The 246,851-nt window shown below is 41.5% G+C and overlaps 5 protein-coding genes, 1 non-coding gene and 1 pseudogene across 13 annotated transcripts; 2 read left to right on the top strand and 5 right to left on the bottom strand.

Annotated features, from left to right (window-relative positions):
- Positions 1–4,899: 4,899 nt before the first annotated feature.
- On the top strand, positions 4,900–6,509 carry LOC113834239 (igE-binding protein-like). The gene is given in 3 exon segments (XM_027401963.2): positions 4,900–5,356; positions 5,359–6,171; positions 6,174–6,509. Coding segments are annotated over 3 exon segments (1,455 nt in total). The 5' UTR covers positions 4,900–4,911; the 3' UTR covers positions 6,371–6,509.
- A 7,553-nt stretch (positions 6,510–14,062) lies between these two features.
- Abracl (ABRA C-terminal like) lies at positions 14,063–24,109 on the bottom strand. Its single transcript, XM_027401961.2, has 3 exons — positions 23,912–24,109; positions 18,834–18,900; positions 14,063–14,608 (listed from the first exon to the last, which is right to left on the bottom strand). Exons 2-3 carry the CDS (start codon positions 18,892–18,894, stop codon positions 14,424–14,426), a joined length of 246 nt encoding a protein of 81 aa, XP_027257762.1. The 5' UTR covers positions 18,895–18,900; positions 23,912–24,109; the 3' UTR covers positions 14,063–14,423.
- A 691-nt stretch (positions 24,110–24,800) lies between these two features.
- Positions 24,801–24,926, bottom strand: LOC113834261. Its single transcript, XR_003482661.1, has one exon. It is a non-coding gene; the product is annotated as a U6atac minor spliceosomal RNA (small nuclear RNA).
- Positions 24,927–54,973: 30,047 nt separating this feature from the next.
- Reps1 (RALBP1 associated Eps domain containing 1) lies at positions 54,974–126,311 on the top strand. Of its 7 annotated transcripts, none has more exons than XM_027401957.2 (20): positions 55,147–55,562; positions 92,049–92,172; positions 94,793–94,989; positions 95,117–95,270; positions 95,689–95,750; positions 96,340–96,502; positions 96,751–96,814; positions 97,822–97,976; positions 105,795–105,916; positions 109,193–109,273; positions 115,467–115,554; positions 116,608–116,709; positions 118,553–118,625; positions 120,119–120,237; positions 121,346–121,410; positions 122,085–122,270; positions 123,484–123,579; positions 123,927–124,075; positions 124,919–125,024; positions 126,036–126,239. In XM_027401957.2, the coding sequence occupies exons 1-20, from the start codon at positions 55,410–55,412 to the stop codon at positions 126,102–126,104; spliced, it is 2,328 nt and encodes a 775-aa protein (XP_027257758.1). In that variant the 5' UTR covers positions 55,147–55,409; the 3' UTR covers positions 126,105–126,239. The 7 variants fall into 7 exon arrangements, with proteins under 7 accessions (XP_027257757.1, XP_027257758.1, XP_027257756.1 ...); XM_027401955.2 differs by having other exon boundaries at positions 55,150–55,562; positions 95,689–95,813; positions 109,196–109,273; XM_027401954.2 differs by having other exon boundaries at positions 55,150–55,562; positions 95,689–95,813; positions 118,556–118,625.
- Positions 126,312–129,166: 2,855 nt separating this feature from the next.
- Ect2l (epithelial cell transforming 2 like) lies at positions 129,167–200,247 on the bottom strand. The gene is made up of 22 exons (XM_027401952.2): positions 200,135–200,247; positions 190,802–190,934; positions 188,781–188,893; positions 169,451–169,613; positions 164,047–164,299; positions 162,816–162,984; positions 160,796–160,934; positions 159,636–159,804; positions 156,629–156,757; positions 154,711–154,803; positions 152,766–152,948; positions 150,348–150,451; positions 147,604–147,729; positions 143,057–143,143; positions 141,117–141,331; positions 140,053–140,200; positions 138,760–138,833; positions 138,507–138,663; positions 137,688–137,753; positions 136,071–136,159; positions 130,916–131,088; positions 129,167–129,935 (listed from the first exon to the last, which is right to left on the bottom strand). The coding sequence occupies exons 2-22, from the start codon at positions 190,901–190,903 to the stop codon at positions 129,811–129,813; spliced, it is 2,877 nt and encodes a 958-aa protein (XP_027257753.1). The 5' UTR covers positions 190,904–190,934; positions 200,135–200,247; the 3' UTR covers positions 129,167–129,810.
- A 5,439-nt stretch (positions 200,248–205,686) lies between these two features.
- Ccdc28a (coiled-coil domain containing 28A) lies at positions 205,687–221,678 on the bottom strand. 2 transcript variants are annotated; one of them, XM_027401950.2, is made up of 6 exons: positions 221,329–221,678; positions 219,089–219,288; positions 216,271–216,434; positions 212,035–212,189; positions 208,425–208,447; positions 205,687–206,243 (listed from the first exon to the last, which is right to left on the bottom strand). In XM_027401950.2, exons 2-6 carry the CDS (start codon positions 219,244–219,246, stop codon positions 206,189–206,191), a joined length of 555 nt encoding a protein of 184 aa, XP_027257751.1. In that variant the 5' UTR covers positions 219,247–219,288; positions 221,329–221,678; the 3' UTR covers positions 205,687–206,188. The 2 variants fall into 2 exon arrangements, with proteins under 2 accessions (XP_027257751.1, XP_027257750.1); XM_027401949.2 differs by lacking the exons at positions 205,687–206,243; positions 208,425–208,447 and adding an exon at positions 209,902–211,079.
- Positions 221,679–241,616: 19,938 nt separating this feature from the next.
- LOC100771059 lies at positions 241,617–242,158 on the bottom strand (annotated as a pseudogene).
- Between the last annotated feature and the right edge of the window lie 4,693 nt (positions 242,159–246,851).

Genomic DNA, 246,851 nt, shown 5'->3' with positions numbered 1-246,851 from the left:
GCTGAGCCCTCCCCACTTCAATCACTAAGAAAATGCCTTACAGCCAGATCTTATGGAGACATTTCCTTAACCTAGGTTCCTTTCTTTCAGATAACTCCAACTTGTATCAAGTTGACATAAAACTAACCACTACACCAACCCAGGTTCAAAAAGAAGATATGTTAGAACATCTCCAAGAAGTAAAAGTATTACACAAACCCCTCAGACCCAAATGTGGGCTTCCCCAATTTAGGAATGTGCTATTGTCCGCAAAATTGCTAACCCGTAGTCAGAGCACTTATGGGGAGCCCCAATGCAGTGAAGGGACACTCCACAGGAAACTGTGTGAATCCAGCATTTTATATATACTGAAAAAAAAAAAATACATGCCTTTTCTACACAGCACGCTTCTATCTCTAAAATAGAAATTCTGTCTTTATGACTAAGATGTAAACTCATTTGAAATCTCTGCTGAAGCTAGGTGTTGAATTTTTATATTCTATATCTTGTATAGTTTCTTAATCATAGGTACAGAAAATATAGCAACCACTTGGGAGCAGTATTATTTTTCTTAACAGGAATGACCATGTCCTATAAATTAGAAGTCACTGTCATAAATCGGCTCTCTAAGGAAAGGCTTGTTGGAATGCAGTCTCTCTGCCTGCCAAATCTACAGGCTTTTAAAGTATCTCAGGGCTCAGACCCTGTGGAGAAACTCTAGCAGTCTAGTAACCCTAGCCACCCTCTGAACTATGCCTTCCTCTCCACCATTCTGCACTACATGCCTAGCCTTGCCACATCTACAGCAATAACTAATTAGAACGGGGGGGAGGGGGGGAGCCAGCTGGCCCAATCAATCTTTGGCTGGCTCTGACCCCTAAGTGGCTTGGCACAAAAAGTTGTCAGTTATGAACAAACTGGGCCTCTTGGGCTTCCACTGAGCATCTGTTTTGGTTTGATTTTAATTACCTGATGATAATAGTGCATATTTATAGGGTACACTGTGATATTTTAATACATGCACTGTGTAATTATTAAATCAAGATGATTAGTACTTCAACCACTTTTGTTTCTTTGTGATGACATTTTTTAAAAAAATCCTCTCTTCTCATTATTTTCAAGGACTTAATATGACACAGTTAATCACAGTCACCCACCTCATAGCTGAAACACTAAAAATGACCGTCCCCATCTAATGACAACATTGTACCTGTTGACCAGACTTTTTCTCAGGCATTGGAACTCAGATGTAGAGACATACACTATAGGAGACAGCTGTCCACAAGAGCTAAGACACTAGGAAATCAAGACAAAGTAGAAGCTGGGTTAGAGAAAAGATGAGAGAAGGGGAAGCCAAAGAGAAAGCCTGAATCTATAAAAACGGCAGGGTGGTGTCAACATGGTAGCCCCAGTGTAAAGAAGGGATACTTTCACACCCATGGAAATGCTTGGGCCATATCTAGATTTACAGATCAAATCTCCAGGGTATTTAGGTATTGAAAAGCTACAAAATGGTGGGTGGGTGAGGAAAAAATAAAAAGCTACAAAAGTCCTTCACATACCCTCTGGTAGGGAGTCCTCATCTCCAGCTGCTCCACCATGGCCCTTATGGATGTCATGAGGTCTACTGTATTCTTAAATGCCCTGTGTCCACCCCAAGAGCTATTATCCCTTCTGTATAGCTAAGAGGATTTCCATTCCATCTAAATAAAAATGTCAAAAACAAAACAAACAAACACAAACCCAGTAATTCAAAGGGCAATACTTTTTAAAGAAAATTTTGTTGAGGCTGCCAGAGATAAAGACTATATAAGAGATGAGGTTTTCACACCGACTCATCTTCCAGAAAAGCAGGTTTGTTTCTGGTTTCTCCTCAAAAAAACCTACTGAAGAGATGGCTTTCTTTGAAAAAATTATAACTTTTTTTTAAGGAAAAGGAAACCCCAAGATTGTTTGCCTATATATAAATTTAAAATGGCACGTTTCTCTTAGCTTTTTCTAGACATAGCAGACTAAGATGAGCCCAATAACCCAGGCCACACAGGAAAGCTGGCTTGCTCCGGTGCCATCATATGCTTTTATAATTTGTCTGTCAGCTCTGGGGCTTTCCCTACTGTATTGTCTGGAGCCATGAGATCCATGGGAAACCTGAATGTTAGTGGCTCAATTAAATCCCTCAAATCAGCTTTTTTAGCTTATTTTAATATTATGACTCCAGGACACCAAGATGTGGTTGGATCTTCTAGGATGGGAACAAAAGGAAATTTGTATATGCAAAAGTCATATTCATCTTTAGTCACTATTCATTTAAGAGCCATTCACCATAATGATAACAAGCTATAATTAGATTGCCATATAATTTCAATACATGCCATTGTAGAACTTGAAAAGTTATTGCATAATTAGCAGTGGCTATCAAGTTGTTTCTTGCAGTTCTTTATAATCCGCTGTTAAAACATAAACTTGGACTTGTCATATCTTAAGAATTCAAAATAATGTTTCAAAATAATGCTTCCTTTGAGGTACAAATCTTGAGACTGACTTTTTTTTCCTCGGGTTACTTGATTTCTATGCCTTTCTATGGAATGACAACACCACAGCTAAAAATCTTTTGTGTTGGTTAGTTTTCCTGACTTATCAGCAACTAGAATCATCTGAGAGGAGGGCATCTCCATTGAGGTCCCGTCACACCCATCAGATTGGCCAAATGGCCTGTAGGCTTATCTATGGGGCATTTTCTTGATTAGGGATTGATGTGGGAAGGCCTAGCCCACTGTGGGTGCTGCCATCCCTGGGCAGGTGCTCCTGGGTTGTATAGCAAAGCAAGTTGAGCATATTATTAAGATAATTAACTGGAACCCAGTTTGTGGTCAAGAAAGAGAAATTTCACTATAAATTTGACTAAAAGTAAATGCGATAAATAATTATGAATGACCCAACTAAGATCCATATGTAAAATTGTTACAAAGAAATGACCACCTGGAATCTAAAGGAAAACACAGAAAACTGTATTGTGGGTATCAGTGTGGACAAGAATGCTAGTCAGGCCGGGCGTTGGTGGCGCCCACCTTTAATCCCAGCACTCGGGAGGCAGAGGCAGGAAGATCTCTGTGAGTTCGGGGCCAGCCTGGTCTCCAAAGTGAGTGCCAGGATAGGCTCCAAAGCTACACAGAGAAACCCTGCCTCAAAAAAGAATGCTAGTCAGCCAACTTTCTTAAAACAGTAGCCATGACAAATCTGAGTTGCAGTCCTGTCACAGCAGTAAACCACTTTAGAGTTTAATTTTTCCGAAATGTAGGGCCAGGCATTGGAGGTGCACACCTTTAATCCCAGTACTTGGGAGGCAGAAGCAGGTGGATCTTTGTGAGTTCGAGGCCAGCCTGGTCTACAGAGTTGAGTTCTAGGACAGCCAAGGCAACATGTGGCTGCTCTTGGCCACTAAGTCCAAGTATAGGGTGAAAGCCTGGAGATGTGGATGAACCACAAGACGCCTTGTCCTTTTCTGAGAGAATGTCTCTCACCTTTATTGTGGAGCAGCCTTATATACAAACTTACAAAAACCCCAGGTCAAAGGGTTCACAACAGGATATTGATCCCAATCGGGTGAGGTCAGGAAAACAGGAGGTACCTGTGATTATTCTGGAAAACAACTCTTAGAGACCTCATGGGGGCTGGGTTCCAACATCTCCCCCTTCTTTATATATAACAAAACAGTTACCAAGTAAGAACTATAAGATTTTAACCATTCCATCTTAGTGTGTTACTATAACTATCTATCTTCAACTCCATCAAAGACCATAGAAGGATAATATATAAACTCTAGAACTGACAGAGACATCTTGCTTCCTAGACAGTCACCCAAAGTTTCTTGGTAACCTTGGGGCATCCATCTTTAGCCTACAGGCCACAATGTGTCTGGCAGACTTCTCAGCAAAGCAGGAAATTCTGAACTGTCCAACTGCATTGGCAGTTTGTCTGTCATCTTTTTTCTGTGTCCTGTAGAATGTCTGGCAGACTCTTCCATGAAGCCGGAAACTTTTATGACTGTCCATCTTGTTTCAGCAGTCACTTTCCTGTGGGACCTGCATGTCCAGTTTATAAAGCAACAGTCAGACAGTTAGGCAAGAGCAGCTTCTTGTTCAAATGGCTAGTCTTACCATGTCAAAGGTAAACTTTATTTCTTCAATGCCCATCTTCCTCTCAGATGTATCTGGTGTTCCAGGAGCAGTTGTGTCTCACTGTCAAGAAAAATCCTAAACCATTTAAATGCATATATTCTGTAGGGAGCCGGTTCCTGCATTATCCATTACAATAATGGTGCCTGAATACACCAAGATGTAAATTACTTCACAGGCGCTGGGTAATCTCCATTCCTTTGATCTCTGCCTATCCCGTGGCTCATTTGGCCTGAGGAGCTGAAGCCATTCATAGGGTAACACGTCCCAGGCGGCTGGCCAGCCTTTATAAGGGATGGTTTTCTTGGTTCAGTGTCTCCGCTCTGGTAAGCTTATGCATTAAAGCTTGTCTGCAGAAGGATCCGAGTGTCCTGCGTGTATTTCTTGCTGGCGAGAAAATACAGCACGCGCGGGACATCTGGTGCCGAAACCCGGGAACTTGTTAACATCTCCGGCATCACGGAGACCCCTCTAACAGGGCGGATTCAGAACTGCAGGGTGGTAAGTTCGGAGAGGTATGCTTCATTCTGACACCTTCTTTTTTGACTTTGCTTTTAATTTGCCACCACTATGGGATGGAAAAGCCTTAATTCTAGTCTTTATTCTAATTTTGTTCACATTGGTCTTATATTATGCCCACCGTGGCTGGTGTTCCAGTTCGAGACCAAGCTTACCCCAGGTAGCCTCCAGCATTATGGGCTCTTCAAAACAGAGAGACCTAATTAAAAACTGTCTAGAGATTGAGGCTTGCCGTCCCATGGTAGCAGAGAGTCAAAAAATGCTTAAAGAGGTACAGGATAATATATCAGAAACCGAACGAGATGAGAGAATAGGAGCTCAAAAAAGGAAGGACATGTCCAAGGAAAAAGGCCCTCCCCAGGATATAAAAAAAGGGGGAGAGAAAATAGGGAATAACCGGTCACACCCCGGTAAATTTAAGAGAAATAAAGACTCAAAACCTAGCCTCTGCCCTACAACGAAACTAGAGGCCTTGGAGCTGAGCAGCTCAGACTCTGAGATTTTAGACTCTAGCAAGGAAGCAGAGCTAGAGGAGGAGCTGCCAAAAGTGAAAGCAAATATGAGGCCACCGCCTGTTAATCCAGCGGGTGTGCTTCCATCAGCACCCCCATTATTTGGTACTGACTCTTTTTTACCATTAGAGGAGCGAAGGAAATTGCAGATGGCTTTCCCAGTCTTTGAAAATGAGGGGCAAGAGTACATGCTCCCGTAGACTATAATCAGATTAAAGAATTGGCTGAATCAGTCCGGAAGTATGGGGTCAATGCCAATTTTACAACAATACAAGTAGAAAGACTAGCAAACTATGCTATGACACCCACTGATTGGGAGACAACAGTAAAAGCAGTGCTCCCCAATATGGGACAATATATGGAGTGGAAGGCTCTTTTTTATGATGCAGCCCAGGCACAGGCAAAGGCCAATGTCACAGCAGAAAATGAAAATCAGAGACAATGGACCTTTGAAATGCTGACAGGACAGGGGCCACATGCCCTCAATCAAACTAATTACATTTGGGGCGTATATGCCCAGATATCAGCTGCCGCCATTAAAGCATGGAAGGCATTGACAAAAAGGGATGAATCAGGTGGACATCTTACAAAGATAGTCCAGGGGCCCCAGGAGCCATTCTCAGACTTTGTGGCCAGAATGACAGAGGCCGCTAGCCGGATATTCGGTGATGCAGAACAAGCCATGCCTCTGATTGAACAATTAGTCTTTGAACAAGCAACTCAAGAATGCCGAGCAGCCATAGCCCCCCGGAAAAGTAAAGGTTTACAGGACTGGTTAAAGATCTGCAGAGAACTCGGAGGGCCACTTACTAATGCAGGCTTGGCCGCAGCCATCTTACAAACCCAAAGGCGCCGAAATACGTCTGCCTGCTTTAACTGTGGAAAAACAGGGCACCTTAAAAAGGACTGTAGAGCCCCTGAAAGGATTAGAGAAGTGGAGTTGTGCAGGCGCTGTGGAAAAGGTTATCATAGGGCCAGCGAATGCAAATGCGGGACATAAAAGGTAGGCTTTTACCCCCTAGGGAGGAACCTAAAGCGTCCCAACCAAAAAACGGGCCGCGGGGCCCATGGTCCCAGGGCCCTCAGAAATATGGGAACCAGTTCCGGAAAAGCAACTCAGAGAAGGAAGGGACTCCCGAGGACACTCCGGAGTGGACCTGTGTGCCGCCTCCGACTTCTTATTAATGCCCCAAATGAATGTTCAGCCGGTCCCAATCCAGTCTCCGGGGCCTTTACCCCCCGCTACCATTGGGCTTATTTTGGGCCGAGGTTCCTTGACCTTACAAGGACTCATTGTGTATCCTGGAATCGTAGATCCATATCATAAGGAAGAATTCCAGGTCCTCTGCTCCAGCCCTCGGGGCGTGTTCTCCATAAAGCAGGGAGATAAGATCGCACAATTAGTGCTATTGCCCTCCCCTGGGGATAGAGAGAATTGCACCTCCCGAAAAAGAGCCTTGGGCTCTACCGGTAATGATTCAGCATATCTGGCCATACCCCTAGATGAGAGACCAACTATGAAATTATTGGTTAATGGAAAAGAATTTGAGGGGATTACAGATACAGGGGCTGACAAAAGCATCATTTCATTGCATTGGTGGCCGAAATCCTGGCCTACTGTGACTTCATCACATTCTCTTCAAGGCCTTGGATATCAATCCTCTCCAGCTGTTAGTGCTGCCGCCTTGGTCTGGCGGAGCACCGAGGGCAGGCAGGGACGCTTTACCCCTTATGTCTTGCCCCTCCCAGTAAATCTGTGGGGGCGAGATGTGTTACAAGCCATGGGCATGACCCTGACCAGTGAGTATTCCCCTCAGGCATCAGCTATAATGACAAAAATGGGCTATGTACCAGGAAGGGGCCTGGGCAGAAGGGAGCAAGGTAAAATAGAGCCCATTGAACAAAAAGGGAATCAAAGTAGAAAAGGACTGGGTTTTATTTAGGGGCCATTGAGGCTTCACGACCCATACCATGGAATACAGAGGACCCGGTATGGGTCTCTCAATGGCCATTATCCTCTGAAAAGCTGGAAGCAGTCACAAGACTTATACAGGAGCAAGAACAGTTGGGGCATTTAGAAAGTTCTACTTCTCCCTGGAACAGCCCAATTTTCATTATAAAAAAGAAATCTGGAAAATGGAGGTTGCTCCATGACCTGCGGGCTATTAATAACCAAATGCGCCCTCTGGGCCCTGTCCAGAGAGGCCTCCCTTTGCTTTCTGCGCTACCCCAAAATTGGAAGCTTATTATTATAGATATTAAGGACTGTTTTTTCTCCATCCCCCTCTTTCCTCGGGACCGGCAGAGGTTTGCCTTTACTGTTCCCTCACTCAATCACATGGAACCAGACAAGAGGTACCAATGGAGGGTGCTGCCACAGGGCATGGCCAATAGTCCAACTATATGCCAATTGTATGTCCAAAAGGCATTGGAACCTGTTAGGAAGCAGTTTACATCCATGATTATGATTCACTATATGGATGATATTCTTATCTGCCATAGGAAGATAGAGGTCCTGCAACAAGCCTTCCCCATGCTGGTAGCTGAGTTAAAACAATGGGGACTGGAGATAGCATCAGAGAAGGTCCAGGTCTCAGATACCGGTCTCTTCCTGGGCTCAGTAATTACCCCAACAAAAATAATCCCACAAAAAATAGAAATACGCAAGGATCATCTGAGAACCTTAAATGACTTCCAGAAACTCTTGGGGGATATAAATTGGCTGAGACCCTTTTTAAAGATCCCCTCTGCAGATTTAAAACCCCTTTTTGACATCCTGGAAGGTGAGCCTCATATTTCTTCCCCCAGAAGCTTTACTCCGGCTGCTTGTCAAGCCCTACAAAAAGTGGAAAAGGCCTTGCAGGATGCACAATTGCATCGCATAGATGAGACATTGCCATTCAGCCTATGTGTCTTTAAAACGGCTAAGTTACCGACCGCCGTCTTGTGGCAGCATGGGCCGTTGCTTTGGATTCACCCAAATGCTTCCCCCGCTAAGATCATTGATTGGTATCCGGATGCTGTCGCGCAGCTCGCACTTCGGGGAATAAAAGCAGCTGTCGCTCATTTTGGCAGGGACCCTCATCTCTTGGTTGTACCTTACACCGCTGCGCAAATTCAAACTCTAACAGCTACTTCTAATGACTGGGCGGTGTTGGTTACCTCCTTTTCAGGGAAAATTGATAATCATTTCCCAAAACATCCAATCCTACAATTTACACAAAATCAGGCTATAGTGTTTCCACAGATGACAGCAAAGCATCCAATCCCGAATGGGACGGTGGTTTATACTGATGGTTCCAAAACCGGTGTAGGGGCTTATGTTATAGGAAATAAGGTAGTTTCTAAACAATTCAATGAAACCTCACCCCAGATCGTTGAATGCCAAGTGGTGCTGGAAGTCCTTGAGGCCTTTCCGGGGCCACTTAATATTGTATCAGATTCCTCCTATGTGGTTAATGCAGTCAACCTCCTTGAAACTGCTGGTATAATACGACCCTCCAGCAGAGTTGCAGGTATCTTTCAAAAAATACAAATTACCCTATCAAACAGGAGGTTCCCTGTTTTTGTCACCCATGTTCGAGCACATTCGGGGCTCCCAGGACCTATGTCCTCTGGGAATGATTTGGCAGACCGGGCCACAAAGCTGATGGCTGCCGCCTTGTCCACCCAGATACAAGCTGCACAAGAATTTCATCAGCGCTTTCATGTGACGGCTGAAACCTTACGCCGTCGATTTGCTTTGACAAAGCAGGAGGCTAGACAAATCGTTACTCAATGTAAAAACTGCTGTGAATTTTTACCTGCACCTCATGTAGGAATAAATCCGCGCGGCATTAGGCCGCTGCAGATGTGGCAAATGGATGTTACACATGTTGCCTCCTTTGGAAAGCTCCAATATGTTCATGTCTCAGTGGACACCTGCTCAGGCATAATTTGTGCCACGCCTTTGACAGGGGAAAAGGCCGCGCATGTGATTCAACACTGTTTAGAGGCTTGGGGTGCCTGGGGTAAACCTCATATCCTAAAAACAGATAATGGGCCGGCTTATACCTCTCAAAAGTTCCAGCACTTCTGCAGACAGATGGAAATTACCCATCTAACTGGCCTACCTTATAACCCTCAAGGACAAGGCATTGTGGAACGTGCCCATCGCACACTTAAGTCTTATTTAATCAAACAAAAGGAGGGAATGGGAGCATCCTTACCCTCGGTGCCAAGAGTTGCAATATCCATGGCACTCTTTACCCTTAATTTTCTAAACACCGACGCTCAGGGCCATACAGTGGCCAAGCGCCATACCTCAGAACCTGAAAGGTCAAAGGAGATGGTAAAATGGAAAGATGTCTTAACTGGTCTTTGGAGAGGCCCGGATCCTATTCTCATAAGATCCAGGGGGGCAATATGTGTTTTTCCACAGGATGAAGAAAATCCTCTGTGGATCCCAGAAAGACTCACCCGAAGAGCCTCTTCGGACCTTCAAAAGTCGGAACTCCACCCTCTCCCCGGGAGTTGAGAGCCGCTATTGTTATCCAGATTAACTCCTGTCCTTGGCGGAGAGATTGCCACTGCTTAAGGGGTGGGGGTGGGATTGTTTGATGCAGCCGTTTGCGGATTGATGTTACTTTTGGCTGGCATGTAAGCTCCAGGGCTCAAACCAAGAGATCGCCCAAGCGCTTATATTTTGGCTAACTATGCTTAAGCAATAGGCCGCCGGCCAGACAGCTCTTGCACACCCGGAGCCTAGGCTCATTGCACAGGGTAGAGTGTCTGGTTTGGGCAGCCCCAATGAGGGATGCTGAGCAAAGGCATCGCACAGAGTTGCCTATTATGCAGGCTTCTCTGAGAGGTACGTTGACCTGCATAAGGGTTACCTGCCCGAGACTCCCTTTCCCAGAAAAATGGCAGAGGACAGGTCAAGAGCGCTTCGGGTCAAGCTAACAGCCTGATGGCGACTCTTGTACACAGTCTTAATGTTTGATTTTGGGAAGGTTCAACCTCTGCCTCTATCCCTCAACATATGGGTGACCTATTTGCTTGTAAAAATATAAAGCCTTTTCATTAATTAATAAAAAAAGGGGGATATGTAGGGAGCCGGTTCCTGCATTATCCATTACAATAATGGTGCCTGAAGACACCAAGATGTAAATTACTTCACAGGCGCTGGGTAATCTCCATTCCTTTGATCTCTGCCTATCCCGTGGCTCATTTGGCCTGAGGAGCTGAAGCCATTCATAGGGTAACACGTCCCAGGCGGCTGGCCAGCCTTTATAAGGGATGGTTTTCTTGGTTCAGTGTCTCCGCTCTGGTAAGCTTATGCATTAAAGCTTGTCTGCAGAAGGATCCGAGTGTCCTGCGTGTATTTCTTGCTGGCGAGAAAATACAGCACGCGCGGGACAATATTCCATAGGTCTTTGAATGGTATGAAGAATATCTATATATCTAGAAAACCTAACTAGTATCAACAAATGAAGATCCATTCCAATACAAAGTATCAACAAATGAGCATCCATTTCAATACAAAGTATCATTTATATATCATACTCCTCCTTTTTCCTTTTAAAAGTGATTGACTGTGACCACTACCATTTCTAACTGACCAAATTTAAATGAAAACAAATATTCAGATCACCTGAGCCACTGCTTCAGGGGGTCCTGCCCCATGAAACCATACCACTCTGGAAGCTGGTACCATACCAGCCCTTCACCCTCCATGGAAATAAAAGCAGAAATTTCCCTCCCAAGTAACCTGTACTTTAACAACTGCTGCTCCTTCCCCAGCAATTAAATGATTCAAAGACAACACAATAGCATTCTTTTGTTAACAATCACACATTTACAAACACACTTCATACACACGTGTGGCCACACCATACATACAGAACATACATCTTTTGAACAAAAGTCACAAAGGAGAGGAGGTGTCAGGGATGGCCATCCTTACCATAGGATGTAAGGATGTAAGGATATCTTTGGAGGGTCTTGAGGACTGCCGAATCTTTGTCCATTTCTGTATGGTCTTTTGTAGGGCCTGGGTCTTTTCTTTATCTATTTGGACAAAATCTCCTTTCTTATCCAATGCGACAGATGATGTGGATGGCTCGAGATGAGGGCTCTGGGAGACTGGCTGAAAGTCCAGGGCTTTGTAATTCACATTGGTGCCACTGGATACAGGGGATGAAGACATTGGGTTCTGCATAGGGACATAATTCTCCTCACTGTCTCTGGAGTCTGTATTGGAGATGGAATGGCAGTACTGGGAAGAGCTGGAGTTAAAGGTGTGGTTGACCGTGGACAAAAACTTGGTGACAGGTGTCTTGAAAGGGAGCTCATTGATGACAGTGTTGTTACTCGGGTCAAGGGGTACTGGCTTTGCTTTTTGGCCAGGCTTGAGGTGGATATTGACTGGGGATGGCTGGATCTCGCTTCCTCGGCTGCCAAAGTGATGGGGCATTGTGCTCATGAGGATGTCAGAAACTGGGTCTGTGGGCACATAGTTGTCATCAGAGCTGGCAGTGTCTGATCGACCCACAACAGTCTTTTCTAGAGACTTAGCAGACCAGCAGGCAGTTTCTTCACCTCGTGTTGTATACCTGTAGTCACTAACTGGAGGTCTCTGTTGAGGGCTGCCCCACAGAGGTGTCTTGTGGTGCTGTGGTGGGGGAGCTATGGCTGACTCCACTAGGAGGTCTCCAAATTCCATACACAGGGTGTTGCTGGGTGCCTTGAAGGCAGATAGTGAAGGTCACTATCTGCCACAGACCCTGCTCTGAGCAGGGGCTGACTGGAGCTGCTGAATTCAGCTGGAGAAGAGCAGAGATTCTGACTGACTGAAGAAATGTTTCTCAGGGTGTCAGTGCTCTCTTTAGTTTGACTGAAGCCACAGATCTGGCAGATGCTCTGGACCCACCTATTCCTGTCAGCCTCTGTCTCAGCCACCAGGTAGAAGGTGTGCTCATTGGTAATGATATCAAACCTCTTTTGGAGCTCTTGTTTGTTGAAGGTCAGGGCTACATCCAACTGCGTACAGAAGATTAGGTTGATGATACCCATGGGTTTCTTGGAGTGTTCATTCTTATAGTATTCTAGAACATCTGGGTCACCACACATCTTACCGCTCCACAGGATGAACCAGCATTTCTTCCAAGCATAGCGCCCCAACTTTTTCTCAGGAAGCAATTTCTCCAGCCAGCCTGTGCATACCACATCGTTGCTGGCTGACTGGAGCCCGCAGCAGGCTCAAGTGGACAAAAGCACGGGCTGCTGGGTCAGGTGGCTGCTGGTGGGTAGCTCATGGAAGAGGGATTCCTCAGTGGCGGATTTCCCGCATTTCTTTAATAATTTTCTTAGCATTATTGCTTAATCCAAAGTTAAAATTAAATCTTACCAGTACCTTGTCTCTTTAAACTTTATCTGTGTGATTGACTGTGATCGCTATTCCAATCCAACTCTCCTAGGAGTTGAGGCACCCCTTTTCCAGTGCCTTTGCAGCCCAACTCTCTTAGGAGTTGAGGCACCCCTTCCAGTAACTTTCCAATCCAACTCTCAGGAGTTGAGGCACCCCTTTTCCAGTGCCTTTACAATCCAACTCTCTTAGGAGTTGAGGTACCTATTTTCTAGTACCTTTTGCAATCCACACTCACAACTCCTTACTTGCTTTCCAGCCTTCTGAGGGAGATCTCTCAGGGTCCCCTTTCTTTCCGGATCTCGGTAAAACCTCCATTTGTGGCTGCTCTTGGCCACTAAGTCCAAGTATTAGGCGAACGCCTGGAGATTTGGGTGAACCACAAGATGCCTGGTTCTTTTCTGAGAGAAAAGAACCTCACCTTTATTGTGGAGCAGCCTTATATACAAACTTACAAAAACCCAGGTCAAAGGGTTCACAACAGGATATTGATCCCAGTGGTGTGAGGTCACGGAAACAGGAGGTACCTGTGGTTATGCTGGAAAACAACTCTTAGAGACCCCATGGGGGATGGGTTCCAACAGCTACACAAAGAAATCCTGTCTTGAAAAAAAAAAAAAAAAAAACAAAGTGTTTAGAAGATATCTCCATTGCCTTCTGCTAATCACTCCTCCAGCAGGGTTTTTGTGTGATTCTTCTTTGCTGGTCCAGCTCCTTCTTCACCCATCATGAACTTAAGCACTTAGACCAGGGCACCTTCTGACACCACCAGTTCACAAAACATCACCATCACATTCACCATGGGAAGGCCGTGTTCCAATTTCCATATCCTTTTGAGACAGAGTCAACCTATGCACCCCAGGTTGACCTCGAGTTTCCGGTTCCTCGAGTTTCCGGTTCTCCTAGCTCAACTTACTGGCTTCTCAGTTTCCAAGGAGAAAACTCCTATTTTCAGTCACCTACCCCTAACATGTCCTTCCTGGCCAGCCTCATGGCTTCCCTTTCACAAGATTCTGCCTTGCTAATACATGCCCCGCCTTTGCAATAGTTAACCTTATTTGTCCCATCTTCCTCCCCATAAATAACCAGTTCCTATCACTTCTCAATGTACACCCTGCCTTCTCTAGGATGTACACACTGTTCACTGTGGCATTCACTGATTTTACCCTGTCTGACAGTCTCTATCATCTTCAGCTGTGTACTGTGGCTGCACCATGCAATCACAGATAGCCTCCTATTGTTTAAATCTAACTGAAAGGTAAAAGGTTATTTTTTTCCTTGTCCTTAACTTGGGGCTAAGCTTTCATCTACATCAAACAATAATTCTTTTTTTTTATTAATTTTGTGGGGTTTTTTAAAAAGATTTTTTTTTTCTAAATTAAGGTCATTTTTACTACAGTGACCTAATTTTGATACAAAACTCAATTGTAAGAGGCACATTCATACTTAAATGACAAAGCACAGCTATCAGGCAATTTAAAGGCAGTTACATGTTTTTATTACATAAACACAACATTCCTCATGGCAGCTGATCTTCAGTTTGCTTCTTGCTCTGACAGAAAGTCAAGTGCCTGTAGAAATTCTCTAAGAATGATTTAAGAAAACCAAAACTCCTCTCACACCTCCAAAAATGTTTCCCAATCACATTCTTAAGAAAAATAATAGGTTTTGTTTACTTTAAAATGTAATGTTTTCTTTCAAGGTATAAAAACAGGACTTCTCGATAAGTCCCCTTTGTTTACAAAGTTCTATAAAAATACATAAGGAAGCTTATGTTTGTCTTTTGACTTAATTATTCCAGTTTACCAGAGACACCATGGTATGCAAACTACATTAATCTTGCAGCAATACAATGTCCACATCATCATGAACACCCTGCAACAGTAGTTCTCCTGTGTATGTTACAATCTTTCTTCGTTTTGCAGCTTTCAGAGTTCCCACCAATGCTTCAAAGAGGTTGGCACATCTGTCGTCTTGGAAGAGGACCCCAAACTTCACACTTAACTTTCCATCAGCATCTAATTGCAGAAACACAGCATTAATAAATGTGTCTTGCCTCCATGGATGGTGAACTTGGAACATCTTTGGGAAACATCTCACCAGGGGGGTAACCAAGATTAAAATAAAACACTAAGCCTCTTCCTGCACTCAAGCTTTAGTTCCAGGACATAATAACAGCCAAGGCTGTTACACAGAGAAACCCTGTCTCAAACAAACAAACAAAAACAAAACAAAAAGATACATTCTATGTTAGAGACTTAAAATGTAAAGAGTCTAAATTATTGAAACATTAATAAGGAAACCAAGACACAGAAACATGAGACAAGGTTTCAGTCGTCCAGGGTAGCTTTGACCTCCCAACAGCTGGGATTACAGGCAAATATCATCACAACTAGCTAAATTATACTCTTAACCTCTTCCCAGCACATTTTCAGTCTGTCCATCTTCCAGCTACCTCAAGAAGACCTTAAGGACTGAAATAGAATTTCTTTTTCAATTCAATATTCTCTATACTTGAGCCCAAAGCAGGTGTTCAAGAATCCTTGTTGGATGAAAGAATGTAGATCTCCAAGTAATCACAGTCTCCATTTCATCTTCTCTAACTGGATGAAAAGTGAGGCTTTAAAGATTCAGACTTTTGGGAGGATGGTGGTAGGAGAGGAAGGGAGGGAGAAGGGAACTGAGATTGTCATATAATTCAATCTTGTTTGTAATTCAAATAAAAAAAAAGAACAGCTAAAATAAAATAAAGATTCAGACTTTCAGAGAAACAGATAAAAATTCCTTCATTGACTTCTAGTAGGAGCTTGTATACGTAGGTTAGTCAAAATCACTCCAGGCCCAGCTAAATAGCCATCACATGTCAGAAGATGGCATAGTTCCATATATGCTCTCCAACTCAACCAGTTATCTTTTACCAACAGTAAAGTCAAGGTGTTCCTGTAAGGCTTCGAATTTTAAGTAATTTCATGCATATGGATGTTATGATAATTTTCTTGTTTTCTAATTTGTAAAACTGCTCATTTTGAAATGGAGCTTCAGGTCAACAGAGTAGAACACTGACACTCTTTAGGAGTGCAAAGCTTAGAATTTTAAAACCAGCTGAACCTGACCAATGAGCACCAGGTTGACGTGAATAAGAGCATTCTACAAATTTTTGGAAATATACTCTTAACAATCCAAGCAGCATACTAACTCTTAAGTAATATGACCCTACTAGAGCTGGAGAGGCCCAGGAGATGTGGGAGAGGGACACAAGGAGGGGTGGCACCAGTGAAAATGAGACCTCCTCAGACTTGCATCAAGTAGGTGTCGTGAGTGGGTAAGAGAATACTGGAGTTAGGAAAAAATTTCATTTGACTGGGAACCTAAATATTAATAAATTATAGTCTCCAATGTGTTCTACATAAACATCAATTCATTCCCATTCAAAGTTCACCTGACATGTCCCTCCTCAACTAACCTGCCTACACTTCTACACATCCAAGTCCCACCTACTCAAGGCTTAACCAAGTAAATGCTCCCACCTCTACAGTTATCAATAATCCATTGCACTGAACAATACTGAACTGAAGGCCAGCACTTCATAGTCTAGCAAGCCATGTTTTCCTGATAATTGCCTCACCAACTTGAGCTATTTTCATCAATTAAGTAATAAGATGCTTGAAGAAAAGGAACATGCCTATGTCACTTGTGTTATACCCAGCTTGGCACATATGGGAGAGCAACATCAGTCAGTGACAAGATAACTAAACGCATGTGACTGTGACCTCTGCAACACTTCCCTATATCTTTATCTTGACATTTCAGCTATGATGTCAAAGTAAAAGGAGGAGGAAGCTGGGACTGTTCAGTGGTGGAGTACCTACTTAGCATGTCTGAGAGCATGAATTCTATCCCAGGACTACCAAAGGGAGCAAGGAATAATGTCACCCAAAGATAACCCATATTCTAATCTGCACAACTTGTGAATACCTTATCTTACTAGGCAAAAGGAATTTTTTTCAAATGTGATTAAATAAACACTCTAAAATGGGGCATTCTTCTGGATTATCTGGATCCAATTAGTGGAATCCTAAGAGTTCTTGAGAATGGGAGAGTGAGGTAGAGCAGTGCATTGTGAGGACACCCAACACCAGCAACAGTGTGGGTAGAAAGAGAGCGGTGAGCCAAGGAATGCAGGCAGCTCCAGAAGCTAGTGAAAGGAAGGAACTGCATGCAGTCTCCTCAAAACCCTCCAGAAGGAACTGAAGCCAGCCAGCACCTGGATCTGAGCCTGGAAAGACCCTCATGGGACACCTGAACTACACAAAATAGGAAATGTGTCCTGGTATTAAATATCCCGCTTTACCATTGCTAAGTCTGTGGTTAACTGGCTACAGCAAGAATAGAAAACCAGTGCAGGGGGTTGGGGAGATAGCGGTACAAGCATGGGGGCTTGAATTCAATTACCAGAACCAATGTTAGAAGGGGGAAGGGGTGCACACTGAGAAGGTAAAAACAGAGGGATTCTGGGGCTCATTAGCCAGCCAGCTTAGGCTATTTGGTGAGCTCCAGGTCCCAACTGAGAGACCTTGTCTCAAAAAAGAACTCAAGGAGTCCCAAGGAATGACACCGAGATTAACCTTTGGCTTCTGCATGCATGTACACAGCCATGTACATACACACAGATAGATAAGGAAGACATCTAATATAAGAGATAACATTTCTAAGAGGAATCAAGCTGTAATGGCATGGCTTTTCTTTTGAGACAGAATTTCATTGTACAGTTTCATTGTGATCCTCCTGCCTCGGCTGAAATTACAAGGGTGCAATGTTTGTTTATGAGATACTCTGAAACATTAGTTTTCATTTATATGATGTTTAAAACTTTGAATTCCATTATTCTAGTTGATGCTGAAAATGTCCATTGTTCTTATATCCACTATGCTCCCCAATCCTTGCACTTCTCAGATGTAGCAAATACCTCACGCTACAAGTAAAGCCATTTCAGTACAACTTGGGAGAAAGACACTAATTCACCAGTTTTACACATTGCTGTCCACACAATAGCTGCTTGGCCACTGAAGACAAAGATACCAAAAAAGATCTAAAAGTTCATTTACTTTACTATCATGTTTCGAATTGTATAAATCCCAAGAACTTAGAGAAAATAAAGACAATTGTGATGACTATTCATGGTTGTCAACTTGACTACATCTAGAATTAGCTCAAGTAAAACTTAAGTGGCTAGGTACACCTGTGATTTTTTTTTTTTTCTTAAATCATTTGAAGTGGGAAGAACCACTTCTAATCCAGATCTTTTGAGATGGGAAGACCCACCTTTAATCTGGGCCACACCTTCTGGTGGCAGCCAATATCAATATAAAGGGTATGGAAGAGGGAAGCTTATTCTCTTTGCCTTCTTTTTCTCACTGGCAAGTCCAATGCTTCACTGGCATTCACAGAGCCTACTTTTTCATGGTTCTGGAGTATACTGAAGACCAGCTGAGACATCCAGCATCATGGACTTAATAACTACAGGATTCTTGGATCTTCCATTAGTAGACAGCCATTGTTGGACTAGCTGGACCACAGCCTGTAAGCCATTCTAATAAATCCCCTTTCTGTACTTACATAGGTTCATTCTATAGATTTTCTTCCTCCAGAGAGGCCTGACTAATAGAAAAATTTAGTGTAATTGCAGTCTAAGTCTATAGTGACTTATAAATTTATAAAATGGTGGCAAAAATAAAGTAGAAAACAAAAATTTTAAGAAAAACAAATTCGCCGGGCAGTGGTGGCGAACGCATTTAATCCCTGCACTCGGGAGGCAGAGGCAGGCGGATCTCTGTGAGTTCGAGACCAGCCTGGTCTACAAGATCTAGTTCCAGGACAGCCTCCAAAGCCACAGAGAAACCCTGTCTCAAAAAAACAAAAAAACAAAAAAAGGAAAAAAAAAAAAAGAAAAAAAAATTCAAGCTAACTCAAACACCAGACTTTAAACCAAACAAAGGAAGCTCAGTGAGGTTTTTTTTTTTTTTTTTCAATTCAAAAATAAGTAAATAAAACATCTCAACTTTTGTCTGCCTCAGAAACCTGACAACCCAACAGCACTGTGTCTCAAACACTCCTTGAAGGCTAAGAGCATTACTACCTCAGGCTGTGGGCAGTGTGTCACTGTGTCCTAAGTCCTGGGCAGCTTCTCCAGAATGCCCATGTTGGGGTATCCTCAGAAGAAACACTCTGTGTTAGAATACTTACTTTTAGAACCCAGGCGATGAATTTCCTCCACTAAGAGGTTAACCTCATGATCCACATTCATTGCTGACTGAAAGAGAAAAGAAGTCTACGTTACAGCCATTTCTATACTCTCTCAGGCACACAGCCACCCAAGGGCCCTTTCTCTTTTTCATGCAGGATTTGTCACCATTACTGACCACACCCCTTCTCTACTTGTGTGAAGTATAGTGCACTAATATAGCTCCAGCTCCTCCTCTACCTACATAACTTACCTCTCTGCTGCCTCACTCCTGTGACCTACTGGCTAGCAGGGAGAAGATGGTCTCTCTCCTCAAAACAGTATTACTCCATGTACATCTTGTCACAGAGTCCTGCTAAGCACCACAACTGCAAAGGGTAACAGGATCCATGCTCAAGGCAGAGAAAGGCCTCCAACGAACAGCAATATGGCAAGCACTCTCTGGGTGCTGGGTCCAAGGCATTACCAACAGGCCCCTCCTTAGAGATAACGGGGAAGGTAGATCAATGGAGAAAAAATGGAAAATTATGTCCATACAAAGGTAAAAGTAAATGGAAAATTGTGGAGACAAAGGAGAAAGCACAAGGCACAGCTTTGGCAAGCACTGAACTAGGAGATGGAGATGCCAAGATAAAATACATGCTCCCTGTTCTTCAGGAGTCCCGGGTCTAGTAGTGATACAGACCCATGCCAAGACCACCTGAATGCCCTCAGGTCAGTGCAGTGATAATGTCCAGTCCACATACAGAGCATCACACCCTTCTCCTGATTCTGCCCATGAAAACTGCACTGCACAGCTTGTAGTGAAGTGTGTTCATTTCCCATCACAAAGAGTCCAGACTAATAAGAGCTGAGCCTGCTAAGTCATGCTAAATCCTGTGTGACTCGATAAGTGTTTCACAGGCTGGATTCTGGCCCCGGTTCCAGCCTCCTCCACTGCACACTTGAATGCTAAGCTGCAGCTACAGGAGTCTTTCAATTCCTCAAATATCCCTGGCCATACCGCCAGCCTTCTCTGCATGCTTTTTTCCGCTCAGGCTATTGCCATTCCCTTCCTAAGGCTCATGAGTCAGGCCCAGCTTGGATAGAACATTCTCCACAAAGCATTCCATAATCTGAGGAGAGCTGCCCTACTGGTTGTTCCCACTGCACCGTATGCCTCTTTTATTTCACTCCAGTGGAGTTACTGGTTTCTGGGCTTTCCTCACTAGAAGGTAGATTCTCACTAGAAGGGATCCGACTTAGATAATCCTTGTTAGCATGCCTGGCACCAAGAGGAGAGGTTAAACAAATGCTGTTTCATGAACTAACAAGAATAAGAAGACGGATGAGGGGATAGAACTCCACCGGCAGGGACCAGCAAGTATGAGTGACTATGCAGGATGGCATCAATTCAATCTGCTTTCACAAGAGAAATTCTCCAGCCTAAATAACAAGCTAAAAGGTGGAGCTGTGTTACCGTTTTCATTAAGGTGATGACTTGAAATAACTTCATCCAGATGGATTATTACTAATTCCTGGTAGCGTTTAAAATAAGAGTGACATCTACACCTGCTTAAAGGATACTGATTGGGACACCAGATTTTCTTTTCTATCAGCTAATAATTAAAGTGCCACTACCATCTGCTGTTATTTGCATAAGCATTGTAATTGAAGAGATTGATGCTGCAATGAAATGCAAAATCTTCACTTAAATGAACTCTCTAAAACTTACTATTAATAATTATACTGTCCGAGCCTGTTGTGGTGATGCATGCCTTTAATCCCAGCGCTTGGAAGGCAGGGGCAGGCAGATTTCTGTGAGTTTAAGGCCAACCTGGTCTACAAAATGAGTACCAGACAACCAGGGCTACACAGAGAGACCCTGTCTCAAAAAAAAAAAAAAATACCGTCCAACTATATTAGGGACTTTTATGTTGGTGAAAGCATAATTATGTAATCCAAGGCACAGTTTAAGTGATACTAAGAAGCTGAAATATCTCTAGAGGATATAGAATAATGGTGGAAATAAATGGCCAGTGGCTATTTTGTGGGGCCAGTACTGACTCCCCACTCTGGAACAAGCATTCTGAGTGCTGTCTGAGGACAGTACTTCCCTCTCCACTCTACAGCCATGTGTGTGGACAAAGCAGTACCCTCAGCTCCAGAAGTGACTCAGAGTCTCTAGCATTGGTTAGAGGTACCAGGTTCCTCATCTGAGTCAATTTATATAGTTCTTTTATTTTTAAGCTTTTAGAAAAAAAAATATTTATTTGGGGGAGTGCACATATGTGGAGGTCCGAGAACAAATACTCTCATTCAAAATAGTCAAGTTCAACCCCAAGATTTTGCTAGACTATTAGTAAATAACACCCTTTCCACTGAATTTACAAACCAGTGTAAATGGTTACTCTATAGGAAGACCCGGCTAAAAACCCAACAGAAGGAAAATCTAAGCCTCAAAATGACTTAGCCTGTCCCTGATCCTGGATGCTCTGGTTATATGAACCAAAGACATTTTCTCTGTTTATAATGTATTGTGCTTTGTATGAATTTCCATTACTTGTATGTTGAAGAATATTGATCCAAAAAGTTAGCTTAATGAACTGTTATTTAAAAAAAAAAAAGAAAAGAAAACAGAAAACAACATCCTTGTAATGTATTTAGATACATAGTCTTGATTGGTATTGTTCTGTTGGTTAGGATAAACAGATACAACAGAAAAGCAGATTTGGAGAGTGGAGGAATGGCTTTGCAAGCATGAGGTTCCTGAGTTTGAGCCCGAGAACCTCCATAAAACTGTTGGGTCTGGTAGCACCTATGACTATAATCCCAGAGATGGAGAGGCATGGGGGGGCACCCTGCTCCATGGACAACCAATCTAGTTTAATCGTGGGCTCCAGGCCAATGAGAGAACCTATCTCAAAGAGGTAGGTGGCTGGCATTCTTGAGGATGACACCTGAGTGATCCTCCGGTCTCCATGTGCAAACACACACACACACACACACACACACACACACACACACACACACACACACACACTTGCATGTGTACCTGAACACACACTTTCAAGATGTGCCTGCTGTGCACAGGCAATGCCCACATATGTATGCAGGGGTGGGGGGAACGACACAAGACAAGATTTGGAAGCCATTTAAAAATTCTCTACAAAACTGCCCTGTTTCAGGAAGTAAGAGTTTGTGAGAATGAAGAAAACAAAAAAACAAAAAAACAAAAGAAGCCAACCTGGACTGAAGGGAGAATGAAAGACTCAAGGTTAGAGACTTCTGATTCCCCTGCCTGTACATTTCTCTCCCCGTCATCATTCTGTCACACTCTCTACCTCTGACACCAGGAAGATACTTCAGACTTATATCTCATTTAACAATAAGAAACAAAAAAGAAGGCCATCTGTTATGTGCAATGTGCATAATGGCTTGCATTAAAATGGGCACTCATGCAGTTTTAAGGAGGGAAGGCAATAGGCATTTCTTCATAATTAATTACACACCAGGCTCCTTCTCTGAGTTCATTCATGTAATTCTTTTATTTTTTTAAATCTTTTTTGCATTTATTTTGGGAGAACATGAATATGGAGGTCAGAGACAACTTGTGCGTTTCCCATGTGGACCCCAGGGATCAAACTCTGGTCATCTGGAGCGCCTTTGAGCACTAATCCATTCAGCTACCCTAATTCATGGAATTCTAAGAACCCTACAAAGTACTTATCCCCTTTTATGGAGAATGAAACAAGCTCACAATGGTTAATGCCACAAAGCGCCATTCCTAACACATCACTTTGCCACTTCTTCCCCTTCTTTTGCTATTATGCAAATGAACCTAATATAATAGTGTATTCTTATGTAATATCATATACTGAGTACTTATTAAGGCGGATCGTTTACAAAGCAAGAAAAGGCTCCCTGTCTGGACCCCTATGAACAGGAAAATAATAGATTAATACTGCTAGCATACACAATTTGGCATGTTTTGGTCATTTATTATGGGGTGGGACAAAGAAGAAAATATTCACATTATTCAATCTTTGGATGACCCATGGCAGTCTAAACGCAGGACAGAAACCTTCGGCTGGAGTGAGCGACATCAAGAACAATGAGAGGTCATAAGCAGAGCAAGCCTACGAAAAAGAGCCTGTCTGTGAGCGGCAGGGCCAGAAGGATGGCAGTGGCAGATGTTAGCCGGGCCGCCTAACTATCACAGACTCTAATTAGGCTGTCTGAGTGGGACTCACAAAGAGTAGGGCTGTGGCAAACGCTGGAAAGCTCCCTCAATGCACATTTGGAGAGGTCTGTCAGGAGCGTCCTCCAGTTAGGTTCTAAAACTCCAAAGGCAGTAGATAAAGGAAATAAAGCCTACTGGAGTCGCCTCCCTTAGGAATCAGCAGCCAACTTTACAGGCTTGCTGGGCTCTCTTCCAGCCTCATGTCTATCGCTAACAGCTGGCGCGGGTCAAAGGCTGACCACCCGGTACCTTTCTCCTTATTCGCTGAATCCAGCACACTCCATATTTGGTCATCCCTCCTACAAGTTTGAGGTCTTGCCAAAAAGGGTCCCCAAATCCTGGGGCCTGCGGGTACCACTCGCTCACCCCTTAACTGGTGGCACCGGGGTATGGAGCCCAGGAACACTGGAAGGGCTTAGTCCGGAGGCCTTTGTCTCCACAACTTACCCGAGGGCACTGCCCGGGGACCCCACGAGTCCCGCGTCCCCTCACTCACCCGCCCTCCGCACTGCAGAGGGCAATGTCCTGACGCCACTTCATTCCTCCGGGATCCCCTCCAGCCCTTCCCCACCCAGCTCTGCAGAACCGCATCACGAACCGACGCCAAGTGCAAAACCCACACATTGCAACGCTGCAAACATCGGTTCGGGCTGCTCCTTTCCCGGTCCGCCCCGCCCGGCAAAACGTCACGTGAGCCCAGTGCGGAAGTGTGCCGGCCGAGTGGGGTGCCCGCGAGTGGGGCACGGGAGGGGGGGACGAGGAGCATGCCCACCGCCCCTCCAGCAGCACCTTAGGGTCCCACCCGGGGCTCGACCCCCGAGACGTTGGGTCTACCCTTTCCTCCCCGGACTCGCTCACCTCTCCGATTGCTTCCTTCTTCACGGAAGAACTGATGCCGTGTGGGTCTGGACCCAGTTCTCGGCTTCCGCGCTCTGGGGAGGAACAAGCTGAAGAAGGAAGTGGCCCCGGCGAAGAGAAAGGCTGCCGTGGAAGAGGGAGGGGACAAGGAGAGGCGTGGGAGACAAGTGAGACTAAGTGCTCTCTGGAAAGGGGCCGCCCACTCCTCCGGGACACGCCTAGGAGGAGGCACCCAGAGCAGATGCCAGAGCTGGAGGCAGGCTTCTGTACCCAAAGTACTATCACCTCTCTCCATCCTACTCAGTCAGCACCCGCACCCCAATGCATATGATACTGGGCATTGATTTCCTGCCAGGATATCTTACCAAATAGGAGAGAAAGCGCCCCACTGTGCTGAATATTGAGGTCTCCTAGGAAAAGCGTGACTAACATAGGTTCTGTGTGCCAGGAACATGAGGCTCAAAACACACACACACACACACACACACACACTTGGACAAACCTGATTCTTTTTTTTTTTTTTTTTTTAGTTCAAGTTAGGGAACAAGCTTGTTTCACATGTAAGTCCCTTCTCCCTCTCCCTCCCCTCACACCCATCTCTCCTCCCCCACCCACAACCTACCCCCCATCCCATCCACCCACCCTTCCCCTGTGCTGGGCCTGGGCCCTTCCCCATGTGTCCAGGGCCAGAGTGTATCCCTTCATGTGGGATGGGCTCTCAAAGTCCCTTCTTACACCAGGGAAAAATACTAATCTACTACCAGAGGCTCCCTGAAGTGCAGAGGCCTCCTTATTGGCATCCATGTTCAGGGGTCTGGATCAGTCTTGTACTGGCCTCCCAGACAGCATCTGGGGTCGAGTGCTCTCCCTTGTTCAGGCCAACTGTTCCTTAAAATAGTGGTTAGATGCCACGAAGTAGGTGGCAATGCCTTAACCGTATTCGTGTTGTTAGGCCCAAGGGCCTCTTCCATCCTTGTCAAGGGGAGTGCTAACCTTCTCTCCTTTCATACAACACCAAACCCGATTCTTGGTCTTGGGTCAGAACAGATTTGCTTCTCTCCATTGTTTCCTACATTTAGCTTCATAATTCAAATTATTCAAATCTTCTTTATTTCCATCACATGTGTGTAATATACTTGCCCTACCCAGAGTTTTCAAAAAAGAAAGTCAACCCAAATTAGTTTTACAGTAGTTTCAACTGTAACTACGAGGGAAATTTCTCTCTCTAACCCCAATTCATTGTCCAAGTCACCAGCGTTTTTTAGTAGCCTATGCCTTTAATTCCAGCACTCCACAGGGGCAGGCTGATCTTTGCGAGTTCAAGGCCAGCCTGGTAGACATAGTGGGTTCCAGTACAGCTATGTAGAGAGACTCTGTCTCAAAAAGTCAAGTCTTTGCCAACTCACAAACTGACTCTTCAAGAGCAAGTATCTACCAGGTCTCACCAAACAGGAAGCTTAGCAGTTGTCCCACAACTCTGGTGGAAGTCTAATCATTAAGACCAATTGAAGTCTCCCTTGGAAATTTAAGACGATGAATCTGGAGTCACCATCTGGGTGGAAGCTGAAAAAGGCCAGATCCAGACAGAGGCCCACAATGGGTGGAGTTAGGTGGAGGCGTTAGGGAGGTGGTGAGGTCGAAGGACAGTCTGTGAAAAGCTGCTGCGACTGTGATACTAGGAGGGTCACAAAGTCCTGCTTGCTTTCAGGGGATGTGGGAGTAACTGCTGAGGCATGCACTCCCCAAGCCATGGCCTAGCTGCCCTACAAGGTCAAGGTCTGCAGTGTGAGTGTGGACCTGAATGGGTTGCTGTTCTGTAACTGTCCAGAAAACCTGCAAATTCTTCTGTTTCTCATATCAGATGAAGATTAAGGTAACTCCAAGATTCTTTAAGGCTCGTTTTTGTCCTCTCAGAAGCTGAAAATTTACAATTTGTGTCTTTCAAAGTATACATAATGCAAAAACTTGTTGTGAAAGAAAAATACCATATTTATCAACTCCCCAAGCAAGGCCACACTTCAAGGCCATCTACACTGTTGAATTGCTTCCATTATAATGAAACAATTTCCCCATACTCTGTGAGCCAGGGAAAAAAATAAAATAGATTATTTTTACTAAGTAAATAAAAATTGTTCCTTTAGTACTTAATTTACTCTCAGCCTGGCAGGTGGTGTGCACATGCGAGCCCACCAAGGCAGGTGGGGTTAGGAGGATCAGGAATCCAAGGTCAAACACAAAGCAAGGGAAGGCCAGTCTGGGCTGATACCTTACCTCAAAATAATAATTAACTAATTAATTAATGAAATTATTTACTTTTTAAAAATATGCTATTTGTACATATGATCCAGGTAGTCTACAGAAGTACTAATAAACTTCATATTAACCTACTGAATGAGGAACTGTAATTTTAAAAAGTCTTTTGTGGTGTTTGTTTTGTTTTAGACACAATCTCATCATGTAATCCTGACTGGCCTGGCACTTGCCATGTAGATCAGGCTAGCCAACCCACTCATAGAGATCCACCTACTTCTGCCTTCAGAGTGCTGGGACTGAAGAGGTGCGCCACCATCCCTAGCTTAAAAGAAAAGTCTATTTTTGTTTTGTTTTGGTTTTTGTTTTTCGAGACAGGGTTTCTCTGTGTAGCTTTGGAACCTATCCTGGCACTCGCTCTGTAGACCAGGCTGGCCTCGAACTCACAGAGATCCACCTGTCACTGCCTCCTGAGTGCTGGGATTAAAGGCGTGTGCCACCAACGCCCGGCAAAAGAAAAATCTAATTAAAGAAATCATGAAAAAATATTTTGTACATTTTCATTTAAACTTTTGTTTTCTTATGGAAACATTGTCCTTGGACCTTTAACCTGAAAGACAAAGAGTGAAGATTTAGCAAACAGTCCAGAAGTGTTTATTAATTATCAAGGACAGCTGGCAACAGTGTGCAAATATGGAAAGTAACAAAATGGCCTAAGGTCTGATGCTGACTTTAAAAAAAAAAAAAACAGCAACTACACAGTAATAATATGCAAGCTTTATTCATTTAATTGCAGAGTATGAACACTATCCAGTAGAAATAGGATTGTGATTTACACATAATATTTTTACTATATTTATATTTTTATAGCCAAATTGAAAAACAAATGTGGAAACTTAACTTTAATAATTGGCTTATTTAACTCAGTCTATGCAAACTACTGTCCATTTGGCCTGCAGTGGATAGATTCATAGATTTTTTTTAGTGTATAAAATAATAGGTTTAATTTTGCCATTTTCATACATGTGTATTATTGTCTTTAGGTTCATAATTCTTCTTCTATTGGTCCCTTTACACTTACTTCCCACATAGTTCTTCTGCTTCTATATACACATACACTTACAGACTCCAAGTGTGGAAGAAAACTGTGACATTTGTCTTTCTGTTCCCCCAGTATCCTCCCTCATTCTTTTTCATCTGCCTGTGGACTGCCTCTTCTCCCAGAATAGCCCTCTTCTACTTCCATGTTGTCCTGACTAGTTCTATGTCAACTTGACACAAACTACAATCATCTGAGAGAATGGAACCTCAGTTAATAAATGTCTCTGTAAGATCCGTCTGTATTAAAGCCTGAAAGGTATTTTAATTAGTGACTTAATTAGCGATTAATAGAGGGCCCAGGCAAGATGGGGGAGGACCCAGCCCATTGTGGGTGGTGCCATTCCTGGGCTGGTGGTCCTGGGTCCTATTAGAAAGCCGGCTAATATCCTGAGTGAGGTACCCAGACCCAAAAAGACAAATATAATATTATTCACTCATAAATAGATATTAGGCATAAAGCAAAGGCAAGCGGCCTACCAGTCACATCCCCAGAGAACCTAGGTAACAAAGAGGACCCTAAGAGAGACACACATGGATCTGCCTAGGAAGGGGAAAGAGACAAGATCTCTTGAGTAAATTGGAAGCACGGGGGGCAATGAGGAGGGTGGAATGGGAGAGGGGAGTGGAGAAGGGGGGAAATGTATAGTTCAATAAAATAAAAGAAAAAAAAAAGAAAGAAAACAGGCTGAGCAAGCCATGAGGAGCAAGCCAGTAAGCAGCACCCCTCCACAGCCTCAGCTCCTGCCTCCAGGTTCCTACCCTGCTTGAATTCCTGTCTTGACTTCCTCTGACGGTGAACAGTGATATGGAGATATATGCAGAATTAACCCTTTACTCAATGATTTGCTTTTTGGTCATGGTATTTCACTACAGCAGTAGAAATCCTACCTAAGACACATAGGCCATTTTTGTTTTTTATTTAGATGTTTGCATAGGAGAAAAGGTGTGCTCATTATCTTTCTGAGCCTGCCTTATTTTGCTGAACATGATGGTCCCCAGTTATGTCTCTGCAGATAATGTGATTGCAATCTTCATCACAGCCCCATGAAACTCTACTGTGCATGTTCCATATTTCCTTTATCCAGTCATCTGTTGGGCAGCATCTAAACTGATCCTAAAGTTTGGCCATTGTCAATGGAGTACAGTAAATGTGAATGGACAGGCATCTCTGTGGAATGATGACTTCGAGTCCTTTAAGAATAGTATTGCTGGTTCATACTGTAGTTCTGTTTTCAGCTGTTGGAATAGCCACCACACTATAAACAACAGCCGCACTAGTTTACATTCCCACCATCAGTGTGAGCGAGCCCTCCTCTTTCCCCAGTCCCTCACCAGCCTTTGCAGTCAGTTGTTTCCTTCCACATAACCACTTGAATGGAGAAAAAAAAAAGCTCAATGTAGTTTTGGTTTGCATTTTCCTGTAGCTAAGGACTTTGAATATTTTTTCATATGTATTTTGGTTGTTTTATTTTTCTGAGAGCTTTTTCTTCAATTAATTTGCCCATTGTTGATTGGGTATTTGGGGGTTGGGATGTTTATCTTTTTTTTTTTTTTTTTGGAGTTCTTTATATGTTTTTAGGTATTAATGCCCTGTCAGATAATATTGCTGGAAAGATTTTTCTCCTGGGCTTGGGCTGGCACTTTACTCTGCTGTTTCCTTTGCTGAACAGAAGTTTTTGACTTCCAGGCCACCCCATTTGTCAGCTCTTTCTGTCCTTTCTTGAGCTATTGGAGTCCTTGGAAAGCTCTTGCCTGTGCTCACAGCCTGTTGTCTTCTAGCAGTTTTGAGTTTGGGGTCTTACAGTAAGATCTTTGATCCATTTTGAGTTGATTTTTTTGTTGTTGTTTTTTGTTTTTTGATACAGGGTTTCTCTGTGTAGCTTTGGAGCCTATCCTGGCACTCGCTCTGGAGACCAGGCTGGCCTCGAACTCACAGAGATCCTCCTGCCTCTGCCTCCCTAGTGCTGGGATTAAAGGCATGCGCCACCAATGCCCGGCTTGAGTTGATTTAAAAAAATAATAATGTAACTTTATTTTATGTGCATTGGTATGAAGATATCAGATCCCCAGGAACTGGAGTTACAGACAGTTATGAGTTGCCATGTGAATGGTGAGAATTGAACCTGGGTCCTCTGGAACAATAGCCAGTGCTCATAGCCGCTGAGCCATCTCTCCAGCCCCTTGAGTTGATTTTAAGCAGGATAAGAAGCACTGATATAATTTTACCTTTCTGCATGTGGAAATAACATTTTCCTGGCACCGTTTGTTAAAGAGTCTATCTTTTCTCCAACATGTGTTTTTAATACTTTTTTTGACTGCACAGATTTACTTATGGGTCCTCTCTTCTACTCCATTGGTCTGTGTATCTGCTTTATGTCAGTGTCATTCAGGGCTGTTTATCTTTTGTTTAACAATGATATGATTTTCTAGTATAATTTGAAATCCTGTACCCCCAGCATTGCTCTTTCTGCTTAGGAATTCTTCAGCTATTCAAAGTCTTTGTGCTTCCATATGAATTTTAGGACTGTTTTCTTTTTTCCTTCATTTTCCCATTTTGATAAAGTTTACACTGAATCTGCAAGTTGCTTTTGTAATTAGCCACCAGGATTTCTAGTTTTGTCAGCTTTTCTCAACTTAGAATCATTTGGGACAAGGGGCTCTTGCCAGGTGTGGTGGTACAAGACTGGAGCCCTAGCTCAGAGGAATTGGAGTCAAGAGGATTAGATGTTCAAGATCATCCTCAATTACATAGGAATTTAGAAATCAGCCTAGCCACATGAGACACACACACACACACACACACACACACACACACACACACACACACACTACAGAAGGCTAGGAGTGTATCTAGATGGCACACACAAGGCCATGGATTTAAACAACCCAGCAGTGCTGGTGCATGCCTTTAATCCCAGCACTTGCACTTGGGAGGCAGAGGCAGTCGGATCTGATTTTGAGGCCAGCCTGGTCTACATAGTGAGTTACAAGACAGCCAGGACTACACAGTGAAACCCTGTCTCAAATAAACAAAAACAAAAAACAAAAAACAAAATCACCACCCCAAAACAAAACGAAACTATAAGACACATCTTCATATCCAGCAGCAGGATTATTATAATAAATAAATACAGGTATTTGTGAGGTTGTAGGGTAAGTTGAACATTTACACATTGCTGGTAAGAATTTCTCACAAATGGTACAGCTTTTGTGAGAAATAAGCAGTTTAATAAGCATACATTTTGACATTACTATCCTTATATACTGAGAACATTAAAAGCATATGCATACACAAAAACTGGTACATAAATATTCATAACAGCATTACTCATAATAGCCTTAAGTTGGAAACAGTGAATAGATAGCCACAACATGGTACAACTGATGGAGTAGACTATTGCTGTTTATATGTGAAAGAATGAATATTAGTTCATGCTGCACTGTGGACGAATCTGAAAACATTATGCTAAGTGGGGAAAAAAAGCTAGGAACAAATAATTCTATTTGTATAAAATGTCCAGAAAGTGCAAGCCCACAGGAAAAACACATAGGTTTGCTGTGCTGGCGGATAGGAAACTAAGGAGTGACAGCTGGTATGCACAGGGCTCCTGTCTGTGATGATTAAAGATGTCCTGCAGATGGAGCTGAGGGACAAAGAGCAACCTCCATGCTTTAGGATCCCATTACTCTACTTTCCCTAATACCTGGCCTTTACTGGCCCTTTGCTGCCCTGAGACCTTAAACAAAGGAAACTCACAGCTGCTAACATCAGACCCCTGAGCCCTCCCCAGCCTGACACACGCGTGCTGGTTACTTTAGTTGTTTTCTTTTCAACTTGACACAAACTAGAGTCATCTGGGAAGAGGGAACCTCAATTGAGAAAATGCCTTCATCAGATTGGCCTTTGGGCAAGACTGTGGGGTCATTTTCTTGATTAATAATTGATGAAGGACAGCCTAGCCCACTGTAGGTTATTTTACTCCTGGGCAGGTAGTCGTGGGTGGTATAGGAAAGCAGACTGAACAAGGCATGGGGAGCAAGCCAGTAAGCAATATTCCTCCATGTCCTCTGCTTCAGTTCATGCCACCAGGTTCCTTCCTGGAGTTCTGTTCCTGACTTCCCATCATAACAAACTGGAAGTGTGGGGTGGGGTAAACCCCTTCTTCCCCAATTTGCTTTTGGTCCTGGTCATCATAGCAATTTGGAACTAGGATGGCATGGGGATCTTGTGTCAATGATACAGAATTTCAAACATAGGAAAAGAATGTGAGTTCAGATTACATTGAGTTTTGAGCTTGAGATGCTCTGTGCCTTCATGCACCAGACTCACATGGTACCCTGCTGGAGGCACCATTTATCATGTGAAAACCCAGCTCAGAGTCTTCAGTATCGCATCCCTATTAAAGAACGTGCCCTGGGTGGTGTTGGCTCACGCCTTTAGTCCCAGCACTCAGGAGGCAGACAGTTGGATCTCTGTATGTTCGAGGCCAGCCAGGTCTACAGATCAAGTTCCAGAACAGACTCCAAAGCTAAGAATGTGCAGTTTCCACTGTGCCTTCTAAACCCTTCCACAGCTTGGCCCCCACTCCTGTGCAGACTCTTCACCCTCCAGTGCCATCTGTGAGAGCCTCAGATCTGTCACATTGATGAGCACGTTCTGTCCCTGAATCTGGCTCAAACTCTAGATGGGATGGGTTGGAGGTCACTTTTGTTCTGTAAATGTTTATTTAATGTTTTTTTGCCTTTGCTAAGATTGTTCCCTCTGCCTCAGGACTCCTTGCCTCCCACGAGATCTTCGCCTACTGAAATCCAAAGCTAACTTCGTGCCAGCTCTGGCATAGAATAGAGCTCCATGTGTCTCTACGAAGCAGACGTGACCCAGACACTCAGGCTGCCTCCAGGCTTGATAATGCATGTTCTTGGAAAAGTTACTGGGACCGAGAGAAAAATCTACATAAACTCTAGCTTTTGCTTACATATTGTTGCCTTTTAAAATCACTGATTTTGGCAGACATATGCGAAGTGATAAGTGTTAGTCTGCCAGTAGCTTTCTGGTCGATAGCACCTCTCACAAGTGGGTCATGGCAATAACATTTGCCTAGGTTACCTTTTCTTTTAAGGTCACTCTTATCAAAACCACCAATGCTTCACTTGAGCCCATGGAACTATCTGATGGGCCACTGGGCAACAGGCGTGGAAAATGCCACCCACCCAATCTAACTAGTTAGTGGGCTCTGAACCAGTGAGAACCTTGTCTCAAAAAGGTGGATGGTATCTGAGGAATGTCACAGATGATGTCTTTTGGTTTCCACATGCATGGCCACACGTACATAAATATATACAAATGAACACATATACAAAAATTAAAGGACAATGGCAGTTTACATTAGAGCAGAACAAACCATAAAGGAAGAAGAAATACCCTCTTCAAGGTATTTGCCAGTCTTCAACTGCTCAGTCTCTTAACTCACTTACTGGCCCCTCCTCTTCCTTCCAGTAAGGTCTCCTGCTCCCTTTCCCGACAACCCCTCCCCCATATCTCCCTGTCTGTCTATTTTCAAGGTCTGACTGAGAACAGGAACTGCCACCTCCTCCTCCGTTGTACAGAGTAGCTTAGCTTTCTTTTCAAACCCCATGCACCATAAATGTGCTCTGCTGAAAAGTGAACCTAAAGCCAGGTGGTGGTGATGGTGCATGCCTTTTATCCCAGCATTCTCGAGGCAGAGGCAGGTGGTTCTCTGTGAGTTTGAGGTCAGCCTGGTCTTGAGTTCCAGGACAACCCAGGCTACACAGAGAAACCCTGTCTCAAAAAACACACACACACAACAACAACAAAAGGGGCCGGGGAACCTGCTTGAACTTGAAACATCTCGGTTCTTCTTTTTCATTTGTCTCCACCACTGACACCATTAGTCAAGTAGGTTTTATGACAGCTTACCTTCTCAGGGATATGAATCATGACAATATTCTTGAGGACAGAGTCCTTAGCATCTGGTTTGTGTTTTTGTTCTTGCAGACACAGTCTCTCCGTAGTCCATTCCAACCATGAACTCCGGATGCTTCTGCCTCTGATGTCTGAGTCATTGGGTTATAGGCATCTTCCTGGCCCACTTGCTGTTTTAAAAACCACATTAACTAACTTTGTGTTAGAAATTGAATCATAGCAATTTCTCCTTAGTAGACAATAAAGGTTTGAGAATAGACAATATCTTAATATTGTTTTTCAAAGTTTGACACCATGCCTGGCAGGGAATAAGAGCTCAGTAACTGCTTAGTTAAACAGATTGAAGACTGGCTATCTACCTCTTGGACCACCTCCTGCAGGCTACTTAAAATGAAAAATTAGATGCATAATTATCATTTTACACAGAATATATTTTTAAATTTTCACGAACATTTAAACAAGTTTCCCCTTTAAAAAAAATCTTTTAAGCCGGGCGTTGGTAGCGCATGCCTTAGTCCTAGCACTCGGGAGGCAGAAGCAGGTGGATCTCTGTGAGTTCCAGACCAGCCTGGTCTACAAGAGCTAGTTCCAGGACAGCCTCCAAAGCCACAGAGAAACCCTGCCTCAAAAAACAGACAAAACAACAAAAAAGTTTGTATGTGTTATGGCTATTCTTAGCTGTCAACTTAACTACATCTGAAATTAACTAAAACAAGATTTTTTTTTCTTAATTGAATCATTTGAAGTGGGAAGACCCACTTTTAATCCAGATCTTTTGAGGTGGGAAGATCCGACTTTGATTTGGGCCACACCTTCTTGTGCTAGCCTGTATAAAGGACATGGGAGAAGGAAACTTTTGCTCGTTACCTGCTTATTGTCACTGGCAAGTCCATTCCTTCACTGAAATTAGAGCCTCCTTTGGGATTCTGGGTATACTGAAAACCAGCTTCGTCATCCAACCTCATCAGCTGGACCTTCCAGTGGTAGACAATCATTGTTGGACTAGCTGATAACAGCCTGTAAGACATCCTAATAAATCCATATGTGTATATATGTTCTGCTCTTCTAGAGCTGTAGTTCTCAACCTTCCTAATGCTGTGACCCTTAATACTGTGATCCTCATGCTGTGGTGACCCCAACCATAAAATTACTTCATTGCTACTTTATAACTGTAATTTTGCTTCTGGTATAAATCATAATGTAAATATCTGATATGCAGGATGTCTGATATGTGACCCCTGTGAAAGGGTCATTGGACTCCCCAAAGGGGGCCATGACCCACAGGTCATGAGAACCACTGCTCTAAAGAACCCTAATACAGTATGCACTGAGCATTTATAATTCTTCATAATACTGAATATTGTATTCAACTTCCACTGTCTTTTTATAATAAGATTAACATCTAATATCACTGCCCTTGCTGCCTCTACAATATATTTAATTGAAATAATCTGCTTAAATGTGTAAAAATTAATTGAATGTACTTTAAGGGGCTAAAGTGGCAAGTACATCGATGAAACTTTCATTGCTATAATAATTTACAATGTGACATGAAAGTTAAGTATTAATTGCATGTGAAATTCTTCAAGAGATTTGCCTTTGAACTCTGTTATTAAAAAGTATTCACAATACATGTATCCATACTTTTGGAGGGAACTTTTTCACTCCTCCTGCGAGAACCTTTAGAAAGAAAAAAACCAAAACACAGCAATCATACAGCTTGATATTTTCTTAACTTGGATTTTAAAGGTCTCTCCATGACAGTAAATACAGTCTTTTAAGCTGTTCTCTCCCTCAAGACTAAAGACTGAAAAACACAAAAATATGTGAGGAGGTCGGAAGCCAGGATGGGTTGCCCAGGCAGTTCAAGGCCAGCTTCAGATAAACAGCCTGAGCATGTTTTTCTCTCTCTCTCAGCCTTAGCAGTCCCAACTAAAATTGTTCAAGTCCTACAAATTCCAGACTGTCTTTTCCAGACATAATTCCAGCCTCTTCCTTGTTTTTATTGCTTGTTTGGTTTGGTCCAGTTTTTCAAGACAGTATTTCCCTGTGTAGCTCTGGCTGTCCTAGAACTAGTTCTGTAGACTAGGCTGTCCTTGAGCTCACACAGATTCTCCTGCCTCTGCCTCTTGAGTGCTGGGATTAAAGGCCTGTGCCACCACTGCCTGGCTGTTAGTTTTTGATTTTTAAAGATGGTCTCACTCAGCTCAGGTTGCCCAGAAACTTTGCTATATGGCCTAGAACGGTTTGGAATTCCCAATTCTCCTGCCACAGCCTCCACCATCCTGAGATTTCATAAGGTCCATTCACTGTGTCTTAAGATGGTTTTGTTGCCAAACTTTCCCTAACATAGTTCACTCTCTTTTGGGGGGTTATGAAGTCAGTTGAACTTGATAGGTTTAGCATTGAAACTTCCAAGTGGTGATCCAGATTGTATCCAGGATCCTGGCAAATATGAGGCAAGCACCTTACACTGAACTATATTTCTGCAGTCTTTTGCAAGTTTTGTTTTGAGACAGAAATCACTGTTTCCTAGGTGAACCTTGAACTCACTATGTAGCTCAGGCTAGCCTCAAACCCTTCATCCTCCTTCCTCAACCTCCTGAATAGGTGGAATTATAAGCTTGTGCTACCACGCCTAGCTTCACTGAATGCTTGGAGCTTTTAAATACAAGCATCCTACTATATTGTGTACCAATTGATGTTTTTAAAATGCAAACATCCCCATCTTTTTTTTTTGTCTCTATCTTTCTTGATAAGTTTCTTTTTTGAGAAGTCAGGTGGCTTCAGGTTGCTCCTTCAGCTACGATTCTGGTTCTTGTTAACCAACCCATATAGAAGATTGTCTCTAAAATTTTGGAATCGGTATACAGTCAGAAATACAACTACAGTTTACAAACTGGGCAAGAAGATGGAGCACCCCTGTAATCCTAGCACTTGGGAGGTGAGGGCAGGAGGATCAGGAGTTCAAGGTCAGCCTAAAATACACATTGAGTTTTTAACCAGCCTGGGTCACAAGGAACACTGTCTGAAAAAGTTTTTTTTTAAAAAAAAAAAAAAATCAATGAAAGAACAAAGAAATTCAACTATAAGAAAAAGTTGATGAGTTGTCCACATAATTTACAGACAACATTGCTACATGTGTAAAATCAGGATGGTTTCACAAAAGTGGATTTAGTAATCACAGAGCTAGAGACAAAACAATGTACAATTTTCCTTGATGTGAACTAATTGCTGGCCCATAAATAGGGCTCAAAACATGATGGAGGAGAAAGAAGTTGAATAGGCTGTTAGAATAATGTAAAGATTTAATGCTACTTGGTCATTTCAAATCATATTTATCAGTCATAATTGTAGCCATAAAACCAACATTATTGAAGGAAGGTTCCCCACTACAAACTTCATAGGCTACCTTTTCTTCTAGTAGGGCTTATGTCTGGAATATAGAGTTATTCCCTCTACTGGGGAAATATCTACTGAGTAGAGCTGGACCTTGGAAGGTCTCTATCATAGTGTCAGCTGTCAATTTGATACAATAGAAGAAGAAACCTCAATTGTGGGATTGTCTGCATAGGACCGCCCTTTAGGCAACCTTGTGGGAACATTTTCTTGATTGTCAGTTGATGGAGGAGAGCCTAGGCCACTGTGCAAGGTGTCACTGCTGGACAGCTGCACCAGACGAATTAAGAATCATAGCCGAGCAAGCTACTAAGTAGCATTCCTCCATGGTCTCCACTTCAGTACCTACCTTGAGTTTCTGCCTTGGATTTGCTTGATGATATACTGTAAACTATAAGCAAAATTAACCTTTTCCCTAAGTTGTTTTGGTCAGAGTTTTATCACAGCATCAGAGAGCAAACAAGAACAGTATCTGGAATTGACTGAATGAGGTGTTCCTTATAAGTAAGGAGGATTTGATTACTTGGTTGCCAGTTGGTAGCCCTATTAGAGAGGTTTAGGAGGTGTGGCCTTGCTGGAGGAAGTGTGTCACTGGGAGTGGGCTTTGGGGTTTCAAAAGCCATGTGCTATTTCCAGTGTGTGCATTCTGCTTCCTCTCAGCTGCTGCTCCAGTCACATGCCACATGCTACCTCCGATCTGCCTCCATGGGCTTAGCACTCTGGAACTGAGAGCCCAGAGTTCACCCTTCCGTCTGTTTGTTTGTTTTGTTTTTCGATACAGGGTTTCTCTGTGTAGCTTTGGAGCCTATCCTGGCACTCCCTCTGGAGACCAGGCTGGCCTCGAACTCACAGATATCCACCTGCCTCTACCTCCCAAGTGCTGGGATTAAAGGTGTGTGCCACCAATGCCCGGCCACCCTTCCTTCTGTAAATTGCATTGGTCATGGTATTTTATCACAGCAATAGAAAAGGAACTAACATGGTCTCTTGCAAACTTCCCCCTTTCAATCCTTAGGATGGTTTTCAGAAGGCTTGCTGTATAACTATTGTTCTGTTCCTAAAAGTAGCAGGCCTCTGATAGCCAGCTACATTTAGGCTTAGACTTCAAACCAATTAAGGTCAATTTAGTGGTTAATTTTAATTGACATAATCTAGAATCACCTGAGAAGACAGTAGCAATGATGGACTACAGGTCAACTCAGGATGATGTTGGTCTGTGGGTATGTGCATCTGTGGGTGATTGTTTTAATTATATTCCTTGATGGGGGAAGACCCATCAAGCCTAAAAATTGGAGGTACCATTCCCTAGGTAGGAGGGCCAAGACTGTATAAAGATGGGAGATCTAGCTGAGGGTTAGCAAGTGTGCAATGCTGCATTCTCTCTTTGCTCTTGACTATGGGGGTGACTAACTACTTCAAGTTCATGCCTGTCTGATCCTCCCACAGTGATGGCCTGAGACCTGGAATTGTAATCCAAACAGACACTTTTCCCAAGATGCTTTTAGTTAGAGTGTTTTATCACAGCAACAGGAATAAAACTAAGACTGACAGAGAGGACCTACATATGTGTATGGTAAGCAGCCATTGCAGTGGCAAGACTGGAGATCAGAAGACATTATACTAAGACTACTGATGTGCTGTGATTTAATGCACCTACATGCATTTCCACAGTCAGGGATGGAATTCTGCCACATCAGGAAGGCCATTCTGTTATAACACAGGTATCAATATCATCTTGTGATAATTGCTATTTTCAGTTACTATTAGTCAGCTTTCTGGTAATCATAAATATATTTAAGTATATTATTTATTTAGACATATGTTTATGATTAATGACATTTAACTAATTACATCATTATGGACAGCATCATTACATATTTCTATCAGTTTTATTTGGGACCCGTAATTCTTTTACAGGCTATTCAAAATGACATAAAACAAAACACTTCAAATTTGCTGAATAGAAGCATTTAATTCATTATATGCTTCCCTTGGCAAACTATGTTCCAAGTGACATTTATCATTCTAAGTGTAATAACTCATTGTGCTAGCTTGTGATTATTAGAGTATTGTTTTCAGATAAGTAAATTATGTATGCCTATTCCTGCTATAAAGTAAATTAAATCTTTCAAGTTTGAAGGTTAGTGTATGGCATTTTCTTGTTTGGTTGTTTTGTTTAATTTTGTTTTATGCTTTCCAAAATTTTGTTGACAAGAAGTTCTTTTGGAACTGGCAAAATGGGTCCAGTGAAGTGCTGTCCTGACCCAACACTGGTGGGAGCATTAAATCTTATTACTAGGTCCTCCCAAAACAGTGGCTAGAATCCCAACTTTACCACTTAGTATGTGTCCTTGGGCTCAATTTCTCCAAGACTCAGACGCTTCATACATGAAGAATAACAAAACCTTCTGTTCAAACTAATCATCATGGTTAAATGCACCTAGCCCTTCAAAGCAGCATTCAGTGGACGGTAACCATTATTATTCTGCACTCTGGCCAAACGATGGAGCTGTGTGTCCAGGCCTCGGGAGTCATTTCATGTAGTGTGAAGCCAGGCCAGCACTTCTGAAATTGGTGATACTATGGATGTGTTGCAACCTATGGCCAAGATGAGAAAGTAGGTGCTATGTCCCTTGTGATGGCTTGCATGTTGTAGGAGATGAAGGAGGATACGTATGCAGTCCCAGGAACTTCCAAGTTTGCTTCATCATAGTTAATCTGTAAGTTGATTTTATGCGAATATATTTAAACTCGTTCTCTGGGTTTTCTTTCTATTAGACGTCTTGGGATCTGCAACAGAGACTCTGCTAATCCATATTAGGCACTTAAGATAATAGGTAAGGGAGGTGTGTCTTACACCCACACTTCTGAACTCTCACTGGTCTCTGCCACAGTGGTTATTCAGACACTGTTTGCTACCTTTAGAGGAGAGCACGCCAAAGTAACTTATTCTCTGAAATTGCCAGAAAACTACCAAGGTTCAGTAAACTAAATTTGCATGGTAACCTAAGGAGACTTGACAGGTAACCCCCACGGTAGACTTAACTGGTCAGTAGACAGTAGAACTGATGGCATAGACTTTGTCTGGAAGCTCAGAGAAAGTACGGTTCTCTCTCTTCCCTTTAGTGAGGGACGGGAGAAGGTAGCTACCCATGGCACTACCCATGGAGCAGGAGTTAGGTGGGAGCTTCACATAGTGAAGAAAATCCTGAGGCTGCAGGAGCAGCAAAAGGAATCGGGCAGGATGACCAAGCCTCAAAGGATAAGAAGTATAGAACATTACGTTAGGGGGTTAGTGCTGAGGTCAAATTCAAAGGAAAAAAAAAAAAACAGTCTGAGCAGAATGAAACTCTGTAGAACAGTGGCAAAAAGGCAAAACAGCAATGGCATTTCTGCAGTTTTCTGGAATTTCATGTAACATCTTGCTGTAGGAACTGAAGAGGTGTTGATGGCCTCAGATATGTGGCAAGCACAGATGGAAAGATTTGGGGAAAGGTAGGTAACAGGGAGGTCAGCTACCATCTCAGCCCAGGGAAGTTTGAAGCTAACTTCTTCAGTTCAGCTCCTCATTGCAAATGCCTTCCCTTCTCTCCCCTGCCGAGAACTGTGCCCCTTTCTTTCTCTTGGATGTATGGACATTCTAGATAATTAAAGTTAGTGGAAGGAGCATACCTTGGTAACCAGACTGAGGAGCTAGTTTTGGTATAAATGGCTTCAGATGACAAATTATCTTACTTGGCATATACATCATAATGAAAAACAGCAGCCCCTCCCATTAAGAATGATATATGATTTTCCTCTAATTAAATCTAGGCTGGTCTTCATGACTCACTTAGTAGATGGAATCTGACAAGATGATGCTCTAGCCTGCCTGGATCTCTTAGAAACCTGTCCTTCAGATAACTTTCTCTTAAAACCCCACCAACCAAGCTGTAAGAAGCCCAAGTACTTGGAGAGATAGGAGGAGCTGTGGTTGATCTCCTGGATCACAGCCAACATAAGTTGCTGCCATTCACAGGGGCAAGCCATGCTGAATGTTCACCCACAAGGGGTGACCACACAAATGAGACATTGCAAAGGATAACTGCCAAAACAAGCTCTTCTCAGACTTCTGACCCAAAGAATCATGATTTACACTGTGGAATTTGGAGGTAATTTGTCACACAGCAACAGCTAACCAGATTCCCCGATTAGGTAACATTCCTAACTGGAAGAAATCACCTTCCTAAATTCCTACACAGGCCAATAAAACTAACAATGGAAAGGTTGTGGATCAAAAGGCTGCCAAGTACAGGCTTGATTTGCAGGTCAGTCTGCTAGTCCTTTGTTGATATCAGCTAGCATGATGTTCCCAAAAGCCAGATTGGACCAGCCAACTCTGGGCCACCTCACCATGGATTGGGAATCAGGTTACACAAGGTACCCTGCCCTGGAGCCAGGGGCAGCACAAGGATTCTTGCCTGCGGATTTGAAGTCCCCTCTCCTTCATACCTTGAAAATCACGTAAACTGACCTCAGCCCACTGTTCCCATGTGTTCCCAAGAAGAACTGGGAAGAGAGGAAGAAATATGAGAGGCTGAGACTATAATGCAAGAAACTGAACTGCTTTAGTAATTACACTTTAACTGAAAGCGCCTGAGTCATGGCTGGTAAAAAGAAGTTCAGCTCCTATGCTACAAATGAGAAAATAGTATTCACCAGAAGAAAAGCTGAAAGCTACATGTGGTATTAAGATATTTGATTCTGGGCTGTCAAGATGGCTCAGGGGGTGAAAGTACTTGCATCCAAGCCTGATGTGTTGAGTTCAATCCCCTGAATCCACATAGTAAAGGACAGAATCAACTCCATTCCATACACATGCTGTGGTTACATCTACCTATATACCTCTCTCTTCCTCTCCTTCAACATGCAATATCAAAAATAAAAATTAAATACATAGATAATATAAAACATTTGATTCCACTATAGTGTGCAAATACACCAAAACAACAAGAACAATATTATTTAAATAGTAGGTGGTTTTAATTACTAAGTGCTTTCTGGCTAGAATGCTACTTAATAGTCCCCAATTTACTAGAGATGGTCCAGTTTTATTTAATCAATGGGTTTATAGAATAGCAATAACTCAGTGGCACGGAAGAAATAGATGTTATAGGTGATGATGACATACTGTAAACATTTATTTATGTTTAATAATGGCTCTCCTCCCTGGTAGTTTGAATTATTTGAATTAAAAGCAAGTATGAGGAATCTCTATTACAATGATTATGTTTGTCCTTGATAAAGCTGCCATATAAACACCATTTATATAACAATCTGTGACACATATCAGCTCTCACTCTTGAAATAAATGCAGTGTCCCATTTTATGATGGAAGATAGTGAGGTTGAGAGAGGTTAAAATTACATTAGACTACTTGGTTAATAACTCCCAGAGTTGAGCTGCAAATTCAGATGGCTATGACTTCATAGTAAGACTTGTGTTTTTGTTTTGACTGGCTGCCTTCTATTGCTATGGCTACAAAGATGTATACTCCTTTTAATTTCCATATATTTAGTCTCTAAATTTGCACAGAAACAAACCCTAAGCACCCTCAGGAAAAGCAAAACTGACAGGAGCAAAGCCTGCCATAGGCTTAAGCTGAAAACAAGGTCCATGAAACAACCCTTAAGTACCCCTAAGGTACTTTTCCTCTACAGAATAGAGATAAGAAATTACCTTCTTTCCCTGTCAAACATTCAGACTCCCCCACAAAAATCACACTACACTGAGAATATTCACCAAAGAAAATGGCCTTGGGTAGATTAGGCAAGTACTAGATGTGTGTTGGTTTGTCTTTTATTTTATTTTATTTTTTGGTTTTTTGAGACAGGGTTTCTCTGTATTGTTTTGGAGGCTGTCCTGGCACTCGCTCTGGAGACCAGGCTGGCCTCGAACTCAGAGATCTGCCTGCCTCTGCCTCCCCAGTGCTGGGATTAAAGGCATGCGCCACCAACACCTGGCTTGTCTTTTAAGGATTCAAATAACCAAAGTTGGTTAATCTCACAAGAATTCTGTTTCCACAGAGTTGGTTTATTTTTCGATGCTAGTAACTGTGAAGGTTTCTGTGCCTTTGTTCCGGATGAACCAGATTCCCTGCTTAGGTGACATTCCTAACTGGAAGAAATCACCTTCCTAAATTCCTACACAGGCCAGTAAAACAATGGAAAGGCTGTGGATGCAAACATGAGATCCGAAATTTACCAGATAATTTCAGTCTCACAGACTTACAGCACCACAAGCCAAAATATAGTAATTTCATGATTATTTCCTGGTTAAATAAATAAACTGAAAATAAATCCATTGGCAGTACAAGGCTGCTTCGAATCTTCATATATTCTGGGGGAGGATACATGTTTTTATTTTTATTCTAATTATAACATTTATATGGATGGCTTCAAAGGGAGAGAAATGATTTGTATTAAGTTTAAAAATGGACTTTACACTTAGAATCTGTAGTTGATTAAGTAAGACACACTACAAAAGAGATTAGAAAGAAGTAAGTATATATCAAATAAAGAATAAAGAACAATATTCTGTTCCCTGTTACTATTGCATTTATTTATTTGCATCTATTGATCTGATTATGTAATACACAGTGTTATATGCATCCAAAAATCCATTCAGATATAATGGATTTATTTATTTGATATTATATGCCTGATATATTTTGTGTATATTAAGCAAATGCTGCCAAGAATATTAATGTTAATAGGTATCTATAGATTGCAGGATTCCAGATAATTTGATTTCTTTTTTTTATTCACATCTGAATTATTCTGAGTTTTCATAAGTGAGTATATTTTTGTAAAAATACTTTTCAAAATAAAAACCACATATTACTTTAGCAACCAGCCAACTATATTCTATTTCAAACTTTTCATCAAACAGAAACTGCACATTGAATATATTATGTGCCCAGTATATGGATACTATGTTATTTTTCCAAACCCCTACTCTCTCTCCCCATAAACCCATGATGAAGTTAACTGCAAATTGTTGAGACCAGTCTGTGCCCTGCCCTAAGGTACTCCACACTGTGTGAAACAGTAATTTTTCAGACTGTGCCTTGCCTTGAGAGACTTGTTTTCCAAGCAGCTTGTGACTCTACTTACTTAGTGGACATGTGATCACAACATCTGTCTGGCACCACTTCTGGGGCACAGACTGATAAATGACCATTCCCTATAAATTTATCAGGGCAAATTGGGACTGCAGGAGCACATAACCTTGTATGGGGGTGGGGGGGACCAAGCTCTAGAACTTATCAGACATACTGGACAGAAGGGATGTGACTTCCTCACCTGCACCCTCTAAACAGTGGACACCTAATGGAATAGTTCTGGCTTGTGACCCCAATATCGTCTAATGGGCAATGAGGAATGAAGCCTAAGGACTCCAGAGATAGAGGCTCAGTAAGATTACTTCCAAGCAGCAAAGACCACACCTTTTAACAGAACAGGAGTGAGCAAGATGGCTCTGCCAATAAAAGTACTTGCCACCAAGCCTGCCAACCTGAAACTCACATGGTGTCCTTTGACCTCCACATGCATATAGCAGTTTATTCTCAGAGAGAAACCTTCCATCTAAAACAAGCACACAAATAAAACAAAGAGAGAGAGAGAGAGAGAGAGAGAGAGAGAGAGAGAGACAGACACACACACACACACACACACACAGAGAGAGAGAGAGAGAGAGAGAGAGAGAGAAAGAGAGAGAGAGAGAGAGAGAGAGAGAGAGAGACTTTCTATCTTGAAGGGATGTTAAGCTGTGTGTGTAAACAGGATATTTTAAGACAGGATTTTAAAGGGATGGAAAATAGGATGTTCTAAGGGGAAGTTCCTTAACACGCAGAATGTTTACAGGGAAACTTGATAAGCTCATGGAGTAAGCAACTCATGGCTTCAGGAAGTCTCTGAAACTGACCAGATTCTCTAGGCCAGTGGTTCTCAACCTTTCCTAATGCTGAGACCCTTTAACACAGTTCCTCACACTGTGGTGACCCCCAATCATAAAATTATTTCCATTGCCACTTCATAACTGTAATTTTGCTATTTTGTGAATCATAATATAAATGCCTGTATTTTCTGATAGTCTTAGGTGACCTCTGTAAAAGGATCATTTGACCCCTGAAGGGGCTGTGAGCCATACTTGAGAACCACTCCTCCAGGCCCTTCTCTCCCCAGAGATAAGCAATAAAGACTGCTGAGAGATAGTCTCAGATAAGCTGAGCTACCCAGGAAGAAGCAGAAACAGCCAAGCTGCCTGAAAAAAGGCTCAGACCAACAGAGCTCTCTAGCCAAAGGACACTCTCCAACCAGTGGAGCTGCCTGTAAGTTGTGCAGTGTGTTCCAGGTCTCCATCTTTGAGTTATTTCTGTTCCTGTAACCCATATCCCCAATAAAACTCATTGGCCTATCTAGTTGGATTTGGGTAGTATTGTTGCTTTGTTCCATCATCACTTTCCTACTGAGGGTGAGTAGATGCTTGTTCAAATCTCCCCAGGAACAGTGTCACACAACATGCACCCCCCAAGATAAATATAATTTTAAAAGTAATAAAACAAATGGCTATAGTACAAAGAGAACAATAGTAGGGGAAAGGGGAACTTCCTTCCTCCCAAAGCTGAAGCACTCTCACACTCAAGCAGCTACCTAAAGTTCACCAAGCAGAAGGCCCTTGATCTGTGGAGCATCAACTGACATCACCAGTGTTGTCCAGACACCAAGTGGTCTTGCTGGAGCCTGTCCCTAACTGCTTATGCACTCTGAGTCTCCTATCTCCCCATCATGGTGATGGCCCCACCAACCTGTTGTGTGTGAAGGGACCAAGGAACTGACTGCTGCAGGGACCGTGGCTCAGCATCTGCTGTTGACACTAGCTACTTACTTGCTACCTGCCTATTCTGTTTACCCTTCTGGACATGTCATCCAGTTGTCTCCTCGCTGTCCTGACCTGACTCTGCCCTTTCACCTGAGCAGCTGGACTCAGCTCTGCTGCTTAGCTCTCAAACCTGTAACCCAGCTTTAAGTCTGACTCAGCAGCAGCAGCTTCTCTAGCAGAGCCAGGGTCATTCATTTATTTATGTAATATTCAGCCCTGCAATGCTGTCATAATTATTACAGTAATAAGTCTAAGTGGTTGGTAGCAAGAACTCAATTGGTAAAAGCAGAAGTGTTTAGGTAACATGTAGGTCAGGTTCCTGGGAAACAAATCCTGAGACAGCTGCCTTGGAAATGGCAAATTCCCAGACTATCAGAACATCAGCCATAAGGAAGTCAAGAAAGCATAAAACTGGACACGGGAAGAGCTGTGATGTGGAAGCTGCAGATTTCTCATCAATCCTGACATCAATGGAGCTGAGATTGCACTTAGAAATCCCTAAACACGATGGTCCTTGAATCCCAGTACCGAGTGGCAGAGGCAGGCAGATCTCTGACCTGGCAGTCAGCCTGGTCTACAGAGCAAATTCTAGTTCAACCTGTGTATATATAGACACCCTGCATCCATCAATCCATCCATCAATCAATCAAATCAATCAATCAATCCCAACATCCCACAAAATCCAGGGAATGTTGGGCTCCTAAACCCTGAGTGGCTATTGAAAGTCAGCTGTCCTTGGACTTGTAACTTAGTCAACTTCCTTCTCCCAAGGACAATGTCTGGAGAATTCCTGGACAATTCAAGCCTGAGCTGAGCCTTGTCCTCCCAGAGTCTGAAGACATGGGGGTGTCTGCTGCCCCATCACTGCCAGGGCTGAAGGTGATAGGAGTATCATGTCCCAGCAGTCACAAACACACATGTTTTTGTCAACCAGTTCCACCTGTTTCATATATTTATTTGATAATGGGGACAACTCATCAGGGTCCATTAATCTTTCTTTCTTTCTTTCTAGTTTTCAGTTCTTCCCCCCTTCTCTTCTTCCTCTTCCTCCCCACCATCTTCTTTTTCTATTTTGTCATAATGTCTCCTTACACAGTCCTAGGCTGCCATTAAACAAGCCAATCCTACTTCATTGCTCAAATGCTGGGATTAGTCACAGTGTCTGGCTAGTGGTACCCATTCCAATCTCCTCCTCTCTTTCATCCATCCAGTGCTGAGGATGAAGCCTGGAGCTTCCTGCACACCAGGCAGTGCTCCCTTCCCCCCACTGAGCTAAACACAGTCTCCTATGATTCTGATGGCTTCATTTCCTGGAAAACTTGATAAAAGAAAGGTAGTGGAGTGAATGGTTTACTACCAACATCACAGCTTATTTCAAGGCCATCGCTTTTACTCACTGTCTGTTGTCCAGACAGCTTGCATCTCACTGTAGATTTCCCATGTCGTCAACCCACACCTCTGCTGCTCCAGCTTGCTAATAACATCTCAGGGCAGCCCAGAATCTCATCTTCAAATGATCTGTTGTCACCTTCGCCTTCCAGAGCAGAGTCCTTTATCATTACAAGTGAACATGGGCTGAGCTTGGCTGCTCAGGCCTCTAATCCCTAAGGTAGGAAGAGCATGAAATGCATAGCAACAAGTACCTCTCTCAACAGACAAAATAAAAACAGGGGTATTAAAGAAAATATTACCCACTGACACTTGTTGGGGGGCAGTAAGGCAGATTATTCAGGACTATCATGGTGGCCATAGGAGACTTCTGCAAAGGGATTTTTACAGTGGAGGGGAGAGATTGTACCCAACTCCTGACTAGCTCATGGGCAAGTAAGAACTAACAGGAGGAGGATAGAGTTAGTAGATGGAGAATTACTTAGAAAACATTAGGCTTAGTGGGGATTTTGTGGCTGAATCAACCCATCAGGTTTCTAATTGAAAACAGTGGGTAAAGAGTAAGCATCACCTGGAAGATAGTGAAGGAAAAAGAACCACATCAGAGATTCAAGGAGCCCAGGTGTTGTGGGCAAGGGAATTCTTGCTAACTTGCCTTAGCAGAGCTCTTTGCAAAGACTGGGTTTTCTATGGGAATGCATAGATGGGACTAGGATATGTCTTAGGAGATGGATCAAGTCTGACCAAGCAAAAAGTCATTATGAGGGCACTCACAGACACTAATAGAGTGTGTGGTTGTAAAACCCATTGCTTTCTGCTCAGCTGTGAAAAGTGCTATTTCCACCCAGTGAGTAAGTTCAATTCCCCCTTCAGGATGCTGATTTTTTTGTTCTCTCTACTCATCTGTTAGCACAAGGAACCCTGGGTGGCTACACAGCATTCATAGTTGGAAATTCAGTTGGGCTAATAATACACTCCCCTTTCAAACACAACCTCCCATTGTGTGACAGGGGTGGGGGGCAAGAAGTGGGATGCTGGAGCTAAAGTGAGGACCAATCTTCCATGTGTAGCTTCTTCTTCTTCTCATAGGGTAGGTTTTACAGTTGTGTGTGTGTGTGTGGAGGGGGGCATAGGGAATCATGGTAACATATCTGGTCATTAACTTAGGCTGTATACCCTGTGTTCTGTAACATGGAGACTGTTTCGTGCAAAAAAATCTTGTGTAAGCAGATACATGTCTGTCCCTTCCAGGGTCATCCCATTACTCTCTCAAGTCAACAGCTTCTGGAGGTGTGACTTCTGAGGGGTCCAGTAAGATAAGTCTCTTAGTCTCTTGTTCTAAAGTAAGATTATTGATGAGGCTACTAGCCGGGGCTCTGTGGGCAAGAAAGCAAATGTCCACACAGAACAGATTTTATTTCAGTAAGATGAATCACTTTCATCACGCCAATGCCTGACTGATGCTCTATCAGTAGGAGCTCACCCCAAGTTTCTGTGGCTGTCAGGTTAGAGATTTGGACTTGTTAAATGGAAACACATGGTATGGGGTCTATTACAGCCACAGAGTTCCCTAAGGCAGTGTACCACACCCTGGTTGCTGGTTGGAATGCTGTTTCCATCAGCTGACTGGGTCAATTTGTTTATTTGATTGTCTTGTGCGTAACTCACTGTGGGTGTTTCCTGGTAAATATTCACACATGATAACCCTTCCCATAGGCTTCATCACGTGCTTTCCACAGCTACCCCTCCCATAGGCTTCATTACATGCTTTCCACAGCCCTACTCTTCCCCCATCTTTTTTATTTTTTGGGGGGGGGGGTTCAAGACAGGGTTTCTCTGTGTAGCTTTAGAGCCTGCCCTGGAACTAACTCTTGTAGACCGGGCTGGTCTCGAACTCACAGAGATCCACCTGCCTCTGCCTCCCCAGTGCTGCGATCAAAGGTGTGCACCACCCTCATCTTTTAAACTGTCTCCTTCCAAGTCCCCAGCATCCGCATCAGACTGACATCATTGTCCACGGGTTTAATGTTTATTATCATCTTGAATCTACTTCCCTCACACAAAGCAAGATTCCAGGCACACTTACCCAAACTCTCTCCAATAGAATTCCAGTCATCAAATGTCCTTAAAGCAGCTGGCCCTTAACTTGTACTTAACTCAAAGTCTATTCTTATTTCAATTTGAATGCAATATGTTTCCCCCACAGTGCACTGTTTAGGGGGTCATGGAACCTATAGGTAGGAAGGAAGTGGGTGGCAGAGAGGTGACAACCTTGAGGGTGATAACTAACCTTACTTACAGTTAGAATTACCTCTGCTGAGATATGAGTGAGCTATGCTGTAAGCTTCTCACCGCCACTGATGAAAAGCCCATCACATGCACACTGTCCCTATCATGATAGACTGTATCCCCTGATACAGCTTTGGTCACAGGAGATGGTGAACGTAAATTAATTTGAGTCTGTTCTGCAAAGGAGATTCCTAAATGAGCAAAAAGACAAGTCATGAGATGTCAGGCCTGGCAGCCTACATCTGGAATAACCCCAGCACTTGGAGGCAGAGGTAGGAGGATCAGGAAGGTCTTCTTCACCTACGGGAGACAGTTTCAACATACACACACGCACCACAGCACACAGTGGGGGTTGGCGGGGAGAAGGAAAGAAAACAATCCATGGACTATAACTTGGGAGTTGTGTGCTTGATGATGAACCCACATCAAGAATGAAGGATTTTCAAAAAGCAACAATAAGAAAACAGTTCAAGGGGCTGGAGAGATGGGTCAGTCGGTAAGAGTGTACACTACTTTTGCTCAGCGTGGGGACACATCCCTTTAATCCCAGCACTCAGGAGGCAGAGGCAGGCAGATCACAGAGTTGGGGGCCAGCCTGGTCTACATAGTGAGTTCCAGGACAGCCAGGACTACACAGAGAAACCCTGTCTCCAAAAACAAAAAAACAAAACAAAACAAAACAAAAAGAGTGTGTACTACTCTTGCAGAGGACCAAGTTCAGTGCCCAACATCTACACCTGGCAGCTTGTATGCCTGTAACTACAGCTCAGGGGATCCAATTTGATTCCCTCTTCTGGCCTCCATAGACCCACCTGCACTCAGTTTTTCGAGCACACACACACGCAACCCAAATCAACATAAAATGGAAACGTTTTAAACATTGGCTTTCACCAAAGCCAAAAATAGTTACTAAGGTGGTAATCAAATATGTGAAAATTTGCCTAGGATCATTAGAAAAGTGCAGGTTTGACTCACAGCAAGACACCACTTTAGACTGACTTTAGGATTATTCATGAGGATGTAAAAAAAATACTGTAATTTCATATACATTTACAGTGGGAATGCAAAACAATATTACTGTTTCTGAACACCATTGGGAAATTCTTTGTAAATGTATACAACCCCACTCAGACATTTCATTGAAAAAGACTACCAGGGGAAAAAAAGTGATTACAGATTTCCAGTTTAAAAAGAATTCAAACATTTTCTAGCAGTAACCAACTGTTTGATCTTACTCCAAAACCAGCATCTTAGAATCTCTTTGGACATAATATAGACCATCTGTTTAAAATAGCTTTCTGATTATGTCACTAAAAATTGATATGCCTAGAAATGCACGGGAAAGAAATTAGACTGGACTTCAAAGGGCTTTGCATGGTAAAGTGTATGAATTGTACTTCTTTCCATTCATACCTTGAAATATCAATTAAGTCTGAGATACAGAGGAAAGCCCACACTTAGTTTTCAGACTGCTAAGTCTTCCCATCAGCCAGCCCACTGGGGATTCATGAAGGTGGGAGTGGAAGAAGCAGGTTTTCCTGATGATTTCCTCCTCATTTTGAGCTCCCTCCACATTTCAATCCATCACAGTGTACCTTGTAGTCAGTTTGTTTGCTTTTTACTGTTTAGGGGCCCGCCACCCAGCTCCCAAGCAAATACACAGAGACTTATTCTTGTTTATGAATGCCCCCAGCCTTAGCTTGGCTTGCTTCTAGCTGGTTTTTCTAATTTAAATTATTCTGTTTCTCTTTAACTACATTTTTGCCTCTGGGCTTTTTACCTTTTTTTATTCTATATATCTTTCTTTCCTTCTTATTCCGTGGCTGGTTTTGTAACTGGATGGCTGGCCCCTGGCATCCTCTTCTTCTTTTCTTGCTCCTCTCTCTTCTATCAAGCCTAGATTTCTCCTCCTATTTATTCTCTCTGCCTGTCAGCCCCACCTATTTCACTGCCCTGCTTAGCTATTGGCTGTTCAGGTATTTATTAGAAAAAACAGGTGTTTTAAATAAGCAAAGTAACACAGCTTTACAGAGTTAAACAAACGCAACAAAAAAGAATGCAACACATCTTTTCATCATTAAACAAATATTCTACAGTGTAAATTAATGTAACATACCTTAAGTTAATATTCCACAACAGTACCTTACAGATCAGTGTTGTCCAGAGTATTTCACCTGCATCCTAGATGGGTCTGAGGCCAAAAGCAACTGTTGTCTACTGAAGCTGTTAATCTGCTACTTAGTAAAAAAAAGGAGTGAACTTTGTTACTTTTCTTTGACATTCATGGTACTTGGGACTATTTTTATTTTTAGATTTATTTTTAAATTACATGCATGTATGTATATGTCTGTGTCAATACGTGCATGTGAGTGCAGGTTTCTGTGGAGGTTAAAGGTGTTAGATCTGATGGAGCTGAAGTTACAGGTGATTGTGAATTGCCCAACAAGGGTGCTGGGACTCAAACTCATGTAGTCTACAAGAGTCGTGTGTGACATTACCTGCTAAACTATCTCTCCAGACTTATTAGTGATTTTTTTTTTAAAGGTAGGGTCTTCTATGCAGCTTAGGCTGGTCTCAAAATTGTGATTTTCATACCTCAGCCTCTCCAATGTTGGGACTGTGTGCATGCACTAGCATGCCTGGTCTGGTACTAGTATTTCTTTGCCCTCCTCTGGGCCTAGATTGCCAATGAGAAGTCTCCTGCTTAAAGGCCTGCTACATTAGGAAAAGTTTGCAGAACAACAGATCCACAGAAAGAGAACTTCACACCCTATAAAGTCCATGCTGTGGCTAATTTTGTATGAATAATTGCTAATAGAGAACAGGAAGGACAGAGCATGGAGGAAGCAGTGGTCTGCAAGATCTGATTGCAAGGTTCTTAGACTCTGTGATTCTTGAAAACAAAATCCTTTCAGCTTGCTTTACAATGGGACTATATGATCAAAGTATAGGTTTCTGTGTGTTTATTTTTTGAGACAGGGTCTCACTATGTAGACCAGGTTGGGCTTGAACTCACAATCCTTCCTTTACCTGGGATTACATATTTGTACCACCACAGCCGGCTTTCAAAGTATAATTTTGACTTACTCATTTTTATTTTATGTGTATGAGTGTTTTGACTGCATGCATGTATGCTCACCATGTGTGTGCAGTGCCCACAGTAGCCAGAAGAGGGCATCAGGAATTGGATTTACAGATGTTGTGAGACTGTATGTAACCTGCAAGTACAGCAAATGCTCTTCTTAACTTCTGGGCCATCTGTCCAGCCCTTCACAGTACAATTTTGAATGCAAAAACTATGTTGGACCTTAGAGACTCTGGAAACTAAGCAACAGGCTTATTTGAGGAATGGCAGGGGAAGGTAAAAAGAGAGATTATAAACCAAGAAGGTCACTTCAGAACCTAGCACTTGCGCATGAAGCAATCTTGCAATTACTTTGGATTGTAAGCTAGGCATGGAGCTGGAGGTTATGGAAGTTAAGGATGGGAAAGTAGCTTAGAGAACCAGTGGTATTATCACATGAATGCTGTACTTCATTTGATCATTCTTTTATTTATTTATCATGTATACAGTGTGTGCCAGAAGAGGGCACCAGATCACATTACAGATGGTTGTGAGCCACCATGTGGTTGCTGGGAATTGAACTCAGAACCTCTGGAAGAGCAGTCAGTGCTCTTAACCCCTGAGCCATATCTCCAGCCCCTCATTTGATCATTCTTGATCAAGGTACTAGCCTAGGGCATGTGATGATGAAGAAACTCTTTCCACTGAATACAGAGTTAGTAGCTTAGGGGACATAAGAATGGGTACTGATTTCAGAGTTGAACAGGTTTCAAATCCTAGGCCCAAATATTTAGTATCAATGCAACTTAGAAGTTATTAAAACCATTTTTTGGTTTCATTTTCCTAATTTTTCAGAAGAGAAAAATACTTGTAAAGCTTATTTCCTAGGGGTGTTGTAATTAATGTGGCAATTAGTATAAAATGTTAGAAAATGCCTGGCCACAATAATATTCAGTAATCATTATTTTTTTTTTTTTTTTTTTTTTTGGTTTTTCGAGACAGGGTTTCTCTGTGGCTTTGGAGGCTGTCCTGGAACTAGCTCTTGTAGACCAGGCTGGTCTCGAACGCACAGAGATCTACCTGCCTCTGCCTCCCGAGTGCTGGGATTAAAGGCATGCGCCACCAACGCCCAGCTCATTAACTATTAATACATGCAAAAATTCACACGTGAATATCAGGTAGAAAATGCAATAAAGACAAAGAATTCAGGTAAGAGGAGCAAGCGCAGCAGAACAGCTGTAGGTCAGGTGCTAGAGGAACAGTTCTCCAGGAAGGTAACCTTGGAACTGAGATTAACCCATGGAAATGTTTGTGGGAAGAGTTTCAGACAGGAACAAAGGCCTCCGGCAAGAAAGAGCTGCTAGGCCCTGGGAGGGTGGCAGGGAAAGAGGACAGTGACAACACAGAATCAACCCCTACCTCACTGAACTTATACTTTAAAATTACACCATGAAGTCTACAATCGTGAATATAGTAGCATTCTATGAAGTTGTAGAGTAATATGAACTTACTGTCATGAAGTGGCATCTATAAAGACTGGGGACAGCTTCGTGGCAGTTCATTTAGACTCTGCCTTCAAATGAGGCATGGCAGGTTTTGGAGCCACAGAGCTCTCCCTTCTGGTTTCTGGGCTGTTTGTGTGAGACCTACTGGCTTTTATTTCTCTACGTAGCTGAAGATGATGTTGAACTTTTGATCCTTGTGTTTCTACCTCCCAAATGTTGTGACTACAGACAAACACCACCACACATGGTATATGCAGTGCTGGGAATAGAATTCGGGGTTTTGTGCATGCAAGTACTCTAACAAATGAGTTACATCCCCAACCTGCTAAGTTCACTGAATCTTATAATCATGTCCTCTTAGTGGGCTATTTGTAGGACCAGCACTCTGGGGAACAATATGTGAAATAGAGACTAGAAACCGAACTTGGGAAGTCCTCTGTGTAATCTTCCTTGGCTCCTGTTTCTGAAATACTTCATATTTAACCCTGACAAGATGGCTTGCTGGTGGTGGAATTCTATCACCAAGAAAGCAAATTCAGGGTGATCAAGAGTTCAAGTCCAGCCTGATTACATAGAGTTTCCAAAAGAAAATAGTTTTAAAAGATAAAGACTCGGGGAGAGTTTATCCACCCCTTTCTAAGACAGGTGCAGATTGGAGACAGCGCAACTCCATCATTTTCACAGAAGAAATTCTGAGTGACAGGAGGCCCTGAAGTGGGCTGAAGGCCTACACAGGTTTACAGAGTCTATGACCTAAATCGACAGTATCCGGCTCCTGGTGACCAAAACTTTGACCGTTTTTCTTCCTAGTTTGTAAATTTGGTTTTACAGAGGACATGGCTCGGGGGTGCTAGATTTCAGCCTTAGTGTCAGCGGTCCACACCAGAGCAAGGTTTCCAGAAGCTGTGGACAGGAAAGCGATGCATTTCTCCTCAGCAGGTATAAATAGGTAGGAAGCGCTGGCTGCCAGTAACTGCCACCCACGAGCCCGCAGCAGCCCTATTTGAATCCTGCGGCAGTGAGCCAGGCTGGTCCCCAGGTTGCCCCTCTTGGCTAAGGGTCCTCGCGGAGGGCGCTCAGGACTCCCCTCGCCGCGGCGCAGGGCTCCGGCCAGCAGGGGGCGCTGCGTCCCGCTCTCCCGGGAGCGGCCGAGCCAGCCCGGTGGGTGTTTCTCTCTCTCTCTCTCCCTCTCGCGCTCTCTCCTCCCGGCCTCACATCCGGGTCTGGAGCGCGGCCGCCGCTGTCAGTGCCGGGCCCGGGGCGCAGTCAATGGCGGCCGAGGGAGGCGGAGCGGCGGCCACGCGCAGCCCCAAGCTCCCGAAACTTTAGACTTCCGAAGCCCCACAAGTTCGCGGGCGGGGGTGGGGTGGGGGCGTGGGCGGAAGGGGAAGCCGAGGCGGGAAGCCCGAGGGACGCGGCCGAGCCGAGCCCGCGCGGCCGCCGCCTCCTTATCCACGCCGAGCCCGCGGCCGCGCACAGCAAAGCGCCGCCCGCTGCCCCAGGGCCACGCGAGCTCGCGGCCCGCGACGAGGGCCGTGCCCGCGCACACGAGTACCCCGCCGGCCGCCCCGGGTTGCGGGGCCGGTGGCCCCGGTGGTGCATGCGGGGCGGGGCGGTTGCCGGGCCGAGGCGAAGATGGAAGGCTTGACGCTGAGCGACGCCGAGCAGAAATATTACTCGGATCTCTTCTCCTACTGCGACATCGAGAGCACCAAGAAGGTGGTGGTCAACGGGCGGGTGCTCGAGCTGTTCCGGGCCGCGCAGCTACCCAACGACGTGGTCCTCCAGGTACTGCCGCCGCGTCCCCCGGTCGGTCGATCGGGCCTCGGGCAGCGGGAGCGGGAGCAGGAGCGGGCGGCGTTTCCAGAAGGGCAGGTTCTCCCGGGGCTCCCCCGCTGCGGGCCGAGGCCGCAGGTGCGGGTGCCCGGGGACTCCTGGAGGGGGAGGGGTCGCCCCGTGGGGGTGGGGGTCTGCGGAGCCAGAGCCTGCCCTACCCCCCTCCCACCCCCCCTCCCAGGTCAGTCTGTGCACTGGAAGAGCAACTTCCCAGGAAGGCTCCCGGGTTGTAAAGGAGTGTGAATCCTAGCTCCTGGTAATGTGTTCCCATCTACACACAGCTTTTCGGGTCCTGCACAATAGTAAAGTTGTGGGTATAGGCAGGCACAATGCCATTTGGATTCTTGAGCGAGCCGAACAGAGTCCATGAAGTGAGTTTTGTGTGTTTTTTTTTTTTTTTGTTGTTGTTGTTAGACTTAAGGTATCCAAGAAGCAGGTTGTTTTTGTTTTGAATTTTTAAGGAAGCTGTGTTCTTAGGGAGACTAAGAAATTTGAACTTCTGGGTGTAGATGTGAAAAGAACTTGTCGTTTGTAGGACGGGTGACCGATGTCCGGTGGACAGTATCTTCCAGTGGGCATTCGGTAATAGTTGGTGGATCTTGTAGATTTGGTATGGATATATTGAGCATCTGGTATCGAAGAAATGTGTACTTCTGCCCCGTAGCAGCAAGCATGGTTAGTTTAACCTTCTTAGTCATCTGGTTTTACAGGAGACTTCGTAAAAGTTCCTATCTATATTTGTGATGAGCGTTCATGCTGCTACTTAATGATTCATAGCTGGTAGCAGTAAGAGCCTATTTAAACTGCATGTCAGGAACCGTTTAAAAAGTTTGCATCCTAATATTGATCCAAGCCGTTTATCCGAATGTTCAAGCACATGGGAATGAGGTAGTGGAAGCAGAATATTGGCCCAGAGGTTTTATTTTATTTTAATGTTTTGACACAGCTGCTAGCCCTACAGTTCAGGCTTGTCTTGAACTCAGGGCCCCCAGCTGCTTTCTCAACTGCTTAGGTGCTGGGATTACAGGTGCCAGCTGGGCCAGGAGTCTCCAGTCTTTGACTGAAGTCTCCTGTTAAGTGAAGAGTGACTCTCTGCCAGCCAGCACTTTGCCTCTTCAGCCTTGAGTTCTTGTAGGCCCATTGTGGAGTGAAAGTCAGTTTTCTTCTCACAAAAGTCTTGTGCTATATAAAAATTTTTACACACACTTCTGATGTAGAATTTGTGTCTGCTTTGGCTTAGAGAATGAGTTCTCTCCCTTTTGTTTTTGTAAGGTCCTTTTTAAACTTGGGGATGTGGTGGGGAAAGGTGAGTGTCTGAGTTACCTGTAAGTACCAGTAAGTCTCAGACTCATGCTGCTAAAAAGGGCCACATGGTGACTATTTAGGCTTTAGCAGCTAGGTAGAGTCTGTTGTGTGTTCAGTGTTTTTGTTTTTATGGGCCTTCCACAATGTGGAAACCAGTTTTAGCTCAAAAAACACAAAACAACTTGTAATTTGTTTGTGGTTTAATGGTGGCATTGTGGGGCTAGTGTCTGATGGATTTGGTACCGAACTCAGAACATGCTCATTAATGATTCTGTTCCTTTTGTGGAAATAAAACACCCCGTCAAGGGCTAAAGATGAAGGAGAAGCTGCCTGAACTCTATTTTGGGTTATGTCTTTGGGGCACAGGGTTGAGCACAGTGTTGACAGACACTGACTTTTTGCCATTTTGTTGGTGCACAAGGCTTTAGGATGTTTAGATGTACTGTTTAGGGTATACAAGCTAGCATTCATTAGCCTCTAGCTGAGATACGTTCCGTTAAATCCAACTTGTTTTTATGTTTTACTCGAGTGTATTAGTATTTGAAAATACATTTCTATTGTCTTTGTGCATAGACAGTTTAAATAGCTTAAATATTTGGGATTGAGTTACAAGTTGGAAACTGTTGGAATTCCCCGAAGCAAGACTTTCACAGTTAGATGTTCGGGTTGGGTGTCCCGTTCAAAACATCTATAATACTCCAAAATTCAAAACTGTGAGGGCCAAAATAACACAAGTTGGAAAATTACACAGCATGAAACTTGGTTGCAGAATTGTAATTTTTTACATTTACGCTCACTGTGTGAAAATGGTGTATCTAAGACATAAATGAGCTCTCTTTAAACTTGGATCCCACCCCCAAGATATCTCATTGTGTATACACAAACATTCTAAAACCTGAAGGAAAAGAAAGAAAGGAAGAAAGAAAGAAAGAAAGGAACTCGAAACACTTTAGTCTCAAGCATCGCTGATAAGGGATATCCAACCTGAACTGAATAGCAATCTGGAATACTTAAAATTTGGTCTAAGATCTAGAAATGTGAGACAGAGGGGGAATGTGGGTTGAGTTTCTGTCTCTGAAAGGCGTTTTGAGATTTTCTGAAAACAACCCTCCATTGCTTTCCAGTAAGAAGCATCTGGGACAACTCAAGGTGACAGTTCTGTACCCTTTGCTGAGCCAGGTATTGCAGGGAACCAGAAGAAGCACAGGTGCTCCCCAAGACTGCAAATTACAGGACCCGTCATGTGTGAAGAAAAGGGTACTTGGGGGAGGTGCACAAAGGGGATGTAAACAGGACACACTAAGGGTGGGCTTCCAAGCCAGGCATGAAATATGACCAAAGATGGGCCACCGTGGAGCCTTTTCAAGGACTGGTAGATAGATAGTAAGATTTTCCCTAAACTAAAGTGTATTTGGAGATAATGAAGCAGTTAGACCGAGGTCATATTACTAAAGACTGAAGGCAGGAGATTTATACATATTTCAGTAGGCAGTGGAGAGACACTGGAAATTTTTGGCTTTGAGTGGTAGAGATATGAGAGGGCAGGGAAGGGAGGCTTTTGCAGAGACATCTGGCATGGGTGCTGGGTAGTAGACCTCCAAACCAGAGTGACAGCCGTGGAATGGAAAAATCAGGGGAGAGGTGTATTTCTGAAGGGCAGCGGTAGGTATCCTTACTTTACCATGGGAAGTGCCTTGTGGGATAATACTTAATGGAGTCCAGATTATCAAGGCTGGATGGGGAGCATTGAACTCGCTGTGAAGGGCATTTGAAAGAAATGATTCATAAAAGTAGTCTAGGAGGCATTTGTCAGTGATGCAGCAGAGGAAAGCAACTCAAGTCTGGTTATCTTGGTGGCTGATTTTGTAGTAAAGATAGGAAATGGTGAGGAACTGAGCCAGCAAAACTCAAAGCATGGGGTCAGGAGGCTGGTGACATGGTTCCATGGGTAATGGCATATGCTGCCAAGCCTCGTGACCCATGTTTGATCCCCAGGACCCACATGGTGGAAGGGGAAAAAAAATCCCATAAGCTGTCCTAACTTCCCAAGACCAGCTATGGTATATGCCTCACACTCCTCATAAAATATTTTTTAAGTAATGAAATATTTAAAAACAACAACAAAAAATGGAGTTCGAGAAGACAGTGTATGGGGGAGTGTTTTTGTTCTCTCAGGCTATTTGTCAATGTCTAAGGACATTTTGGATTGTTATAAAATGGGGGAGGGAGTGGTAATGACTGGGTAGAGACCAGAGATACTATTTAATAGCCCAGAGCACATGGGATTACCCGTATAATAAGAATTACCCTTCTCAAAATGTCAGTATTGTGGAGATTGGTGATTTGAGACCAGGTCTGGACTCTGGCAGTGAGACAGGAAATGAGGCTAGAGTTATAGGCGTTCTGATGGCAAACGTGGTAAGTATGGACTATTTGGCATAATTTGGATAGGGGAGACGGTGGCAAGGATTCTTCACTTTTAGGCACCCCTCTAATTAGAAGAGGGGCAGGAGGAGGGCCTCATACCATAAAGAGGACTGGTGAGGGTGATTGCTGTGTGATTGTCCAGCATAACCTTCAACGAGTAGAAACAGATATTTTATTTATGATGCATGTTCTGTTGACAGGTTGGAGGCATTTTCCTCACCTATGTTGAGTGCAGGGAGCAGACCTTGACTGATCAGTATTTTTCAACATTTGTTAATAAAAGTCCTGAGAGAGGGCTGAGTCATCTGGAGAAATGAGGGTAGAGAACAAAGAACAGAGGGCCTAGGGCTGAAGGAGGCAGGGGCTGGCATTTATTGAGTGCCCAGTAGGCTCCTTTTACCAGGCAAATCCTGTTTTCATGCAGGAACTCATCTGAACCTGCAATAGCCCTGTGAGGTGGGCATCCATTCTTGTTAACTAGGAACTTGATAGGCAGAGAAGTTAAATACTTGTTTACAAATAGTGAATGTCCTTTCCTTCCCATTATCCCTTGCCACCTGGAAGCTGGTTCTTCACTGTTGACGTGGCTATGGGACAGGTGAGGAATACAGTTAAATCGGACCCACTTTGATTTGTGCGCACTCAGTGCAGAGTAAGGATTTGAGATTGTTTTTGAGTTTTGTGTAGACCTTTTCTTTTACATAGTAAAGAGTTTAATTTTTAATGATGTTTTGAAACAGTCACTGTGGAGAAAGGTGGATTCTTGTGGTTGCTTTCTGGGTACAGACAGACACAGTTTTATATTATTACACTATCAGACATCTTAATGTATATCATTATACTTGTTAGTATTTCTTTTTAAAAAATATTTATTTATTTTTATGTGCACGGGTATTTTGTCAGCATATGTGTCTGCACCATAAGTGTGCTTGTTCTGGTAGAGGTAAGAAGAGGGTGTCAGATCCCCTGAAACTGGAGTTAGACTATTGTGAGCCAGCATGTGGATGCTGAGAATTGATCCCAGTGCTCTTAACCACCCAGTGATCTCTCTAGCACCCAGTGTTTGTTTCTTGAGACAGGGGCTCCCTATGTAGTCAATGCTGACCTGGAGTAGCAGAGTAAAACATATTTAGGAGTTCTGGGTTTGTTGTTGAAGACATTGTCAGCAGACCAAGAGGAGCTATTGTTTTGTGACATTTTGTCCCAGAGCAGGAATTGGAGATCTGACCTATAGGATTTAATCATCAATTTTGCTGTCTGCTGAAGATTTTCAGTTTTACAACTTTAAAATTAACTTTTCAAGACTCAACTTATTTTTCAAAGAATAGGAAAAAAGTATATTGTTTACCACATTAATCAGTGTATCTTCTTGGCTTTCACTTTAAAAAAAAAATGTTTTTCTGGGTAATGTCAAACCTTACACAGACTTTGCCTGTGTGATTGCCTGATAGAAGCTCTGAGTACTGATGGTCGTTTTCTTGAAGTAGGCCAACAGTGTGTCCTTCTAAAGAAGCTGAAACACTTTAGATCGGTTGTGTTGAGCAATAGCTTGGAGCACTATTTGAATAAGATAATAAACTTAATGGGAGAAAAGCAACAACAATAAAATATAAACCAGTTTTTCTCTTGTTAACTTGAATTAGTTGCAAAATCTGTTCACTAGTGAAACGTCTGAAGTTCACTGGATATTAGAAACATAATAAAATGTCAGCTTGTTACTCTCAAGTTGTGGGTTTGTTTCTTTTTGTAATTTCTAAATCACTAAATTATTTGTGAAGAGTGAAAACATTAAACATTTTCCCATGCACTGCTTATGAAAGAAGTCACAGCTGACATCTTTATACAGCATTATGATTACTTTTGGAATTCATATCATGCTAACTGGAGCCTTACCTTCCTTCATGCCCAGAGTTTTAGTGTTTTGCAAGCATTGTGACAGAGTAGAAAACATAAGGCCTTGGTCTAAGGAGCACCAAACAGAGGCTGGCTTCAGCCAGTTTTGTGACCTTGACATCACTTCACCCGGATCACCACAAATGAAGTGGCTGGGTTGGGTTTTCTGGATTTCTGATTCAAGTGATTGTCTTTGTGCACTGAGGCTACTCTGTCCAGCCACACCCTCAAGAAAAACGGTGTGTGCACTGCTCACTGTTGTAGCAGCTCGTTGATTTGTTTACATTCTGTGGGTGATTTAAGAGGAAAACTGAAGCCTACAATGCTGTGTTGACTAATAAAAGAAGCTTAAGCGAAGATTGTATTGGTTCTTCAAGGTGTCTGACCAGTGGGAGTTTAAAATGAGAGATGAAGCCTTTCTGATGTTTCATCTTCTGAAGCCTTCTCCTGTGTGGGGCTTGAATGAGCATGAACCTCTTAGGCTCATGTGTCTGAATGCTTGGTTCCCAATTGGTAGAACTGTTTGGGAAGGATTAGGAGATACAGCATTTTTGGAGGGAAATGTGTCACTGGAGATGAGCTTTGAGATTTCAAAAGGCTCACCCTATTCCCAGTGTGCTCTCTCTGCCTCCTGCTTGTAGATCAAGGTGTGAGCTATCTCTCTCTCTCTCTCTCTCTCTCTCTCTCTCTCTCTCTCTCTCTCTCTCCTGCTGCCCTGCCCTTGGTCTGCTGTCACAGGCTCTAACCCTCTGAAACTGTTTACCCCAGTGATGCTTTCTTTTGTAAGTGGCATTGGTCATGGTGCTCAACCACAGCAATGGAAAAGTAACCAAGACACTGTGGTAGATATCTTCATTCAGTTCTTCCCTGTTAACCTCTACAGAAGAAATTAGTCTGATGGAAGCTAATTACTTACTATATTTATTTTTTTGTTGTAGTGGTGGTTTCTTGCTTTGTTTTGGGTTGTTTGTTTTTTCTTTTCAAGACAGGGTTTCTCTGCATAGCCTTGGAACTCATTCTGTAAGACCAAGTTGGACTTGAACTCAGAGGTCTGCCTGCCTCCGCCTTCCTAAGGCTGAGATTAAAAATGTGCCCAGCTCCTATTTCTTTCTTTTTTTTTTTTTTTTAAAGATTTTATTTATTTATTATGTATACAGTCTTCTGCCTGCATGCCAGCAGAGGGCACCAGATCTCATTTAAGGTGGTTGTGAGCCCTCCATGTGGTTGCTGGGAATTGAACTCAGGACCTCTGGAAGAACAGTCAATGCTCTTAATCGCTGAGCCATCTCTCCAGCCCCTCGTATTTCTTAAGATTGGTAAATTACAGGACTTGGGCTTTAGAAAAAAATACATCTCTTTTGTTTTCAAGAATTATATTTAATTTGAGGTCTGTTTTGTTAAAAGACAAAGTCATATTTTGATAGTATGTGTTATTTTTTTGTTGAGTCATTTGGGATTCTGGTGAACACACTGGACATCTGCTTAGAAAACATAGTTATGCAACATTTTGCATTTAACTTGTTGCCAGCCTGTTCTAGTCTAGTAAGACTCATTTGACCTAGGGTAACGAAGTCTTATGGTAGAATAGGTGGATTTGTGAGATGCTGAAGGGGGGCATCTTTCTCAAATCAGTTTTATATACTACCTCCTTGTGGTCACTATCTACCTCCAGGATGTGTATGTAATGGTAGAAGATGAACTATTGTCTCTGTCATTGTGTGCTGTGTCTGGTAGTGTTGAAAAGAACTGTGTATGTGTGTGATCCTGGAGGACCACTGGTAAGAAGGCAGTGAGACTTAAAAGAAAGGGAAGACATCTCAGAGGAGGTATGGACAGACAGGGCTAGGGATGGGGCAAGTGAGACAGCATATCAAGAGAACTGTGAAGGGTCTGGGGCTTGGAAGAGATGATGTATATAAGATGAGAAGCTGCGGCATTTGTGGATGAAAGAGGATAATGGAAGGGACCACTTACTGTGCACTTGGGGTCTTAATAGGAATCTATAAACTTTTCAAGGGAGTAACATCTGAATTGTGTTTTTAAAGACCACTTATAACTGGGGAAGGTGGATAGGAAGTAGTCCATGTGGAAAACAGCAGTGGCTTAAAGAGGTAGTCAAGTAGTGAGGTGTGGAAGTAATTGAAATGGTTTAGTTAAAAGTAGGAAGCCATGGTAATAAATACGGAATGTGAGAGAGAAAGAGCATAAGGATATTGTTGGAGTTGTCACTACTGGATCGTTGGAAGAGGAGTCGGTTCTATGAGGTGCTATTTTGGTAAAGGAGTAATGATGAATTTAAAGATTCTCCTTTGTTCATTTTAAATTTATGGAAGCCTGTGTGTCACTTAGGAACTTTACCATGAAAGATCTACACATCTTACGATGTTTATCTCTGAGAAGAAGAGTTGAAGATTTTTACTTTGTTGGCAAATTGAAAACAGTAACCAATGAAATTATTGAAGAAAAGACTATAAAGAAGAAAAAAGTGTCTAACAAATGAGTCTCAATGAACATTTCTAAGTTGGGAAGTAGAAGGCCTTAGGGTGGAGGCTAAGAGCAACCAGAATGGTTGAAGGTGGAATATATAATGCATAACATGCTGGGGATGCCAAAATGCATACAGCAAGTGTTCCAAGGAGGTGAGAGCCAACTGCATTGAGATGTCATTTGGCTGAGAGGCTGAGAAATGTGAGCAGAAATGAAGACATTGGTTTGATTTAGAAACCTAGATGTCATTGGTAACTCTTATAGCCTTATTTTCAGGGACTAGTTGTGATATATGCCAGATTTGAATGACCTGAGGAATAAATGGTAGCCAAAGGACTAGAGATGGTGCACATAGGTAGCTTTTTAAAAAGTAGTTTGCCCATGAGAGTGAACAGACCCAGCTCAGGGTCAGCTGAATAGAAGGGGGGAATGAATGAGATGGCAAAGGGAGTCTTTTGTTGAGGCATAATGTCAGTTAGGACTGCTGAGGGGAAGAAGGAAGAAATGTCCTCCAGAGAGCAGGCGTGGTCTGCATCCTGACCACAGGCTTCTGGTAGACACTGTGGAGACAAGTAGGAAGGTATATAGCTTAGTGGAGAAGTGTTCCAGCCCAGTGGCTTCTGCTTTCTCCTGTAATCTGAGGCCAGATTAATAGTGTAGTGACAGGAAGTCAGCATACAATAGTAGGAAACATTTGCAGTAGCATCAAAAAGATATAAAGTTTTAGGGTTAAACTTAATAAACGAAGCACTAGAATTTGTATACTGAACTATACAAGAATCTAAAGATTTAAATAAATAGAATATCTAGGTTGGAAGGCTGAATTAAAAAAAAAAACTTTCTTTTTATTTACTCTTCCTGTCTTTCACATCATGCATCTTGATCTCATTCGTTTTCCCATCCCATTGTATCTGCCCTCAGCCCTTGTGACCCACCCCCCACCCCAATAAAATAAAATTGAAAACAGGAAAAAGAGAAAAATCAATCTCGTTATGGAAGCTGTAGTGTGACACAGTGAGTCACACACTAACCCTGTTATCTATATGTCTTGTAAGCAAAGTGTCCATAGCAAAGAGTCATTGGTCTGGATTAGGACCTCTGGTTGCTGCTACACTATCCATGTCCGGCCCTCGTTGGGACTCCTCTTGGTTATCCTGTTGTTACCCTGAGTTGTGGAGATCCTGCAGCTTTGGGTCTGCAGAACCAGTCCGTGCACCTGCTCCAGTGGATCACAGGTGGGGTGGATATTGGGGTGGGCCAACACATAATTCTGGTTTGGGCCTGGGATTGCAGGGTTGGTCAGTCCACCAGCTCTCTCTTGTCCTCACCACCAGGGTAAGTTCTCCTTAATTGCCCTGGCTAGTTCACCCGGGCAGCTGATTATTAATACCGAGACTTTAGTAAAGTCCTTGAAGATTTTGTTAGCTAGTCCCGAAGACTTGGAAGAAGATATAGGAACAAAATTGGAGACTTGGCCCTTCCTTCCCATTTTAAACATTGACTACACCACTATGCTAATCAGACAGAGTGATTGGTTTAAAGTCAAACACAGAGGTCAGTGATCAGAACTGAGAATTCAGAAGTAACTCTTTACACTTATGGTTAGTTCATTTTGGGGAATGTGCCAGAATAGTTCATTAGGAAAAGGGTATTCTCAGCAGATGGTTCTAAAACTTAGGGGAAAATGCACTTAAACCTTTTTTTTATAAATATACAATATACAAAAATTATCTCAAAATAGATTATGTGCTTTACTGTAAAATCTAAATCCATGAAACTTCTAGATGATTCTGTAAAGAAAATCTCTGCAACGTTGGGTTAGCCTTACTTCTTAGGTACAACTCGGAGAGCATATGAACCATGAAAGAAAAGAACTTATAAATTGGATTTTATCCAAAAAATGTTAAATCTTAACATTTAATATTACAAAGAATACATGAGAAAGTATAAAGAATACAGATTTGGGAAAGGTATTTGCATGTTATAAACATGGTAAAGGTCTTTCTTCTAGAGTACATCATTAATAATTAGGGAATGACATTAAATTACAGTGATAACTGTCACTAGAAAGGCTACAATTAAAGACTTAACACTTAGTATTGGTAGTGTGGAGAGAATAGAATACTCTCATGCTGCTCTTGGGAATGTAAGTGGCACATAGCTGTTTTGGAAAACACTGGGCATTTCTTTAAAGGTTGAACAGAAATTTACCTAGGAATAAGCAGCTCTACTCTTAGATATGTACCCAAGAGAAATGAGAAAATGTTCAAAGAATTCTTTGTTAGAACATTTACAATACACCATTTCATGGTAGCAAACCTGAAAAGCAGTCCAAGTACCCATCAATTAGTAATTGGCAAATAAAATATTGTATATCCCTAAAGTGAAGTAATATTCTGCTGTCAAAAGGAACAAGTTTTTGATATATGCTGCAACAAAGAAAATGTTAGAAACATACTAAATGAGAGAAGCCTGACACAAAGGAGTACCTGTTGTATTGCATTATATGAAATATTTGGAAAAATATCTATTGAAAAAATGTCTGTGGAAAAGGTCCATAATAACAGGCATTGGTGGTTCCCTAATGCCAGGGCAGGATCAGCAGCCTGGAGGGGATCATTCTGGGATAAGGAAGTTCTAAACTTGGGGGATGTGATAGTACACAGTACTGTAAGCCTGTTTCAACTCGGTAAGTTGTATGATGCTCTAAAAATTGTGCTTCACAGCTCTAATTTTTTAATCATGAATTTGTCATGTGTGAAGGACTGTACTATGTATATAATTGTACTTACCAAACTGCAGCATGATTTAATGTAAACTGGCATTTGGTGAGGGACTTAGGTTTTGAAAACACACTTTGTATGTAGCTTGTCACATGAAGAGTTATTAGGACTGACTGTGCTTGCTTGCTAATTTTTGCTAACATAACCTAGACTGGTCCCAGATATACTATGTTGCTGAGGATCGCTTTGAATTCCTGGTCCTCCTGCCTCCATCTTCCAGATGTTGGGATAAGGGGCATGCAGCACTCTATCTGACACACAATGTTGAAGTATGTCTGGTTAGTTTTTATTCATTTTGTCTGTGTGTCAGGAACTGTTCTGCATACTCTGTATAAATAAATTTTTCCCTGTAGGGGCTAGAGAGATGGCTCAGCAGTTAAGAGCACTAGCTGCTCTTCCAGAGGATTTGGGTTCAATTCCTAGCATCCACATGGCAGTTCACAACTGTCTGTAACTCCAGTTCCAGAGGATCCAACACCCTCATACAGACATATATGCAGGCAAAACACCAATCAATGCACATTGAATGAATGAATGAATGAATGAATGAATTTTTCCCCTAAATTCAAGTGATCCTCTTGTCTCAGCTCCAGTACCCAGGTTCATGCATGTACCATTATACCCAATTAACTTACTCTTTACACACATCGTTTGTTAGACTTAGAAGGGGCTCAAAACGATGACTTAGAATGCATCTGTCTTTGGACTTTGGGTGATATATTACTAACTTTTCTATTAGTGTAGTAAAACAGCACAACAAAGGTAATTTCGAGAGTATATTTGGGGCTCAGGACTCTAAGCAGAATCATGATGGTAGGACAGGTCGAAGGAGGCTGAAGCAGCAGCTGAGAGCTTGCTCATATCTTGAACCACAAACAGGAAATAGAGAGGGACTAACTCAAAATGGCATGAGTCTTTTGAAACCTCAAAGCCCATCCCAGTGACATACTTCCTCCAGCAAGCCCATACCTGCTAATCATTCCCAAACAGCCACCAACTGGGGACCAAGTAGTCAAGTGCCCAAAACTTCGTGGGAGCATCTCATTCAATCCAGCACAGATCTTACTGTACTTACATATTAATTGGGATATCATAATTTTTGTGGAAAATTACAGAAATGTAATGCTTCAGAATTCTGAACTTAAAATAGTCATGTCTGCCAAGTTATAATCTTAATGTAGTAGTAGTCTCTACTACTTGAGGACTGAAAAATCAGTCTCTCACTATTATGACTCTTTGTAAACAGCTGACTTCTGATGTTACTTAGGTGGACTGATGTGACATCTCCATTTAATTCTCCTTGAGTTTTCATATGCAGCCAGGTCTGGGGCCCAGAAATCACAATTATTACACTCCTTTGTAAAAAGCTAAGTTGTAGAGAGTGCTGACCTAATAATATTAATTCTTCTTGCCCATGAGTTGAGCAAAAAGTAGATGTGGATGTAGAAATATTAGTAACGTTGAAAAGGGAAATTATTGCCTAGAAACTAAGAACACAGGTGATGTCTTTTATGTTGAATTTATGACTTGGGGGCCATGGGCTTGTTGTTTTCACATTGCCATGTTACCTAAGTAGTTGATGTAGAGTGAGTGTTTCTTCTAGAGTCCTACATTATATCCCAGAGAAAAACATTTAAACACCTTTGTAACTTTCCATGACAACCAGCATTGAGTTTAGTCAAAGTAGCATAGACTTTGGAATGTGACAGCTTCAGATTTGGATCTCTGCTTGGTGCTTATTAACTTCTCACCCTGATCTGATAACTTAACGTACTGAGACTATTTCCTGTTAATCCCTGTTCTGAAGATAGGTAGTGGAAGTGTGTGTAAGCTGAGTGCACATGGGGCCTGCTTCTTAGAATGTGATCAGATAAATTTCATTTGCTCTACTTTGCAAGAAAACTTGGAATTTGCAGTCTCTTGGCTTTAATAATAGAAAAAATTGTCCGTTTTTCAGACTGGCATCACACCTTTTGTTGCTTATGTTTTGTGTGAATGTAGTGCTGCTCCCAGTCTTGGATCCTGCCTATAATCATTGTATTTTCCTCCTTTCTGTGCAGTTAGGTTGGGGGTTTGATTTTCCAAAAGTGTACCCAAATAAAGACCAAAGACCCCAATAAAGGGTGAGTCTGAGGTGGTGAACCCATAGAGCTGACAGAAAAGGGATGCTGCTAACAAACTGAAGTGACATGGAGGGGCTGTTTCTGTCTGTTTGTTTGTTTAAATATCAGGCTGAGTTTTCCACATGCAGAGTGAGATACCATGCCCATGCCATCTAGGCAACAAGGTTAGGTGGACATTTGAAAGCATGGCATTGGCAGTTGGGTGATTTAGCATGTGCAAGGTGGGCAGTAGTTCCTGAGGAATGCAGACTTATGCAGAGAATTCAGTTAGGTCTCAAACTCAGGACAAAGGGCAAACGAGGTGTCCAGGTCCACTTTGATGTTAGTGGACACCTCAGCCATTTGTCCTGGGTTTGAGACCTAACAATGTCCCGTGTTAGCATCAACGCAGGTGGAGTGCTAGTGTGTCCACTGGGGCACAGTAGGTGCTTAATAATGCTTGTTGAATTAATGAATGGTGCAATTGTAGGATTTCTTTTTCCCAAAGTGGTCTTACATTATAGCATGAAGCTCTGTGTATACCAGGCTGGCTTTGAATTTGTGGTGATCCTCATAGCTACCTCCCAAGTGCTGGGGTTAGGGTGAAATATGGAGAATAGGAATTCTGTAGTCTTCTCTGATGAGGTGGAGCAGCAATGCTCTAAGAATAACTAACCCCAACCCCAACCCCAACCCCAACCCCAAGAAGTTGTCCACAGACTTTCAGGACCTGCTGGTTCTTTAGGATCACCAAAAGCATGCATTTTCTTAGAAGCCAAGTGGGGCTAGCAGTCTCAGATAACTGACTCTATGGGTTAAATGGGGTGCTGTGTCATGAGAACACAAAACTACAGGAATATGTTGATACCAGGTAACAGGCCTGGCTGCACGTATCCATCACTTTGAGCTAAATGCAGCTGCTATTTGTTCAGGGGCTTTAGGGTCACTTGCAAATTAGCAAAAATGTATGATTAATGCTTATTTTCTCACTTCCTGTCTTTGCCCTCAACCACGTATTTCTAATTCTCATCTGGATCCCCAAATAAAAATTATTTGCCATTTACAAAGCATATTGATGATGTCATTGGTATCGTTAGCACCTTCCTATGTGCTGTTGGGATTCCTATGAGAATCTTAAGTTATGACAGGCCCTTTTTGTCTTGACTTGTCTGGGCATGCCTTGGGGAACACTTATAGATAAGTTTTAAAATAGTTCCTTTTGCTGTGTTTATCTAGATCCCACTGATTATTGTCAGTAATTTGCTAAATAAATTAATGATTTTACTAACTAAAGGGGCATTTTAAAACCAAGACACTTAACACTTTAATAGATTTTTGAAGAGCATAATTTTGTCAGCTGAAGCAAAGCTAATCAGTATCTGCTTAGTAAGTATAAAGTATATATTTTTAAGATCCTTATTATTTTGTATGTATGTGAGTTTGGCTCTGTATGCCACAGGGCATATAGAGAGTAGAGAATAGCTGTTGGGAATGCTTCTTGCCCTCCCTCCAGTTGAGGTAGGGTGTCTTTTGACTAGTTGGGAACTGCTGCTGATGCCTGTCTTACTGTAGGCAAGCTGGGATTAACCTGCCCCTGGGCCATCTCCACCTTTCTGGTCACACCCCTCACCCCTGACCCCCACATGCTAAGCATACCGTTTACCACTGAACTGTACATGTGGAGCTACCCTTACTGACCTTTAACGTGTGTGTGTGTGTGTGTGTGTGTGTGTGTGTGTGTGTGTGTGTGTGTGTGTGTGTGTGTGTGTGTAGGTCAGAGAGAAACTTGTGGTAGTCTCTTTCCTTCCACCATGGGGGTACTGTGAATTGAGCTCAGAAAGTCAGGTTTGAAGGCAAATGCCTGCACCTGCTGAGCTATCTTGCAGGCCTGTTTGAAGTTTTTGATGGCCTGTTTAGCTTCACAGAAGTCTGAAACTGGGCAAAGCCTTCTGTAACATGATTTTTATATCCTTAATATATAGATGCCAGTTTATACCATAAGTATGAATAAGGTCAGCCAGAATGTATTTGTTAGTGAAAGAAAGTAGAGAAGGGACCTAGGGAAGCTAGCTCACTATCTGAGGCATCTGAAGGAACAAGGAAAAACTAGAAAAGTTGTATGCATGTCACAGAACTCTGTATCAAGTACTTTAGAGGTAGAAGAATGAAAGATACTTCTGCAAGTTTGTATATTGCTCCTTTAAAAATGCTTTCTAATTTAAATTTGGACTGGTTCCTATTGGCACTTTGTTTTACATTCTGTCATTATTTACTGTATTCTTGAGGCCTAGAACACAACTTTCTCATGATAAATTATTTAAGTTATTATAAACCAACTCACTTTTTCTATAGTCATTTAATTTCCTTTCCCCAGAAGTATTTATCTACAACAGTCTGAACCATCAAGGTACAAAGAGTGCTATGAAGTTAGATATTCAAGATAACAACTTAATAGTTGTATATAAAATACATGTTTATGTTTGTTTTGTTTGCTTATTTACTTGATACCTATATCTTGAACTTTTCAATGATCTTCCCAGGTAGATAATTCTCCTTCTTTACTTTTCTAGCATGGTCCTTTATTTTTGCCTTTCTACATTTTCAGTATCTTCATTCCTTTTTAGTATATTGTTAGGTCCTAGCTAAGAGTATACTAACAATATACTCTTCTACCATCTTAAAATTCCAAATGACAATGAGTGGTTGCCTCTTGAACAGATTGTGTAGTTTCAACTAGACCCAGTATGCTTGCTGATACTATGGAAGATATTAAGATGACTTGAGCCAGGCATTGTGAACATACTGAATACGTTACAGAAAGGTATTGTTGCCTCCAGATTTTTCTTGTGTTTTGTTTGCTTGTTTTTGGTATCATGGCTAGGCTGGAGATATAGTTCAGTGATAGAATGATGGACAGAGCCCTAAGTTCATCTCTAACAGGAGCTAGGGACACAGAGAGTGAGATGTCATGGCCCACAAAAGTAATTAAGCTTACATGAGCATTTCTGTGTAGACGTGTAATATAAATCAGGAATAGTGACTTTCCATTTAGTTAGGTCTTTGAGTATGAGATCAGAATTCTCATACATGGTGACAGCAGTCTTTGAAGTGGTACTGTGGAAGTGCACTGGGTGACTAGTCAGGCTCTGAACACACAAACTCAAGACTAAAGCATTGCTACTTCAAGCATGTTCATCCACTTAAAAAAATGCACCCAGCAGCTCATCCCCACATGTCCAACTCTATCCTGATCTTTCTCCTTACATGGACTTTGTTTTCCAGCTCAGCAAGTCTGTGTGATCTGTTTCTCACTTAGCTTGTGTTTTCATCAGTTGCTTTCTTCACCCTCTTTCCACTTCCTCATCATTTTTATGAATTGTCTTCACTTTGGTAGGCTTTGGGGATCCTGATTTGAACAACATTATGGTGTTTTCTGTGTTTGGGTCTTAGTTAGGGTTTCTACTGCTTCGACGAAACACTGTGACCAAACTTAGGGACGAAAGGGTTTATTTTGCTCACAGTTCCATGTAACAGGTCTTCAAAAGAAGTGAGGGCAGAAATTCAAGCAGGACAAGAACCTGGAGGCAGGAGCTGATACAGAGGTCCATGGGCTAGGGTGGGGGTGCTGCTACTTACTGACTTGTTCTCCCTTGGCTTGCTCAACCTACTTTCTTTTATAGCCCAGGGTCATCAGGCTGGGCCCTCCCCCATTGATCACTAAGAAAATGCTCCACAGGCTTGCCTACAGACTGATCTTACGTATTTTCTTAACTGAGGTTCCTTCCTCTCAGATGATTCTAGCATGTGACAAGTTGACATACAACTAGCCAGTACAGTGTGGTACCATTTGGAGTTTGTTGTTTGCTGCCATCTCCAGTGTATTCGGAGCTAATGACACTGGAAGCTTGTTGTGGATAAAATTCAGATTTCTTTCTTATCTTCCTCCTTGCCGCCTCTTTCTTTCTCCCTTCCTTGCTTGTTCACTCATCTCCATTACTCACTCCTTCCTTCCTTCCTTCCTTCCTTCCTTCCTTCCTTCCTTCCTCCCTTCCTCCCCCCCCCCCCTTTCTCCCTTCCTCCTGCTTTAGCCTTTTTATTTTTTCGAGACAGGTTTGTGTAGCTTTGGAGCCTATCCTAGCACTCGCTGTGGAGACCAGGCTGGCCTCGAACTCACTGGGATTAAAGGCGTGCACCACCAACGCCCGGCTCTGCTTTAGCCTTTTAAGTTCTAGGATTGCAGGCTTGCACACATCTAAAATTCAGATTTCTTTCATGATCTCATGGTAGCAGAAATGTGGGGTGATGTTTAGAAAACACAGAGAACTTTTAGGGCTAGTCAGTTGCCTAGCAGTCCAGTCATAGACGTGACTAGGATGAGGGAATAAGGCAGTCCTCTTCAGGCAGGGAAGTAAAAAGTGTGGGTGGTTGCACTTGGCTGGCCTGCTGCCTAGCCCTGTGGGTGCTTCTTCCCCACTCCAATCAAAATTCTGGGCATGAGGAGAAAGGCATCAGAACAGGAACAAATGGCCCCGAATCTGAGCTCTGACTTTGCTGATGTGTTGCCAGTTTACCAGTTCCTCCTCCTCCCTCTGAAGATTTAAGTGTAACAGCAGACTGAGAAAGTTTAAGAAAAACAAAACTAGGACTTTAGTACAGTTACAAGAATTAGCTGTGGCAGAATCTGGGTATGTCAGTGCTGCGGCATGCACGTTTGTTCATAAAATACAATATAAACACATCGTAGAGAGTTTCCGAGTACCTGGGCACCAGTGGAGCCAAAAATGAACTGAGGGCTAAGGGTGCCTTTGCACACAATGTCATCTCATGATAGCATAGTTCCCAGTCTAGGCCATTGCACCTTGGGCCGTGTCAGATTTGTTATACAGATCTGCAGGAACAGAAGCTGGAGTTGTTAGAAGCCTTTGCAGTAGAAGAGTCTGCCTCCAGAAAGTCAGTGTGGTGGCCCAAGGAAGGGAGTTTATGGGTATGTTTTCTGTTTACTGCCCACAGTTTGGAACCACTAGAGACAGAAATCTTTTACTTCCTTGATCACATTTCCCTTTTAAGACTTAATTCTGGAGGAAATCCAAACCTAGTGTTTCTCACTTGTACATAACAAATGGCAAAGCCATAATTGTCATAGTTACCAGTGTTGTATGGTGGTTATTTTCTGCAGTGTTCCTTTTTTCTTCCAATGTAATTCTCTTGGTTTTGCACATCCATTTGTTCTCGTTCTCTTCTCTTTTACTGCCAAAGAACAAATGACTATTTCTCCTTGCCCACCATATACCCTGTCTATTCCCCATAAGCCCTAGTCATCTAACCTTTGCGTTCGCCATGTCTTCTTTTAAAAGATTTATTATTGTTATTTTACCATGTGTATATATGACTGTACCTGTGTGGATATGTCATTGTGAGCAAAGATGCCTGCAAGGGCCGGAAGTGTTGGGTCCCTGGGCCTGGAGTTACAGGGAGTTGTGAGCTGCTGGGGGTGGGTGTTGGAAATGGAACTCAAGTCCAGGTCCTCTACAAGAGCAGTTCATGCTCTTAATTGTTGAACATTGAGCTATCCAACCTCTTAAAGATAGGTTTGGGTTTTTTTTGTTTTTTGTTTTTTGTTTGTTTGTTTGTTTTTTGTTTTTTTGTTTTTCAAGACAAGGTTTCTTTCTCTGTATAGCCCTGGCTGTTTGGCTGTCTTGGACTCTGTAGACTAGTCTGATCAAACTCAGAAACCCTTCTGCTTCTGCTTCCTAATTGCTGGGACTAAAGGTGTGTGCCACCATACCTGACTTAAAGATATTTTAAGGTTCACTTTTATCCTACTTAGTCAAATCCAGAGACCTTTTCTTAGGTCTGTCTTTGTCTCACCACCTCCCTGCAGTTGACACTGAATGACATCTTGGTGGATATAGTATGTCTTTCATCCTGGTGCTAAAGGACTCTGTGTTTGGTGTCCTCATTGTCTCTGAGGTCTTTCTCTCTCTCTCTCTCTCTCTCTCTTTTTTTTTTCCAGAGTTAGCTTTGATTCCTTTCTTATGTTCCACTTACAGAGTCCTTGAGAATCCTTTTAAAAGGTCTCAGCTTATCATTGCTTTCTTGCAACTGACTTCCCAGCTCTGACCACCTCATTGTTACACTGCTGCATTGGGCCCCTAAGTCCCAGCCAACTCTTCTATAATGCTACAGAATGAGAGTGGATTAGAAGTTACAAACTGCCCTTCAGACCTGACCATGAAGATTAGCCTGGCAGTTAGCACTCTCCCTGGTTTGCTCTAGTTTTCTGCTTTGCTTCCACCACATTCTTTACCCAGGTCTGTTGGCTTTCCCCATTTGGATTGCCTTTTGTGTTTCAGCTCACCAAAACCTGACCTTTTTTGAAGGTCCAGATCAGATTGCTTTAATAAAACTGTTTTTCCCCCAATATTGTGTACCTCTGTTTAGTTCTTAAAATAGCAAGTACTTACTGTGGGGCAGATGTTGAGCTAACTGACAGCTCTAACTTTAAATTTAGAGAGATTTCCACTTTTCTGCTGAGAAACCTGGAATTCCCGAGAGTCTACATGTTCAACATGAACTGGGATAGAATCCAACTCCTCTGGTGTCAGTGGTTAGACTCTTTGATGCATAAAATTACAGCCCTATGTCGTGGCATATCTTTGAGGCTCTTATATTGTTTGCAGAAGGTAAGACATTCTTTGAACTTTTTTGTCTGCCTCCCAGTACCCAGTATATTTTGAATATTTATGTGAGTACTAAAGAGATGATTATGTTGAGGTGTTCTGTAGTGCCCTGACTGTAATCACTGGGTTATCACTGTGTTAGGACTGTCTCTAAGCTGCCAGGAACACATTGCTTTAGACCCGGCTGTGTACTGGAGCCAGAAGGGAGGCAGCAGAGCCAGCTTATGTTGTTTCCCAAGTGTGGGGTGTGTACCCAGAGAGATAAGAAAGCACAGGCGGCAGGCTTTCCCTTCTGGTTTCTCACATCTCATATTAGAGGACTATCAGCTTGGTGTTAGCAAGCAGGCACCTATCAGATGCTGGTTACCACAGTGAAGACCAGGGGAGTCTTGATATGGCTGCCAGCAGACAATGGCAGACAATGACATTGGCTGAAGTTAAGTAACAGCTGTGTTTCATTGAGTTTATTGTTATTTTGTATTCCATTGAGGCTTGTTTTCCATTTGCATTGTGACACAAAGTTCCTTTCTTGATTTGAAGAGCATAGATACTAAGTGCATGGCAGGCAGAACTGTGGAAGGAGAGGACAGTGGGAAACACTGATGAGCACATGCCTTGTGGTCTTCTGCTGATATCCATTCTGAGATCATATAGGTGATTTCTCTGCATTGTTCTGATTTTAGAATCATTTAAAGGATTGGCTTAATGAGCACTGGCACTCCATTTTGTGATAGAATTTTTTCATCATCACACGATCAATTTTTGTTATTTGTTCATTTTTCATTCATTCAAATAAAACCTTTTGCTAGAATTTTAAGATTGCATTTTAATTCTAGGACTCATTAAACAAGCATCAAAGTGCTCTGGGCTTTTTCTGAGCATCAGTTTTCTCATCTTTATGCTAGGACTAATACAGCATCTGTCTCAGGATTATTTGAGGTAAATGAATTTGAGAACTACCTGGCCCTAGTGCCTGGTACTTGGACCAGCACTATATAGGCATTTGTTATTGCTATTGTTATTCCCCAGGAGGAAAGGTAGACTTTTGGGAACTCTTGAGGCTTTGCTTGTTTATTCTTATCATCATGAGTTGAAGGCTTGACTATGTGCATTTGACAGAAGTAACAGTTTAGCATAGTCATGGGTAAGAACAGTAAGAATAAGATTGTTAATAAAACTACTGTGAGCTACCCTGAGCCTAAAATGATAGTGGTGCATTTACACAAACTCCAAAGAACACTAACAAACCCCTATCCATTGAGAGGACTGAAGTTGAATCCACCTTAAAACTATGTGTACTTTAGCACTTTCTAGTTGAGTGAATACCAAGGACAGTTGCTACGTGCACCCCCACACACATACACACACCATTAGTAATTCTTTAAGGATCATGGATTCATATTAGGTATATCATTATACTTCTTACTATTTCTTTTTATCTATTTTTAAGGACAGGTGGTATATTTTATTCTGTGAGTTAATTATGTTTCTAATGGGTAAGTTATGAAACAAGTGTGTTAAGCCAAGCTATTCATTGTCGATTCTTCAGTATACAAATTGGTCTTCTTCAATACGGAGGAAAATTGATCCTAACACAAAATAAAAACTTAGAAAATGGGAAGTTTTTCAATAAAATATTCAGTGCAAAAAATAAGGCAGTTGGAAAATACAGGTATTTACACTTGAGTTTCACAAAAGGTGTTGTTCTTTGGTACTCCATGTTCAGGACAGGACTTAGAAAATCACTTAAATTATTTTCACATAAGTCCTCACAGTGCATTTAACTTCTTCATTCCATTTACATCTGACACTTAGGCAGAAGCAATGTTTTTTTTTTGTTGTTTGTTTGTTTTTGTATTTTTTGCAGAAGCAGATTTTTTTAAGATGAAATGTTTTCAGTGTGGTTTTTGATGTAATCATAGATTTTGTGTGAAATTTGCATTCAGAAAACATTTGTTCTAGACAAGATCTTAGCAATGAAGCCTAAGGACTTGCATCTGAGTTCTGCTCTTGTCTGTCTATGAACAAATTTCAAAGGCTTAGTTGTTCTGCAGTTAGCAGTGCCTGCCTAGAGAGTGGCTGAGATGATTGGATTAGTCAGTATGTCACTAAGATTGAAACAGTCTACATTCTATAACATAGTTAATGGTAGTTATTCTTAAAATCGCCATCTCTCTTTGGTCCTCATCCATATCCTAAAATAGCCTGTTGTTAGTGTGTTACCCTAACACTGAGTTGAGTAGCTTTTCCTTTATTGCAGGCAAGTACATTTTCCAAGTCTGTGTTTGCTCCTAACTACTGGTGATGAATATAGACCAGAAATATCACTGGGGCTGACTACTACTTGACCTGATTCTGCTTGTTTACTTAGCAGTGCCATTCTATTCTGTGTGTTTGTGAAAAATAGTCGGTTCCTGGTCTCCCCGAGAGGAGCAATAGGGACAAGTACTGTGAACACCGTGCAGGCTTGAGTCTCATCACTACGTTGTGTTAAGGTTTACTTAACTTCATGTTTCTGTTTTCTTGCTGTGAAATAGCCACAGGAGCCCTGTCTTGGTGGGCTGTTACCAAGATTAAGTGAGCTTTAAAGTGCTTATGATAATGCCTGACCCAGTGTTGAAATGTTTCTTTCTAAACTATTTAAAGTTTTTGGCAAAGAAATTTTGTGGTTCTCTGTAGATAGGCTTCCATGTAAATCAGGTTTGAAAACTAGTAAGTCTTCCTGAAAAATACTGCTTATTAATTAAAACATTAGTAATTTTGGCTTTTCAGATTACAGTATGCACTGTTGGTTCAGTGGATGGTTTGTCTTTGGAGGTTTGGAAGGGCAGATGTAGATCTGGTTTGTGTAGTCAGCCTTGGCTTACATCTCTTGTCCCTTGGCATAATTGAATGAAAAGTGCCTCCTTTTCACTCTTATAAATGTGGAAGTTTGTATACAAATTTTCTGGTCACCCTAAGTATAGGTTACTACTGGATGTATTTTACTGTACTGTTTTCATAAACCATAGCATAGGCAAATACTGTTTCAAGCTCAAGTTTAAATGGTTTATAGTTATTTTGCTAATTTTTATTTTTGTGATTTCATCCCCCCTCTGTTAGCATGTATTTACTTTTTATACTTTTAAGGCTTCATGGTGGGAACTGGGAAGCCTGTTTCCTAATGTAGCTAATACAGAAAATATTAATTGGGAATATAAGACTTGCATTGAACTGGAGTAAACTTGAAAGGTACTCTCAGTTTTTTCACATTTGTTCTTATGTCTGTGGCTATTACAAGTGTTTTATTTGTTTGATAACCTTGTGAATGTGATATAAACTATAACAAGTAAACTACTTATTGGTCTGTATGTACTGCTCTTAGCAGGGCAGAATGCTCATGAATGATTATTGCCTAAACCAAGTAGAATTAGTAGCTAAAAAGGTCGGATATCACTAAAAAGAGTCATTATTAATTACCTACGCTGTCCATAAACTTCAATGTTTAACAGGTTGCCTTAGTCCTAGTTCCTGTTGACTGACTTGACCAGAACATTCTTTATGGTTCCTTTCCTTAATGGATAGAATGAAATCTGCCTTCCAAATAGTAAGCTGCTTCTAGGTTCCATAACAGTAATACAATGCTGAGTTCTTTTGAGTTTCCCTGATAATACTAGTAGGGAATACAGAATATAATGTATTTGAACACTTTTAGATGAAAAGTTACAGAAGACATTTGTAGTTTTTAATTCAATTTAATTTTTAACCAAAAATAATTATATCTTTGCAGTGTCTTTGTCTCACCAACCCCTCCCAAGCCTCCCCACCCTACCCCCTCAAATTCTTAGCCTCTTTTTCATTAATTAAACACTTGCGGCTTTTGTTGGCATTGAGAGATAAATGCTGTCTCATTTCTATGCAATTGCTTTTATAAAAAAAAGTCAACATTCATATGGTACTTCTGGTGCTGTTCATCTCAATTGTTTGCTTATTTTGAAGTTGACTAGTGAATATATATTTATTGTGCCTATGTAGTTTCTTAATATCTATGTGTTGAGTAATTGCTAGATTAACCTAATTAGCATGTGCATTTACTTATACTTGTATATGTTTCCTCACTTGAATATTTTGATTAACATACATCAAGAAATATCTGATGTGTTACTATCAAACTTTATATTTTTTTTCTGACAAATTTTACACTTTCTCTTGGTTTTTGAGGTGGGCTATAAAATAATAGGTATCCTCTATCAGCATCACAACATATAGGCTGTTTTACCTAAGTATATACTAAGGGTACATGGAGAACTTATCCTTGATGAAGGAAGGATGTGGTTAAAAAGTAAAATGAAGTTGTAGAAAAGGGTTTGAGCGAAAGATGGAGTGCAAGAAAGCACATACCAAGAGAATACCTACGTATGTTCACATGTATGAAGAGAAACTCAGAGCAGGAGAAATGACAGAAGTGCTGTAGTCTTGACCTGAGGTTGGAAATCAAAGATCACTTAAATTGTGTCAGTAAAGCAATAAGTCAATTAAGGGTTTCGGATAAGAGATGTAGTGAAAGTGAGATGAAATACTTGGTCTAGCACTAATGGCAAGTATTTCAGAAAGGTTGGCCCAATTGTATTTGCACTAGACTAGATTTTAGGAGAGATTTGGTGATGAAGTTGGTCACTGGGAGTAGGGAAAGTCACTTAGGAGTGCAAGCATGATTGTGAGGACAGTAAATGATGTGGATTATGTGATTATTTGCTGGACTATGCTACACTTAAAGGTTTTTTTGGGTTTTTTGAACCATAATTCTTTATTGATTCTTCAGTCATTTCACACCATGCACTCAATCCACTCATTTGCCCATCCCTCCATGTCTTCCCCTCACTCCCGTAGCTTACCCCCCAAAATTTAAAAAGTATTAATTAAAAATATTAATAAAAAACAAAATATCCACTTCACTTCTCCATTTTTCCTGCCTCTCCAACACCTCTTCATTAGTCTTAAAGGCACTGGGAGCTGCAGTGTGTCACTCAGTATACCTTTTTGTCCACTCAGCTTTACTATACATTTTCATTGCAATGAGTTGTTGGTCTGGTTCAAGGCCTCTGGGTTTTTGATTTTTGCCTTTTTTTTAAAGATTTACTTCTAGTTTTACTTATGTGTATGTATGTCTGTGTGAATGTATGTCATCTGTGCATAGGAGGGTATTTGTTCCATGTAGCTGGAGTTAGAGGTGCTTGTGAGCCACTTGATATAGGTGCCAGGAATTAAACTCAGGTCCTCTAAAAGAGTAGCCAGTGTTCTTAACTACTGATTTATCTTTCCAGAGCCTTTGTTTAGTTAAAATGAATTAAAAACAACAACAAAACAAACAAACAAAATAGGTATTAGTGTCTAAAGCTAAACATACTGTTCCAGTAGGAAAAGGGAAGGCATTTCGGAATGAATGGTGTTGGTATGTTTCTGCTTTGCTCTTCATTTTCCCTTGCCGTGTTCCCTCTGCAGTAATGTACTGCAGTACCAAGTGTTCACAGGCCTGTGTGGTGGCGCATGCCTTTAATCCCAACACACAGGAGACAGAGTCAGGTAGATATCTGTGAGTTCAAAGCCAGCCTCGGTCTAACAGGAACAAAAAGGAAAATGCTCACAGATCACTTATAATCTAAACCACTTTGAACAGAGCAAACAATGCTTGTTTTCATAAAATGCTTAACTTTTAATGAATTTGATTTATAATATGGGTGTGGGCCACAGAAAGCGGCTCCTTTCAGCACAAATAACCATGTGTACAGAAAGTGCCAGAGCTTGCTTTGCATTCCAGTGTGACTAAGCCGCAGTGTCTGCACCAGAGGAGAAAGGTAAGGGAGGCCAGGGGGAAGTAGTGTAGGGGTTGGGGGTGCAGGGTTCATATAATTGTATAGCTAACTCAAGTAATTCAGATGGAAGAGGTCGGAGCTCTAATAATACAAAGAACAAAAGATTATAGATTATTTGGTCGTAGTGTTGGATAGCCAGATTGTGCTGCAGGATGTTGGATAGTATCTTTTGGTCTGTTGGTCACTGGGTGTCTCACTTCAAGGTCTTTTGCCAACTTTTAGTTAGATTGATTTTTGCCTGTGGAGGCTTTAGAACTCTTCATATATTCTGGGTGTTTACAAACATTTTTCTATTTCGAGAGTCATCTCTTCACTGTTGATTGTTTCCTTTATTGTGCAAAAGCTCCTTAGTTTTACATGATCTCACTTGTCAATTTGTGCTTTTGTTCTCTCTATTGTGGATGCCCTCCAAAATACTTACCCATTCCAATGTCCTGAAGTATTTTCACATTTTCTTCTAATATTTCCATCATTTCTATTCTTCTTACATTTAATTCATTTGGGATTGATCTTTTCTTCCTTCCTTCCTTCCTTCCTTCCTTCCTTCCTTCCTTTTTTTCTTTCTCTCTCTTTTTTCAATAAATGAGCATCACAAGGGCCTAGTGTGTCTGCATGTGATGGCAAGGATGTGAAGAAAAGGGAGACTTTCCTACTTTTGGTGTAAATGTAAGTTAGTGCACGATGGAGAACAAGACAGCTGATGTACTAGCACAAGCCTGTAATCCTAGCAGTCAGGCTGAGTCATCGCTGCAAGTTTGAGGCCAGCCTGGGTTGCACAGTGCTGAATATATAGCAAAACCCCATCTCAAAAAGGGGAGTGGAGGGCTGGGGAATAGTGTTTGTTGTATAATCATAAGGGCCTAGATTTGATCTTAGGGGAAAATCTGGGTGTGGTAGCAGGCATTTAGTTAGAATCCCAGTGCTGGGAGATGGAGACAAACCCCTGAGCTCACTGGCCAGTCAGCTGAATCCACTTGGTTTGCTGCAGGATGGTAAGAGTTCCAGTGAGTGAGGAATGACTCCTGAGATTGACTTTTGGTCCCCTACCACACACATACACACAAAATCAATCCTACACATGCACAGCAACCCCATTACTGGATATATATCCAGAAAAATTGAAGTATTTCAAAGAGACCTCTTATTACAGTGTGTGTGTGTGTGTGTGTGTGTGTGTGTGTGTGTGTGTTTTCAAGACAGGGTTTCTCTGTGTAACAGCTAGGGCTGTCCTAGAACTCACTTTGTAGACCAGGCTGGCCTTGAACTCACAAAGATCCACCTGTCTCTGCCTCCCAAATGCTGGGATTAAAGGCATGCACCACTATCCACCTGGCTTACAACACTATTATTAATAGCTTGGAAATAGAAACAACCGAAGCATCTATCAACTAATAATGAATTTTAAAAAGTGGTACATATATGCAATAGAATATTCTTCAGTCATTTAAAAGAATGATGTCTTCTCATTTGTGACAGCATGGGTGGAACTGAAAATCAGTACACTAAGAAAGATAAATACTCCAAATGCCAGATCTACAAAATTGATTGTATACGAGTTGAGGGTAGAACACTAGTTACCAGAGATTGGGAGAATATGAAGGGAGGGTCCATGAAAGGATCTTGATCAATGGACTTTAAGTTCGAAGTTCTGGTGTGCTGTTGCACAGTAGAGTAACCATGGTGAACCTGGTGTACTGCATTTTTCTAATGACAAGCATTTGAGGAGATAGAAGTATTTAGCTAGACTTAAATACATAATAGTACTTATATTTGTTAGAAGACCCTGTTATGCCATTAACATATATACTTTTTGTTTGTGTGGGTTTTGTTGTTGTTTTGTGTCAGCCACGAACAAATAAGCCAGTAGTTCCCTAATTTATAATCTCGTCACTCAGGAAGCTAAGACCAGATAATAGTGAATTTAAGGCCAGCCTGACTACAGAATTAGACCCTGTCTCAGAGGTAGAGTAAGATAAGCTTAATCTTTAAAAGTTACAGAAAAGAGAAGAATTGTGATAGTGGGTAATGATAAAAAGATGTAACTTTAATAAGCAAATCCAGATTAGAATATGAGCTTGTGTGAGAGAAAAGTGACATTACAGAGGTAAGAATCATATTGACCCGAGTTAAGATTGGGAAGGGAGAGTGGTGATATATTATGGGAGCCTTGGACTCTACCTAGACTTAGAAGTTTGTCTTTTAAGATGCAAAATTCTTTGGCGTTATACTTCAGGACTGTTCTTGCCAGTCTGTGCAAGAGAGGAGAGCGGCCACTGCGCAGCTGATCTCTACTCATTATTGTTCACTCTACCTGCTCATCAAGTAGAGATTGGCCTTGTTAGAGTGGTGGGTTCTGGGAGCGGAAGTGGCCTTGCCTGTTCTCTGGAATTTCATTCTTTGGACAGTAAGTTAACAGAGGAGTGACCCCTGAGGTCATGGTCAACACAACAAGGCTTGTGTTACAGTGTTCCGCAGCCATCTTAGAGCCCCAAAATAACACATGAGACACTATATTAATTATAATGCTATTGGCCAACATCTAGGGCTTCTTATTGGCTAGCTCTGATTTAGTTTCTAACCCATTTCTATCAATGTTAAGTATTTGCACATGGTCTTATCTTACTGGAGAACGGTCCGGGCCTGTTACTCTGCTGCGGTCTACATCGTGTCTCCCTCTGCTTACATTTCTTATTTCCTAGACCTGCCTATTGTGCTGCCCTATTGGCCACAGTGTTTTATTCATCAACCAATAAGATAAACATATACAGAAGACTATTCCCCATCATCTCTTCTTCTTTTTTTGTCTAAATAAAAAGAAGGGTTTTCAACTTTAACATAGTAAAATTACATATAACAAAACAGTTATCAAGTAAGAACTATAGTTAACAATATTTAGTGCATTAACAGCAAAATTTAAAGAAAATATTCCATCATCTATCCTATCTTTGTGAATCTAAAGCCTTTTATGTAACTTATCTTTAATCCTAGCTAAGAAAACTATAACCATAACTATTTGTCTTCAACTCCATCAAAGACCACAGAAGGATAGTATATAAACTCTAGAATTGAAAGAGACAACTCACTGCCTGGTCAGTCACCCGAAGTTCTTCTGTAATGTTCCATCTTCAGCCCATAGGCCATAGTGTGTCTGGCAGGCTCCTCAGCAAAGCAGGAAACTTTAAATTATCTGCCTGTATTGGCAGTTTGTCAGTCACTTTTCTCTGTGTCCTATATGATGTCTGGCAGACTCTTCCATGAATCAGGAATCCTGCAGCAATGTCTCCTCTTGTTTCACCAGTCAATTTCCTGTGGGTCCTGCATGTCCAGTTCATACAGCAACAGTCAAACAGTCCAGACAAGAGCAGTTTCTTGCCCAGATGGCTAGTCTTGCCATATTGGAAGCAAACTCCATAACAAGTTTCTTCGATGTCCATCTTCCCTTGTGACAAAGTTGGTGTTGCCAGGAGTCATTATGTCTCGCTGTCAAGAAAAGCCCTAAACCATTTTAAATGCTATATTCTGTAGGTCTCTGAAAGGTTTGAAGAATGCCTACCCAAATGAAATATATCTCTATATATCTAGAAAACCTAACCCACATAAGTTTTGACTATTATCGGTAACTATCTATAATCTGTATCTAATTATACATTACATTTTAAAATGAGCTATACAAACACAATACCTAGAGGAGAAATATACATATCACAAAATTGACCTTAAATTTGTATCAGTAATTGAAAATCCATTCCAATACAAAGTATTCATTTCTATTCCATAATCCTCCTTTTACCTTTAAAAAGAAATTGGTTGTGATCATTAACCATTTATAATTAGCCCCATTTAAATGAAAACAGACATAAACAATATTTGGGAATGTGGGCATTGTTCTCTCCAAACTGCTTCCTGCTGGTTGGGGGTGCTGTTTATATCATGGGGATCATGACAAAACACAGAAACCTGGCCAAGTCCAAGTATAGGGTTGGGTATGGAAGGTGATGCTCAGACTCGGGTATCTCTTTTAGATAAGTTTAAGAGTATGGGTGGGAAAGGTATGGTTAGGATGGGATATAGGTAGATTAACATATTTTCTAGTGAACTAACTTTAGCAGCTGGTAACTCTAGATAACTTAAATTGTTAGATTCTTGTATGTTGACTGTTTAGGGTCTTGTTTCTGTTTCCAGTGTTTGCACACAAATATAAAACTATCTTGAGGTATATACATTTTGCATATTGATACAACTTAGGATATTTTTTATCATTTTGCACTTTATAGCTCTACTTCTAGCCAAGACATTTCAGTTCTATCTCTGTTTTTGAGAATTATATATATATGTATATAGTTACAAATTTGAGGTCATTGTTCTTGCTACATAGAGGTTTTAAGATTGTTTAAATTATTTTGGGAAGCTTCAGCCATTGTACAACTATGTTTCTGAGAATTACAGGTTATTAACACCCATGTTTCTTATCTATGAGATTAGTCAGACATAGATATTTGATCTTTAAACACTTCATAGACCTGCAGAATAGTGCATTCAAATGTTTTAATGTTAATACTCCATTGCCTTGAGACACAATTGCTCCTGACAGCACCAAGCTATTCCCAAGTATATGTTGGTAACTGTTGACACTCCTTCAAGAGTTCATTCTCTCCTTGGTTAATGGCCTCTTGGGCAAAGAACTTCCCCCACCTCCACCTCTGACTTTGGACATGCTGTTCTACTATGCTTGCAGGAGACAAACATAGAAGACTGCTGAACCTTGCCAAGTCAGTGTAAGACAGTCTTTCAATCTCCCTGCTTCTGTGTTGGTCAGTCAGATAGATACTCTAGGCCTTAGCCAAAGCTGGATGCCTCTATGCTGCTGTGAAACTTGGGTGACTGTCTAGGTAGCCTGCTGTTTCTGTCTTCGCTGCACCTTTTGGACATTACTTGTCTGTACTTCCTACCTACCCTAGTATTGTTATCTTCCTTCTCAGATCTTCGATGAAGTTGAAGATTAGACTGTCAGAATTATTGTTCTCTCTTCTTAAATAGAAATATTAGGTACAAGACTTAAACTTTCTAGCTTCGGACAACTATATAGTAATATCTGTTATGCCTTTACCCTAGAATCGGATATGTAGTTCTTGCCATTTGCTCTGTGTTGCTTCACTGCAATAGATCCTGAGTGTGTATGTTCTTACATTTTCTTTTCCTAGAGCATACTTGATATTTGCTATCAAATATTTGCTTTATTTGTGTATAGTTTTGTATAAAGCCTAAATCTTTTTCTTTAGACTAAAAAGGGAATTGTAGTGAGATATCCAACCCGCCTGCACATGTAGCCCTGACCACACTCGTTTGGATGTGGTCCCAGGTGGGGATGTGACAGAGAGTGGTTTTAGGTCTTGGTTTGGGGCACACATGGCTCTCTCTGGCTTCCGGTCTGGTCACAGAGAGCAGCCTGGGTGTATCTTTGGAGCGGGAACTTGAGGCGGTCATCCATTTCTTATGTAAGTGCCTTCTCCCCAAATAAAATTATATTAACCTATATTGAGCCTAGTCCAGTGAATCTCAATCCATGTATCCAGAGACTTGTCTGACAGGAACAAGTAGAGTCTGAGGGCGCTCATCTGGATGCAGCAAAGTACAAAGGCTCTGGTGTGGGATGGGGCAGTCTTGACCCTATGCAGAAACAGTAACACTGGTGCACTACTAGATAAGAGGATGTGAACCTCAGAAACTGCTGTTCTGACCACTGGTCAGTCATCTCAGTATTGAGTCAACTTGCCAGATAAGATCTCAATGTAGGACGACTAACACATGATAATTCATTAATCACATGACAAGATCTAAGGTAAAGTTTATAAACAGTGATTCATCAATGACCTGATTATTTTTTCTGAGAATCTAGATTATCAGGTGGCTGAAATTCCCTAGGACAATTCTATAAGTTTAATAAATAATTATCATGTATAATATATATATATATATATATCATTATCTTACACAAAACCTTATCTTATCTTCTTTTCTCACAATAACTGTTTCTTAGAGGCTATGAAATATTGTGATTTTGCCACTTCTGTTTTCCAGTATTATTTGCAGAACACTGTCTGGAATGAAATCCGAAAAGAGGAGTTCATGTGTTTTGATTTTGAGCCTACATTAGCATTTCAAAATGAAAACATAGAACAGCCATACAGTTTTTTAAAGATTTATTTTTTATTATGTGTATGCTTGTGTTCCTGTGTGAGGGTGTGCTCACACGAGTGCAGAAAACCACAGAAGCCAAGGGAGCTGCCCAGCAGGGGCGATGACAGTTGAATTTGGGTCTTCAGGTCCTCTGTAAAAGCAGTACATGCTTTCTTTCAACTGTTGTCTCTCTGGACTAAAACATTTATTTTTATTATTTTTTTACTTCTATGTTTGTCTGTATTTGTGTATACCACTTGTTTGTAGATACCTGTAGAGCCCAGAAAGGGAGGGTGGGGGGCACCAGATGCCCTGAAGCTGGAATTACAGGCAGTATTTATCACTAGACTTGGATACTAGGATGAGAACTCAGGTCCTCTGAAGAGTGGGGTACACTTTTAACCACTGCGAAATAATCTTTGCAACTCCAAGATACACACCTTAAAACAAACAACCCCATAAAGATGACAGCATAGAGTAAAAACTCTTGATTAGCAGTTGCTTTTTAAGTACCTGGACTCAGCAGTTCATTATTTAAAAGTTAGCTATCAGTGGTATACCGACAACCACTGCCTGACTTGGGATTCCCAGGGAAGTTTGCTGTCTGATGGAAGGGACCTGAGATTGTATATCCTAAGAGGAATTTCAAGCATTCCTTGTGGTCAGGTACCTAGCCACTGGAGAAGAGTGAACTGTCCACACATTTGTGTAATTACTATTTGGATAAAATTACCCTAGGGAAGAAATTATAAGAATGAGACTACCTTGAATGATGCTGAATTACTAAATAGCAAAAATTGGAAGTCATGAATGTTTCTGTAGGAAATGATCAAATAGTTTAAAAATAAAGACCCACTTATTTAAAGTAACACTGAAGCAGCTGAACACATGTGAGGTTCATCTGCAGTTACAGGTGAAAACTAACTTTTCATGGACACCAGGTCCTAATTAGTCTTAAGTACTACAGAGCCTAAAGAGGAGGGCTTTGTTTCAGTTATAATGGTAGAACACACCCATTCAAAAACATTGCATTATTTTTAAGTTTAAGATTGTGATTACAACTTCACAAATATTATTTGGAAATGTAATATACCACAAATAAAGGGAATTCATTCCAAGAATCAAAGTATAGTTCCATATAAGGAAATCTGATAATTTTAATAGACTAGAGAATAAACACAATCTTTTAGTTTTCTGCCCAAAATACACATGGTAAGATTATTATTTATAGTTTTAAAAATAGGACCCCACCATACACAAATAAAAATCTCCTAAGAGTGGAACTAGTTCAATAGCATAAACTGTGTGGCAGGATGTTGGCCAGAACCTCCGGAATAGCAGCAATGGTAATGTTCGAGTTTGGAACAAGGCTATATATGCACATTGCCTTCCTGAGTAAAATCTCAAGTGATTCTGACAAATTAAAGATTATTTAAGGAAAATAAATGTCAGTAGCCCAGAAAATCAAACAAACAAAAAAGAGGGCTTGCCTAACCCTATTACATATTTGTCTTTTCAAGCTAAAATAAGTAGAAGAGTGTGATACAAGGCCAGACCGCATAAGGAGTCCAAAATACATACAGTTTGACTTTTCAAGTTACTGCAGAAATGTAATTTAGGAGGATTGAGTGGCTTGCTTTTCATTTCAAAAACAAATTCTAGTTTAATCAGACTTAAATTTTCAGTATGGCAACCCCAAAAGGGAGAAATGATAATTTGTATAAAAAATGATAACATTCTATGACCAGGAAGCTTTTCTTTAAAACTCCCTGGGCAACTGCATATGTGATACATAGTGAATGGCTCTTGCCTGAGTCTTCAACTTCATCCACTGATACTCCATCTCCTCTCCCAGCCACACCCTCCTCTCTCCTCTTTAATTGGCCTTCCATTCTGTTGCTGTTGGAATCTCTGTAGTTTTAATGAGACATAATTGGTGCTAAGTAAATATCATAGAATGAGTTAATTCCACAACAGTTTGGAGGTCAATAACTGTAATATAAAACTCACTGAAATAATAATGAAGACTGCTCTGTTGGAAATTAGGAAAGGATAAGTTAGGAAGTTTATAGGTAGCTAACAGTTGTAATCTTTAATAAGTAGAAATTAAAACATAAGTAGGACTTGGCTTTTTAAAACTAAATATTTTATTGAGAATTTCATACAATGTATTTTGGTTTTTTGCTCCAAACTCCTCTCTTTAATTTCTTCCAAATCCACACCCACCTCTTTGCCTGCTTCCCCACCCCCATTTAATAAAGCCATCAAATACAGTTTGTGCTTCCATTTACTTCTGAATGTGGGTCCTCCAGTGGTGTGAGGTCAGTCTAATAAGAACCCTTAAAACTGAATCTCCCCCTTCAGAAGCCATCAGCTATCCATAGTTCCTCAGTTAGGAATGGGGTTGGTGGAGCCTTTCTTACTCCATGTTAGGATGTTGGCTGGACTGATCTTGTTCTGTCAGTCACACATACTATGGTTTGCTGGGGGAAGTGGTCCTGGCATGTCTAGATAGACGACTGTTTGGCCCCAGTCTTCTCTGACTCCTAGTTTGTACTGCCCCTTTTCTGTCTGGGTGCCTAAGCCTTGGGGAGGGGCTTTGTTATAGATGTTCTATTAATGTCTGGGCACCCCACTTATTCACTACACTTTGACCAATTGTGAGTGTTACTGCACAAAGAAACTCTGAGGTCTGAGAGCTGCACCAGTCTACAGGTAGAAAGGATGAATTTAGAGGGCATTTTTAATACAATGAGCATTTAACACAACAGTAATAGATTCATCCCTAGGGTCTGTGAGCTCCCAGTCATGGGTTCTTGCCCAGATTTACAGTATCAGGCATGTGTTTTCTCCTTAAAAAAGCGGTAGGTTATCCTCATAATACATAACATTCACAACACTATTGGAGCTATGGTCATTTCTTGCCACTATGGTTTTTACTGCAACTCACAGGATTCACACCTGAGTAAGATTGTTGACAAGTCAGCGGCAGCGCCCCTCCCACCCCTGCCCCCATCCTGCATAGCATCTTCTCCTACCATGAAAGCTAACCAGCAAGAAGGAAGCTTTTTGTCAGTACTAACTTGATTTCTGTGTGTCCTGTAGCCACTGTATAGGGCTTACCATCAAGTTGTGGGGCAACCAGGAGCAATAGCCTATATTGTTTTTTTGGGGGGGGCAGGTGCTGGGAGCTGGTCTCTGGGACACCTCTTACCACCACTGAGCTTTTTTGTTTGCTCACTTATTTATTGGCTTATAGAATGAGTATAATCCCCTTGGTCGGGTTACTTCAATCTTTCCATATGGAAAATAGACATAGATACAGAGCTATAAAGTAGTAGTTTCTACAGGGCTTTTCAGATCTCCTTAGCATTACTTAGCCTACCTCCTATGCCCTTTTCTGCCCATCCCTTCCCCTTTCCCTCCCCATCACTCCTTTCTTGTCCCCCCCCCCACCCAAGACCCTGGCTTCCTTGAACTCTCGTCTGACTTCTAACAATCCTTGGCATTGTCCCCTGAAAGTCAGCATGACTGTGGTCTTTTAGGTCTTTCTGTTATCTGACACTGACTGGAATGTTTTAGATGATTTGCTTTATAAATGGAACTATCGAAGATGTGTAATGGTTCCCAGAGAGGCCTTAGGTGGTCAGAAAAGGGAGTGAATTAGAACAACAATTACACCAAAAATGTGGCTTTCTTTTGTTAATTCTGCATTTTCCCCCCCCTCTTAGTTTTCTAGTGGTTTCAACTACTACTCCGAATTTCCTTTGCCCATTTACATTTCAGATCTCCTTAGCATTACTTAGCCTACCTCAGGAGCGAATGCCCCTTAGTGGCAGAACTAAGAATTTTTTTTCCAGTGTTAATGATTCAACATAACTCTTTTTTCCTTTCATTTCATGTAAACAAATAGTTACTGATGTGATATTACTTACCCATTTATAGTTGTGTTGTTGTTTTGTTTTGGGTTTTTTGAGACAGAGTTTCTCTGTGTGACAGCCCTGGCTTTCCTGGAATTCACTTTGTAGACCAGGCTGCATTAATAGTTCTTTTTTTCTTCTTCTTTTTTGCAGTTCTGTAAACACTTTCTTTATACTTAATAGCACAAATCTTAGCTATATCTCACCTTCATGTGAATGTTTCAAGTATCAAAAAGTGGTTGAACATAAAGGAATTTGTCCTAATGAGGAAGATGTGACAAGATACTTGGTGCTTATCCTAAGATGGGTTCACAGCAGTCTATTTTATATTACTTACGATAAGAGTGTAGATGGTGTGCTGTTTCTTTAAACACAACTCTGGAGGATAAACAGTTATTTTCCTTTGGTACTTCAAAATAGGAACTCATTTAGCCTGACCTGAAACTCACTGCACAGCTGAAGAAGACCTTCAACTCTTGATTTTCTTGCCCACGCCTTACAAGTGCTGGGATTACAGGCTTTCACCACCCATACCCAGCTCTGGTAAAACAATAATTATAATAAAATTATGTACAGCTTTTGGCCTAAATAAGGCCAAAAATAAAAATAAAAAAATAAATTAAAAATAATAAAAATAATAAAATTGATACCTGTTGCTTTTAAACATGAACATGAAACTTGAAGGAACTGGATGGTACTTAAGATAGTGAAGAAACTATTTTTGATGATTAGAAGCAAGTTGGATAATTATTTACTATTGTACAAAGAAGTTTTGCCATAAATATTAATATTAATACTCAATTCTCTTATAGATCATGGAGCTTTGTGGTGCAACAAGACTTGGATATTTTGGAAGAAGTCAGTTCTACATTGCTTTGAAACTTGTAGCTGTTGCCCAGTCTGGTTTCCCATTAAGAGTGGAAAGTATAAACACAGGTACATGTGAAATATATGAGTAATCAAAATGAAAATATTCTTCTAATTACAAATGGCGCCAAAGTCAATGTACTTTTGAGACTTTTTGATATTATAATGGCCCTTGTGACTTTGAAATGTCATGACCTAGTTGTTACTTGTTGATATGTGAGAATATTAGAAACCGTGTCTTTCTTATACCTGTTATGCTGAAGAATATGCTTAACCTCCCAATGTATGTTGTGCTTTTTAAATTTTAGTTTTATTGATTTTATGTGCATGAATGTTTGGCCTGCATGTATGTCCATAACTAGAGTTAAGGACAGTTGTGAGCCACCAGGTGGGTGCTAGGAATTGAACCAGGGTCCTTTGCAACAGCAAGTACTCTTAACTGCCAACCAGTCTTCCAGCCGCCTATGTGATATATGTTTGATGACAATGCTAAAATGACTGTTTTTCAGAGTTCATTAAAACTTGCCTACAAAGAATTTAGGTAAATAGTTTTATTAAGGTAAATGATAAATAGTGACCTCTATATATAGCTTCCTTATTTTATTCTTTTCTACTTTGGTTTTTAGTGTGTATATATGAGGGGCGATCTTGGGTCTTATCCATGCTAGCCCAGTGTTCTCTCAGTGGGCTATAATCCTAGTTCTCATTTTGAGACAGGGTCTCACTAAGTTGCCCAAGCTGGCTGAATTTATTCTGTAGCTTCGACTTGAGTTTGCTACTCTCCTGTCTCGGTATAGGATTGAGCCACTCAGACCAGCTTCTTATTTTATTCTTGTTGGTGTTTTGTTCGGGAAGAGGTTCCATTCTAATCTAGATCATGCTCTAGTTAGAGTTGGCAAGATAGCTTATTAACCAGTAAAGGTATTGACAGCCCGTTTCAAGCCATCGGAAGGAAAGAATAGACTTCCACAAAGTGTCCTTTGACCTCCATGTGTGTATCATGGTGTTCATGTGCATGTACTCACACGAATGCTCATACACACACACATACACACGCGGTTGGGAGGTAAGAGAGTAAATGTAAAAAACAAAAACCAAACCATTTCCAGTTAGTAGAGATAATGTTAAAGTATTAGCAAACTGAAACCTCATTGCCCACCTTATAAGGTTTGTCTCACATATTCTTTTTTTCTGTTATTAGAGACTTGTTGATTTAAAAGAAAATACACATTCTACAAAGAGAGATGCCTAAGTATAGTTTTATACTTTTCATTGAGAAAGGATGAATTTCTGCAATATTCAGACATTTCAGTCAGTCTTCCTGTGTATCCTGGGCTGGCCTCAAACTCAGGACCTGGAACACCTGGATGCTGAGATTGTAGGGGCTTCCCGACAGCCTGATGAAATGGATATTGTTTGCAGTATTAGCTTAGCTTCCTGTCACCTTAAAGTTTTCACTATAGTCCATCCTCTGGCTTTTCACCCACTCTTGTATTGAAAGCTTAAATTCTTCTCAAGAGAATTTTGGACTGTTCACATATGCATTAGGTACGCTTAGACATTTTATTCCTTCAGGTGGGGGTCTGTAGAGAAGCAAAGAGCCAATCCAAGCTTGAGAGGCACACGTCTGTAATCCTAGTACTCAAAAGGCAGAAGCAGGCAGATTTCTGAGATTTCAAAGCCAGCCTGGTCTACATAGCAGGACTGCACAGTCAGACCCTGTCTCAATAAAATAAAAAAGATGAAGTTAATTGTGTTGGCAAAAAGTGCACTTTACTTTGAAAATGGTTCTGTAGTAGTATTGTTCTAAAGTATGAGTTATGTATGGTTAGCCTGAAACACATTTAATCACAGCACTAGAGAGGCAGAGGCAGACAGATCTCTGAGTTTGAGGCCAGTTTGGTCTACAGAGTGAGTTCCAGGACAGCCAGGGCTACACAGAGAAACCTGTCTGTAAAAACAAACAAAAATGTTGGATAATATTGCCAGTAAGAGAGTAATAAGCCAGATTGAAATGGGTAGATAGAAAGCCATGTATTCAGCTAGGCATGCTGGGCACACAAGGAATTTCCTCCTAAATTAAGCTAGCCTCAAACTTAGGGGTAAAGCCTGTCCTTCAGTCACGACTGAAAAACCCCTAAGTAGAAGCAGCCTGGGTTCAGATCCTGTCACTTCTCAGCAGACTCAGAACCTCAGGTTCTTTGTAAGTAGAAACTTTGCAGGATCAATGCAGTTAACACACACACACACACACACACTCACTCATATATACAGAGAATAGACATTTAACATCTTGCCACCCATCAAAGAACATTTTAGTTTTATCATGTCTTTCTAGGTAAAAGCCTTCCTCAAATGTTCCAAGAAAGATAATGGTCTAAATTTAATAGTGATAGTAAATATCTAATTTATCTCTTATTTCATCTTTTTATGTGGGTGTCCTTTCTATTTTAAAGTAATACAGATTAAGCACATCTTACTGGAAAATCTAAAATTCAAAATATCTTGAGCAACAACATTACGCTCAAAAGGTTTATACCACCTCAGATTGTGGTTTTTATGAGATGCCAGCCCATAAAAACCCTGCAAATACTACAGAGTTTCCGTCAACTCTGAAATGTGAGCACTTTTGTTCTCAAGTATTTCAGGTAAGAAATACTGAACATGTAACTGTTTTTGTGGTTAACAGTAAAGGACCTTCCTCTTCCACGATTTGTGGCTTCAAAGAATGAACAAGAATCTCGCCATGCCACCTCATACTCTTCAGATTCTGAAAACCAGGGCTCTTACTCTGGTGTGATTCCCCCTCCTCCTGGCAGGGGGCAAGTTAAGAAGGGACCTGGAAGCCATGATGCCGTTCAGCCTCGTCCAGCTGCAGATCAGCAGGTAGTCACATGCATGTACATGTCATCAGCCAGTGTCCTGGGAGAGGTTTACTTACAAACATTTGTTGGCAATAGATAGTTAAAATGTCACCCCAAAATGAAAATTTTTAAAGAACATTTTTCCCTAGGAACCTGCATCTCCAGTAGTTTCACCCCAGCAGTCCCCACCAACTTCTCCACACACATGGAGGAAACATAACCGCCATCCCAGTGGGGGAAATAGTGAGAGACCTCTTGCAGGACCGGGGCCATTCTGGTCACCTTTTGGTGACACACAATCAGGTATTTAGAGATTCTTTAAATTACTGTGTTTTTAAATAAAAAAAAAAAAAAAGCAGAACCAATTATTAAGTTTATAGGTAGATCCTTAGCTTTGGAAGTGGCAGTTATATTTGTGAGGCTTAGACAAAAGTTTATGGGTGTCAGATAGTCTGGTGGTAAAATGAATAATTATTTCCTACAATATTGGATGTATAGAGTTTTTAATATTGACAAAATCAACACAAGATGACTAAAAACTTTAAATGAAACATTTTAAATTTTTCATTGAACAGAAAGGGTTCCATGTCTTTTCAGTGATTTAGAGAAAGGGGGAAGCTATCATAATGTATACATTATTGTTCATTGTGATCGTAAGTCAGACCTGGTAATTTCTTGTCTCTTCATACACGAGTCAGTGTGGTTATCATTCTCCTTTTAGGCTCTTCTGCTGGTGATGCGGTGTGGTCTGGGCAGTCACCACCTCCACCTCAAGAAAACTGGGTCAGTTTTGCAGATACTCCACCAACCAGTACTCTTTTAACCATGCATCCTGCTTCTGTTCAGGTGTGACATTTTATTGGAATTGCATTTTTATTTGCTTCATTCTAAGAATCACTGCAGTCATTGTTTTTATTTTTTGCCATTGCAGATTTCACAAATGCAAGTCACTCTTACTAAAAAAAAATAAATATATAAATATTCAGAACTCTGCTCTGTGCTGTTTCTTCAAGTCTGTTACCCACAGAATGTTTCACTAAGTTTTTGGCTGATTTTTTTTCTGTTCTTAATTCCCTAGTGAAGTTTTAAAAGATTTCTACATCTGGGAATATATTTGCTTGGCTTTCTTAGCACATTTTTCATAACTTTCTGTTGCTTACATAAATGCTGTCATTCTACATGTTTATATACTCACTGTGCAAAACCATATCCAATAACCTGACCGTAACAATATGTGGTTTGCTGATGATTTCTTACCTTTTAAATATCCTCAAAAAAATTAATTATGCTTTCACGGAAAAGTACCTAGCAATCTTGGTCCATGTAAGCATTTAGATAGATTCTGTACTGAGGAAAAAATGTTTCATTGCAGGACCAGACAACAGTACGAACTGTAGCCTCAGCTACAACTGCCAATGAAATTCGTAGGCAATCCAGTAGTTATGATGATCCCTGGAAAATAACAGATGAACAAAGACAGTATTATGTAAATCAGTTTAAAACCATTCAGCCTGATCTAAACGGATTTATTCCAGGTGAGTCATTGAAAACAGAAGTTCTTCTAGATGGGTTAGGACAAAGTCTCAATTTCATTATCTCACAGACATTATTTTGTTGAACCTAGACTTTAATTATTGCTTACATTATTTGACTAAAAGGACTTTATAGTCTCTGGGAAACATATATAATGTTACCTTTCCCCCAGTCTAAGACTGTTGTTACCTTCTTCTAGTCTTAATCTGTGTTCAGAATAATGTTAAACAAAACTGTTTTAATATTTCAGGATCTGCAGCTAAAGAATTTTTTACAAAATCAAAACTTCCTATTCTTGAACTTTCTCATATTTGGTAAGTGTAATCTGTTATTAGTTGGTTCATATGGGTTGTTTCCAAAAAATTTCTAGCACTTTAAAACTAGGGCTAGACTTGACCACCTTAGGTACTGGTGGAGAGCTCAGTATGGCTGAGGACAGGGAGCCTCTCTCTCTAGGAAAGAAATAAACAAGACTAGTTAGAGAAGTTCTTGTGAACTAAAACTAAAGCTGTGTTGACTTCCTTCTGCTGCTAGTGTATTGCTTTCAGAAAAGCTGTCATAGTGCCTGTTGACCTCTTCTGGCTTTCAGCAAGTTTATACCTAGCCAGACACATAAGAACAGTGCTGAGCTCTCATGGTAAACATAGACTAAGACTCTCAAGATAGCTGTCACATAATTGAAATTAGTCCTTAGAACACAAATTATAACCTCAGATTACTTTTCAAAATTGAACGACCAGGTAAACATTCTTCCTACTTTATATCATTCTTTACTAAGGCCAGGCATAGTGGTATAGGCTTGGTAATCACAGCTTTCAGGAGGCGGAGATGGGAGGATTGTGAGGTTAAGGTCAGCCTGAGCCATATAGTGAGACTTCATCTCAAAAAAATAGAGCATATATACACATGGGTTCAGTGTAGGGGCCAAAGACAGCAGGGCAGAGGCCATATTTTTCTATTAAACTTTAAACAGTCTATTTCCATAAGGTGTAAAATTAATGAACTTTGATAATAAAGAATTTTTAAATAATCTTATGTACCTTATTTGAACTATTACTTAAACACATTGGGACTTACAGGTAATATTTTGGTGACTTTAACTTTAAGAGACTAATTTTCCTATTTTACACTGAGAATGCTGAGCATATAGGGATGTTGACAGGACCACACCATGAGCAATCACTTTGACTGTGTGGTACATTCTGATATATTTCCTTTCTTACACCTCTTTGTACATACTGGATTTTTTTTTTAATTTTATTTTTTTACTTCCTGGTGGGTCTCCAAAGCAAAGTGTGGTGATAATGGGCTTATCTTCCAGGGAGCTCTCAGACTTCGATAAAGATGGAGCATTGACACTGGATGAGTTCTGTGCTGCTTTTCATCTGGTAGTTGCTAGAAAGAATGGCTATGACTTACCAGAAAAACTCCCTGAAAGCCTGATGCCCAAGCTGATTGACTTGGAAGATTCAGCAGGTGAGGCTAGCTGCCACAGAGAGATGGTGTCTACTTAATTGGTTGTCAAACTTCCTAATGCTGAATTCCTTAAATAAATACAGTTCTTCTTGTGGTGACCCCCCAAGCCATAAAATTATTTTCATTGCTACTTCATAGCTGTAATTTTGCCACTGTTGTGAATTATAACATAAATATTTTTGGAGGTAGAGTTTTGTCAGAGGGGCCATAACCCACAGGTTAAGAACACTGGCTTAGATGAACCTAATACTCCATTTTGAAAAGAAAATTAATATAGATGTTAAAATGAAGTTTAATAGAGTTAATGTTTTCATCAAGAGAACACATTTAGTTAAACATGCTGATGCACAAGTTTAATCCCAGCGAAAGCAGGCAGGTTTCTGATTTTGAGGCCAGCCTAGGCTAAATATCAAGTTCCAAGCTGGCCATTGCTTCATAGTGAGACCCTAGTTCAAATGGATGGATGGATGGATGGATGGATGGATGGATGGATGGATGGCGGGCACAGATTTGTCAGGCTAAAATGGATAGACTAAATTTGGATCATTAGGTATTCATTCAGCTTTAATAGAGGTCCAGAAGGCTGGGCATGGTGTGTCACACTTGGAATCCCAGTACCTGGGAGGCTGAGACAGGAAGAGTTCTTCAAGTTCCCAGCCAGCTTGGACTATAGGACATAGACTCTGTCTCAAGGTAAAATGAGAAAAGCAAACAGAAAAGCTTTCTTCTTATGAATGGGAGCATCAGACTTGAAGAGAATTTCAAGTGATGCTTACTGTTGCAGTGTTTCTAACTTTGTGTGTACTATCTAAAGGAAGTAATGTGTGCATCATGAACTTTTCTATTCAGTGTGTCTCATTAGGCTTTTATAATAATAAGCATATTGGGTTTTTCATTTGAAGACTATAGAAATCTAGGAATTTTGAATTTGATCTTACTATTATATATAATATAATATAATTATATAATATTATATGTGTAGTCATTAACAAATAACAGAAAAAGAAGTAGATGCCTATTTACTGTTCTTTCTTCAAAAGGAAAGAGACTATAACTGTTGCATATGCATATGATTTTCTTAGATTCTGCATGAATGAAAGGCAATGGGGGCAATGAGCTGTCACATTCCTACTAAGCCTGATTGTAAAGCTGTTCAAGGTCTTTAGTACCCTTGTTCAAGCTTTCAAGTATAAAGATGAAAGATCATTCTTTAAAGAGGGAAATTAAAGCAGAATTTAGCTCTTAAGTAGTCGTGTATCTCTAAGAAAATTTGTTAACCTAGGAACATACGTGATCTGCCTTTTTTATCAGTTAACCAGACAGTAAGAGTTACATAGATGCAGATGCATACATGGTTACTGTCCTCCAGGCAACTGTTACCTTGGGCAAATTTGAACCCAGTCTTTTTTGATTCCGTAAGAATTTTTGGATGTCTTTTTATGGTATTTTGATTGGGACTACATTGACTCTGTAGATTGTATTTGGTGGGATGTTCATCCTCACTCTTAGCTCTACCAACCCATGAATATGAGAAGTCTTTCCCTTTTCTAGTGTCTTCTAAATCACTTTCTTCAGAAAGGAAGTTTTTATTGTAGAGGTCTTTCCTCTCCTTGGTTAGCTTTATTCCAAGACATTTTATTGTTTTTGATGCTATTGAAAGTAAGTGTGTGTCCATTATCTCTTTCTTGGTGTTTGCTGCTGATGGTTCGAAAGACTATTGATTTTTGTACCCTGCTATTTTGCTGAACAATTTTTTCTGGTGGAATTTTTGGCATCTCTTTTATGTATATCATCTGCAGATAAGGATAATTTGGCGAGTTATTTTCCTGTTTGTAACCCTTTAATTTCCTTTTCTTGCCTTATAGCTTCAGCTAGTCCTTCCAGAACTATATTGAAAAGGAGAGGAGATAGTGGACGATCCTTTCTTATTCCTTATTTTAACAGGATTGCTCCAAGTTTTTCTCCATTTAAGATAATATTGGCTGAGGAGTTGACATATGGTGTCTTTATTAGGTTGAGGTATGTCCCCTCTAGTCCTACTTTCTCTAGAACTTCTATCATGGATTTTGTCAGAGGTCTTTTCTGCATCTATTAATGGTCATGTGATTTTTGTCTAAGTCATTTATATGATTTTCTGTATTTATTGATGTACATAGGTTGAACCAACCCTGATTTCCACAGTAAAGCCAGCTTGATCATGGTTGTCAGTCCAGAGACTTATTTTGGTTAGACAGTTGCAATTGTACATGCATTTTGGGATCCTTTGACACATCTATGTCTCTCAGAGTATTTGACTAGAAGCTTCTTGTTGGTTATATGTGAGTGCCTAGTGAGTCAAAATTGATTGTGTAAGTCAGTGTTCATATTTTTAAAATGATTGAGTTTCAGAGCAAGTGGATTTCAACTGTATGCTGACTCCACAACACTACTCATATGAGCAACTCAGAAGCATTTGCTTGAAATGCCAGAGAGAGAAAAGGGGGACCCTTTGTGTTTCCTTCTCCGTTATTATTGCTGCATGCAGTGGAACTGGGTATGTGTTTGTCTGTTGTTCTCAGGCATGGACTCTCTCTAACTAGGACTTCCTATGTGAATATTTTTTAAAGTAAGGAAGAGAGGGCTGGAGAGTTAAGAGCGAGGACCTCGTTCAGTTTCCAGCACCTATATGGCAGCTCACAATTGTCTGTTAACTCTAGTGCCAGGGGATCTGACTCCCTCACACCAGTGCACATAAAGTAAGGAAGAGAAGTTATCAAACATTTCATGAGTAGTCATTAAAAATTCATGTAAATTCAGACTTGAGATTATATTGACCAAATTAAGCATTGTTAATGATTTCTTTGTATTCAAAAAAATTTAATATGATGGCAAACAGACCAAGAGAACAGTTTGTACACAAACCAATCATACTATAGATCCCTAGTTTTTCCCTTATATCAGACAATAGCTTGGCACTTCATGACATACAGTGCTAGCTAATGGATTCTTTTTCATAGAGCATATTCCATAATATGGATGTGCCTTTACCAGTTTCCTATTGATGAATTTTTGTATTTCTTTTCAGTTTGCCTTTAAAACAGCATTGCAGTGAACATGCTTAGACATTTACCTTTGTTTTGAAAATCCATTATTGAAGTTCCCCCAGTTGTTTGCAACTACAACAACTCATACTGTGGGGGCAGAGCAGAACCTTCAGGAGGGAGGCAGGTTGACAGGTTGATACTCCTGCTGGAACACTGTGTCGGGTAAGAGGAACATTACACCCCTTCCTCTGGAAGGCTGGGGTCTTGAAGACTGACATTTGTGGACAGGCAGGGTGCTCTGCACTGAATATTTACAGGGACCAGAGTGGAAGGAGGTGCTGTGGGTTTCCAGAGCTTCTCAGACACCTGATGGTTTGCAGAGCATGGGTAATCTGCTCTCTTCTCCCTGCCAGTTGTTGTTCTGTGGATAAAGCGTGAAAGAAGCAAGGTGACAATTTTGCCAGTTTATCCCAACAATGGTGTTTAGTTTCCTAGGACAACAACTTTTCAACTTATTTATCTTAAAATCTTTGAATATTCTCAAAAACTATATCTCTAAGAGCCTTTATGTATGTGAATAAAATATTTATTTATTTAATAATGATAATAATTTATCTTTCCTTTGTTCCTTCTCCAGTACCCATGTTTTAAAAATACTTGTAACTTCATTTAAAAATAACACCAACTCTTTTTTTTAATTTTTTTTGTTTTTTTTAATTTTTCTAATTTAAATTAGAAACAAGCCTGCTTCATAATCAATCCCAGCTCCCTCTCCCTCCCTTCCTCCCCTGCCCCCATCAACCCCCAGCTCCCCACCCCATCCCCCCTCCTCTCCCTAGGGAGGGTGAGACCTTCCATGGGGGAATCACCAAAGTCTGTCATATCATTTGGAGCAGGGCCTAGGCCCTCCCCCATGTGTCCAGGCTGAGATAATATCCCTCCATGTGGAATGGGCTCCCAAAGTCCATTCTTATGCCAGGGATAAATACTGATCTACGGTCCAAGGCCCCATAGATTGCTGAGGCCTCCTCACTGACACCCACATTCAGGGGGTCTGGATCTGTCCCATGCTTGCCTCTCAGCCATCAGTCTTGGGTCCATGAGCTCCCCCTTGTTCAGGTCAGCTGTTTCTGTGGGTTTCACCACCCCTGTCCTGACCCCTTTCCTCATCACTCCTCACTCTCTGCAACTGGGTTCTAGGAGTTCAGTTCAGTGTTTAGCTGTGGGGTGTCTGCCTCTGCTTCCATCAGCCACTGGATGAAGGCTCTAGGATGGCATATAAGGCAGTCATCAATCTCATTATCAGGGAAGGGCGTTTAAGGTAGCCTCTCCACTATTGCTTACATTGCCAGTGGGTGTCATCCTTGTAGATCTCTGGAAATCTCCCTAGTGCTAGATCTCTCCTCAAGCCTACAATGACTCCCTCTGTTACGGTTTTTCTCATCCTGCTCTCCTCCTCCCCACTCAACCTTCCCTGCTTCCCCATGTCCTCCTCTCCTCTCCTCTTCGCCCCCTCACTTTCTCCCACCTCCCTCTCCCCTCCCCCCATGGTCCCAATCCTCTCAGGAGATCCTGTCTCCGTCCCCTTCTCTAGGGTACCATGCATGTCTCTCTTAGGGTCCTCCCTGTTTCCCAGACTCTGTGGTGGTGGGATTGTAGGCTGGCAATCCATCCCCTGTTCCATGTCTAAAATCCATATATGAGTGAGTACATACTATGTTTGTCTTTTTGTGACTGGGTTTCCTCACTCAGGATGATTTCTTCTAGTTCCATCCATTTGCCTGTGAATTTCAAGAGTCCATTGTTTTTTTTCGGCTGAGTAGTACTCCATTGTGTATATGTATCACATTTTCTCTATCCATTCTTCGGTTGAGTGGCATCTAGGTTGCTTCCAGGTTCTGGCTGTTACAAATAGTGCTGCTATGAACATAGTTGAACAGATGTCCTTGTTGTATGAATGTGTATCTTTTGGGTATATGCCTAAGAGTAGAATTGCTGGATCTTGACTGATTCCCATTTTCCTAAGGAATCTTCATCTGATTTCCAAAGTGGCTGTACAAGTTGGCACTCCCACAAGCAGTGGAGGAGTGTTCCCCTTTCTCCACATCCTCTCCAGCATAAACTCTCACTGGTGTTTTTGATTTTAGCCATTCTGACAGGAGTAATATGGTATCTCAGAGTTGTTTTGATTTGTATTTCCCTGATGACTAAGGATGTTGAGCGCTTTCTTAAGTGTCTATCAGCCTAAAAATAACACCAACTCTTTACATGTTAGCATAAATATTTTTCTGAAAATATTCTCCAAAATATGACATCTATGAAAAGATTTCCCTTTTGCAAATCTCTGTAATAACTGACAGTGGGTGTCATACAGCTTGTCGGATTGCTTTCTTCATTCATGGTAAATTAGGAGTCCAAGAGGCTAAGCCCCACAAACCAAGTTCAGTTTGCTGCCTGACTCTGAATAAATAGTTGACAAACCAAGAATGCTGCTCTGTGTGTGTTTGTTGTTGTTTCAAATGGTGCTGGAGACCTGGCTGGTGCTTTGCACATGCTAGCAAGTATTCTGTCACTGAGGACATCTTTACCCAGAGCATTATTTGTTTTGTTTTGGATTGGTTTGGTTTTTAAGGCAGAGTCTTGTATATCCCAAGCTGGGCTCTTACTAGCTTTATAGTAAAGATTAGTTTTAAACTTCTGATTTTCTTGCCTCCACCTTTGACCACTAAGATTGTGGGTATTGTGCTGCCATGCACAGTTGGTTTATGCAGTGCTGAGGTATGAGCCCAGAGCTTCTAGCAAGGACTCTACAAACTGTTATGGCCCCATGTAATTGCTTAAAGTTAGTTGCAGCGTGGAAGCTGAAATTATAACATATTTTGTTTTGTTTTACATCATAGCATTACAGACCATTTGTCTGTCTTATATTTGAGTAACCCTTTTGTGTGTACATGATTTTGTACACAGTATAATGGTTACTTCATTGAGTCAAGATGTTTCTGATGTTGGGGTTTTCACTTTGTCAGAAAATATATTTGTGAATATCACAGCCTTCCTGGTAGAGAAGTTGGTGAGCACTATGAAGTCCTGAAAAGTATGGACCCATATGCATAGTTCTCAGAACTGTAGTGTTTCCTTCAAAGCTTAGTTTGAAAAATATATCTGCTTTAACAAGTCTAAAGAATTATGATTTGTCAGGAGTTCACTTCAAAAAAGAAAGACAGTGTTCTATGAAAATGTCATCATTTAGCTGTCAGCTGAGTCCCATGGGGCTTCCTTGGCTCAGTCAGTTCACTTTGATATATGCAATAGACATGTTTCATATGTTCCCACTTTGTCATAGGAAGTATTAACAGGATGTGGTTTTAGCTCTAAAATTCTATAAAATTAATCTATACTTCATTTCAGGAAGACTCTTTACTCATTTGCCATTTATTAAAATTCACTTACATGTGCAGGAGTAAAGAATACTTTAACTGAATAACCACACTTTGTGCTCCCTGTCTTGCTTTGTGCCTTTCTCTTTTGTTGCTTTTGCTCTGTTGGGACCACTGTCAACACAGTGAAAATTAATGTTGTTACACAAATAATTCTGAAATTTAAACCCCTGAAGTATTTTTGGAGTCACCCAAGAAGGAACCCATGGTCCACACATAGTTTTCTAGGAAAATAAGTGCTGAAATAATTATTTTGGTAATTACTCTCTTGTTTTCAACTTCAAGAGGCTAAACTGTAGCTTTGTACTGGGTCTTTCATTTTTATGGAAAAACTCAAGAGCAGTTTTCTTCAATTCTCCCATGTTCAAATGATCAGATGGTAGAATCATATTTCATTATATAGCCCCTGTTGATAGGGGTTGTAGTCAAAGCTCTGTAAAACTTGGAAAATTGAGATTTAGTTATCATTGAAATTCCTTCTGTTTTAAGTATAATTTTAGAGATACTTTAAGCCTTAAATGAAATTCAAAGTAGAATCTTCGAAATATTAGCATAGATTTTTTAGCTATCTAACTTCAGTCTAGAAACACCAGTGTACGTAATGAAGTGAGAAAAGCTTAGGTTTTGCTGGCCCAGTTGTAGCTCAATGGTAGGAAGAGCATGTATTTGGCATACACAAAGCCCTGGGTTTAAAACCTCCTACCCCATCCCCCCCAAAATTAAAATAAATAACAAGGCCGTACGATTCGTCTGGACTTGCTGACTTCAGTTTTTTCTCATGAATAGGTACTCCTTTTGGGGTGTAGTTCTTTGGTAACAGGAAGGTTTGCAGAGAAAATGTTAGTGAGTCTGTTTGCTAGTAAGCATTTGTGTGGGAAAAACTGACTTAAAGTTTATTTATTATTGACCATCACAAGCCTGGACTGCAGACACATAGGGCAATACCCCACTGACAGGGCAATGCTGCACTGGGGATTAGTGTCCCCAAGCTCACCAGAGCAGAGCATGGAACCTTGTTGTCTCCTTACTGAGGAGTACCCCAGGGTACACTGTGGGAGACTGACAGGAATCCATCCCTGCTGTCAGAGAACAGCCCACATCCTTCCTGAATTGTTATCTGTCTAATGTTGTTCTTTCTGTTTAATTCTAACTTGACTTTCTTTTCATGAAAAGTTAGGGAGTCATGATGTCACATAGACTGTAAATGATGTAAGTATTGTCCATTAAAATATGTACTTTGGGAAAGGAAACAGCTATAAATTACCACTTACATAAAATTATCTGTTAGCTATTCATTTAAATAAGTCATCCAAACTAAACTATGTTGCTGATGGGAACTTTCTGTGTCTAAATTGCAGATGTGGGGGACCAGCCGGGTGAGGTAGGTTATTCAGGCTCTCCTGCAGAAGCACCTCCAAGCAAGTCGCCATCGATGCCATCACTGAACCAGACGTGGCCTGAGCTGAATCAGAGCAGTGAGGTTAGCAAAGCTTCCCTTTCTCTGTTTAAAATTAACTTGTTTATGGGAAGAAGTTTCAAACGGGATTGATTCAGCACAGGATTTCTCCAGTACACACACACACACACACACACACACACACACACACGGTTCCTCCAGTGTGCACACATTTGAGAGGACCTAAGAAAGACAGTGACAGTAGTAGTAGAAAGCATGTGGTTTGTGAGGTTTTTGTACTGTGTACACTATCATATGGTTAACACCACCATCCATCCCAATAAAGCCCTGTGGATTAGGTAGGGCAAATGCATAAATTGAAAATCAAAGAGGAATGACTTAATCAGATCTTGTATTCAGGGAGATTAAAGAGCAAGATTTGGACACAAGTCCTTTGCTCTTTCATCAGTTTTCATCCATGACCATGAGTCTTCACAGTTGTATAAGTAGGGTATGTGAGGATACATTTTGCAATGTTGGCATTGAAGTGATGCAAGAGACAAGTCACTAGTGTAGCTTTCTGCATGAAAAAAATATTTTCTGCAACCCAAACTAAAGTGGAGACCAGGCATAGTGGCACACACCTTTAATCCCAGCAGGAGGATCTGTGTGAGATCCAGGCCAGCCTGGTCTACATAGTAAGTTCCAGGACATCGAGAACTATGTAGAGAGACCCTGTCTCAAAAGAAAATAATAATAATACAAGTGAAGTTATTTTACCATATTAATTATGACCAATGGTATAAACCGAATAGGGGCAATGTGCTGCTTCCCAATTACTTGGACTTGGGCGGTGCAAAACAGGAAGAGCGCACTCTTAGCATAAGTGGAAGGTCCTGAACACCCCATTTTCATACCATGGAGGTCCCTCTGTAGAACTCCTGTGCTCTGACAAACTCTGTTAATAACCTCTTAAGCAGCTCTCTTTGTTAACTAAGTTTCATACCTACAAAAGGTAATTTCTTCTAGGGGAAAGTAAGCTTTTAGGCTTTCCTGACTTTTAAAGCCAGAGAAGTATTTTGTTTTAAAGTCATGCTAGTTGATTTGGGGCTGCTAGAAAGTGGAGAACTAGCAGTGCTATATGACTTACTGCTGCCAGTAGCTCGTCCATCGCACCAGCACCTTATGTAGGGTGTAAACTGTCAGCTACATGTTTGGGGTGGGGAGGGGGAGAGTAAGCCTTGAAGAGTTTTCTGGTAGAGATGGCTTACAGAGGTAGGGTTAGAGTCACAAAGCTGCACTTACATTTTTTTGTCATTTTTTAAAAAGCAATATTAAATTGACAGAGTGCCATTAGCCCATTATTGAGTTTGTACATAAAGGCAGCTCTTTCCAAGCATCAGATTCCAGAGTCCATTCTAAAAGAAATCAGATGTGATCTTGAGAGATGGGGATAAAGATACTTTTTAGTTCTGATTCCAGGTACATGTGTTACCTTCTCAAAAAGTCCTTCCAGATTTTATTTTATAATACTTAGTAATGAGATCATAAATGACTTAATTTTTGCTATGCATAAAAGACCAAAAAGCTAGTAAGACAAATGATTTTAAAATGTTTTGATAATGGCTTTTAAAATATCTAGTTGAAATATAAATTTAGGTTCTATTTTATCTCCCACAAACTCTTAATATTATTTCAGTTTTATTCGGCACTGATGGATATAGTTAAGGTGCTGTAGGAGAAAACACTAAAGTACTTTTGATATGCCAGTCTGTTCAAGAGGTTCTTCACCTAATTTAACTTCTTAGTTCCTCACAACACTCCTTGGAGGTGGGTATTCCTAACTTCATATTAAAGCTGGTGACACTGAAACACAAAGAGACTATGTAACTCAGCCAGGAGTTCACAGACCAGCTAGTATGGTGACAGTAGTCTGGTCCAGAGCCTGTTGCTGCTCAGGGCTATGCTTGTCATAAAGATGAGCCCCACCTCCTTCCAGGGAGCTTAGTTCTGCATGTAAGCTGTTTTCTATGGAGTAGACAGTTCAGTTCCTTCTAAATCCTGGCAACAATAACTACTGAAGACATTAATTTATTATGCAATTGGGTAAATGAGTTCCTGATGTGAAAGTCCCTGATAAAAGTGTGCTGTTGTGAGCTTTATTCACATCCTTAAGTCAACATTCTTCATGGTAAAATAACCTGTAGGGAATGTTGTTAAATGCTTCTATTTAGCCATTTTTGTAGGTAATTTCCAGCAATATTCTCATTTGCTAAAACCTAATTTCAGGAGTCTACTCAAATTAAGTATCACTATTTTAAGTAGAAAGTTGAACTTTGAAGCATAAAAGTATATACTCTTACAAACTGAATCACATCGAGGATTTTGGTTAGAGAGGTAGCTGTGTCTGTGTGTAAGCAGTCATGTGTATATATTGTATGTGTGTAAGTAGATGTCTCTCTCTTCAGAGGACTACTTGTCATTTTAAGGTCAGATTCAAATGGTAGTCTTAATACGATCTTGATGTAAAAATTCTGTGAATTCACTGTAATTAATGTTGACTTATCATCCCACATGTTTGAAGAGGTATGACATTTCTTTGTGCACCTCTTTTAGAAAAGTAGTTCTTCCCGTGCATCTCCTGTATATAACATACTCAGATGCTTGATTTGCTCTCATGGCCGCACTCTGATTTTCCTAGCATGGGGAGGGGGCCTGATTGGCAGCTCTGTCTTGTGATCTGGCATGGCCCTGTTCATAGTGCTGATCGCAGAGGTTGACTTGCTACAAATTGACAAAATAGCTGAACCGTTTATTCCAAAATCCCCTGCACTTTATCTCAGTGATATTTTATTAACTATCTATGTGTATATATAAAATCTGTGCACGTACATAATGGAATCATCTTTCAGGGGCCGCACTGAAAGTCGCGGTGAATGCTCCATCTTCTCTGACTTCAGCTCCTGGGCCTCTTTTTAACTGCTCCCTGAACAGGATTTGAAGTTAAATTTTGTTCTAGTCAATACAACCCCAGTGCATTTCTACTTGGTTGCTATTTTCATCACTTATACTCTGTTTTCTTTATGGTGTTTTGAGTGTTAATTCTATAAAAGCTTTAATCTCATCTATAGAGATTGCATTAAATTTTTACTGTACATTTGATTATGAAGGTACTCACCTTATATTAATAAGATGGCCCAGCATAGACACGTATGCAGTGGTGATGGGAATTAGAAACTACAGAAGTTTGTTAATCTGGGAACGCATCTTGCAGTGCAGCCTCTGAATGACTTGCTGAGTCTTCTCCAGTGATCTCTGCGCATCTCCCCGTGCTGACTTATCTCTCCTCTGTCTGTTCAGCAGTGGGAGACATTTAGTGAACGCTCTTCAAGCTCACAAACTCTGACCCAATTTGATTCTAACATTGCACCAGCTGATCCTGTAAGTCAATCACTTAGCTTGCTTGTTTAAAATTAATTTTATTAACCCAATTTCCATCATTATGGTTTTTAGCTGATATGCATGGTTCAGTGTAGGCCTTTTGATTTTTGTGCGCTCAGTAGTAAAACATTTTTGCCATTCTTTGTATTTTGTAGTTATTTTGGTGAGAGAAAACTTTATGTTTAAAATCTGGTACATGTGTCTGTAAGGAATATTTTGTGACAGTTGATTTGGTTAGCCATGTTACCATCTGCTAAGTGTATGTTTTATTAAACATACTGCTTGTTCAGTGTAGTGACCTTATGTAAATACTTTATATGTATGCTTAATACATCATGTAACATGTACTCTAAATGTAAATATTTATGCAGTGTCTTTTTTTAAATATTCCCAATAGCCTTTTTATTTAATTGGTGTGTTGAGTCCTGGTAAAGAGAATTGAGTTCAACACAACAAAAGCAGTCTTGTGCCACAGAGCCTCTGTCTTGTCTTCTGTTATTTTCTGTGTTGCTTTTTAAAAAATGCTACAAAGTTCATATCCTGATTTTAAAAACAGATTCTGTCCCTATGGAGTTATACCGCACCTGTCCCTCAAATGCTTGAAATCTTTTAAACTATAGCTAGGAATCATTCTTCTCACTGTTCATTCCTTTATGTGGTCTTCCTCTCATTTCTTGTAAAGAGGACACTTGCTAATACACATGCCATATAAAAAGAAAAAGAAAGGTCGGTGGTGGTAGCACACGCCTTTAATCCCAACACTCAGGAGGCAGAGGCAGGTGGATTTCTATGGGTTCAGGGCCAGCCTAGTCTATAAAGTGAGTTCCAGGATAAGCTCCAAAGCTACAGAGAAACCCTGTCTCAAAAAAAAAAAAAAAAAGAAAAAGAAAGAAAGAAAGAAAGAAAGAAAGAAAGAAAGAAAGAAAGAGAAAGTAACTAGGAAGGAAGGAGAGTGTAAAGGTAGTTTTGTGTTGTTTTGTTTTTAAATGAGCAGCATAGAAAGGTTCAAAGAAAGTGACACATGGCATTCTTGTCTGTGCCTACTCCACTCAGTACTGAGGTTTGATCTGAGCCTGGTTCATGCCAAAACTGTAAGCACTGAGCTCTGCCCAGAGCATAGGCGCATTCTTTTTAGATGCTTCTGATCAAAGACAGCCAGCACTTATTAATCTTAAAGGGTCCTGGTGTTTAATGTGGTTTGGGGGAAAGTGGCATTTAAGAAAATACTGCTTCGGCAGTGAATTAATGAAACTTCAATGTGTTTTACAGTTTTATAGAAGGTGCTTTTATAGCTACTGAATTCAGCTCAAACATAATGTATGGATGTTTTAAAAATGTCAAGGCTATAATTTATTGTTTCCAAAGCCAGTTCGTATGTGAATTACTCATGCATTTGCTTCTTTTTCTACTATGTTTAAACCTCTTGTCTTTGTTTTTAATCTCATAAAAATTTATGAGACATTGAAATTTTTGCTACTTGTTAGCAGCCACAGTTCTGGTCTCTTGGGATGTGGCAAGCTCTAGAACAAGAGATTACCTTTAAGTTTCTTTTAGCTTTAAGCTTTGTTTTTATTGCTCCTGTCTTCTAATTCTTGCATAGTTTAACTAATGGAAATATTTCATGAATTGGAAGTAAAAAAAAAAAAAAAACTTGATTTATTTTCTAAAATTTAGAAGGCAGAGAAAGCAGGCAAGAACATGACTTGGGAATTTTTGCTTATTTATTTGTTTGCTTATCCCAAGCTAATCTCCAACTCTACTCCAAACTGGCAGGAAATATAGAAAAAAAATTTTGATGTTCTCATATCTTAGAAATAAAGTCCAGATTTATGTGTGCCAACTCTAGTGTTAAAAAACGCTATAGCTCAGCAGGGCACAGTGACAAATGCCTGTAATTCTAGCACTTGGGAGGTTGAGACCAATGATCCTAGGCTACATAGAGACTCCATGTCAAAAAAAAAAAAAAAATCAGGAAAAAAACCCCAAACTTTTCATATAGCTCAGTACTTTCCATCACTGTAACATGGCACAAGACTTCGAGAAAATAAGACATAGGTCATTGAGATTTTAAACTTGAATTTAGACTTCTGAATTTGGCCAAATACAGGTGATACTATTAAGTACTTAAATCAGCTACCTATAGTATTTGTGCGTGTTTGAGTGGTAGTAAATTTAAATCTTTGTTCTCCAACTTTTCCTGTCCTTACGTTAGATTCTCAATTAGGAAAACACTCTACTTTTAGTTAATTGTGTCCTCTCATATTAGTGTCTCACAGTTCATTTAATCGATGAATGTTGCCTGTCCATGGACTACACCCTGTAGCCACACTCTTAAATGACCCTTTGGGAGGAAAGCCTTGTTTTTAAGTTAGGGGCTAGAAAGCTGGCGGGTTCAGAGTAGGTTGGTAAGCAACTGCATGGCAGGAGGGGAGCAGATTTCAGAGAATTTTCCACCCAGAGTATCAGGGATGCCCAGGCTTTGGCCAGTAGCTGAAAGAAAAAGAGAAAGACAGGGAAAGTTGAGAAAAGTGGGCAGGCTGCATGCTGGAGGCCCTGTAATTGGTTCCCTGTGTGTCCTGATAGCGAGTGGGTGTTGGCAAAAATAGGCAAAGGTCTTCGGAGTAGAGAGTATTGTGAGCAAGATAAGTTCTACATATGGCACATATATGAGTTGTGGAAGGCTGGGCGTTAAAGAATGTAGTTGAATCCAAATGGAAGCATCTCTATAGGCCAGACTGAGGAGATCAGCCTCACTTGGTTGTCAACTAGGAGCTAGCACCAAGTGTCAAGAAGAGTGCAACTAGGGAACAAGACTCAGCTAACAGCTCGAAGAAATGATAATCAAAAAGCTGATGGGCTCTTGGCACTACAGTGGAAAGTTGGGTTGGATTAGGTAGGAGGGAGTAATAGGATGCTGGGCATGTAGAAAATAAGGAGAGGTGGGCCTAATTATGATAGTATAAAAAGTTCTGCATTATATTTATTAGGCACCCAAATGTGTGATACAGATGTGCAATTGGAAGTGACTTTTTGGTGGTTTTGAATAAGTAGAAGAAAGTGGGCAGAGCTTTCCTACTCCTGGTTTCTTGATGGTGGTGTGAAGGGTTTTTGTGGGGTTTGTGTTTTTTGTTTTGGAGACAGTGGATAAGAGCAGAGAGAAAGTATGACCTTTATAGACATTCATGATTTTTCATTTACATATTAAAGTGAATGCTTCCTGTCTAGCTGCATAAGCCACAAACAGTATATAATGCATTTCTCTGAGGTCAGGCCTGGATATCCATTTCAGGCTCATCAGTATTTTCTTGTCTTCTGTGGGCAACAGAAGCCACTGGACTAAAAGCTTTACAGGTCACCAGTAGCCAGGAGGTGTTCAAGCACAATGTGCTATTGAAAGCTGATTGGTTGGTACAGACTTAGCATGCCTTTTAGGAAATTAAGGCTTAGTATTTTTTTTATTATGTATTTTGTGTGTAACTAAAAATATGTAATAAAATTAGCTTGGCATGGTGGTTCATACCTTTAGTCTTAGAACTTGGAAGTTAAAGACCAGTCAGAACTACGTGGTGAGACTGGTTTATTTTTTGTTTTATTTTATTTTATTAAAAGGCAATGAAATTGTATCCATTTGAAAGATACAACAAATTTAATGTTTTACCTCATAATTCAAGAATATATGAAGGGTGCTAGAGAGAAGGCTCAGTAGTTAAGAGTGTGTTCTGCTCTTGCAGAGGATTAGAATTTGGTTCTCAGCATCCAGGTTAACCCTCTGGCCTCGGTGGGCACCTGCATGTGCATGCACGTACCCACACAAGATATGAGTTACATTTTTATCGCTGTGACAAAGCACCATGAGCAAGGTAACTGATAAAAAAAAAAAGAATTTAATTGGGCTTACAGTTTTAGGAGTTACAGTCCATGATGGAACAAAGGCACAGCACTAAGTATTGAAACATATGCACCTATGGGGTCATTCTCCTTCAAACCACCACAATACACAATTTAAAAAATCATTAAAAATGAAGCAAAAAATTATACAAATAAAGATAAAATGGAAAAATCACTTTAGAGGAAAATAAATTCACCCAACTTTAGCAATTAAAATATCAATCTCATTCACTGAGTGTATTGAAAATTTTGTGTCCAGTCTTGGGATACATTTACAAACCTTGGAGATGGTATCATGAATAAATGTCCAGATTTGGAACAGGGAAATTTATATTTTGTACAAGCATCACAGGCCCAAACTATTTTAATGGTTAATTAGACTAAAAACAAAATACAAAGAATACTAAGTATATTTATCACACACTGGAAAAAAATGATATAAAGTCTATGTTTATTTGGTTTTTCGTTTTTTGTTTGTTTGTTTATTTTTTGGTTTTTCAAGACAGGATTTCTCTGTGTAGCTTTGGAGCCTATCCTGGCACTTGCTCTGGAGACCAGGCTGGCCTCGAACTCACAGAGATACGCCTGCCTCTGCCTGGCAAGTGCTGGGATTAAAGGCGTGTGCCACCAACGCCCGGCTTAAGTCTATGTATAAAAGCTGTGTCATGTCAGACGTTGGTCACACATGCCCTCAATCCCAGTGCTCAATCCCAGTGCTCGGGAGACAGAGGCAGGCGGATGTTTGTGAGTTCAAGGCTACCCTGGTCTCCAGAGTAAGTTCCAGGACAGCCTCCAAAGCAATACAGAAAAACCCTGTCTCGAAAAAGAAAAGAAAAAAAAATAGCTGTATCATTTAGAAACAAGCCAATATAAAAGATATGTACATGCAGAGATGATAGAAAGAAGTACAAACATATTCAAATCATCAAAAAATACAACTAAATTCAGTGAGAAGCCACCAGCACCCACCAGGTTAGCAAAATGAAAATTCTACGAATATAAACTAAGATGTTATTATTAATAAAGCCACATTTTCATAATCATAGATATGGCAGTGCTTAAATGTTACTATTTTAAATATTTTTGAGAATGTAAGGGAAATCAGAACTATCACCCGTGTGTAATACTGATTTTTTTTTTAAACTATAATTTTAAAAGTACATGGAAATAGTTGTTCAGGTTTACTGGTTATTTACATGAATCCTGGTTAGATTTTCATTGGAATTGGATGAGGAAATTACTCTCAGTGGTTTTGTCTGTGTAATAGCAATGACAAACTTGTTAGTTAGTTGTTTAAGTTTAGACAATGAGAATAAGCCAACGGCCTGTAAAATAAAAGGTGCTTGCTGGTATAACATTTTTCCCTCACGAAGGTTTAATGTTCATTCAGTTTTATCTCCTGAACAGTGTCCAGTGTACGCTGAAGGTCAGTGCCCCATACTACACTCTACTGCATGGCTAGATACTCACCAGTAAGGAGCTTAGGTTCGTAGATAGGATAGCATGGTAAGCATAGGAGCCACGCCCTCCCACCGTGCCTTTCAGCTGTTTTGGAGCCAGGTGTTTGATCTGCTTCTGGCCTTTCCCAAAGGGTCTCAGCCGCAGGGCTGGCCTCTTTCCTGGGGTGCCTCTCTGCCTTCCTCCTGGTTCTGAGATGTTTCCTTTGTCGTCATCCTTTCTTGGCTTTTCCTCTTTCCTTCCTTTCAGAAGTCAGCACTGTCAACCACTTTACTCCTCTGAAATTGCCTGTCCAGAGGCTTAGGCATATTTGATGTATGGAGATCATAAAATCCTGCCATGTTAGTAGGGGGTCTTTCTTGTTGTCTAAAGTAGTGTATTCCTTAATGGATAGGAAGTGTTTTATCATACCTACAATTGCAGTATAACATACTTCTAGTTATTTTTGTTTTGTAGGTTTAAAAAAGCAAAATTTTCTTAAGCAGTTTAGTAAAACAATTTTCAGTCTGAGTTTTTGAGTTTTCATGAAATATTTCAATTTACCTCAGAGGTTAACATTTATATAATCTCATCAGATCCTTGCAGTTTGCTTTCATATACTGTTTTGAGCTATGTTTTTAATAAGCAAATGTCATGAAATTCTTTAATCATTCAGTTTAAAAGTACATTATGAAATCAAATTATTCAGCATGTAAACTTGATTTTTTAATTGAGTTTTTAATTTTTAAAGATGTCATGTTTGCATTACTGTGAATGAGAAAAGGCTGTGCAGAAGCCTTTTAGTTCTTAGTCTTCAGGGTCTCATGATTCCTAATGCAAATTCCATATTTATTTAATTTGTCTCTAGGACACTGCTATTGTCCATCCAGTTCCCATTCGCATGACTCCAAGCAAAATCCACATGCAGGAGATGGAACTGAAAAGAACCAGCAGTGGTAAGGAAGGCGCCATCAGGCTGTTTAGCTTGCTGCTAGAATACAGAAGGAATTACTCTTTGAAGCGTGGAGTTTCTTTTATAAATGATCTTTTTTGGTTTGTTTGGTTTTTTCTTTTTGTTTTCTTTTGTTTTTGTTTTGTTTTTGAGGCAGGGTCTCACGTCATAGCTTTGAGTGTCCTGGAACTCTCTCAGTGTAGACCAGGCTGTCCCTGAATTCACAGAGATCCACCTGCCTCTTCCTCTAGAGTACTGGGAGTAAAGACACACTCTACCACCTTGACTAATAATTGCTTATTTTTCTTTTAACCAATACTTTTCTACAGTTGTGTGCTCCTAGAGCTGCATTATTGAACATGTGCCAGTTTTAAAAAAGAAATTATTTACCATATAAAGCTTTAAAATCCCCATGTATAGGGGAAATTTTAGAAAATAAATAAGGCCATTTGAAAATGAGATACTTTTTGGTATTCTGGAGTCTGGGTTTTTTTGTTGTTGTTTGGATTTATTTTATTTTATATGTATGAGGATTCTCTTTGTGTGTATGTGCATGCAACACTGTGTGCCTGGTAACTGAAGAGGTCAGAAGAGGCCATTGGATGCCCTGGAACTGGAGTTACAGATGGTGGTAAGCCACCGTGTGGGTTCTCTTAATTAACTTGGGCTGGCCTCATCAGACCCTTGATCTTCCTCCCTCAGCCTCCCAAGTGCTTCAGTGACAGGTGTGCAGCTCCATGCCTGGCATAGTAAAGGCTTCTCAGGAAAATGTTTATCTGTATAAACCAGCACTAATATCATTTACAGCCCAGACGTTAGGTAGTTTGTTACCTGTGGTATAGGAATAAAGTTAACCAAGTGAAAATGCAGATAAATAAATTACATTCTATTGTGGAAGATAACAAAATTTTCCATAAACCATTTTATACTCGGTTTTATTAATAAGATTGTGTTGTCTTGTGATACTTTTTGCAGTATCTAAATGAAGTCTTACATTGTGATTTTTATCAGTGTAAATGTCTGTCTCTTGCATTGTTACCTTTTAATTCTCTACTAGATCACACTAATCCCACAAGTCCGTTACTTGTGAAAACATCTGACCTTTCTGAAGAAAATAAAATCAATTCATCAGTAAAATTTCCTTCTGGAAATACTGTAGGTAAGTGAAAAATCAAATCATATCTCACATTTGAGTTCACTGAGTAAATTTAGAGTCTGAGGATTTGAAGTAGTTTTCTATTAACACTGTGTTCAATGCATAAAATAGGGGACAGTAACTCTTCAAAACCTGCTGCCCTATGTGTGAATACATGACCCCTGTCATTGTCATTTACTTCAGGGCAGGCTACCTGTTTGCCTCCTTCCCCTGTTTGTTCTTTCTTTGTTTCTCAAAAAACGTTGGGTATGTATTCATTCATGCAGCCATGGTAATTGGCTACAATGTGCCAGGTTCCAATCTAGGGAGTGGGGATTTAGCAGTAAACAGAAGAGGGTTAAGTCTCCATCTGTATCAAGTTTATAAGTGAGATTAGGGTGGGATGGGGTGACTCTTAGATGAAAAGAATGCTAATTCCATGGATAGAACTTAAAAGCTGGAAAGGGAAATAAGAGTGTCATTTTAAATGAGGAGAAAGAACGAAGAAGGCTTTTTTAGAAGGTAACATTTGACTTAAAATTTAAAGGAGCTGAGTGACAGCTCTGTGACTTGTAGGAAAGAAGACTAAAACACAGGCAGTAGCCATTGTACAGCCGTGAGGCAGGAAGGTCTGCAGAACAGCAGGCAGTGCCTAGAGTGGAATCAATGTGCTAAGCAGAGGCAGCAAGGGAGAGAAGAGTAGGAGAGATTGTAACATTTCCACTCTTACTGAATGGCCTGAAAAGTCGGTAGAAAGTTTTCCACAGAGGAGTGACAGGACACCTGCCCTTCCCTTTAAAAAGACTCACCCTGCCTGTTGTGTAGCAGACCAAAGGTAGGCAAGTGCTGAAATGGGAGATAGTTATGATAATCTGGTTCCAAGAGCTTGGTGGCTCGGGATAGAATGGGAGTGGCACAGATAGTGAGAAGTGTTCAGATTTGTAAACTCTGTAGGAAAAGACTGGGGGGTTTGCTTACCCGTGTGGTGTAGCACAGGAGAAAGGAGTCAAGGGCAGCCTCTGCAGCTGAGAGAGAGCAGGAGGGCTCCAGCAGCAAAGAAAGCAATTCCTATCTGGGCACAGTGCCACCATGCCCAGGTAAAAGGAGCTTTCTTTTCGTAGACTGTTTCTAATCTTTTATTTGAAAGTAGCTGTTTATTACTATGCTACTGTTCGTACTTACTACAAAAATAAAAATAATTATTCACACTCTCAGTGTCCACAGTTAACCATCTTATTGTCTACTTTAAGTCATATTTTGTGAATCTGTAATACAGAATGAGCAAGAGCAATCTCAAAATCCCTAATAGGAAATGCTTCAGCATCCCCAACTTTTTGAGTAGCAAAATGGCATCACCTGAACACTTGACAGATAGCAGGAAAAACAAAGGCACACTATGAATCTGGCTGTGTGCATGATGGTAGATAGGGGACATGAATGGATATGTGTTTAGACTGGGCTCTCTTCTCCATGTATCAAATGTCTATGCAAATGCTTTAAATATGGAAAAAGAGAAAATGGAAACCAGAAGCATTTGGAGCCCAAAGCATTTCATAAAAGAGATATTCAGTCTTATTATTATGTTTTTGTATAAGAGGGAATTATATATGTGATTTTTATGATTTATTTTGAGTATTTGTTTCATTAGTTATTTATCTAGATTGTAACTTGTTCTGTCTACTATATACCTATGCATGATGTATTTGATTTTTATAGTTGGCAAAACTGAAATGATGTTAGCCTATTTAGCAGCCTTTGAATGTCTCTGATTTCGAAGCAGTGAAACAATCTATTACTTACATTTGTGGTAGAGAGAATAAAAAGCAAAGAAATGAGTATTATTAACCAGAACATATCTATTTACCAGCAGATGGGTACAGTAGTTCAGACTCTTTCCCTTCTGACCCAGAGCAGATTGGGAGCAACGTAACTCGTCAAAGGTTAGTATTTATATCAAACTGTGTTGAGATCTCCCCATGTACTTAGGGCCAAGCCCAAATTATTTGCTCTCTGAAATCTGTTAAATAACTATTAGCTTATATAAAAGACAAATGTTTTGGTTCTACCTGTTAAAAAAATGAAAGGGAGCCCTTACTGTTAGTATTGTTTTGTGTTTATGTATTTTTTATGAGAACACCATATATCAAAGAAAGGAAACGAGCAGTCTTTTGACTTTCTAAGTTACTTGGAAATTTGGGAGTGGAGGTGCTCATCTCTCCAACAGGCTCATAATTTCATTTATTTATTTATTTGTTTGTTTGTTTGTTTGTTTGTTTATTATGTATGCAATATTCTGCCTCCACACCAGAAGAGGGCACCAGATCTCCTTATGGATGGTTGTGAGCCACCATGTGGTTGCTGGGAATTGAACTCAGGACCTCTGGAAGAGCAGCCAGTGCTCTTAACCTCTGAGCCATCACTCCAGCCCCCAGGCTCATAATTTCTTAGTAGTAGATGTTAATGCAACCCTTTGTGTCAGTAGAACAGTGCATCTATAAGCATATGACTCTGTGGCAAATACCATTAGAACATTGTTTTAAACACCTAGATCATGCCCAGATGGGAGCTGCCTGCTCACTCTGCAGCCTTACAGGCACAAACAATACATGGGATAAGCAAAGGATGATGGTGGAGGTTTGTCTGCATGGACCTTACCATGCACTCAAGACATACAGGATAGATGCATCTTTCACTTCTCACACTTTGCATGTGTTGAAAATCCCTTTGTAGCATGCCTGTTGGAGACAGACATGAGCACCTCCACTCCCAAATTTCCAAGAAAGTCAAAAGACTGCTTTGTTTCCTTTCTTTAATATGTGGAGTTCCCCTGTGTTTCGTAGAGTTCTCAGCTATTTTGGAGTGTGTTCTTTTTATACCTGTATGTGAAGATGTGTTTGCCAGAGCCATGGAGAGCCTTTTCAGAATACAAGACTTTGGTCCCAAAGAGAAGAATCTCCTGAGTTAGTTGAACTTCAGTATAGTCACCTCTAAAGTGGGGTATCTTTGTGACACCCATGAGCATCTCACATTGTGCCAGATTCTGTCCCTGCTTCTCACATTCCAGCTGTTAAAAAGTGAGCATGTAGAGGTTCTTGCTTTTGAAAATAGCTTTCCAGGCTTGTGTTGCCTTCAGTAGAATGGGAAATATCACAAGAGATTTGTGGTCTGTGTTGATGAACTCATGTTGACAGTAACTTCCACTTTTTAACAAGTTTGTTTATGACTTTATAAAAAGTTATTTGGCACATTAAGTAACCATTTGTTTCCAACACAGCGTAGATAATGTTTCTCTTACTAGTTGTGATACTTTCATAGGTACTGTTTGAAAAGTGTCATTCTAATAAGGTCTTTGGCTGTTCAGTCAAGTTTGAATGCTTAAAAAGGATCAAGTTCGAGTATTAACATAAGCAATTGTGATGGATAACTTTTTCAGGTCTCATTCAGGAACATCACCCGATAACACTGCACCACCACCTCCCCCTCCAAGGCCACAACCCTCTCATTCTAGATCATCATCCCTAGATATGAATCGGACCTTTGCAGTTACCACAGGTAGGGAGGGGCTAGGGAATGATAATATGCATTAATTATATTCATATACATTGTTTTAAATTAGTCCAAGATACAACTTCTTTTTGTTCCTCTTAGTATATCTTATTTTTTTACATTTAAAAAAATTTGTGAATTAAAGATGTCAAAAGAGCCCCCAGCATTCAGGAGGCAGAGGCAGGTGGATCTTTGAGTTCAAGGACAGCCTGGTCCAGAAAGGTAGTTCCAGGACAGCCAGGGCTACACAGGGAAACTGTGTCTCAAAAAAATAAAATTAAAGACATCAAATGAAAACTACTTTCTTTTGAAGTGGAGACATTGTTGTTTTCCTAATGACTAAGGTATGTTTGAGTACAGATAATAATGATGGAACTTGAGAGATACCACAGGAAATTTTAAAGATGTGCTTGTATCAGTAATAGGGGTGTGGTGGGGGACAACAGAGGAGAGCCATGACTCCAGGATCTTAATGTTTATACAACTGGCAGTTTTGCAACTACAGTGATTAAAATAGAAAAGCTAGGACAGAGATGGTGGTTTAATCTGTATGATAAAAGATTTTCATATGAGGAAAAGTGTAAGTAATCAACAGACTGTTGGACCTGTGAGCCAAGAAAAATGGAAATACTGAGAATTTTTTATACAGAGATTATAATATTAAGTTAAAGGAAAGTTTTAAAGACTTTCATCTGGTAGCTAAAGAGCAATCAGAAAAATAGAGGAGAAAACCAAGAACAGGTTACTGTTAAGGAAATAGGCAGGAGCTTTTCAGCAGTCCCTCATGTAGTGGAGGTGACAAGAAATGAGGTTGAAGAGGGGCCATGACTTTGGACCATTAGGTCAAATGTAGAGCTTTTGGCTTGGGTTTTAAGATGGTCTCATGTAGCCCTAGCTGGCCTCAAACTCACCATATAGCCAAGGCTAACTTTGAACTAGCTTCTCATCCCCTTGTCTCTGCTGCTAGGCAACTAATCTACCACTGAGCTACAACCTCAGCCCCTTGGAAAGTTACCAAGTGCTCTTAGAACTGTTTTGTCATATGGTCACATTCATCTGTTTCTTCTCCAGTAAAGCAATTATATAATCACTAGAGATTTGCATATTCATACAGGACAGCAACAGACTGGAGCTGTTGCCCACCCTCCTGCAGTGCCTCCAAGACCTCAGCCCTCACAGGTAAGTCTCCTGTGTACTTGGTACAAATGGCATTTGCTGCCATCTTCAGGATCAGCTTGTGCCTTAGACAGCTCATTCTATTTATTACTATCTGTAAGGTTGGCACTTAAGTCAGTGACAGTAAGTATTCTTGGAAGCTAAGGATTCCAGTAATGTGGGTTACTAAGAAACAAATAATGCTGTCTTAAAGGGTTTAGCAGAACAGTGGGTTGGGAGATAGAAATATCTGATAATGTCCTGTGTCCATCACCAACTCATAGACAGAATCCACTCTTATCTCCCTGGACATTTGCATCCCTGCTAGGTCAGAACTGAAGTGCTACAGTAGACTATTTATAGAATAGTTCAGGACAGCCTTGGTGGCTTGTAAAGTTAAAGAGCATATTGAGAAGATAAAAGTGAAATTAAGGAATTAAGACCCGGAAGATAAAGAGGTACTTGCTTCAGAAAGGGCATTCCAAAGAACAAGAATGGCACCCACAGAGGCATGGGTATGATATATATATATGGAGACTGGCATCTTACTGAGAGAAAGCCAAGTTCAATACGACTGATAGATTGTGTGCATATGTATCTGGGGTATTCGCTGTAAAGTATTACTAATTAAAGAGGAACACGGTGACACTGGCAATGCTAATAAAATGCATGTTCCTGTTTTCTAACCCATTGTACAGGCACCTGGTCCCTCAGTGCATCGGCCAGTGGATGCCGATGGTCTAATAACTCACACTAGTACCTCACCTCAGCAGATACCAGAACAACCAAATTTTGCAGATTTTAGCCAATTTGAAGTATTTGCTGCATCAAATGTAACTGAAGAACAAGACGGTGAAGCCGAGAAACATCCTGAGGTCTTGCCAGTGAGTTTTCTGGAGTTCACCTAATTTGTGACAGTCTCTTCCCATATGCTATAAAGAGGACTCTTGAAAAAGCAGATTAAATTAGCAGAGGCCTAAGTGAATAAAACACCTGCTGCTGCCTCTTTTGGAGGATATGCATTCCCTAGATCCATGCTTCTCAGATACTTGATTGGCCTCTAACGACCAATGGTTACACTATTATATAGTAAGATTCAGGGGTCAGGGCCTGGGGTGTGTGTGGTGTGAAAAACACACCCCTGGCCCTGGTTAACACTGCTCTGGTTGTAGGACTTGATGAAGACTTCCCTAGGATAAGAAGCTGTGTTTACCATAGCTACACACTCCAGCAACACACACACACACTCCCAAAACACCACCATGTCTAAACTTAGTTTCATAGAGTCTTCTAACTTAGTTTCATAGGCTCTTCTAGGAGACTAGTTTTAGTGTTCAGGAATCTGGTGGCATTGTCTGTGTTGATCTAATTTAAATCATTGAAAATATATATGTGGCTGGCCTTTAATCTCAGCACTCAGAAGGCAGAGGCAGGTGGATCTCTATGAGTTCGAGACCAACCTGGTCTACAAGAGCTAGTTCCAGGACAGACCAAAGCTACACAGGGAAACCCTGTCTCAAAAAAAAAAAAAAATATATATATATATATATATATATATATATATATATAAGTGGAGTTGGAAGGAGAAAAGTAGTACTGACCTTTCCTTTGTGATTGCTCCAACTGTTGGACATCTAACAGGTGAAACAGCCCATGCTAATTTGACTGCATACCCTAAAGATTTCATGAGTCTGACCCATGGGGAAGCTCTTTTTGGCAACCCCTTTAGCTCACCTGGCTCATTAGAGGAGTGGACTGTGTCTAGGAAGGTGGCGTGGATATGAGGGCAGAGGCAGATGTGCACAGGAGACTGTCATTCATTTGCTTGGATGGATGTGTCACACACACACCAGTCTCAAGTGCCTCACAGCAGCCAGCCACAGTCAGTGCCTTTGGCAGTGTCTCTACTCTCAGGTTTTGTTTTCCAACTTGAGTGCTAGAGTAAGTCATTTGGCAAAGTTTTCTCAGTATGGCTCATCCTCACCTCATACTGATTTCCTGTCAGTATGAACAGCTCCTAACATCTTACTTTGTTACGTGGTTCTGTGCCTTGCTACGTATAATTATATAGTAATGAGATACTATATTCATCTCTAGACTGAAAAAGCTTCTGACCCCGCAACCTCTCTTCGGATTGCCCAAGCAGACGGTAAAATTGAAGAAAAGACAGCTGCTAGTGTTCCTGCCAATGTGGTATGAAAAGTCTTTTTATACTGTGGATAGTTTTGTGTGTAAGGGGACTGCCCAGGTGCTTTAGGAATAAAGGTGGCTAAGCCTGGTGCAGTTGCTGTGGATCTTGAGTCCAGCAGCAGGGAGGCCAAGGCAGGGGGGGTCACGAGCTCCAGCCTGGGCTGCATGGTGATAATCATTTGTTCCTGTTTTTCCTTAACTGTTGCCACAGATACATAAAGTGTTTTAAAATGAGACAAGTAACCTCCTTTTTTAACAGCAGTGGCTTTAAAAAGGCAATCAGTGTTAGCAAAATGCTAATTAAGCATGAATGCCACTAAGAATGCTCATTTATTTCTCTCGTCTTTTAGAGCAAAGGCACCACACCTCTGGCTCCACCACCTAAGCCTGTTCGAAGAAGACTGAAGTCAGAAGACGAGTTACGGCCAGATGTAGATGAGCACACACAGAAGACGGGTGTTTTAGCTGCTGTCCTTGCGTCACAGCCTTCGATTCCCAGGTAATCCAAGTCACCCCTCAGTATGTTTCATTACTAACAACAAAGCACAAAACACCAGCCAGAAGGAAACAGATTCATTCTCAGAGAGCTTTCTCAGCCAGTGAAATGGCTGTGGGTAAAGTGCTTGCCACCTGGCAACCTGAGTTCAAACCCAGGACCCACATGGTGGAGTGAGAGCATGCTGTGCATATGGAGGTCAGAAGACTAATTTGGGAGTTGGATCTTCTTCCGTGTGGGTTCCATGGAACAGACTGGGGTTATCACGTCTGTATGGCATGTGCCCTTACCACCTGGGCCTTCTTGCTAGCCCAGCTTTTACATTTCTGAGAAAAGAGAAAGAGACAAAGACGCACACCAGAACAGAATGGCCCACAAAGCCGAAAAGATTCATTGTCTGGCTGTTTATAGAGTCTACAAGTACTGGTCCAGACTATTTCACTCCGTGAATTCAACAGAATAATTGTAGTACTTAATAACAGCTATGGTCTTGGGCTTCTGTAGCTTACAGATTCCCACTTATCATTGGAACGACAAGTGAAGTTGAGCCCTGCTGAGAAGGGAGAAGTTGTCCCTTCTTCTCTGCTTGGAAGTCAGTGGGAAAAAAAAAAGGGTTAAAGATGGGAAAGAAGAGCCAGGCCTTGGTGGCGCACGCCTTTAATCCCAGCACTCGGGAGGCAGAGGCAGGTGGATCTCTGTGAGTTCGAGGCCAGCCTGGTCTCCAGAGCAAGTGCCAGGATAGGCTCCAAAGCTACACAGAGAAACCCTCTCTGGAAAAACCAAAAAAAAAAAAAAAAAAAGGACAGGAAAAGAAATGAAGGTGTCTTTGCCCCTGTGTCTTCTCAGATCTGTGGGGAAAGATAAAAAGGCTATCCAGGCATCGATTAGACGCAATAAAGAAACCAACACCGTTCTGGCCAGATTGAATAGTGAATTGCAGCAGCAATTAAAGGTAAAGTTCCATGCATGCAGTACATCTCAGTTTGGGGGATTTGGAACTGATCCAATAGCTCTTGTCAGTCTGTGAAACTTTCCTGAAGCAGAAGAAAAGTGTGTGGCTAAAATGTGTAAGCTGTTGACTCTTTTAATACTAAAAGGAATTTCTTACCACAGTTCTGGTGCACAATGTCTTACCCTGAATATGTAAGATATCACTATCCCTGTAACATTGTTAACTTCCATGAAGAAACTTGGAGAAGAAAAGTGGACTTGAGTACCTCCAAGAGTACATATGTGGCTCTGTGCTCTGTGTGGGCAATTGGGCTGTTACGAGTTTCTCCTTTGACCAGAGGGAAGTCAGATTCAGTAATAGAAATTTAAACCAGTCTCATGAAGACAGAGTGGGAAAGTTTAAATCATCTGCATGTGAAAAGGAAGGATGAGCCGTAAGTCAAAGTTTCATGGGCCAGTGAGTGGAAAGCACTTGCCCTGTAAGCCTGGTCACCTGTGCTCTATGGCTGCAACAATGGTGGAAGCGGAGACCTGACTCCCAGAAGTTCTCCAACCTCTACATATATGCTGTGGCATGTGTGCTCACTCACTATTAATCATTTTTAAGATTCTGAATGAAGAATAAATCTTTTTTGTAAAACTGAAATTCACAATGAGATCTAGGATCAGATTACCATCACCAGAGGAAAGAATTCATGTTAACAAATTCATATATAGTTAATTAAGGCTTTATTCAATTTGTGCAGTAATACCCATTTGCTACAACCACTGTTTTTTCTCACAATTAACCTAAAAGCATTTTTCTACCTGGTTCTGTCACCAGAAATGGCTTTGAATTAGTAGGATGGTGCTTTCTTATTATGAATGTCCAAATTACCTTCTAAAGTGAGCTAGTTTTAAAATAGGAATTCCTGTCACTTTCTCTTGAAAAACACAGTTGTTAGCATGAAGCAGAGCTCGTGTCAGATTTCTGTCTACTTTCAACATGACTTGGACTTTGCGTCTTTTTCAGGATGTTCTTGAGGAGAGAATTTCCCTGGAAGTTCAACTGGAACAACTCCGACCATTCTCTCACCTCTAAGCCAATTGCCGTTAACTGTGAACATGCCCATTTTGAAGCAGTTTTGGGTTTGGAGCCTATTTGGAAACCCAAACATTCAGCTCACTGCTTTATCGAACATTAAACTTTATGATTCTGTTTTGCCCTGTATGTTCACCATTGTATTTAAGTATCTTTTATTTTTTAATTTCAACAATAAAAGGGTCAGGAGGACTTTTCTGGAGGATACATTGTGTTTGTTGGCATGCCTCACCCCTTCCTATGCCATAACATCTGATAGCAGTCATACTGGCCCCTCGTGATGTGTGGCCAAACCATACCATGATTGGATCTACAGAATGGGCTTTTCCTCAGAAGTATTTGCAAAAGAAAAACACTATCAAACTGTCAACGTCTTTCTATCCTATGAAGGGTTTTAAGATGAGCTTCCTACTCCGTATTTGATTTAAGAGCCTGGTGTGTTTCTCAGAAACTACTTCCCTTTTCTTCCTCAAGGCCTTCCTCGGCATTATTCAGGAATCATGTATCACTCGAGGCTTGTTTGACGAGCCAACTTGGGGTCAGGGTTTCTATGTTTCTTGACCAATTCACCCATGACTTGTACTTGTGTAAACATAAAAACACACAATGTTTGTGTGTGTTTATGTTTATGTTTGGGTTTAATTCAACAGGAGTGGTGTGAGCTTACGAACTATGAAGTCAGGTCTTCATTGTCCCCTCACGGTGAAGGGAAAAGGTTGAAAACATTACATGAGGGGTGAGAAAAGCCATTGAACACACCCTTGCTCTATGACTGAGGTGCTGACTCTGCTTGAGATCTGACAGGGTTAGGGTTAGGTTCCTATTTCAGTGGTGAGTACTAACCTTGCAAGGAAGAGGACCTGAGTTGAATTCACAGAACTCTGTTTGAATTTTTTAAAGCCAGGCATGGTGGTATGCTTGAAATCCCAGTACTGGGAAGCCAGACAGACAGGTCCCTTGGGTTCTCCCGCCAGTGAAAGACTTTAAAAAAAAAAAAAAAAAAATCTGTGGAGGATTGTAGGGGAAGCTGTAGCCACGCCTACTTAGGGGCTGGCTACAGAGGATGCCTGCAAACTGACACCCAGGCTGTCCTCTGACTTCTACCTGCAAGCACACAAAATAAGCTTGACATATTGCACTTTCAAGTAATGGTTGTAAACTTCTGAAGGTATCAGTTCACATGAGAACTAGTTACTTAGTATTTCTAGGTTATCCTCAAATACATTTTCACTCACTTTTTCCACATAGGTAGTTTTGCTAGTAAAGTCTCTGACTGGGGTATGCCCTCCCCGTCAGGGTAGATATTTCTGGGTACTGTTTATCAGTTTGTATTCGTTACTACCAAGAGATGTCACCTTTATGTCTTAACTTTACAGATCCATTGTAACAGAATCTTATTTATTTATGTGTGGTTTTTTGAGACGGTTTTTCTGTGTAGCCTTGGCTGTCCTGGAACTCACTGTATAGACCAGGCTGGCCTTGAACTCACAGAAATCCACCTGCCTCTCCTGAACACTGGGATTAAAGGTGTACACCAGCACCACACGGCTGAGAAGTATAATTTTTACATTAATAAGAAAGTATAATATTTAATTTCTATATGTTTCAGCCAGAATTTAAACTTTTAAGAATTAGAAATTATAGCTTCAGTATTGAAATATATTTAAGTACCTGAGTTCACAATCCTACAATGTACCAACGGATTTCATTACCATAAGACATTATGAAACAAAAAGTAGACAACATAATCCCAATACACACTTTTCACCAATCATTTAACTATGCAAAAGAATTCATTTTTTACTCAGCTAAATTTCATTACAGGTACTTTTTTTGGTTAGATTTCCATTTTTTTGTTTGTTGTTTACTTGCTTATTTATTTTAAGACAGGGTCTCTGTATCCCTGGCTGTCTTGGAACTCTATGTAGACCAGGCTGGCCTCAAACTCACAAGAGATCTTCCTGCCTCTGCCTCTGAAGTGTTGGGACTATGACTGGCTGCTACTTTTAGTTTTTGAGATAATGATATAATTACATCATTTTCCCCTTTCCTCCTTCCAAACTCTCCCATAATCCTCCTTACTCTCTTTCAAATTCATGACCTCTTTTTTTTTTTCATATTCCTAAATGTGGTCTGCTCAATCTGTGAATGCTACTTGTATGCATGTTTTCAGGGTGCTGGCTAGTTGCTGTTGGATATCCAATCGTTATCTTTCCTGGTGAAGACTATTTCTCCCACTTTCAGCACCCCATGGTTATCTATAGTTCTTTGTGTAGGGTTGAGACCCATTCACGTCGGCATTTCTGTTGTAGCTATCCTTGTTCAGCTCATGTTTAAATAGTCATCATGTTGGTGATTCTTTATGGGTGTAGCTTCTGACATTAATAGGAGACACAGATAATCCCCTGATTCTCTGAGTGGTATAACCCCTGCCTTCCACAGTGTTCTCTGAGCCTTAGTTTCTGAGGATGTTTTGTAGATGAATCCTGGGTTCCATAGATCTGCTATTTGAGTGGTTGTAGTTTTCTGCAATGATTCTGTTTGTTGCAAAGAAAGGTTTCCTTATTGAGGGATGAGGACCACACTTACTGGTGACTATAAGGACAAATATTTAGAATGGAGTTAAGGATTATGCTGGTTTAGTAAAGTGGTTTTGTAGATTCTCCAAGATCCATGACTTCACTATCCCTGGGTGCTGCATCCATGGAGGCCAAAGAGAGTATCAGTTTCCCTAGAACTGGAGTTACAGGTTACAATCTGCCATGTGGGTTCCAGGAATTGAATCTGGATCCTCTGAAAGAAGAGCCAGTGCTCTTAAATAATGAGCTGTACCTCCAGTCCCATTTATTAATTTTTGTTATTTAAAAATTGGGTTCTCCCACCACTGAATTTCTAATATTATGGTTAAAAATTTTCTTAAGGTTATTTAGAAGATCTAAGAATTTGTTGTGGTTGTTTTGTTTTTGTTTTTCGAGACAGGGTTTCTCTGTGGCTTTGGAGACTTTCCTGGAACTAGCTCTTGTGTAGACCAGGCTGGTCTGGAACTCACAGAGATCCGCCTGCCTCTGCCTCCCGAGTGCTGGGATTAAAGTGTGCACCACCACCACCACCTGGTGAAGATCTAAGAATTTTGTCTTAAAGCAAACAGTAGGAATTCTAGAAAACAAAACAAAACCCACCGAATGTTTTAGTTCTTTGAGATGGTATTTTCTAATGCTTTCAGAAGGGGCACATTCACATTATTTGACACATACTCGAAAAATCTGCCATTTATGTTTCTTAGGCATACCCTTAAAATCATTAATTGCTTCATGAAAAAGTTGATATTGATTGGTGAATCACAAACAAATTCAAGTATTTTTCTAGAATGCTCATGAAATAAACATCATTCATTCTGATTTTTCATTACTTATTTTTTAAAACCTACATGTTTTTTCTCATTACTCATCATGTCAAATTGTTTTAAATAATGCCCATGAGCAGTAGCTACCAAAAGATGTGGTTCAAAATTTTAGACTTGTTCTTATGCATTTTTCATGGCTTCATCATACATTTTAAAAGTTAGAAGGAACCTCACAGGCAGTCCTAGCTCTTCCATCTCCTCACCACCCATGATTGGTTACATATGTGCTGTTTGCTAGATGATCTGAAGCAGAAAACATGTTATGACTTTCCAAGGACCCTCTTGTCTTTTTTGAATCTAGTCTTACTTCATACTGCTTCTAATTGCGGTTTGGAGTACAGACAACCAAAGGAATTTATCATCCACCACCTCAGTAGCACAGATCCATTCACATTTTGAACCTTGAAGAATGAATGCATTCTTGATATCTGTGAAAACATTTGAGGTACATTATTTTTTTTTCATCTTTTGAATGTATAACACTTACTGATTTTGACTGTATTTATAGTTACGTAATTGTCATTGCTGCCTGATTAAGGAACACCTTATTTTTCCCCCAGCTTAGTTTATTTCACTTAAACATAATGTCCTCCTGGTTTATCAATGATCTCACATATGGCAAGGTTTTCTTTATAGCCAAGCAGTTCTGCTCTGAAGCTACACTAATGTTTAATCTTACCAGGCAGTAATCAAAAAATGTTCTAAGTTCATGATTTGAAAAGGTAATCACTGAAACATCATCAAAAACCCTATCTTTATAAATTATTTCTTAGTTACCTTCAGAGGCCAGATGTTAGATAATGTGAAGCCCTTTAATCCCTTGTTTCATTCCCTCTAGAAAGAACTGGAATCAATGAGAAATGTTTACTGGTGCCTATAAAGAGGCTAGACCTGGACTTGCCTTGGTATGAATGACACAGGCAACTATAGTCTTAGCTGGGTGCCTGTGCCCTTAAGCACAGCTGACAATTGCAATGGGATGGAACTAAAGAAAAGAAACATGTTTCAATACTAACCATACTAAGTGATTAAAGATTTAGAGAGTCAAAGACTTAAATAGGGTCTTGGCTTCTGCTTTAAGCTAAGGTGATGTCCACACTCAGGGAAAGTATTGCAGTGAGAAATGTTACCTTCTAATTACCTGTGCTAACAGAAATGCAGGAAAGAACCAGATCCTATGAAGCCTGAGAAATAGAGGAGTTACAGTATGCAATGTTAACAATAAGCCCAACCAGCTTAAGTTTTGTTCTTTTATGACATGCTATTTCTATTGGAGTTGTAAACCAGTGTGTGGTTACTAAGCACACTTTGCAAATGCTGGCTCTTTTATAGAGGAACTAACTAAATGCCAATTTGATGAGTTTAGGATGAGATAATGTTTTTCATGAAAAAAAAAAAAAAGGCATACATTTGGAGTCTGGGATGTCTTCTATGAGCATGCTGGGAAGGACCATAGATGCAATGAACTGGTAGGTTGTTTTAGAAGTCCTTTCAAATGGAGTATGAGATGTGCCCCGACTGGTAATAAGCAGTACATCATTGAAGAGGAAGAGGCTGAGATCTCGGATCTGTTCGTAGAGCCTGTTAGAGTGGAGATTTTCATGGTATTCACCTTGTTGAAGAATTAACCACTTTAAATGGATATGCCTATGATTAAGACCTTATTCCACTACAGACCTTTGCGTAATTCATGGAATCCTTGGTAAAGCGCTCCTGCGTCTCTCAGACCAATAATGTAGGCCATCAAGGTACCTGATAGAGTTATTTGATCTCATCCATTAGTCGAGTATTTCATAATGTACAAAACATGAACAGAGAGGGCTGGAAAGACAGCTCAGATTTTAAAAAAAGCACTTGTTGCTGTTGCAGAGAACTGGGATTCAAGTCCCAGCACTCAAATGTAACTCCAATTCTGGGGTGCCTGATACCTTCTGAACTCTGTGGGCATCAAGCACACACATGGTACACATAATGCAGGCATTGTTTTCATTGATGTTGTGAAAAATGATCAGGCTGGGCAGTGGTGGCACATGCCTTTAATCCCAGTACTTGAGAGGCAGAGGCAGGCGGATCTCTGTGAGTTCAAGACCAACCTGGTCTATAAAAGAAAGCTAGTTGCAGGACAGATTCCAAAGCTACACAGGGAAATCCTGCCTAAAAAAAAAAAAAAAAAATCATGAGCAAAGAGCAAAATTTGGTGTACTTCTGACCTCATCTGTAACCCTCTGATTTTTGCTTAGGAGCCAGATTGCTGGATGGTTCTCTGCATATAATTAAATTCTTTACACGAGCTGTTATATCTATCAGGGTTTACAGTGCGCAGCAATTTGTCAAATGGTCTATTTTTGTGGAAGAGTTCTATATTGTGTACAAAACTTGCAGTAGTCCATAGTCATTCACTTTGTAATGACTGATGTTATATATATGATGACCTGAGTTACCAGGATTTTGTCATATTAGACTTTTTGCCTCCGGGCATCTGTGCATTTCTGGCAAGCCCCTGGTGACCCTGGTTCCATAGTTCAGCCTGGCTTTGAGAAATAAGACATTTAAGTCATTGTAGTTAAAACTGTGTCTAGGAGCCGGACCAGAGACTGGATCAGAGTTAGGAAATTTCTGGTAGAGAACACTTGATGTTCATTTGAGATGCTTGGGTATGCGGGTAAACAGAAACATGGTGGCCATCAAATGCTTTGTAGAAGCTGTTTCCTCAGTTCAGCCCTCAGAGCTCTCTAACAGGTCCCTTGACCAAGTCTCCACACACTCTGTCAGTTCCTCTAAATGAGTAAATCAAGTCATTTCACCTTTAATAGTCACGCAGTGGAGCAGCCAGGATTTCACACAGTGGTCTTTGCACTCCCACTCTAGGAACCACCAAGCTCTCAATTGAGCTGAGACTGGGGGACAAGGGGGGCAGGCATGGACATTCTGAAATATGACACCAGAGATCTTAACAAGATCCTTAACAAAAGCCTGTCCTAAGGGGTTCTTTTGGGAACCTGGGAAAGGGAATTCTTATTCACTCCAACCCCCACAGCTTCCTATCACTCAGTGGCGCTCACCTGGAATCCTAGGGTGCCCACAAATTAGAGGCCAGCCCAGACCACACAGAACTACAGAAGGTGTCCCTCCTCCACATCTTTCTGCCACATTAGTAGGACAACTATGTAATTACAGTAGACAGAAATACCAGGCTCAGACTCTGTTGAAGGGGTCTTGGGGCTGGAAAGATGGTTCAGCAGTTAAGAGCACTTACTATTATAGAGAGACTGGATTTGGTTGCCAGCACCCACCTGTGGCTCCCATAACTCCAGTTCCTAGAGGACTTGACACCCTCTTCTGCCTTCCATGGACACCAAAAATACACGTGCTACACATGGATACATGCTAGCAAAACAGTAATTTCTTATTTTTAGGATTCTTTAAGGCTGGACATGGTATCAAAACAAGGACATCAGGGAAAATGGCAGCCTTTCACTATAGGAAACAGTAAGCATAGCCTAAGTAGAAGGGCATGAAACCTCACGCCAAAAAGTCCTGTCTTATTTATTCATTTATTTATTTTCCGTCTAGCTTTCAATAAGTTTTGAGGCGTGCTGAGGGGCAAAAGGGCAGAGTGAAGAGAGAGGGCAAGCATCAGAACCAGATTTGGATATGGCAGAGATTTTGAAACATTCAAATTAGGAATTTGACCATGGTTAATATGTTAAGAAATCTAATAGGGAAAAAAAAAGATAGAAGAAGACCACATAATAGAGTAATAGAAATTGTTGCAAAGTCAAAGGAAATAGTAAAAATAAAGGAAATTATAACAGAATCCCATGGTAGGTTTTTGAGAGACTGCAGCTGCGTTAGGAGTGTCAGCTGGAAGATGTGTGAGAAAAAAAGTCTTAAACTGGGAAATAGGAGCAGACTGAGGTTGGACAATTGAAAAGCAAAACAAAACATATATACATGTCAGGAGAATACCAAATAATGAAGAGAGAAAACAATGGGAGAAATACTCAGTAAGTTTGCTGAGAGGAGAGTGATGTCTCAGTGGTTGTCTGTTGTTCTTCCAGAGGATGAGTTCAATCCTCAGCACCCACACCATGGCTAAATCACAGTTCATGATTCCAGATCCAACAGATCCAACACCCTTATCTGCCCTCTGTACACCAGACTCATATGCGTATACCCCCACGAATACGTGCAAACCACAGTTCCAGAAAGCTCTAAAAACAGAATAAATCTCTACACATAGGAATAATACACCACTCTATTAGAAACTCAAAGAGGCTGGAGAGATGGCTCAGTGGTTAAGAACACTGACTGTTCTTCCAGAGTACTGACTCCAATTCCCAGTACCCACGTGGCAGCTCATAATTGTCAATAACTCCAGTTTCAGGGGATCTGACACCCATAGCTAAACACCAATGTACATAAAACCGAAATAAGTAAATTAAACAAAAATAAAAACAAAAAAACTCAAAGACAAATTTGACTACAAAGAACAAAAATCTAGAGGAACAGGGCAAGAACTTCATTTGACTTCTCTTCAAAACCGACTAAGCACAACAAAAATGGTGTGAAAATAATGAAAAGAAGAAATGCCCTCCCCTGATAATGAGATTGATGACTGGCTTATATGCCATCCTAGAGCCTTCATCCAGCAGCTGGTGCAAGTAGAAGCAGACATCCACAACTAATCACTGAACTGAACTGGAATCCAGTTGCAGAGAAGGACGAGTGATGAGCAAAGAGGTCCAGACCAGGCTGGCGAAACCCACAGAAATAGCTGACCTAAACATCGGGGAGCTCTTGGTCCCCAGACTGATAGCTGGGAAACCAGCATGGGACTGATCCAGACCCCAGGAATGCAGATGTCAGTGAGGAGACATGGGAAATCTTATGGGGCCTCTTGTAGTGGATCAGAACTTATCCCTAGCATAGGTGTGGACTTTGGGAGACCATTCCATATAGAGGGATACTCCCTGAGCCAAGACACAAGGGGGTGTGTCTAGGCCCTATCCCAAAGGATATGACAGACTCTGATGACCCCCTGTGGAAGGCCTCGCCCTCCCTGGGGAGCAGAAAAGGTTCCTGATAGGTAGGGTTTTAGTTGGAGAGGTGGTAGGGGAAGAGGAGAGGGAGAGGGAACTGGGATTGACATGTAAAACAATCTTGTTTCTTTCTAATTCAAATTTAAAAAAATAAAATATAAAATATTGTTACTATTAAAGAAAAAGAAAGCCCCCAGCAACCTACAATTCCATAGCCAGCAAAATTTGTCTACAAACATAGTGGACAGTTTCTAAAACCAAAATTAAGGTAACATACTGCCAGTAATTACATGAAGACCGTTCAAGAAGCAATATATAAAGATGGAGTAACCCAGCCTGGATCAGCTAGCGTGTCTTCCATGCCAGCTTCTTTAGACTTGTGCGGTCAGAGCCAGCTTCTTCCCATTATTAAGGCTCTTACCCATTGCTGCCAGCCAACAACAATCAACAAAAATGCTGAGTCACTGAGGCAAAAGACACTCGGTTGTGATTTGATTTTTCTCTTTTTGTTTACATTGAGTTAGTTGTTGGGAGGAGGGGTGTGCCACAGCATATGGGGAAGTCAGAGGAACACCTGCAGAAGTCAGTTCTCTCCTTCCACTGTCAATTCTGGGGATCAAACTCAGATTTTCTCATGGCCTTTGATTTCCATTCAAGATCTAACCAGGTGGAGATGGAGGGGAAAGGAATTATCTACCTACTGCCATGGCACCTTCAGATGTCTTCTGAAATAGTCACTGAAATAAAAGAGCCTCCTTTCCGTTTGTTTGCTGTGTGTTGAATAATTTGTCTTTGCCCTCAATACTGAAAACATTGACCATTTTCTAAAGCAGATATCAAGAAACTGTTTTGTAAATAACGTTTTATTGGCACATAGCCACAGCTGTTCATTTATATAATGGTACTGTTTATGAATAGAGTACTGTTGTGCTGTGTGGCTGTCTTTGTGCTACAACAGAAAAAGGTCATTGCCATAAACCTCATGTGGCCAGGAAATTCTAAATATTTACTCTTTGGATTTCATAGAAAAACTTGTCCATTCGTGTTGTAAAAGAGCAACAGGAAGACTAATTTATGGACTTTGGCATCTTTCCATCTGTTCCTACACATCTCTGAGCCTTATGCAAAGTAAATATGGTAAAGTCATTTTCAGTGTTAACTTAAACAGCTATATCTAAGGATAATAAAACGATCCTCTCACTTTTTAGTAGAATATTGGTGTGAGCTCCCACAATACTTGGATGTGAATTCATTAGGAAACTGACGAACCTAGAGGTCTACTATGGAATATATAGGCTTGGCAGATACTGTTTTCTCATTCTATCAAGGAGTCATCAGAATGCAAACAAAATGATAGTGTCATGCATCACCTAGAGGCATATGTGTGTGATTCTGATTCAGTGTAAAGGTTTTCTTAACTGCATACAAGGTCAAGGATGGTTCTGAATGCCAGGGGTGAACAAATGAGCAAGACAATTGCTGCTTTCAAGATGTTCACAGCTTCGGCTAATAACTGCTCACCTTAAAGAGAAGTCCATTGTTTCGTCACAGCAATGAAGTTGAACTACATCTTGGATCTTAATCAGGTATCTGTTTACTTCTGATAGAGTCTGTAAAATAAAAAGTAGGGTGTATGATTATTTGAAATCCCAATAGTGCAGAAACAACTGTTCAACATCCCACAGCTTGCAGATGTTAACTAGAACTTTGTGTGGTTATAGGAAGTGTGGTTGTAGAAAGGTTTGTCTTTTCTCTATAATACAAGCTTCCTTTAGCAAACAAAACTGACAAGGAAAACAATATTTGAGGCCATCAGTTTTTTAGAACCAAGGTGTTGTCTTTGTATATACTTTTCCTACTGTCAAAAAACAAAGAGAAGGGAGTAAAAGGAACTGTTAATAAAAAGAGGCAAATGAGTTGGTAAGATTAAGAAGTAGGCCCATACCGGGTGGTGGTGGCGCACACCTTTTATCCCAGCACTTGGGAGGCAGAGGCAGGCAGATCTCTATGAGTTAAAGAGCAGCCTGGTCTACAAGAGTGGGTTCTAGGACAGCTTCCAAAGCTACAGAGAAACCCTGTCTCAACCCCTGCCCCCCCCCCAAAAAAAGTAGGCCCACGCATTATTCTGGCCATGGGGTACCTTCTAAGAGTGCAGAGACCCAAAAGTGAAGTCCTGTGAGTTCTAAGAATCATACTTTTGTAGTCCAACCAACCATACTTATCTTTTTAAGACATGAAGATAGAAATTGTGACAAAACTAAACTCTCCTTCTTCTCCAATTAATTAATACTTTGATTCATTATCTATATCAAGCTCCTGCTGAATGTTAGACACCAGAAAACAAGTCAAAGCTCATACATGGTGGAGGTCCCAGTCTGTGAATAGATGGATGCAAGGCCACATGACAGGACTGTCTGTGGGGATCTAGAACACTGAAGGAAAAGCTTCTAGCCAGAGACCAAGGGAACTTAGATAAGATCATGACTGATCCTCTCACACACACAAAGGGCAGAGAAGGACAACACTTGAGGCTTGAACTCGTGTCCTCATGCCTTTGGAGGAAGAGTTCTTGCCTGCTGAGGTATCTCCACAGTTCCTGACTAATTTTGACAGGGGTAATAACACTTACCTAGTGAAATAGGGAAGGAAGGCAATTTCAAAAAGCATATGTTCAAAGAGTAATGGCAAGAGGCTGCACTATTAAAGAATGGAGAGTAGGTATGAATGGTAAGTGCCTCGGGTGACAGGGGAGTCAGAAGATAAAGGCAAATAGAAGAGTTTACAAGTGATAAATAAGGTTAACCAGTTGCAGTATGTGGATATCTTCAGTGTGTTGAATCTTGCACCAAAGACTTTTTCAGTCAGACAGAGATCATGTAGAACACATGACCATGTTCAACTCACAAGGAGTCATGATCAGAGTACCACCAAACAAGAAAATACAGCCTTGGAAGATCCCAAACGTGGGATAGGGCCCAACTCACATACACATTTTCTAATGGTAACAAGGGTGTGTTACATTGAAGTCTGAAGTAACAGCATCCCACATTAAGCTGCCTCGGGATCTGTATATATCTTTGGCAGTGACAAGGTTATACTCATGAGTGTGAGGTGCAACAGAAACATCAGCATACGTACAGGGCATCCCGAGATGATTGTCTGTACATCGGATAGCTGCTCTCTCATTTTGATGTTTTCCTTTATCTAGAATACAGGGTTATATTAGGCAAAGATCATGACTTTTTTTATTAATATTTTTGACACATGGTAAAGTGCTTGATACTTTAATAAAAATACCAGTTTCCTGAACCCAATGTTTTAATAACAAAGGCAAGTAAACAAGGCTATTCAGAAAAAAGTCATTTTAGGGTATGATGTGTCTACACAGTATATAGGGAATAATAAGTCCTGTAGTTACTGAGTCAGAAAAGTGACCTAATACATTAAAAACAAATCTTTTGGAAGCAAAAGATGTTACATTTGGCTTTTCTTTTGGTTATCTGTACAAATCCAAACTTTATGTACTTTCACACTAGAAGAGGTAGTGCTGGGGATGTGCCTCAGGTGACAGAGTGCTTACCTTGTATACACAAAGCCCTGGGTTTGAGTTCAAGCACTGTATTACCTAGGAATATTGGGGAATGTCTAATCCTTGCACTCCAGAAATGAGAGAGACAGGAAGATCAGAAGTTCAGGGTGATCCTTGGCTACATATTAAGTTCAAGCCAATCTGGGACACATAAGACCCTGTCTAAAAACCGAGTGTGTGGGGAGCACTGTGGCCATAGAGTTTTCTGAAAACATTGTTTCACGCCATTTGGCTTGGAATAAATGCCTTTCATGACCAAAATTGGAAAATAGGACTAAGGATTTATCTCTAAAGGGGTGGAAGATTGAAGTAAAGACAACCACAGAAAAGAGGACATTTCAGGTCTGTCATGTGTATCAGCAACCCACCTGATCTATGTAGTCTTTATATTTTTTGATTTGATCAATTGCAGTAGTCAGGTCTCCACGGTCTGTGTGTCCTGTGGGAGTGTGGAGTCTCAGAGCATAGAGAAGGTGAATATATTCTTCAAATCTCCGGGATGGGTACAGAAGCAGCTCTGGCAGGCTGTACAGGGCATAGAGTAGAGTGCCCTGGTTGCTACTTGTAGGTCAACCAGGGCCTGTCCTTGAGTGCCCTGCTGTGCTCTCCCTGGAAACTCACCTCAGCATTTTGGTAACAATGGTCTTGTCATGCCTCTTCAAGAAAGCTCTGAACGCTGGTGTCATTTCTCTGCACTAAAAGGAGAGGGTTACATTGTCAAAACTTTGGTCTGTTAGATAGATAGAAAGCCTTGAGTTCCACCAGCAAGTGGTAAGCTACAAAATAGCAAAACAAGAAAGCAGCATCTGTCTCTAAGTATCAATAGTACTATTCATGTGTTCTAATACACTTACTCTCTAGTATTATAATTATACTGCAGACCTACCGATATCCACTAACTTAATCAATAGAGAAAATTAGTAACAGATTTATAATTAAGGTAGGATTGGATTAGAACTAGAATAAATTGAGTAGGTGACCTTGTCAAGTTACCTGACTTTCTCATCTATAAAATGGATCAAAGACCCAGCTCATAGTGAGGTGACAGGATCCCACCCATAAAGGGCCTGCTGTGCAATAAATCTATAGTTCTGAAGAGTTTGGCAATCACTGATATTTACCTTTAAGGCTGCTGTCATTCATGTTTTCCAGAGTGATATTACAAAAGAGATACTACAGAAGAATTTCACTATTTCAAATGTACTCATTTATCACCACAGGTATATCTGTGAAATTGCATCCTTCTATTCAGTATGTACATGTCTAAAAGATGCCAATATTGCTAATGTCTGAGTCCAAGATTTGCTGATTTCAAGCCCCAAGAGTATTTTAGGAATAAGGCCATTTATACCTGTGAAAATTAAAGGATTTAAAAGATTTGATAATGTTGAAATAATAAGAGCTACCATAGCTAAATGTAGTGAACAGCTGTATGCACTCATTGTGTTAATGAAGTAGGTATTAGTGTTTGCCATGACTATAAAAGTTTTGCCACTAATTTGTTTCTGATGACACTCTTTGCTCTAATTATTGCCCTCAGGGCTAAAGTCTTGGTCAAGGTATCCATTGAGCCAATCTTGTGTGCCCCACCCCTGGCATTGCAGCAGCAAAGCATTCTGAGCACACAATTTGCTCCAACTTCCTTTATTAATGTCCTGTCACTGAGCCACTAAGTGGCTAGGGTGAATGAAAATTTGCCAATATATATGAAGATAGTGACAGCTCAACTATCAGTTCCTGAGCACTGTTGTGTGCTCACCACTGTGTTAGCCTCTATGTCCAGGTCCCTGTCATCAAGAAGCTCCAAGTACAGGGGAGGAGACCTGAGAGGAAGCAGCTGAGAAGCTCTCGTGCCCATTTACCTCAGTCTTTTGGGTTGTGTAGTGTTAGCATGGAGATAACACAACCACTTACCTTCTCGATGGTTTTCAGAACAACTGGGTAGTTGTTGAAGAAATTGGTATATGTGTTCAGCTGCCTCCCAAACTTAATGAATATTTCTCCAACACACTGAACTGGGCTCCATTCCTGTAGTCTGTCTCTTAGGTTATCTAGAAATTCCCTACAACATGAGAAGATTGTATCTTGAAATAGGAGCCTGTGAGAGCCTCCAAAAGGAAGCAATGAATTCCTTGCTCTTGACCAGCTGAGTGTCTTAGACACAGAGAAATCTGGATTTGACAGGATGGGGGAGCTGGGCAGTAAGGGAAGAGGCTGGCTGTCCAGGATCCCCATCTTTTACATCAATTTCTTGTCAGAATCCAGCTTCCCACAGTAGAGCCACTTCTGAATGTCCCAACCTCAGAGAGCCAAAACCGTGGACATTCTCATGGTCCTCTGAGGAAAATGGTGCTTTCAAAAGTTTCAAGGTCTTTGCCTTTAACCTTTAACTTGCATATAGCCCTAACTTGTATACAACCCCCATACTCCACAGGTCCAAGATTACCCTTCTCAGCCATTCCAGGCCATGAAAACAAAGGTTTCTATCAGCCTTTTCACTGGGTAGGAGCTGGGCCCAGAGAGGTGAGGGACTCTCCAGATCTGTAGAAATTGACTAAGACCGGCATTTGTCTCATTTAACCCTACCATAGGTAGAAACCATTGTTCTTCTCAATCTCTTGATACATATAGGAAACCCACAATGGAAAAGCAGAGAACTCTTGTGTTCCTGTTCTGTCATTCAATTAGACATTGTTGACTCTTTCCCATGGACTTTGTGAGAGCAGTTTATTGATAACAGAATGCCAAGGCATTGAATTCTTTTTCTTGCACATGTTATGACCTGGGGTTGGGGTAGCAGTGGAAGCCATCACTGCTGGTTGTAGCTGTCAAGTAACATGCAAAGAAGACTCTCTGCTCTTCCAAATGATGAGATCCTCACAAAAAATAGAGAGTGGCTGAGCCACCGTGGGACTTTTGAGGCAAAGTGTGCTCTTCCCACCATCTGGGGAGTACATCTTAATATCTTTAGGGTTTACCTGTTGAGATTTAAGATGCGTAGAGTATCAGAGAAAATGATGTGTATATTGGAGGCGCTCAGAATGGCTCTGTTTGAGGAGAGTGCTGCCCTCAGGGGCCTGGTGTACACATCCCTCACGATTCCCAACATTTGCACATACTGTCTCTCACTCTGTAAAAGCTCCCTCACAACTTGGGTTCGTTTCTCTACCGAGTCCATCTGGAGCTTTCTCTCCTGCAGAAAACATCAGGAATTCAGGAGAAATGTAATGTCTGAGGCCCTCAGCAAGGACCCATAACAAGATGCCTGAAGAGGAAGAAAAGGCAAGACCCAAGAGAGGGACCATCTTAAGGCAATGGTATAAATCTAGATGAAGCCACCCAGCAGCTTAATGAGCTGAAACAGACAGACAGCAGTGGTCCACTCACTCTTGAGTGCCTTCTGCACTTTCTTCCTCATCCACTGGGATAGCATGAGGAACTGTACATGAAGTGCCCACTGTATGTGCACACGCTTATTTTCCCCCTCCCCACAGATAGCCAAAGATGCCTTAGTTGACATAGATAGGGCATCTTTGACATAGATTTTACCCCTGTAAAATCGCCCTTCCTCTGGCAGGGGCAGGAGCTTCAGCTCCTACCTTTCTATTCCAGAAGTGATTTTATGTTCCCTCTGTAAATGGAACAGCATAAAAATCTTTACATACCTGTTCTATTGGACAGTTTCAGTGCTTTTTTAGTTTTTCACGTATCACTAGGAAACAATGCTTTTTTTTTTTTTTCTGACCCTGTCTTGTACATGCTAAGCAAACTCTACACTTGAGCCTAAACCAGCAGGCTCAGCCTAGATCCCAACCTCCAAGACAAATGCCTCAAATGTTTAAAAAAAAAAAATTCTAGACAAGGCATGGGTACATATATCTGTAACCCCAGCACTTGGAAGGCCTCACCAGGCAAGAGGATTATGATTTAAAAGCCAGCCTGACACAGCACACCCCTGTCTCAAAAAACCAAGAGCTGGGAATACCACTCAGTGGTGGAGCACTTGTCTGAATGACTCTGGATTTACATCCTAGCATGACCAAAAACAATGTTAAAAAATGAATCCTAGCCAGGTATGATAGTAGATGTGTGTGACGCCAATGCTCAGAAGGCTGTGGCAGTTGCTACCATCAGTTTGTGATGGCTTCCATGCTGATTTCTAGTGAGAGATCTGCAGGGAGTGAGAAACCATGTCCTAAGGGAAAGACCTGTCCTGGACCCTCCCTGTTTCCAAGGATGGGGCCCTAAAGATCTCTATGTCTGAGCTCAAGGCTGCAGAGCTCCTACATTTTTCTCTGTCTGACAGTCTAACCTTAGGTGAGTCACCTACTTCTCTAACTCAGGTGTTCATCTGTAAAACTGTGGATACTAACATCTTCCTTGGAGTCTTTGGAAAAAGAAATGTAAACAAATGTGAAGCCATGTTGAATATTGCAAGTTAGTATGTGTGTCCTGTGCATTTGGGCAACAGGAACGGTCTCTGCACAGTCTGGCATCCCTCTCTAAAGGCTGTCCTTCCCCCAGGGCAGATCACTTCCCAGATAATGACTAGAGCAGATGTTTAAAGTTAGCTTGTAAGTTGGTCAGCCAATTAAAAACCCTTCGAGATCATGTGCCCTTTCTTTAAATGATGTCCTAGAAAACCATACAGTCACATACAGATTTTTTTCCCCCCTCAGATGCCATGTCTTCATCTTTTGAATCAACTTCAGAGTCTATAGCATAGCCTTCGGGGGGGGGGGGTAAAAAAATCTACCAAGTGGGTTTTCTTCCAGTTCAGTTAAGTAGTTAGTTGGTTGTTCCTCTCTTTAAGGAATGTTTCCAAGAAAAACAAAGAACTAACCATGGTAAATAATGAACCTTCCCTGTCAGTGAAGGGAAGATCTGTTAAGATCCTAATTGGTAATAGGTGGCTTACCAGCTTAAGCAGCACTTCCATGTTCAGGTCCCTTTGGCTTGGACTAGACTTTGTGTCCTGAGAATTGCCTTCTATGGCACTTCTTTCCTGGAGATGAAATGGAACTTAGTTACTTGGAGGTGGGTCGTGTAGTTCCTGAAAGCCCATTTAGTACTCTGCACATACAAGCCCTGGAAAGCCATCTGCCTTTAGTTGTCATCGCAAGGTCCCTAGGTACACTGAATTAAGCACCTGACAAATGTGGCACCTCTCTTGAACTTAAGATTTATGTTTTTAGTAGCAGCCCTTAGGGCAGTGGTTCCCAACCAATGGGTCTCCACCCCTGGGGGGGGGGGCACATAGCAGATATCCTGCTTGCTAGATATTTATATTAAGATTCATAACAGTAGCAAAATTACAGTTGTGATGTAGCAATGAAATAATTTTATGGCTGGGGTCACCACAGCATGAGGAGCTAGCTGTATTAAAGTGTTGTCGTACTAGAAAGGTTGAGAACCTCTACCTTAGGGACTCAGGAGTTGGTTCAGTGGGTAATAGTGTCCACATGTAATCCCAGCCTTAGGAGGAAGAAGGAGGAGGGTCCCCAGGGTTTGCTGGTCAGCCAGTCTATCCACAATAGCAAGCTCCAGGCTCAGTGAGAGACCCTGTCTCGATAGACAGATAGATAGATGGATGGATGGATGGATGGATGGATGGATGGATAAGTAGGTAGACAGACAGACAGACAGACAGACTGTATACACATGTATACGTGTGCGCACTCATATGCACACACAAGTGCACACAGAAAATTTAAAAATATAAACAGCCTTTAGTTTCCTTTGAGTTACTACACTTAAAAACTAAATTCTAGCTTCTTCCCTGAAAGGCAGGGTGGGTGTAGGGATCCTGCCCTTCAGGGCTCCTCAAGCTTAAAGAACTTACACACTCCTGAGAGTGGGCTTGACCTAGACACTGCTTCTTCCCTTTGCAGCTGCTGGGAAGTGGCTAATCTCACTTTGAAGATGCTAGAGAGAACAAGCTCTAACACTTTATTAAATTCACCCCTTTTTTCAACTCATGATAAAGTGTCATAAAACAGTTCACAAGATTTGTCTGCTTTCACTTTTAAATATGGCTTTTTCTCTCTTTACTGTATCTTGCAGCCTGCCTCTAAATTAGCACATCAAAATTAAAAAGTCCCAGGGTTACCTGAGCAGCAAGCATCCTAGGGGGCCCTTCTAGGAACAAAACAATAGCCCTGGAAGACCAGAATAGCAGTTCTGATGGCAGCTCTCCCTACTCAAGGATAAAACTCTTAGTAGAGATCCCCTGCTGTCCTTGGAAGCTGTTGGAGAACAAACTTCACCTTGTTTGAGGTTTTGCTTGTCCTGTTGCCTTGAGAAAAAGTCCCCAATGTCCTAGACTCTCCTTAGATTTGCTCTCAAGGTAAGGCTGATCTTGATCTCTTGACCCTCCTAGAAGGATTACAGGTGTGCACCATCAGGCCTAGTTAATAAACATCAGTTTTCAACCAAGATTCCTTTTACCTAATCAGGAAAAAATGAACGAGTTCTGTAGCTGTATGGTTTCATATAGCAGCTGTCAGGTCCAAAGGCAACTCTTAATTCCCCAAACTCCAAAAAGCAGTGCAAATATCCAGAAATGAGCTCAACCTGAACTATAGGAGGATATCTGGCAGTTAGATAAAAGCCAGCTGGTTCCCATCTCTGAAAAGGAGTCATTTCCCTAACCTCTATCAGAAGGGACAAATGGCTACCAGTGGTGCCTGTTAGCATATCAAAGATCATGCTGGCCTCTAACCTCCTCAGCACCACAAATACCTGTTAAACATTTCAAAGCCCAGGCTAGCATATTAGCTTTTCTCACTTCCTCCTTTACCCTTCAGTACATGGGCTCCCCCACACAACCCAATCTCCCCCTAACCCAACACCCCCCCACAACAACTCATTCTCCTTATAGCCCTGCTATTCTCATTATGCCCCACCTCTCTCTCTGCTCTGTACTCTTCCAGATGCATCTAATTGTTCTTTCCCTATCTCTCTCTCTCTCATCTACAATAAAAACTTTCCCCTTAACATCACCATGGAGCATGTCAACAGTTTATACAGCAGGCAGAAACTTTGGTACAGGAGGTGATCCCTGAGCAGTGGCCATTCACATCTAGAGCACCTGTCTGCTCCAGGGACTCCCTGTTTTTTCCATGTTAGAGTGTCTCATGTCAGTGTGGTATGTTTTTATATTTTTGGCTTGGGGAGGGAGGGACCTTTAAATTTTGAAGAAAAAAAAAAACTTCAGAATTTCCCTATGAGTAGAACACTCTTCATTTTAAAACAAATTACAGTGCTAGTTATTTATAGCTAGAAAACCATCACTTTATCAAGGCAGTGGAGACACCAGTGGCTCTGCGGGAGAAAACAGCTGCAGATGTAAAATGAGAATCAAAACTCACACAGTCTCAAAATGAGGACAGCTGAAACACTGCAGAATTATAGTGCAACCTCTCACATAAGGTAGCTGCTCTAATGTGGAAAACCACCTGCTATTGCTTGGTACTCAAATGTCCCTCAAAGACTGACCATGTGTGGAAAGCTAGTCTCTGTCCTGTACTGGGAGGTGGGGCCTAGTGATGGGACATTGGGTCATGGGGGCACACTCTCAAAGGGATCCGGGGACCTAGGCTTGCCTTCCTTTTCCCACTTGTGTTCACTGCCAGGCTCATCTGGAGGCAAGCTGTTTCTTCTGCATCTCATGCTTCCACCACAATGCACTGCCTGGCCACAGGCCCAAAAGCAATAGGGCTACATAACTGTGGACTGAAACCTCAGAGACCATGGAGATACAACCTGTCTCCTTCCATTGTTTCAGGTGTTTGACAGCAATCAAAATCTGATGCATCAACGTGCTGTGCATGGTCACCTGAGAGCTGACACATCAGATTCTGCCCTGTGGTGTGCATGCAGGAGCTTTACTTCATCCCAGCTGCTGCTGCTTTCTTCCTCCCTCCCTCTCTCCCTCCCTCCCTCCCTCCCTCCCTCCCTCCCTTCCTTCCTTCCTTCCTTCCTCTACTTCCTCCTCTTCTTCCTCCTTCTTCTCTTCCTCTTCCTTCTCCCACTTCTGCTTCTTCCTTCTCCTTCTTCCTCCTCCTTCCTTCCTCCTTCTCTTCGTCCCCTCCTCCTAATCTTTCTCCTTCTTTTAAAGAGTTTTTTTTTATTTGTTTATTTAGTTATTGTTTATTTTGGCTTCTTGAGACAGGGTTTCTCTGTGTCGCTTTGGAGCCTATTAGTGTTCAGGCATCTGTACTGGCCTCCACTTGGGGTTCTGACAGGATACGCCCTCAGCTGCAGCCACTGAGAGCACCACCTGTGCACATTTACTAGGTTCCTTTTTTTTTTTTTTTTTTTTTTGAGACAGGGTTTCTCTGTGTAGCTTTGGAGCCTATCCTGGCACTCACTCTGTAGACCAGGCTGGCCTCTAACTCACAGAAATCCATCTGCCTCTGCCTCCCAAGTGCTGGGATTAAAGGCGTGCTCCACCAGCGCCAAGCCTACATTTACTTTTTAAAGGGCCCTGCCCACCTCCCATCTTTATATACATGCAGAAATTAGAGGCATCAGGTCCTGGGAGCTCCTCTTGCAGAGGACTGGGGTTTGGTTCCCAGTACCCACAACCATCTGAAACTCCAGTTCCAGGGCATCTGAATTTGAATCTCAACTGCAATAGTCTGTAGTGTATCATCGCCTATCATTCATGAAACCCAGGGCTTGATCTCAGTTCTTCATAAGCCCAGCATAGTGCCATACACCTGCAATCCTAGGACCTGGCAAGGGCAGGGCAGGAGGATTAGGAAGGAGTTCAAGATCTTCCTCAGCTCCTTGGTGAGTTCAAAGCCAGCCTGGTCTACAGTAGACTGTATCTCAGAAAAGAGAAGAGGAAAGGGAAGAGTAGGAAAAGGAAGAGGAAGGAGGAGAGGAAAAAAGGAATTCTTTTGTTTGTTTTGTTTTGTTTTGACAGAGTCTAATTATGTAGCCCTGGGTGGCCTTGGAACTTGATACATAGACGAGACTGGCGTAGAATTCACAGAGATCCACCTGCTAGGATTAAAACTGTGTGCCACCACCCACTGTGAAAGAAGAATTAGTTTCATACACAACAAAGCATCTTAAGTCTGTGATTTTTTTTTTTTTCTTTCAAGTTACCTCAGTGAGAACTCAGGGGAGTAAGTGGTTAAGCAAAATGCAGATCTGCAGCTCTGCTCCAGCAAAACACAGTCAGGGAAGGAGCTTGTGCTCTGAAGTGACTTAAATGCCACTCAGGTAGAGTGCCACGAAACACATCCACTCACAGAGTGCCAACACCCCATCCACTCACAGAGAGTGCCACAAAACACCCCATTTAACAATACTCCATGACAATGATCTTCCTGAAACAATTGGCAGCTTGAAGCTTTCCAGGAAAACTGTCATCCTTCAGGAGAATCTCTTCCCAACAGGATCCTCCCTCTACAGAGAAGCACTGAGGCATAAAAACACAACAGCAACTTTTACCTTCATGAGTGGATCCGATGTTACTTTTGCGTCACATTCTAACAGGATATCATTTCCTTCAAGTCCCTCTCTCTTTTTACTAGATTTCCTCAGCAGAAAATATGACAAAAATTCCAGAGGTTTGTCCTGAAAAAAATGACACCCCCCAAAAAAAATATCCTGTGTAAAATATTCATCTGATATGTTAAACATACTACAGAAAAGAGAGCATGGGCTGGGTTCAGTTGGTAAAGGGCCTGTGTGAGCATGAGGACCTGGGTTCTGATCCCAGCACCAAGGAAAAACTGGGCTCTAGAGTCACATGCCTGTAACCTGAGTCAGTGAGTGACCCTGTCTCAGAACATGAGGCAGAAAGTGCTCGAGGAAAACACATGATGCCAACCCCTGCCTACAGACACACATACACATCACACACATTACACATCACACACATGTAGGAGCCACCAACCTGCTCCCAAATCATGACACAGAGACTTATTATTAGTTTTGAATGCTTGGCCTTAGTTCTTTTCTGGCTAACTCTTTTAACTTAACCTGTTTTCTTTATCTACCTTTTGCCTTGGGGCTTTTTATTTTTTTTTTTTTTTGTATATCTTATTTCACTACTTCTCATGTCTGGCTGGTGCCACTGTGGCTTGCCCCTCCCTGGTTTGCCCCAGGAATGTCCCTCATTCTCTTCTCCTTCTTCTCTTACTCTTCCTTCCGCCGAGGCTAGATTTCTCTCCTATTTATTCTCTCTCCCTACCAGCTCCACCTATCCTTTGCCTGCTTAGCTGTTGACCATTCAGTTCTTTATTAGGCCAATCAAGTGCCTTAGGCAGGCAAGGTGAAACAAATGCAACACGCCTTTTCATGATTAAACAAATGCAGCATAAACGGAAAGTAACACACCTTTACATAGTTAAAGTAATATTCCACAGCATAAACAAATGTAACACATCTTTGCCCAGTTAAAATAATATTTTCACAACACACACGCACATGAATACACACGTGCACTACACATGGACACATGAAAAAGGACACATTTCTAGCAGACTTTTCAGCTCTCTACTTAAATCATACGACTAGAAAACAAAGTAACTGCTATTCAGCTAACATTAGTAAATTTCCCCTCATCCTATATTCTGGTTAGCAGACGAATATAGCACAAGAATATAGCAGAACCTATATTCTTGGTTCTCAGCTTTTTTCCATAATTCAAGGTCTTATGGAAGGATCTCTCAAGATCTTTAGACTCCAAGTGGTTCACAACAACCCTTGGCAACACAAGGGAAAAATCAGCAAGGATCTTGTGGTCTCTCAGGAGGGAAGCAAGCCTAGCAGAGAGAGGCAGACCAGCACCACTGTTGGGAACATACAAACTCCCTGTGGGGCCTGCTTCCCTCTCACCCTGTAGGTTTGAGCCTCATCAAAATTATGTCATATATGGTTCTTCCCCCGCTAAACATGCTTAGCCCATTGGTGTTTGAGAGAAATGCAGGATCTGTCCAGGCCTTTGGGTTTCTATGAATAGCTATATTCATTTAACACAGAAACTTGTCAAGGCTCACTGTGTATTAGGTTGGAGAACCACTATGCTAATTCCACAGCAGGCAGTTCATGGCTCCACACAGTGTAACTAAGCCTGCAGCTATCTGGTGCTGCCCCAGAAAACCAAGGGAAACCAGAGCAGACAGACAGCAGCAAGGAGAGGGCATGTGTGCAGAGATCATGTTTAAAGGTACAATCACCACAAGAGGAGGGAGTCCGTCCTTGAAGAGTAAAGTCTTGCACAGCCCTGAGAATGCACCAATCATGGTTTCTCCTCTTATTCTGACTTCCCCCAATTATCTGTTCATTCCCCTCAGCTCCACAGTTATCTTTGAGGCTGTGAGAAAGGGAGCCTATGGACGTGTGTGTGTGTGTGTGTGTGTGTGTGTGTGTGTGTGTGTGTGTGTGTGTGTATGTGTAAGCCAGAGGACAATCTTGGCACTGTCCACTTTTTATTTTAAAGAGGGTTTCTCATTGGTCTGGAACTCACCAAGTAAGCACTGCTGGCTGGCCAGAAAGCCCCAGGGATCTGCCTGTTTCTCCCTCGAAGCACTTGGATCACAGGCATCTGCCACCATACCTCACTTGTTTCACACAGGTTCTGGAGGTCAAACTGGGGTTCTCACACTTGCAAAGCAGGCACTTTTCTGTCTACACCAGGCTTCCCAGCCAGCTAACCTCTTCCAGTCTTTTGAAATGTACACTCCTCTTCTGGTAGAGTGTCCAAAATGCCATGTAATACAAAGACTTCTTGAAAGGCCCCCAACTATCCCTGTTGCCCAATGCTGATTCAACTGCTTTCCTTTGTGTTTTCTTTACTATCCTCTCTCATCTAGCCCCCTTGGCCCAGCATCATTTTGTATCTGTTGCACATGTTTCAATTCCTCAGTCCATACTAACATGTATGTGGACTGTATGGCTGTGAACATGTCTTCTAACGTAGTCACTTCTAACTGAAACTAGGCAGAAGACAGAAAACAGCACACAAATTATTGGCTTTAAGCAGGAGGTCTCCTGCTTCTCGGTTTTATATACACAGTACATCACATGCCAAGCCCAGAATCTCTCTGTGCCTGCTTTTATAAACTGATGTCATTTCTCTGAGGAACTCTGTCCCAGAGTGATAAACTGGTGAAAGGTAACAAATGGAATGAAGGGTTTATTTGTGCTGAAATTTGTCCAGTTTTTTTTTTTTCTTCAACAACACTTACAGACCCTTCTCTTGACAACTCCATCAGTCCATCCGCCAGAGCCTGTGCAGTATCCTGGTTATTTAGAATGCTGGCCATACTCAGAGTGTCAAACATAAATTGCCCTGAAATGTAAGGCACATGCACTGTACTTAATTAATGCAAGTCATGTGATAGTAAAGAAAAAGGTCATCTCAGTTATTTTTTAGTGGACAACAATGCAAGGACCAGGACCAAATTTTTGTCATTGCCATGAGAAGTTCTGTTATAAAATAGGAAATAAGTCAAAGTGATTTCAGTGTGGCAAAACTGATATTAAAATGGAATCTAAGAATCAGACAATAATAAAAGAAATCATGAATGCTATATATGTTCAATGTTAGATTCAACTGAAAATGTTAGATGCTCCCATTTCCCCTTATCTTGTGTTCAAATGTAAATATTTTAAGTTCAGAGAAAATGCCTACATACAAAGACAATTATTCATTTTTAATATTTTAATGTTTACATACTTTTACTGGAAAATAACTTATCCCATCAACTTCTCATTGCCAACACACTTTCATAAAAAATATTTACTTTTCCATTTTTCTATCTAATCCTTAGTATGTGTAAAAGAAAAAGGGGAAATTGTTTCTCCTAGTTTATAGGTTTTGTTTTGTTGTGGGGGTTGCTTTTGTCTTGTCTTGTTTTTTGTTTGTTCATTTATTTTGAGATGGGATTTCTCTATGTAGCCTGGATGTCCTGGAACTCACTTTATAGTCCAGGCTGGCCTCGAACTCAGAGATCTGCCTGCCTCTGCCTTCCGAGTGTTGGGGTTAAAGGCATGTGCCACCACCGCCTGGCTGTTTATAGTTTCTAAACTATTTAAGAATATTGGTTTAGAATTTCTTAAAAGTGATAGAGAAGGTAGTACAGAAAAATTCAGGGGAAGATCTCTACATAAGAGGCATTTGTAAAGCAAAACATATAATGTACTGATGGACAAAATACCTGTGTGTGGAAGCAGATGCGGAGATCTATAACTAACCATTGGGCCAACCTCCTGGAACACAGTCGAAGTGAGGATCGATAATATGAACAAAGGAGTCGAGACCACGATGGGGAAACCCACAGAATCAACTGAGCAGAGCTAGTAAGATCACTGACTCCATGCTGTCAACTGGACTGAACTAGGACCCCTGAATACAGGTGACAATGGCAGTATATAAAGACACAGGCAATGGGACCAAAGCATAACTCTAATGCATAAACTGACTTTGTGGAGCCCATTCTCTATGGAAAGATACCTTACTCAGCCTAGACATGGGGGGAGGCAGGCATCTTGGTCCTGCCTCAATGAGGTGATGGGACAGATTTAGTTGACATCCTAGGGGAGGCTTTACCCTCTTTGAGGAGCAGAAGGGAGGTGGGATGGGGGAAGGAGGGAGAGCAGGAGGAGAACGAAGTGGGTGGGTACTGGGACTGGAATGTTAAAAAAACAACAAAACAAAACAAAACAAAACAAAAAACTCTTAAAGAACCCACCCACCCCCCAAAAAGAAAACCAGAAAAAAAATTACAAAGTTTGCCAGGTAGTGGTGGCACATGCAAAATACAAAACACATGTGCAATTGTTTGTGTGCACAGCAGGGAGCAAGAGGAAGGCACAGGTCTGTAGTGTTCAAATGATACGGTCTTAGTCAGATAGAATGTTTAAAATATGAAGAGATGGTTAGAGGTGATGGGGGACATATTTACCCAGATGGTAAAAGTGCCTCATTTTAAAGAGTGGACTGCTTTAGTTTATGATTTAATATTAACCAGTACATTATTCCTCAAAGATTATTATGGTAATTTGATAAGGGGAATGGAAAATTGATTCAGTGATGTCTAACAGGCTCATTAAAAGACAATGGAGCCTAGCACTAAGTTGCATATTTTATTTTGTTGTTTAAGAAGGAAATTGTAATATATAATTTATATGCACAATTGGAGGGGAACCTGAATCGGCTTATCTACCTGAGGCATCTGGGTGAATTATGGATTTTAGATAATAACTGAACAGTAGAACAAGTTGGGCAGTAGACGCCATGAGTAAGAAGTGATTAATATCTGGAAAGTTGTAGTGGGAAAAGATACAGTTCTCTAGTTGGGCAAAAAGCAAGTTCTGTCCAGGACAGATGGACCAGTAAGATGAAGAAGCCTGAAAACAGGGGTCATTGCCAACAGATGGGCTGTCCTATGGGCCAAAAAAGATGGAGAAACCTGAAAAGAGGAGTCAGCACCAGCATTCTGAGCATGACTAGCTTATCTTGAATATTTGAAAAACCAAGGTGATGATGTTTGACCAAGCATGGGTTACAGCTGGGTTTTGCTTATGCGATTCTCAGTCTTGAATTTTCTCAGGCAATCAATAAGCCCTGGCCTGATCTGCAGAGGAAGTATCAGATATCTTACCTATGATCCGGCCACTTATGCTCTTCTGCAAGTTCTTGAAGAGTGGGTGTAACTCCTTCCTCACTGATTTCAAGGTGTCTTCCAGGGAGTCTGTGAAGCTGGTCCATGCCTGCAGCTTGGACTCACTGAAGTAGTCAGAAGGAGACGGCCTATCCTGCTGTGGCCCCAGCCAGTCACTAAGAACTGACAGGATTTTTACTTTTATCATTGAAGACTTGCGATCAGTGTGTGTGTGTGTGTGTGTGTGTGTGTGTGTGTGTGTGTGTACAGGTGCACATGTGTATGAGTGCACATGTGTGCACTTACATGTGGAGGCCAGAGGTCAACTTCAGAGGTTGTTTCTCAGCTGCTGTCCACCTATTATTTTCGACAAGGCCTCTCATTAGCCTCGAGCTCTCCAAGTAGCTCAAGACTTGACCTGAGGCAGGGGTTTTCTACTTTTTGTTTAAAGTACAACCACCCGGCTGTCTTTATACCGGGTATGGTGTCCTTTCTTGGGAGAAGATAAGCAGCCACAGCCTGCTTTCAGTGATAAAATAAGAAACTCGAAAAGGACACAGCGAATGCCCGTCTGTTCATGGCAGATAAGGTTGACATGTTCTACTTGAAATTAGAAATGAAATCGCTGCCTGGTGCTTTGGGAAGCCGAGTGGATGGATGTAAGTAAGAATGTGTCTCTCCATTCTAAAAGTGAGAATTCTTCCTACTCAGCACTTCCCACACCCTGCCATGCCATTCAAGGCCACTCCTATCTCTTTCTCAAATTACAGGGAACTATAAGATTCCGAATGGCTATGGTGGATGTCTAAGAAAGTTAGTCTCCTTGCAAGTAATTACCTCATGATTGAGTGCACATTGGTTTTGCTGCTGTTGTTTTTTTACCCGAATGGGTAGTCAGATCCATTTTGGTTCTCCTGTCACGACAAGCATGTGCAAAACTTTCTAATGTGTTCTTTTACAAGGAAAGTAAGAAGAAACCACTGAAAGAGACGGGGACAGGAGGAGAAAAGGAAGTACAGCTGTTCCTAAGAGCAAACAACAGGGCCCAAACCTTGTTGTGCTGAGCTAGGCAATTCTCTCCACAGAGCCACAGGCACCATTGTTTGCTGATGTGTGAACTACAGTGAACTGGCTGTGTCTGCTTCAGAACTGTGTGAACTATGAAGTCAGTGCCCTTCTGTTCCCCTACATGGAATCATTTCCCTTACAAGTGTCACACTCATGCCAAACCCACCCCAACCCCCAAGTCATGAAAGGCCTTTGGGAACTAAAGAATCAGTGTTTGTGTTATTTCCAAGGCAGGCCAAGCCCTGTTTGGTAGGAAGAGGGGGAGTTTTCAAAGAGAAAATGATGAGTGATATTATAAGATGGCCACCTGTTTCTCTTGTCAGCCGGTATTAGTAGCTGTATTGTGTCAGTGAAGATATATATATATATATATATATATATATATATATATGCAGGTGTATTTTCTCTTTTGATCTGTTTCCCTTCTTGATCATGCTACTGCATGGAACTAAGTAAATCCTGTCTCCCACTTCTGAGAGCTCCACTTTCTGTTCCCGAATAAAACCAAATGGGGGAGGGGAGACTAGGAAAACACATTCTTCCTCTAAATCAGCAACTGGACAATTTTGCTGAACTCTTTAAAGAGGGTTTTAGTAGATGATGGCTTGAAGCAAAACATTTGCAGCAAAGACTTCTCCTCTAAATGAATGACCTGTGATGTGAAATGCCATGGCTATGGAAGGGACAACATCCCTTCAAAGAGGGTAGCAACTGCTGTAGGCAGATGGGGACTGGTGCACATTGGCAAAGGTGTATAGCGTGGCTTGCTGATGGAGAGGATGAGACAAAGAGCATGCTTTAGTAGTTCTTGTCCTTCAGGGATGCTGAAGTGGCTGTATGTTACTGGGCACAGCATCCAGCGCTCATATATACTTACTGTGTTGGTATGAACCAGTCGCGATTCCAGTGGGGGCAGAAAAGAATGTGCCAGTTAGTTGAGACAGCTGAGAAAGAACTTCTATGCCTGCTTCTGTACAGTCAAAAAAGCTTACATTAGTTTACTCACAGGTTTCTGCAGAAACAGTCAAATATTACTTAGAAATAAGACAGAGCTGGCCAAAAAAGACCACAAGAAATTGTCATCATCTTCAATTCAAATCCTTCTATCAAAGAGTACATAAATATCTCACCATTATCAATACAGACAGAAGTCCAAATACCTAGTTTGTGAGAACAAAGCAATAAGATATGGAGAGAGGGCCTGCCACTAGAGCAAATGCTTACCTTCAGACATGTAATATTTAAGCCAAAGACAGAGAAAACCTCACAGGGGTTTTCTAAAACATTATGAGCAAAGGAGAATTGTTGTTGAAAGTGGATACAGTTAAAACATATAAACCCAGGATGGACAACATAGTCAAAATTTAATGTGGCATTATTTTCTCCCCTTCAGTGACACAGATTGGAATATAGAGTGGATTATTGAATTCAGTGAACAGATTCAAGTAGTTGAGAAGACACGTACATAATGGATAGGGTATTTTAAGTCTTTGTAGTTCAAAACTAAATACTCTATTGCTTCTAGGCACAAGATGGTAGAAGCTGATCTTGTTAGATGCCTAATGTTTTCATTGACAATGAAGTCAGAGAGAGAGACCACAAGAGTTCACAGACAGAGAGTGCACTTAAGTCCACATCATCAACTGATTGCAGTGAACTTGTACATAAAGTTCATGGGGAGAGAAAAGGCTGACTTACAAGGAATGGTCCTGGGAAAATCGGTACCCATGTGCAAAGCAAATTAAATTCCAACCCATGCCACATATTCTGAAGTAAATCAAATGGGCCACAGATATAAATGCCAAACTTAAATATCAACTCCTTTGAAGTGCAGGAGGGGACCTTTTTGATCTTTGCTTGTGCAAGGAGTTTAAAAATATGGGGACTGGAGAGATAGCTCAGAGGTTAAGTGCACTGGCTTCACTTCCAGAGGACCCAGGTTTGGTTCCCAGTACCCACATGGCCTCTGACAACCTTGTGTAAACTCCAGTTCTGGAGAATCTGACGCCCTCTTCTGGCCTTCATGGGCACTGCACCCATGTGGTATAAACATAAATGTGACAGAACACCTATAGGTTTAAGATTTTAAAATCTATACTTTTAAAATAATTTTAAAATATGACAATAAACCATAATTACAAAAGTAAAGGTGATAAATTTGATTTCATCAAAATTAAGAAATTCTGCTGTTCAGCAGAACTATCCAGAGAAAGAAAACATAAGGCACCAAATGGAAAAACAATCTACTTTTCAAAATGTGCAAGATACTTGAAAAGACCCTAAAGAAGATTTTTAAACGATGGATAAGAACATAAAGATGCTTGGTGTCATGACTCAGTAGGAAACTGCAAAATAGAACCACCACAAGATGCTTCTGTTTCCACTGCAATGGCTAAAACTAAAACAAGTATCACAGTGTTGAGCAAGGCAGTTCTCAAACATACTCTGTAGAAAAGCCAAGGTGTAGAACCACTTTGAAAAGCAGGTTTGTTGGCTTTGTAAGAGTTAAATGCACACCACTGGGATCGTATATACTTTAGAGAAGTGACTGTACATGTTCACACATATGCTCACTGCAACTCCACTTATGAGTTATAGAATACATTCTATAGATTATAATTTATAATTGTAAATAAATACATTATATATGTAATGGTGTTTCATGCAATAATTACAGTGGTAAAAAGGAATGAGTCATTGATTCATGCATTAAATGGCCTCATTTGTGAAGGCACCTCACAAGATAATATCACAAGGAGACATGTCCCCTGCCTTTCTAGAATGTTGGTACTGACCTGATGCTCCAAGTGGCACAAAGAAGTCTACACGTCCCCCTTCTTCTTCGGTGGCCACACAGCTTCCCAATTTCTCCCAGAAGTCTCTCACTTCAGGACACAGTAAATTTTTAATACAAATCTTATAGCCTAAGGAAAAAGTTAAAATATCAAGATTGGTTATATCATTAAAAACAGCAACTTTTAGCAGTTTGTAAAAATGAAATCACAAATTCAAAACATAGTATTTGCCCCTAAAACCAAGCTCTCCAGTGCAACTATGCTTCATGAAGCAACATGGTCAGGTCACAAAAGTGCTACTGAACAGCACTGTGGCTGCTGCTGGCTCCTTCGCACCCTGGGTGAATGTGGTGTTATACACTTAAATTTTGGTCATTGTGTTTCTGCCTTTACTGTGCAGAATTGGGTGTCACCGCGCTTGAACAAAGTTTAAAGTGAATGGCCAGTCAAGTCCTGGGGTCTGGTAACTAATTTCCAAATTGAAAAAGCTCCGAAAAAATAAGGTCAGAGCAGAAGTAAGGATCCTAGAGTTGACAAACATCACCTCAAACTTTCCTTTCCCCCCCCACTTCCTCAGGACTGATTTGTGACTCATCCTGCCATACTGTGCAATATTCCATTACACTGGATGAAGAAGATGTGTTACTGTGATTGGTTTAATAAAGAGCTGATTGGCCATTAGCTAGGCAGGAAGAAGTTAAGTGGGACTTCTGGGGACAGAGAGTTCTGGGAAGAAGAAAGATGGAGTCGTCAGCCAAATGCAGAGGAAGCAGGATGGGCAGTACAGAGTAAAGGTAACTGAGCCATGTAAAAGAACATAGATTAGAAAATATGAATTAATTTAAGTTATAAGACTAGTTAGGAACAACTAGCATGTGTCTAGCCTTCATTATTAATAAGTCTCCATGCCATTTTCTGTGAGCTGGTGGCCCAAAGAAGACTGCAACACTGTCATTTTGCAAGTTCCATGGAAGCTGGACCATCTGATTTGTTTCCTCTTCTCTCATCCAACATGGATGGAAGTATTGATGTTAATAAAATTAAAACAATTCTGCTTTAGACACAAGCAAGGGGAAAAGCAAGTTATGTATGAAGGATAAATGCTAGAAGTTTTCTTAAATGTATTCATTGTCTCCCTCCTACAGAGAGGTAAATATTGATGAGATCTTTTAATTTCCTCATAACAACTTAATTATGTCAACTATTCCTTTTCTGTGCAGTACAAATCAAATGGGATTTCATCAGAGGTGGTAAGTGCTCATCAATTTATTTATCTCAGTGCTCATTGCTATTGTAATTACTGTTCTTTCATCAAACCCAAAACTTTTGTGCACCAAAAGATAAAGTATAAAGGATATTTTTGAGTGATGGATTGAATAAGAATGTCACCCATAGGCTCATGTATTTGAATGCTTAGTCAACAGGGAGATGCACTATTTGAAAAGATTAGAAGGATTAGGAGGTATAGCCTTGTTGGGATAGATGTGGCCTTGTTGGAGGAAGCATGTTGCTAGGGGTGGGCGTTGAAGTTTCAAAAAGCCCATGCAAGACCCATTCTCATTCTCTCTGCTTATAGATCAGGATAAGGCTCTTAGCTACTTCTCCAGCACCATGTCTGCCTGCCTGCTGCCATGATTCCTGACATGATGATAATGGAATAAACCTCTGAAACTGTAAGTGAGCCCCCAACTAAATGCTTTCTTTTATAAGAGTTGCCTTGGTCATGGTGTCTCTCACAGTAATAGGACAGTGACAAAGATATTGTAGAAGAGGAGAAAATACTTGAAATCACATATCTGGTAAGGAATTAATATCCATAACATACAAAGAATGCCTACAACTTAACGTATTAAAAAATCAAACCACTTTTTAATAAGCAAAGGGCTTGTTTCAGAAAACATACAAATGGGCAGCAAGCATATGACAGATGTTCAACATCACTTAACAGAGATGGGCAAATCAAAACACAATGAGATTGGATACTGTAAAACAAAAACCTTTAACAAGTAAATGGCACAGAGAACTTGGTATACTTGTACACTGTTAATAAAACAGTTATGGAAAACGGTATAGAGGCCTTTTAAAATAAAAAGAGAGCCACCATATCATACTTATGGGTATATCTCCATAACTACTGAAAGCAAGAGCAAAAGAGGTTCTTAGTTACTCATGACAACCAGGAAGTAGAAGCAACCTGAATGACTACTAGTAGGTCAAGTAATAGGCAAACTGGAGCACATACATAGAGTAGATTAGTATTCGGCCTTAAGAGAGAGAGAGAAAATCAATTGGTAAAGTGTATGAACTCAGAGCGCATAAGTGAAAAATCAAGTCCCAAAAAGACAAAATAGTGCTTCCATACCTGTATTTAAGGGTATGGTGGTTATCAGAGGGCCGGGCTAGGAGAAGACAGGTGTTCCTGAGTTTCAATTTTGCAAGATAGAAAAGCTTTACAGGAATGTGAATCAGGCAGTGGTGGTGCACACCTTTAATCCCAGCACCCAGGAGGCAGAGGTGGGTGGATCTCTGTGAGTTCGAGGCCAGCCTGGTCTACAGAGCGAGTTCCAGGACATTCAGGGCTACACAGTGAAACCCTATCTCAAAACACCAAAAAGAAGAAGAAGGAATATGAATAATCAAACTGCACACTTAAAAAGGATTAAGATTGTAATTCTTATGCTGTGATTTTAATCACAATATTTAAGATTATCATCAAAATTCATCAAAAGTTGCTGGGCAGTGGTAGCACACACCTTTAATCCCAGGACTCAGGAGACAGAGGCAGGTGGATCTCAGTGAGTTCAAGGCCAGCCTGGTCTACAAAGCTAAACAAAGAAACCCTGTCTCAAAAAAAAAAAAAATCAAAAGTTACTTTCCTTTCTTCATGAAGACAAAATGAACCTTTCCCAGTGAATCAGAACATAACAGCTCTGTGACAGTTACATTTGTGGGTAACCACTGCAGATACTCAAGCTGTGGGACTGTTCTCCAAAACCCCCAGACCAACCTTGGAGTAAGTCAATTTCTCTGCTGTTTCCACCGCTAAATATCCCCAGTCTCCGTGCCTTCTGCCCTTGCAGAGCTCGGTCTGTGAGATGAAGCAGGCCCTCCAAGGTCATACCGCTGTGTTCATACGGCATGGCCACGACACCCACCTTAACGCTCTCCACCACCATCTAGAAGTGAGACTGCAGCTGTAGGAGTCAGTGTGTGTGAGCTTTAGAGCTAGTCAAAGAACCGAGGTGATGTTTAGCAACAATATGCTATTGTTGCTAAAGAATTATTTCAGAAAGTACAGAAGGAAGAGACTAAACTCCCTCTGGCTTCTTTATTTCTTCTCTAATTGTGAGGGAACTATGAGGTTCATTTGTAATTCCATCATGCAGATAAATAGCACTAATGATTTAGGTTATCTTTATTTTTGTACATGCCATACAGACTTATACACAACTTATTAAAAATAATAAAATTGAATTAATACCATTTTGCAATTGACTTCTTAAGTAGATTTTTAAATCTTCTAATTATATAAGTAATAAAAACACATAACTTCATTTTACTTATTTTTATATTTTGAGACTGTCTCACATTATATAGTCCTAGCCTACTTGATACTCTCTATATCCAGGTTGGCTTCAAACTTGCATCTATCCTCCTGGCCTCAGCCTCCTCCTAAATGCTTGGATTACAGGTACACACTACTATACCTAGCTCTACCTGCATTTTGTAATGATCATATTTTAATTTAATGACAATTTTTAAATAGGCCATAAAATAATACTTCTAACCCACTTTTGAAAACTATTGATCACATAATATTATTAAACTTCTTGGGAATTCTGGAAGAGTTTTAACTATTTGTAATCATCATGCTGACTGTTTAATTTTTTTTTAAGAGCAACAAGTTCAATCCAACAGGAGTATTTTGACAACAACTGCACACGTGGCAATTTGAACCTCTCATGCTTTTTCAGAATAAGTTTGATTGCTTTTATGTTTATTGCCTCCAATTTTTAAAACTGTATGGGTCTTGTAAATGTTCACTTGATTAGACAATTTCCCTTTCAGGAGATGAATCATTTTCACACACATGGCAGCCAAAAGATCTCGTTAGTCTAGATGAAAAAAGCCATTCAGGAAAGGGCGGGCTTCCTAGCACAGTGGTACCTCATATGCGGGAATCTTCGATGAGATCAGGATGACATGTGGTTGCAAAGCACAGGAAGAGCTGTCATCAGTCCTGCCAACCCCATGATGATTTTTCTTTAACAGTAAAGGGTAGGGGTGACTTCCAGAGAGATTGCTTCTGGAGAGGACAAAAGGGCTGGATAAATCCTAATGTTCTGCTAACATGACTTTTTTTTTTTTTTTTTAGTTTTTCGAAACAGGGTTTCTCTGTATTGTTTGGAGGCTGTCCTGGAACTCACTCTGTAGACCAGGGTGGCCTCACAGAGATCCGTCTGCCTCAGCCTCCCAAGTGCTGGGATTAAAGGCATGCACCACCAACACTCGGCTAACGTGACTTTTGTTAAGTGCCAGTATCCTCTGAACGCCAATGGACAGCAGAAGGCCACTGTCCCTGAGTTCTTAGGCTCTCCTAGCAGTCTGAGGGATAGCGACAAATAGGGGTCTCAGGTTGAGTAGAGCCAAATCTGCCCCATTGTCTCTCCACTTCCACATGAGGAATGAATGCAGGGAAAGCTTTTTGACACTCAATTAGCTTTTATTGGGCACTTAAAATAAATACTATGATACACCTAAGAGTTAAGCTATATTTTAAAAGGTGTAGCCAAGTGATTCCTAATTCACTTCTGGCCCTTAGATGTTCCTGAGTAATGTCTCCATTCTCTCCATGGCCCCATCCCCACATTACCAAGGACAAGAGATGCCCTACACTTCTTAAATGCCTTTTTGTGCCTTAGGATGAGTGGGACATAGCTCCACACTCACAAGTGTTCCAACATAGACCTGCATGTGGTGTCAGTGGTGAAGCTGAAGGAGTGTTGGAATGTGAGGATTTAGGTCCCAGTGTTTATATTATGACAATTGGGTGAGTTATGTCACTTATCTAGACTTTATAGTGTCTGCACTTGAAATGTACCTGTACAATCCAAAGTGAAAAGCAAAACAAACCTCTTTTTCTTAGTTTCTAAGCAGCTGTACAAATCGTGGAAGTTACAAATGCCAGATAGGATAGGTGGATAGAATAAAAACTGAATCCTTGGGGATCGAGAGTTGGCTCAGCCGTTAAGCAGCACTGACTGCTCATCCAGAGGACCAGGGTTCAATGTCCAGCAACCACATGACAGCTCACAACTGTCTGTAACTGCAGATTCCAGGGGATCTGGAACCCTTACACAGACAGGCAGGCAAAACACCAAGCACATAAAATAAAAATAAAGTTAAAAAAGAAAGAAATTAATCCTGGCACTGGAAACAGCCAGAATTCCTCTAATTTAAGTAGGAAAAGAGACTTGTGTTTAGATCTGCAAATATAAATGGGAACTTTGTCCAAATTTGTTTGCATGCTTCTGTAATTGGAATCGAAGTTATCCTCGAGTATTTAAGGCTTGGTCACCAGTCCATTGTGCTATTTAGAGGTCAGGTGGATATGAGGGTGGCCTTTTGAAAGGAATATTGGGACCCTAGTGACTTTTCCTTTTCCTCTTCACTTCCTGGGTACCATAAAGTGAGTAAGCCTCTCCTGTCATGTGCTTCCACCATGATGCTCATGCTACTACAGGCCCAAAGCAATGGAGCCAACTGTTCATGAAACCATGAGCTAAAATAGACCCTTCTTTATAAATATATTTATGTCAAGCATTCATTAGGACAATGGAAAGATGACTATCAAAGACACTATGTGGTTACTTTTACTACATAAAAATGTAGGGAAACATCATTTTTGGTCAACAGCTTTAGAAAATGTACAGTGTCTACAATATAACTTTACCATAGGGTTAAAAGTATATTAGGCATTAAGTTTTGAACATAACACAGTTTCCTCTTCAGAAAACATTTAAAGACTGTTATTCTTGAACATTAAGTCATTCACTCCTTCTCTGACATTTCATAGACTACAAACCATCCAATTCCTGAAGATCCCTATGTTGGCTAAATAATTCTATAATGAAGTCTTCATGGTACAGGCAAGTACTGAGACCCTGGTAGGTAGGAGTTTGCTCACCGTTTGGGCAAAGCATCTAAAGATGCCAAAACCAGCTGTCTCTCCAAAGCTTCATAGAATCCTGCTCCATCTCTCCACATCCGAGGACCACTGGGCAGGCTCATGGACTTTAAACACCCGGTGCAGCGCGTTCCACTCAGCCAAGGGGGCCGAGCTTTGAATAATTCCTCTGCAAAATGAACAGCAGCAGGCTCCCCGTTTACACACTTTTCCCAGCCAAGCTGACATAGATTAAGACATCAAAAAGAAAGCTACGCCAGGGCAGTATTCCAAACAATAATTATAGCCACTTGCTCACACTCCTATAGGGTTTATTTCCTGTCTGTCATTTTAGGTCAATTAGCAAAGCTCAGGGAACAAGAAATTCTTCTTGTGAGGACCAGATAATCAGCCCATAAGTCTGCATCCCTTTCTGTCCTTAGCTGGAGGTAATTTCCCATTTGTTTCAGTCTTCCCAGGGAAGAGTGAGGGAAAAAAGAAAGGTGAGCCCAAGGCAGTTGACAGTGTATGTTAAGAACATGTATGCATCAGAGGCTTCCCTGAGCACATGGCCTTGTCCCTGTTTCCTTCCTGCTCTCTTCAAAGAAATTGCTCTTCCTGCTCTCATTCCCATGTTCTCTCCTCTTTTTCACCAGTCCCAATTCTTCTGTCCTGGATTTACTTCTTGTTTTCTGCCTCTGTTTGCACTTCCTTCTCCTTTTATGTGTGCATGGGGGGAAGGGCTGGGAGAGGCCATATGCATGTGTACAAGGGTGTACACAGATCTATGGGTGCAAGCACACAAGTGGAGGCTAGAGGTTGATTGAACTACAGCCAGAGAAGGCTGGCCACGAAGCTCCCAGGATCCTCCTGTTCTTGCCTCCCTCAAACTGGGATCAAGAGGCACATACACCCTAGCTCAGGTTTCCCCCACTATTTAGGTATTGGCAATTTTAACTCAGGTCTTCAGGTTAATATGACAATCATGCCAGAAACTGAGCAATTTTATCAGATCCCTTCCTTGTTTTTGCTCTTACAAACCTGGAATTAGACTGTTGTGGAGACAGATGCTTGACCTTAGATATCTCATCTGAATTTTTTTATTAGAAATTAACCTAAAGTACATAATAAAGGAAAAAGGAAGTAATCTATATTGATGAGTAGCCCCACATGCTCTTCTAGGTGGGAATCTATATATAAACCCCTTTGTTCAGTATCTGGGTAAGACAGAAAGTTTTATAATGCTACTCACTCTTACGGAATGCTATTTTCTCCCATATGACTTTTCTCAGGCACTTTTCTCTTTGCCTCTCCTTGAACTCCTCATCCTCTGTTTTGGGTTCATTCAGTGTTCCATAAACAGCAGCAGCTTCCCTGGGCGTTAGCCAATCCAAGCTGGACACACAAGCAATGTAGTGTTGCTTCCAGGCTCCGTATTCATTCTGAGCTGGAGTATAGGGCAGAAACCACCCAAACTTAGTGCATTTGGGCATCCATAAGCAGTCCTTCAGGAAAGAACAAGAGAAAGACACGTGACACATTTCTAAGGGACAGTTGTCTAACAATGGTAGTTTCAGGCACACACATTTTTTGGTAGACTGACATTTCTAATATTGTTGATTTAATGTCTAAACTTCAATCTACAAAAGGTATAAAGTATATTTTATTCCATATGAAGACTGTTCTTTGGTTAGTATACATTACATTATATATGAATGTATAATATATATATGCCATCTTGTGATGCTTATCTAGCATTCCCATAGTATTCTGTTACTTTTAAGTCTAGATTATGAGAATTCAGATTAATAGTTTGCTTCAGATCAACTGTCCCACAGAGAAGAATTTTTATTGAATTTATATTGCCAAATTGCAACAATTTTTGACATATTAAAAAAAAGTGAATTTAGGGCTGGAGAGATGGCTCAGAGGTTAAGATCACCGACTGCTCTTCCAAAGGTCCTGAGTTCAATTCCCAGCAACCACATGGTGGCTCACAACCATCTGTTATGAGATCTGGTGCCCTCTTCTGATGTACAGATATACATGGAAGCAGAATGTTGTATACATAATAAATAAATAAAATCTTTTTTAAAAAAGTGACTTTCATGTGGTTCACTGAGATCGAAATCTACACAAAATATAAAAATAATTAAGTTGGACACAATGTCATGCACTCATGTCCCTGTGCTCCTAGATCTCTGGGAGGTTGGGGTAGGAGGTGCACTATGAGCCTGGGAGACATGGTAAGACCTTAAAAAACAACAGACTACGTGTGTGTGTGTGTGTGTGTGTGTGTGTGTGTGTGTGTGTGTGTGTGTGCATTCTAAAACTTCCAATTCAGTAAAAACTGTATGTCCTCAAGATCTCAGAACAAAAGGAAACCCAGACTGACTGACTTCCAGGCAGTTCTTTGTTTTTCAATTCACTATACAGCATAACTGAGAATGACCTTGAATTTCTGATCTTCCTGCCTCAGTCTCTTGAGTGCTGGGATCACAGGTGTGTACCTCTATATCCGGTTTATGCAGTGCTGGGGACCGACCCCAGGGCCTCAAGAAAGACAAGCACCCTATAACTGAGTTCTTCCACAGTCCACATTGCCAGTTTCAAAATAAAGTGTGCTTAGGCTGTGAAGCAGGCCACGAGGCTGTGGTTCAAAGAGTTGGGAGCTCTAAAGGACCAGGGAAGAAAAAACAGAAAGAAGGAAGGAAGGAAGGAGAGAGAGAGAGGCAAACAGAAGAAAGAGCACCATCTGAAGCTCAGGGCTCATCTAAGTAGAACCCTGGGTACCACACAGGGTTTTCAACTGAGAAGCACTGCAAGAAGAATAAGACTGAGATATGCAAACTATGACAAGAACTGAGGTCAGCTTTGAAGCAACTCGTTCCTCGATGGGATCTGCACAGTCAGTTCCTGGCCGGATCCCATGATAGAAGCAAATGTAAATTCTCTCTAGAGGAAGATGACATCATCCAGAGACCCAGATGATGGCATCAGTGTTTTAACCCAATACCTTCCCTCAACCAAAAATAATTCGAATACTTAGAAAGACAAATTCTTTGTATTTCAGGTTTAGTAACTATAGAGAGTCCCGAAGAAGAGCCAAACATTGCTATTATGAGACATAAACTTTGAAAAAATACTATAATTAATATGCCCAAGAATATTAAAGGACCAAGTGGAAAATGTTGGCAATAGAAGCAAATCAACATTCTAGGCCTGGAAAAGATAATAACTTAATTTTAAAATTCAATAAACAGACAAGAGTACATTAGAATCCAGATAATGAAACAAAAAAACTGATAGATGAGAAGAAAATTTAGACTTAGACACTAAAAGCCAAAATGATGCAAGACTCACATAAGAGACTATGGAGCCAGGCTTGGGGGTGCACGCCTATAACCCATCTCTTGGGAAGCATACCCATAGATACACATACAAATACATACATGCAACTAATACATACACACATGCAATTAAATATCATTAAAATCTTTGAAAAATAATAAAATATGTGGAGGAATTTAAAGTATCCAAGAGGATTGATTACATGCAGATACACCATTGTATATAAAACTCTCAGGCAGTTTTGCTATTACAGAGGAAGAGGGATGGGCTGTATCCAGTCTGCTACAGGTACTCAAGGACAATTATATGTTTATTATATATGTATATGCATCTAATCAAAAATATGACAAAAAGGCACAAAAGCAGAGGAGGGATACACAGTCTAAAGGTTCTAAGGTCCTTGCATTGTCTTCAGAGTGATCATATAACCCAGAGTGCATACTATGATCTCTGATAATTATGAAAAAATACTTAAAACTTTGAAATGAACAGTAAAAATACTTACCCAGCCCAAAGGAAGGCTTGAGTAGAATAAAAATGAAACATGAGAATCAAATAAAAGAGCAACAAGAAGCCGCATAGCATTCAGAAGGTGGAGGAAATGTACTTGGAAATCTGGAGTCTTCTGCTGCTAGAGAGCCAGGGCTAGGCCAGCTTGGAATGCATGAGACCTTGCCTCAAAAATAATAAATTTATTAAAAATAAGGGAACCTTTAAAGATGGTGGGTCTCAACCCAAATATATCAGAATCTATATGAATATAAATTTGGCCTAAAAATAATCTCCAGAACTCATGTGTGCTGGGTAATTTTATGTCAACTTGATTCAAGCTAGAGTCATCTGAAAGGAGGGAACCTCAATTGAGAAAATGCCTCCATAAGATCTAACTATAGGACACTTCTTAATTAATGATTGACTTGGGGAGGGCTCAGTCCATGGCCAGTAGTTCCATCCCTGGGCTGGTGGTCCTTGATCCTATAAGAAAGCAGGCTAAACAAGTGTGTAAGCAGCTCCCCTTCATGGCCTCTGCATCGGCTCCTGCCTCCAGGTTCCAGCCCTGTTTGAGTTGCTGTCCTGACTTCCTCCAGTGATGGACTATGATGTGGTTTCCTTCCCAACTTTCTTTTGCTCATGGTGTTTCATTGCAGCAATAGTGACCCTAACTAGAATACCATGTAAAGCTGGACATGGTTGCACATGTCTATAATGCCCGTGCTCCTACAGTGAGGTGGGAGATGCAGACAGAATCCCTGAACCTCCCAGGAGGACTCAACAGTAAATAGTTACAGACTATGACTCAATGAAGGTAGAAGGCAAGAGCCAACAAACACCTGAAGTGCTACTTCCACATAAGCGCTGGGGCACCACCCAGTGCCCCCACCAGATACATACACAGACAAAAGCAAGGCAAGCTTTGGACAGGGCTTACAGCCCAGAGGGAGAGCATTTTCTTGGCATATATGAGGTTCTGGGTTCACTTTTCTGTGCCCTAAAAACCAAATGGGTTCACTTTTCTGTGCCCTAAAAACCAAAACAATCTTAAAAAACAAAACAAAACAACAACAACAAAAAAAGACTGCTGATGGGGAATGTACTTCTTTGTATCTTTATCTTATTGACTGTTGAATAAAATACTGTTTGGCCAATGGCAAGCAAGGACTAGGAGTCAAAGAGGATTCTGGGAAATGTAGTAGAGACGTGATGATCCAGGCAGGAAGTGGCATGGCAAGGAGACTCATATCTAAGCGAGGAAACAGGAAGTATGTCTCTTTTTCCCTCCGCTCCTGCTCCAGTGGCATGTTGTGATCCACCGGCAAGGAGGGGTGTCAATAAGGCGTTCGATAAGATAAGTTTTATAAAATATATAGGTTTATAGTAGTTAAGACTGAGCTAACAGATGAGGAATCCTAGTCATTGGCCAAGTAGCATTGTACCTAAAACAAGTTTCTGTGTATTCATTTGGGCCTAACTCGGGTGGGCGGCTGGCGTAAATCTCACACGTGGCGGTGGGGCTCAGGCCGCTTTTGGCAGAATAATTTATCCTAACAGACTGCCAAATGCTGACTAAACATATTCTCTTTAGAGGAACATCTTGGGTGTGTGACGACAGAAAAGCCAAGAGTGAAGATATATAAACAGTGGTTTAAGTCAGAGTGCTGAGTCTGAGGAACCTGGCAATAGTCCATAAAAAGAGGGCTATTGTCTGCCTTGTACTTGAGGCCCTCACTGGGTAGCAGCTAGTGTTTGAAATGAAGATCAGGCCACAGCCATCCCTGGACATGTATAGTCTACTGGAGGAAAACATGAGATGACGCCAGAACATGTCTATCTTCTCACAATCAACTCTCATAAAAGGCAACAGAGAGATGCCTAGAGCAGAGTCAGAAGCAGTGGCGGATGCTGGTTTTAGCTTCTGTTCTGTTCCTCAGCAGCTGTCAGCCGAGGGTTCAGTAGAAGCTCTGATTATGTACCAATTTTCCAGAGTTAATTGATCATGAATAAAATAACATCACATAAGAAACAAAGCTCAAAACATTTTTCATAAAGAATAGCAAACTTGTATAATTTTTTAAAAATAATCACATTGAATAATTCACAAGCATGATAAAAGTAAATAAACTAGTGGAATGGTGTATATAGCCATGATTATAAAATGTTACTGGTGCTGGTATTTGGCTCAGGGGTTGAATGCTGACCTAGCATGTGTGAAGTCCTGGGTTTGACTTCACAATATGAAAACTAGGAAACCAAAGGGAGGAAAAACCTTCCAAGCAAAAAATAAGTTACTGAATTTCACTTATCTCCATTATAAATCTCCCCTCCCTCTCTCTCTCTCTCTCTCTCTCTCTCTCTCTCTCTCTCTCTCTCTCTCTCTCTGTCTCTGTCTCTGTGTGTGTGTGTGTTTTCACGGGTATCAGTACAGGTGAGTTTGTGCCAGCGGAGGTCACAAGACAGCTTTGGGAGTTGGCCTTTACTCTCCACCTTGTCGTTCACCACTGCATACACCAGGCTCGCTGGCCTAGGAGTGTCCAGGGCTCTCCTGCTTCCATCCCCCATCTTGCTGGAGGAACAGAGGATTATAGAGGGGAGCAGCCATGCCCAGCTTTCCATAGGTTCTGGGAATCAAACTCAGGGCCTCACACTTGTGCAGCAAGTGCCTTTACCCGCTGAACTGACTTCTTCCAGGCCCTCCATTCTTTCCCCTAAGGGGCACTTAACCAGAGCCACCCTGACTGACACATTGCAGACTATGGTTGCTTTTGTGTGCCATTACTAGGAAGTGAGAGGAGTAGAGAGGAAGAAACCTGTTCCGTTAGAAACTTCCAGGGCCAGCTGACTTGAGCAGCCGCACACAGGTCTTTGGGATTCAGGAAGGAAAAGATATAAAGAGAAATGGAGCGCGGTAACACTGTCGAGAAATCCACCCTGGCCACCTGCTTCCTTTCTGAAAACCAGCCTTGGATGAACCTACAAAGGAAGACACAGAAATTTAGTTCTTAACACTGTCATCTAACAGTCATTAAAAGATCCTGTAGAGAAACCAGTCATTGTTATTTTCCAATGTTCCATTGTAAAGTAATTAAATCAGGGCTTGGAAAGTGGGAATATGTCTCCCTAGTCCAAGCAAGGTCCTGAGCTATATCCTCAGCATTGTATATAAATAAATATAGATATATATAATTTAATGTGTATGTGTGCTTTGTTGGCATATGTATCTATGCACTCGTGTGTGTTCCTGAAGAGGCTAGAAGAAGGCATCGAATCCCTTGAAACTGGAGTTACAGAGGATGTGAACCATCATGTGTGTGCTGGGAATCAAACCCAGGTCTTCTGGAAAGTCAACTGGTGCTCTTAACCTCTGAGCTTTCTCTCTACCAGGGGTTCTTAACCTATGGGTCATGACCCCTTTGTCAAATCTCTATATCCGAAAAATATTTATATTATGATCCATAGCAGTAGAAAAATTGCAGTTATGAAGTAGCAACAAAAATAATTTTATGGTTGGGGGTCACCATGACACGAGGACTTGTACTAAAGGTTCACAGCATTAGGAAAGTTGTGTGCCTTATGGTATTTTCATCCATATAGCACCAGCTTCTGTTCTTACTGTCCCCTTCCCTTGCTGACCGCCCCCGTCCCTTGGCCCCCCCTTATTAGTCCTCTGTCTCCCCCAGATAGTACCTCTTTAGCTTTCATGTCAGGCACAACCCTACACTCCCCCCACTAAGCTCTCTTCCTCCACTCTTATGGTTCCCTTTCAAGTTTTATAATTTTTGAACATGCGTGCTGCATACACATATGCACGCACACACACACACACATACACGTGCACACATGCATGTGTGTGTACAACTGAATACATGACTGTTCTATTTATATATTGGTGACAAAACTCTACAGTGCTAGGCCACCAGATAAGTGGTAGTCTTTGAGTACCTACTGCTGGAGCAGGAAGGGCTGGAAGCAATCCAGCAAGCAGGAACCTCTCATTACTGCCAAACTCTCTGATCAGCTTTAGGTGGCTGGAAAAAATTCCGCTAATCAAGAACCTACCACGGCCAGGCTCACGCCTGGTGGTGGCTCACGCCTTTAATCCCAGCACTCAGAAGGCAGAGGCAGGCGGATCTCCATGAGTTCAAGGCCAGCCTGGTCTCCACAGCGAGTGCCAGGATTAGCTCCAAAGCTACACAGAGAAACCCTGTCTTGGAAAAAAAAAAAAAAAAAGAAAAGAACCTACCACGACTTGTTTACTAGAAGGCCTTAGACACTACAAAAATTTTCTCCCACTGCTAAGTGGAGGCCCCAGTGGACACAGATGAGCTCATCAAAAGTCAAGATACTGAGCAAACCCCATCCTGCAATGGGACATCTCTGACTTATATTCCCAGAGGATGGCTGAAGCCTCAACTCATTTCATAGAAGCATAAATAGCATTTCCCATTAGGAAAAGACCATAGCCCTCCTGCTGAACACCTATGACTCATAGACGTGGTCTTGACCACTGCTTTACCAAAACTACTAGTTCAGCCTAGAGTCTTAACTACAAGTCCCCAAACCTGAAGACAGGAAAGTTCACGGATAAAATCATCTACCATTAAGAGTGGCAGCTCCATTCAACATAATAAAGAACTGTTGCTAATCTACCATGTTGGATACTCTTTGAAAAGTACTCTGAACTTCAAGTAGTTTAAGCCACATGTGTTGTCCTAAGACTAAAATCCAGTCACCTTCTAACTATACCTATGGCATTTGGACCATGTGGAATCAGAAGGTTGTGGGGCCCCTGTGGGACTCAGATGCAATACCTTGACTATAAATTCAATTTTGTGTCTGGCCTACATGCTCTTGTGATGTAACCATGTTTTAAAGCAATGGAAATATTGACGAAACTCTCTGCTGAAGCCAGCTAGATCTATGCCCCAAACAGAATCACAGCAGTGGAACTTCCATAAGGCACTACACCACCTGGCAAGAAATTCTTCCAATTTACAGAAAAAGCCATTGATACCCATGAAGCTGTATGCTTCATAGACTCTTGCCAAGCTTAAGCAAAGCTCTTCTGTGTGTCTTCTGTTATTTTAAATTGTAATCATGCCTCCCTGTTCAGTGGCTAAGCTGTTATGGCATCCAGGAATCAGCTTAAGGTAAAGAGCGAAAGGAATCATGTACATTTCTTTTTATCTTTTTTCACCAACACTCATATGAAAAGAAACAGTGAATCCTTTTTTCTTTTTTCCGAGACACGGTTTCTCTGTGGCTTTGGAGGCTGTTCTGGAACTAGCTCTTGTAGACCAGGCTTGGTCTCAAACTCACAGAGATCCACCTGCTTCTGCCTCCCAAGTGCTGGGATTAAATAGGCATGCGCCACCAATGCCTGGCGAAACAGTGCATTCTTATTCTTCTTGCTTTTCATGCTTGGTTTGACCTTGACAGATGAACAGTTTCCATTACTTCTGAGAACACCTGAGTAGACACAGATTTTGACCCTAACTGCCATGGCACATCCATAACTGTCCTTTTGCCTCCCTAGAGGCCATTCATGAAATTGCTGTCAAATAGCAACCTCCATGGTCCTGTGGAATTCATAAGCCAAGGAAAGAGCAACTAGGTTACCCTGGAGGAATAATGACTGGGCATAATGGATACCCAAGGCCCTGGAAGTCAATAGGGTTGAGGTTGGATGCAAAAACATCCTAAAGATACAGACCAACTTCACCACAGAAGCCTTCTATGACTTCTCAGTGTTGGGCATGTCTTTCCCTACTTTGCAAGCTGGATGAGATTTGGTTGACACACCACTTGAGAGCAAACACATAAAACCTAGTGTTATTCAATGCCAACTAGAGATAATACCGAGACTTACATTAAAAGAGTCTCAAGTTCCAGAGGCTGGACTGGGAAGGGGCTGATAGTGATGGGATCGTGCCATGATTTAACAGAGAGCTCTCTCAGCAGACCTGGTTTAGTTCAACAGAAGAACAACTGCTGAGTGCCAAGTGTCTGTTTTTTGTTGTTTTGTTTTTTTTAAACAGGACAGCATTCTCTGTAATTGTCTGTTCCACTCCCCCATGCTATAAATATCCATCAAATCTCATGGGCCAAGTCTCTGCATTTGCACTCACACACTGGCCCAGGGCCACACAGCCCATCTCCACATTGCCTAAGCTGTGTGGTGATGAAAGGTGACATCACTCCTGTTACCTCTCTGTTTATGTGAGTTTTCCCTGGGGTTAGGGAGGAGGAGGGAGTCAACATGAGGGCTGGGGGGGGGGGCACTAGTTGAGATAACGGGAGTCAGCAAGAGTAGAAGAGGGCTTAAAGATGTAATATGTGGTTATGCCAGGATACATTCTATACATGTATGGGATTGTCAAAAATAAGTAAATCATACCATATAAAAGTTTTCCTGATAAAGTCTGTTCTACATGTACATTCCATGGAACTTGTGTGTCAGTGTCCCCTATGCAAGGCAGAAGATAGTTTGCACATGGCATATAGAAGGCACGCAATAAATACTTGCTATATAAACATGTCACAGGAAAGAAAACGTAAAATGCATCCTATCATCTACAGAGAGAAGTCTGAAGATTTGCATTTGGGTTGTGAGAAATTCTTACATGTCTTGATTGATTGTCACTAAGAAGAATCCCAGGGTTGGAGAGTTGGCTCTGTGGTAAAGAGTGTTTGCTGCTTTTACAGAGGACATGGTGGTTCACAACCATCCGTAACTCCAGTTTCAGAGAATCCGATGCCCTCTCTGACCTCTGAGAACATCAGGCACACAGGAGGTATGCTTGATGTGCAGGCAAAGCACTCATACACATAAAATAAGACAAATAAAAAGAGGAACCATTGCTTGCAGACAGACATGGTGACACAAGCCTGTAATAACAGCACTTAGGATACTTAACCAGGAGGATCAAGAGTTTGAGACTAGCTGGACTATGAAACGGGACTGTATCTCAAAAAATTCTAGGCATTTGTCACCCGTACCTGGCAACCTGAGTTTGATCCCTAGAACCCACATAAAGATGGAAGGAAGAAACCAACTCCACAGGTTGTCCTCTGGTCTCTAAACACAGTGTTGTGGGACATGTGTACCCACGGCACACCAGGTTCATATACTTACAACAATAATAAACTTACGATTTAAAAAAAAAAAAAAACAACAAGAAGCATGGTAATTTGAATGAATATGGGATAGAGTCATTGGCTGGGAATCTAATGGTTTCTTCTATACACCTTCCGATCATCGCTTTCCATGACTGGCTTCTCGGAGGGTTCTGTGCAACGTGTCTTGTTTCTGGTGCATTTCATTCTTGTCTGTGAGGCTTCATGGGCCTGTTATTCACCACTTCTCCATTTTCTCCTGGCACACTTGTGTTTAAGACATGGTTTTGCCTCATCTAAGGTAAAATGTTCCTTATTGTTTGGGGATGATTTGGGGAGTTACTTTACTCTTATCAACTGATAACAATGGAAGTTCAAGCCTTTTAATGGAGCTAAAATGCAAAGCAAAGTTGTCTTTGTTTTAATATATTTTTTAAAGATTTTACTTATTTATTATGTATACAGCCTTCTGCCTGCATGCCAGCAGAAGGCACCAGATCTCATTCATGGTGGTTGTGAGCCACCATGTGGTTGCAGGGAATTGAACTCAGGACCTCTGGAAGAACAGTCAGTGCTCTTAACCGCTGAGCCATCCTCCAGCCCCTGTTTTAATATTCTTGTGACTTAATTTTTAAGTCTATGCTACTGAAGTACATAGAGTTCTTTTCCCTGTTAGTTGACAACTTTTACACAAGATAACATTTCCTTCCCAACTAGAGCTGCTGCTTCACTATAAATGTGTTTCGTTTATTCCTACTTCTAATATCTAGGCCAACCTGTTCCGAACTGTCAATCATTTCTCCTGATTGGAGAACAAGCAGGCATTGGAGAGACTGTCTGATGGGGAGGAGTTGTGATAGGTTCACTCAGCCTGGTGTGGGCTGAGTTAAAAGGGAGGTAGCAAAGTAACTCTCCTGTCCTCTGCTAAACGGTCATGAAATGAAAGATAAGGACACAATGAGCAACTGTTCCACATTGAGGGTGCATCTAGAGATAGGAAAACTGGGTGTAGAAAGTGACTGCGCTGGATTCTGGACCACAAGGGAAAATGTAGCATTCTGTCCATTAAGAAAGGACACTGTTGAGCCAATGGGGGATACTGATGGGTCTGTGATTGAATGCCTAAGCTAAGTCAGTGCTGGTGTGGGTAGATGAACTTTGATTTTTTTCATCAGTGTCCTTGTTAGAAAATACAAACTGAAGGACTGGAGAGATAGCTCAGTTGGTAAAGCACTTGCCTGTCAAACACAAGGAGCCACATTCCATCACCAGAACCTGAGCGTTACACACTGGCCACGACTTGTCATCCCAGAGCTGAGGACAGGGAGACAGGAAGATAGATCCCTGAGCCTTGCCAGCCAGCAGCATGGCACACTGGGCAAGTCTGGAATAAGGAAAAACCCTGTCTCCAAATGCCGTGTGTAAGGAATGAAACTCAAAATTGTTTTCTGGATAGCACATGTATGTGCACATTTGTGTACCTGCACCCACACACATATATGCACCTACACACACACACACACCTGCTCACATACTACAAAAAATAAAAGGAAAATCGGCATTGACATGCTGAGGGTTATGAGAATCACACTTACAACCTACTCTCCAGTGATACAGGATAATAAGGGAAGCTTGATACAGGTGTTTATTACTGAGCAACACACTGTTAAACTTTTATCAAGTAGAGGAATCCAGATGGAAAGGGCAAAGAAAGTAGTTTTGCCTTAAAAGTATTGGAAGAGACCACAAAGCCGGGAATTGGTGGCACATGCCTTTAATCCCAGCACTCGGGAGGCACGGGCAGGCGGATCTCTGTGAGTTCGAGGCCAGCCTGGACTCCAGATGAGTGCCAGGATAGGCTCCAAAGCTACACAGAGAAACCCTGTCAACAGGCAGTGGTGACACATGCTTTCAAATCCAGCACTTGTGAGGCAGAGGCAGGTGGATCTGTGAGTTCAAGGCCAGTCTGGTCTACAGAGTGAGTTCCAGGACAGCCAGGGCTACACAGAGAAACCCTGTCTCAAAACAAGAGAGAGAGAGAGAGAGAGAGAGAGAGAGAGAGAGAGAGAGAGAGAGAGAGAGAGAGAGAGAACACTTACCTCATGGTATGTTTTATATGGACCTGTTTCCTGGCCTTTTTAAGTTACTGCTGTTTTGTTATCTGTATCCATACATCCTAGTCACATTCAAAGACAATGCCTTAAAGTGAACTCATAGGCAGCACAGTCTTCAAGATGACAGGGTTGTAGATGTGCAAGGCTGGCACCATACAATATCCACAAACCAGTCATTTGGGGGCTGTTCTCAGTAATGATGATAAAGTACATGTAATAACTGTCACTTCCGAGCCAGGTGTTCACGCCTTTAATCCCAGCACTTGGGAGGCAGTGGCAGGTGGATCTTTGTGAGTTCGAGACCAGCCTGGTCTACAAGAGCTAGTTCAAGGACAGCCTCCAAAGCCACAGAGAAACCCTGTCTCGAAAAAAAATAATAATATTAATAACTGTCACTTCCTTTGAAATTAACATTCAAACTGAATTAGACCGTGACACACCGAGAACAGTTAAACTCAAAGGATTATAGTTTCAACTACAAATTGTCTGGTAGAATTTAGAACCAATTAGCTTTCTTCTTTCTTTATTTCCTTCTTTCTTTCTTTCTTTCTTTCTTTCTTTCTTTCTTTCTTTCTTTCTTATTTCTCTTTCTTTCTTCTCTCCTTCCATTCTTTCTTTCTCTCCTTTTTCTTCCTCCTCTTTTTAAAGAAAGACTGTGTGTGTGTGTGTGTGTGTGTGTGTGTGTGTGTGTGTGTGTGTGCATGAGAGCACCTTGGAGACCAAAAAGGGTGTTAGATTCCTCGGAGCTGGAGTTACATGAAGTCATGAGCCACTCTAAGTCAATGCTAGGGAAAAGCATTCTGGTCCTCTGGAAAAGTAGCAAGCACTCAACTCCTGAGTCATCTCTCCAGCCCCTTTGAAATAAAATTTACTCCCATTTTGGAATTTTAAGAAAATTAGCAAAATAGTATGTAAAGCTGAAATTTTTTTGCCACTTATTCTTGAGGTTTTGGGAACATACATATCCCATGCTAGATAACTACTCCACCAATGAACTATATCCTGGCCCTTGGTTCTTTGAGACAGAGTCTCTCTGCATGTAGCTCACACTGGCCTTTAACTTACTTGGTAAGCCTGACTGGCCTCAAACTGACTGTCTCCTTCCTCAATCCCAAGTGCTGAGATTACAATCATGAACCACCATACCCAGTCTCAGTCAACTTTTCAAAGATGGCTCTTTGGATATCTTTGGAATTTTTGCTTCGATCCCCATCCCACTCTGTAGAGTCTCCTGTTGCATCCCAGAGACACCAAGGAGAAAAACAGAATGTGAATAACTTGTAAATTAAACTTCAGTTATACATGTTTTATGTTTGTGCCTGGTCTGCTCTGCTACCAGACTCATGTTGGAGAATAATGAGTCTTAAGCAAGAAGAACAGAAAATGGCCCAATTATGTTTAAAAAAAAAAATCCATGCCTGAGCAACAGAAGGAAGGTTTTGCAGTAATGACACCCAGCTCATCACTTTGCACTTAATGTTGCCAAGTAAGAAATCAACGGAGAGAAATAACAACACATAAAGAGAAAATGAACAAAATGTGCTTTGCTCATTTTCTTGTGACAAGGATAGTTTAATCTAAATAATTCATGACAGTGCTTCACAATGTATTACTGAATGTACAGTGTGTACTTTCAAAACAACAGAGCTCAGTACTAGGGGACTCGAATCTCATTTTTTGTTATATTTCTGATAAGGAGGAGGAAGAAGCTGCCAAAATTATGATGAAAATGGCTGGGAGGATAGTCTGGAGGGGTGGCCTGGAGAGGGTTCAAGGATTTGGCTGAGGTTTTTGTTTTCTAGTTGCCTAGGCAGCATGTCTCATTCTAGCTTCTTGAAAACACTTATGGCAAGGCAAGGGCCTTCTGGGCAGTTATTCACCGCTTTTGGCCAGCTGCATAGACTAAGAAGACATGTCAGCAGGATGAAAGGTACCAACATCCACCCCAATGTGCTTTTGAATCCAACAATTCATCTGGAATATTGGGGTGGGGGAATCTTGAAATGCTGTCTTCTGGATTTGATGAGGTTGATTTAACAAACACAACATCTCTGGCTACCTGCACAAGACCTACAGGTGTGCTCGAGTGTACACACACACACACACACACACACACACACACACACACACACACACACAAACTCTAGGAGTTTGTCCTTAATGATTGAAGACATGGCCATGGACCCAGCTAAAAGATATTCCTATATGTGTTGTTTCTATAACAAATGCCAGGGAAACAAGCTGAATGTCTGAGATAAGTTATGGCATATTTATAAAACCTAATAACTCTTCCTAGAAATCAAAACTCTTAACCGAAAGGGGAATCCATGTGCTAATTTCAAATGTGTAGGAGTACTGAGGAATATAACAACAATATTTTAAAGCACAGTCTCTTCCAAAAAAAAAAAATGCAAAAGTAAATCTTCAACTTACTGAAATAAAACTCTCTCTCTCTCTCTCTCTCTCTCTCTCTCTCTCTCTCTCTCTTAAGACAGTGAGGAACTCACAGAGATAGTCTTGAGAGAGTTTAGTCCTTAGCTTTACTTCTACCTCTTGTTGATCCCCAGAGGCAGTCAGCTGGGATGCAGGATTGAAAGGTCTATGGGAGGGGTGGGAATCAGAACTGGGGTGGGAATCATGAACCTTGTTAGCATAAGCTCCAAATCAAGGACTGTTGAGTACTCAAGCCTTAAAGCAGATATCTATATCCGGCTCTCAAAGGTGTGGGGAGGATCACAGAAAAGATGACAGAGACAGTCCAAAAGCTGGAATATGGGGGTGGGAGAATCTTGAAATTCTGTCTTCTGGATTTGATGAGGCTGATTTAACAAACACAGCATCTCTGGCTACCTGCACAAGACCTACAGGTGTGCTCAAGTGTACACACACGTACACACACACACACACACACACACCACATGAAGGTAGGAGGGGGGTAGTTGGAAAGAGAAGGAGTCTACAGGAGTAGGAGGGTAATGAGATAGAAAAATAGGGTATGAATATGCTCAGTACATTGTATATATGTAAGAGCTGTCAAAACTTAATTTTAAAAGGTGTAACATGGAGGTGGATGGATGCATGGAGTGAAGATGGAAAAAATTGAATAAGCTTTCTAGAGCTTGAGGGTAAGTGGGCCAGTGATGATTAGATGAGACTGAATGACTGACAGTATCAACTATCAAAAGAGAAAGAAAATGGTCACGTTTTACCTACAAAAATAACATTTTAAACAGGTTGATTTGGGGAGAGATATAGTTAAGATTCTAAAAAATAATTATTAGAGCGGGATGTGGTGGTGCAGGCCTTTGATCCCAGCACTTGGGAGGCAGAGGCAGGCAGATCTCTGTGAGGCCAGCCTTGTCTACAGAGAGAATTCCAGGACAGCTAAGGCTACACAAAGAAACCCTGTCTTGAAAAGCCAAGACCAACCAACCAAATAAATAAGTATCAAATAAGTAGTTGGGTATAAAGTTAGGATAGCACAGGAGATGTCTGGACAAGAAAATAACAAAAATGTTAAATGAAATCCATAGGTGTGCCTTAAGGGGCTTAGGGAAGATGAAGAATGAAAGGAGAAGCAAGGCTAATGTCCACACTTAATGATGGAGTGCCTGTTAAATCTTAAAGTTCTTTAGCATTTTATGCATTTTATGCAAAGGCCACAGGCAGAAAGAATTAAGCAGCTGTAGTCAGGAAGCCAGAAGAGAGTCATTCCACAGGATCCACAGGCAAGAGTGTCTCTGGGAGCAAGAACTTGATATTACTGAATACTGCAGAGAGATCAAGGGAGAATGAGGCAAACATCCTCTGGGCTCAGCCTGTGGAGTTGCAAGGATACTCACATACTAGTTTAGGGTGTAGTGAGCTGCAGCTGAGACCTCATGTGCCTGATGTAGAAGAGAAGATGTAGAGGAATGATGGTCAAGGCTTTAGGGATTTAATCTTTTGTTTTGTCTTTTGTTGCCTGTGTATTTATGTTTTTATATTCTGGTTTTGATTTAGGGGAGAATGCCTATTGTTGGTGTGTGAAATCCACACCCATTCACTTACACATTGCCTATAGCCCCACACTTTATTACTGGAGATTCTATAGTCCATAAAACTCAACATACTCATAGGTGGAATGTCCGTAACTGAAGTACTTAGGACCAGAAGTGTTTTGAATCTTGGAATTTTTTTTTCCTTTCAGATTTTAGAATGTCTGAATACAAATAATGGAATTATCTTAGGGATGTAACCGAAATCTAAGCATAACATTTGTTTATATTTCACGTGTGTGCATAGTCTGAAGGTAATTCTATACTATATTATAAACCATTTTGTGCATGATGTGGTATGAAATTTTTCATGTGTGGTGTCATATCAGCACTCAAAATACTTTGGGCTTTGAATAGATTCAAACCTGACAAATACCAACTCTGAAAAAGAGAAGTGGACAAAAAGTTCCTCTTCTAACCAAGAAACTACTTTTTCTGTTTTCTTTTCTTTTCTTTTCTTTTTTTTCTTTGAAATAGGGTTTGTCTATGTAACAGCTCTCGTTATCCTGGAACTCATTTTGTAGACCAGGCTGGCCTTGAACTCACAAAGACTTTGCCTCCCAAGGAATGCTATAATTAAAGGCGTGCACAACCACCACCTGGCTGCCTGCTGTTTTCAGCTGATAGGTTCTGGGAAAGAGAAAATCAGTCTCTCCTCTCTCTCTCTCTCTCTCTCTCTCTCTCTCTCTCTCTCTCTCTCTTCTCTCTCTCGCTCACACACACACACACACACACACACACACAAACACACACACACAAATTAAAAACTAAAAATAAATCATAACAAAAAAGCTTCTAGAATTTAGAGAAATGTAGATTTGGATTTCAGACTAAGAATGTTCAACCTGGGCTAGAGAGATGGCTCAGAGGTTAAGAGCACTGGCTGTTCTTATGGAGAACCTGAGTTTAATTCCCAACAACCACATGGCAGCTCACAACCATCTATAATGAGATCTGGTACCCTCTTCTGGCCTGCAGACATAAATGCAGGCAGAATACTATACATAATTAATAAATAATTAAAAAAAAAAGAATGTTCAACCTGTACTATGTGAGTCCTTCCCAAAACACTTTGCTGTGGAGAGACGTAGAGGCATGGTCCAGAGATTACAATACAGGGGTAGGAGTTAAATTTTCCAACCTAAATTTTGTTTTCTAGCTTGGCTCCTCTGATAACATATCTTTTTCCTAATTATCAAACAAAATTTGGAGTGGTTGAATATAATCTCTAAAATTCAAAAGTAAGAATTGAACCCAATTGAATGTTGATTTAGTGTTACAATTACAGGTCAGAGTTATTTACATTTCTTAACAAAGAAATGACTAAATGTGATAGATATATTTTAAGGCCAAAAAGAATTGTTTAAAAAAAGGTTGAGCAAGTTTCAGGAACTATATAATGTGTGGTGGCAGTGGCTTGGTTTATTCTGGGAATGTGATGCATACATTATTTCATTGTGGAATAAAGAAAGAGAATTAGTTATATTGATGTCACAGGGACCCGAATTTCCCATTTGAGAGAAGAAAAGAGGCCAAGCATATTGGCCCATGCTTTTAATCCCACCACTCTGGAGGCAGAAGCAAGTCTGTGAGTTTGAAGTCAGCCCAGTCTGCAAAGAGGATTCCAGGACAACCAGGGCTGTTATGCAGAGAAACTGTTAAAAAAAAAAATAATAATAATAATAATAATAATAATAATTGGGTGAGAAAGAGACAGACAGACAGATGCAATTTTAAAAGGTTAAGAGTTTTATGGACTTAGAGTTGAGCTGAGAGTGGATCTGAACTCATGGACTATAATTTGTTTAAGCTATTTTCTTGTTTCACTAGACATTCCCAGAAACTACCGGCAACCAAGACAGCTATTAGTGTTCTGCAGCAACAACACCTAACTCCAATCCCACCTCCCACCATGGAGCTCCCGGAGCCCTCAGGGGAACTACTGATCCCAAACCTGAGGTAGATTAAGGACACCATGACCCTGGAGCACTACAGATAAAAGACTATTATAGATTAGTTACTAACAAACATCAAAAGGACCAAAGAGTTATCTTGAAGAGGCTCTATGGGCCAAGAACAGAACAAATTTCTTATGAAAAAAAATTATGAAAATTGCCAGGTGTATATGCCTATCATCCTAGGCGTCAGAACAAATGGTGAGATCACTCATGAGATTAGGCTAGCTCGAGCTACATAGTGAGTTCCAGGCCAGCCTGGGCTACATACTGAGACCTCATCTCAAACAAAACAAAACAACCAACCAAACAAAACAACCTGAAATTAAGTCACTTCAAAATATTTCAGTTCATAATACAAATACGTGAGTTCATAATGCTACAAAGAACTCAATTGCTGGGTATGGAAGAAGCTAGAAAACCAGATTATTGTTGTTTGTCTTTTCAAGACAAACAGCACTTTAAGAGAAAGGGACTCAGCAAAGGCAAGAGGCCGCACTTTTTGAAGAATTTCAACTAGTAAGCCAAAAAAATACTGAACCTTAACCAGTAAATATTTTGCAACTTTTAATGACATAATGGACCTACGTGACGAAAGAAAGACATCTGAACACCACCCTTCTGAAGGGGAAACCTGAGAAACACATCCCATGTCCTTATCAAAAAAATCAAATCTGAATCCAATGAGGTAGGCCCAAACTACTAATTTTCAGAAACTACAGGAGTCAGAAGGATACAACCAGCAAGAGGCAAATCGTGGGAACATTGAGGGGAGGCACCTATACATTTAGAGAAATTTAGGAGTCCTGCTTAATTTAACTTTTATGCTTTATTTTTATGTGAATTGGTGTGTTACCTGCATGTATGTTTGTGTACCATGAACTTTCAGTGCCTGCAGAAGGCAGAAGAGGTTATCAAATCCCCTGGGACTAGAGTTACACATAGATGTGAACTATTGTGAAGGTTCTGGGATTCAGCACTCAGGAGGTGAAGGCAAGAGATTCAGGTCAGGTCATCCCGGTACTAGTCTGAGATATATAGCCTTTGGAGGGGTACAGGGGTTGTATGGGAGGGTGCGGGCCTGAATCTATAAGCTAGTCCAATTAAAATGAAACCCCAAATAACACAGTTTCTTTCCTTGTAGACACACTGATGATGCATAAGAAGCCAAGATTACTGAAGGCAGAGCAGGAAAAGAGAAAAACAAGGCATTGGTTTTATAACTGAAACTTGACTTCAGCTGAACCAGATCTATCCCTGGAATTTCCAGTTATGTAGGAATGGGATCTCCTTAATTATTCCCATCAAGTTTAGGGCCAACTACATAATTAAGCATCTTCTAAAACCACTAAGTAGCCTCACCAGTGTAGGATGCAAAACACACTTACAGAGCCAAGCAGCTGGCATAGTGTTCCTGCCTCCTGGAAGAAAGGGTATCAAGAGCACATGGAGCCTTGGGGCCTAGAGAGCCTACCATGTGTTGTCCTTGGCTGTACACCAAATCACCTGGGGAACTTGGTGACAACAGTTTCCTCAATCCCATTCCAGGCTTCTTGAGCCAAAGTCTCTATCAAGACTCAAGATCTGTGTTTACAAACTCCAGCCCAGTCTGATGGGACACACTTGTTCAGTGTTTGTGAATTTGACTTCCCACTGGTAAGGAAGCAGCAGCTGGGCAGAAGTCACACAGCATAGAGTATACACTTGGTTGTAGGAGAGCATATACCTCTGATTAACTGCTTAGACTAAGTGTGTGGATCTAATGGGCTTTCTCATATCTGTGTGATTGCTAAGTGCTTTTCCTCAGCCACATTCTGGAGAGTTGAGGTGACCAGAAAGACTGTTTTAGATCTCCTAATCAGGGCAGTTTCAAATTCAAGGACCCTATGATATCATCATGGGGCCTAGAGTTCTACGTTTTGGTTTTGCCATCCTCTCACTCTGGCTCTGGTCCTCAGTCTTGTCCCCTGAGATGTTTCCCCAAGGACTAACTACTCTGAGTACTAATCTTAACACAACAGAGACCACAGTGTGGGAGAGGGCACACACCTGTCCTTAAGGCCCAGCTAAAGATTAAGGTTGAAGAAAATGCCCGGAGGAGACATTGTTGTCTGCAGACATTGCTAACATCTCTCGGGCAGAATTCCTTTATACTGGCCTCTCCTCAACCAAACACACTTGAGGATGTAAATCCCATGATGATGAATTCCGTCCAATCCCCAGTGCCTTGGACCCTTGGGCCCTTGGATTTGGGGTCATCAGCTAATTCCCAGGCATCTAATACCTGAGGGGAGGCGAATAAGGGAAAGAGAGACATGGAATAGCTTGGGTGTGCAAGTAATGAAGTGTGTAAACCCTCAGCGAGAATCGAGAATAGCAAAGAACTTTTCTTCCTGCCCCTTTGGTTAGTCATCTCAACCCATTCCCCAGTACACCAGAGATACTCCTGGGACTAGTTCTTAGGATAAAGTGGTTTAGACAAACAAGGTACTGTATGTGATAACATCTGTGTGGTTGTACATGATACAGGAGAACAGAGAACTGAGAACTTCAGTGCAAGGACTTGCTTAAGTTATCTACTCCTCCTCCTCCCTCCCTCCCCCAGCTTGACAGCTTTGGGCTCTTGGTTTCTCCTTTCCTTTTAAACTTAAGGATTTTTTTGCTGGGGAGGGGACTGGAGAGTGGTTAAGAGCTCTGGCTGCTTTTCCAAAGGACTGGGTTCCATTCCCAGCACCTACACGGTTGCTCACAACTGTCTGTAACTCCAGTCCCAGGAGATTCAACCTCCTCTGGCCTCTGAAAGCACTAAGTACCATGGTGCACAAACATACAGGCAGGTAAAAACACCCATACATGTAAAATAAAATAAAAATAAACAGTATTTTCTTTATCTATCCCTACAAAACATCACAACAATGAAGAATATTTTGTATGACTGCCTGAGACAAACCCTGAAGAAGGGGAAGAAAGAGACAAAATGGCCCACTTCCGGACTCTCCACATGTGCAGATACAATAGTTTGAAGCAGAGAGGCACAGCTTGTCTCTGAGCACTGCCCACCCCTTTCTGACAAGGCCTTTCTACCCTCTCAGTCTCCAGCACCACCTTCTCCTCCATCCATCTAGACTAAAATCTAGCCTTAGCAAAGACCATTGCTAAGTCACTTCGGCACGTACCCCAACCATGATACCTGATCACCCTGGAAATATGATCCCTCACTGCCCTTCAGAGGATGGCTGATGCCCTGGCCTGTCTCCAGCAGGAGCTTGCTAGGTTGGTTTAGACAAAATCCCCTGACCCCAGAGTTTCCTCACGGTAATTTTCCATCCTCTCACTCTACTCTACCCCTCCCCTAGAACTTTTACTTTGCCTCTGTTGTGTTTCAGATCAAGCTGCACCCTTCTCTGGGGCAAATCCCACAGCTGTGATCCCTCTATCCGTTGTCAAGGTCCTAAAAAGTCCGGTTCATCCTGCTGTAGGGTTAGATTGTCACTAGCTGATATTCGCTTCTTAACTTCCCCATTGCCATATGGAAATATTGCCCTTTAGAATGAGTTTCTGAACAGAGTGACACAGCTCTACTAGGCTCCAAATGAAGACTGAAGTGTGTTGTCTCTGAAAAACTGCACACACAAGGGAGACTTCCCTCACTGGACCCCTTGCAGGGGCCTCAGGGAAGGAATGGATGAGTGTCCTGGAGTGGGCACTGTGCTCTTTCTTAGGTATACAGGGATGCATGTTTTCCTGCCCACCCCCATGTCCGTTCTGCTCTGGTGGAGACAATGACCAGAGCTGATCTCTCTTGCGTTGCTCATGACCTTCCTTCTTTCTTCTGTTCCTCCCTCCCCCCCACTCTTGAAAATGTAGTTGTATGAATGTTGCTCCACCCACCCAGGAAGACAACAAGTTTAAACTTCTCCTGGTCTGGAATGAAAGGCCTTTGTAGGAAATCATTGCTGGCAGCTGGGCAGAAGCAATTTAAAACCGGTCCCACCAGTGCAGCAGGGAGAGCAATTCACAGTCCTTAGAGGCTCCTCCAAGTGTGACAGATACAAACAGCCCAGTTGCCCTGAGATGTCTGTTGAGTCAACTGGAAGAAGGCAGACACCGGTGTGAACCATGAGACCTGCTGACATGGGAGTGTTATGTCCTGGGGGAAACGTATGAAGGAGGGATGAAAACACTTCCTGGAGCGGGGACTCAGGAGAAGAACTGGCTAGAAGGATGACTAAAGAAGCTAAACTAGTGAAAAATATCTTAGTTATTATAAAATTCCACTTAAGATCATCAAGCCGGGTGTTGGTGGCACACGCCTTTAATCCCAGCACTTGGGAGGCAGAGGCAGGCGGTTTTCTGTGAGTTCGAGGCCAGCTTGGTCTACAGAGTGAGTGCCAGGACAGCCTCCAAAAAAAATACAGAGAAACCCTTTCAAAAAAAAAAAAAAAAAAAAAAAAAAAAAAAGATCATCCCAAAAGTTAACACTGTAGAATATTAAGTCTTAGATATTTAAATATATCTTGTAGGGGTTAGGAACAAAGTTTCAAAGACACTTGTGATAACATATTCCTACTGAAATACCATGTTTATAAATGTGGCTATCTGAATTAAACCATATTTGGAAAGAACAAAATAAACATTTAAAACAATGGCCCTGAGAGAAAGAGAGGGAGCAGGATTGGGTGAGTGAAGAGGCGGGAAGATTTGGGAGGAATTAGAAGAAGGGAACAGTGTGATCAGAATATATTGTCTGAAAAAGAGTTTTAAAAACTAGACTGAAAAATAAGCATTGGCCTCTGCCAGAGAAAAGTATAAATACAACAGAGTTTACACAAGAGTTCAAGCAGTCAAGTGTTGTATGTTTCTCTTATTTATCAAGTTTACAGTTATGGGAGGAGAAAGACCACAAGAATAAGGAGGACTCAAAAGAAGCACTGAATAAACAACTCAAGTTTGATGGTACAGTTACTGTTAGGGCCATTCAGTTCTCTCCTAAACATACTTCATAGTTTTAGTCCCCATACTGAGGTCTGAACCTGCCTTGCACATGCTCAATTGTTCAAAAATGAGTTGAGTTTCCAGAGCTCACTAAAATGGAACATAGGTTTGATTGAGTCTAGCAACCCACAGTGACCCTTAGAAAAAGTTGAGAGGTAGGTAAAGTCGCCCAACAATGAAGTCCAAGACAGGTAGGTGTGTGTGTGTGTGTGTGTGTGTGTGTGTGTGTGTGTGTGTGTGTGTGTGTGAATAGAGATATTATGTTCAATAACAAAACCATCTCCACAAATGAAAGATGACCTCAGAAGGTCAAATCTAGAAACTCATGCACAGCTTCCTGTGAGCTCAGCAGCCCAGAGCATGTTAACAGCTGCACGAACTATGACTCACTCATTGCTCTCTCGGCAGGAACACAGCTGCTGTCAAACAAAGCAAAGCAATTCTACAGAACAGGTCAGTCACACATTCTTATCCCACAGAAAGAAGACTTCAGGTAGCAAAGGGTGCAATTTTCAATGACCACATGTTAGGCCTATGTGAAGAGGCCTCAAATATACCACAAGATCTCTAATGACCTCCAGCGGTGACAACAGAAATTGCTTGGTTTATGGTCCCTGAGACTAGAATGCACTGTACAAAGCCATGATGGATATGAGGTTTGATCTGTTATTTATTTATTTATTTGCTTATTTATTTATTTTCTGGAAAGCTGCAAGGTAGGGTAAAAGGGATCACAGCAAACGGCGAGAGTGAAAAAACCTTCCTGACCTTCAGACACTGCCTGCAGAGCCTCTACCATGGCTGGGGAGAAAACTCGAATGTTAAGAACACACACATACAGCATTTCCAGAAGACCTGAGTTCAGTTCCCAGCACCTACGTTGCACAGCAGCTTCCAAGTGCTTATAACTCCATCTTCAAAGGACCAGACATCCTCTTCAAGTTTCCATTGACACCCCTTCTCTAGACACACACACATATAAGTAAAGAAGCATTATTTAAATAGAAGAGTCTTTGCAATTTATTCAACACAGCAGGGAGCTGTCTCCTTCCCATGATGCCCCCAGAAAGCCCCAGGGAACAATCTAGTCTGTGCCCACGGATGCAGGAGTGAGAGGAAACAAACAAACAAACTGATCTCAATGTGCTGGGCAGGGAAAGGTAGAATAAGAGCAAGGCAGTTTTTGGAGTACAAGCCAGTTTGAGCGCACCCACCTCTTGATGGTTTTTGATAGTTGTATAAGAAATTGAAGGTTAGCCTCTCCTTCAGCTCAGAGTGAAAGCAACTAACCCCAACTGGTGATATTCTCAGTTTCACTAAGCAAACAGTAAGAAATAAGCCACTTCCTAGACTCTCCTCTCCTGGTTTGACAGAGTTCCACCCATCCATTGTTTAATAATCATTTATGAAAATGTCTTCCTATATACCAGGTACCCAACTGGCATATATTGTCTATCTGGTAGTTCCTGGAAGACTTTAATAGACCAGGAGAATAGATCAAGCCAATGACAAGTGTTTGCAAAAATGGAACAGCCTTCCATTGGGATGAAGGTGTTAAGCCCCAGGGCTCTGTTTCATTCTGGAGGAGGAAGCAGGCACTAGAAGAATCCATTCATAAACCATAAAATAACAATTGCCTCATTTTTTATAGAGAAAAGAGGAAAAACTCCTTAAAGGTTATATAAACATGTCACCATATTTTGGTTTTTTGTTTTTTATTTTTTTGTTTTTCGAGACACGGTTTCTCTGTGTAGCTTTGGAGCCTTATCCTGGCCCTCGCTCTGGAGACCAGGCTGGCCTCAAACTCACAGAGATCTGCCTGCCTCTGCCTCCCAAGTGCTGGGATTAAAGGCATGTGCCACCAACACCCGGCTATTTGGGTTTTCTTAAGAACCAATAATTACATCACTATACTGCTTTTACCTTAGTTGCGATTTAGAGCATTGTGAAAGAATTGTGAACAAGAATTCCTGCCGTTGCTTATTGGTCCAGAGGTCAAACCAGTGACTAATGAGAGTGACTCTTTCTTGGAAGAGCTAGAAGAGAGGAAAATGAGATTTCACGGTCCACTTCCATAAGTTCTCGGTTGCTAAGCAGTTGATCAACTAACAACCTCATGGCTAATGTTTACATCGTTTGTAGCAGTTTATAAGTACTTTCACATGGGCTGTAGGGTCTCTGCTTTGGGCTTAAGGTGTTTTTATCCAGGTAACCAGGCAAGTCAGGGCTTGTTGGATGGGCCAGAAGGAAAAACCAGGGGATTTGTAATTACAAAGGGGCCAAGAAGAGCCCATGGAGAACAAAGGGCAATGATGGTTCACTATTTGTGTATTTACCTAGGTTAGTGTAGCCCAGGGCAAGAATCCAGTATTTCATCTTGTCTACAAGCCCTACTCACTGAATTGTGGAAGCAGGACCATTTAATACAAATTTGGTTTTCTTTACTCCTAGCCTTGTGGCTTTATAATGCCCATAAAACTAAAAGTGAGTAATTATTGCACAATGCCGTTGTTAAACTGTGTCTCCAGTGAGGATATACATCATGAACCAACATCTCTGGAAGCTGGGTTGTAGCCCAGTTTTGCATACACAAAGACATATACAAATCCATTGTCTTTATTGTAGATCAGGCTTTATCCACCAGCTACACCTACTCTCCTCCTGCTATGGAAGCAGCTGAGTCCACATGAGCTCTGTCTCCATGAAACCTGGTGAGACTGCCCTACTGTTCAAAGAATTAGTCTTGAATTATTTTTCAAAAGAACAAGGACCCTCAGGTTACATGGAATCATAAATTGAGCACACTATGGAAGAGTATATTTTTTCTTTTTAAATTTAAACTAGAAACATTCTTATTTTATATATCAATCCCAGTTCCCTCTCCCTCCCATTCTTCCATGCTCCCCACCGACCTCCATTCCATTCCTCTTCTGCTCCATAGAAAGGGTGAGGCCTTCTCTAACGGATCATCAAAGTCTGTCACATTTGGGTCAGGCCCTAGGCCCTCCCCTGTGTGTCTAGGCTATGAGATTATCCCTATATGGGGAATAGGCTCCGAATATCCATTCATACACTAGGTATAAATGCTGTTCCATTTACAAGGGGCCCTATAGACTGCCCAGGCCTCTTAACTGACACACATGTTCAGGGGGCCTGATTCCATCCTATGCTGCTTTCCAAGATGTCAGTCCGGGGTTCATGAGCTCCCCCTTGTTCAGGTCAGCTGTTTCTATGGGTTTCCCTAGCCAGGTCTTGACCCCTTTGCTCATCACTCCTCCCTCTCTACAACTGGATTCCAGGAATTTGGCTCAGTGCTTAGCTGTGGGTCTCAGCCTCTGTTTCTATCAGCTACTGGATGAAGGCTCTAGGCTGGCATATAAGGTAGCCATAAATCTCATTATTGGGGAAGAGCATTTAAGGTAGCCTCTCAACTATGGCTTAGACTGTTAGTTGGGGTCATCCTAGTAGATTTCTGGACATTTCCCTAGTGCCAGATTTCTCTTTAAACCTATAAATGGCTCCCTCTATTAAGGTATCTCTTATCTTGCTCTCCTCTATTCTTCGATTGAAGGGTATATTAAAGAACCACAAAAAAAAAAAAGAACCATAGAACCATACATGGAAGTGCCCTTGCCACCTCTCCAAAGCCCTTTCCTTACTTCCCTTCCCCTCCACAGAAGCCCATGATGTCCTGGAGGTGCAGAGTGAGGGGGTGGGGGAAGACATGGTGATCCCTAGGAAACAGACAGAGTCTTGGGTGAGGAGACACTCACTTTGAGACATAGTCAGGTTTTGTTGTTGTTGTTGTTTTGTTTTGTTTTGTTTTAAAAGACTCAAAAGCTAAATGATTTTTCTTTAAAAACATGACAACCTAAGACTCGACGTACCCAGTAAAATTGACTTTACCAATTGAAGTCATCTCTACCATAGAATGCAGAACTCACCTGCCTGTTTAAGGGCTGGTTGTTAACAGGAGTCCAGGTGCTGAACCTCGTGTGGAAGCTTTCCACTTCCAGGCTTTTCTGAGGAAAATTCCCAAATGACATCTCAGCAAAGTACTTCTTCCACTTCAAAGAACTATTGGTTCAATTTAACAGACATATGGTGAAGAAAGCTTAGAAACAACCACAGCAGTAACTGTTTTCTCTGTAGGAATTAGAGAATTACTATATCCATTAATATATAGGTAAACCATTCACAAATTTGCAATTCAGATGTCTACGCATAAACATATGTAAAGTAGACTGAAAATAGCCACCAAGTGTCCACAAACACCAGAGTGTTACATTTATTTTTTATTTATATACATGTATCCAGATCTGGATGTAAACAAGAGTTTTTCTTTGCTGGAAAAGTGGAAAGATAAAAGTGTTTTGGGACGTGCCTTTGCTGAATCAGAGTTGGTACAGACATGCCAGACAAGTGTTCTACTGGCTGAGCTACATCCCCAGCTCCAGATTGTTTTGTGATGTTTTTAGTTTTGTTGTTGTTGTTGGTTTTTTTTTTGTTTTTTTTGTTTGTTTGTTTGTTTTTGAGGAGGCCCCCACCCAGCACCCAAATAAATACAAGGAGGCTTATCTTTAGTTATGAGTGCCTGGTTAGCTTGGCTTGTTTCTTGCCAGCTTTTCTTAAACTAAATTATCCCATCTATCTTTGGCTTCCAGGCTTTTATATGTCTTCATTCCTGTATACCTTTTCTTTCTTACTCCACATCTGGCAGGGTGGCCGGGAGGCTGGGAGGCTGGGAGGCTGGGAGGCTGGGAGACTGGAGGCTGGGGGGCTGGGGGGCTGGGGGGCTGGGCTGGAGGCTGGGCCTGGGGGGCTGGGTGGCTGGGTGGCTGGGTGGCTGGGTGGCTGGGAGGTTGGGGGGCTGGGGGGCTGGGGGGCTGGGGGCTGGGGCTGGGTGGCTGGGAGGCTGGGTGGCTGGGTGGCTGGGTGACTGGGTGGTTGGGTGACTGGGTGGCTGGGTGGCTGGCTCCTGAAATCCTTTTCTCTTTGTTCTCTTGTTGCTCCTTCTCGGTTTGTTTCTCCTTCCATTTATTCTCTCTGCCTGCCAGCCCCACCTATCCTTGCTCCTGCCTCACTATTGGCTGTTCAGTTCTTTATTAGACCATCAGGTGTTTTAGACAGGCACATTAACACAGCTTTACAGAGTTAAATAAATGCAGCATAAACAAAAGTCACACACCTAAAAATAATATTCTACCACACCAGATTTATTCTTAAAATGTAAATTTGACATTATGCCAGATGACACTATGACATGCACTACAATGTGTCAAATATAATCTGACATCATAAAATCAATGCCTTTATCATCATAAACTAAACAAAGAAGGAAAGTTATATACTAATCTCAGTAAACACAAAAAGTATATCTTATAAGCTTTTGACATTTATTCATGGCACACACACAAATCTTACTAAAGTAGCAATAGAGGGATTTCCTAATCCAAACAAGAATGTATTTTAAAAATGTATGTCAAAGCCAGGCAGTAGTGGCACACACTTTTAGCCCCAGCACTTAGGAGGCAGAGGCAGGTGAGTCTCTGTGAGTTCGAGGCCAGACTGGTCTACTGAGCGAGTTCCAGGACAGGCTGCAAAGCTACACAGAGAAACCCTGTCTTGAGAGGGAGAGCAAGGGAGGTATGTCAAGCATTAAACTCAAGATTGAAGTGGACCCTTACCTTTGATTACAATTAGCATCTTTATTTGACATTTTTCTGAATGTTCTTTGCAGTGTGATAAACCAGTAACAGGAAAAAATGAAATTGTCATTTTCGACGTATATACACTAAAGGATCAGCAGATAACTTGACAGGTTTAAAGGCTGTTCTTACAAGGTCAACAAGCAAAATTAATTTTATTTGCATATGCTCACAAATATTTAAAATTTTTTATTTGTTTTTTTTTTTTTTTTTTTAGACAAGTTTTCTCTGTGTCACAGTCCTGGCTACCTTGGAACTCACTCTGTAGACTAGGCAGACCTCAAACTCACAGAAATCCACCTGTCTCTTCCTCCCAAGTGCTAGAATTAAAGTCGTGCACCACCACCACCTGGCCTATATTTAAAAAATTTTCAATGATCCATTTTTATTTTATGTGCATTGGTGCTTTGCCTGCATGTACATCTGTGTGAGGGTGTCAGATCCCCTGGAGCTGAGGTACAGACAGTTGTGAGCTGACATGTGAGTGCTGGGAACTGAACCGGGGTCCTCCAGAGAAGCATATACTTAACCACTGAGCCATCTCTCCAGCCTCTCACTCACAAACATTTTTAAACAACAATGCATCATTTACAAATAACATTTAAAATCCAATTAAAATGTGAGGGACAAGCATTCCACATAGAATACGAAAAGCTGTAACATATATAGTTGTATATGTTAAGAGATATACATAAGAACAAGTATGTTACAGATGTCAACTCTCCCAAATTATCCTATTACTCAGGGTAATCTTAACCAAAATCCAAACAGTGCTGAACAGCTGACTAGAAAATGTATCTAGAACAGAAAAAGGCAGCTTGGCAGAGAAGAAAGAGTCAGAGCTGTAGCACTTGGTCAGGATCTGTTTATTCTAAAGTTAGGGTAATAAGCAGGTGAGATCTTGGCCCAAGAATAGCCAAAACAATACAAGTCCAGAAACTGAGCCTTGTGTGTATGGGTACATGATTTCTAACAAAGGTGGCATTTACATTGCTGGGAAAGGATAAGTTCCAGCCATGGAGTAGGACAACAGCCCAGGGCACCCAGCTGATCACCTGAATCAGGATAATGTATTACTATTGTTTTGAACCACTGTTTTTTTTTTTTTTTTTTTTTAGTTTTTTGTGTTTTTTTTTTTTTTGGTGACTTGTTATTCAGAATTAATAAAACCTGACATACCTGGAAGTATATTTAAGTCATATGTAACTTAAAACACCTTTGACACTGGGTCCAGGGTGATGAGGAGCCAAAGAGTGGGTGAATTACTAAGACAGGATTAGAAGATGACCTGTGTCAGTGAGCTGAGTGACACTGTTGCCTGTGTTACTGTGACTAACACAAAGTGTAGCAGTGAACATACACACCTGACTAGATGGCTTCTAAGCAGAATATAGAAACGGATGACTAACTTCTTTATTTACATATAATAAAGTCCAGTGAGACATGAAAGATCTTCTTAGTTTGGGGTAGACTCTCTGGTATGGGTTCCAGCAGGTCACAGAGTCTCATGTAACAAACAGCCTTTGGACAAAGATCAAACAAACGGTGTGGCCAGGGGACTCTTTGGTAAGGTCTTTGAAAGAATTAGGGTGATATTGGGTAGAACCTCCCATTTAACAAGTGAAAGAATTTCCTTTTCACACTCTCTTTTTATTTACGTGCATGTGTGTATCTCTATGTGAGTGTATGCCGTGTGTGTGCCAGTACCCACAGAGACCAAAGAGGGTTACGAGTGGAAGAACTACACCAAGGAAACCAGAACACATACAACATCATAGAAAATGAATGATTATTGTTTCATGCCACTGACATTTGGTGTGGCTTATTACCCAGCACCAACTTAGAGAGCCAGCTGCAGTTGGGCATTGGGAACTCAGACACAGCTGGTGGAAATGTACTATAGACAGCTGTTTGGCTTTACTTTCTGAAGTTGAACATATACACATAATTACCCTAACAGAAAAAGTACACGTATGAATTAAAACATTGAAAAGAATTTTTCCCGAGGCACTGAATTGCTTTGAGAGGGAATCATCCAAGCGTCTATCAACAGCTGGATGGATAAATGCATCATATATCCCTGTAACAATATTGTGTATCGTGGGATGAGGATCTGTTACATACAATGACAGATGAATCACACACATACCCTAGTGACTGAAGAAGCCAGGAGCAGAAATGATCCAGTTTGACCACAATGGTGTTAAGAATCAAGATGGTTTCCTTAGGAGAAGGGAAGAAAGAGAGCAATACTAGAGGTGACTGTAGGGGCTGAGACTGATCTGGAAATAGGAGTAAGTGATATAGTTACAACAACATCCAAAACTATTAAGCACCATGAAAAAAGTGAATACAAATATTATGACGAAAACTGTAACACTATATTGGAAAATATTCTAGCTAGACAGAGGTGGCATACACCTTTAATCTCAGCATTTGGGAGGCAGAAGCAGGTGAATCGAGTTCGGGGCCAGTTTGGTCTACAGAGTTCCAGAGAAACCCTGTAAAAAAAAAGAAAGAAAGAAAGAAAGAAAGAGAAGGAGGAGGAGAAGGAGTAGAAGGAACAGGAGGAGGAGAGGAGAAGAAGGAGGAGGAAGAGGAGGAGAAGGAGGAGGAAGAGGAGGAGGAGGAGGAGGAGGAGAAGAGAAGAAGAAGAAGAAGAAGAAGAAGAAGAAGAAGAAGAAGAAGAAGAAGAAGAAGAAGAAGAAGAAGAAGACTATACTAAAGTCCTACATAAACAGAGAAGCATGCCTCCTGTGTGATCACAGGACCTAGCAGAATAAAGTGATTAATTCAAGCTGACCTGTGACTTCACTGCACTAGTAAGACTTTGGTAACAATAGAAGAATCCAGAGGTGATGGCGCATCATTCCTAGCACTTAGGAGGCTGAGGCAGGAGGAGAAGCCAGCCAAAAGTAACACAGCAAAACTTTGTCTAAAAAACAAAACATCAAAAAAAAAAAAAAAACTTGATCTCAGAAAAAAATTGAAAAATCACTTGAGAGCTGAGATGTCTCATCTCAGATGACACCTGGCAACCTGAGTTTTGTCTCAAGAACCCATTGCTAGGACACACATGTGTTCTCTCTCTCTCTCTCTCTCTCTCTCTCTCTCTCTCTCTCTCTCTCTCTCTCTCTCTCTCTCTCTCTCTCTCTCTACACACACACACACACACACACACACACACACACACACACACCCTAAATAAATGCAAAAACAGCAGCTCTAATTGCCTCATCATGTCTATTCCTAGCTACAGTAAAGCTCATGGGGACTGCCCCATGTCAGTGATTTTCTAGCTGACATGAGAACAATTTAGATGTCCCTAACCACTGACGGGTACTGTAAATTCTAAGTGAGCAAGTAACTGAAGCAAAAACTAGGGTCAGAAGACACCAGAAGACAAGCATTTACATATGCCCTGCCTCCTTGCCATACAATCCAATAGGAGAGGCACAGTTAAAAGTGATCATATTTCGGGGGCTGGAGAGATGACTCAGAGGTTAAGAGCACTGGCTGCTCTTCCAGAGGTCCTGAGTTCAATTCCCAGCAATTGCATGGTGGCTCACAACCATCTGTAATGGGATCTGATGCCCTCTTTTAGCATGTAGACATACATGCAGAAAAAACACTGTATACAAAATAAATAAATCTTTCAAAAAAAGTGATCATATTTCAAAGACATGAACAGTCTTGACAACAATTTTGGAAATGTTACAGGAGGGTAGTGTGACGCAGTGAACACCACATTTGAATACATTGCAACCAAGGCAGTACTGTCACCACAGACATAATGTGTTGTGCAGACTAACAACCTCAGGGCAATGTGGGAAATTAACTATCCTTCTGGATCAGTAAATCAAAATAAAGCCTATGACACTAAGGTATTATATTTGACTGTTGTTATGCAAAATCATTCCAGGAGCCAACATAAGAAAATTGTACTTAGCAAGTTTCTCAGAATTGCTGCTATCCTCTGTGGGATTACTGGTTTACATAATCAGCCAGACACAACAGAATAGTTGCTGTCTCTGCTGGTGCATTTACATACATGATCATTGTGTGTGTGTGTGTGTGTGTGTGTGTGTGTGTGTGTGTGTTGTGCAAGTTTACACAATATTATTTTCATTATCTGAAATGTCAGTTTGAGGCTGGGAGTACATCTCAGTTGTAGAGGGCTAGCCTGCTACCCATGAAATTGCTGGATTTGAACCTCTGTACAATAGAATGGAGTGCTATAGTTCATGCCTGCAATCCCTGTACTTGAGGCAGTAGAAGAGGATGTTGAGAAGTTCAAGGTCATTCTCCACTTCATGGTGAGTTCAAGGCCAACCTGGGATACTTGAGACCCAGTCTCAGAAAGTAAAAGAAAAGGTCAGTTTTCCTGACTAACTACTGAGCCAGGGAAAGATGGCAGAATGGCAGTCAGCCCTCCATGAATGTGTGATTTCTTGCCCTATTTGAAGACATCTCACTCTGCAGCTCAGGCTAGCCTCAGACTAATAGCAGTTTTCCTACTGCTGCCTCCCAAATGATTTGTCTTGTTTCAGCATTTTATAATCATCCAAAGAGTAGTTCTACAAGATGTTAGTAGGTGTTACCTCAGAAACAGAATCTGTGATTAAATATGACTGGGAAATAATAATTGACCAGAATTAGTGTTTCTTTCATTGCACAATGCTTTAGAAACTTTGACATGCTGGTGTTTACAGTGAATCTGTTAGAAGAAATATTATATAGCATTTCCCCCCATTAACTATGACACAGTGCTCACCAGAGTGTGTGTTATATGATGCAATTGTCATGGTGTTTATCGATTTTAGCATAGTATTCCCCAGTCAGTGGCTTACTGTAACAAGCACTGGTGGCTTACTGGAACAAACAATGATTATATCTCACGATGTCGGTGAGTTGAGTTCAGGTGCAGCTTGGCCCGGCCTCCAACTCAGGGTCTCTCAGTACAAGTGTCAACTGGAGATTAGTCATCCAAGGCTGGACTGAGGAGAAAGTCCCTTCCAAGCTCATGCAAGTGGTGCTGAGCTGTCTCTACCCTGTCTCTAATGCCTGTGGCCTGAACCTGGGAGCTGTGATTGGCATCTGCTGTAGTTTGGAACTTGACGGTCACTCCAAAAGGCCCACATGTTAAAGATATGGCACCCAGAGTACTGCTACCACCGGTGGTGCTTAAAGAGGTGGGGCTTTTCAGAGGTACAGACTCATGAGAAGTCTTTAGGTCATTGATGATGAGCCATTGAGGAGGATTGTGGGGCCTCAGTTCCCTTGTTTTCTCCATTCTCTTTTCCATTCTGCCATACACTCCCACCATGGCCCAAAGCAGTGGGGCTAACATCAGGGATGGAAACTTTTGAAACTGGGCACCCAAATAAACCTGTCTTTAGAAGTTGTCTTGGATATGTGTTACAGGGACAGAAAGCTGATTAGCATAGGCCATGAGCTAACTGCTGTTGGACAGTGTCAGGTTGGAAGCCACTGGAGGACTGGTAGAGAGATCTCCCATTCTGGTGATCAGAATGAAGGTTGTATTCATCAAGTGTGTGAAGAGAGAGGAAAAACTGTTGTGTTTGTCTTGTTTCCTTTTATTTTCTTGGAACAATCAAACCTGGATTAAGAGATGAAATGGCTGGGCAACAGCCAGTCCTTGGAGGGCGCTGCCTCACTGTCAGAATAAACCAGAAAGCTGTGTCATCAGTTCACTGTTTCCCTGAATGATCTGTTTTGCAACTGGAGAGATTCAGAGTGGGTCAGTCCTGCTCCACTCCTACAGAGGGTACATCTTAGACTATTAAAAACAGAATGTGTTTGTTAGGGGAAAGAAGGCTCAGTTGTTCTGTTTGCAACTCTTGGGGAGTTCAGTTCCCAGCACCCACATGGGATATCTCCAGGTCTCTTCTAGGTGTGCGCGCGCGCACACACACACACACACACACACACACACACACACACACACACACACACAGTATGCGCACTGTTCTGGAACTCACTTTGTAGACCAGGCTGGCCTCAAACTCAAAGAGATCCACCTTCCTCTGCCTCCCAAGTGCTGAGATTAAAGGGGTATGCCACCATGTCCTACCCATATAATATATTTTTAAATGATATTCCTTGGTAGAGAGGTGATTGCATTTGGCGCTTTACAGCTTACACATGCAAACTGGGAGGTACTTTAGTGTCTGAAATGCAATTCCTTCAAAAGCATCCTCTAAAATAAGGTTGTCTTCAGACTACAGTCAAGGACAGCAACATCCAAAAATGTGAGGGTAACCAGCAAAAAAACAGAAGAGAAAGACAAGCCCTGTCAAATTCATTTACCTACATTTAGAGCACAATTTAATATGAGCACAAGTCAGTGTGTACATTTATGTTGAATGTGCAAGAAAATAGGTAATGGAACAATGGGATGTCTTGAAGAAATCTGTGCATTGAAGCACCTCTGCTTATAGAAAGCACAATAATCCTTGGGGATGTAGTTCAGTAGGTTGAATGTTTGCTCAGTATGTATGAAAGCCTGGATTCCATCCTTAGCACCATAAAAACTGGTGTGGTGTCACACATGTGTAACCCCACATGGGAGGTTACACATGTCCTGGGAGGTAAAGGCAAGTTGGGTCAGAAATTAAAAGTCATCCTTGGCTACACAGTGAGTTGGAGGACAGCCTGAACTACTTTAGATACTCCTCCTCCTCCTCCTCCTCTCTCTCTCTCTCTCTCTCTCTCTCTCTCTCTCTCTCTCTCTCTCTCACACACACACACACACACACACACACACACACACACACACACACACACAGAAATTGAATGGTACCTGTGCTGGTATTTTAAATGCTGGATATTCTTACTGATTTGAAGCTACAAAATCAAAGCAAGAAATAACAGCACTATTTAAATTCATTCAAGAAAAATAATGCATTACTGTTGCCCTATTTTTTTTTTACTTCCTCCACTCCTATTTTTCCACCCTCCCCCTGAAATTAGTGTTTTTAGAACACAATTTTGAGGCTCCTGAGCAACAGTTTCTGAGGACAGACTGCCACAGGCGGGATGTGCAAACCACTGCTTGGATTGTGTAAACTCTAACACAGATGGTGCCAGGAAACTGTCCTGATATTTAGAACAATGTTTATTAATAAGCATACCACCAGTACTTCTCAAAAGATAAACACATAGCAATATGTCATAATTATTCACAATATTCATGAAATCATAGCATATGAAGTTTTTAGAACCACAAACTAGTCACTATAGAGTCTTAGCCTCTTCTTTATTATCCCTACAGCCCCTTCCCATGTCTTTGGACTCCAGTGTAGCAAGTAGAACAAGATGAGAAAGCCAGAGGGGGAGAGCTAGCCTGAGTCATATCTGGAGTCCCGTGAAAAACCAGTGTTTTCTAAAGTCCTGGAGCACTTCTTTCTACCCCAGGAGTGTTCTGGAGGAGGGAAGTCTTTAGTTGCCACAGCCCAACTTAAACCGGACCCTGCTAGGGGGGCCTCCAAGACCCTCCATTGGACACTGCTCAAGGTTTTTCCATCGCCAAGAAGGCAGGGGCTTTACCTCCGGGAAGTGGCCAAGGGGCTCAGCTGGGTTGCAGCAGTTTCCTCTTGGCACTGTACGGTGAAAAGGAGAGCTCACAGCCTGGGGAGGAAGGTGGGACAGGGACAGCCCCATCTCCATAGGGATGACCACACAGGCCGGCCACACCCCCTACAAGTCCCATGTCGCTGCTCAGTGCTGCGCTCCAGTGGCCAACCTCGGTCTTCGCAGCAGAAGAACTCTTACACCTCCTTCCCTCGGTTTTCTGGACTCAAGTTCTGGGTGGGTTTCTTTTGCTGGCGGTGGAAGGCAGTTGCTGTCGGATCTCCAGGGTCTGGAAAAATTGCTGGGAGGAGGTGACAGACACAAAGCTGCAGTCTGCCGAGAAAGGCTTAGACGCTGAAGCGAAGTTTGCTTAGCTTTACATAAGCCAGCGATGTTTATGTAAGTCCTGTGCTGGGAAAGGGGGCGTTTCTTTAGCCTTTCTCATATTCATCTTTAGCAACTCCTCAGGACGTTTTAGAGTTTTTTGTTTGTTTGTTTGTTTCGCCAGTATTAGCTATGCAGGGGTTAGAAAGACATCAACATGCTTCTAATTGCTTTGATCAAAATGCCTTTGTTTATTGTGACGCCTCCCTCTCGCCACCTCTTCTTTTGTAAGTATCATGGAAAGATTTCACAGTACAATAAGTATGGGAGTTACCGACCTAAGAATAGTGCGGGCTAAACAAAACCCAAGAATGAAGTCTAAAAGGAGGCACACGACTGAGTTAAAACAGTTTGCTCTGTACTAGGGTTTTAGAGATCATCAATTAAAAAAAAAATACATTCAATTTAAAAAATACAATGATTTTTACATCTATGTTAAAAAGCGTGGCCAGGCACCAAGGAAATGTAAATTAAAATTGGGATTCTATCTTAACCTTAGTCAGAAGGGCCGTCATCAGTACTATAAATGCTGAGGAGAATATGAGGGGAGGGGAATGTTTATCCACTGTTGGTGGGGTGTAAATCAGTGCAGCCACCATGGAAATCTGTGTGGCGGTATCTCCAAAAGCTAAAATCCAAACCATACTATGACCCAACTGTACCACTCCTCCGCATGATTCTACAGCCTACCACAGGGATACCTGCTGCTCAATTGACAGCAGCTAGGAAGTGAAATCAGCCTAGGCATACACAATGGTGGTTTGTGTAGATTCTAGGAAGAGGGAATTCTGACATTTTCTGGAAAGTGGAAGGAACTGAAGAATATAAAACAGAGGTAGCCCAGGCCCAGAAACACAAATGTCTCTCTTTCTCTCATGTGAGGATCCTAGCTTCAAATTTTTAGATTTGTGTGTTTTATTTTATTATTTGTGTGTTTTTGAGGTCAGGAAGCTAGAAATAGCATACAGGGGACAGGAGGCCATAATGGGGTGAGTGCACAAAACAAATGTGACAAGGAAGTGTGTGTGGTAACATTAGTATTTAAGCAGGAATGAGGGTTGTGGTATGGGGGTGAGTCAAACACAACTAAGGATGTATGAAAAGGCCTTATGCTTTGTAAAATAACTTTAAAATATTTTTAAAAGGAGTTTGAACAGAGGTATCTTTAATGAATGGACAATGTTCCCCCAGAAGACAATGTTTTTAAATGAAAATCTCAGTGTCAAGTGTAAGATGCCTCCCTATGAGTTACAGGTCAGAAAGAACCTAAGGGCACCCCAAATAACACAAATTATTATTATTATTCTTGGTTGCTCACCATAGCTAAAAGGTAAGAACTATTGAGGAACACATAAAGAAATCAGATTGAAATTGATCTGGAAACTTCATTCCTGCCAGCTAGTTTTATGGTGCTACATGGTGTTATATAGTCTGCTGGGAGAGAAAAGGTATCAATAGACTACATACTACACTACTACCCTGCCAAGATGTGCCTACTGGTGCAATAATGGCATGGCTGTTATGGGGTAACCAACAGCTTTGGGATTAGATTTGAGGTCTGCTCAACAGGAGGGAATTCATGTCTGGTACTGTAAACCTGGTCAAAAGCCCATGGCTGGAGAGGTCCTAGGACCTAGGGGAGTACTTTTAAATATTTATAAATGTTTATATCCAGCCATAACATGGTGACTGCACTAATGAGCTCTCTGCACTACAGTTACCTGGGTAGGATCAAGCCAGTCAATATTCCCCATGGATGAGAGGAGCCAATGAAGCGTCACACCAGCTGAAGAGCTATTCACAATTGATGGCTGTTGGGGGAGTGGGAGTCGCTTTTCTTTGGGGGCATGGCTGCTTTTACACTACCCGTGGATGGCCCCATATCCATGCACATATAGGCAGCACTAACTGGACCTAGTGAGTTATAAAAATAAAAATTTTATAGGACATGAATGTGGGGGAGGAAGTACTAAGGGGTTCAGGAGGTCTGGGAGGGAGGGAGCTGGGGTGGCATAATCAAGACACAATGTATATACATGAAATTGTCAAGAATTAAAAAAAATAATTTTGAAAAAAGGGTGGCTAGTGTTGTTCAATGATTCTGTTTACCCAGCACTCATGAGTCCTGGGCATGATCCTCATCACTGAAACAAAGAAATGAGGGAAAGGCAGTGAGGCTGTATCTGAGCTTTGCTGGCTTCAGCCTCATGCTAGGCATCTTTCATGCACTTCTGTTATCCTCCTGAAACCACTACCTGATGGGGAATGTACTGTGTATGGTTATCTTATTGATTGTTGAATAAAATACTGTTTGGCCTATGAGACAGCAAGTTAGACGGGACAAGGAGTCAAAGAGGATTCTGGGAAATGTAGTAGATAAATGGTGATCCAGGCAGGAAGTGACATAGCAAGAAGACTCATATTTAAAGAAGGAGAAACAGGAAGCATCCCTCTTTTCCCCTCCGCTCCTGCTCCAGCAGCACAATGTGATCCATTGGCAAGGAGGGATGCCAATAAGGCGTCTGATAAGTCTTATAAAATATATAGGTTTATGATAGTTAAGACTGAGCTAACAGATGAGAATCCTAGTCATTGGCCAAGAAGCTTTGAACCTAATACAAGTCTCTCTGTGTATTCATTTGGGCCCTAACTCAGGTGGGCGACTGGCATAAAGTGCACACGTGGCAGTGGGGCTTAGGAGGCTTTTGGCGGAAAGATTTATCGTAACAGAATGGTGTCAGTGAGCGGGATGACCTCCACGCCCCAAGGGTCTCAGAGAAAGAGGGAAACCTGCCGCCACAGCCTGCCCTGTCGGGCTGCTGAGAGGCATTGGAGCAGCTTCCATATGCTCACGCAATCCCGGCGCTTCTGGGGTTTAGACTCGGCACTCCCAAGATGATAAAGACATATCCAGATAAAGAAAAACCTCTAAAGGTTTACACTGCATTTAAAAATATATGTAGGCTTGTGAGAGAAAAAATAACAGGAGGAAATAGAGTAGCCGGTTGTGGTAGCACACACCGGTAAGATTTGCTGAAGGAAGCAGAGGCAGGCGGATTTCCACAGAAAAAACCTGTCTCGGGAAAAAAGAAACAAAAGAAAGTAAAAATAAAGTAATAAAAAGCCACATAAAGATGGAAAATATACAGAGAATCTGGATACTAAATGCCATACTGTTGTCTTTAAATTGTTTGATTGCCAAGGAAAGAATTACTGCTGCTAAAATACATTTGATTATAAATGCTGCTAAATTAATCCAACTTATACATTTTAAAAATGCTTTGACTTCAAAATTTAAGTCTAAGGACAGGCTACTTAAAAATAACGGTTTTGCTTGTGTTTCCACAGAAAATCAAAAGCTGTTGATTCCTTCCAGACTAATATGGTTTGATCAAGCAAGACCCCCTGAGGCTGAGACGATACAGCCTTACAGACTACAAAAACAAGGACTTGGTCAGGTTTCTATGTTTTATCATGATCCCTATGGTATATAAACATCATCCCCAATCAGCAGGGAGCAGTTTAGAAAGAACGATGCCCATATTCCCAAATATTGTTTATAAATGTTTGTTTTTATTTAAATGGGGTTAGTTATAAATGATAATGTCTTTTAAAGAAAGAAAAGGGGAATAGGATATAGGAATGAATACTCTGCATTGGTATAGATTTTCATTTATTGATACAACTTTAAGGTCAATTTTGTGATAGGTATATGCCTCCTCTTGTTTAAGTATTATGTTTATACAGATCTTTTTAAATGATATGCATAATTAAATACGGTTATATAGTCACCTATGATAGTCAGAACTTATAATTAGGTTAGTTAGGTCTTCTAGATATACAGAGATGTGTTTGAGATAGATAGGTATTCTTCAAACCTTTCAAAGACCTACAGAAATATGGCATTTAAATGGTTTAGGGTTTTTCTTGGCAGTGAGACACAACTGCTCCTGGCACACCAATTACGTCAGAAAGGAGGATGGGCATCAAAGAAACTTGTTATGGAAGTTTGCTTTCAACATGGCAAGATTAGCCATTTGGGTAAGAAACTGCTCTTGCCTGGACTGTTACAGTATAAGCTGGACATACAGGACCCACAAGAAAATGACTGCTGAACTTACAAAACAAGACAGTACTGAAGGGTTCCTGTTGAAATGGAGAAGTGTGCCAGCCACACTGTGGCCTATAGGCTGAAGATGGATGCCCCAACGTTACAGAGGAACTTTGGGTGACTGTCCAGGTAGCCAGATGTCCCTGTTAATTGTAGAGTTTATATATTATCGTTCTGTGGTCTTTGATAGAGTTGAAGACAGATAGTTATGGTTATAGTTTTCTTCAGTTATTATAAAAGATAAGTTATCCTTTTATTTAGACAGAAAAGAGGAGATGATGGGGAATGTACTGTGTATGTTTATCTTATTGATTGTTGAATAAAATACTGTTTGGCCTATGAGACAGCAAGTTAGACGGGACAAGGAGTCAAAGAGGATTCTGGGAAATGTAGTAGATAAATGGTGATCCAGGCAGGAAGTGACATAGCAAGAAGACTCATATTTAAAGAAGGAGAAACAGGAAGCATCCCTCTTTTCCCCTCCGCTCCTGCTCCAGCAGCACAATGTGATCCATTGGCAAGGAGGGATGCCAATAAGGCGTCTGATAAGTCTTATAAAATATATAGGTTTATGATAGTTAAGACTGAGCTAACAGATGAGAATCCTAGTCATTGGCCAAGAAGCTTTGAACCTAATACAAGTCTCTCTGTGTATTCATTTGGGCCCTAACTCAGGTGGGCGACTGGCATAAAGTGCACACGTGGCAGTGGGGCTCAGGAGGCTTTTGGCGGAAAGATTTATCATAACAACTACCAGCTGGCAATTGCTCACAGGCTACACTGAAAATGAAAGTTGAAGTCAACCCAAGTAAATTCACATCACAAAGCTAAGGGGAAAAATGGGAAGCCACACCCAGCTCTAGCTTTAAAGCCATGTACTTCCATTAAACAATAGTTAAATGTGCAAAAGGTGCAGAATTCGCAGAGATGGCACAAAATCCTCACATTATACATGCAATTTACTTTGGAGGACTGGACCCTTGTTTCCAGATTGAAGACTACTGGGTCTTCCAGACAACAGACAACAGAGACGATCATTTAAAACAATCACTTTATTAAAAATAGCAAACATTATTATTAATACTTATTAAACATTTGTCACTGGCCATTGGGGAACACACCTGTGTGTGTACTGATTGTCTGACGTAAACTGAAGCTGGGCTGCCACAGGAGGCCTGTGCGCCACCAACACGTGACCAGAACTGAGTCAGTATGGTGATCGCAGGAAGGACAAACCCTTCAGCCCTACTGAACGTTTAGCACAATGCATTTCAAGTATAACCCTTAAGGCAACAGAAGAAAACACAGCAGCATAGCTCAGCATCCCTCTTCCTGATCTGACCCACAGCCAGGCCACAGCCTCCCCAGCAGTGAATTACAGCAAGCACATTGACTAGAAGCGACGTGGGAACACAATCACTGCACTGGCGCTTTCATTGAGTTTTGTTGTGGAAGATGATTCTGCTACTGGACTCAGCTGGAAAAGTAATGACTGCTGCTTCTCTGCAAACCCCTAGAGCAGGCTGCACACTGCTCTAGCTGGTAGAAGTGTTGGGGACATCCTGTGCATCTGCCAAATGCAGTTTCTGTCTGAATTCATCAGTTAAGAAGATTTTTTTTTTTAAGTGAGGACTTCTTTTACACTTCAGGAATTTACACTTAGTAACCAGGAAACAGAAGAAATGGAATAAAGGAAGGAGGGAGAGCAGGGGAGGCTTAAAGGGAAAGCTGTAGTGTTGCCAACAAGTTTGGACAGTAGCTCAATGTAGAATAATGGATGTGTATACTTTGAAGCTTAAAAACATTTATTTAGGATCTAGTTACGCAGTCTCAAAATTCCAGATCCTCCTGCATCAACCTCCAGTGCTGGAGTTATAGGAGTGTAGCATATCATGTCTGTACAGGCTTATTTTTAAGGCAGCATGAGTCATTTTCATGACAAGGAACCAGTGAAAGTGAAACATTAAAAGATTAACTGGATTAAGACAATCCCTTAAAGATACCATTTTACCATGTTTGGGGCAACAATTTCCTTATAAAGCCACACATAAAGTAATTATCACAACTCTGTAATCTTTTATATAATCTTACTCATCCTTCAAGAAAACTGTGAATACAACAATTTCTGCATGTGTCCTTATCCCTTCTCCTGACTATCTTTCATTTTCCTCTTAATCCTAAACTGTTTAGCTGTTGCCTACCTTTCAAGGTCCAATTCAAACAGTGATCTGAATACACGGAGGACGACTATGAGTCACCAGTACACATATGGCAGAAGTTGCAAAAGCAGATGGAAAAAGGCAAGGCCATCTAAAGTTCTCTCATCTAGTTGGGAAGTTTGAGATTTGAACACACAGAAAAATCATCAGACAGTAAAGTAAGGCAGAATGTTAGTTTACAGGTACAAACCAAACATTTGATGGGAGTGGTCGGCATGAATGACACCTGTCTGATGGAGAGGAGGGGAAAGAAGGCTGGGGTGTATTTGCATCAGAGTGCAAGCTGAACAAAAGATATCATGGCAAGAATGAACAGGATGTGCTCCCAAACATCAAAGAACACAGCCTAGTGGGAACAAGAGCTCTAACATGAGATCTATGTTGTGATCACCTGGAAAAAGCCTTTAAAAAGTTGACAATGGTAAAAAATAAAAATAAAAAAGAGTTGACAGAAGCCAATGTATAAAGCCAGGACTAGAGGGAGTGAGGCAGTAGGATTGCTACAAGTTCAAAGCCAGACTAGGACACACAGTGAGTGCTAGGCCAGCCTGGGGTGTAGAAGGTGATCTTGAGTGAAAAACAAAACAAGAATTCAAGAGAAAAAAATATTGTAGAATCAGGTTCTAAGCACCTGCAGTACCATACAGAGAAGGAAGTGAGGATAGGAGCAGATGTGGTACAAGCCAACACCTAGTTAGCAACTCAAAGCAAAAGCAGACTTGTTACTGCACAATTGAGCAATCAGTGACAGTATAAAATTTTACAGCAGGATTCAGACTTGCTATTCTAACTTCTGTATATTCTATATAGTTTATAAATTTCCCCATACATACCATTATCCAAAGCCCCTTAAAGATGTTAAAAGAATGTGTGAAATGTCACATGATTGAAGTGTGAACCACATTTCAAAAGTCCTAATTCATGCCATTATCGTGTTCAAAGAGAGAGTTTCCTTCTCATATGAAAGCAGATTGAAGGCAGGGTTGTTTCATAATTATTCTTGTGTATTAGCAATTGTGTTGACAAATATATTTAAAAAAAAGTTTGAAAAGTTCCTTAGGTCATTGTTTCAGACTGAAATATCAAAATCAAAATAACCTACCTGTGACTTGGTGTTTTCCTTCAAGTTAAGTCTATACTGCATTAGCTTGGCATGGAAATGCCACTTCATAAGCTGTGGAAGGACTTCTTGAAAGCTGTGTTTTAGTGGTACTTGAACTCCAATTTTGTGTATCTTAAATAATACTATTAAGTATATCTTTGGATATCTCCCAAGTAGTTTCAGAATCTAAGAGTCAAAATAATTCTTAAGAGTCCAATGCACAATTTTCATGACTTGAAAAGTAATAATTTTGTTTTGAAAGAATAAAAAAAAATAAAACAAAGAACAAGCCAGACATAGAATTTCAGCATTCGAACCATGAAACAATTTGATTTAGAAACTAAAAGGGAAGTGGCACAGACCTAGTAAATAAAATAAAATATGGTAGGAATTATTTACCCAGAACTATAGATTAGGAACTTTACATTGTTGATAGTAGGCAAAGGATACATAGAAGAATTCAATTCTTCTAACTGCAACACAAAAAAAAAACAAATTGAATATTAATTGTTACAAGATAAAATATTAGTCGTCACTGTAAACCATGTTTTAAAATAGCTTCATGTAGGTTTTCTTTAACTGAAACAACAAACTATTAAAAAAAAAACTCTCAAAAAGTTTTCTAGGCTGGGGAAATTCCTTTTCACAAAATAACTATAAAGTGGCTACAGCTTGAATGAAAGACCCTGAAGAGACAATAGAAGCAAATGCTAAAGACTTGAGCTTTGGAAGTAATCTTAGAATCATGTATAATGGCAGTAATCTCTATTGTGTTTGCTATTTCTTTTTGAAAGAGAGTCTTTCTGGGTGGTGATGGCACATGCCTTTAATCTCAGCAGAGGCAGGTGGATCTCTGAGTTTGAGGCCAGCCAGGGCTACACAGAGAAACCTTGTTTAAAACAAAACAAAACAAAAAAGAAAAGGAGAGAGAGGGGGGGGAAGAAAAGAAAGGAAAAGAAAAAGGAAAAGGAAAAGGAAAAGGAAAAGGAAAAGGAAAGGATAGGAAAGGAAAGAAAAGAAAACAAAAGAAAACAAAAGAAAAGAAAAGGAGAGTTTCCAGTCTGGCCTGTCTCAAACTCTATGTAGCCCAGGATAGCGGTAACTCGTGATTCTCTTGGTCCAGCTTCCAGAATGCTAGGATCACAGGTAAATAATTTTACCATTATTGTGTGTGAAAGCAGCACACATTTGAGTGGAGTCTGCTCTTACACGAACTCTAAGAATTGAACTCAGGTCTGAATTTCACTAGGCTTGCACTGCAAGCACCTTTACCTCCTGAGCCATCTTGGCGGTCCCATGCCTAGCTTTTAAAGTTTTGTTTTAAATTGCCATTGCTGTGATCATAATCTTTAAAACTTTTATTATTTACAAAAATACTTCACAAATCATTCAATTCTAACTATAAAGTAGAATTTATCATCCTTGTCTTGGTCTTTTGGGGGCTCCTCTAACAAAACATCATTGAATTAGTGGTTTGTAGAAAAAAGAAACCCATTTCTCATGCCTGTAGAGACCAAGAAGCCAATAGACTCCATGTCTGGCTAACAGGACAGCACCTTATACTATGTCCTATGTCACAAAGGAAACAGTGGGGTATCTCTCTTCACCCTCTTTTCCTAGGACACCAATCTCCTCACTCTTGACCTAATTACCTTCCTTCCAAAGGCCTGACTCTTGTTGCAACACCTTCTGGGTAAGGACTTGAAAGTACAAGTTCTAGAAGGATACAGACATTCAGACCACACTCTAATTTTAGAAGAAACATAAGGTATAGAGATGTCATCTGAGGCTGTAGTGTTAGTGATGGAATGCTTGTCTTGCACCCATGAGGCCCCAGGCTTAATCTCCAGCATCTCCAAACAGTTTAAAAAAGGAAGGTTAACCAGACTGTTCACTGTTACCAAGAACAACACTGATGCAAGCATTGCACTATGCCTCCTGGTTTCAACTTTACTGATCTTTTGTCAAAATGCAGTGCTTTCCTAAATGCACTAAAAGTACACAAATTAAGCTTATATTTAATAAAGATAAAGCATAAGACATGAACTGAAATACTTGTGACTCTGAATACTATATGTCAGATTTGATGTTTAAAAGTACAGGCTTGAAGGGATTGTTTGTTTTTGAGAGAGGTCTCATGTAGGTGAGGCTGACTTTGAACTCCTGTTCCTCTTGCATCTACTTCCCAAGTGCTGGGATTACAAGCATGCACTGCTAATCTTCTAGGTTTAAAGCTTTAAATGTATGGGTAGACACCAGAAAGTGGGGGCCCAGGCCTTTAATCCCAGCACTCAGGAGGCAGAGAGTACTCAGAGGCTCTCTGAGTTTGAGGCCAGCCTGGTCTACAGAATGAGTTGCAAGACTGCCTGAGCTACATAGAGAAACCCTGTCTTGACAGTTTCCTCATATTTACTCATTTAAAAAAAAAAAAAAAAAGAGTGGAAGAAAAGCACTTTTGTCACTGGTGAACATGAAGCTAAAATAGTAGTTGAAGTCTGTTTTTCTTTATTTTCCTTTGTTCTGAAAAGATTTTGTGTATTCTAAGTTCCTTGTGTATGCACACACACATTTGCATCTGCACATATGGAAGCCAGAGGTCAATGTTTTGTGTCTTCCTCAACTATTCTCCACCTTTTTTTTTTTTTTTTTTTTTTTTTTTTTTTTTTTTGAGACAGGGTCTCTCACCAAACCTGGAGCTCACAAATTCAGAAAGAATGGGTGGCCAGTAAGCCCCAGATCTTCTCATCTCCACCTCACCAGCGCTGGAACTGTAGGTGCTTTGTACACAGGTGCTGGGGATCTGAACTCAGACTCTCATGTTGGTATAGCAAGAACTTTCCTGAGTGAGCCATCTCCCTAGCTTGCTAAAGGTAGTTTTAAAATTTTGTTTATTTTTATTTTATGCTTTCGGTATGGGTGTTTTGCCCACATGTAAGCATGTGCACCACTTGTGTGCCTGGTGCCCTCAGGCCAGAAGAGGGCTTCAGATCCCCGGAACTGGAGCTACAGACGGTTGAGGGCCGCCATGTGGGTGCTGGGAACAGAATCTGGGTCCTCTGCAAGAGCAGCAAGTACTTTTAGTCGCTGAGTCAGCTTTTCAGCTCCCTAAAAAAGGTTTTAAAGAGGCAAATTTACAAGACGTTATGGGCTGAGTGGTGCCCCACTCCATCCCCAACTCATACATTCTAACTGTCAGATGTCAGTATGTGGGTATTGGGAGACAAGCTTTAAAAGGTGATCCAGTCAAACTGGGGCCAACAGAGTGGGCCCTAATCCAATCTGACTGTAACAAGGAAGGGAATCTGGACCAATGTGGACAGGAGAAGACTTATATGAGCACTGAGATGACCACCCACAATGGAGAACTGAAGCTTTAGGAAGCACTTTGTTCTCTGACTTCCAGCACCCAGAATGTGAGAAAAAATTCCCAGTGTTTAAATCCAGTCTGGGGTGCTTTGTTATGGCAGCTCTAGACTGACAGATGCAGTAATGTTCTAATGGCTGTAAAAACCAACAGTGAACTGTATTTAAAATTAAGAAGCCATCCAGGCAGGCAAAGGGCTTTTGATCTGCATATGGATAAGGTCTCTGTATAACACAGGCACATATGTAAAAATGGACAGAATCAAGTATTTCCTTTACAAGTTTGCTTCCATAAATCTAAGTTTAAGCATTTTTTAGACTATATTTCTTTAAAGAGAGTCAAGTGTAACAGAGACAGAATTTGAGGACACTGCACTAGAGGCCAGTTCATCAAGACAGAAAGTACATGAGGGGTTGCTAGAGCATGGGGAGAACAGACTTCTTTAGGGGGTAAAGAAAATGTTCTAGAATTAGATGGTGGTGATGACTTCAAAACACTACGAGTATATATATGTATGTGTATATATATATATATATATATATATATATATATATTACATATGTATATATGATATCACATATATATAGTATATATGATTATATCTATATAAAATCACTGATAGCTAAATTCAAATTGTGTTATGTGTGTGTGTGTTGCTGCAAGAAGATGTTTTTTAGAAACCAGAACTTCACTCACATCAGACAGAAGCCTGTCCAGGTTGGCGTCGCTGGCCGCTTTCCGCTTATCCTCAGGAAGTTCCTCTAACTCTCCGTAGAGTTCCAAATTCAAGCGAGCTAATTTCTCCTGCATTCCCCGGACATGTTCCATCTGTTCTATGGAACATTCATTTCCTGGGGAATATTCCAGAACATTAACAAAGATTAGTGTTAAAGCCTATAACCCTCAAGGAACAGCTTTTAAACCCCAGGTGTGCAAAAGAAATCCATTTGCTTTGTTTGTAAATTGCCTGGCTAATAACTATTTTCTGTATATAATCACTAATCCTTTATTTATTTATTTATTTTTAGACAGGGTAGCCAAGCTGGTTCAAACTCACAATTCCTGTCTTGGATCTCTTGACTACTGGGAGCAAATACAATTATTGGCCAGGAAAACAATGACCAATCTAAGAAATGATCCTGGGCCCTAAGATAAAATCATGTGTAAAATCTTTTTTAAAGGAAAATCATTCCTTAAGTTAGGAAGATGTGTTTTTTTTTCTTCCACTGTAACTGTATACAGAAGCAAAAGCACCACAATTATGTCCATTTTGACAACTGCCAGTGTTACTGAAAAGTCAATATTTTGTAGTACACTGAGTAAAATGAGGGATTCTCTAAGAATTTCAACCATAAATTATTTTCCAGTCAATTATATATTCTTCCTTTAGGAAGTATAAATGCAAATCTTTATGAAGCATTTATACATTACACAGGTAATAATATTTTCAATCATATGCATGGTGATGCAAGACAACTTTACTAAGGCATCAGTCTCATTATTTCTTAAGTCCAGCATGGTGATTTCAACTGTCCAGAACAACTAACGTATGTACACATGACATAGTCTATATCTTCATCTGGTTTAAGTGCAGCCTTTGCAACCTCTTGGTATTCCAATTAAACAAAAAACAAAAAACAAAAAAAAAAACCAACTAAAGCTGAAATAAAGTCAGATGTGGTATCATAAGTGTATGTATCAGCATTTGGATTTCCTTAAGAGGTGTGTTTTGTGGCAAGAGGAAGAGGGAAAAGGGGAGGAGGAGGTGAAGGGGAGAGAGGGAGAGAGAGACTGAATGAGACTCTGAATGAATAATACAGAGATGTAGGCCTGACAAAGGAAAAGAAAGAGGCAGACAGACCTAGACTGCCTGCCATGACACACCAGAAGCTTCATATGATAAAAAGGACCTGTTTTGGAAGGATGAAAGATGAATCAGCAGCTAAGAAAGGCTGAGTAATTCCCTGGTGGGATCCATGAGAAAAGACCCAATTCTGCATATCCAGATAAATGCTCACAGTTCACAGAAAAGGTGGTGGTAGTGGTGGGTTCTTAGGCATTAAGCTGTAAAAAACAAGTTAATGACCTAGTAAGAAGGAAACTGACCAGCAATACAATTTTCATCGCAACACTTACAGCCATAGAGCAGAGTGACAACACAGGGAAGGAAGGACTTCAATCAAACACAAAGTCACCCGACCTTAAGTGATGAAGCAAAGTAAAAGAGGTACAGAGATTACCACCAAGAAAGAGTGAGTAGGGAAGAGAGGAGGACAAGAAAGCATTCTGGGATACCATGCTGCTGGGGTGCAGTGCAGCATGAGATGGGGGAACATGCTATAAAGTAAATCATGCTCCTTCTTTTGGAGTCAGACTCCTGTGTAATCCAGCCTGGCCTTGAATTCATGATTCTCCTGCTTCAGCCTCCTAGTACTGGGATTACAGGCCTGAGCCTGGCTTCTTTGTCAAATATAAGTATTATCAAGGACTAAAGACCCAGAAACCACAACAGAAAAGAGATTAAGTACACAGAAATCAAGAACTTTACAGGGCTAAATAAACTATCACAATATCTAAAGGCAAGTATATTTGGAAAAATAGATTGAAAAAAATGTATTGTTTACATGTAAAACATGCAAAGAGCTCTTGACAATGATAAAATAAGAAATTACCAAACTGAAAACTATATAAAGACCCTGAAAAGAGCAATCCAACTACTTAACAAGTAGACATGGAAATTCAAATTTGATGGCCATCTAAAAAAAAGTCACAATAGGCATTGTGCATGCCTTTAATCCCAGCACTAGGGAGGCAGAGGCAGGTGGATCTCTGTGAGTTCCAGGCCAGCCTGGTCTACAAAGTGAGTTCCAGGAGAGCCAGGACTGTTACACAGAGAAAGCCTGCCTCAAAAGACCAAGCCAAACAAACAAACAAATAAAAATTCACTTGACTGGCAAAAATTGAAAGGTAAGTGTCCACTGCTGTTGGAAACCCAAAGAAAAAGGTTCTTTCATAAATCACCAACAAAACAAGAAACCGTAAGTTTTGTTTAGTTTTAGTATTTTTTGTTATTGTTGTTTTATGTTTGTTTTTGTTTTGTAAAGTGTAGTGGCATCTTGCCTTGTCAGTGAACTTGTAGTTGTGGCCACACCCTTTAGGCACGGTTTCAGGTGCCTCTTTTAAGGTAGAGGAACTGCAAGCATGCACTCTCTTGGGTTTCGGAGAGCATCAGAAGAGCAGAGACTGCATCTTCTGGAGCAGAAAGGCCGAGGTGGTTATTTACTCTTATCTGTGTAAGTCTTTCCCTATAAATAGGTGCTTTATCTTGGGTCTGGTAAACTCATTTGTTAAATCCTGCCTTCAATTGGTGCCTATGTGGATTGATTCTCACAATCAGCCCTCGAGGCTGGCTGGCCAGAACAGGAAAGTATTCAAGTTACTTCTATTACAAGTAAAATTAGATCTGGGTATGGTTACTCATTTCTCTGTTTCAGCACTTGGAATTTGGAGACAGGAGGATCAAGAATTAAAGAGCAGCCTCTGCTACAATAATGAATTCAAGCCTAGCCTACAATCCATGAGACCCCGCCATAAAAATAACCAAACAGGTAGAGAATGTTAACTCAGTTGGCAGAATGCCATCACAAAGATTAGACAGAGTTCAACTGAACACACCAAATCTAAATTGGTTTAACTGAAAAAGACTTCCCCTATTATTTAAATTATAGATAAATTATATGATATGGCTTTGTTTTTCAGATATGGATCGGGTTGCCTTCTAAAGAAAGAAGGGGCATGCAAGATCATACATAGGGACAGAGAACCTAAGTTAAATAAACACTGGTTATTCCATAATAGCAATCCTACATTAATATTTCGGCTAAGCCTCCCTGTGTGTGTATATGAGTGTGGTGTTATATAGTCTGTAGGAATGCAACTGTGCATGCTGACATATGCAGAGGCCAGGGGAGGATGTCAGTTGTCCTGTCCCATCACTCTGCCTTATTCCTTAAGATAGGGTCTTTCAGTGAACTTGGACCAAGGCTGACAAACAGCAAGCCCCAAAAGTCTGCTTCTCATATCTCTGGAGTTCCAGGCCTGCCTGTGCCCATACCCAACTTTTTACACAGTTGTTGGGGTACAAACTCAAGTCCTCATGGCTGGGCAGCTAACTGTCTTACCCACTAAGCCATCTCTCTGGCCCCAAAAACTCTCTAAAAATCCCCCCAATAATTTTAGAAAGCAAATTATAGTCCATGACAATAAAATCTAAAATTCTTAAATTTTATATCTATATATTTTGTGTCCCCTTTTCTTCTCCCAATACTCAGTGTATGTTTTTGTTTGTTTTTGAGGCAGGTCTCATGTAGCCCAGGTTGCCTCTAAAATCACTATGTAGCTGAGGATGTCTCCGAACTGTCTGATTCTCCTGTCTCTATTTCCCGAGTAGTAGGATTAGAGGTGTGTCTACCATGTAGGACTTTATGTAGTGCTGGGTGTCAACCCAAGGACTTCGTTAGCACTAGGCAATCTACCAAATACCAACAAAAGCCACATATCCAGCCCTCTCTGTGTATGCTTGTTCTGAGGCACAGTTTCAGGTAGCTCAGAATGGCTTCAAACTCCATACGTCATTGAGGATGACCCTGGACCTCTCCGCCTCCTGCCCCTGATGCTTAGATACTGAGATTACAGGCATGAGTCACCATGTCCAGTGTTCCTTTGCTCTCTAATAAAAGAAAATGGTTCTTTGAGAGACCATCATGCAACAAGGTGGGTGGTAGGTGGGCAGTGCTGAGGAATGACACCCAAGGCCTCTGGCTTTCACATGCACACACAAAAATACACTAAACAAAAGAAGAATGAGACATTGCAGAACACAGGATGGAGGCCTCCTAAAGACAAAGCATGAACAGCACACTGCCATCTTACCAAACGCCTGCAGCTTTCCAGAATGGAAATCATTGAGCAGACTGAGGAGCCCTCGCTCCATCTCCTGGACATCAGAGACGTCTGTGAGGAAGGAATGCTGGATGGGGGTGGTCTGAGCACCCTTCCCTTCTCCTCCTGGAGGTTTGTTCTTTTCCTTCATCACTCTGAGGAGAAGATGCAATTGATCTTGGTTAGATCTTCCAGGTTGTTCTACATTAAGCTCCAGTTCAACTTCTCAGTTAAATAAATGAGCATGTTTTTGAAAACTAGAAATCAAAAGATAATCAATACTAAATAAAACCTGAAGCTTCAAGCCAACAACAAAAAAAAAGGCAGATGGTGAAAAATCCCAAATATACAAATTTTAACCACTGAGAATGTAAAAAGTTTAGCTAGTATGTTTGTGCAATATGATAATTTGTTAGACTGAAAAGAAAACTAGTAAATCTTTTCAGTATGCTATTTTGTGTATTTCATTTCTCAGTAAAACACACCACACAGTATTCTAAATGTTAACCCTGAACTGTTTATAGCTGGGTGAGTCTTTTGGGTTCCTGCTCTGAAGACAGCATGTCAGGAGTGCTTGGGCTTAGGAGAAAGACATTTAAAATCCAGACTCAAGTACCTGGTAGCATCCTGAATCCTGCCACCATCCTCAGGGCCCCTCATGCAGTTTCAAAGTTCAACTGAGTAATGTAATCTAACTTCTCTATACTCTACTTAGCTGCAACCACCATCCTGTGTCTTGATGTAACAGCTCCCCACAGCTTCCCAGATGGCCCACCCTGGTCCCCCTTTTCCTTCCCATGAGGCAGACAAGTCCATTTCTAAATAATGCCAGGCGGCATAATTTAAGCCTTCAAGAGTCTGCTTTAATCCAATACCCTTAAGAAACCCTACTTTCCTTGGGTGTGCTTGTTCAAACCTTTAATCCCGATATAGAGGAATGAGGCAGAGGCAGGTGGATCACCAGCCTGATGTACATAATGAGTCCAGGGACAGTGAGGGCCACTTGATGAGACCCTGTTTCAAATAAAACAACCAACCCAAATCATATTAGCCTCCTAGAAGCACATTTGCCATCTTCTTATCTGACTCATGGACCTATATTCTGATCCTTCACTTCCCGCCATTTTTGCCAGGCCACGGCTCATAAACCCTGCAAGCCTCAGTCTAGCTGCTGTTTCCCCAGAAAGACATCTGGGAGCCCTTTGATGCAGCCTGGCAGACACTAGGGAAATGGGGCCATGCACACACCTATATAAAAGCAGAGAAACAGGAGTTCACGAGGCACAGTCAGCCAGGGTTCAAAAGGTGCTATCCAGGTAAGATGTAGGAGAAACTGCAGCCAGCCTACCCAAGTCTCAGGTGCCCAGGCCAGCCTGCATGAGCATGCACAGCAGGCACTTCCTCCCTGTGCCAAGCCTGCCTCTATGCTCAGAGACTGCTAACAGAGACACCAATGAGGAAAGGAAACGCAGCAGAGTCAGCCACCTGAGCCAATAGGACCTTGGGAGGGGGTATAAAGGCAGGCCTGACTTCCTGAATAAACCAGTCTGCAACATGCTCTGCTACTACTGCTTGAATCATTGGTGTTTCATCTTCTCACTCACACCAACAAGGGGTGTCTGAGCAGGGTCACCCACAACAGAAAAGGTTAAAAACCCAAAGGGGTTGGCGTTATCTTTAACAAGTACTTAGATTCTGGATTCAGTACTCTACATACAGAGACTCAGTACTCGATTTTCACACAACCTCATCCCCACAACTATACTCACAAGGATAAGATAAAGCAGGCATGTGTGTGTGTATACACACCCTTGTGTGAGGGTCTGGAAGTGTAAGCCCATGGATGGGGTGGGGTAAAGATAGAAACTAACAACTCTTTTTTTTTTCAGACAGGGTTTCTCTGGGGCTTTGGAGGCTGCCCTGGAACTAGCTCTTGTAGACCAGGCTGGTCTCGAACTCACAGAGATGCACCTGCCTCTGCCTCCCAAGTGCTGGGGAAACTAACAACTCTTAAGAAATTTAGAATTCAGGTTGGAGAGACAGCACAACGGTTAAGAGTACTAGCTGCTATTCCAGTATCCATGTGGCAGCTCATAACTGTCTAATCCAGTTCCAGGGGATCCAATACCCTCCCAACTGACATCCACAGGCACCAGGCATGCAAAAATAGACACCAAGACAAAACAATCACAGGAATACAGTGAAAACTTTAAAAAAAATGGAACTAGGAGTGATGGTACACATCTTGAATCTGAACACTCTGGAAGAAGGGAAGAAGAACCCTATGTGTTCAAGGCCAACCTTGAAGTTCCAGGCCAGCCAAGGCAACATAGTGAGATACTGCCTCAAAAATACAACACAAAACAAAAACAAATAGGAGAAAATAAATTTATAGCTGATAATCTGTCAGTATAGTTCTTTACAAGGAAAGTCCTGCATTGTGTGTGTGTGTGTGTATGTGTGTGTGTGTGTATGTGTGTGTGTGTGTGTATTTGTGTGTGTGTTTTATGTGGTGCATGCATGCACATGGTTGTATGTACATGTGTGTGCATGCATGTGTGGAGGCCAGAGGTTGATGTTAAGTATCTTCCTTTGTTGCTTTCCACCTTATTTTTTGAGATACTCTCTAATCAAACCTAAAGCTTGCCACATTGGCTAGACTGCGTCAGCAACAAGTCCCAAAGATCCCTATCTTTATATCATTGGTGCTGTGGCACTGGGAAAAGTCAAAGCATGGGAGGAAAAGAGACTAGACAGAGAAGATAACTTAACAGCACTTCACTGGGAAATGTCAAAGAAAAGAACTCACCTCTTTAACTTTGGCCGCTGGGAAGTTGACTGTGCCGCAGGATTTGAAAAGCCCGTGCTTTTACTAGCTGGGATGGCATTTTTTTTGGCATTAGCAACCTGAGTAGAGTGGGCACTGAAAGACTTGGGACTCTTCCTCTTAGCTTTCCGCTCTTCCATTGTTTTAGGTTCTTCGTTGCATCAACAGTAGCTTCATAAGACCTACACAGGGAAATAACAGTGATTACAGCTATATGCTATAATATGCAAAGAGGAGTCAAAGACACATTCCACAGATCTGGAGTAAGAATTCCAAGTCATTAAAGTTAGGACAAGGAATCCCTTATATTTAATCTACTTTGCTAATGAAGGTCTTCATCAAAATTGTCTAATAATTTTTTTAGCACTTTCTCTATTCACACATCTTCTAAGTATCTACTGATTCTCCTCCATAAACCAGGCACTGTCAGCAATCCTGGGGAAGCAATAATGAAGCTACCATTACATAAGGTAGCCAATATAAACAAACCACCCATGCAAAACCCCAGCCTCACTGGAGCTTTAGCTGATCTTTCAATCTCCCTTCTAAACCAAATTCAAACAGATGTATATCACAGCATCGGTAGTCTAAACTTCGACTTGAAGACTTATGTAATGTATATTATATTGGTATGCTATGCACCACCACACCTATATCTGGGCATCAGCAGTCTAAACTGCAACTTGTAGGCTTATGTAATGTACATTATATTGGTATGCCATGCACCACCACACCCAGATCTTATCTTTATACATATACATATATATTTTTAAAGGTGTTACTATGTAGCTCTGGCTGGCCTGGAAACTTACTTTAGAGACTCGGCTGGCTTGGAATTCCCACAGATTCACCTGCCTGTCACCTGTGTGCTGGGATTAAAGGCATCAAAAGTGTGAGCCACCTCACCTTTTCTTTTTGAGAAAAAAAGGTTCCTGTATGTCCCTGGCTGGTTGAGAAATTACTGTGCAATTTCAGCTTGTGGTGATGCTCCTTCCTCCCTCTGCTCAAAGCTGTTTAGCTTTGAATTTTTCTGAATTCTATTATTAATGGATCACAAAGTCACCAGAAATACGCATATGTATCCATTCCTTCAAATTGTTAATTGCATTATGAATGTCAGGTCTTAAAAAAAAATACTGTGGGGCTTGAGAGACAATTCAGTAGTTAGGAGCCACTGGCTGCTCTTCCAGAGGGCTCCTTCGATTTCCAGGACCAACAAGGTGGCTTTCAACAGTCTGTAACTTCAGTTCCAAGGTAGTCCATGCCCTCTCCTGGCCTCCAGGGGCACTGTATGCATCCGGTGCACAGACATGCATGCAGACAAAACACTCATACACAGCCAATAAAATTTAAGAATTAAAAGTGTTGAATTTAATCCTGCCACGACTTTTTTTGTTTTTTTGAGACAGGGTTTCTCTGTGGCTTTGGAGGCTGTCCTGGAACTAGCTCTTGTAGACCAGGCTGGTCTCGAACTCACAGAGATCCACCTGCCTCTGCCTCCTGAGTGCTGGATTAAAGGTGTGCGCCACCAACGCCCGGCCTGCCACGACTATTTTAAAAGACTGAAACTGTCACTCCTGAAAGAATCACTTGGGAATTACAAAGACAACGTTAGGGGTTTGTTTTTCGTTTATGCTTTTCTATCTAATGGAAGGCGTCCTTGGGAAAGGGTCCAACGTCCAGTGTCTAATTTCAGATACCAATCATGAATCCACTAGAGTCATTTGGGAATTGTTTAACATGTAATACGGGTTAAACAGAAATTTGAAGATGACAAAGCAGGTCTCCAAGAGGTGAGATCTGTATAATTCATAAGCACATAAACCTTCAAATCTAAGGATGCTAACACATATTTGGTGACAAAAGATAAAACAAAAACAAAACCAACAGTTAACACGTAAGACATCGCAAATGAACCAATGGTCTCTGAGGGAACAAGCTTGAGATGTACTCATTTCTGGAGGACAACAATCTATCACAAGACCGCTGAAATTCTTTTGGTATGGCAAGCGCCAGGGACCATTCCAGAGAGGGCGAACTGCTCACGGTTGAATGTTAGGCCTTGCTTCTAAGCAGAACCACCGGAGGGGCCCCTGGACTGCACTTCATTTCCATTCCGCAACCCACATCAGCGATGACCCATCATACCCAGCAGTGGCCAGAGCGGGTGCTGAGGGGCCCCTAGGAGCAGGTTGCAGGGTCCCCCTCATCCCACTACATACCAGAGGAAGAAGAGGCTACGATTCCTTTTCTTAACCGGAAAAGCAGAGAGAGAGTCCAAAGCCTTTGCAGCAATAGTCCGGTCTCCAGCCCAAGTCACCCGCACCTGAACAGTGCCCTTTGTTTACGGAAGTAATGCGTCGGGGCGGAGCCCTCTATGAAGTGGAAGCCACGCCCCTTCCGGGTCCCTCAGCGTGGCTAGCATCTCTGCCTTGGCCTCTGTTCTACCATACTCGCCATCAGGTACGGCTCCGGAGGCTCCGGGAAAGAGAAATTGTTTCTGGCCACTCCAATTCTGCCTCTGCGACGGCCTCTTAAGAATTGGCAGTGTCGTGTCTTCACCGGAAGCGGCTAGCCACCGCGGTGAATGACCCCCCCACTGCGATTCCCAGCATGCCGTTCGGGCACACCTGAAGGCGGAGCCTGTTTTCACCCTAGCCGCGGATCTACGTCTAGGATTGGCTACCTTGAATGTGGCTTGAAAAACTGTGGACAGTTCAGCCACCCTGATTCTGAGCCTGCAAGTGGAGTTCTGTAAATAGCTAGTGTCCAAGCATTGCAGTTCTTTAGAGGCGTTGGGTTTGTTGATGTTGTCTGTGTATCTGTCTTCTTAGTTTTCTTTTTGGCAGGGTCTCGTATGGCGGAGACTGCTCTAGAACTGGTTATGTTGCTGGGATGGCCTTGAACTCCTGACCCTCCTCCCAGTGCTTCTTAAATGCTGGGATTACCTCACTGTAATCCTTTGAGATAGATGTCCTAACCCCCGTTTTAGAAGTGAATCTGAGATTCAGAAAGGCTAATCAGTCACGTTGTCTGACTCTCCACTTCATCCCTGGGAGAAATAATTGAGAGCCGGCTCCTGAAGGGGCTCTAGGCAGCCAGAGCATGGAAAAGATTACTCTGGCAGGCCTTGCCCTTCTCCCCCATTCCCTCTGCCTTGCTAAAAACCATTAGATTACATTCCTAAAGCTAGCCACCAAGGTCCATTCCCTTATTTGGCCACTTCCTCCTCCTGAAACTGACTACCAAGGTCTAGATATCAAAGTATTGAAGTCCAGCAATCAAAAACCCCCTTTGGCTCACCTAATTAGCATGCCCAATAAAAATTAAATGTCCCTTTACCTTTATAAACTATCATTTGCTTAGGGACCTCTATCCAAGGCAGTCCTTTATCCCTCCCTAACAACTATCCTTCCTTCTCTTCCTTGTTCCTTTCCCTTTCTCCCTCATCCTCTGTTAAAGAATTAGCACATTCAGAAATGATGGATCCCCCCTGTTCTCATCCCTCTTGGCTATCTCTCTTCCTACAGACCACCAGAGTCACTAGGAAAGTGGATCTTGCTAACTGATGATTCATGTGCTATTCTAACTTTTTTTTTTCAAAATATTTGCTAACAATTAGGGTCAAAAGAAAGAAATGAGTCATTGGCAGTCTGTGAATAAATGAGAAAGATCAGATCTTCACTGTAGCCTGGCAATAGTGATTTAAGATAATATAAAGAATATCTGCTTTAGATCAGAAGTCAGATCCAAACACTAGACATATTTAGTTTTTCTTTGCTTTTACAACCCACATGAGCCTTGTGACATTTGAGTTTACAGCCTATGGTATAATTTAGGGACTCTGAAAAATGCCCTTCTGGATATATGTAAGGAAAGCCACCATGGGGGCTCAGGCTTGTCATTCTAGCACTAGGAAGGTTGAAGCAGGGGGAGCCTGAGCTACATGAAACTCTTTCTCCACAGAAGTAAATAAATGCCTTGCACTGGAAGCATTCACATGTTGAATGTCTATCCTGAGTCCCTCCAATGACTTCAAGACTTACCACAAGATCCCTTGCCTCAGATGTTCTATTGCTTACCAACACATCCCCACATGTGTGTGTAGGGGGGGGACCAAGACTTTATAGGCGGCTAGGGAACATTAAAATTCCAACCTTACATTTTTCCTTCTCTGCTATTTTATCAAAAATATCTCACATAGAACTTAATCCTGAGTGCAAAACTATCCATCCAGAGTTCAGTTTCCATTAAACTCCTGGATGTCATGACTTTCCTTCATTTTTATGTCTTTGCTATGTGAGATGAGGCTTTACTATGTACACTTACTGGTTTAGACCTTGCTAGGTATATCAGACTGGTCCTTAACTTGTGGTAATTCTTTTGCCTCTGCTTCTCAAAGTTCTGAGATTACAGGCATAGGTAGCCATGCCTAACTTTTAAAAAAAAAAAAATCTTTCCCTGTGCAAAGTGTTCATGTGATAACTGTATCTTGAACCATTGTTATGTTCACTGTTGGGCTACAAATGTTCGTTGTCCTTCCACTTGGGAAGTTCATGCTCTAAGGCCACCAGGGTGGTGACTGCTCTTTATTGTTACCTTGACTGTGCTTAAAGTTGGAAACACTTGGCCTCTGGGCTGGTCTGTGAGGTCATTTCTAGAGAAGTTTAGCTAAGGTAAGACTTACTTTGAATGAAGACTTTTCCTGAACTGAAAAGGAGAAAGCTGAGTGTGATCATCTAGCTCTCTGCTTTTGATGGTAGACACAAGGTAACTAACTAGCTGCCTCGCACTCCTGCTGCCTTACTCTCTGCATCAGGAGAGACTGTATCATCAAACCATGAGACAAGGTAACCTTTCTGCTATTGTTTCTGTCTGATATTGTATCACAGTAAAGAAAATGTAACTAAACCAGGCAGTGGTGGTGCTCCGTATAATCCCAGCCCTTGAGAGGCAGAGGCAGGTGGGATCTCTGTGAGTTCAAGACCAGACTGGTCTACAAGAGCTAGTTCCAGGACAGCCTCCAAAGCCACAGCGAAACCCTGTCAAGAGAGAGAATGAGAGACAGGGAGAATATGTAACTAATACAAGCAGGTTCCTCAACTCAGAGCACTTGGGTGCATGAAACTGTGGTCTTGCCCTTGTCGTTATAGGAAGGAGTTTTCATTTGGATTTTTGCTTTCGTTTGTTTTTGCTTGGGAGCCTGTCCATCATTTGTTAAATGTCCTTCCATCTTCTTTCCCTTTCCTACTAGAATGCCTGTACTGAGATGAGCCTCTGTTCCATCCTTTTGCTTGCCTGATTAAGGAAATGCCTGTTTTCTCTGTCTGTCTGCCCACTTCTCCAGCCCTAAAGCAGAAGTGTGGTTAGCGTGTCATAGAACTGAAGGAATGGCAGCGTGGGGGTGTGGGGTGCAGAGGCAGGGAGATGTGGAATGAGATGGAAGTCCCTAAGATTGGCAGGGGATCAGGTCAGGGAGGGTTTATAAACTAATGTAAGACATTTTCAACAAAATCAGTCGAGAGTCGAAAGGCATGATAGGGTCTGAGCTCTACTTTTGGAAGATGATGCCAGGAAAGAATGCAAAGAGGGAAAGCAGTTTGGGAACAGGCTGCAGTATGGTGCTCTGTCGACGAGCCTCAGAGCTGAGACCTTCACAGGCAGTTATTCCAGAGGCCATGCTGTAGTTGGCCTAACTTCGCAGATCTTATTGAGACCTCTGCTTTGACATGTGCTCCAGAACGGAGCAGAGAGACTGAGGGAGAACTGTCCTGACTGAGACCATTCCTAAAGAGACAGGAGCATTTGGAGGGCTCCTGGAAACAGCAGGTATGGGAAGGAGGAGCCAGTGGGTGAAGTGGCCATGAATAACCACTTCTCAAGAGTGTACATATGGTGTCGTGGAAGAAGCAGCAGGGCTTGGGGGAGAGGACTGATCTGGAAAGCTCAAGGCCCTAGGTTTGAGTTTTGGCACCAAAAGAAGGAGGCCAAACAATGAATCAAGAGAAACTACTTCATTTCTACTCTGAGATGTAACAGGTTTTAGTGTCAGACCAAAAATAAATACAGGAAACCCTTAGTATTTAAAATATTTTGTTATACATATGGTTTTTAAATAAACATACTTAGAGCAAATAGGTGTTGATTTTGTGCCTTTAGCATGTGGCAGAGAATGACATAACATGGATGGTCAGTAAATGTAGTGAATTAATGAAGTTCCCTAATTTATTTCTGAAAATAAAATGACTAAAACAGTATCCCCCCATATTTATGGTTGTCTTATATAGCCTTGGCATAGGGAACTCAATCTGTAACCAATACTGGCCATAAACTCACTGCAGTTCTCCTGCCTCGGCTTCCTGAGTGCTGGAATTACAGGCATGGAACCATGTTGTGGAATATTGGGTTCAACTATGTAAAGGTGTGTTTTATTTGGCCACCTTGCCTGCCTAAGGCACCTGATTGGCCAAGTAAAAAGCCAATCAGTCATTAGTTAGGTAGAGGTATAGGTGGGACTTCTGGGCAGAGAAAGTACATAGGAAGGGGAGTCTAGTCTTGAGAGAGACAGAAAGAAAGAAAAAGAGATGCCAAGGAGATGGCAGGGGCCAACTAGCCAAACTGACATGGAGGAAGCAGGAAAGCAGGACATGTAGAATGAAAGAAAGGTAAGGTAAAATGCCCCTATCCAAAATATAGATGAATAGAAACAGGTTAAATTTAGTTATAAGAGCTAGTGGGACAAACGTAAGCTAAAGGCCAAGCTTTCATAAGTCTCCACATCTTTATTTGGGAGCTGGTTTTCAGCCCAAAGAAAACACCAACTACAGAACTATGCTTAGCTCTTTTTGACAGGATTTGCTATAGACCAGTGCTGTTTTTCATTAAATTCAGTAGCTGCCCCTTAAGCAATTGCTGTTCCAATTGGCAATTGCTGTGGAGAGAGGCCAGGTGGGAATCCTGTTCCATCAGGCACTGGCTCTATCACACTCACTAAAGGGAACTTTATCTAATCTCTATCCCTTTAAAGAACTCAGGATTCAAAGGTTGAGGAGAAACTGCTAGCTCAGAGAGGCTGGATAGCAAGTAGCTAACCTTCTCTCCCCAAAGCAGCAGGCTGCTCTGCGCCCCCTTAAGGGCCCTAGCTGTAGGTGGTTCCTCCCTACCACTTCCTGTCAGCTAGTTGCTGACTCAGCCTCTTGACCTCAGGTTAATTTTATTTAATCAAACAAATGTAACACATCTTAAATCAATATTCCGCAACAGACCAAGATGACTTCAAATGTGCAACTCCTGCCTCAGCCTCCCCAAATGCTGAAATGGCAGTTGTGCAACGTCACATCAGATTAGGCTCCCCTTTGAAACTGTATCATCTGAAGGAGTTGGCCTAGTCACAGTGCTGACCAGATGGCATCTCCAGTGTCCAGGCAGGTGTTCTTTCCTCAGTCGAGTATCTGGGGCTTTGCTATACCTACCTTCCTCCAAGAAGTCTGATGAAGGATCTGATTACCCAACCTTTGGAAGTTTTGATGCCTTGTTAAAACAAACAATAAAACTTACTATTTGGGGGCTATAGTTCTCCAAAGTTAATGTTTTAACTGAGTTATGTCAAGTTTATACTTCTCTTTTAAAGCTAAAGTAGTTAAATAGGTTAGGACATAGGTGTCAGAAAGAGCTGAGGATGGTTTGATTCTCAACAATCTTCTCCAAGCTGCTGTAATCAGAACAGCTTTAAAAGATGGCTGAACCAGAAAACAAAGCATACAGCCACAGGTCAGAAGTTAGCTACACTGTGTGGTCAGAAGTTAGCTACACTGTGTTACAACCTTCGGTTTTCTCTCCTTAGCTAGAGTTTACCATGTAATGCTACAAGAATCCGGAAAAACACTTGAAGGAATGTGTTTACAAAGTAGTAAAAAGTAAAAGGAAGACTGCTGTAGAAAATTAAGGTGTCTGACTTTTGTTTATGCTGCATTTGGTTAACTCTGTGAAGCTGTGGTTCTTTGCCTGTCTAAAATACCTGATGGACCTAATATAGAACTGAAGAACCAGCAGGAGGACTCTAGGGGTCAGCCACCCAGCCACCCAGCCACCCAGCCAGCCAGCCAGCCAGCCAGCCCACCCAGCCAGCCACCCAGCACCCAGCCAGCCACCCAGCCACCCAGCCACCCAGCCACCCAGCCAGCCAATGAGCAAGAGTGAAAGTAAAATATCAGAAGTAAGAAAAGGAAAAAGCCCAGAGGAAAAAGGTAGACAAGGGTAGACAAACCAAGTTAAGGCCAGGTATTTATAAGAAAGAGTAAGACTCATGTGTGATTTATTTGGGAGCTGGGTGGCAGGCCCCCTAAAGAGGAGAGAGTAAACTCAGCAACATTTTGGTGTTCCAATGTAGGGAAAGAGTAAAAGAAAACCAACAGCAGAAGAATGTCTATAGCTATGAAGAGATACTCTGACCAGAGTCTATAAACCACTCACACACATATAAACATATAAATAATATATAATATATATGATGAGGGTGTGTATGTGTGTTCTTTCTATCAGCTGTTCATTTAGAGAATGCTGGTTGGCATGAAGGGCTGAGGACAGGAAGAAGGGCCCTATTTATACCCCTTAGATAGTAAGAAGGTTTAAAATCCAAACTGCTGCCATGCTCCAACTTTGAGTTGCTTAATTTTTGTCATCAAGTGTCTGGTTACTATTTATTTGTCAACTTGACACAAGCCAGGGCCATCCGGAAGAGGGAACCTCAATGGAGAAAATGCCTCCATCACATTGGCCTGTAGGCAAGTCTGTGAGGCCTTTTAACAACTGAGGTGGGAGGGTCCAGCAAGCCCACCATAGGTGGTACCATCCCCGAGGCAAGGGGTCCTGCATTGTATGAAAAAGCAGGGTGAGGCAGAAGGAAAGTCAAGAAGCATCATTTCTCTATGGCAGTGGTCCTAAACCTTCTTAATTCTGAGACCCATTAATATATTTCCTCATGTTGTGATGACTGCCCAATGAAAATAAAATTCATAACTGTTATGAATTGTAATGTAAATATCTTCATAATCCATGGTCTTGGGCAACCCCTGTCGAAGGTTGTTGGATCCCCAAAGGGGTTACCACCCACAGGATAAGGACCACTACTCTATGGCTTCTACTTGTTCCTTCCTTGAGTTCCTGCCCTGGCTTCTCTCAATGATGGACTGGGACTGGGAAGTGTAAGCTAAATAAACCCATTTCTCTCCAAGTTGCTTTTGGACGGTGTTTTTTTTTAAGATTTCATTTATTTATTATGTATACAACATTCTGCTTCCATGTATATCTTAACATCAGAAGAGGGCATCAGATCTCATAACAGATGGTTGTGAGCCACCATGTGGTTGCTGGGAATCGAACTCAGGACCTCTAGAAGAGCAGTCAGTGCTCTTAACCTCTAAGCCATCTCTCCAGCCCCTGGGCAGTGTTTTATTACAGCAAACTAACACAGTGGGGGAGATAAAGACAAGAGAAAGATAAAGACACCTTCTGTGTGCTCATAATGAATGATGACAGCTAGATATGCATTAGGTGTACAGGAGGGTGGATTGGAAGATACAAAATTGAGAAACTTGACTTGCTCTCTGTGATAAAGAGGAAAGAATCACTGGGGTAGAGCTAGGGGCATTTCATTGTTGGTGCTAAAGGCAGCCACAAAGGGAGGCAGAACAAAGGGCAGTTGAAATGGTAGGAAGAACTGCCAGTTTCAGAGATGCACACCTTTAATCCAAGTATTCAGGAGACAGGGTAGGCAAGTTTCTGTGTGGCTGAGGCCATCCTGGTCTACATGGTGGATCTCGGACAGGCAAGGCTACATAAAAAGTACCCCTGTCTCAAAAACTAAAAAGTGGTGGTGGTAAACATATGGAATCTCAGAACTACAGTCCTGCCTGTGCTGGTTAGCCTATGCTATAGAGTGAAATACTGTCTTTAAAACAAAACATTCTAAAAATAAGAATGATGAAAGCTGTTACTTGACACATATTTGTATATGTGTGTGTGTGTGTGTGTATGTGCGCACGCGCACGCAAACCATACTTCCACCCAGAGTAATCCCTTATAGGCTCAAAGCCCTGGAAGAATTACTGTAGGAGTCCAGGAAAGAGAGCTGGGATCAACATCCTTGCAGAGGTCTGAGGAAAAGGGGCAGAATGTGTGTCAGTTAGGTAGTCTATACACTGAATAGTGTCACTGGAGACAGGTTCTTCACAGTGATTGGGAAAATATAAACTACCATGTACTGTCAGCCTAGAAATAAGAAATACACTTTCTACCATATAAAGATAGGTTTTTCTTTTTCAGACAGTCTTGCTATGTAACCTTGGCTGTTCATTATATAGAACAGGGTGGCCTTCAATTTGAGATTGTCCTCCTGCCTCTGCCTCTTGAGTTCTGGGATTACAGGTGTGCCAGCATGTCCATTGTAAAGGTAAACTGGAGAGGATGGAGTTAACTCTATCCTCAGAAAAAGCCACCTTGAGAAATTCACTGAATGGCACAAGGCTGATTCAGCTCCAGCCAAGGAACCATAAACAGTTCCAAGGAGCATCCAAACTGTGCCCATCCTAGACAAAGTGACCCTATCCAGGTGGTCACACAATGGCTAATTTTGATAAATAACATCATCTTGTCACAACTGTCCTTGTGGGCAACTGTTAGTAACAATTTTGAAATTCCCCTAGCCCCCACATCAATGAATCCAAAGGTCACCTACTATTACCCAATCCTGAACAGCCAAGGCACATACCACCCTGCTTATGTTTTTTTTTTTTTTTTTTTTTCCCTATAAACCCCTTGCAATTGAGGCCAGGCATCCTTTTTCTTGCAGCTGCTGTGCTAGTTAGCTGCTCAGGGTCCCTGCTGAGGCTTGTAACTTAATATTAAACCTTAATGCATTTGCAAAAGTGAGTCGGCTCCTTGGTGGTCTTTTCTGGGGTCTCAGGAACTTGGCATAACACATTCTGTGAGATTCAACTGTGCATTTGCATCCTTGGTTTCCGTAGTCACTGGTGCCTGTCCTTCTTACTAGCCTGTTAGTTCCTGGAGCAAGGATCTGGGCCTTACTGTCTTTATATTCACCAAGGCCAGCATAGTGTCTTCAGCATAGTAAATATGAACCAGTTAGGGGAAATTAAACCCCATGGCAGTAAGGAGGAAGGCATGGTCAAAACAGGCATTCCTGATAACTGGTTTCTTTTCAGTTAGAAGGCTTATTGCTCTTCTGATCTCCAGGTGGCAGTATTGTCCCATATTTGTTTTTCACAAACTGGATTCCACTCACTCTTTGGGAAAATAAGCACATTTAAATAAAAATTAAGTTATCTATTTCTATAGTTGTACAGAGCAAACTAAGTGATAAAATATACAATTCCATGAGTTTCTTCCCAGTTTCAATGCAAATGAGAATTCTTGTAGCTTGTAGAATCTTGTGACAAGTTGGTGTACTGTTGTTCCTTCAATACACAATCCTTCAAAGCACAGAAATGTCTAATGCACATGCATTTGGATGATAGTAATAATCAGTGAGAGAAGACAGTAATACATTCAGAAATAATTGATCTGACAGGTAGGGTAGCCAGATTAAATACAGTGGCTGATAAAATTTGAATCTTGGATGAACAGGAGTATTGTTCTGTCTTCCTAAATATTGCATCCAGGACACAGAAAAAACAAACAAACAAACCAACAAACATGAAGAACTCTAGTTGACCTGGAATTCAAATTTACTGGAAAGCTTGGATTTTTTGTTTTTAACTAAATCGGGTGATTTTTACCAACAGTTCCTAATTGTTATTTCAAAATAAACAAAACCTCCAGGCAAACATGGTGCTTCCTTATTTGAGGAGATAATAAAAAGGAAGTGACTGGTAGGATCAGCTTTCTTGCTGTGAATCTAACTTTGTGGATCTTTGTGCTCTCTCCATGAGGCTAACATCCCTCGGTGGGGGACTTCTCTCTGGGAAACTGAGTCCTCTAGTAAGTGAACATGGGAAAACCCAAAGCACTCACCTTATATGACTAGTGTTTTATGATTTGTGAGTCTGGTTGAAATGCCAAATCCTGGGGCTAATGGAATTATGCATCTCTGGGGCCCTGTTCTGTTCTAAGCAACACACACGCACGCACGCATGCACGCACGCCTCTAAACCTGTTAAGAAGTTAATCCCAGACCCTTTGCAGAAGAATTAGATATACAACAATGACAATATAGATATTAATCCCTTAAAATATTAACAAATTTTCTAGCAAGCTAAATAAGTTATTGTTTTGTATTTATTTGTATGAGTAATCAGTATCCCCTGTCTTCCACATAAATTGTGTTTTAGAATTATGTTTGTAAGGTCAGAGATGTAGCTTAATGGTGGTATGCCAGGCATGAATTGAGGTTCAATCCCCAAACCACATGCTGAAAAAAGAAGCTTTCCAGTATCAGTAGTGGTTAGACCACAGTTACTTTGAGAGTCTACCTACTCATGTGGCTGAAACACTATTCAGTTTTAAGATTTTTGAGGAAAGGGTTTCTGTAATCTTTGAATTTTTAAAAAGAAATAAAAGTGAATATTTTAAGTATTGAGTACTGGTGTTTGAGGAAATGCCTTTAAGTCCTGTTTAGTTTGCTTTGTGCCAAAAGCTGCCTAAAGTGCTTCATTTAAATTAACCCTGTTAATATTCATAATAACCTAGGAGACAGATTCTATTGAAAACCCCCTTGTCAGATGAGAAAACAAATACTAAATAGCTGCCCTATGTCACATAGCTAAGAAATTGACCCCAGTTGGATCTAGTCCTCAGCAACCTTATTTGCGGTAGGACACAGGACCAGGTGAGGAGGGAAGGAAGTGAACTGTGGGAGAAGAATCTGAAGAGGCCATCTGATCCCCTCCAGGAACAGTAGCCAGCATTCTTCTCTTGAGTCTAGAACAGTTCAAAGTGAACGGCCGCTCCTTTCCTTAATTGAAGGTATTGTGAATACCGCTTTTGTGCAAATCCACCCAATGGAGCCATTTTACATGTATTCACAGAAAAAGAGGTGTCAGAAAGTGACAAAGCTTTACCTAAAGTGACTGGAGAGTGGCTGAGAGAAGGTGGGAGAGGATTTTTAAAATGCTCCCATAGGAGGGGTTTATGGATGCAAATAATTGGAGCTGAGGACTGAAAAGAAAGATGGGAGGGAAGAGAATTTGACTTACTATATACACGAAAAGAAAAGCAGAAATGGGAGAGGCAGGCCACAGGTGTTTGTTTCTAACTAGCCTGAATGTGAGATAGCCCAAGGCTGCTCAGGTTGCATCAGCTCAAGATTGCATTGTCCTGACAATATGGCAGATCACCCAAGGCTACCCAAGGTGGTGGGCCTTTATCTTTACACACTCTGTTCTCTCTCTGTCCTCTTCTGGAACAAATGTCTGTGAGATAGTAAGGGTAGAAGGGAACAGTCAGGTGTAGTGTCTAACACTTCCAGGAACAGCACTTGGAAGGTAAAGGGAGGAAAATCAGGAGTTCCTGGTCAGCCTCAATTACACAGTAAGTTCAAGGCCAGCCTGGGCTACATGAAACCCATATCTAGAACAAAACGCAAACAATAAATACACAAAGAAGAGAAGGAAGGATTGTCTTTAAGGAACACAGTTTTTTTTTTTTTTTTTAAGATTTTATTTATTTTGTATACAGTCTTCTGCCTACATGCCAGCAGAGGGCACAAGATCTCATAATGGATGGTTGTGAGCCACCATGTGGTTGCCAGGAATTGAACTCAGGACCTCTGGAAGAACAGTCAGTGCTCTTAACCTCTGAGCCATCTCTCCAGCCCTAAGGAACAGACTTCTAATGTGAGAACCAAAGTTACATTTTAAGTTTTAATTACTATGCCTAAGAGATCCATGAAACAAAAATGCCTCTGATCTGCCAGCCCCTGGCCCAAGAACAGATAGCTCCTGAAATGCTGCAGGCTATTGTTTATGGGAGATAACGAGTCACATGTTTTCATTGCCCTAAACAAATTTGTTTGACCCATCTGCACCAGATGTGCTTGGTCACATGTGGGTGCGGGGTTAACAGGCAGAAAATACTTCCGATGTACACTTGCCACTGATTGGATGTAAACTAGAATACATCAGGATATATGCTTGCTCCTGATTGGATCTGGTGGGAAATGCAATGAATTATGGGTTTTCCTTCTTAAGCTGCTGCAAACTGTGTCCCTGGGCCATTTTCTGGAGACCTGGGCAGAGCCCATCCACCTGGCCAGTATTTAGTTAAAGCTTGCTTTAGATTTGGCTTTAAATTGTGTTAGTGGTCTTCTCCATTGATGGGATTATCACTGGCAGTGCTGCTTTCTAAACTGGAGATGGTGGTGATTTTTAGGCATGGGTCAGAGACAGTGATGCTTTCTCAGATGCACTCAGGAATAGAAGGTGGATTTCCCTGTGACCTGGTTCTGGAAGGAAGCCTAAACAGAATGTCTGCTTGGGACTTCTGAAGAAAAAATTTAAAATACTAGGCTCCTGGAACTGGGCAACGGTTCACTGAAGTGTCTGTTGCTGAAGCATGAAGATCTGAGTTAGTATTGCTGCATAGCCACGCATTCCTAGGGGGAGACATGGCAGTGCATGGAGTCACCAGCACTCATCTCTGGCTGTGACATAGTCTTTGTGAATCACAGACAGTGGCTTGTGTTGGAGGTTTACTCTTTACTCTGTATAGTGTGATCCTTAGTGCCAGGTGCTCACCTCCATCTAGTTTACTCTCTATATAGTGTGATCCTTACTGCCGGGTGCTCACCTCCATCTAGTTTACTCTACTCTGTATGGCGTGATCCTTAGTGTTAGGTGCTCAGGGGGAGAGATGGGTGGTTTGGATTCATATCCTGGTGATGTGACTTGTCCATGCCTTTTCTTCTTCAATGACTTTCTGTGACATGGGAGACATAGTTCATGGGAGCTCATACCTAACAAAAGAGATAAAAATAAAATGCTTCGCTTGCATGAAGAAGTCAGTGCAGGGGAAAGGAGAACAACAACATAGAAAGTGAAGCTAACTAATAATCACTACACACACACACACACACACACACACACACACACACACACACACACACCATGTAAAAACAAAAACAAAAACATAGCACTGGGCAGAAGGGAGAGAGAAGGCAAGGGCCTGAATTAAAAAAAAAAAAATGATTGTGTGATCTGACAAGTGTACAGACTGGGGGTGGGGGGAGGGGGTTGTGCCACCATCGCAGATGCAATCGTACCTTTCTTGGCTAATGCCCCGTATGTATTATGTAATGTGAAGGTGTGCCTCTGCCCATGTGAGTTTCAGACCAGGAGAGAAATCCACACTAGCCTGAAAGAAAGTGAACAGGATCTTGCTATTTCCCTCAAACAACAAGAACAATCACTGGGGATTTACTTTGTTGGTAGAAAAAGGAGGATCAGCTTGTGTTCCCTTTAAGCTGGAATGCCACCAACATATCTCCTTGTAACAGCTTTAGAAATGTTCGGGGTGATGTGTGATTGCAGATGTTTTCTCTCAGTCAATACCATCTTATTTTCGGATTTTAGGTGTGTGTGTGTGTGTGTGTGTGTGTGTGTGTGTGTGTGTGTGTGTGTATGTGTGTGCAGGAGGGAATGTCTGTGGGCCCAGGTGCATATGCCACCGTGTGTAGAAATTCAAGGACAACCTCAGGTGTCAGTTCTTGCCTTCCATCTCGTTGTTGTTGTTGCTGCACTGTCTTTGCTGGTCTGCCAGCTCCTAAGGATTCTCCTCCCTCCACCCTCATTCTCATTGTGGAAACACTAGGATTACAGATTGCATTGCTATGTCGGATTTTCCATGGGTCCTTGGGATTCGAACTCTGGACCTCACTCTTTTTTTGGGGGGGGGAGGGCATGTTTTGAGACAGAATTTCTCTGTGTTTTTTGAGACTGTCCTGGAACTAGCTCTTGGAGACCAGGGTGGTCTTGAACTCACAGAAATCTGCCTGCCTCTGCCTCCCGAGTGCTGGGATTAAAGGCATGTACCACCAATGCTCAGCTGGACCTCACTCTTATGTGGCTAGCCACTGAGCCATCCTATGACTTTGTTTACCACCAGTTATAGCCATAAAGTTTTTAAATCTTTTTTGCCTACATTGCCAATATTTTATTTACATCCCTTCTTATAAAACCTTGACTTTATCATCACTTCTATACTGACCTAGTCCCAAATCTTTATGTCATTTATGGAATCAAAACAATAAACTTCATTTCAATTTATCCCTAGAGGAAGATACTACGGGGGGTGGGTGGGGAAGAATATGTCTTTAGGGTTCATTTTTCAGTTTTAAAAGGTGAACTAATTTAATATGGACAAAAACAAACAAACAAACAAAAAGAACAATGTTCTTGGAGGTCTGATGGCAACTTAGTAGATTTCTGAATTTGCTAAGTTTCCTATTTTCAGTGGGACATATTCTAGAGGTGATGCTATTCAGAATATACACTGCATCTAAGAATTTCCATGTGTTGTTTACAGAGATTCAACTTCCCTGCCAGTTCTCCCTTCACCTGTCCTTGGAGAGTAGGTGTGTGCTGTCTAGCCAGACAAAGACTGGGCCCCAAGTTGTAAGAAAAGGTTCACTTCCTGCCAAGTAAAATAACCTTTCCCGTGATTTGAGCAACATAATAAAAAGGGAGAGAAAGATCTCGGCATAGACACCACGAAAGGAGACTGGTCTCTGCAGTTGGGAATAGAGTGTCAAAATTAATTTTGTAGTTTAGATCTTCTTTATAGTCCACCTTAGATATAGCTCTGAATTGTGAATATGAGCAAAATAACTGGTACTGTTTTAATTTTCAAAGAGAAGGTTTACAGGGACGGTGATCAAATATTGAAACAAGTATTTTAGAGTGAAACAAGCCACTGTTTCCATTTGTCAGTCAGTGTGTCGTCAAATTTCATTTCTCTAAGTGTGAGCTAAAAGCATCTAAGCTGAAGTGATGTATTCAGGTTTTTCCTCCTGTTTTTAGTAATTTTTCATTTTGTCTTAGTTTGATTTCTTGGAAATTAAATTGAAACTCTCATTAAAATACTACTGGGGCTGGAATGTATCTTAGTTGATAGAGTGTTTGCCTAATATACATAAGACCTTGGATTTATACATGCATAAACCAAGAGCTGTGGTGAACACCCACAATCCTAGTACTCAGGAGGTAGATGTAGGAGGATCGGGAGTTCAAGGTTATCCTCTGCTACATAGTGAGTTCAAGACCAGTCTGGAATACATGAGACTTTCTTTAAAAAAAAAATAAAAAAAAAAACAACATAAATAGGATACATAAGGCCATGAGGCCCTTGGGTTCAACAGGCACACATATGTGCATGAACACACACATTTGCACACATGCCTACACACTCCTAGTGACATGAGAAAGGCAATGTCATTGTCTATTGAAGGTAACTCTCTTCATTTTTAATTTCTATTATTTTGTTCTGTTTTATTTTTTAATAATAAATGGATAAATTTCATTTATTATCCATCCAAACTATGCTATGACAACCTTATATTAACACCAGTAATCTAGAAGAAAGGATGATAGTATGAGAAAGAGAGGCCAAATTAACAGAAGGTAGGGCTGAATGAAGAATAAAATGTTATTTAAATAATCAGTGCCTTCTTCCTGAGCCTGTCCTGGGGGAGGTAGAGGATCTGAGTCAAGTTCGGAGAGCAGCCTCTTCGTGTCCTGTCTTTGAAGGATGGGGTCTGATAAGGAGTCTAGAGGGTTTCCTGACAATATGAGGAAAGGTGTTTAGGCTTGTCACTGCCACAGTCCACTTGAGTTTTGATATTCAATAGTCAGCAATCATCACACATTTAAATAAAACAAAATGAGAATATTAATTACATCCCATCACTTCATTTCAGAATGTTAAAGTGGTTAGAATAACAAGAGTACTACAGCTTATTAAAGTTTTCTTTTTTTCTTTTTTCTTTTTTCTTTTTTTTTTTGGTTTTTTCGAGACAGGGTTTCCCTGTGGCTTTGGAGGCTGTCCTGGAACTAGCTCTTGTAGACCAGTCTAGTCTCAAACTCACAGAGACCCTCTGCCTCTGCCTCCCAAGTGCTGGGATTAAAGGCATGCGCCACCAATGCCCAGCTAAAGTTTTCTTATACAAAGTCAGGGATAGAGTTCCAATTAAAAATACCTCAGAAAGTGGGTTTCTCGGGGCTTCATGAGCTTCTTGGTGGGGCAGCACGTAGATTGATTTCAGCCTAGTCAAATATTTGATGATCTGGGCCTGGTAGCTCAAGCCTGCAATCCCAGCCATTTGGAAGGGCTAAATATGGATGATCACACCTTGAGGGCTTGCCTGGGAGTAAGCAATCAACCTGAACATCTTAGACTGTTTCAAAAAGGAAAATTAGAACCAAGGCCAGTGAGATGGCTAGCAGGCAAAAGTGTTCACCACCAAGCCAGATGACCTGAGTTCAAGCCACAATATCCATAAGGTGGAAGGAGAGACCATCTCTCACAGTGAATGTATATCCTCCCCCACCCTCTCAAGTAAGTAATAAAAATAGAACTAAAACCAAAATACCCCATCTTACTGCAGTCAGCAGAACTCAATGGAATCCAGTAACACCAGGAACCACCACAGTCTGAGCAGGGTCCAAAACCTTGAAGGAGGGAGTACAGATAAAGAGCCCTCTGGAGAGTTGGCCGGTAACAACTAGTCAACTAAAGCTGTGCTTAATTCCTGATCCAGGAGTTCCAGTAAAAAGTGAGCAAGGGAATATACTTGTTCATAGCACCCTTGTAATAGCAAAAGTCTGAAGCAGCATACATGTGCTTAAGTGTAAGAATGGGCACATGTGAAACAGTCATTCATTGATTGACTATTGAGCACCTGTTTTGGGTATTGAAACATCAGTGAACAAAACACAAATACCTGCTCTAAGAGAGATGTATTTGTAGGAGCGCAAATTGTTGTTGCTGTTGTTTTGTTTTTTTTGTTTTTTTTTTTTTTTTGAGACAGGGTTTCTCTGTGTAGCTTTGGAGCCTGTCCTGGAACTCACGCTGTAGACCAGGCTGGCCAGGCTCACCTGCCTCTGCCTCCTGAGTGCTGGGATTAAAGGCATGCACCACCACCACCCAGTGGAAAAGTTTTTTAAACAAATGTCTAAGAGATCATGATAGGTGGCATGGATAAAACCCAACAGTGAAGGAGAATGGGAGGGGCCCATGGGTGGGGGAAGAGACAGCTGAGCAAGCCCTAGAAGAGACAGGGAGCTGTGAAAGTAAGTGGGGGAGAGCAGCGGAGGCACAAAAAGTCAAAGAGAGGGGGCAGGGAAGGATGGGGTGATTCTGGCATAGTTGAGAGCCACTGGTGGGGGGGGGGGCTGATGTCTAGAGCTGGGTTGGCCTGAGCCCACTTTGAAGGCCACTACTTGACCCCTTAGAGTACACATGGCTTGAGCATTCAATACACTCGGCACCAGGAACTGTCATAAATTACTTACCTTTCTCTCAGAGTCTATCATGACCCCTACTCTTTTGTGACCAGACTCACCTTGAAACTACCCTGGGATTACAGGTGTGAGCTACCTCACTCTGCTTCTTTATAAACTTTCTACATATATTTAGCCACTTAATGTCCTCACTTTTCTCACAGAGGCATTAATATCTAGAGTCATTTCATAGAAAAGAAACTGAGTTGCAGACAGGTTAACTCATTCTAGATCTGTTAATTGTGTGTTGATTCAAACCTAGTCAGAGTCCAGCCCACTCTTGGTGACTGGTGTTTGTTCTTTCAGGGGCGGTCCCCTAGTGTCTGGCATCTTCCCACCCTTGTAGGTTGTGCTTCGGGTCACCTACCTACAAGCTAAGGCTATTGTTATCACCTGGAATTTGGAATCTGGGAAAAGTTGAGATGGGAGTTGTTCCTGTTCCCCAGGCCTCCTCTGCTTCCCCCTCCCCCACAGTGGTTTAGCAGGTGCAGGTTGTACAGGTCTATGCAAATTTCTCTAGCAAAGAGTGGTAACCATTTCACAAAGGTATTTGCAAGTTTTACTTTATCTTGTCTTTCAGTGGAGAAGACAAATAAGGACAAGACAGTCCCTCTGGAGCACTTTTCTCAGCAAGAGGTGTACTGGCTGGTTTTGTGTGTCAACTTGACATTAGCTAGAGTCGTCAGAGAGGAAGGAGCCTCAGTTGGGGAAATGCTCCATGAGACTCAGCTGGAAGGCATTTTCTCAATTAGTGATCAATAGTGGAGGGTCCAGCCCATGGTGGGTGGAGCCATCCCTGGCCTGGTGGTCCTGAGTTCTATAAGGCAGCAGGCTGAGTAAGCTGTAGGAAGCAAGAAAGTAAGCAGCATCCCTCCATGGCCTCCGCATCAGCTTCTGTTTCCAGGATCCTTCCCTGCTTGAGATCCTGTCCCAGCTTTTTTCAGTGGTGAAAGCAATTTGGAAGTGTAAGTCTTTCCTCCCCAACTTTGCTTTATGCTCATGGTGTTTTGCCGAAGCAATAGAAACCCTAAGTAAAACAAGAGGAGACTAGCAAGCCTCTTCGGGGATTTGGAAGATGACTCAGTGGGTAAAGGCCCCAGAATTGAAGTGGTGGGAGGAGAGAACTGACTCCCACATGCACACTGTGGCAAGCTCACACCCCCTCCTCATACACAAAATAAATAAATGTAAAATTAATTAAAAATGGCTCTTCTAGTCACCTTCTAAGGAGTGCCCTTCTGAATCTCTTAATTGTCTGAAGTGGAACTTCAAACCAGATAGTTTTCTTCTGCCCTGGAACTCACTCTGTAGACCAGGCTGTCCTCGAACTCACAGATCACCTGCCACTGCCTCCTGAGTGCTGGGATTAAAGGTATGTGCTATCAGTGAACAACCTGCTAGATTCCTCTCTCTCATGATGACATCATGTTTCTATCACAAATTGTTTTTTGCCTGGTTGGTTGGTTAGGTTTCTTTTGCTTTTTGAGACAGGCTCTCCTGTATCCCAGGCTTGTCTAAAACCTGCTATATAGCCAAGGATGACCTTGAACTTCTGATCCTTATCCCCAGATCTCCTGAGTTCGGGTACTGGCAACTGAACCCCGGCTGCATGCATGGTAAGTGGTCCTCCAGCAGAGCTAAATCCCAGCTTCTAAATCAAACTCTCCTCACCACACACAATCCATTTCTTCCTTTTGTCTGAATCCAAGAGCTAAGCTCTGGTTACTTCAAAGTTCAGTTGAACAGCAGGAGCAGCAGTTTTGAAAGTGCTGGGAGGTGAGTGGTAAAAACAAGGGGCAGAGAGTGTTCCTGGGGTGTGCTATGGCATAGAAGGGAGGCTTCACCTCATCTCTCCTTTGGACATCAGAGACACTTTTACTCTGGGGAGGTAAAGTAGGTGCTGTAGTGCAAGGGCAGAAGGACATTTGTTTTGTTTTCGGCAAGATCTCATAGACCCAAAATTAAGTAATTAATTAAAAAGACTTCCTTGCTGACCTTGAACTCAGAGAGATCTGTCTACTTCTGTCTCCTGAATGCCGGGATTAAAGGCTTGCACTGCCATGCCTGGCTTTGAGTATTTTTTTTTTTTAACTATGGTACAGAACATATTTTCAAAACTGTCACATATCAGCGTTCTGGAGGAGAACCATTAAAGTACTGCAGTGGACACCCAGCATGAAGTCACACATCTGTAATCCCAGTACTTCGGAGGCTGAGGCAGGACTGTCAAAAGTCAGAGGCCAGCCTAGGCTATATAGATATATAACAAACAGGATCTTTTCTCAAAAACAGCAAAGCAAAACAAAACAAACAACAGGGATTTTTGCAATAGCATATATCAAATGCACTTGAGTATTGGGAAATATGCAGTACTGACTAGCTGTACCTGTGAAATGTGTTTTTCTATTTGGCAACACTGGTTACCAAATGAAGGACACCTGACCTGAGATCTTGGCCCATAACATCACTCTTTACTGTTGCAAGGTCACACTATAGAGGAAAAGAGCGACTTCTCAGCTAAAAATATTCTTGCATGTAATAAGAGTTTTGAAAGGAGATAGTTAATATTATATCATTTGTTTTGAATAAAAAATGTTCTATTTTTCTATGTGTTAAAGTTTTTTTTAAATGGCAACAATAAACAAAATTCTTGTCACTTGGCTGCAGTCTATTGAAGAGGACATTTTTGATTGCCTGCTTTAATCTGGGCATTTACTGTCTCCCCTGACACCTGACGGTGTCTCATCAAAATGTTAGTGGATTAAAAAAGCTTGTAATTTTTTTTAAATAATCACTTTATTCAATACCAAAGTTTTAGAAATGGAGTATATTTTCTTTAGGAAATAAAAAACTAAGAAGAAAATGACACTTAACATAGTTGGTACATCAGAAGAAGTTATCAGAAAAAATACTGTAATGAACGTGTCTCTGATAGCATGAATTCCAATCCTAGCTGTCATATGCTTGCTAGGGTGTCGCTCAACGTGGTTTTTACTCTGCTCTTCACAGTTCTCCTCACCGCACAGGGGAGTGGCTCAGCCTCTAAAACTTCTCTAACAGGAGCCAATCCAGGATCCACTGATTTCCTCAAAAGGCACTAGCCCATCAGGTAACCCGGCAATTTCATTCTCATGAATACTCTAGCCATGAAGAAACTCAGCAGGACACAGACAAAGCCAATGAAGAGAAGAAGAAACCTATTGAGTTTTGGAATATTTGGTGCATTGGATCGGTCCTGGATTATGAAACCTAAACCTCCCATTGTAAACAGGAAGCTAGACGCAAGTCCTTCCATAATATACTGTCCATTTACTCTGTAAGCCAAGAAAACTGCTGGTCTCTAATGTCCATGCTCATCAGTCATTGAGCCAACGCTTGGAGGTTCAACAATAACATCATAGATTATTCCTCCGGTAATGAGGAAGTAAGACACCACCACCAGGGCGTACACCGTCATCGCTGACGGCATGTGCACCCAGGGCTTCTTCAGCTTCAGGTTGGGGCATTCGAGCACTAAGAATGGGACTCAGTACAGAGCTTCCATGTCGGCGGCAGCAGGGACGGCCAAAAGCTTCTAATTTCTAATAGCCCTCTAGCAACACATTAGGATAGTAAAGAGCTTCTGGAGTCACTTCACTGTGGAAGAATATGAAGAATCAGATCTGTTAGCCCTTTTCCTTTGGATTTGTTTTTTCGACTTCACCTTTTGCTTTTTTTTTTTTTTTTTGGTAAGCCTTTTCTTACCAAAAGAATATTCTACCCTTTCTCATGGTCCCTTCTCATGTCCCACATTTTCCAGGCCTCATTCTTCTGCCATCTCCTCATCCCTACTCCCCCATAATATATGCTATTAGGACTAGAATAATCAACTTTTTCTTTGAAGCCTTCCCTGATATCTCCAACTGCAGTAATAGGTCTAGCTCCACTTAATTATCATAGACTAATTGTGTGTGTGTGTGTGTGTGTGTGTGTGTGTGTGTGTGTGTGTTTGTATAAAATGTTATCTCATAGGTTTTTATTTTTTTACTTTCAAGAATGTGTGTGGTTTTTGTGTTTATCTGTATCTGTATATGTGTATATGTGCATATACATGTGTGAATGTGGAGACCAGAAAAAGTAGCTGAAGTTATATGTTTGCTGGATGAATGGATTGTTTCATGGGTGCTGGGATCTGAACTCCTGTCCTCATGATTGCTCAGCAAATGCCCTTAACCACTGAGACATCTCTGTAGCCACTCTTTATCTTCCAGCAGCTGTGATATGCAGTGTGTAAAGGCCCTGTCAGGTAGTCTGCTTGGCTGTCATCACAAAAACACCACAGACTTCTAAACAACAGAAATTTATTTCTCATGGCTCTTGAAGCTAGAAAGTCCAAGGTCACAGCCCTGGGAGATTCATGTGTCATGAGGTGACAGCCACCCCATCCTTCCAGATTCATGACAGCCATCACAATGATGTTTCTTCATATGAACAAAACCAGAGGTTTCTCTATGCTTCCTTTAACCCTCTAACCTCTCGCAGACCCAGTCCTCAGATACCTTGGAAACATGAATGAATCTGGGGTATATGCAAACATCCAGGTCCTAGAGCCACTAGAGATGAACATTTCTTGTTCTCCAAGAACTGGAGGAGAGGGGAGATTGTGCACTGACACATGTACTGACTGTCATCTGCCCATCCCCATCCTGTCCAGAAGGCCAGTCACTGTTAGCCTTAGTAGTTCTCATAGTGGCCAAATCTCTGCAGCCCATGCCATCATCTGCTTGATGCACACTGACACCCAGGGTTACACAATGTCTTTTATTATTATTTTTAATGCAGTTTCTTTTTTATTAGAGATTTTATTTTTATTATGTATACAACATTCTGCTTCCATGTATATCTGCACACCAGCAGAGGGCACCAGATCTCATAACAGATGGTGAGCCACCATGTGGTTGCTGGGAATTGAACTCAGGACCTCTGGAAGAGCAGTCAGTGGCAACCCAACTGAGCCATCTCTCCGGCTCTTTAATTAGTTTCTTTGTGGTTCAGCTGTTTCACACCAAGAGCTAGCATTGATAGCATTGCCCATTCACAGCCAGGTATGTACGTGAATGCACTGCACATATTCTTCTAGCCTACAACCCCTAAACAGCTCATAAAATGGAGGAGCATGGCGGATAGAGGGGGGACAGAGAAATGAGGCTGCTGTTGTGATGAAAGCTTGTCAGCAATGGAATGGTGGCCCCACTCTTAACTCTTTATTAATGGTTTGTTTCCTTTGTGTTCTCATCTTCTATTTATTCATTCCTTTGTTTGTTATTTATTCTTCCCTGGCTATCCTAGAACTCACTCTGTAGACCAGGCTGCCTGGCTCCCAACTCTAAGTTGGGAGTAGCTCTTTTTTAATTATTTTTTTTTTTACATTTATTTTACAAACCAACCACAGTTTCCCTTCCCTCTTCTCCTCTTCTTCCCTCCCCTCCACCTCCCTTCTACAACCACTCCCCCCATCTACCCCTGCTCAGTCTCCATTCAGAAAGGGACAGACCTCTCATCAGAGTTAACAAAGCATGGTACATCAAGCTGAGACAGGACCAAGCTCCTCCCCCTTCATCAAGATTGGGCAAGGCAACCCAACTTGGGGATTGGGTTCCCAGAAGCCAGCTCAAGTGCCAGGGACAGGTCCTGATCCCACTGCTAGGAGCCCCACAAAGAGACCAAGCAATGCAACTGTCACACACAAGCAGAGGGCCTAAGTCAGTCCCCTGCAGGCTCCCTAGCTGTTGGTCCAGAGCTGGTGAGCTCCCAGGTGCTCAGGTCAGCTGTCTTTGTGGGTTCCCCTGTCATTACCTTGTCCCCCAGCTCATGCAATCCTTTCTCTTTCTCTTCAACAGGACTCTGGAGCTCACCCCAGTGCTTAGCTGTGAATCTCTGCTTCCATCAGTTACTGGATGAATACTCTCTGACAATTAGGATAGTCACCAATGTGATTAGAGGAGAAGGCCAGTTCAGGCACCCTCTCCACTGTTGCTAGGAGTCTTAGCTGAGGTCCTGGGAGTTTCCCTGGCATCGGATTTCTTCCTAACCACAAAATGTGCCCCCTTCAAGATATCTCTTTCATTATTCTCCTTGTTTGTCCTGGCTCCAACCCACCTGATCAGATCCCTCATGTTCCCATCCCTGCACCCCATCCCTTCACCCCTACCCTCATTTTACTCAGGAGATTTCTATTTCCCCTACCCAGGGACATCCGTGCAGCTCTCTTTGGGCCTTGTTACTTAGCTTTTCTGGGGCTGTGGATTGTACCGGCTCCCAACTCTTATCTCTGTATTTAAGGCAATCTCCAGAACCCAGGCTCTGAGTGTTCAATCTGAGAGCTTGTCATAAACTCACTCACACGGTAGGCATCTGGTGCTTAGGTAAAAGATGTTCAACTATCATTCATTCTTCCTTCCTCTTTGCAGTCATATTTCCTTCCTGATCAGATTTTGGAAAATGTTTCGAGCTGGAGAGGTGAGGGCAGGAGGATCATTGCAAGCTCCAGGCCATCTAGAGCTGTGTAGCAGGACCTTGTCTCAAGAGCACCAGCACTCTTCACAGAGCACTTCTTTATGAACATTGGGTTACAAATTGAAATCAGCATTTGTATTCTCAAAGACTATGGCCTGTGTGTGTGTGTGTGTGTGTGTGTGTGTGTGTGTGTGTGTGTATTCAATGTTGAGGACTGAGCCAACACACTAGGGAAACACTCTGCCCTGAGCTTCATCCCTGGCCCTCTTATTTCTTCTTTTAAACATTAGTTTCTTATCCCTATAAAAAGACAAACCCTGAGTATATCCGGTTAATGTTGATGGCATTTGGCATGACTTTTTAATACTTTGACTTTATTTTCCAAGTTCTTTTAAGAATGTAATGCTTTTATTATTAAAAATGCCTTTCCCCCTCTATATTAAATCACAAAATAGCTTAGGGTCCATATGTTTTATTTGTGTTTTTCGCCTCACTATGTTTAAGTTCTTGCTATTTCTCCACTGACAACATCCTATTATGTAATATGTGTTTTATTTCACTAATATGTAGTCACGTGTACCTCTCCTTTTCAGTTGCTGTACATGGGACAACAATCATCCTGTAGCTAAATCTCTATGTACTTTTATTACTTAAGGTACATTTCTAGACATGGCAACCTGCCAAGGCTTTGTAGGTTTTCAGAGGACACTTCTCATGCATTTTGTACATGTGCCAAATTTCCTTCATGGAAACTTCTCCTTCATTTGCCCCCTCCAGTGGCAATGCTTGAGAAGTTAGAAATTTTCCCTCCTTGAACAATATTGGATGTTTACTTTGTAATAACTGTGGGTTTAAAAATTTCCTTGTTGCTTATTTATGAGCCTTCTTTAATTGTCTGCTCTAGGATTTTGAAAGAAAATCTGTTGTTTTTCTGATAAAATGGAAATATATTAAAGATATGAACACCTCAAATCATGTGGGTGAATTAAATAAATAAATAAATAAATCTAAAAAGAGTTGGCTAGCTGGGCAGTGGTGGTACACACACACAAAAGATTTTATTTATTTAATATGTATACAACATTCTGCTGTCATGTATATCTGCACACCAGAAGAGGGCACAAGATCTCATATGGGATGGTTGTGAGCCACCATGTGGTTGCTGGGAATTGAACTCAGGACCTCTGGAAGAGCAGTCGGTGCTCTTAACCTCTGAGCCATCTCTCCAGCCCAATAATTACCTTTTCATGTATCATCTATTCTTTTTTGCCTTAGCCCTGGATTTCATACATTCTAAGATATATACATATCTACAGTGGCATTTATGTTTGCAAATGTTTTGAATACACATTAATTACAGTGTGCTAAAGAACTTGCTGCATTCATTTTTTTAAACTCGGTGTTACAATTTTAAGGTGAATTATATTTTAATAATACATATACAGCATCCCATAATACATAATAGCCTTCCAAAATCACAAGTATGCACCATCACACCCGGCTTTAATCCATGGAGTTATGTAGGTCAAAGCACTTGGCTTGTCATCCCAGTTTTGCTGTATATGATTGTAGTTACAGCCATATTCCTCTCTTGGAATGAGGATACCTTCTGATGTCTAATATTCTAGAATCCTAACATGTCCATTCATAGTGACAGTTCCAAGGAACCATCTTGTCACTGTGTAGAGGAAATATGTCATTGGCTTCCTCAGTGCTAATTTATTATGGTTTTAATGAAGTCA

Source organism: Cricetulus griseus, chromosome 2 (assembly GCF_003668045.3).
Source record: "Cricetulus griseus strain 17A/GY chromosome 2, alternate assembly CriGri-PICRH-1.0, whole genome shotgun sequence".
NCBI lineage: Eukaryota > Metazoa > Chordata > Mammalia > Rodentia > Cricetidae > Cricetulus > Cricetulus griseus.
Note: the sequence above shows the minus strand (reverse complement) of the source record. Positions and strands in the feature narration are given on the sequence as shown.

Excerpts from the sequence above, each read along its gene's own strand:
- Abracl (XM_027401961.2), bottom strand. The coding sequence starts at position 18,894 with ATGAATGTGGATCATGAGGTTAACCTCTTAGTGGAGGAAATTCATCGC. Across the intron at positions 14,609-18,833 it reads TCATCGCCTGGGTTCTAAAA|ATGCTGATGGAAAGTTAAGT; the intron begins GTAAGTATTCTA and ends TTCTGCAATTAG.
- Ccdc28a (XM_027401949.2), bottom strand. The coding sequence starts at position 219,246 with ATGGAAGAGCGGAAAGCTAAGAGGAAGAGTCCCAAGTCTTTCAGTGCC. Across the intron at positions 216,435-219,088 it reads CAGCGGCCAAAGTTAAAGAG|AGTGATGAAGGAAAAGAACA; the intron begins GTGAGTTCTTTT and ends TCTTCTCCTCAG. Across the intron at positions 211,080-212,034 it reads TGGACAGGCTTCTGTCTGAT|GGAGCTGAAAAGCTGACTCA; the intron begins GTGAGTGAAGTT and ends AACCTTTTTTAG.
- Reps1 (XM_027401953.2), top strand. The coding sequence starts at position 55,410 with ATGGAAGGCTTGACGCTGAGCGACGCCGAGCAGAAATATTACTCGGAT. Across the intron at positions 118,626-120,118 it reads AGCAACGTAACTCGTCAAAG|GTCTCATTCAGGAACATCAC; the intron begins GTTAGTATTTAT and ends TAACTTTTTCAG. Across the intron at positions 120,238-121,345 it reads GACCTTTGCAGTTACCACAG|GACAGCAACAGACTGGAGCT; the intron begins GTAGGGAGGGGC and ends ATATTCATACAG.
- Ect2l (XM_027401952.2), bottom strand. The coding sequence starts at position 190,903 with ATGTCATTTGGGAATTTTCCTCAGAAAAGCCTGGAAGTGGAAAGCTTC. Across the intron at positions 138,664-138,759 it reads ATTGTTACCAAAATGCTGAG|CCTGCCAGAGCTGCTTCTGT; the intron begins GTGAGTTTCCAG and ends TGCCCTGTACAG. Across the intron at positions 129,936-130,915 it reads AGACATCCCAGACTCCAAAT|ATATCAAGAATGCATTCATT; the intron begins GTATGCCTTTTT and ends ATGTTTTCACAG.